The sequence below is a fragment of the Gobio gobio genome (assembly GCF_949357685.1).
Source record: "Gobio gobio genome assembly, chromosome: 13".
In the NCBI taxonomy this organism is placed as follows: Eukaryota; Metazoa; Chordata; class Actinopteri; order Cypriniformes; family Gobionidae; genus Gobio; species Gobio gobio.
This window is the reverse complement of record NC_137106.1, coordinates 35,583,055-35,871,412: the sequence shown is the minus strand read 5'-3', so window position 1 is coordinate 35,871,412 and position 288,358 is coordinate 35,583,055. Positions and strand designations below refer to the sequence as shown.

Below are 288,358 nucleotides of genomic sequence, written 5' to 3'. Positions count from 1 at the left end.
TCGAGGTAAAAACATTAGATGCACCCCCTCTCTGACGCCCAAACACATTTTGACATGACATGTGGCAAATATTCCATCTGTATAAGTTGTATTATAATCATATTCTCTAATAAAACTGTCACTCTTGCGCGTGAAATATTGTGTTCTTACCTCTTGAGACAACTTTGGCAGGTAGTTGTCAAGACATTCTTGGCTATGCAGGATGCAAACGGCTCGCATGAGTGGATCGCTTCACCGGGTTTGATTTCACGCAGAGCACGCAAACCATTTCCTTTACCCTCACTGACAAACCGCTCAATATTCACAGCCATCATATCCTCATAACTGAGCGTCCATGTGTCTGCACACAGTACATACACATTATATGGATGCCCTGTTTGTATTCAAGACAGTCAACTTGACACGGCACTGCGCAGGTTGTTAAAAAAAATTAAACTCACAAAAAAATAATTTCACTACAAAACATTTTCCCTATAATTTCTATATGTGAATAAACAGTTTATATTCAGACGAATGCTTACTGCGCATACAAAAAAATAAATAATAATAACACATTCAGAATGCGTAAATCTGACACAGTCCTGATCACAAAACAAGTTGAGACGTCGCGACGACATGACGTACATAGTGCGCCTCGCCAATAGGATTGCGAAACCATCGGGTCAACAGCACGCGAGGCTCAATGTCACGGATGCGCGTGTTGCGCAGCTTGAATACGCTTCATTAATGTAGATCCTGAGGACAACAACCGCATCAGTTGAGGTTAGTTTTGGGTTAGAATTGTATATAAATGTATAACTAACAATCTGCATGTGCATGAGAACATACTAGTTAATAGCTAATTGAGGACGTTTGCTGGAAAAACATATTGTAATGGTGTTCCAGCTCATTATAGGTTAAAATATTTTAAGATACGGAGCAAATGTGTGTTTAGACTGGGTTTTATTTGCTGTAAATTGTATAGGGACAGAGTAAAGAAATTGTTGTTGAATGATAAATGGCTATATTAATGATTCATATCAAGATTCCCTCCCACAGTCATTTGAACACTTTTTAAATATAACATTCAGCTCTAGTTAAGTTCAGCTATAAAATATTTTATGACGAGTTTACAGTTACAGTTAAAAACACTGTTTTCTCCCATTAGAGTAAAATGAACGCAATAAGTACAGAGAATGTGTTTTTACATAACGTCAACTCTTCAGGTTTGGACTTGCGATTTTATTGTATATTTTATGATTACAGGCTTCAAGCTTGTTGGTCATCATGGCAGCGTGTGGAGGATGCAGGTTCTTTGTCCTGACTTTAAGAACTCGATGTGGAACATCAAGATCTGCATCATCCAGCACTTTGCCTTTGACTAAACTCAGGACTTTTTCCACATCTGCAAGAACTTACTCTCCAGACTCATTCTCCTCCGGTTCAAGGAAGACCCCGGCTCAGGTGGGCAAACCAGAGCGAATTTCTCCATCCTCAGGAGCCGTTCAGAGGAACCTCTCCGCTGTCGCCGTGCCTCTGCAGGGTCAGTTTCGCCCCCTCTGCCGGTACGACCCTTTAGATTTGGGCGATGTGGATGAGAACACGCAGAAAGCCCTAGCCTGTAAACACCTGAGTCGGTTCATTGTAGACCCTTCCCTCGCAAGAATCGTGACCAACCACCTCGCCGGAGACATTGATGAGGGGAAAGCTGTTATATTTGAGTGTAACCCAGGTGTGTGTGTGTGTGCCTCTCAACTGCTAATTGAATGGCATCAGTATTTGTATTTGTAGGCATATTCATGTGGGGTTTTTCTTTGTCCACAGGTCCTGGGGTATTGACTCGTGCTTTGCTGAACCGTGGGGCTCAGAGAGTAGTTGCGTTGGAAAGTGACCCAAACTTCCTTCCTGAGTTGCAGGTAGACATCTGAAATGATCTCATCTCATTCTGCTCACTGTCAGCTGGACCCATTCTTAATAAATGTCATAGAGAGATATACAGCAGAAATATCATATCATGATTTTACTAATTTCCGTATTTAAAAAAAATATAGCCTTACAAGGTAACAAAACATAAAAGAAAAGAGAATTACAGATAATTTAGGCCAAAGTAGTGGGGCGTGTGATAAAAAAAACAACTTAATTTTATTTCAATATTTTCTTTATCACTCACTTACAGAATCACAGTCTGTTGTGTACTTTTTAAAAGAATAGTTAAACATGCTTATTTTCCAAGTTAGGGGGTAATACATGTTTGTTGTGATAAATGTACATGTATTATATATAAATGTTTCACATTGTGAAATATTATTCACATTTAAAAGGAAAATTATTCCTGTGATGGTAAAGCTGAATTTTTAGCGTCATTACTCCAGTCTTCAGTGTCACATGATCCTTTAGAAATCATTCTAATATGCTGATTTAGTGTTTAAGAATATATCCAAAGTCTTATTTCCCTTTATATTATCATTATTTTATCTTAGTTATTAAAATATACAAAACAAAGGGCAAATATTATATAAGAAAGATACAAATGGTTTACATTTTTCAGGCACATTAGGTCTGTTTAACAGCAGCATTCATGTAAGAAATTGAATAATCAAATGTAAAAATAAAACACTGCACATTTTTCACTGAAGTAATTAAATATGCATCAATTCTTATTAAAGCTACAGAAATTATTCTTTCAAGAGTGATGAGAGATTTTTTTTTCTAATTTTGTTGTTTGATTCATATTAACAACATGGACAATAGCTGGTCATGGTATATTAAGCTGTTGTCACTTTAAGGGTACGTTTACACTAGAACAATGTACTAAAAACTGAAGTTTTTCCGTTGCATTTTTCGTGTACAGACGACACTATTGTCAAAACGATCCCCATTCATATTATAGATCCATGAAAACGATTTAAAACGCTGTATTGCTGCCGGGCCAGTTGTTTATGTCTCTTTGTAAAGAAACACTATGCGCCTATAGACTGAACACATAATACATATACGTCTGATGCCACTGTTTTTACATATTCTCACCGTTTTCAAACCATTTTATTGTAGTTTACACAGAGACAATGATAGTATAATTTTTTTTTAAACGTGCACATTGAAACCTGTTTGTATTTTCAGGCCCCCAAAACACCATTGTTATGTAAATGATAGGGCTGCACGATATGAGGAAAAGCTGCGATGTGCGATAACATTGTTTAATATTGCGATGACGATATGACTTGCGATAAATATTCAAATGTGAATGTTAGCTATACTGTTCCCATGTCTCAGTGCTTTAATAGGTCGTGTTCAGTGTTGGGCAGTAAAGGAATACATGTACCGGCATTACGTATTCAGAATACATATTATGAGTAACTGTATTCCGTTACAGTTACAATTTAAATAGTTGATATTTAGAATACAGTTACATTGTGGAAATCAATGCATTTCTCAGAACGCCCCAATATGAAAACGAAAAAATGCACAGTTTGCGTGATCAGTCACAATGGAGTCGGAGAGGAGCAGCGGGAGCTAGAGGTAGAGATGGAGCCAGGGCAACAGAGCCAGGGCAAGAAATCGTTTCTATCTTGGAAATTCAAACAGCATTTCATATTAAAGAAAGAGAAGGGAGAACGAAATATAACACTGCAGTGCAACTGTGCAGTGGCGCGGTGGTTGGGGGTGGCGGCTACACACGCACGCACGCCTATATTTTTTTTAATATAGCCTATATTATATATATAAATTCGTTATATATTCGTTAAATATATTATTCGTTTATATTTTTTTATTTTCAAAATGTAGGCTATTTAATTGAGATTGACGTGTACGTATGTATAGTCTACCTCAACTAAATAGCCTACATTTTGAAAAAAATAATTTTATATATATATATATATATATATATATATATATATATATATATATATATATATATATATATATATATATATATATATATATATATATATATATATATATATATATATATATATATATATATATATATATATATAAAGGCTCAAATATGCGTGTTTATTTTAGTAGGCCTACTTCCGTCAGTGAAACAACAAACTACAGTCTGTAAAACATTTAAATAAATATCTGTAAATAATCGAAATATAAATAGTATAAGTTAAATATTAGTTAAAGAAAAAAATCGTTTATATTTCCTCACAGACGTGCGTCATGCCTCTTTGCGCTGAAAGGGAAGACACGAGCAGGAAAGAAGCATCGTTTTCTAATATCTTAATGTTTTCTCCTGATGTTCCAAAACTGATAGGCTACTTGTAGTAAAATGTGAAGAACGAAATTATCTTCCGCAGGGTCAAGAACTGAGGCTTTGTTTGATTATGCGCTGTGAGAGAAAGCGAAACTAAAAATCTCCGGCGTGTATGAAATACGCTACAAAATCTTGACCAAGTCTAATAGCAAGCACAAACTGTGTTAAATAAAGTAAAGTTTGAAGTAAATGTATCTGTCCTACTCCGTTTTCTACTTTACCACAGTAAATGATGCGAATATAGCCTATAGGCTACTCCTAAATTAATCAAACAAGGAAGACACGTTTAATCCCCTGTGAGAGACATAAATGAGCATGTGGGGAAACAAATAAGAGATTCCATGTCCAGTAGAATAAAATGGAGTAAACCTAAGCCTATTGTTAAATTCGAGGAAAATCGTGTGACCAAGCAATCTTAATTTTGTCTCCCCACACAAAGCTTCCTCTCTCGTTCGGCATGAATCCTTATGTTTCCATGGCTGCGATGTAACATTTAATTGCAAACCTATTATTTATTTTGTAAATTAAGCTTTGTGCTTCACTCGTGTCATTAATATTCACGTAAAACAGCATTCACAAACAAAAAAAGGTGTTTTGGCCGCCCACCGCCGGTGCTCCAGCTTAGTTGACGTGCAACTTTACATTCTCCTATGCGCTGATTTACTAGCCCAAGCGCCGTTGGCCCCGTTGACGGCAGCTAAATATTTTATAATATATGTTTAGTAAGCAGGATTTGATGGCCGCATTCCTAGACTTATAAAATGCAATTCAATGTGGAAGTAATCCAAGTGTTCAGAATACGTTACTCAGATTGGCGCATGTAAACTGTTTTCCCTTATTCGTCGTGTCAGGCTGTCGGTTGCGATGTGTTCATATAGCGATGACGATGAAAATTCGATGTATCGTTCAGCCCTTGTAAATGAACAGCCATACTGCATAAAACGTTTTACTTTTTTAGTTGAAAGCGGTGTCCTGTAAATTGCCCTTTAGATCTATTACACAGATCCAGTATACTGACACACATTCTCCCAACTGTTTACCTTCACTTGATGACATTAATGCCACACAAGTGTAACCACGATAGAGATAATAATCAAAGAACAGCCTAACAACTGATAGAATGTGTGCCATAGCAAGATGCCATAAAGGCAGATGATGGAGACATTTTAATCGTTCACAATGTAATCTCTTCATATCACACCCCTCAAATAACCTTTGATCTTAAAGGACCTGGAGAGCAAACTGGACGGGCAGCTGGATGTGGTTCATTGTGACTTCTTCAAACTGGATCCCATCGGCCACGGCAGCATGAAACCACCTGCCATGTACTCTGAGAAGCTCTTCTCTGACCTTGCCATCTCTGAGGTTCCTTGGTCAGCAGGTTAGTGTCCCAAACACCCAGATTAATGTGGCTAAAAGGGAAGAAAGACTGACAAGTAAACAATCCCTTTAAGCCAGGGGTGTCCAAACTCGGTCCTGGAGGGCCACTGTCCTGCAGAGTTTAGCTCCAACTTGCCTCAACATCTGTCTGGAAGTTTCTAGTATGCCTAATAAGACCTTGATTAGCTTGTACAGGTGAGTTTAATTGGGGTTGGAGCTAAACTCTGGAGTTGGACAGGATTGGACACTTCTGCTTTAAGCAATGCATAAAAATGTGATTTGGATAAGAAAACCTCTAAATGTTTTTTCTGTCTTTCCATTTCTGAAACAGATGTCCCGGTGAAGATTGTGGGGATCTTCTCACACAGGAATGAGAAGAGCATACTGTGGAAGCTGCTTTACAACCTGTTTGAGCGCCGTTCCATTTTCCGCTACGGACGTGTGGAGTTGCTCATGTTCATCAGCCAGAATGAATACAAGGTGAGTTCACATGTACAAGAAAGTTTGTTCAACCGAAAAAGAAAACTGTCATCATTTACTCACCCGTGGGTCGCTCCAAACCTAATTGATTCTCGCAGAAGCTCAATCACACTCAGGGTTCCTGCGGAGCATTAAAACATCTGAAATTACATTCTCCTGATTTTAAGGCCATTAAAAAGTCTTAAATATTTGTATTTTTTCTGCTAGGCATTACGTTTTAACATGGGGTCTTAAATATGATTAAAAAATATATGCTTTTAGGCTGTGAAGCGCCAAGTCTTTAGTAATACTCAGAGCCGGCCCAAGGCATAAGCGAACTAAGCGGCTGCTTAGGGCCCCCTTGGCCACCAGGGGGCCTCCGAGAACACATGAAATTACTTGTTGTTGCATGTTACTTCATGATGATTGAAATTGCCTTAAACAATTAGGCTACTAAATAAACTGCAAAATGTTTTCTAATATTTGCACTAGGGGTATAACGGTACACAAAACTGACAGTTAGGTACGTACCTCGGTTTTGAAGTCACGGTTCGTTACGGGTTCGGTACAGCAGTTTTACACAATTGCTTTTTATTTATTTTTATTCAACAGTGGTTTACTGAAAAAATAGTGTCTGCCCTTAAATTAATTCAATTATAACTAAAAGTTTCTTAAAGATAATGCTGTAAACTATATACGGAGCCATTACTTGCACATTACTATAATATTAAAGGTAAACAACAGAGCCCAAACTATTAGCCTAAATTCAGTTGCTATTTATTTTTACTTCTAAATCTAATTATAATTTTTTTTCCTAATATAGTGCATATATTTAGCGAAAGAGTTCGTTTCTCTAGTGCAGTGGTTCTCAAAGTGTGGTCCTCAGGCTGCCTCTAGTGGTATGCAGAGGAATCACTAAATAAATTAATGTTGTAACACATACATTTTAATTTAATCCTTATTTGAGTAAAGCTTTTGTTTTACATTTAAGTACAGTGCCGTTTTAATTTAACTTTACAACACATTTTAATTTAATTATTATTTTATTTACCTGTATGTAAGCACAGTGCAGTGTTAATGCAAAAACAGTGTATTTACAATGTTAAAGTGTCTGACAACAATAAATATTCCTATTAGGAATAAACTGCCTCGTTTTTGAACAGTGCAGAGCTGTAGCTGAATAGTTAGGCCTACTACGCTACTGTATTTGGTGGTACTAGGAGAGCCAAATATTTTCTGAGGTGGTACTTGATATAAAAAGTTTGAGAACCACTGCTCTAGTGAACTAACAGGTGTGGACACTGAATGAATGACTTCTGAGGTAAATGTAATGTTACGTGACATTATTTCCAAACTGTTTTATTGCCTTTCCGTGGTTGAAACACCAATTGAGCGATTACATGACATGATACAAGTTGTAATGTATCCTCAACATACCTTCAGAGGTTAGTTCAGGTTTATTCTTTAGGAAGAGTGTTCACTTGCATGCAGCCGCTTAAACTGACGCGCCTATACAGTGATAAGTTACGTCACATTAAAAAGCACATCAGAACGGCATTTATCATTTGAATTTCATGATAAAATGGACTGAATGCTTAATATGTTCATGTGGGAACTCGGAATGAAGTGTGTTCTCCGCTTAACACAAGCCGACTGTTAACTGTTAAAGATTGCATTCGGAACTGTCCGGTTCACACGTGGACCGGACCGAAAGCCCTGTCCGAAACGGTTCAGTACAAATACATGTACCGTTACACCCCTAATATGCACGGATTGATTATGACTGAGCTGCACAAGCTCGCGGCGACCATCTACTGGACACTATTAGCTTGTTAGCCAGGGTTCAAAGTGCTACTTGTCAATTGCCAGGTAACCTTTTTATGAATGGATGGATTTGAGAATGTGATATGGTTTTGTGCGAATATCTTATCTGACTGGCTGCATGTTTTGGACAGAGTACAGCATAGCTTCCAGTTTCTCAGTAAATGCTTCTCTGCAAGTGCTAACGTTATATGTTTGAGACGCTCAAAATTCTCATTTGGGAGCACAACATGCAGCAAACTTCCCAAATTCGTAATGAGAATCATTTATAAATCTGTTGTTGACAACAAAAAGAAGCACTAAGGTCTTTCTGTGTGTTTCCACCAAAATAAGTCTCTTCTGCTCACCTAGGCTGCATTTATTTGGTAAAAAAAATACAGTAAAAAGTTATATTGTGAAATATCATTGCAATTTAACAGTTGTGTAATTTTGAAAAGCAGAGTTGGAGCTTTCCAGCTGGATCCAAGTATGAATTATAATTGTTTTCTCTGACAGAAACTGGTGACCCGTCCAAGAGATTATAGGAACTACCTAGCTTTCAGTGTCCTCTGGCAGATGGCATGTGATATTGAGTTACTACATGAGGTGAGACCTTTTATTATTATTCATTTTGTTACCTTTTTCTGAAAATAATTGATCAATTAATGATGAATTTGTTTGTACTGTATTTCTGCTTTGTCCTCATTACCAGGAGCCATTGTCATCCTTTCTGACTATAACCAAGAGGAATAAAAATTCCACCTCAAAGAGCACTGTAAGTATTTTCACACAAGTACTATCACTCTAGGACTCTTCATCTGTTTATATTGTATTAGTGATTCAGGAGAGGCACAGTGTCGTCATCACATCCCTCTGTCCAGTTTGTTTAGGAATTGATTTGTGGTTCTAAATGAATCATTAGAAATAATTAGTGAATCAGTCTGAATCGATCATACAGTATGAGTCATTGGTCTGCTAAATCATATGCTGACTGAGCCAGACAACTCATTTTTTCACTGAATAAGCTCAATTTTATCACTCACTTACTAAATTGCAGGTAATGTCTGCCATCTCCAAAATGAGCTGAGAAACAGTCTGTGTACTTTTAGTCTGTAATGTTAGTACTGTGTGTTAGAGCTGCATGATTCTGGATAAATTGAAAATCACAATTTTTTGTTTAAAATAGAGATCACAATTCTCCCACTATTTTGAATGGACGACGACAACAACAACAACAAAAATTATCTGATTTACAATTGCCATGAGATTACCTGCACGAAGCAATAAAGACACTTGGACATGTGGCATTTGAGATCGGGTTAGAAAAAGTATTTGAAAAACAGAAAGAAAAAGTGCAGTCTATATTATTTCTCAGTATGAAGCATATTTATTCAAGCCACAAAAAACAAACTTATAAATACACAATCTTCTAGGGTGAAGTGTGTGTGCGTGTGCGTGTTTTTCTAGCCTGGTGGGGACTTCAACCTGACTGTAGACAGACTCATGGGGACTCGTGTCACCGTGGGGACCTAAATTGAGGTCCCCATGGGCACAAAAGCTTATAAATCATTCAGAATTAGTTTTTATGAAAATGTAAAAATGCAGAATGCCACCTGTGATGGGTAGGTTTAGGGGCAGTGTAGGGGGATAGAATATACGGTTTGTACAGTATAAAAACCATTACGCCTATGGCGAGTCCCCAGAAGGATAGCGCACCAGACGTGTGTGTGTGTGTGTTGCGGCATGATTTAGACCAGCTCGAGTCGTAGTTGGGCGCTGTAGTTTTTGGTCAGTTAAAAACTCAGCAAACTCCTCAAAACATTAGATTCATCCGCGCTGAAGAGCCGTGCCTATGCACAATTTGAGTACAGATAATAAATCCGCAAATAACTGAGGACGTCCTTGAATGAGGACGTTGATGTCCTCTACAAAAACGTTTAGCCAGTATTCCATGGTTTTTTTTTTTAATTATTGTTATTTTCCCTCATTTTCCCCCCACAGACTTCCCAGAGTGATAACCTGTGCTTGGTGCGGATAACCCCACGAGAGGACTTGTTTAACTCTCACCTAACTCCCTTGAATGGCAGCACTCTGGTTTTGATGGTGAAACAATGCCTTGCTAAAAGGAAACGCAGATTGATTGAACAAATTAAGTACGTTTATTACCTGTATTTGTATACAAACTATAATTTCTGAGTGAACAAACATTTTTAAACTTCTATATGATTGGTTGTATGTATTCACACCTACGTCTGCTGTCTTCCAAAGCTCATGGGGTCCTGGCAGTGGATCAGAGCTCATTTCAAAGCTCTGCTTCCTTGAAGACACAATGACAGGCGACGTCTACCCTGATGAGTACAAGCGTCTGTTTGAGCTAATGGAGCAGTCAGGAAACTTCACTGAGAGCTGGCTTTATGAGGAGATGCTGGAAACCACGCACACTGGTCACGCCTAACACCGCCTGGGATGCATTACCTACAGAGCTAATCGTGGATGAAAAACAAGAGACAGTGTTTTATATGGAAGAGACAGTTAAAAGAGAGAACATTGTATTGCTTCTTAGAGACACCCAAAACCTTAATGATGGTTAATATTTAGACAGACTTGTCTATGAAAGACTTTACATTTTGATAAAGTTGTATTTAGTAATAAACTGTGGACTGGAGAAACCAAATGTTTTGGTTGTCAATGACTGCTGGTTTGGAGACTTACAAGAGTCACATTTTCAGAGGTGTACTGTTGCCATGCTGGACCCATCAAGCCAATGACATTATGCATGTACTATAAGAACACCAAATGCCTGCTTGATATCTGATAAGAAGTAGGAAATGTTAAACTTCCAACATAACAGGAATAAAAATCCATTTGAAATCCTAATGATTACATTACAAACCCATTCATGATGTAAATTTTCAAAAGTACTAATTTTTTTTCATGTTTCAATGTTTGCTGTATTTAAATATGAATTTTTAATAAATGACAAACAAATGTGAGAATTGCTTGATTTTGAAAATCTGAAACGTCAGTGAAGTGACTCCTATAATTAAACTTTTAAATAATTTTATCTGGGACAATAACCATATCCTTTTTTTTTTTTTTTTAAAGATTCCTCATATTGAAATGGTAGAAGCAATTTTTCTTTCGATTTTCTTTAAGAATCAATCATTAAATCTGGTCAGCGTTACATGATTATGTATGTTCCTTCAACAGGACAATGCAGGTGTGGACCAGTCGCCCCCACAAAAAAAGCAGCGTATGGCAATCAAAGTCAAGGACCATCAGTCGGATCTAGGCAGCATAGAGCAAATTGATTATTTATGTAGCATATTCACCAAATGTCAAGTCTTTATAATGTATATTGTGTTCGTACATGCCTTGTATAAGTACATGTTTAACATGTTTAAAATATATATATATATATACACACACACAAAGTCATCAATCTAAACAAATTGTGTTCCAAATTTGAGGTTGATATACAGTACAGTGGGGAGAACAAGTATTTGATACACTGCCGATTTTGCAGGTTTGCCCATTTACAAAGCATGTAGAAGTCTAATTTGTAGCATCTTCAACTGTGAGTGCATGACGGAATCTAAAATAAAAAAAAAGAAAATCAAATTGTATGATTTTTAAGTAATTAATTTGCATTTTATTGCATGACATAAGTATTTGATACATCAGAAAAGCAGAACTTAATATTTGGTACAGAAACCTTTGTTTGCAATTACAGAGATCATCCGTTTCCTGTAGTTCTTGACCAGGTTTGCCCACACAACAGCAGGGATTTTGGCCCACTCCTCCATACTGACCTTCTCCAGATCCTTCAGGTTTCGGGGCTGTCGCTGGGCAATACGGACTTTTAGCTCCCTCCAAAGATTTTCTATTGGGTTCAGGTCTGGATATTGGCTAGGCCACTCCAGCACCTTGAGATGCTTCTTACGGAGCCACTCCTTAGTTGCCCTGGCTGTGTGTTTCGGGTCGTTGTCATGTTGTAAGACCCAGCCACGACCCATCTTCAATGCTCTTACTGAGGGAAGGAGGTTGTTGGCCAAGATCTCGCGATACATGGCCCCATCCATCCTCCATTCAATACGGTGCAGTCGTCCTGTCTCCTTTGCAGAAAAGCATCCTCAAAGAATGATGTTTCCACCTCCATGCTTGAACTTGAACGGTTGGGATGTGTTCTTGGGGTTGTACTCATCCTTCTTCTTCCTCCAAACACGGCGAGTGGAGTTTAGACCAAAAAGCTCTATTTTTGTCTCATCAGACCACATGACCTTCTCCCATTCCTCCTCTGGATCATCCAGATGGTCATTGGCAAACTTCAGACGGGCCTGGACATGCGCTGGCTTGAGCAGGGGGACCTTGCGTGCGCTGCAGGATTTTAATCCATGACGGCGTAGTGTGTTACTAATGGTTTTCTATGAGACTGTGGTCCCAGCTCTCTCCAGGTCATTGACCAGTGTAGTTCTGGGCTGATCCCTCACCTTCCTCATGATCATTGATGCCCCACGAGGTGAGATCTTGGATGGTGCCCCAGACCGAGGGAGATTGACAGTCATCTTGAACTTCTTCCATTTTCTAATAGTTGCGCCAACAGTTGTTGCCTTCTCACCAAGCTGCTTGCCTATTGTCCTGTAGCCCATCCCAGTCTTGTGCAGGTCTACAATTTTATCCCTGATGTCTTTACACAGCTCTCTGGTCTTGGCCATTGTGGAGAGGTTGGAGTCTGTTTGACTGAGTGTGTTCAGGTGTCTTTTATACAGGTAACGAGTTCAAACAGGTGCAGTTAATACAGGTAATGAGTGGAGAACAGGAGGGCTTCTTAAAGAAAAACTAACAGGTCTGTGAGAGACGGAATTCTTACTGGTTGGTAGGTGATCAAATACTGTATGTCATGCAGTAAAATGTAAATTAATTATTTAAAAGTCAATGTGATTTTCTGGATTTTTGTTTTAGATTCCGTCTCTCACAGTTGAAGTGTACCTATGTTAAAATGCTTTGTAAGTAGGAAAACCTGCAAAATCGGCAGTGTATCAAATACTTGTTCTCCCCACTGTATCTCAAAAAATGGGCTTTCAGTAAGATTTTGTTTGGACGCAGTACCAAATTTCCCCATTAGATGCCAGCAAAGCTCCACTGATACACACAGTGCTTGGCGTTGTGAGTTGCATTCGAGTTTTTTTATTCAAATATTACAAGCACTGCACACACACATTTTTTTTATTACACACACCACACTCTTAACATCCATACCAACACACCCACACAATTATAGCTGCATAATTTATCCAATTGGCATAATATGTAGAAGCAGAAAACTGGAATAAAGCGATATTTGCTTTATAGGCCAAACCTGGGAAATAGGCACCATCTGGTAAAAACATAGTTAAATGGCCCTGAGATTGAAAATTTCAATTTTAATGGGTTTCAATGGTGACTTAAGGTCTTGAGTAGAACTATGTTGTATACCTACACTCTAAAAAAAAAGTCTCGTAATCATAAGGGAACCTTTTTTAGTGCTATATAGCACCAATTTTGGTGTTTCAGTGGTTCTTCAGAGGTGCTATATAGCACCTTAGTCAAAGAACCGGTGAAGAACTTCTGAAGAACCGGTGAAGAACCACTGAAGCACCAAAAATGGTGCTATATAGCACTAAAAAAGGTTCCCCTATGATTACGAGCCAAGAACTATTTTTGGTGCTATATAGAACCTTTTTTTTTTTAGAGTGTAGTGCAAAATATATTTATTAAAGGAAATGGGAATTAAATAATAAAATTCCATTAGAAATACACACCTGTGCCAAATTGTATGCAGCTGACATTAACACAGGCAAAATGATCAAAAAACAAATTTGAAAAGATAAAAATGTACATAAGGTCACGCAAGGGTTAAGCAAATTATCCTCAAAATTCTGATCAATATCATACTACATCTTCTGGCCATTTTAGTGTTGCTGTTTTTGTCAATTCCATTATTAGGTGATTTGTCATTATTGTAATACAGTACTATTGCAAATGTGCTTGAGTCTGAAGACTTTTTCTATACTTTACTTTTATCAGTACACCTTTTGTATATATATAAAACATCTACTTTTAGGCAGCTTCTGTGTTGCTTTTATTTGGTGCATGTTTCACTGGACATGCTTTTGTTATGTATACTTATAGGGAGACTGGGGCAATTGTAAAATCTTCCTTCATAACTCACAGACTACTTGAACTACAGTCGTCATCTTTTGATACAATAAACAAATAGGTGCACTAATTAATAATACAATAGATATATTTTAACTAATAAGGACAAAAATATAATATTAAATTAAATGCAAGAAGTCAGAGTGTTACAATTGCCCTTTTGGTGGGTTTTGGGTGGCAATTACTGAAAAATAAGTCGTATTAACCCACTGTATCTCAAATAAAATCCTACTCCAAAGTAATCACTTTACAGCTGTAGATTTTGTTGGTATGTGGTTGAAATTCTTTTAAATGTTAGGCATCACATACGTCCAAAAAGTCTATTTCTATTTTTGCAGAAGACTAGGCAACTATTCTAGTGGTAACTAGATTTTAATTATTTAAATATACATTATTGCCAAAAGTATTGGGACACCCCTCTAAATCATTGGATTCCGGTGTTCCAATCACTTCCATAGCCACAGGTGTATAAAATCAAGCACTAGGCATAAAGATGCTTCTACAAACATTTGAGAAACATTGCACTCAAGGGCTCAGTGATTTTATGTGTGGTGCTGTGATATGTTGACTTGACACTACTAAATACTCCATGGTCAACTGTTGACAATTGGGAACAACAGCAACTCAGCCAAGAAGTGGTAGGCCATGTAAAATCACAGAGCTGGGTCAGCACATGCTGAGGCGCACAGTGTGCAGAAGTCGCCGACTTTCTGCAGAGTCAATAGCTACAGACCTCCAAACTTCGTGTGGCCTTCAGATTAGCTCAAGAACAGTGCGTAGAGAGCTTCATGGAATGGGTTTCCATGGCCGAGCAGCTGCATCCAAGCCTTACATCACCAAGTGCAATGCAAAGCGTCGGATGCAGTGGTGTAAAGCACACCGCCACTGGACTCTACAGTGGTGGAGACATGTTCTCTGGAGTGACCTTGCTGTCCCTGGCTCGAGACTTGAGCCGAAGCCTGAAGTCCAACCCCGACCTGACAGAGATCTCAGAGCCTGTCCACGCCTGAGCAAGAACATGAGAGACTACAAGTCATCAAGCCATTACAGCCACATTTGCTTTGTTTTAAAAGTCAAGACAAGTCATCTTCACTTATAGCACCTTATATTTCTATATGACCCCTTTGAATAAATGCTATTTTATTTGAATAAACCTATTTTTATGCTCCCCGAAATAAAACTGTAAATAAAAATCTATGGTGTTGATATTCAGTGCATTGTAGAGTCTGTCTAAAACATAACCCTACAATAAATGAGACTAGAGACTGTGGACAATAATGATAATAATTTGGTGCATGGCACCCCCATTGGTTATTTAGGTTAAATTCTTGAAAGATTTAGGTCAATCTTGAAGATTATAGAAATAGTTACCCAAAAACAAATAAAAAGTTCCATCATGAAACTTTAGATGGTGCAGGCTGATAGGTCCTTAACTCAATCTGTCTGTAATCACATCATTCTCTTTAGGGCAGGGGTTTTCAAACGGTCCGGGGACCCCGAGTGGTCCTCCAGAAGGATCTAAGGGGTTCCCAGATAATTTCAGAGAATAAAAAGACAAAGCAAAAATGGATAAAGTCTACCGAATATTCTAACTCTTTCATTTCTAAATCTTTCTCTCCTTTCTTGCCGTATACATTCCAGAATTGTATATGTTTGCTTTGTATCTTTAGTGAGTTTTTCTCACTATAGTCCCCTTTATCTTGCTCACTTTTGCTCACAGAATGTACGCTGCTTGCATACATTTATTATGAAAGTTGCTTATACAAATCATTTTTAATTAGGGCCCAAGCCCTGAAAGGGCGCAGAGCCCTATTGTTCTTCCTCAGATTATTCTTTGTTTTTTTTTTTTGTTTTTTTTTTTTTTTTTTTTTCGACTTCTCGGGTACTTTTGGGGCACTTAACATGCTCGAAAACTCTTGAAACTTCGCACAGGCATCGGAATGCGCGGCCATCAGAGCCGGGCTGAAGCTGGTACCCGGGCGTGGCAGGGGGGCTCGACAGCGCCCCCTTAAGTGGGGTCTGAAAACTTGGTCCATATATCAAACACACTTGCACGTACATGTATGAAACTCGGTACACATATAGACCTCATCGGGCCAAACAACTTTCGTGCTCATAGTTATGCGTCAGCCCAACAGGAAGTGAGCTATAATCGGTTGTTCGGAAAACCCATGCTCTGGAATTTAATATACTCCTCCGAGGCCATTGTTTCGATCATCGCCAAACTCGGTCAGCATGAGGAGAACATATCCAGGATGCTAAATTGCGAGCGGATTTTTGATATCTCAAACGGTTTGGCCGTGGCGAAGCAACGAATTTATGGCGAGAAAAGGGAAACAGGAAGTGTGTTATAACTTGTGCAAACATTGACTGGTTTGGATGAAACTTCAGCTGTGTGTTTGTTATAAGAAGCCGATCACATGGATATGACTTTTGTGAGTCAAAGTTATAGCGCCACCAACTGGCAGCAGGAAGTGTGTCACTTTCAAAAATGCTTTGAATCACCATCTTATTTTCACCAGATTTATTTCAAACTTCATCAGTATAATGTGAAAACATGACAGATAGAGACGTATGAAATGGATTCCTGAAATTTCAAATACTGTTGCCATGGCAACGTGTCAAAGTTTAATAATCTTTTGGCTGTTCTGAGGCTCTTAGCATGCTTGAAATTGCTTGAAACTGCTTGAAACTCAACACACACATCAGAGATGTCAGTCAGTACACATGGGCAAAGCCTCAGAAACGGGCGGGGATGAGGGGCTCTCTAGCGCCACCTTTTGACAAAAGTGAAGGGCTTCGTTTCATCTACAATCACCAAACTCAGTATATATATTGACCTCATCGAGCCGGACAACTTTCTAATTTACAGTCATTAGCTCCGACCAACAGGAAGTCAGATATTTTGGTTTGAAGGTAAATTTTTGGTTAAATCGGGGTCTGAGTTTTTACGTTCTCCTCGTAGGCGTTTTATTCAATCTCCACCAAACTCGGTCAACATGAAACAAAGATACTGAAGATGCTAAAATGTGAACGGATATTGGATATCTCAAACGGTGTTTCCATGGCAAGGGATTAAATAAGGACAAAAAAGGGGAACAGAAATTCTCTGTGTCTGCTGCTCTCCCCTCAATGAACACAAGATGGCAGCATTGTATTAGTTTTGAAGCAGGATAAAAAAAAAAACTTGTTTCTCTCTCTCTCTCTCTCTCTCTCTCTCTCTTGTTTGTGATTTATGAGGACACAAATTTGTATAATGACATGGGTATTACACTGGTATTACAACGTGTATGTGTGTGTGTTTAAAAACATACTAAAACAATGTTTTATTAAAATGTAACCAAATAGCTTTAAAATAATCATACTATTTTTCAGATCAATATATTTATTTTATTTTATGCGTCTCATGTCAGCTAATCAAGGGACACTGACACACACACACACACACACACACACACACACACCAGGCCCGTCGCGACAAGGCAGGCAAACCAAGCAATTGCTTGGGGCCCCGAGCTGGCCTGGGGCCCCAAGACAGCGACAGGTTAAGAATAAAATGAAACGACAAACTGTGTGAGCGCCCCATTGATAGTCAATGCAGTAAAGTGCAATGACACTGTTATCGGGATCCCCCTTAAAAGGCCCCTCTCAGAAGTCGCTGACAGCAGCCAGCCAACCACGCGATCTCTGCTGCGGCAAAATACAAAACATCCTCGGATTTGAAGCGGAATTTTATGCTTCAGGAAGCCAGAAAAGAAAATAGAGAAAGGAAGAGGAGGATAAGAAAAAAAATAAGATAGTGGTATGTGATAAATTACACTGGATAAAATAGCTCTACTTGTCTTGTACAAAAATGGTGTAAGTTTGCAGCAGGTAGGCTAGCAAAAATATGTTTATGTTAGCTATCGCTACCTGCCTGACGGCAAATGCTGCTTGTAACGAACAGTTAGAGCAACTTTTTTTTTCGAACAGACGAAATTACATGAGATTGCTATAGCTTTGTAATATGTTTTGATGAAAGTGGCATAGCATGCTATACTAACTATTATTTATGCTATGCATAAATAACCTGGAATAGTTAATATAGCATGCTATATTAACAATTATTATAAACATTATTTAACCAGAAAGAGGCAGAGGAACATTATTTTTTTTTGTCGGGATATATACGGTAGTGACAGTTTGCAAATATGACATTATTTTTATAAGTTACCAATGGATCTTGAACAATTACTTTATTCTGTGGCAATTTTTACACTGTTACATTTTGAAGTACAGTATCAGGACAACCCACATGTTTTACTGGTACTGTTTATTAACTATTTATCAAGGTATTATAGTCATCTGTTGCAACTTTATAATAACCATCTAGATAATGTTTATAGACAGTTTACAAACCAACTAGTAACCCTTAAGGATTCCCAAAGTGTTAGGAATATCTGGTCCGTCTATCTATGTAATGTTTATAGATGTTTTAAAAAAGGTTAAAGGTTTACAAATTTTTTTTTAATGATACAGTGGTGTTTTTTGCAAATGTTTTCAAATTTTATGGACAGTATATGCAACAACAGTATTTGCACTGTCTCTATGTCCATTTTGCTTGGGGCCCCCAAATTTCTTCAAACGGCCCTGTGTGTGTGTGTGTGTGTGTGTGTGTGTGTGTGTGTGTGTGTGTGTGTGTGTGTGTGATATGTAGGTTTAGGGGTAGTGTAGGGGGATAGAATGTACAGTTTGTACAGTATAAAAACGGGGTGTAACGATTCATCTACTACATCGATGTATCGATTTATTTTCCTATGATCTAACTACATCGATCTGTGCTCGGCAAGTTGGCCTTCCGGACGACATATATCGATCTAACATCGTTTTAAAAGGTAATCAATCGATTGTATCGATCATAAGAAATAACGCATTGGATTTAAGCACGTCAGACTTTATATGGATGTTTTTTCTTAGCACTTTTAATGATAAAGGCGTTAAACGTTACTCGATTCAGTCTGCCTATCTGTGACATCATCGCAACGCACCAGCAGCAGCGCTCATTGAAATGAATGGGATCGTGTCGCTTTGTCGCTGCGTGTTGCTGGCGGTGTGAACGGGGCTTGAGAAAACAAAACATAGCATGGCGGATGGCAGAGGAGAAGCCAACGAGCGAGAAATTATCAAGCCACCAGGAGAAAGCGCTACCTGTACTTTCAACCCTTGCTTGTTACCTGTGCATTCCTGACACCAGTGTGCCAGCAGAGCGAGTTTTTAGTACAGCTGGCGACATAGTGAACGCACAGAGAAGTGTTCTGAGGTCAGATCATGGTGATATTTTTGAAAAAGAAATCTGTAGAGTCATTGAAGAGTAGTTGGTTACATTTTATCTTTTGTTAAATATTGTTTGTTTATTAAACTGAGAGTAGTAGCAGGTTCAGCCAGTTTATTCAATCTGAAGAAATGTTGGTTGCACTTTATTTTTGATATTAATATTGTATTTGTATTATTTTAATGTTGAAAAACAACAGCAAAAGTAGCAGGTTAACCTACTGTTGAAATGTTGGTTGCACTTACTGTGCTTTTATTGAATATGTATTGAATATTGAAAATGAGAGCAGAAAAGGTTAACTTCCTGTTAATTCATCCTAAACTGTTGGTTGCACTTTATTCAAATAAAATTTGAATGCATTTGCCATTAATTGTTGTTTACTTGTTTGTTTATATCCATAATTAATTGATATACCGGATTCCCTTACAAGAAACAACAGGAATCTTGGAAATTTCACCTGCACTGACCAGTATCCAGATATTTATTTCAGTCACACAATTTTTGGCTAAAAAGTTACTGAATCGATTTCAAGTCACTGAATCGTTTCGGATCGTATCGTTCTAAATTAACCAATATCGTTCTTGAATCGTATCGACAACCTCAAATCGTGATACGAATCGTATCGTTGTTAAAACGAATCGTTACCCCCCTAATAAAAACCATTAAGTCTATGGAATGCCCTCTGCCTGTCTTTCCCCTTCCCCCTCACTCTCACCCTGTGAGTTTGTGTGTGTGCCTTTCTCTCAGTCCTTCCCCTCCCCCTCTCCCTCACTCTCACTCTATCACTGTGTGTGTGTGTGTGTGTGTGTGTGTGTGTGTGACTTTCTCTCTTGATGATGATAATTTAACCCTTTTTATATAGGCTATCACAAATAACTTTCACTTGAAATAAAAACGTCATGTGATGTGTTTGCCAAGATCACGGATGATGCATATGTCTTTAAATTAATTATTTACTGATATAATATAAATGTATTAAAACATAAATTTCACATGATTTTATAAAAGTGGCTATTTATAATAAACTTCCATAAAATGTAGACACGCATCTTACTCTTACCTAACACTGATATTAAAATCATCTTTGCTGTTTCTGTGATTTGGTTCCATTTATTAATTTTGTCATTTATTTTTTATATTGGACCACACATATTGATTTCAAATATATTCAAAATAATTTTTTCAGAGAGTGAAATAAAAAAAACTTTCTCCCACCATTTAGATTTTATTTCTTTTTGTTGTTAAAATCTTGTGAATCTTGTTCAATGTGCAGATTGCCTCTCTCTCAGTCCTTCCCCTCCCCCCTCACTCTCAGGCTCACCCTGGGTGTGTGTGTGTGTGGGGTCTCTCTCTCACCCTGTGAGTTTGTGTGTGTGCCTTTCTCTCTTGATGATGATAATTTACCCCTTTCATATCATAGACTATCACAAATAACTATCACTTGTGAATAAGTAAAAAAAGAACTATACAAATACCTTGAATTAAATACTGGCCTTCTGGACTTATAACATTTTGAGCAGGAAAAGATAACTTTTCACATATTTGAAAGAGATCTATTTCATCCCATGACATTAAAAATCATCTACATTTAAATGACATCATGGGTGTGGCTTGTGGTGATAGTGGCACCAGCTGCTGCGGGAAATGTGACATATTCGAGCGATTTAAAAAAATTATCCTGTTTAAATGCATATTGCCTGCCGTGCACAGTTATGCTGATGCCACCGGCGTGGCGGTGCCACCGGCTTGGGCCCGTCATCGCTGCTCGCAGCTTTAATTGAAAGTGTTCTTCTTCAGGTTTATACATCCAACATTAACAGTCAATTTAAGTTGGGAAACAATATGTTGTAGGCTATTTATAATGTCACTTTTACTATTTATCGAACAGTTTAAATGTTTTTTTTTGTTTTTGTTTTGTTTTTTCCCATACATAAAAACAGATGGATTTTAGGAAGGGAGTCCCTCATTAAGGTTCTTCATATTTGGGGGTCCTTGGCATCATAAAGTTTAAAAACCCCTGCTTTAGGGCACAGCTGATTCAACCTCTAAATACTTAAATACTGTAGTTGCAGGGTGCTTTCAGAAAGCCTTCCGCAGCTCCACCTGTATTAACTGAAATTAATTCAGTAATGTATATATGAAATCCTACATTGAATATAACTACAGTAGACCATATCCTCCTGGGACCCAGGAATAGAGTTTTGTCCACTGTAGTGGACATTCTATTTTAGTGTTTTTCTCTGACACCATACATGTCACAGTTTTAAGTCTGGATGTCCTGTAAAGAGCACATTCAGAGATTTGTTTGGAGGTTTCATGACAATGACTTTAAATTTTACTTTTAGAGATCAAATTTAGCACTCTTATGGAAATATGATCAGATTTTGTAATCATCATTTAAATCTGACTAAACTTCAAATTGTCATAAAGCATCTCAGGAAAATGTTATGGGGTTTTTAATCGAAATATGACTTTCTGTTACAAAACAGGGCATTGATTTCATACCATTGTATTTCATGTCCACTGTATGAAAGCATGTTTATCCAACATCAGGCATTTTGGGAAACACACGTGAAAAGGGAAAGAAATGATATATCAATATTCCTTTGAAAGATTTCATTATGAAAATGTTGCCAATTAGTACTTTCATTATTACCCTTATTTTTCATGACATGTTGCCCCAAGAACACATTCAAACATTTATGGTAATTTTACCCACATATTGCAAAAGGTACAATGGTATATCAATTCATTCCATTATATATTTGATAACATAGTTGAGAATCATCTTTATACAATATTTTTTGGTTAAAAAAATCCTGAAACTGAAATTGATTGGTAAATGAAAAAAAAAAAAATATATATATATAATTTTGTGTCTTTTTATTTTTTAACAACAGACTCCTGGTGTCCACTACAGAGGACATAGCATAAGGTGTGAATAAAATAGTTTTTTAACACATTTATTTTCCCCCCAGTTGTTTATTATGCTCTAAACAATAATGACATGAAAAATACTACATTCAAAAAACGTTTTTTTTTTTTTCTGGGTCTCAGGAGGAAATCCTAACAGGTGAAGTGAATAACACATTCTCTCTTAAAATTACTGGACCTGTTAGTGGGTGGGATATGTTTGGCAGCAAGTGAACATGTCAGGGTGGTAAAAGAGGAACCAGTTGCGGGAATAACTGTTTATTAAATGACAAAAGCAGACAAAATCAGGAACACAGAGAAAAGAGAGTCCACGGTCAGAAGAGCAAACAGGGATGATGCCAGCCAGGTACAAGGGAGTACTATGTCGACCCAACAGGGGGCGTTGGAGAAAGGATTCTCAGAGGGAATGGCAGAGCAGGCCCAAGCTGCAACACTGGAGAGTGGAGGTAGAATGAGTGCAATCCAAAGACAATGAAGTAGGCGAGTTCACAGATGATCAGCAGGTGACGTAACGTCACAATGGCAGGGGGAAGAGAGAGAGATGAGAAAACCTGAAGGGTGGAGGTTGGGTCCTGGCTGTGGATGCTGAAATCCTTAGTGGTAGGCAGGCAGGGAAGATCCAAAAAGGAGGGAGGCCTGGATCTGGCAGCCAAAGCAGACAGGGGAGCTGGGAGCAAAAGAAAAGGAGAGGGGAAAAACAAAAACAAAAACTAGCCAGACGGGAGCTCAAAAACTAGTTTAGGAAAACAGGGAAAAAGAAAATAAAGAAATAACCAACACTGAATAAAGTAGACAGGAACTCAAGACTAGACTAAGACTCAAGACAAAAACTATTGCAGAAGTGCTAAGTCTCAGAGACCATAGACAAGAGCCAGTTAACTCAGCAGAGCAGAGATTCGATCTGGCAGAGGACAGAAAACAAGAGGGGAATATAAAGGGTGGCAAACGAACAAAAACAGGTGTGAGCTATAATGAGATAACAAGGTAACAAGAGGGGCGGAGTAACAATAGACAGAGCACATGGCATGGCAACACAAATAACCAAGTGGACCAGACAAACACAAACAAGCCTAAAGCAGATCAGACCGGCACCCTGACAGAACATTTTGTCCTCAAAGTTGATGTGTTAGAAGCAGGAAAAATGGGCAAGCGTAAGCAATTTGCAATTTGAATAAGTTTGACAAGGGCCAAATTGTGATGGCTAGATGACTGGGTCAGAGCATCTCCAAAACTGCAGCTCTTGTGGGGTGTTCCCGGTCTGCAGTGGTCAGTATCAAAAGTGCTCCAAAGAAAGGACAGTGGTGAACTGACGACAGGGTCATGGGCGGCCAAGGCTCATTGATGCATGTGGAGAGCTAAGGCTGGCCCGTGTGGTCCGATCAAACAGACGAGCTACTTTATAGCTCAAATTGTTCAAGAAGTTAATGCTGGTTTTGATAGAAAGGTGTCAGAATAATAATAATAATTATTATAATAATACATTTTATTTATAAAGCATTTTACAGAGGATCAAATCAAACAGAGGATTTATAGCTCAAATTGTTCAAGAAGTTAATGCTGGTTTTGATAGAAAGGTGTCATAATAATAATAATAATAATAATAATACATTTTATTTATAAAGCATTTTACATTTGAAAGAAAATCTCAAAGTGCTACTAAAGGGAGGAACAAATAAAATACAGCAGTTAGAGCAATTAAGAATTAAGTTAAAATCCAACTAAAATCCAGCTTCCAACTAAAATTAACACAAAAATGTAAACACTAAAAAACTATTTAAACATTGAAAGACTTTCTAAACAGGTACGTTTTTAGTCCCTTGACTAAAATACACAGTCTAAGGATAAGTTTAGTCTCTTATCCTTTTAGAATACACAGTGAATCGCAGTTTGTTGTGTATGGGGCTGCATAGATGTCAGGGTGCCAGTGTGATGCTTTGGGCAATGTTCTGCTGGGAAACCTTGGGTCCTGCCATCCATGTGGATGTTACTTTAACACGTACCACCTACCTAAGCATTGTTGCAGACCATGTACACACTTTCATGGAAACGGTATTCCCCGGTGGCTGTGGCCTCTTTCAGCAGGATAAAGCAAAAATGGTTCAGGAATGGTTTTAGGAGCACAACAATGAGTTTGAGGTGTTGACTTGGCCTCCAAATTCCCCAGATCTCAATCCAATCGAGCATCTGTGGGATGTGCTGAACAAACAAGTCAGATCCATGGAGGACCCACCTCGCAACTTACAGAACTTAAAGGATCTACTGCTAACATCTTGGTGCCAGATACCACAGCACACCTTCAGGGGTCTAGTCCATGCCTTGACGGGTCAGGGCTGTTTTGGCAGCATAAGGGGGACCAACATAATATTAGGTCATAATGCATATTAGTATTAACTTTCTCAGCTTGTGAAAAAGCGCTTTGATTCATCATGTGACTCTTATCACCACTGTGTTTGTATTACAAAGGTAGGCCTACAAAACAGAAATGTGTACTACTTCTATAGTTTGCTAAACTAACATTATTTCAGTTAATGAAATACGGTTTCTTACTGTAAATGTAGGTTAAATCTGTAAAACTATTTTTAAGGTAAATTTCTGGCAACCACAGCTGCCGGTTTTGTTTTGTTAGGTTTTTGTTTTGTTTTGTTTTGCGCAAATTCTGATGGAATTTTTTTTTTTTTTGATACTTCACCTTTAAATTCAGAGATAAAGGCCTTCAGCTGCAGTACCCGGATAGCAGGAGGAGGAGCTGAGCAGACAGTGGAAGTACCCGGATGATTGACAGGAAGAGCTGCGCAGACGTGCAGCAGAAACACAAACACACATCAGCCGACAGCCAGGAGCGCGGTTGCCTGTTCACCAGAATTCAAACCACCTTCCCCATCGATCTGTAAGTACTGTCTCTTATGTTTAATGCTATATTCATGAAAGAGAATATCCGCTTTTGAAAAGCAGAATGAAACGTGCAGCTTGTTGACATAAAGGCTTGATGCACTTAATGCTATGCATGTTAGCGCTTAAATTAATGACAGCTTCATGATCTGCTCTATCCGTACCACCGGCACCTTATGTGATAAATAACACTTCTGTTACAAGTTAGACAAACGCGATATGTGCAGTGATGAAAACGGCTTCTATGGAGCTTTCCCTCCATCTTTAAATGAATATGACAGATGTTTTGATGTGAGGATCATGTGTCTAACGTTATATATCTATATACCGTGATGGACACTGCATTATATAATATCAACATCTGTTTTCATCCAGCTGCGACATCTGTGTTGATCTCTCTTAGTTTATAGGCATAAATATTATTACAGGAAAAGTGAATGGGGATGAAAGCTTAAGCATTATTTGAAGTGTCATGTGTCAAAACATGTGTCAGAACGATGAGTTATGTCTGCTTTATTTTGCGTCACTGAGCGCGAGATATGCATGTTATGCCGAAAATGTTTTGTTTTTAAGTTTTAAGTAACTTTCTTTGTTCTCTTAATACAGTGAAATAGATCACTGTTATGCTAGGAAAGCTCAATCCAGTTGACAGTGTCATTTCAATGTATTGACTCAACAAAGGTCACAACCCTTCCTAAAGGTCAAATTTTGACAGTTTAGTTTCGCTAGTTAGTTTAGTACACTTTTCTTGTGTTATCATTAAATATTATTACATAATAAGGGATAATATAGAGTAATTTGGTCATTATCATAAAATAAACCACTTCAGGGTGATGCAACATGATCTTGAACACCATGTCATAATCTTGTACTTGTAATGTATTTTTTACAACACCTCAGCTTGTGATTCTTATTAAGTGGAGGTCATTTTTTTTAGGATTCTTTACCTAACTTAATTCTCTGAGATCCTGACACCTTGCACTTCTGGAGACTCCAGGTACAGTAGGTTGCAGTTCTGGAAAATAGTGCCACTGGAGACTAAAGGGTTCCTGATGGTTTCACACTTAATTCTTCACCGTAATTCTTAATTCTTTTGCAGTTAACAGGTGTATTTTCTTCGCCACCTGTTTTTGTCTGACCCAATGAGCATTTCACTGTCCAATGGTCATGCCTTAACTGCAATTTCTAGTATTGCATTAGAATTGTATCCTTCTCATGGGCATTTAATAATTTTTGACTTTTCAGTCAGAGTTAAATCTCTTTTTTAGCTCATTTTAACTGTGCCTAATAATTATGCACACCTGAATATAAGGCATTTTTCATTTCCAGCCTTCATGAACAATTATATATCACTTATAAATGATTAAATACAAATTGTAGTTATTAGGATTAATGTGATTTGGAATTGGTAAAATGTGCCAAAAAAAAATATGATCATAAAATCAACATTCCTTATAATTCTGCACGCGGTGTAAGTAGTGGCTAATGCACAATACATAGTACAACATAACATCACACCAAATGTCACAACCTATTAAAACATTTCTTTCGTATTATTATTTTCATATAGTTTTATATTCATATAGCTTAGTCAATGTTAATATTTTTTTTAATATGCCAATAAAAATACTGCAGGCTTTCTTCAGGTTATCACTTTATTAAAATTAAGCAAAACAAACAGACAAATGTTTATTTTCACAAGCCGTCACATATTTGCGAGCTTGCAACTTAAAGGGATAGTTCACCCAAAAATGAAAATTCATACAGGTTTGAAACAACTTGAGGGTGAGTAAATGATGAGAGAATTTTCATTTTTGGGTGAACTATCCCTTTAAGGAATCTCTTAACTGAGAAGGAGAAGTTTAAAGCTTACCGGCTTCCGTACGTCGACGGCCCGTAGCGTCTTCTAGTATTTCTAAAGGTTTGATTCTCTCAAGGCCCTGTCCCAAATGGCACACTCGTATGTACTTTCGGACTTATGGACTTACAATGGCTGCCGTGTCCCATTTGTCATTTTAGGCTTCAGAAGGGTGCTTGCGAACGCCCCCTTTTGGGGTCGATATGCACCTTCGATGTGCACTTTTCCCGAGCCCGCACTGATGTGAGCTCCGCAGCAGACTTCTTGCCTTCAGTCAGTCAAAGCAGCGCAGTACGAGAACACAAGGACGCAAGATCGCTTAAAGGGTTAGTTCACCCAAAAATGAAAATTCTGTCATTAATTACTCACCCTCATTTCGTTCGACACCCGTCAGACCTCCGTTCATATTCGGAACACAAATGACGATATTTTTGTTGAAAGCTGATAGCTGAGAAAGGCTTCAGATAGGCCTCCATTGGCATTCAGTACATTTACACTCCCAAGACCCATAAAAGGCACTTAAAACGTCGTTACAAAGTCCATCTCACCACAGTGGCTCTACAATAATTTTACGATGTGACGACAAGAGTTTTTGTGCGCAAAAAAAAATCAAAATAATACCTTTATCCAACTTATTGTCTTCCGTGTGTGCCTCCACGACGCATGCTCGAGAATATGACATTGCGCCAGCGTTCGGGAATCCATGAAATGCACACTTAAGCCCCATTTTGAGAACTACGCCGAGACCTAAAGCACGATCAATGTAGAATCCAACAGCTTAGACACGCGCGTCTTCCTCTGCTTGTAAACAAATCGCTTCTGGGTCATGTGTCCGAACGCCGGATCTGCGTCATATTCTCGCGCATGCGTCGTGGAGGCACACACGGAAGACAATAACAAGTTGGATAAAGGTGTTACAAAAACTATTGTCGTCGCATCGTAAAATTATTGTAGATTCACTGGGGTGAGATGGACTTTGTAACGACGTTTTAAGTGCCTTTTATGCGTCTTGGGAGTGTAAATGTACTGAATGCCAATGGAGGCCTATCTGAAGCCTTTCTCAGCCATCAGCTTTAAACAAAAATATCTTCATTTGTGTTCCGAATATGAACGGAGGTCTTACGGGTGTCGAACGACATGAGGGTGAGTAATTAATGACAGAATTTTCATTTTTGGGTGAACTAACCCTTTAAGAACGAATATTGTGAAACAGCTGAAGAGTGAAGACTACAACTCCCATGATTCCACGCTCATTCACGGCATCATCAAATGCAAAACGTAAATTACATATTGTACCTTTTAGAGTAAAGGCCCATTTATACTTCTGCGTCGAGTGTACGCCGTAGGCTACGCGCGTAGCCGACGCCGTCGTGAGCATTTATACTTCTGCGCTTTTGTCTGCGTCAATGTGCAATTCCACATGCAGACACTAGAAGGCAGTGTCCTCGGGCATGTTGGTGTAATCAAGACAACAGCCGAAGAAGAAGCAGCTTGATGTGTAAAATCTGTACATTCATGTCGGAATATCAGCAGCAGTGAGAGAGCGGCTTTTCTTGCAGCTTGAGTTGTTGTATCTAATACAAATTAAGCATCTCTAGTTGATTAGTAAAGTTAAATAAGGCGATCTGGCGCTGGAATGCATTTGTGAAACTATGCGGAGCTCGTGGCCGCTGTTTTCAGCAGCGGTGGCTCAGCAAGCGATTGTTGTTGCGGAGACTTCATTCACGAAATATACCCTAATGTGTCCCTGTTCTTGATATACAATTACTGATTAACATCTTTGGTTTTAATGAGAAAATAAATAAACTATATTCAGCGGATCTATGTATTTATTTACTACCATAAAGAATCGCTGGACTGCAAAATAGTGTGTTATAGCAGACGTAAGGAACTATCATCCAATTTCTGGACACACACACACACACACACACTCCTATCGCAGATTTTTTATTTATTTATTGACCTGAGGGAAGGGTTCTGGCAGACCAATCACAGCGCTTGCGGTCCGCGTAGAATTGACACGTTGTTACATTTTTGGAGAGGTGCGCGTCAGGCTACGGCGTAGGGTACGGCGTATCCAACGCGTCTATGCGTAGGGTACGCCGTACCCTCTGCGTGCACTCGACGCAGAAGTATAAATTGGCCTTTAGGAGCCATGAATAAAGCTACGAGGAGCATCACAACATTTGAAACTAATTTGAAACAATAAAGTGCAAAATTGACAAAAAAACAAATCTACAAGACTGTGTCCTTGATAGCTTTAATGAGGGAAATAACTACAATCATGTGAAGCATTGTGAAGGACATTATCGAAATAAAAACAATGGAGAAATATAAAACTTGTTATTTACAGATGTTGATTTAGGCCTAGATAGATAGATGTGAACCGCACAAGCAATCGCACCAGAGTTTGTTTTAATCGAACTAAACTTGCTAAGTGTGAACACCCCCTACATCATTCACAGAGCATAATGGATGTGGGCTGGTGCTAAAGTGTTGCACAGTTTACTTGTTGTGATCCTCTGATTTCGCTGCAGAATCATGGGTAATGTAGTTTTTCACTGTTGAACTTGTTTAAAAAAATAAGTTATAAATAATGCATCTAATGGCTTCAAAAAAAGCATTTACCATCGAATAATATCCTCATAGCTCAAAGTAGGTCTGTTTTAAAGGTTTATTAAGTTATCGTTACAATCAATTTCCTGATGGAGAAAATGAATGGGTTTTTAACTTTTGGGTCCCCGATTGTTGCGCTCTATTGCTATTAGTATTCCATAAGTACCATAGTATTCCACTAAGTATTCCATAGAACTGAAGTATAGTTCATTGTTCATTGGTATGTTAATTAAGTATGTCAGAAATGTATTCTAAAACATTTTAGGATGGAGTTTGAGTATTACTTCCCGTTTAAACTTTCAGTTTCAAATCAAAATAGAGGATTGAGGTGGATTTCACAAGTGGTTTTGAAGAACACTCTGTGCGTCACACCTTTGTGTCTAGCTACTCCAGTCATGCTTGTTATTCAGGCTGAATAAACCTATTTCTCTCTCTCTCTCTCTCTCTCTCTCTCTCTCTCTCTCTCTCTCTCTCTCTCTCTCTCTCTCTCTCTCTCTCTCTCTCTCTCTCTCTCTCTCTCTCTCTCTCTCATATTCACCCTACAGGCTTTAATGTTTTTAAAAGAGCTAATGAGCGAGTGCTGCTGTCTTTGATGATTAATGAATTCTCTCTTAAAAGAAAGCGGATGAATGAACATAGCAGCTCACATACCCACATATCTGATTGCCATTACATGACCGATCTCATGTACTCTGACTGTGCCCTTTAAAGTGTAAACTATTAACATAAAAACTCCTCCTGATGACATCTTAAAGCGGTCACAGGCCTGAGACGAAAGCTATTTATAAGCTGCAACTTGTCACTAAGATAGCAAACCAACATGTGTCAAGCAGGTTTACCTGGCCCTCCTCGAGGAAGTGGTTTGGATGTGTGTAGGTGGTATCACACCGCAGGCACAGATCTGATGGTCCCCAGCTCACTGAGTCACTATATGTTCTCAGAAAAGTGAATAAGCGCCTTGGGTCTGCTGTGAGTGTCTGCTCCTCTACAGGGCCAAATAACGTCAGGTCCTCTAAGCAAACAACCAGGTTCCTTATGGCTACAGTTCCCGGCTTTATAATGATTCATAACATAATAAATTGTAACATAATAATATTGTATGAGTTAAATTATATAGCACATTTCATACACAATGGTAATTAAAAGCACTTTACATAAAAAGGATTTAAAATGATCATAAAATGTGAAAAAATAAAAAAAATAAAAATTTGTAAAAATAAAGAAAGATGCAAATACAATTAAATCTACTGTGTTTGTGGCTAGTGTCTATTAGCTTTGGGATTCTTGTGTCCATTAGTGATTAGTGTTCACCTAAAAAGAGACTAAAATTAGGGATGACTCATGCTGAACTATACATAGATGTTTTTTTTAATGCGTTGCACTTCCTGATTCAAGGCTGACACAAGATTGTGAGTTCAGAATTGAAATGTACTCAAATTTAATTATCAGCCAATTTCATATCTCATAACTCAAAACAGTGAATTTCACTAATTTACAGTGCGTCCAATATTTGATGGAGTGATTTATGTTGGTATTTTAATTGGAAATGAGCTTTTATTTTTACATTTTCAGTTTTTATTATAATTTTAAATTAAGTTGTAGTATGTTCTTTTGAAATCTTTATTAGGTTTTGTAGATTTTTATATTTAATACAGTATTTAATAATTAATTTATTTCAGCTTTAGTTTCTGTAATGTTAGTACATCAACTTAATGTTAACCTACTGTAACTTATGTTGTTTCAGTTGTTTACCAAGGCAACATTTAGTTCTTTTTACATCTAGTATTTTTTTTAATAATTATATTTATTTTAATAGTTTTAGTGAACAATTCAACACTGGATTTAGCTCAGTTTGTTCACTTAATGCACATTTTTGTGCCCTAAGCATTATCATTGCATGCAGTGACCTATAAGCATTCATTCATTCATTCATTCATTTGTGTCTGCTGCTCCAGAATCCCCTGGAGCAGATGAAAAAACAAAACAGGCAATCTGCTTTAAGATCTGTAAGATGCTGTATGATATTGCATAAGCTCTGTCATGAGACGGTATAGCAATAAGCATGATGCTTTTTCTTCTATAACAACCCAATGGGGACCATCATGGAAAATCTCCATGGTGTATGAATTCACTATTCAGGGGAAGCAAACAATCATAGAGAGAGAGAGAGAGAGAGAGAGAGTATATTGACTATAAAGAGCATTTTCTACATCACTTTATTACAGCAGAGATCATTACTAAAGGGACGGGACAGCAGGTTGGTGCGGATATCTATGTTTATGAATGGTGTGGTATTCATCATGGTGTGTTGTTTATGTTTGTCATGACCCACATTTTTTCTTTTTGCAAAGCCTAAATAATTTGTTAAGCATGTTTGTATAAAAAGGGTCGAATCCATTCAAACTATCTTAAAAGAATGAAGAAAAACTTGATTTGGTGATTCATTTGTATCACCACTAAGAAATGTTTACAGAAGTCTCTGAACCTGAAGTCTGTTTTCCATTTACTAAAATATTTTGGTTTAAGATACTATTGCTGAATATTATATTGATTGTTATATGAATTAAATGAATGTATTGTAATCTTTTAACTATTAATTTAATCATATAATAGCAGAGAAAATGGAGAAATCTCAAGTGTTTTGATTCATGCACTGCACTCAGCTTGAAATGGAATTATGAGTAAACTATGAGTCTCTTAAAGGCCAGCGAGCTCTTTACCTTTGATGATGGCTCAGGGCTATAAAAGTGTCCCTCTGATTTGTTCTCCAGCAGCTGAGCAGGAGCTCCATTGAGTGGCTGAGAGACCTGCAGGGGTTCGAGTGGATCTTCATGCTCTCGGTCAGCTGGACCTTATGGACGAAGGACAGTGGCAGAGCGATGGCCCAGTGAGGCGGGGAGAACTAACCGACCCCGACCTCCTAAATGACTCGGAGTCCAGCCGCAGCCCAGACGAGAACCAGAACCGACTGGTGGAGGAAGCAGAGGAGGTCGAACAGGGGCCCTGTGGTGGACAGAAGCCCCTCCGACAGGATCATACTAATAACAATGGTGATGATGAAGATTATGACAGCTCCAAGGTGGAGGATGAGGAAGAGGAAGAAGAAGAGGAGGAGGAAGAGGTGGATAGCAACAGTGGCGCATACTCTCCAGAGCTGGATGGACATATCCGAGACTCACCGACACCCAGTCCCAGTCCCACAGGTAACAGACACTGTCAGACAACCCACAGACCACAGTTTGAAAAACAACCTGGTGTGCGTTTTCCATACAACGACTACCATAGTACGAATCCATCATAATATGTACTAGTCAAGACTATTTCCAGAAACCGAATTGTCGCAAAAAATAAATAAAAATACATCTGTTTACTGTTAGTTCATGTTAGCTCAGGGCGTTTTTTTTTTCAATGGTTTTATAAATTAATCAAAAATAAGTAATTTAAATTAAATTCAGTATATTAGGTGCTTAAAAAAACTTAAAAAAAGACTATTAGAAGTGCTGCCTTGGTGTTGACAATAAGTTAAAGTACTAGAATGAAGCTAAACAGAAAAATACTATTAAAAATGCATAACAAAATTACTAACTCTTAAAGCTACACTGTGTGATATTTTCCCCCATCTAGTGGTGAAAAGGTATATGACCATCCAGTGAATTTTAGTTTCTGTTCCTCTCAATTCCGATTTCGTTTTAACTCCTACAGTGGCCGATTTAGTTCAAGATTAACATGGTCAGTTCGACCTCGTCCACATTCGACACGGTGCCGTCGAGTGTTAAAACGCGAAAGGCGAAGCTTGAATTTACGGATATGTCTTTGGCTAATGTGCTTTCAAGATGGAGGGGCAACATGGCGACCCGCATTCGAACCCATTACCCGTATGTATTTTCAATGGCATATTATAAACTTACGAGAATACTTTATTACTTGAAAGAAGGAAATATACATTAATGAGCACATATATTTTTGAAAGAACTAAGTGTTTTTAGCTAAGAATAAACTAAAAAAGTTACACAGTGTAGCTTTAAAGTTAAATGAAAGCTGGAAATATAAAAAAGCTAAATTCAAAATATTAATAAATATTACAGTAGTAAATCAATAATACAAAAAAAAAAACACTGAATCAGAAATCTGTAATCAACCCAAAGTGTGAATCCATTCATTTCCGGTTTATGGCATATGCAGATGTGCTATCATATTACAGTATTTATTTAGCTTTCCATAAACTACAGTAAAATACTGTTTGTTCTGAAGTGTCATGGCTAAACAAATGAATAAGCTTTGCATGCAAAAAAACTTTTTTCATTTGCACGTCATTCCTTTTTAAAATAGATTCTACAGGCTCATAGCAGAATCAGTTCATTAGTCCCAAAGCTCCAAGGAATGAGAGCACAATGTGAAATTCTTCTTGTGTTGACCTGGAAGCAGTCGTCCCAAGTTAAATGGTTGTGTTGTTGAGCCATATATCAGTGCATGTGCGTGAATGTACACAGTTCTAACACAAATCGCTAGCTCGCCTAGGAGTTAGTCTACACAGGGTTTTTTCAGTCAAGTCCTCGTCTGCTACAGTGAGAAGACTTTGTCCTTTGCCAAAGATTGTCAAGTTCGTGTCATTGAATGAGTACAACATATTCAAGAGTTCTGAGAATCAGTAGCCAGTCAATGAGAGATCCTTGATCACACCGGTATTTTCCTTCCCCAAAAGTCACATAAAGAAATGATGCTTGGTTACTTTATATGCCTGTCAGGATAAATTAGATTATATTCTACAAATCAAAAACTTAAAATTTGTAATTATAAACACTCAGGAACCAGGTCATCTTTATATACAAATTACTGATAGTAAATGGCCCTTGGGACAACCCAGTCCAAACGGTCTCATCCTGAATGATCAGACTCTGGGTGGAGAAGCGTTTCTATTGTCTCAGTGGTGTCAGGAGTAATAGTGCTAGACTTTTGTTTCTATTTTTTAGCTGCAAAGCGAGTGACTATCCCATTGTTGTCGTGCAACTTTCAGACAGGTTTGAATGGCATGAATGATACAGGCCAACGTCTAGTGAGATATATCTGTGTTAAACACTGGGTGCAGCCGCTCCATACAATTTAAAGGGACATTTTAGATGCCTGTGTGTTAGATGTACTGTAATGAAAATGCACTTTAGGTCTAAGGGGCCGTTTCTTTACACGACACCATTTTAAACTAAAAAACATAAAACTTTTGATGCATTTTAGGTTGTTTAACAACAGCTTTTTGGAGCCTGAAATGGGTTTCAAAGTGCACGTTTTTGAAAACAATACCGTAGTAGTCTCTGTGTAAAATACAAAAATGTGAATTTATGAATACGGTGACGTCATATGTATGTTCAGTCTGTATGTATACGTAGTGTTTCTTTACAAAGTGACATTGCCAACTACTGGCCTGGCATGAATACAGCGTTTTTAGTCGTTTTTGCATATCTGTGTGAAGGGGGATTGTTTTGACAATGGTCGCCTGTACACGAAAAATGCAAAGAAAAAACGTTTTTGGTTTAAATTTTTCTGTTTTTACATCTCTGTCGTGTAGACATACCCTTGGATAACCATATCACGATTATTAACGTTAGCTAAAATCAAAACTATTTTAAAAAAAAAGAGTTAATTGAAAAAAAACTGAAATAAAATAAAACAAAGCTGAAATAATATAAAATAAATGATAAAAGCATTAGATGAAAACTTTGCCTTGACAACTAATTGAAACAAGTTATATTTAAAGCAGTCAAATTAAAAATTTAATAAAAACAATAAAAAGGATATAAATAAAACTGAAATAAAAACAGATTAAACATAAATTGTAATATGTGAATAATAATAATAATAATATTTGCTAATAAAATATATATATTATAATTGTGCATTTCCTGAAGAAAATGTTAGTGGTGCTTGCAGTGGCAATATATATATATATATATATATATATATATATATATATATATATATATATATATATATATATATATTAGGGGTGTAACGATTCATCTACTACATCGATGTATCGATTTATTTTCCTATGATCGAACTACATCGATCTGTGCTCGGCAAGTTGGCCTTCCGGACGACATATATCGATCTAACATCGTTTTAAAAGGTAATCAATCGATTGTATCGATCATAGGAAATAACGCATTGGATTTAAGCACGTCAGACTTTATATGGATGTTTTTTCTTAGCACTTTTAATGATAAAGGCGTTAAACGTTACTCGATTCAGTCTGCCTATCTGTGACATCATCGCAACGCACCAGCAGCAGCGCTCATTGAAATGAATGGGATCGTGTCGCTTTGTCGCTGCGTGTCGCTGGCGGTGTGAACGGGGCTTGAGAAAACAAAACATAGCATGGCGGATGGCAGAGGAGAAGCCAACGAGCGAGAAATTATCAAGCCACCAGGAGAAAGCGCTACCTGTACTTTCAACCCTTGCTTGTTACCTGTGCATTCCTGGCACCAGTGTGCCAGCAGAGCGAGTTTTTAGTACTGCTGGCGACATAGTGAACGCACAGTGAAGTGTTCTGCGGTCAGATCATGTTGATATTTTTGAAAAAGAAATCTGTAGAGTCATTGAAGAGTAGTTGGTTACATTTTATCTTTTGTTAAATATTGTTTGTTTATTAAACTGAGAGTAGTAGCAGGCCAGTTTATTCAATCTGAAGAAATGTTGGTTGCACTTTATTTTTGATATTAATATTGTATTTGTATTATTTTAATGTTGAAAAACAACAGCCAAAGTAGCAGGTAAACTTACTATTAATTAAACCTGAAGAGAAGTTAGTTGCACTTTATTTTTTATATTAATATTGTAATATTTTTATGTTGGAAAACAAAAGCAGAAGTAGCAGGTTAACCTACTGTTGAAATGTTGGTTGCACTTACTGTGCTTTTATTGAATATGTATTGAATATTGAAAATGAGAGCAGAAAAGGTTATCTTCCTGTTAATTCAACCTAAACTGTTGGTTGCACTTTATTCAAATAAAATTTTAATGCATTTGCCATTAATTGTTGTTTACTTGTTTGTTTATATCCATAATTAATTGATATACCGGATTCCCTTACAAGAAACAACAGGAATCTTGGAAACTTCACCTGCACTGACCAGTATCCAGATATTTATTTCAGTCACACAATTTTTGGCTAAAAAGTTACTGAATCGATTTCAAGTCACTGAATCGTTTCGGATCGTATCGTTCTAAATTAACCAATATCTTCCTTGAATCGTATCGACAACCTCAAATCGTGATACGAATCGTATCGTTGTTAAAACGAATCGTTACCCCCCTAATATATATATATATATACACACTGCAGGAGGGATTTTGGGCCACTCCTCCACACAGATCTTCTCTAGATCAGTCAGGTTTCTGGCCTGTCGCTGAGAAACACGGAGTTTGAGCTCCCTCCAAAGATTCTCTATTGGGTTTAAGTCTGGAGACGGCTAGGCCACGCCAGAACCTTGATATGCCTCTTACAGAGCCACTTCTTGGTTATCCTGGCTGTGTGCTTCAGGTCATTGTCATGTTGGAAGACCCAGCCTCGACCCATCTTCAATGCTCTAACTGAGGGAAGGAGGTTGTTCCCCAAAATCTCGCAATACATGGCCCCGGTCATCCTCTCCTTAATACAGTGCAGTCGCCCTGTCCCATGTGCAGAAAAACACCCCCAAAGCAAGATGCTACCACCCCCATGCTTCACAGTAGTGATGGTGTTCTTGGCATGGTACTCATCATTCTTCTTCCTCCAAACACGTTTAGTGGAATTATGACCAAAAAGTTCTAGTTTGGTCTCATCTGACCACATGACTTTCTCCCATGACTCCTCTGGATCATCCAAATGGTCATTGGCAAACTTAAGACGGGCCTGGACATGTGCTGGTTTAAGCAGGGGAACCTTCCGTGCCATGCATGATTTCAAACCATGACGTCTTAGTGTATTACCAACAGTAACCTTGGAAACGGTGGTCCCAGCTCTTTTCAGGTCATTGACCAGCTCCTCCCGTGTAGTTCTGGGCTGATTTCTCACCTGTCTTAGGATCATTGAGACCCCACGAGGTGAGATCTTGCATGGACCCCCAGTCCGAGGGAGATTGACAGTCATGTTTAGCTTCTTCCATTTTCTAATGATTGCTCCAACAGTGGACCTTTTTTCACCAAGCTGCTTGGCAATTTCCCCGTAGCCCTTTCCAGCCTTGTGGAGGTGTACAATTTTGTCTCTATTGTCTTTGGACAGCTCTTTGGTCTTGGCCATGTTAGTAGTTGGATTCTTACTGATTGTATGGGGTGGACAGGTGTCTTTATGCAGCTAACAACCTCAAACAGGTGCATCTAATTTAGGATAATAAATGGAGTGGAGGTGGACATTTTAAAGGCAGACTAACAGGTCTTTGAGGGTCAGAATTCTGGCTGATAGACAGGTGTTCAAATACTTATTTGCAGCTGTATCATACAAATAAATAGTTAAAAAATCATACAGTGTGATTTCTGGAATTTTTTTTTTAGATAATGTCTCTCACAGTTGACATGCACCAACGATGACAATTTCAGACCCCTCCATGATTTCTAAGTGGGAGAACTTGCAAAATAGCAGGGTGTTCAAATACTTATTTTCCTCACTATATATATATATATATATATATATATATATATATATATATATATATATATATATATATATATATATATATATATATATATATATATATATATATATATATATATATATATATATATATATATATATATATATATATATATATATATAAAAATTAGAATTATTGTTCTAATGGACAAAACTTCAGTGTGTTCGTCCTGCACCATTTGTCATATATATATATATATATTATATGTATATAAATGACAAATGGTGCAGGACGAACACGCTGAAGTTTTGTCCATTAGAACAATAATAAGAATCCAAGAGAACAATAATGAGCAAGCACCACTAATATGACAAAAGTGCATAATAAAATGACTAAAATGAAACTATGAAAATATTAAAATAAAATGAAATGCACAATATTAATTAACTATAAATAATACTAGTGTATAAATTAGGGATACCACAATTCTCAATATAATATTGAACCGTTCGGTACGGCATTCACGGTTCAATACGCGCTTGTGAATTGAGCTTTTTTTCAGTTTTGCATTTAATTAATAATTTTTCTACAAATTCTATCATTTCCCTCAATCCCAATATACTAAACAACGTGACATACATTCACATCACACGTTAGTGGTAGAGTTATACTCACGGAACACTATAGTTATTCGCAATCACCAAAGTTCATTATTTGCATGCGTTTTAAAGCCTTGCCGGTTTCATTCGCATGCACGGTTTTAACATGCACTTTTCCGAGCGCCTGTCAAACACGTGATTACTGGACTAAGTAGTCTTACTGCACTAATACTGTCAAATACACACATGGTTTACATAAACACAGTCGGTTATGTCTAAAGAGAAAGTAAAATCGGCGTGTGTCTGTATATTAGATGCACGCACATTGACAGCAGGCAGCCTAGTGAACACGTTGTCCTTAAAGGGACAGTTCACCTCTAAAATGATATCATTATTTACTCACTCTAATGTTGTTCCAAACCTGTATTCATTTCTTGATGACAGAATTTTCATTTTTGAGTGAACTATCCCTTTAATGTTAATACAACAGAGAAAATTACTCACTGCTCTTGACTGAAAAACTAATACAGTAGCTTTAATAAGAATCAATGTATATTTTATAGTGAAGTCTATGTAGTGTTTTATTTTTACATTTATTCATTCAATTTCATACTTAAATGCTGCTGTACTGCTCTGAGATGCCAGTGTAAATCTTTATATATATATATTTTATATTATACAATACACTAGGAATGTGTACAAGGTTTTTTTTTTAAAGTAAAGTTTTAAGTTAAGGTAAGTAAAGTTTTAAGTTAAGGTAAGATTTTTCAATTCTTTTAAGTAAAATAAAGAAAGAGTATTGCAATAAAAATTTTTATTTTTTCTCCATAACCTCTTGCTGTTCTTGTTGGCTAAGAATAGAATAGCAAAAAACTAATGTGACAAGCCATTAGAACCGAACCGAACCGAAAACCGTGGTTAAAAACCGAGGTATGTATTGAACCGTGGACTAACTGTATTGTTGCATGCCTAGTATAAATAATACTAAAATTATACTGAACCACCTACTTTAAAGTCCATTGGTAAAAAGTATGCTAAAATGCCATACAGTTAGTGTTACTTGAGTAAAACCATAGTACATTTTCAGTGTCAACAGTTTTTAAAGAGGATGTCATGTTTGTCTTTTCAGTATCAGAGGGGCTTGTCAGCCCTGAAGGGACCCCTCATGGCGATGCTGGTTCACCCCAGGGCTTCGGCCGCCCCCTGTCAGCATCTCTCCAGGAGCTGGGGGAGCAGGGAGACCACCCTCTTCTGCCACACTGCATCCATCAGGTCTCATACTAATGTTGTACATGTCTTCTCTGAGGGTTTTCACACGACACTTAACCTGGGTTATTGTCATTCTAAACCTTGGTTAAAGGAAAATTTCGCACATGGTAAAAGCAGGGGAAGAACCGTGTTTTACCTGGTGTTATGAAACCCTGCCCGGGACAGGGTTAGCACTGCTTTTGTGCTGTTAAACCTACATTGCGGTGTAGTCCGCAATATATGATATGGGACAGGTGAATTCTAGAGCCTTTATTTAAACAGGTTGCATGCTGCGTTCGTCTGATCAATGACACTGACACCACATATATGCAAATAAGGACTTTAACCCAGGGTTTAGGTATGTACAATGTGAAAGGGCATTTTATGAATACCCAAGATTAATTGTTAACCCCGGGTAAGTATAAGCAGTGTGAAACGTGAAGCAAGATAACCCAGGACTCTGTTTACACAGGGTTTGGAATGACACAGGGTTAACTATTTCAAGAGTGAAAAGCCCTTGTGTGTGTCTCTCTGTTCGAAATTAGTAATGAGGCGTTAAATTAAATGTTGTATAATTTTAAATATATATATAAAAAAAAAAAATAGAAGTTTGATGCACTGCCTTTGGTTCCAATACCAAAAGATGGAAAGCCTCATTGGCTAGGCTTGGATTAGGCTATTGATTTTGCTATTGATTTGCTAGTATCATTTCATTAAAAAAATAGTAAAAACAGCAATATTGTGAAAATAATATTACAATTTTTAAATTACTTTTTTCTATTTTTAATACATTTTAAAATAAAATGTATTCCTTTGATGTAAAACTATATTTTTAGAATCACTACTTCAGTCTCCAGTGTCACATGATCCTTCAGAAATCATTTTAATATGCAGATTTGCTGCTCAAGAAACATTTCTTATCATCAATAAATGTTGAAAACATTGCTGCTTAATATTTTGGTGGAAACCGTGATACATTTTTTCTTTGATGAATAGAAAGTTTAAAACGACAGCATTTATTTGAAATATGTCACTTTTTAAAAATGTAATGTGCTGAATAAAGTATTACTCCAAAAGAAAAAATATTACTGTCACTGAACTTTTGAACGGTAATGTACTTTGATTATTCAGCTGACAAAAGACTAGGAATGTCTTTCTGCAAATTTCCAGTCGACAGTAAATCTTGAAAACCTGGAAAATTATACATAACCTAGCAACTTAAAACATTTAACAGACTAAATTTCTGTCCTTTAAACCTCGTTTTCATTTGTTTGTTTTGTTTGTTTTGTTCTGTGAGTATTATTGTAGTTAGTGTGTAACGGTGGGCATCTGTTCACCGCCAGTAGATGGTGCAAACTTCTTATTACTTCCGTTTAAACTGCCTCACTAATGTGCATGAGCCAGATCATGAGATGCATCTGCCTGGACTGTTCCACATTGTTCATTAATAAGCTCATGTTAGTCTTGTTGCTGTTGGCCAGTGCTGATAACATTGACTGATAGCAGAACATGAAGTATCTGATAGGGAGCAGAATAACCAGCACCTTAAATGGTCAAGCTCTATTACATGTTTATTTGAGCTTGACCTTTTTCAACATGTTTTACAAGAACTAGCTCAGATGTTCAGTTGTATCATCCTGAGGAGAGGTTTATATGAAGCTACAAGAGGGCTCAAGAGGTCGAAACTGCTCACATTTATTCCTCTGTGGATTTGTTCTTATAAGAGATTTTGGGCTAGATTTACTAAACAGGGCAAATTAGCTTGAGAGCGCAATTCCAAAGAAGCGCAGATAGGAGGGGAAGGTTCTGTGCGTGATCTACTGTGACGCACAAATTAATGAACACAGACACAGCCGGATCATTTCCATAATGACCAACGCAATCTACCAGTTAGCGTCTGGTATAAGACATGCTTTTTTGGGGTGGTAAATAATGGCACAAACACCAGTAAATTGACTATCGCAAACCTTAGTAAATCACCTTCATTTAAACTTAAAATTTGGCCGAACCCGAAACCGAATACCGAATCCTACTCCCATCCTCAGTCCATTATCACAGTAAACACATTAATGAAGTAAACAACGTCCACAGCAGTGTAGGGATGCTATTGACTGTTTAACCGTTAACTGAAAGTAAGAACGTGACCGATTAATATCAGTTAAACGGTTTAAATGTTTTTAACGCTTTTTTGTTTGTTTGTTTTTTGATGCATGGTTGAGAAAAATATGCTGTAGCGTTATTTGTTCACTCACGGAGCGCGTCGACATGTGCAACCACAAACCAGATATATCTCACAAAATGAAGCAATGGAAAAGCTTACTGTGTGGGACATTTCGACAGAAAAATACAGCAGCAGTACAAGCTCCTGACCGGTGGAAAGCAAATGAACGGCGCGCCGCTCTAGCGAGGTGTTATCTCTGTATTCCCGGGACATCAGTGCCATCTGAACCCTTTCGTAGTGTGGTTTTTTGTAAGTTCACTAAAGTAAACATTTGTCGTGTATGTTCTTCTCGTCGCTGTTTCCTGATGGTTTATAGAAAAATGACCCCGAGTCGTCCTCTGTCGTTTCAAAGAACAGCACAACGGAGAGCGCAGGGGGCGCGCGCGCTGTCATTGGAGGCTCGCGCGCTGCGGAGACAGAAGAATTGAGAGGGTGTTTTCTGCCGCGGGTTTTACTGTCAACAGGCTGCGCTCCAGACTAACCCACATCACTTAGACATGTTACTTAAAAAACAAACAAACAAAAAAAAAACATACAAGGTGTGGATTGAGGAGGTAGCCTAGGCCTTCTATTTTTATTTGACAAAAAAAAACATTCCGGTTCTTCAAAGCTTAAAACGGATTCAGTGTATTTTCGTTTTGTCATCTTAATTTGGTAATTATTTAAGTGAAAAATATTTAGTGTAGGCCTATTTATTTTATTATTTTTATTTATATTTTATCTGATCTATATGTGGCTGTTTGCACGGTAAAATAAAATACATTTTGGCTGCTGTCTGTAGATTCCTTCATGCACAACTCGTATTCTCTCGGATGTTTCATACGCAAATGTTTTAACAGCGGCTGTTGTTTAGGGTCCTTGCCACCACGAGACAAATTGGCATTGCAAATTGAACATGTAGCTCGACTTGAATCGCCTTCTTTTGACTTAAAGTAGCCTATTGCCACGTTTTCTGTTCATGAGTTCCATTTTCACTTTCAACGGCGGCGTCATTACGTTCGACCAGCGGGGCGCGCATAGTGCAAACCTAGGGTTCGGTTCGGTGGAATAAAATTCTGAGGTTCGGCAGAAACCGAACCCCGTCAAAAAGCCCAATATTCGGCCGAATCCGAACCGGAATCATGGATTCGGTGCATCCCTAGTAGACATACTCTTATATTAAACGGTACATACCACACACAGTTTCTGCCAGTCTCATGCTAATCTTGAGTACCTATACAGCCTAACTTTTTTTATTTGGGTGCACCAGCACAAAATTTAGGTGCACCCAAAAATTTCCCCCGATTTCACGGTCACCTTTTTATCATGCTCCATATACATTCATATATATTATTTAATGATAACATAATATATGCAGTTACACAGGAATTAAAATCTAAAAAAGGAAAACAATGCTTTCAACATTACCATTTTAAAACTACAGTTTTAACAAAGTGTTATAAATTAACTTAAAAGATAATGAAATGATAAACAATGAAATACAACTCATAATAAATAAAAATACGGAATTTTTAATTTCCTCTGCCTGCTATATATATATATATATATATATATATATATATATATATATATAATATAATATAATATAATATAATATAATATAATATAATATAATATAATATAATATAATTTATATTATATTATATTATATTATATTATATTATATTATATTATATTATATTATATTATATTATATTATATTATATTATATTATATTATATTATATTATATTATATTATATTATATTATATTATATTATATTAATTATATTATATTATATTATAATATAATAAATATATACAGTATATCACGCTTTGATGATTGTTATAATTATGTGGTAACGTTACTAATGGCTACGGTAGCCTATAGTTTTTTATATTTCTTAATAAAATTGTGCCAGCTGGAACAAACGCTATAATGAAATTATGAATTATTATGGATTAAAAGTGGTCGAAAGTTTTTTCAAAGAGCCAGAAAGTAACGTTAGCGTTTCAGGTAGGACAGTGGATATATCAGCAAATATTGAAATTATTTTTGGAATATAATATAACAATGCACAATCACAGTAGTGACGCCGACTGGGTTAAGCATTTACTGTATCTTGAGGGAAATGTTACAGCGCGTTCTGCCAGTCTCTTCAAAGGAAGATTAACGTTACAAACGGCGAACGCCAAATGATTACACATGAAGATTTTGTTTTGGTGGTTTGCTTGACGATGTGAGTACAGGACTCTTTCACTTTAATGTTATCATTAGATATTTTTTTTATTTGCCTAAAACATATGGAGCTATTCCTAGATGTTTTGATTCTCGCGCCGCCTGAGCTGACACTGACAGGCGGTTGTCATGACAATGACGTAGTTTAGGGCGGCACAAAATCACGTTCATTCTCTCTCTCTCTCACACACACACACACACACACACACACACACACACACACCTTCAGTGAAATGGACTCACAAACCAAGAACGAAGCTTGTTGATGGATGTGCTCTTGCTCTTGCTCTGGTCGATGTGTGCATGCGCTCATCCAGGAGAAGTGCCCACACAAGGAATTCCGACCAAATTGGTCGCACTCTAGAGCCCTGCTATAGAGTAGTATTGCATCCTTCATATCTCCGAAGAGTCTTTAGTTTTATCATATTTATAAAAGACAGACACACTATGCCGATTCTTTCCGAAAACTGCTGAACTTGTGAAGGCGTGCAGTGGGTGGAGCTAAAGAGTCACGAGCACACACACACACACACACACACACACACACACACACACACACACACACACACACACACACACACACACACACACACACACACACACACACACACAATACATCATGGCATTATCCCTGGATAACTTTCGATTCACTATACGTTTGTGTTGTTTACATTATATGCACTTATACGCCGATTGCCAACAAAACACAGACATTTGATGCAGTTTCGACTCATGACCAGGAACAAACAAACACACTTGCAGAACTCCGTTGCTGCTCCAGAAAAACAAACTGCATCCACTGTTTCCTTAACGCTGGGTTATTTGGGAAGCTGAACTGAACAAGGTTATCTTTCCCTCACAACCAAAAACACACTTCTTTAGTGACATTGTTGATTTTGTGGTCTAAAAACAAAAGGACAGCACTGCCACCGGCTTCCGTACCCCGAACGAAGCTCGTTGATGGATGTGCTCTGGCTCTTGCTCTGGTTGATGTGTGCACACGCTCATCCCGGAGAAGTGCCACACAAGGAATTCCGCCCTTTAACACGTCATACAGGGCCATACTCTAAAAAACTTTCTGAAACTTGTTCGAATCCTGAAGGAGTGAATTTGGCATAGAAATAGTCCGTCATACACCTACCGCCCCCAACCAAGCAATTTAAACTGTCGATAGAAGAGATTTTGAATAATTTCTGAGGCCGTCTTCACTCACAACTGCCTGTTGCTGACTTTACTTTGCAAGAGAGCTGATGTTTACTCAATGTGAACAAGTCTTTGCACCTCAGATAGCAATAAGGTACATGCAGGTGTAGTAGAATAAATGCTGTCTGAGGTGAAATGACTTGTTATCAGGTATAAAACCTCTGTAAAATTACATTTAGTGCTAATGCAGCATCTGTATAATTAATGGTAACACTTTACCAACTGCCATTAACAATCCTCATGTAATGCTAAACAGATCCGTTCATATAGATTCATATATGATACGTGATTCTACATTTCATCACCATTTGAATGTACTTTAATTACCTGCATTATATAATATAATACCATGTATTATTGTTGTGGTTTAGAGTTATGGTAGGGTGTTGCCTAATGATGTGTAATTTAATGCAAAATAACTCAAGGCTAAATTCCTTTCTTTACAGATTGCAGAGTCATTTATGCACGAGGAGGACTGTATCCTTAATGTTATTGTTTGTTCACATATCTAATAATACAAAGCACTGTGTAATGGTGTGTTTGAATAGCCTTTGGGCTTTTATTGATGCTTTTTCCTTTATAGCTCCTATTTTACACCACATTGCCTTTGTTATTGTAACAGAATCAGGCATGTTTGCAATGTTTATGGGATATAGAGCTGTTTATTGTATTACTTTTAGTGCATTACTGCAGCCAGTCATCGTCTTATATGATAGTATTTCACTGCATTCTTTAGGTTCAGCTTTGGGTGTTGTAAAGTGCTTTGGGGTTTCCCACTTCCTGTAGATTTTCCTGAACCAGATTATTTTCCAGATGAGAGAGCAGTCAGGTTCATTCAGTTAGAGAGACTCTATCATGAACGTCTACTGTCCAACCTCGCCGCTCTACAGCAACAGTGGGGTAAGTGGCTTTTGGTTAGGTGTTACTCATAGGTTCTTCTCCATTGAACACCTTTTAACCTACTCTTTCTTTCTGTGATCAGAGAGGAGATGGAGTTCGGTTGACCGGTGTCAGGACAGTCGAGGAGACAGCGATGGTGACCTGGATGCTGAACACCTGGAGAAACTGAGACACATCTGCAGAACGCACAGGCAGTGAGTGCATGCTACATTAATTCAGTCACACAGATCAGGTCAACTCTATTTGTTTGTTTATTCATTTTTTTTAATTGCACACTTCGTTAGTTCAGTCACAAAGATCAGGTCAACACTTTAATTTAATTGTATGTATTTTTATTTATTATTTTATTGCATTTTACATTAGTTCAGTCACACAGATCAGGTCAACACTTATTTTATTTGTTATTTTTTAAATTTTTTTAAATTTTTTTGCATGCTACATTAGTCCATGCACACAATTCAGGTCAACGCTATTTTATTTTATTTATTTATTTATTTACGTACGTATGTATGTATGTATGTATGTATGTATGTATGTATGTATGCATGCATGCTAGATTAGTTATTTTATTTTAATATTTATTTTTATTCATTTATTTTTATTTTATTGCACACTGGATTAGTTCAGTCACACAGATCAGGTCAACATTATTTTATAGGATTTTTGTTTTATTTTGTTTATTTTTTTGCACACTACATTACTTAAGTCTCACCGATCGTCTACAACATTTGTATTTTATTTCTATTTGTTTATTGAATGCACATTCCATTAGTTTAACCACACAGATCAGGTAAACGCCATTTTTATTGTATTCTTTTATTTTATTAATTTGAGCTCTAAATTACTTTGTTAAAAATGATTTTAATCCCCAACGTTTTTCTCTTTATATTCTATACTCTCTTGGATCTTCGATAAAAATATGTTAGCAGTGCTGTAAATGGAGTACAAGTAAATGTTTAACCTTTCGAGCCACTACACAATTTATATACGGGGTTAAAGCTGTGTCTTTCTGTCCTGTTCATTTGGGCCAGCCACTTTCACCGGCAGCCGCACCTGAGCTTCTCTCTTTCCCCTCCTAAATTTAACCAGTCTGTTTCTCATTTCTGCGCTCTAGCTGCAGTTTAGAGTCCTGTAATGGTTTAAGCATATGGCCCGTTGCTGTGCTTTCAGCAATTTGAGACAAGTGCTAGAGTTTCAGTATGGGAAATGTGCCGTGCTAATATTAGATTCCCGCTGAGCGGACCGACCTTAGATTTGCGTCCCCTTTTATGCACGTTGTCCCACTACGAGAGAGATGGAGCGGAGAAAGAAAAATAAGGATACTACAGGTCTTTAAGGTGACTTTGACTGACACTTCACTGTTTCTCGTCTTTTTTCAGACCTGCACGGAGCATTGAGAAGGTAAGACGGCCTGTTTGATACTCATGTTTGGGACTCCATGTGGATATGTATGTAACCATAATCGAGGGGAATCCATGTTTAAAGAACAGTGGGTAAAAGTCAGTGTTGTCTGTGTGTGTTCATAGTGTGAGGTGTCCAAAGTGCAAAAGAACAGTGTGATCAGAGAAACACTGGGAGGAGAGCAAAACCTGAACACGCAAGTGCTTTCATGCAGCTCAGGTGAGTTTATTTCGCCAATGACAGACCAGATCACATAAAATAGACCATGAACTAGGGGGGGAAACAAACACATCGTCTTGGACTTTATCAATTGCTTTATCAAATTAACATGTTAATTGTTTTAAAAAAATAATAAGGGATTTTCCTACCATCTGAGCAATTACCATAATTTGATGTTTTTATTTGAAAACCGAATAGTCAGCGTGAAATAAAGTAGGGCAAGGCTTTTACATATCAGGATTTGATTGGATGAAAACATGTTAAACTGGGATATTACTGATAAAAAAAATAATAATAATTTCACCCAGAGGTGGAGAAAGTTATTGTATTTTAATAAATGTTTATGAAAATGAATTTGTGGAAAATAGAAAGTATAAGAAAGTAAATAGGGTAAAGGGGTAAATAAAATGTATTTATTAATTTAATTCATTTCATATTTTAATATTATTGGTTAACACATAGTCATATGTTTAGTAAATTAGGCTTTACAGATTCCTCTCAAGAAACAAATACATTTTAATTTAAATTGAAAAAATAGTTTTAAATAAAACAAATAATTTGTTTCAGAGAGTTTTAATATTTTTAATAAATGTTTGTGAAAATTTCACTGAATTGTGGCAAATAAAATAACTTAATATTTATTAAGAGAATAAGTTAATTAAAGAAGGAATTATGTTATTTACCCTATTTTAATTAATTTCATATATTAATATAAGTAGTTAAACCCAGTATATGTACATTTACTAGATTAGACTTTACAGATTCCTTTTGGAGAAACAAATTAATTAAAATTAAAGAACCTTATTTTACACCTAGTTAACACCTAGTCTACCGTACATTTAGATCTTACCAATTCCTTTCAAGAAACATTCTTTCATCATCTATGGACAGGACAAACCCCATGTCCCCTTCTTCAAGTACACACACACACACACACACACACACACGAGTTAAAGTTCCCTCCAGATCATGCCTTATTGATGAGACCTCTCTTTCTCACTAGCTCTCGCAGCTGATGTGGTGCTGGGCTATGTTACCTGAACACTGTGTTACTCGCATTGAGTTCCATGACCCGGTTTCACTTTTACACGCCAGGCATGGCAGCACCACACATACATTTTCTCACTCTTGCAGCACCCTCTGCCCGGCCACCTGTTCTGGGGTCTGTTGAGCACTCTTTCTGCTTGGCCGGGACTCCGGCAGCAGGTGCATCTCTTCCTGCGTCTTTACCCCCGAGACGCATGAGTTAGAGATTGATTGCATTCCCTTGGCCGGCTCATTCATGCAGAATTCTAGTCCAAAAGTTCATCCTAATATCATGCCCCCTGTTGTTAGACGTCACTGTGCATTTAAGATTGGCGTGCCGTGAACTGTGGTTTATGAGAATAATTTTTTTTGGCCAATTCAGATTATGTTATAGCCAGTAATTGATACAATAGCCAATACTATAAATCTGTGCTATTTTGTCTTTTAAAAATGTATAAAATGCAAAACAAACAAATCTAGAGTATAAAATATCAATTTTAAAGAGGTGAATTTCCAGGCTGGAAAAGCCAGAAAGAATAAGATTTGTTATTTAAATGCAAATTTAAATAATATAGATATTTATTAATTAATTTAATATTTTGTTATTTTATCTATTTAATTAAATATACATTTATTTAAATACAATACATTTATTAAAATTGATTAGAAAACTATAAAATATATATATAAAAAGAAAATTGCTTGAAAATTATAGTTTTTATTTTATTTATTCAGTCCTTACAGAAAAATTTAGATTTGTTTTGTGATTGTTGTGGGCAGAAATTCTTGATTTTGTGGCACGTTTTCTTAAAAAATGCGATGGAATATGCGGTATATTTATGCAATTTTATGCAATTAAATTGCGAGAACTAAGAGAAATAAAGTGATTCCCCAAACACCCTGTTCTCACTAGGCTACTACCTTAATGTAAAGAGTTGTTTCTTATTACTTCCTATGATAAGCAAGCATACTACATCACAGAAAGTGCTGGGAATATTTAAGTTCTCATCTTGTTTTATTTCAGACCTTAATAAACACATGGCTAAAACTTACAAAACATTGATGAGTCAAGCAAGTTCTGTAGCTTTACAAAAGGAATATGCTACAACTTCTGTAAAAATGTAAAAATGTGTGCTTCCTGTTTTACAGAGGTAGTACATGTTCTGTTACACTGTAAAGCTGCTTTGAAACAATCTACATTGTTAAAAGCGCTATATAAATAAAGTTGACTTGACTTGTTAAAAATAAGTGCTTCCAATGCACAAGTGCAATCTCTTACTCTGACGTAAATGTACATACTACTAATATACTTACATCTGTAAGGTTTTTGAAACTAGTATGATTTAACCCTCTGGTAACAAAAAAGTGCAATCTTACAACTGTAAAGTTGCTTTTCGATGATGTTCACGTCGCGTAATTACATAACGTTCCCATGACAATAAGGGGGAAATGGCTGCTCTTGTGTGAAGTAAACGCAAAATTTTTCAACTTTCTGCTAAGAGTAATGTGACTTTTTTGCAACAAATTATGAAATCATGCAAGCCCTGCATATTTTGCGCACGGAAATCTGCAATTTATGTGGTGAAAGTGCAGTGTACTTGAAAAAAATGCACCCCCCCCCCCCCGCATAAATATGCGGACTTTGGCTGATTATGCATTGAATTATGCGATCGCTTGATCGTGTTTTTCTGGAGGGACTGAATTCATTTTTATCAGGTATAGTAAAGTCAATATTGTCACCAACTTCAAACTACTTCAGGGGTTCCCAATAGAGGGTATGCAATGACATCACTTTCCCGCCGGAACACGCCCCCTCAGCCGGACTGAGTGGCAAAAGAGCTGCTGCATGACTGGATTTAATAGGCGAAAACACGAGTGAAACAAATGATTATCAGTTTAAACTAAAGTTTGGACTTCATATAGTGTTCCTTACCAAAGATCCAGTGATCCATGGATATTGATGTGCAGCCCGGAATGTTTCCTGACATTTATATGTGCCTGATTTCAAATTTGCCTGTGAACGCGTTACATTAAATACAAAATAGGTAGGTCCAGGTGATCACTTATGTCAATGTATATCGTCATTTCGTCCAGCCCTACAACTTGCATAATTTTTGTCAGTGTTTGTTTAAAAACACCCAATCATGCAGATGGTAATACAATATATAACACTACTAGGGGTGCTCCGATTGATCGGCAACCGATCTCGATCGGTCGATAATCGCTTTGGGATGATTGATCGGCGGTCTCCAAAAAGGCCGATCTCATGAACCGATCTCATGCTGACGACACATAACCCCGCACCTGCCGTGAGAGCTAGGGCATGATATGCAGCAACACCGTCTCATTCTCTTTCCAGCGCGGGTAAAATAATTATAATGCTGAAGGTGAGGTACAATTCATATTTCTATATTAAATAACTTACGCAGTCATTTGAAAACTTTCTGTGGGATGTAAGTTCACAAACAGTGAACTCTCTCTCTCTCCCTTTTGAAAATGCTCAAATGGCTTCACATCAGCGCATCGCATCTGCACTAAAATCGAGCTGCACAGTTGACGCAGGATTTGCCACTTTGCACAATCGAGGCAGTGTCGCATCGTCACTAAAGTTTATCATTTGCATTTATTTTTGAGTCTTGCCAGTGTTCAAACCGCTCAGCACTCGCGCGCACGGTCTGGAGAGACGAGTGAACGTTTGTGCAACTGCATGTATCCGTGTTCGCTCTTAAAGTGACAGCTGTCGAATAAACTGCTGCTTGATGAACCTTTATGACACTGGCTGCTCTTGAATGACTAACTTTTGCAACCTTAAATGTAAGGATTAATCTAATTTAATTTATTCAGGGAAGACCAATATTAATTTAGATTTGATTTCTTATTAAATGTCTTTAGTATTTCTTACCTCAATACTGTTAGACCTACCTGAAAAATTGTTTTTAAAAACAAAAATGCACTGCATGATCAAATATTTAGGTGAGATAATTATATACATTTATTATATACATGTATTTGGGTAAGATGGCCTACAGTAGCCTTAAGTTATCTCATTTTCTAAAATAAACACTTTGTGGTTCTTCAAGATCTTGACTCAGTTAATTTAGAGTTAGTTTCATTTCTACAAATGGTGCAAACTCTACAAGATTATAGATAAAAGATTGCCATTCCCCTGCCATTCTGTGATCGGCAGTGATCGGCAATCGGCAGATCATGATCTTGGTGATCGGTAATCGGTGATCGGCCCCAAAAATGCTGATCGGAGCATCTCTAAACACTACAATATATAGGGTATGATTCTACCCTAGAATTCAACATATTGACACAAAATGATAACTGCAAATCCATGTTTCGCTGACTTCACTGGAGTCCAGTTGTTTCTGTGATTTGCAGCGATCCATTTGCTTCTCTTTTCTAGCTTTCGGCAGTCTGTAAAAATATACCTCAGATTTCTTGTCAAATCTATTTGCACAGTCAATCTCAAAGCTCTTTCCCGTTTGAGATGTTTTGTGTGTTTTCCACGTGCATACCCTCTATTCTAGTCCTCGTGCCTCGCCGCACTGCACAGTTTGTACGTCTCTCTTATCTAACACACCTGATTCAGATCATCAGCTTGTTAGACGAGAGCTTCGTCAACTCTGGTGCATCCCGATTGACTGGGACAGGATTGACTTTAATATAAACCTCAAGCATAGCATATGAAGGGGAAAGGAAATATATCTCTAGAGTGACACTTGAGTGCATCTATTTTGTGTAAAAATTTGTCCTAAAATGTAGCTAGACTGCAGGGAAAGTGTAGTTTTGTAGAAAATGAGCAGTTGACTGTATCAGGCCCGGCGCTGGTCGTCATGTGTCTTTCTCTGAGCTCTGACTGCAGCGAGCTGTCATCACTTAGATACTGTCTCTGAGCAGCACAGCGTCTGGCATGTGTTTATGACCACGGAGGGAGCGGAGAACAGGCAACAGTGGAGTCCTGCATTATTGATCGGCAGGGCTTCAGGCTATAGGGCCTTGATGCATCGATAGTGATTGATCGTCTGCCGTTGATCTATTCTGTTGTTCACAAGGGCCTGATGGTCAAATGACCACGTGACCATTCAACTTGAGGAAATTAGACATAGTGCAGGCAGGTGGGGGTGAGGGATATAAAATAAATGTATGAGTGAACTGTTCCTTTTGGACATTTATATTTATACAGACTGGTAATTTTATTTAAATATTTATTTAAATTATTACACAGACAGACAGATAGATAGACATAGACAGATAGATAGACATAGACAGACAGATAGACAGACAGACAGACACAGACAGACAGACAGACAGACAGATAGATAGATAGATAGATAGATAGATAGACAGACAGACAGACAGACAGACAGACAGACAGACAGACAGACAGACAGACAGACATATATACAGACAGACATATATACAGACAGACAGATATATATACAGATAGATAAATAATTATACAGATAGATATACAGACAGATATATAGATAGATAGACAGACAGATAGATAGATATATATACAGATAGATAGATATTTATACAGACAGACAGACAGACAGACAGACAGACAGACAGACAGACAGACAGACAGACAGACAGACAGACATAGATATACAGACATACAGATAGATAGATATACAGATAGACAGACAGACAGACAGACAGAGTAAATTATTACATAAAATATACAAACATTACATTAAAGGTCCCATGGCATGAAATTTTCATTTTATGAGGTATTTCAACATTAATATGAGTTCCCCTAGCCTGAATATTGTCCCCAAGTGGATAGAAATGTTGATCGGTGTAAACCCGAGTTCTGGCTGTCTTTCTCTGCCTTTGAGAAAATGACAGGCCAGACTAGCCAATCCTGAAGTCTCCTGGTTTGACGTCCAAGCAGGAACGGTTACCTCCCTTTCCTCCGCCCAGAGAATCTGGCACGCCCATGCAAACGCTCGAGAGATCATGGGTTGTGAACGAGTGAATGCTGGCAGTTTCTCAGTGTTTGGATGTACAAATGAAAACAGAAGTCTTTTTTCAGTTCCTTCTGATCTGTGATCAGTGATTTCTTATGTGTAGCTAATTATTTATTATTCGTGCACACACTGCGGCTTCTCTCTCTCCCGACAGAACGGTGTTTTCGTGTTTTCTATCTTGTGAGTCAGTGTTTTTGTACGTCCTCGTCGCGTCTATCTGTTCTTAAATGTGCATACAGTCGGGAGTTTCTGCTTAACATCGGCAGAGACACATCTTTAGAGATAAACCTCACGCACGCCGAAGCTCGGCCTTCAACATCCCCGACCCCCAGTACTGCATCTGGCCCACAGCGGAGGCACCAAACGCGGCGTGAGATTAAGCAGAAGGGGATAAACCACAATAAACTGGATTACATTCGATTACTGCTGTTGTGTCTTTGTCCGGCTGTGTAAGTTACTCAATGCGCGTCACTGACGCTTTTCATATGATTGGAACATATCTAGAAATAATGCTTTAATCAAACTTACTAACTCGTTCATCTCGCTGTAATGGTACATTGCATGTGTTACAAAGTTGGTAGAATAATGATGAAGACGGACTCGGCGTGACTGGGACTCGTGTTTATTCAGAACTCTCAGATACAAACACAATAAACTCGCGCTGACTGACAGCGCTCTCACAACTCAGTAGTTACTATAAATAACTTTGTTAACAATCGCTCCGTCTCCGTGATGTCCGGTTCGCGAACGAATCATTCTTTTGAATCGGTTCTTTTTAGTGAACCGAACCAGTTCACCAAATCGGACTGAATCGTTCTAAACGGTTCGCGTCTCGAGTCAGCGCTGATCCATAATTTACTAAAGTTACTAACTTTCTGACATGAGTGACAGCCCCTCCGACTAGAAATAAACTAATAACCTGAAGTATATTCTAGTAACTACAACAGTTCACTGAACTGAGACATGCTGAGAGAACTGATGAGAAGTGAACTCAGGTCCATCTGTCTCTCTGGCAGCAGCTCGTGCGTCGTAGACCTCGTTAAACCACGCCCCCTCCGCTCATTTCAAATGCAAAGATGTCAGCCAATCACAACAGTGGGCGTTTTTACTGAAGTCTCACAGCAGACACGCCTCTTGAAACAGGGCATTTAGCCAAAGGGCAAACAGCAGTATAGAAAAAATGCCTTTTATTTCTAAATTATGACATTTTATGATGTAAAAATCATACTAACAATATAAGTACACCTCAGGAAACACTATAAAATAATAGAAAAATGCCATGCCATGGGACCTTTAAAAACAATACATAAAGTAGTATTAACAATACATTAAAAATGCTAAATAATGATATTTATTTAAGCGATTATTACTGGAATCCACTTGTATAATTAAACAGTGACGTAATATTGATTAAATGTTTAGTTTTAAATATTTAACGTGTTACTTTAACAAAAAGCAGGCAATATTCATTACATACTGTGCCGTATGCAGTGTGATTGTATTCCATTATGAACCTTTTAGTCCCAAGAAAGTTTCATTGGTGTTACATGAACCATAATCTCTCTCTCCATCTTCAACAGGGAAGGTTATGGAGGATCAGAGTACATATGAGGTACAGGAAGTCATCCATCCTGAAGATTGTAGCAGCACTGCCCCACAATCCCACCAGAGCGAACAGCAGCATGACCCCTCCCCCTCTTCGGACACACCCTCTTCCTTCTCCTCAGCAGTGACGGACGGCTCCTCCTCTCCAGCCTGTGAGGATGCAGGAGCAGAAGAGGAGATCATAAGTGTGGCAGCTTCCCACGGGGATGCCGCACCAGAGCCTGAAGCTCCAATGGACGCTGCTCAACCAGGCAACATGGAGCCCCAGCAGCCTCAGGTGGACACTCTCGGCCCCGGAGTGGTGATGGAGGGAACGGGGGACACTGTGGATACGGGGCAGGATGGGGTGGAGACCGTGCCACATGCTAAACAGGAAGATGGAGGGGAGATAGAAGAGGCTCTAAAGCTAGAGGAAGGAGGAGAAGATCACAAACCTCAGGGGCAGGAAATTCCTGAAAATACACCAGAGTTGGAGCTAGAGGAGAATGCGAATGGGGTGGAGTTGCTGGATATTATGAATGTGTCCATGCTGGATGACATGGCCAAGCGCATACAGGTGGAAGAGGTGAGTAACAGAGATTTTTCAGTCAGTTTTAGTTTTTTGTCAACTTTAGTTTTGTGCTTGGCATGGCTTTGTTTTGAGAATTAGGATGATTTTTAATCAGATTAATTTTAAATCCTTCTAATTAGGCACTTTGCTAAGATTTTACTGACTCTTCGATTGGAAAAGTTTAATATTCTGCATATATTATGAATGGTATGCACATTTGGCAGAGATTTAAAGATTAAGCATGACCATCACCAAATGCAAAAATCAACCTACAAATGGCTTTGCTTACCTACAATTGTCAGCATAGTAAGTTGGGAGAAGAGAAAGTATATTACATTTGGAAAACATCCACAAATCACCTTTTAAAGTGTTTTTTTGAAACCAGTTTCTTTAAGATTTAGAAGCTGCTAGCGTCACTATGATGTCTATAGCATCCAGTGATGTCAGAGTGATGTCAGAGTGATGTCATCATCTTACATAGGACACCGTCATCACCCCTTAGAACTGCATTGTAGTCATAAACTCAAAGGAATATTCCAGATTTAGTAAACAATACAATCATTTTGTTTTCTGAGACCGAACTATGTAATAATAATATATTACTTATTTCAACCCCAGTAAATTGTGCATGATAAGAATAGAGAGGGAACCCTGTTCATAATCGATTTCCAACTACAACAGTAGTCCCAATGCTAAAAGGACGATTCTGCAGGCAATAATGTATCAAAATAACTTCTTTGTGCACTAAATAATTAAAATAAGTCTCTCTCTTTTAAACCCTAAAACGGAATCAAGATTATTATTATATAATAAAATATAAGTAATAAAATTTAGTTTTTTAAAATTAAACAAAGTAATCATATTCGAAAATTAGTGCTGTCAAATCGATTAATCGGGATTCATCACATCCCCAAAAAAAGTTTATATATATATATATATGCATGTAGATATTCAAGAATTTATTTGTATTTTTATACAATATAAATTATAAATACAATAAATATATATATATACAGTAGATACAAGCGTGCGTGTGTGTGTGTGTGTGTGTGTGTGTGTGTGTGTGTGTGTGTGTGTGTGTGTGTGTGTGTGTATGTATGTATTCAAATATATATAATAGTTTATACACAGTACACAAACATATATTATGACACAAAGGTTTTTGTTAACATAATATATATATGGTGTGTATTTATATATATTTATAAATATATTAGTGGTCAAATTGAAAATAGGTTTATGTTAGATGCGATTAATCGCTATTAATCAAATTGACAGCACTGTTAATAATAGAGAAATATAAATGTAAAAAAACATTTATGTCCAATATTATTTTTTATTTTTATTTTTTTAACGAACTGATGGAGCCAAAATTATTGACTCTGATAATCGACAGCATGTCAAAATTGAGCTTAAAGGGATAGTTCCCTCAAAAATGAAAGTTCTTTCTTCATTTGCTCACCACCATGTTGTTCACAAATCATGTATTCATTTTCTTTACCAAACAGTTTTGGGAACCATTGACTTCTATTTCATCAGAAATAATGACAGAATTGAAATTTTTGGTTGAACTAACCCAGAGCTCAACTCATCTGTGGTATAGAAGCATGATGTGTTGGTGATTATATGTCACATGTTTTATTTTCTTGGTGTACTTTGTTTTTTTTAAGCTCGGCGTGTTGTGTATGATCTCCGCTCCCTGGCTTAGTAATTACCTCTTTCTTGTAAGTTAACTTGCTGTGGTGAGAAGGCGTCTGATAAGAACATGCATAATAGATATCGGAATCTTAGCAGTGATTTAGAGAGCTGGATGACCTGAAGGGTGACCTTTCCCCTGAATGCCAGAGCTGAATGATTGTAACAGGCTGCCGGGTGTGATGTCATAATGACACTTCCACCCGCAATGAGACAATCAACAATGGAATCTGGACCACTGATCTCTGTCAGCACAATACAGGCTTTCATGATCTTGTGTCTTAAACGCCTTTGTGCTGTGCGTTTTTGCACAGCACAAATCACTACATCAGGATGGGATTCAGAACGATGATCAAAACACAGATGGAGTAGATCAAGTTCTTCAACACCCCCAAAGCTTATTTACAGTCCTATAGCTTGCCCTGGGTCAACATTTCATTCAGTAATATTAGGCAGATTTTGATTGTTTAATGTTGGTGAATGCTTATGATATTGCTTGTTTCTGCTTCTTCTTCACCTGTGTTTTTATCAGGATATTCAGTACTCTTTCAAAAGATGTATCATTGCACCCCCCTAGCGTATAACAGTGAAAATCCAGAAATTCCCATCAATGGCAGGGAAAGGGTTAAAGGGCCAAAAATATTCTGTAAAATGAAAAGTTCACCCAAAAAAATGTACTCTCCCTCATGTCATTCGAAACCTCTATGACTTTCTTCTGCGAGACACAAAAGAAGATATTTTGAAGAATGTTAGGATCCCATTGACACTTTTCATAATATCTTCTTCTGTGTGCCAGAAATGGATGTTGCATAAAAGTTGTGACTCAACAATGGCCGTGTTTATCAGGTGGATTTTGACCTTCAGCCTCCACGGTCAATTGTCAAGTTTTTCGGGCTAGTTAAAATGGTTTGACTTTTGAACATGTATATGTCCCTTTTCTTGGAAAGGTTGAAAACATGGTGTGAGTGCAAACCCAATGGTGCTCAGTAGGACCTAATCTTGATGCTTTTTAACCAGACAGAACTTACTGACCTGGAAAACGAAATCAAAGCGTGTTTGGATTATAACATGCAGTATTTAAATAAAACATTATTTATTGGTTTATTTGTAGACTCCATGCCCAGGATACACACAGCACTGCCAGAATGGGAAAAGCCGTCTTCTCCCTAGCACAGTTGGGATCTGTTAAGAAATTCATGCATATTTAACTGCAGAATCACATTCATTAGGGAGCACCATGCAAAACAATAAACAGACACACATACACTATCATTCAAAAGTTTGGGGTCTGTTCAAAAAAAAAAAAAAAAATGATTTAAATACAATAAAAACAGTAATATTGTGAAATATTAACATTACAATTTTAAATATTTTTTGTAATATATTATAAAAGTTAATTTATGTGATCAAAGCAGCATTTTCAGCATCATTACTCTAGTCTTCAGTGTCACATGATCTTTCAAAAATCATTATAATATGCTGATTTGCTGCTCAAGCAATGTTGAAAACAGTTGTGCTTCTTAATATTTTTATGGAATACATTATGCACTTTTTCAGGATTCCTTGATGGATAGAAAGTGAAAATAACACTTACTTGAAATTACACTTACACTGATTACTGTCACTTTTGATCAATTTAATGCATCCTTGCCGAATTAAAGAATTAATAAAAATAAAAAAAACATACTGACCCCACTATCAGTGTCAGTATCTACAGAGCCGGGTGACTTATGAATGCTCATATACATTATAAAAAAAGTTTATTTATGTTATGATGTAAACAAAATTGAGCAAACTCTTTGGGCCTCATTCATGAAACGTTCGTAAATATATGAGCAAATTCTGAGTAATTTGCGCGTAAAATGTACCTTTACAAAAACTCTCCTCCAGATTCACAAACGCTTCGTTTACCACGGATTCGGTAGTTAAACGTGTGTATAGTAATGAATTCCAAACATTCGTAAATAGGACGCGCATGCACGCTCATTCATAATTAGCATAATTCCCGCCCATGAGTTACAACTGCAAATGACGTGTGCAGGAACGCTGTGGAATCTTCTGGAATTCTTTCTCAGGTTTGGCTCCAGTATTTTGCATAAACGCTAAAGAGACTAATTGGCCATATGCCTGGCAATAAATATTAAATTATCATGTGTCCATCAAAGCATTTTTAGCCAGCTAAAAAACGGCTGGTGCTCTTCTGAAAACAGCCAGCTGGTGGCACTTGAAAACGCTTTGCAAGGGCAGCGTTTTTCCATCTGAGATACTTTGATTGCTATGAATATAATACAGAATATCCATGGCAGTAATGTGTTACTAGGATCTCATTTTGAAGAATATTACTGAATATGAAAAATACAGTAAAAAGCAGTATTAAAGGTCCCGTTTTTCCTGTGTTTTTGAAGCTTTGATTGTGTTTACAGTGTGCAATATAACGTGTTCATGTTTCGCGTGTAAAAAAACAGTATTTTTCACACAATTTACTTATCTGTATACCGCTGTTTTCACTGTCCTAAAAACGGCTTGAGGATTTCCCTGTTCTATGAAGTCCCTCCTTCAGAAATACGTAACGAGTTCTGATTGTGCCAGCAGTTCCCGTGTTGTGATTCGACAGCAGCTTAGCGCACGTTGCCCGGAAAGGTCACGTCTCTCACCATAACGGGGAGATGCATGTGCTCAAAGTACAGCGTCCCTGAAGGCCAAACAAAGGTGATTTGACTCCGGGATGAAAATAACAGCGTCTCGACGACATGGCGACAAACACACTCAAACGCAACACTTCCTCTTCTCCACGTGGGAGAGCAACGAGACCACGCCCCCTTTTTCGTGTATTCTTGTGGGCGGAGGTTAGTCAACAAACTGTTCTACTGACGTAATTAAAGCAGGATGTACAGGGATGTAGTCCAAACCGGCCGTTCGCTGTAGGCTTTGAAAGGGATCTTCTGTTAAATAAAATATCTCGTTTGGCATTGAACTTTGAGCTCTATAATTTTATAGGTATTATTTATGCTCTAACAGCAATATTACACTCTAACTAAAGTTTGAAAAATGGTATCATGAAGAACAGGACCTTTATCTTCTCCATTATTGTTGTTCAGTCGGTGTACAAGTGGGATGATTGGTCGGTGTAGTTTTTGTCCCGCCCCTCCTCCACTGTGATTGGACGGCCGGGTAAAAAGTGACAGTGACGAGCGATGCCTACCCAACGTACCAAAAAATAACAAAGACGGGGCAAATCAACTCTTGAAATATTATTATGGTACGTAGTGCATCAAAATGCAATGTCGTCAGTTTGCCTAAATTAGAACACAGAACGTTCAAATGTTTTACACACCATTTACACGTGGTAGGGAGTGGTTGTAAATTTCTTTCATACCAACTAACATTTTGAAAATACAAACATTTTCGTGAATCCGAGAATTTACGTCAGAACGGCTTTACGAACGATTTAAACACCAATTCGTTCTGCTCGTGTTTCATGAATGAGTCCCATTGTTTGTACACAATATTTAAAGGCACAATATGTAAGAGTTTTGCATTAAAATATCCAAAAACCACTAGAACAATGTAATATATTTTGTTGACTTGCGTACTTACTTTATCCCAAATGTTTCCAAGAATGTTTAAATCCAGAGAAAAAAGCAAGACATGGACCGTGTCCGTGTGTCGCCCATCAATGACTTCATACATGTTACCCTTGATTTTCCCATTTTATTTTGTAGAAACAATGGAAACCCCAAAGAAGCTTTAATATATTATGTGTTTTATTAGACAGGTGAGTTTGGATAAACATATCATTGTTGTATAGCTCAACACAGTCTTATTGTTTAAATCTACTTGTTTATTAAATTTACAGCGAGTACCATGTTTTACCAGGCACGTGCCTCATAGTAGCCGCCAAGTGAACGCACAGGGTAACATTATAACATAACTTTCAACACACTCAAATGTATCTAATATGATAAAACAGCGCTGCGTTACCCCACATAAGCATGAACGGGAAAAGCAGAAGCGGTCGTCTGCATAATAAAATAATAAAAGCTCAGCGAAATCAAGGCGTCATCAAGCTACGCCTTTGTTTTGAATAATCAACCTGAAAATGCCAAATATTAGCAGATTAGCACCGATTTCACTCTACCACTAGTTAAACAAATGGTTTAGGGGACCAGTCGGTCAATGGAGTGAATCAGATAGTTGTTTGTTCCATCCTTCGCTTCAAGCATATCTGTTCAATCACTAATTAATGACACCGCATCCTGGAAGTGGATTTATTCTGAAGGTCTACTGCTGAGTTGATGTTATTTCGATGTGTACAGAATGTCTTCCAGGTCTAATCAGTGATGGAGTTATTATGGCCTTCTGTGGCTATAATGCTGAATGACCTTGGAGAGAGAGAGAGCAAACATTACCTGACTGATTTATGTCCACACTCATCAAGCGTGATGATGTTCAGTATAAGAGGGCCATCAGAGTACATTTGAGGAATTGAAAGTGATTTTTAATTTGCGATGATAAACGTGTTATTTTTGGCCTGTTATGTTGATCGCTCCCTGTTAATGGCCCACTTTATTGGCTCACCACAATGTGAAGTGTTCATTTACTCAAGTGATTAATTCATCTGTTTGCTTGTTTGTCCTATTAATTTGTCACGCTGCTTATGTGCTTTTTTACCTTATAAAAAGAAGTCGTTTTATGAAAGCTTAAAAACAAAACCGAGTTTAATGCAGTAGTAAAGTGGACTGTTTGGCTGTTGTTGGCTTTTAGGAACACATGTAATTCTGTCCCTAAAATATTGTACATGGGTGATTTGACACACACACTCTGCTTCATGTACCTAACAACACCCTTAACCAAGGGAAAAAAACATCTACTCATTTTGGACATTTTTATACAGTGTTTAGTGGGCAGTTACAGTGAGCGAGGTCTGTTTTTAAAATGCTTTTAAACTCTTTGTGGAATTGAGTCATTTAATGGGCGCCTCATTAAATCGTTGGCTTTAGTCTCAATTGACAAATGAAATGGCTGTTGTGGAGCAAAAATAGAGAACTATAATTGCAGTGCTTGAAACATTTGTTTTCATTGAGACAGATCTTGCCAAATATGGAAGCTGTCGACAATGAATGAGTTGAAACCAAGGTTGTTTTTGTGAAAAACAATCCTGAGATACACTTTTAAATTATTTCTCTTTCAATTAAATTACCTTTTTTTCTCTCCTTTATCATCTCTAGCTTTTATTTTTGTATTTTCAGCTTTCATTAAGTTTTTGCCATTTTGTTATATGGTTTTGTCAGTTTGATAAGGTTTTAGATATTTTATGTAGCTTTCATTTATTTTTATTTCACTTGTAATCATTTTAGTACTTCAACTTGCACTTTTCTTTCAGTTACATGCCAAGACATTATTTCTAATTCTAATGAACAAAATCATTTTTTAATTTTGGTTTAAGTTAATAACAACACTGCCATGCATCCACACTAATGCCATTTAATATTCTGATTTATTCATGGTATTATTCAGCATTGATGAATTCAGTTGTAGTTATTTTAGTACTTCAGCTTAGACTTATTTTTATTTATTTTGTGTTTTAATGTGGTTTTAATTTTGTTTTTGTAACTTTGTTATATGTTTTTGACAGTTTTATAAGTTTTTCGATATTTCTATTTAGCTTCAATTTATTTTTATTTCAGTTTTAGTCAACTTGCACTTATTTTGTTTCAGTTACTTGCCAATGCGACATTTCTAATACTTTATTTGAATTATAATTTTTAAGTTTTAGTTTAATTCAATAACACAGCTATGCAGCACCCACACATTCATATCATTAATATTTAAATGTATTCATGGTATTCAGTATTGATTGGCCAGAGGGCAGCACTTCAGAATGTCCACTCATTCTCAGTGCTCATTGGTCTTTAGTAGTTTGACCTCTCAATGACCTTTTCCATTCCTCAATGGCTGGTGATGTAACATAAGTGACTCCTCTTTCCTGACCATCTCCAATACTTTCATTCGTCCATGTACATAATTTAAGTGGTGGGGTAAACTCAATTTAGATGAAGTGCTGGGCAAATAGATTTCAGCTCTTTGTTGAATATTAAAGGACATGTATTATTTAACATAATTGCTTGAGATAATAAAGCTTTATTATGAGCTATTTTGTGTATATAAACTTGTATAGACTTGTTAAAGGGATAGTTCACCCAAAAATGAAAGTTGTGTCATCATTTACTCACCCTCAAGTTGTTCCAAACATGAGTTTCTTTGTTCTGCTGAACACAAAAGAAGATATTCTGAAGAATGTTTGTAACCAAGCAGATAGAGCAACCATTGACTACCATAGTAGCGAAAAAAAAATACTATGGTAGTCAATGGTTGCTCTATCTGCTTGGTTACAAACATTCTTCAAAACATCTTCTTTTGTGTTCAGCAGAACAAAGAAACTCATACAGGTTTGGAACAACTTGAGGGTGAGTAAATGATGACACAATTTTCATTTTTGAGTGAACTATCCCTTTAAGTTATTCTTGTATGCAAAGATGGAACATGCTTGAAAACAAATGTTTCTACCATGTTTCTAAAGGCTGCCTGGATAAGGGGTGAGGAATGTTAAATTAAAAAGAAAATCCCAATTATGCCAAATTTACCTAGCCTGGCTCCGCCCTCCTACGTACTTCCGCTCAATTTTCATTTTCCTCTTCAGTACTCCGTCTGGGATTGCGGTATATTCTCTGGTTTTCTCCGGTCAAGTTTTAACCGGTCCAGTCAGCGAACAGAGGGAGTGGCTGAGAACGATGAAGTTGATGTCGTGCGCTAGTTTGAGATGACGTGTCACGACCAAACGTTAGCGATTGGTTATGGCAGATCCAGAGTGGCTCTGGGCAGATCCAATAGTTTTAAACTTCAACAGAGTACCCGCCTTCAAGGAAGTTAACGCTTGTCAATGGAGAGTGGCCAGACTCTCTGTACAAATTAAATGTACGAGAGTCTGGTAGGACCAGGCTAAGATTTACCTAAAAAAAAACTAAAAATACTCTCTTTTATATACATTTTTATTAACATAAAAATAAAATATTATTATATTATACTATAATTATAAATGTTCTAAATTTGCATGCAGGTTTAGTATTTATATAGAATTTAGGGAACAAAAAATAAGCACTCTACAAAATGTTTTTGAATTTTTATACATTTAATGTAAATCCCAATAAATATTTTTCTTGTTAAATCTGACACAATTAGATTACATATTTTACATACTACACCATCCAGGCAGTCAAAGACCAGAAACCAGCTTATTGTTTACATACAAAAGCAATACGTTTATGTATCTAAATCTTACATCTTGTAACACTTTATTTTATATTTTAAGCTGATGTATCACCCACTCAGCCCATAGTGACATCTAGTGGTTAAAGTATGTTTTGTATGTCCTCATTTTTGTGGGAAATTAAATGAGATCTTCGTTCCAAGCCTTTGAGCACAGTAATCTTTCTCAATAACCTGTCTTCTGTGCTTCAGATCACTCCAGCTGCTGGTCTTGTGTCTATCTTAAAGAGAAGAGTCTCTCTGGAAGGAGCCAACACTTCTACCCCTGCTGCCTCTAAACCCGTCTCTAAAAGGAAGGTCCGTTTCCGAGAACCTGACGAAGGCCTGGACAACGGTAAGAACCGGTATTGTTTTCTAAAAACTCGACTCGTTTTTGCAGCGTTCACATTGATCATGTTCTGATTCTATCTGATTTGCTTATGCAGACGAGGTGGGCGGAGACTCCTGGCTGCTCCTCCTCTTGTTGTGCTTGGCTACAGTGGTGATCAGTGTGGGCGGGACTGCGCTCTACTGCACCTTCGGTGACGCCCAATCCAGTGTGTGCACAGACTTTTCCCATAACATGGACTTCTACATCGGACGGGTGCAGAGGGGAATGGACGAGCTCAAACACTGGCTGTCCCCGAGCTCATAGCAGGACGATGAAGGGCAGTAGTTTCTTCTTCTCGGTAGCCTCCATGATCTTTGATGCTGAGAAATCCTCATAAAAAGGCCTTTGCTGAGTCACGCTGACGTGGAAGAAGCCCAGAGCCGTCTGTCAGGTCCTAAAGGGGACGCCCGGCCCCTGGAAGTCACAGGAAACCACACTTTGGCCAGTTTTTGACTCAAGTAGCCCACTGTTTACTGCCATCAACTGAACCTCATAAGAAGAGACTTCTTTTTTAAAGTCTTAAATCTCAGATCTTAATATTTAGTTGTCTTTTATTCATTCAAAAATGACCATCGTGGTACTGAAGATATAATAATGGACATATCCATCTGTAGCCTGGACGTAGCATTCTCCTGTGGTGGGCTTGGATGGTCTTGTGGAAAAATGTTTATAGGGACATGAAAGCAATACATGTATATTGAGGAATTATAGATATAGATACTGTACATAGATCATAGTCAGCAAGGAGGCATATCCCAGTTACTATAGTTGCCCATTAATTAGTATAGAAAAATAGAGAATTTCCTGATAGATTTGATCATTAACACAGCATTGATATATTCATTAATATTGATTATTAATAATCAATAGATTTTCTTAACTTCAGTCTGATACTTGAAACTAGCAGCATCAACCACAAACCCTCAGACTGAATTTACTTTGCATAAATATTTTTTTTATATTATCACTAATTTGCTTGAATTCAAAGTTCTTTTTAGTTAGATGGTGGAGGGAAAAAAATCTTCTTTATTTGAAATCCACACACAAACTTTCAGAATTCTTTTTCTTTTTAAAGTCAACATGAAATGAAAGTTGTGACGTAAATCAAGGTTATCAAAACTAGCCCTATCGCGTTCAGCGGGGATCATTGTGGTTTTCTATTGGTCGATCCCATATGAGTGACAGGTTGCCCCGCCCTCTCGCCAGTAAACGCATCATCAGAGACAAGAAGAGATGTCACTGAAAGAGGGAGGGAAAGTTATTTTGATTAAAGATTATGAGGGCACGTGACTTTAAAAAATTGTGATGTGCACTGATAAATCATTTATAATAAATACTGCAAAATTCCATTTAACAAACAAACAAGAATTGTCGTTTTGATTTCATGGTGACTTTAAAAATAGCCAAATCTATTAAATATTTCATTTTCCCCATTGAAATGAATTGCTAACTATGGTAACTAGGATTTGTCTTGCCTCCAGTATATGACTATTATTTACCTATGGAAAGTTTTTATGATGAAATTGGTACTAGAACGAGAATGTCTTATGGTTTTAATATCATTTGCTCAGGCATGTCTATTGTTAATAATCTTATTGTAATCATGGTGTTCAAATACTAGTTTTTTTTGTTTTGTTGTTATTATAACATGACCTCCTGTGTTAAATAAGTCACTTTTATTCGTATTTGGTTATTGTCATAAGTGCATCCTGTGTTTATTCTACCGAATCTGTGTCTTGAACTTTTTTTATGTTTCCTTTTGAGGCATAGTCTTACTATGGTAAAGTCTGCAGTAATTGAAGTTAAATTAATGTGTAGATTCAACACATAGTTGTCAGTTTGCTGTGCTCTGCTCAAGTGCATGAAAGTACTTGGCGGGAACTGTAAAACTTTGTTTTGTGTTCTCTGTTTTTCTTTTTTTATTTGTGTGTTGTCTGGCTGGTTCAGATGACCATTGAATGTCTTTTACTGTGTGAGTTTTCAGTATTTATTTAATGCAAAACAAAGTCTTTTAGAATCACACGTTCTGGTGCATGCACTCTTTTACTGTCTGTACAGAGACCATTTGAAACCTATATTTGTTTTTCCTAATTTTGATTTTGTGTATATGTGACGATTGCTGTATTTCCTAATTGTATGGTTCAAATCTGTTTGGTTATTGTCTCGAGAGAAAATTTTAAAGGAAAATGCAATGAGATGTCTTCGACCAAAAATACCCGTTGAATAAATCTTATTGTTGGGACTGAATGTGTTTTTGCATTATTTGAATGAAGTTATGCATTATAAATTAATCATTAACATCAAGGTCAAATTAAAAGGAACATTTCTTAATACACATTCCTGGTATTTACTGTGCACTATTCATGAGTGCACATTATACCAAAATAAATACATTTTTAGAATATTTTGTTGAAATGTAATAACTTGCTCCAAGTTCCAATTCCTGATCAATAAAATCAGGAAATTAAATTTTTTTGTTAAATATCCTAGGAAAATTAGTCACACTGCAGAAGAAAATGACTTTGTTAGTAGTATTTTATGCTGACTGACTAAAAACAATACAAAAATAGTAGATAGGCTAAATTTATGTAGATATATTGCTTGTGTATTAATTCTTGTAATTTCACATTCCATTCATATAACTATGTAAGCAACATAAACTATTAATAAATGGTTGTGAACAATATTTAACAAAAAATATACAGTAATCTAATAATCTTCTTATCCAAAACCCCGCCCACAAACCAAGTAGACCAATCAGAAACGAGGAGATGCGACGTATTGCACGGTTGTGAAGTTCGCATGCGTATCATCGACGCAATTCATATTTGGTAAATACAAAATATCTTTGCTTGATTACGCGTGCTTTTTTGTGGTCACAATACCTTATGCATAATTATTAAATTCAATCTCGCCTGGGTATCCATTTTCCTCCCTCATTTTATCGATTATTTCAGAAGGTGCGCATAAACAGCTGCGCATTGATGATCCTCTTCAATGAAATTCGTGTCGAAGGCGTCAGCTACGGAAGTAGCTCCAGTCAGTTGCCCAACTGTCAACTGTCAGGTGTTCCTCGCGCTCATCCCACTCTGTCTCTCTCTTCCAGTATCAGTCCGGACCATCATCTCGACCGCGCCATGGCAGCGTTCAGCACCTCATCCGCCAGACCCTACCACATCATCATCTTCGGCGCTTCGGGTTTCACGGGACAGTTTGTGGTGGAGGAGGTGGCCCGCAACGCATCCGAGGGTCCCAAGGGGAGTTTGAAATGGGCCGTGGCTGGCAGGAACAGAACCAAGCTGGAGAAAGTTGTTGAGCAGGCCGCCGGAGTTCTCGGTGCGTGAAGCCACCTCTGTTTTTTGAGTTAATTTAGTGAACTGATAAAACTGTTCTAAACGCTTGAAACCTAGAAATCTTCCTGTTAACCATAGTCTGCAAAAAAATAAAAAATACCATAGTGCTTAACGTTACAGTTATTGAAGTAAGTTAGGTTTCTTTCAAACTGTCTTTCAAACTGTCAACGTTCTTGTCTGGTTTCTGGTTCTGTCTGGTTTAATGTTGGATGACTACTATAGGGAGGGACTATGGTATTTTAGCCAAAACTTTGGTTATCATGGAATTTGAGCTGTGCATGCATTGATTTTGTATTAATTTTACATTTACCCAAAAACTAGTACTACTAATAATAGTAGGCCTACTAAAACTAAATAAATAAATGGTAATATTACACATAAAACACATTACAATGACATAAGCACTTTAAAATTACAACAACAAAAGCTAAAATTAAAATAACTAAAATTAACTAATATAATCAGTGTTGGGTGTAACTAGTAACGTTACTGTAAATTAATTTTCCCTTGAAAAAAGTAAAGTTAGGGATTACTCATATTTTTTTCTGTAATTTAATTACAAGGTATTTCTGATGTAATTGAACTAAATACTGTGTACTGACTGTAGAACAGCAACTTTAAAATGCATGTTTTTATGTATCCTTCTTACATTTGTAATACAGTTAATAAGAATAATTTATGTAGTTTTATATTATTTATTTGAATGAATTAAAAGAGCCGGTTCATGTCTATCCCTGAATCACTTAACTAGTCGAATAAATAAATACCATAATAGCATAAATAATACTAAAATAACACTTATGATACTGGTTCTTAACTGAGGGGCTGTAAAAAAATTTTTTTTTTACTCCAGAGATATTTACTCATGTTTTGCATCTTTTAAATGTGTACAGGATTGTTGAACAGATTGAGTTAGTGAGAATATCTGCGATAACAAATTCTGTTATCCATTTAGCAGAAGTACTAGATGAAATATTCTAAACTTGGCAAAGCTGTGAAAGTGTTAGAAGGGTTGCGGTGACCCAACTATATTGGATTGGACTTGCCTTTGACCCACAACGTGGCATTCGCCAGTGAACTGATTTTCTGTAATGGTTGATACTGTTCTGCTTCGGCAAATAGATTCCTCTTTGTTTAGTTTGGATAATGTACATGCATTTTGTTAGACAATAGACTCTTTGGTCACGGTGGTCTTTTGGGATGGTTTAATTAATCCTGAACAGCTGATGGAAAATTATATTCCAGTGACATATTCCATGCCTTTAATCATGTAGCTTTGAATGGATTGGCTCTAACAGAACATTTGCTCACAGTTATATTTAGATTTCACCAAGAATTAATCTAGGCAATGAATAACGACACAACTATTTAGGATTCTTATGGTCGAAGTTACTTGATCTTAGTGGACAAACTGCATGTCATATTACTGAATTTGCATCTATGCAGTTCATTATAATTATAAAGATTTGCATTAAATGTGACATAATTCAGCACTCTTTGCATTATTACAGTGTATGTGCGATATCATGTCATGTTTATAATGTTTGTCCTCAGGTAAACCAGAGTTGAAGTCTGAGGTAGATATCCTCATCGCGGATGTCAGCGATCAGGACTCATTGGCTGCCATGTGCAAACAGGCGGTCATTGTGCTCAGCTGTGTGGGACCAGTAAGTACGCAGACTGTATTGGCAGCATTATATATGATTGGTCATCACACATCAAGCTATTGATAAATTACTTATTGAAATTTTAAGGGCCTCATGTTTACCCAGCTTGCTACATCAGACTGATAACGTTGTGACTATATGTGGTTTTGCAATTCTGCCCTTTAAAAAAAAGAAGAAGATAATTACGTTTGTACATTGAACCTCAGATGATCTCCCTCAGTTTGTCTAAATAGTAAGAACTGTTTTGTTTAAGTTTTTTCAGATATTTTTATACAATTGTATAAAATAATTGTTCATTTACACTACCATTCAAAAGTCTTTATGCTTGTCAATGCTGCATATTTTTGATTAAAAAATACAGTAAAAAAAGTAATATTGTAAAATATTAGTATTCTAAATAACTGTTTTCTTTGTTTCAGCCACAGAATATAACAATTTAAAAGATAATGGTGACTTTTTATATCCTGCAATTTTGACATTATATCTAATTGTGACTTTGTCATGCAATTGCGAGAGAGAAAAAGCCAGAATTGTGAGAGAAAATGACATTTGTTTTAGTCAGTGACGTAAACAAGCTTCCATGGTTTTCTATTTCAGTATATTTTCAGATGTAATATTTCTCTGTGTTGGCAAAGCTGAATTTTCAGCATCTTTACTCCAGTCTTCAGTGTCACATGATCCTTCAGAAATCATTCTAATATGATTATTTGATGCTCAACAAACATTAACTATCAATGTTGGAAAGTTTTAGCTGCTTAATATTTATGTGGATAAGATTGAAAAGTATAAAAAAAATTCTGTCTCTATCTCTCTCTATATATATTCTATATATCTGATTTATAAATATATATTTTTTTTCTCTTTCTCTCTCTCTCTACAGTATAGATTTTTTGGTGAACCTGTTGTCCGAACTTGTGTGGAGAACGGAGCACACTGCATTGATATCTCTGGAGAACCACAGGTGATTTCCCCTGACACTTTGTTCCCATTTCATTATCACATTTACAACATTTACAATAAATCTATAAACAGGCATTGATCAGAACAATATTAAAGTCAACATGAAGCATTCACAATCTGTTTTACTTCCATGATGTGACATATTCCTGATTGAAACACGATATCAGGGCTTACATTTTTCCGGCACTGTGCCGGATCTCCAGCGTGCGTTGTTTAAAAAAAAATACATTAAAAAAAGTTCATAAGTTCGCCTACCAATGGTTTGAGAGGAACACGCAGAGTCAGCTGGCATTGGTGTTGTTGACGTGTGCAGGTTATGTTCAGAGAGTGAGTTGCTATGGCTACTTGCATACCCTGAACAGTGTTTCCCACAGATTAGAAACCAATTTGTGGTGGCGGGGGTTGAGGGGGAGGGGGGTATTTGGCGTTGGTGATTGGCACAAATATCGATTTCGATCTTGATTCAGTATCACTTGATTCACTTAATTCATATGTATATAGCCTACTGTACATATAAGGAAAAATAAGTTTGCCTTTTTAGCACTATTTGAAACTTTTCTTGGGTTAAATTATATTTGCTTGCATTCATTAATATTCACTTGTGTGTGCTTGTATAAGTATAATTAAAAATATTAGGATGTAAGTTATTAACGTTATAAAATTTCACATCTAGTGAAATCTAAGAAATCTAGTGTTTGATCATGTCTAAATATGTATTCAAATGCAAAACCTAAAAATAAGTAAGGAGTTATGATCTGCAATACTTTTTTGAGCAACTAGATATATGTATATTTATTAAAGAGCCATACAGGTATAGTGGGTAAACCATGGCATAACAAATTAAATGTATTATTTTTCCAGCCACAACATGACTCTAATTTGCCTCTTTGCATTGGAATTCTCTATTTTAACCTTAATTACTACACTAATTGAAATATAAATAATTTAAAATATAAAATTTAAATCATTAAATGGTCATTAATGGACCATAATTATTGCACAAATAGTAGGCCTATTTAGTACCAAAAGATCTCCTCAAAATATTCAATAAATATTATTAAACTAAAATATTTATTTATTTGAAAAATACTTTAGGTGTATGGTCACATTTGACCACCAATGAGTATGAGTGTAAGGAGGGCTACATACAAGAAAAACATTAATGTTAACAATGTTGCATCTCCATCACTCTCCATAATAAATGGTACTGTAAATATGGTTGAAGTAATAATCAATGCACACTATGCAGTACTGTTTACCAAAAATTGCTGCAAACACCTGTATAGTGAAGCTGTCGTCTATCCATTCAAATGTATTGACACAGCGCTGGTTTGTTTGGCACTATTGAGAGTTCCGTGAACCACGTGACCGCACGCGCCGCCAGGAGATCAGAGCATGTCTCTGTTTTTCAACGCTTCTGGCTTTAATTGCCACATTAGCGCCAAACGCTATTTATTGTTTGAATTTCGTATTAAAACTTAAAAAAGCTTAGACTTTGTTTCATATCAAAAGCAGGTTTGGTCATTTGAAAGCGAGACGCGCGTGAGTGACAGAGAGATGGAGGGAGAGCAGGGAAAGGAAATGCAGCTGAACGAATACGCTGCGTGTTTTAAATAGCGTAAAAAAAAGAAGAACGACACGCAATATGTGGCAGCCGGTGTTGATTCTGTGGCGCAACGCCACAAATTAGTCTATGTGTGGGAAACACTGCTGAAAGTTACCTCTGTTTTTGAGACCGAAAGTTGAGGTTATCTGCTTACTTACTCTTAAACATACCCAGGTATGTCGCATAACCTGCTTTCGGGAATACACCCCAGGAAACAAGGTTAACTTACCGTCACATATACCCTCAATTCCCGGTTGATTAACCCAAACCTTGCTTACGGTTGCTTGCAAATCAGCCCTGACATTTTGGCCCAGACCGGCCCACCACCACATAATACCACAAATACCACCCGTCCTGCTCCCCTGAATATGTATACCAACTCCTACTCTTTAAAACTACTAACACCAAGTAATGTGTAAGCAAGAATCAGTGAGAGTTGACACATTAAATACTGTACTTCAAAAAAGTACTCATCTTGCCCGCCTCTCTCACGCTGACTCTGTCCTCTTCTGGGCATGCTATCTCAACCTGGCTCAACAAGAAATGAGGAGAAACTAGGGGGAGTTTTTTTTTATTTTTTTTTAACATAACGATGCAATCAGAAAATCAAAAGCACGTCGGCCCACCGGGAAAGTGCCCGGTATGCCAGATGGCCAGTCCACCCGTGCTTGAGTTATGCTGGTTCCAAAAACACGTCCGAGAGTAAGTTCAGCCAACCCAGAGTATGTTAAGCGTGAACCAGTGTTACCAACTCTCGCGAGACAAATAAGCAACCGCAGCTTCAAAAACAAGCCCAATATTATTATATGATTTATTATTATCAATATTATTTATGATCAATAATTTTGTATCAATAAATAAGCCTGCAACATATTAAACTTAAACTTTGAAAAGCAAAAACGTGAATTTACAAAAATCATCAAATTGTAATAAAGGGCACGCAATATCCTCTAATCAGCTGTGAACAGAATAGGTTTGGAGATGGAAAAAGAGAAAAAGTGACATGAAGGCCAATTATAGTAACCCAAAGTCAGAGTTAGTGCACACATATTAGGAGCAGTGAGTAGTGAACACACACACACACTGCAAACCGTGAAAAAGACTGCAACTATCTGCCCTAAATAGTATTGAAAATGACTAATGTCACATACTATTTAGGATGGATAGTATGCACATTGGGACACAGGCGAGCATTAAGGGAGCGCTGCAATATAGCCACATATTTATAATAAAGTAAATACAAACCATACATGCTGTTATTATTAGTAGACATTATAGAAATATTTTTCAAATTAAATTAGGTGCCTCTCCTCCCTGTTCCCTCTCCATCTCTGTACATCCCTGTTGGTGAAAATGTATACATCTATTTACGTCTACTGACTATCATTACGTGCATTTTAAACGTCACATGCCTGCACGTTGAATGCGATTTTTCTTCAAGGAGGGGGAGAAGGAGGCGGGATGTATGAGGACGAATTACTACAGCACTTGTATCATTGCACTGATTGGCTGTTAGCTGTGAGAAGACAGTGTCAGTCAATGTATTGGACAAAACGGCGACCATAAATGTAAAGAAACAAAGTTGCTTGTCATATTTTCTTAACAAGCAACCACGTTTTTTAAAAAAAGCCCAAAAAAACGCATCCCGATTTTTTTTTTCAATCTTTTCGTTTAATAAGTAATCTTTATTCCCTGAGGGTAAGGATTATGTTGTTTTTTTATGCTAATTAATTGAATGCAGATCCATGTGTGAGATGACAATAAAATAAATAATAAATATATTTGAATTGAATTAACATTTAAACATTACCTTGTTATAATAGTGATTTAGAAATAATATATAATATTATAACTTAACTATATAACAAATTATTTATATGAATTTATATAACATGCATCTGAATACCTCTTAAGCACACTAACCCTGGAACATAACCTGCCCCGAAAAAAAATGTCACCCCTGTGATATGCAATGAGAATAAAATGATTTGGTGACTTCAGCCGAAAAAGTTATTTTGATGAAAGATTATAAAGACATATTCTGGGTAATAACATGATGAATTGTAAGACCCTGGATGGGTATCAAGCAAATTGGCTCTTATTTTAATTGTACAATTTCAAAATACAGAAATATATATGTGTGTGTTCTGTTTTCTGTAGTTCCTAGAGAGTATGCAGCTAAACTTCCACGATCAGGCTGCTAACAAGGGCGTCTACATAGTGGGAAGCTGTGGTTTTGACTCCATTCCTGCAGACATGGGCGTCATTTACACCAGGGACCAGTTTAAAGGTATGTTTGTCATGTAAATATTGCATTATATTATGTTAAATTATATTATTTTAATCCACAACAGATGATATAATATATATTTTTAAATTTCCATTACCAGGGACACTAACATCTATTGAGAGCTTTTTGACTGCAAGTGCTGGGCCAGAGGTTGGTGCTCTGACGTTTTAACCTTAATAGCCTGTTCTAAATAGTAAAAGGCCTTTGTGTTTCAGTCTCAGCTGAGTATGACCCACATTCTTGTGTGTGTCCGCAGGGAGGCAGCATCCATGATGGCACCTGGCAGTCGGCCATCTATGGCTTTGCCGACGGCCCCAAGTTGCAGAGCCTCAGGAAGAAGTTCGGTCACAAGCCACTTCCAGTGGTGGGGGCCAAAATTAAAAGGAGGTGTGTAAACATGCAGTATTTCGAAAAGTCCATTTATAATGTCATTTTTTTTTTGCACCAAAAATGGTCGAAATTTTGATTTTATGAATATTTTCTACCTGCCCTTTGTGATGAAACGCTGAAGATCATGCTCTCTCATCACAGGAATAAATTACATTTCAAACAAATGCAGTCTTGGTGAGCAATGAATAAAAGAGACTTCGTACCAATCCCAAACTTTTGAACTGTAGTGCACAAAGGTACAGTGGTATAAACAGGCCGTTACGTCAGGCGTAACATTGTGACCACTGACAGGTGAAGTGAATAACACTGATTATCTCTTCATCACAGCACCTGTTAGTGGGTGGGATATATTAGGCAGCAAGTGAACATTTTGTCCTCAAAGTTGATGTGTTAGAAGCAGGAAAAATGGGCGAGCGTAAGGATTTGAGCGAGTTTGACAAGGGCCAAATTGTGATGGCTAGACGACTGGGTCAGAGCATCTCCAAAACTGCAGCTTTGTGGGGTGTTCCCGGTCTGCAGTGGTCAGTATTTGTCAAAAGTGGTCCGAGGAAGGAACTGTGGTGAACCGGTCGTCAGGGTCATCGACGGTCAAGGTTCATTGATGCATGTGAGGAGTGAAGGCTGGCCCGTGTGGTCCGATCAAACAGACGAGCTACTGTAGCTCAAATTGCTCAAGAAGTTTATGCTGGTTCTGATTGAAAGGTGTCAGAATACACAGTGCATCACAGTTTGTTGTGTATGGGGCTGTATAGCCACAGACCAGTCAGGGTGCCCATGCTGACCCCTGTCCACTGCCGAAAGCACCAACAGTGGACACGTGAGCATCAGAACTGGACCATGGAGCAATGGAAGAATGTGGCCTGGTCTGATGGTCAGGTGCACGTGGTTTGCGCGTGGTACACATGGCACCAGGATGCACTATGGGAAGAAGGCAAGCTGGCAAATACAGTGAGATGCTTTGATGCCTGCTGGGAAACCCTGGGTCCTGCCATCCATGTGGATGTTACTTTGACACGTACCACCTACATAAGCATTGTTGTATACCATGTCTAACCTTTCATGGAAACTGTATTCCCTGGTGGCTGTAAAAAAGGCGCCTGTGGAGGCTCCACCTCCCAACTTAAAGGATCTGTTGGTAACATCTTGGTGCCAGATACCACAGCACACCTTCAGGGGTCTAGTGGAGTCCATGCATCGACGGGTTAGGGCTGTTTTGTCAGCAAAAGGGGGACCAACACAATATTAGTTCATAATGTTTTGCCTGATCGGTGTATATACACCTGTGTGTGTTTCAGGCTTCTTTGATGAATAAAAAGTTCAAAAGAACAGCATTTAGTTGAAATAGAAATCTTTTGTTACTTACCTATAACTTATACATTTCTTTACTGTCACTTTTGATTGCTTTTACATTTACATTTATGCATTTAGCAGACGCTTCTATCCAAAGCTACTTACAACTTGGGGGTACAATAAGTGATTGGTCGTGAAGAGTCGAGTGAGCGCAACAAGTGCCTGAAATACTGAGTCCGTGTACATTGGAAAGTTTTTTTTTTTTTTTTTTTTTAAGAGGTTAAGTGCTCATGGAAGAGATGAGTTTTTAGTTGACTTTTGAATGTTGTCAACGAATCAGTGTTTCGGATGGCGGTGGGACGATCGTTCCACCAGCTGGGAACGTTGAATGCAAATGTTCTGGAAAGGGATTTTTTGCCTCTCTGTGATGGTACTACAAGCCTTCGCTCCTTGGCTGAACAAAGGCTTCTGGTGGGGGTGTGGAGTCGTAGAATTGAGTCAAATACAAATACTTTTACTACATCGTTTCTGAATAAAACATACTGATTAAAAAACAATCTTACTGACAACAAATTTTTAAATCGCAGTGTAAATTACACATTTATGATTGGCCTGTTATGATTATCAGCACAATGTCGCTATCAAATGGTTTAAGTTATTTAATAGGTGATGTTATGGTAAGATGTTGATGTGCTCATGGAAATGTCTGTTATCAACACAAACTGAGTTTCTGTCCCTACAGGGGTTCGCTGTTTTATAGTAAAGAGGTGCAGCAATATGCCATTCCCTTCATGGGTTCTGACCCATCAGTGGTGAAAAGGACCCAGCGTTACTTGCATGAAGAACTCAATGAGTCACCAGTAAGTTATAAAACTATTAAATATCGGTTTCATTAATTGAAATAAAGCTGAAATAAATAAATATTAGATGTACTAAAATGACTGCGACAAGATTAAAGCAGTAATTCATAGATTCCTTTTTCAATAGTGTTTTTGACATGTGCTGACATGTTTCTTACAGGTTCAGTATGGGGCGTATGTTGGTGTTGGCGGTGTTTCCAACATTTTTAAACTGGTCTTCGCTGGACTGATGTTCTGGTTCCTTGTAAAGTTCAGCTTTGGCAGAAATCTCCTTGTTAAGGTAAAACATAATTTGGTGAGAGCCATATATTGGCCATTTTAATTTGCATTTAATAACTTTTTCTAATTGTCTGCAGTTTCCAGAGTTTTTCTCATTTGGCTTCTTCTCCAAAGATGGTCCAACTAGAAAACAGGTTTTATACCCACGTCATCATCTAGTCTGTCAGCTATAATCTTTATGATCACATGTACAGCTTCATTTAAATATGATGTCTGCAGTTGGAGGGCTCCTCTTTCCGTTTCGTCTTTTATGGGGAGGGTTACACCGAAGATCAGGACCCCACCGAGGGCAAGCCCAACGCCAAGATCTGCACTGTGGTCAAAGGACCAGGTACCCATATTAACGTCTGCCTCATATCAGTGTAGATAAAAAGCTGCATCTGCATATTTCTCACATCCCTTTGTTTTCCAGAGGCTGGATATGTCGCCACACCGATCGCTATGGTTCAAGCGGCCATTACCATGTTGAATGAATCCGATTCTCTTCCAAAAACGTGAGTTCTGACAACTTATCCGGTCACCGTCATACATGTTTAAAACTAATCCTAAATAAGCAGTTTGTATTATCAAGTGTCCTGAATGTATGTTATTGTGTGACTCTCCACAGTGGCGGCGTGTACACTCCAGGAGCGACGTTCGCCAAGACCACCCTCGTCGACCGCCTCAACAAACACGGCGTTCAGTTCACCGTTCTTTAAGTCCCTTCTTCTGAAGCACCTATTCATTCGCTTGCTTGAGTGTGGAGAAATCTTGTTGCTATTTGAAGCTTTCTCTGCCATCTCGCAGTGTTGCTGTTTTCCGGTTTGGTGTCCTGGCTTACGCACAATTGACTGGGATGAGTTTATTAGCATGCGCTCTGCTCAAATGGCTGAGAAATTTGCACAAGTGTGGCACAAACTCTTGAAATCCCTCCATTTTATCACACGTGTTTCAGTTTGGAATTTGACAGTTGTTGGAGTGTTTTTATCACTAACAGAAATGCTCATCCTCACAGATGGCAGACATCTCTAAATACATATTTAAAGCACACCTAGAGTTGAAAGAAAATATAGTTTTGTTATATTGTCATGAGTTGTTATATTTGTGAATTGTGGGTGAAAAAATGTTTTAGGGACCAATGAATCTGTGAGGTGTCTGAAAGATTGCAGAATGCCGTTCTGGCTTGTTTCTAACTAAATAAAGAATATATCAAATCATATCCTGGGGTGAAAGTATTTAAGAGCTGGGAAAAGTACAAGCATATACAGCCTAATTGTTTGTCTGTGAAACTGTATGGAGCATGTCATGACTTTAATTCATGCATCGAATTATAAGAGCTGGGTTGACGATATTGATTTAAAATTAGCGATTTCTCAATCTGATGAACCAATATTGATTATTAAATCCTAATTATCAATATTTTAGTCTATGCTGTTATCAGTGTTTTGTAGTGTGTATAAATTGCAATAATTTTATTACGAAATTCAAACAATACATACTGTCACAATACATGACATCACACGCAAAGCGCACATGATAATAAAAGGCTGTAATACACGTCACCAACTCTTTTGTCTGCAGACAATACCCACTACATCATGCTGAGGGAATGGCTTCCTCTCTAAGCTGTACATATGCACAAACATAATGGGCATAGCATAAACTGACTTTATGGATTACTTAGAGTCCGAGCATGAATCCCAAAGGCGCATCCAAAATGACTCAAAAGGCTGCATTAACACTGCAGGTCTTGATGCCCAATTCTGATTTGTTAACTCGTTTTTTTTTATTTAAAGGTGACCCGTATCCGATATCTGCATTCACACTTTACACCTGGCGAAACAACCCAAGCTAGAGGTACTGACCTGGAGAAGCTTAGGCCGAAAAGGAATTAAAAACGGCACGATTTGCAATGGACACAGATTAAATAATACAAGCTTTTGCCTTCCGCACCATTTTTTAAAGTTCAGCAAAACACTGGTCTCAAGGTGGAGAAAAAAAGGAGAGCCGTTGTTGCAGCCTGGGCATTGAAAAGGCCACAACTGCCCTAATAACTGATCTGGCTCAGTAATGTTAGCACCTTGACAAAGTCCTTAGAGAGTATCCTACTAAAGTGAATACATCAACAATGACCTCTGTTATTACCTCTAGAGGCGTCCACTCTCACCTAAGAGTTCACTTTTCTGCGAACTAAACTTGTGTCCAGCCATTACCAGAAGTCATTGATTATAGTTTCTAGAGTTTAAAAAATATATATATATGGATGTGCTTTTTGGGCGTCAAAATCTATGGTACCGTTATGAATCAGTGAGTCGATGATTCATTTGGATCGCCAAAGTCACATGATTTCAGCAGTTTGGCGGTTTAACACGTGATCCGAATCATGATTCGACTCACTGGTTCATAACGCTTCAAAGCTTCATGATTCCGTGTTTTGAAATCGGTCATCAATATATAAGTCGTTATTTAGTTTTTTTTTGCGCACAAAAACTATTCTCGCCGCTTCATAAAGTTATTGTAGGTACCACTGTAGTGAGATGGACTTTGTAACGACGTCTTTAGTACCTTTTATGGTTCTTGAGAGTCTAAAGTGCATTGTGCCAATTGAGGCCTTTCTGAGCCATCGGATTTCAACTAAAATATCTTCATTTGTGTTCCGAAGATGAACGGAGGTCTGACGGGTGTCGAACGACATGAGGGGGAAGTCATTAATGACAGAATTTTCATTTTTGGGTGAACTAACCCTTTAAACCACTAGGTGTGGACGCTCAATTCTCATTCTTTAAGAGAGAGTCAAGCATGGGTGGAGCTTACCACAGTGAACTCTTCACAAAGAATGCATTTGAACACACTCCAACAGAACGTTATCTTACACACGCCTACAAACAAGCAGCCTCCTCTTTTATCTTCACGGGCACTCTGCATGTGATGTCTACCAATGATTTATCATGTGTGTTTACACGTGCTTCAGACACGGGTCATGATGATGGCGTCCCCATAACGTCAACTCCATAATGCCCTTTCCAATTCGAAAGGGAACAGCTAGTAAACAGTATGTCCCGTAATGCTGCCACTGGACTCTAGAGCAGTGGAGACATGTTCTCACTTCTCTGTCTGGCAATCCGATGGACGAGTCTGAGTTTGGCGGTTGCCAGGAGAACAGTACTTGCCTGACTGGAGTGTAAAGTTTGGTGGAGGGGGGATTATGGTGTGGGGTTGTTTTTCAAGGATTGGCCCCTTAGTTCCAGTGAAAGGAACACAATGCTTCAGCATACCAAGACATTTTGGACAATTTCGTGCTCCCAAATTTGTGGGAATAGTTTGGGGATGGCCCCTTCCTGTTCCAACATGACTGCGCAGCAGTGCACAAAGCACGGTCCATAAAGACATGGATGAGCGAGTTCGGTGTGGAGGAACTTGACTCTTCTGCACAGAGTCCTGACCTCAACCCGATAGAACACCTTTGGGATGAATTCGAGCGGAGACTGTGAGCCAGGACTTCTCGTCCAACATGAGTACCTGACCTCACAAATGCGCTTCTAGAAGAATGGTCAAAAATTCCCATAAACACACTCCTAAACCCTAAATATCTGCAAAGGATGGGCCAACTCCATATTAAACCCTACGGATTAAGAATGGGATGTCATTAAGGTTCATGCGCAGTTAAGACAGGCATCCCAAAACCTTTGGCAATATAGTGTATATCCAAATGAATCGAGATCAGAATCAAACTTGTGAATTCGAATTGTGAAATTTGTCAATACCCAGCCCTACAAATTAGTCATAACTTTAAAAAAATGTCATGGTTAATATTGCTTTCATTGCAGTTTACTTGTCACAGTAAAAATGATTGGTCGAGGGCATTGCAGTGTGGGAAATAATATTCAATGTAGTACGCTCTTGAATACATTTTGACAAATGCAGTGAGTTATCAGAGTAATACATTAACAATATGTGCATACAGTACAGTGTATACTGCATTTAGCTGTTTAAAAATAGTAGGTACTGTCCCATTCCAAATGCACTCTTAAGACAAAATGAGAGCTTGAATCATTAAAAATGCAAGCAAATACATCCGTAGCACTTTGTCAGCCCTTTAATCAATAAGAATCAGTCTTGTAAATGTACAATTTAATGCAGGATGATTGATTTAATAGGTGTATCAGGACCAAATCCCAGACCTTTCTCTCTTTCGACGTACAATGGCAGCCACATCTTGTTTCAGAGTGGTTACGCACTGTTCCAACTGTTCTGAAAAGTCCTTCAGGAGATAGGTATGCTCATCCACAAACAATCTAAAACCCAACAGGTCTGCTTCCTCCTATGGAGACACAAACGCACAATGTATTGATGCTCTCAATATTAGTCAAAGCTTGTACACCCCAAAAGACTTTGCTGGTAAATTCTTTCACATGAATGATTATGTTCAAAATCTGTACAACAGAGGCTGATTGGCATGACTGATAGAATGAGACTTGCATAATTACACTGGGTTTGTGTCTGCGCAGCCGCTGAAGTTGACCCCTAACAGAGGTCATGCTGTGGTAGAACACTTTTAAGGCTTTGGCAAATTCAGCATCACAGCTGGGCCTCAGACTGCCTCTTCGTTCCTGCCGACCGCGGTTATTCTCCACACCTGTTATAAATTGAGCAGGAGGCAATATGGTGGCCTGCTAGTAGAAATGCTAAGCTGTTGAGTTTTTGCATGTTTTTAATGCTTGTTATTGTAGGGTTAATTGCAAGGGTTCAGATCCCGGACGAGCCCCCGATTTGTGTTATACCCTGACCAAAGATTCTACAATAGCTTGACAGCAAAATTGTACTGCATGACTTCTCAAAAGTACTCACCATTTCTGGCTGAGTTGAGTTGCTCTCTCAGTGTGCTGTTTTCTTTCCTCAGTGCTGCGTTAACATTTCTCAGCTGTTCCATATCTTGATGAAGGGCTCGGAGAGATGAGCTGAGGTCAGTGCCTCCGGTTTCTGCAGTCTAAGCAAACATAAATACACATCCATAAAATAATTCAGTTTCAGAGAATCCCAGCATAACCCTGGCCTGGCTCATGCAAAGCATTTTGAAACATACACATGGTCTGTTTATTTAAGGAATATACCGAGTGTTCTGATGCACTGATCTTGTCAATAATAATGCTGTCCTCTTGAGTCATCTTCACCCCATCCATACAGGAGAATAATTCAGAACATCCTTCTACAAACACAGACATGTTTATTGGAGAAGTTCAAGAATGCCTCAAAGGCAAATGGTTCGGTTTCATTCTTGTTCCAGTCTCTACAGCTTCTTTGTATTTTCTGTCATCAAATCACTTTGTGGTTAATCTTAAACAACAAATTGGCAGTGCCGTTCCAAAGTTTGGGGCGGGTACGTTTTTGCTTTAAAAGAAATGAATACTCTTATTAAGCAATGACACATTAAATTAAAATGTTAAATTAATTTCTATTTCAAATAAATGCTGTTCTTTTGAACTCCCTATTCATCAAAGAATCCGGAAAAAAAAAATATTAAGCAGCACAAATAAATGTTTTTAGCACCAAATCAGCATATTAGAAGGATTTCTGAAGGATCATGTGAGACTGAAGTAATGGAATAATGATGCTGCTGAAAATTCAGCTTTGCCATCACAGGAATAAATTATATTTAAAAATTGTAATAATATTTCACAAAATTACTGTTTTATTGTATTTTTGATCAAATAAATGCAGCCTTGGTGAAAATAAGAGACTTCTTTCAAAAACATTAAATAAATCTTACCAACCCAAAACTCTTGAATGGTCAGGTGTAATATTCCTTTCATAATATCAGAGACTTTTACCCTGCAGACCCCACAGCTCCAGCACCAGGGCACTGCTCTGCAGGTAGTTGAGCAGTTCCTGAGAGATTCTCAAAGCAGTGAACTGGACTCTGTGGTCCATCAGCGGGTTCATGTTGTGCCACATCGCTGGAGTGTAGAGGGGCTGCGGGCAGTCAAACACCCGAAACCTGTCAATCAGAGATTAAATTGATTTGTTTTTTTATTATTTCCAAATTTATTTTCAAATCTCAACAGGAATGCAAATATTCAGACATGGCATTATTGTTAACTAAAAATAAAATGTAAATAATAATTTGTTAAATGAAATAAAGCTGAAATAAAATCAAATATAAATTTTAGATGGAAAAACAAATACATTTTTTTTTTTAATGAGCTTATATTACTAACTAAAATATTACTAAAAGATATTTAGAAAAAAAAAAAAAAAAAACTAATAAAAATCTGATAACAAAATTACTAAAATTAAACTAAAATCTAAAAATAAAAGCAACATATTAATAAAAACTAAGAGTATATAAATAATACTATGCTCTGCAGTGCTCATTATTGGGATTAGTGTCAGTGTTGTAGTCGAGACCAGCTCATTCGAGTCGAGACAGAGTTCAAAGAGGGTTAAGACCGAGTCAAGACCAAGTTCAGAGAGGGTTGAGTCCGAGTCGAGACCAAGTTCAGAGAGGGTTGAGTCCGAGTCGAGACCAAGTTCAGAGAGGGTTGAGTTCGAGTCGAAACCGAGTTCAGAGAGGGTTGAGTCCGAGTCGAGACCAAGTTCAGAGAGGGTTGAGTCCGAGTCGAGACCAAGTTCAGAGGGGGTTGAGTCCGAGTCGAAACCGAGTTCAGAGAGGGTTGAGTCCGAGTCGAGACCAAGTTCAGAGGGGGTTGAGTCCGAGTCGAAACCGAGTTCAGAGAGAGTTGAGTCAGAGTCAAGACCGAGTTCAGAGATGGTTGAGTCCGAGTTCAGAGAGGGTTGAGTCTGAGTTCAGAGAGGGTTGAGTCCGAGCCGAAACCGAGTTCAGAGAGAGTTGAGTCAGAGTCGAGACCAAGTTCAGAGAGGGTTGAGTCCGAGCCGAAACCAAGTTCAGAGAGGGTTGAGTCCAAGCCGAAACCGAGTTCAGAGAGGGTTGAGTCCGAGTCGAGACCAAGTTCAGAGAGGGTTGAGTCCGAGCCAAAACCGAGTTCAGAGGGGGTTGAGTCCGAGCCGAAACCAAGTTCAGAGGGGGTTGAGTCCCAGTTTAGAGAGGGTTGAGTCCGAGTCGAGACAGAGTTCAGAGAGGCTTGAGTCCCAGTTTAGAGAGGGTTGAGTCCGAGTCGAGACAGAGTTCAGAGATGGTTGAGTCCGAGTTCAGAGAGGGTTGAGTCTGAGCCGAAACTGAGTTCAGAGAGGGTTCAGTCCGAGTCGAGACCAAGTTCAGAGAGGGTTGAGGCTGAGCCGAAACCGAGTTCAGAGAGGGTTGAGTCCGAGTCGGGACCAAGTTCAGAGGGGGTTGAGTCCGAGTTCAGACCGAGTTCAGAAAGGGTTGAGTCCCAGTTTAGAGAGGGTTGAGTCCGAGTCGAGACCGAGTTCAGAGAGGCTTGAGTCTGAGTCGAGACTGAGTTCAGAGAGGGTTGAGTCCGAGTCGAGACCAAGTTCAGAGAGGGTTGAGTCCGAGCCAAAACCGAGTTCAGAGAGGGTTGAGTCCGAGTCGAGACCAAGTTCAGAGAGGGTTGAGTCCGAGCCAAAACCGAGTTCAGAGGGGGTTGAGTCCGAGCCGAAACCAAGTTCAGAGGGGGTTGAGTCAGAGTCGAAGCCGAGTTCAGAGAGGCTTGAGTCCGAGTCGAGACCAAGTTCAGAGGGGGTTGAGTCCGAGTCGAAACTGAGTTCAGAGAGGCTTGAGTCCAAGTCGAAACCGAGTTCAGAGAGGGTTGAGTCCGAGTCGAGACCAAGTTCAGAGATGGTTGAGTCCGAGTTCAGAGAGGGTTGAGTCTGAGTTCAGAGAGGGTTGAGTCCGAGCCGAAACCGAGTTCAGAGAGAGTTGAGTCCGAGTCGAGACCAAGTTCAGAGAGGGTTGAGTCCGAGCCGAAACCAAGTTCAGAGAGGGTTGAGTCCGAGCCGAAACCGAGTTCAGAGAGGGTTGAGTCCGAGTCGAGACCAAGTTCAGAGAGGGTTGAGTCCGAGCTGAAACCGAGTTCAGAGGGGGTTGAGTCCGAGCCGAAACCAAGTTCAGAGGGGTTTGAGTCCCAGTTTAGAGAGGGTTGAGTCCGAGTCGAGACAGAGTTCAGAGAGGCTTGAGTCCGAGTCGAGACCGAGTTAAGAGAGGGTTGAGTCCGAGTCGAAACTGAGTTCAGAGGGGGTTGAGTCCGAGTTCAGACCGAGTTCAGAGAGGGTTGAGTCTGAGTTCAGAGAGGGTTGAGTCCGAGTCGAGACCGAGTTCAGAGAGGCTTGAGTCCGAGTCGAGACCGAGTTCAGAGAGGGTTGAGTCCGAGTCGAGACCAAGTTCAGAGATGGTTGAGTCCGAGTTTAGAGAGGGTTGAGTCTGAGTTCAGAGAGGGTTGAGTCTGAGCCGAAACTGAGTTCAGAGAGGGTTCAGTCCGAGTCGAGACCAAGTTCAGAGAGGGTTGAGTCTGAGCCGAAACCGAGTTCAGAGAGGGTTGAGTCCGAGTCGGGACCAAGTTCAGAGGGGGTTGAGTCCGAGTTCAGACCGAGTTCAGAAAGGGTTGAGTCCCAGTTTAGAGAGGGTTGAGTCCGAGTCGAGACCGAGTTCAGAGAGGCTTGAGTCCGAGTCGAGACCGAGTTCAGAGAGGGTTGAGTCCGAGTCGAGACCAAGTTCAGAGATGGTTGAGTCCGAGTTCAGAGAGGGTTGAGTCTGAGTTCAGAGGATTGAGTCCGAGCCAAAACCGAGTTCAGAGAGGGTTGAGTCCGAGTCGAGACCAAGTTCAGAGAGGGTTGAGTCTGAGTTCAGAGGATTGAGTCCGAGCCGAAACCGAGTTCAGAGAGGGTTGAGTCCGAGTCGAGACCAAGTTCAGAGAAGGTTGAGTCTGAGTTCAGAGAGGGTTGAGTCTGAGTCGAGACCAAGTTAAGAGGGTGTTGAGTCCGAGTCGAAACCGAGTTCAGAGAGGCTTGAGTCCGAGGCCGAAACCGAGTTCAGAGAGGGTTGAGTCTGAGTCGAGACCAAGTTCAGAGAGGGTTGAGTCCGAGTTCAGAGAGGGTTGAGTCCGAGTTCAGAGAGGGTTGAGTCCCAGTTTAGAGAGGGTTGAGTCCGAGTCGAGACCGAGTTCAGAGAGGGTTGCGTCCGAGTCGAAACCGAGTTCAGAGGGGGTTAAGTCCGAGTCGAGACCGAGTTCAGAGAGGGGTGAGTCCGAGTTCAGAGAGGGTTGAGCCCGAGCCGAAACCGAGTTCAGAGAGGCTTGAGTCCGAGTCGAGACCAAGTTCAGAGATGGTTGAGTCCGAGTTCAGAGAGGGTTGAGTCTGAGTTCAGAGAGGGTTGAGTCCGAGGCCGAAACCGAGTTCAGAGAGGGTTGAGTCTGAGTCGAGACCAAGTTCAGAGAGGGTTGAGTCCGAGTTCAGAGAGGGTTGAGTCCGAGTTCAGAGAGGGTTAAGTCCCAGTTTAGAGAGGGTTGAGTCCGAGTCGAGACCGAGTTCAGAGAGGGTTGCGTCCGAGTCGAAACCGAGTTCAGAGAGGGTTAAGTCCGAGTCGAGACCGAGTTCAGAGAGGGGTGAGTCCGAGTTCAGAGAGGGTTGAGCCCGAGCCGAAACCGAGTTCAGAGGGGGTTGAGTCCGAGTTCAGAGAGGGTTGAGTCCCAGTTTAGAGAGGGTTGAGTCCGAGTCGAGACCGAGTTCAGAGAGGGTTGAGTCCGAGTCGAGACCAAGTTCAGAGATGGTTGAGTCTGAGCCGAAACCGAGTTCAGAGAGGGTTGAGTCCGAGTTGAAACCGAGTTCAGAGGGGGTTAAGTCTGAGTCGAGACCGAGTTCAGAGAGGGTTGAGTCCGTGTTCAGAGAGGGTTGAGTCCCAGTTTAGAGAAGGTTGAGTCCCAGTTTAGAGAGGGTTGAGTCCGAGTCGAACCGAGTTCAGAGGGGGTTGAGTCCGAGTCAAGACCGAGTTCAGAGAGGGTTGAGTCCGAGTTCAGAGAGGGTTGAGTCCGAGTTCAGAGAGGGTTGAGTGCCAGTTTAGAGAGGGTTGAGTCCGAGTCGAGACCGAGTTCAGAGAGGGTTGAGTCCGAGTCGAAACCGTGTTCAGAGGGGGTTGAGTCCGAGTCGAGACCGAGTTCAGAGAGGGTTGAGTCCCAGTTTAAAGAGGGTTGAGTCCGAGTCGAAACCAAGTTCAGAGAGGGTTGAGTCCAAGTTCAGAGAGGGTTGAGTCCGAGTCGAGACCGAGTTCAGAGGGGGTTGAGTCCGAGTTCAGACCGAGTTCAGAGAGGGTCGAGTCCCAGTTCAGACCGAGTTCAGAGAGGGTTGAGTCCGAGTTCAGACCGAGTTCAGAGAGGGTTGAGTCCGAGTTCAGAGAGGGTTGAGTCTGAGTTCAGAGAGGGTTGAGTCCCAGTTTAGTGAGGGTTGAGTCCGAGTCGAGACCGAGTTCAGAGAGGGTTGAGTCCGAGTTCAGAGAGGGTTGAGCCCGAGCCGAAACCGAGTTCAGAGGGGGTTGAGTCGGAGTTCAGAGAGGGTTGAGTCAAAGTCGAAACCGAGTTCAGAGAGGGTTGAGTCCGAGTCGAAACCGAGTTCAGAGGGGGTTGAGTCCGAGTTCAGAGAGGGTTGAGTCCCAGTTTAGAGAGGGTTGAGTCCGAGTCGAGACCGAGTTCAGAGAGGCTTGAGTCCGAGTCGAGACCGAGTTCAGAGAGGGTTGAGTCCGAGTCGAGACCAAGTTCAGAGATGGTTGAGTCTGAGCCGAAACCGAGTTCAGAGAGGGTTGAGTCCGAGTTGAAACCGAGTTCAGAGGGGGTTAAGTCTGAGTCGAGACCGAGTTCAGAGAGGGTTGAGTCCATGTTCAGAGAGGGTTGAGTCCCAGTTTAGAGAAGGTTGAGTCCCAGTTTAGAGAGGGTTGAGTCCGAGTCGAACCGAGTTCAGAGGGGGTTGAGTCAGAGTCAAGACCGAGTTCAGAGAGGGTTGAGTCCGAGTTCAGAGAGGGTTGAGTCCGAGTTCAGAGAGGGTTGAGTGCCAGTTTAGAGAGGGTTGAGTCCGAGTCGAGACCGAGTTCAGAGAGGGTTGAGTCCGAGTCGAAACCGTGTTCAGAGGGGGTTGAGTCCGAGTCGAGACCGAGTTCAGAGAGGGTTGAGTCCCAGTTTAAAGAGGGTTGAGTCCGAGTTCAGAGGGGGTTGAGTCCGAGTTTAAAGAGGGTTGAGTCCGAGTTCAGAGGGGGTTGAGTCCGAGTTCAGACCGAGTTCAGAGAGGGTCGAGTCCCAGTTCAGACCGAGTTCAGAGAGGGTTGAGTCCGAGTTCAGACCGAGTTCAGAGAGGGTTGAGTCCGAGTTCAGAGAGGGTCTAGTCTGAGTTCAGAGAGGGTTGAGTCCCAGTTTAGTGAGGGTTGAGTCCGAGTCGAGACCGAGTTCAGAGAGGGTTGAGTCCGAGTTCAGAGAGGGTTGAGCCCGAGCCGAAACCGAGTTCAGAGGGGGTTGAGTCCGAGTTCAGAGAGGATTGAGTCAAAGTCGAAACCGAGTTCAGAGAGGGTTGAGTCCGAGTCGAAACCGAGTTCAGAGGGGGTTGAGTCCGAGTTCAGAGAGGGTTGAGTCCGTGTTCAGAGAGGGTTGAGTCCCAGTTTAGAGAAGGTTGAGTCCCAGTTTAGAGAGGGTTGAGTCCGAGTCGAACCGAGTTCAGAGGGGGTTGAGTCCGAGTCAAGACCGAGTTCAGAGAGGGTTGAGTCCGAGTTCAGAGAGGGTTGAGTCCCAGTTTAGTGAGGGTTGAGTCCGAGTCGAGACCGAGTTCAGAGAGGGTTGAGTCCGAGTTCAGAGAGGGTTGAGCCCGAGCCGAAACCGAGTTCAGAGGGGGTTGAGTCCGAGTTCAGAGAGGGTTGAGTCAAAGTCGAAACCGAGTTCAGAGAGGGTTGAGTCCGAGTCGAAACCGAGTTCAGAGGGGGTTGAGTCCGAGTTCAGAGAGGGTTGAGTCCCAGTTTAGAGAGGGTTGAGTCCGAGTCGAGACCGAGTTCAGAGAGGCTTGAGTCCGAGTCGAGACCGAGTTCAGAGAGGGTTGAGTCCGAGTCGAGACCAAGTTCAGAGATGGTTGAGTCTGAGCCGAAACCGAGTTCAGAGAGGGTTGAGTCCGAGTTGAAACCGAGTTCAGAGGGGGTTAAGTCTGAGTCGAGACCGAGTTCAGAGAGGGTTGAGTCCATGTTCAGAGAGGGTTGAGTCCCAGTTTAGAGAAGGTTGAGTCCCAGTTTAGAGAGGGTTGAGTCCGAGTCGAACCGAGTTCAGAGGGGGTTGAGTCAGAGTCAAGACCGAGTTCAGAGAGGGTTGAGTCCGAGTTCAGAGAGGGTTGAGTCCGAGTTCAGAGAGGGTTGAGTGCCAGTTTAGAGAGGGTTGAGTCCGAGTCGAGACCGAGTTCAGAGAGGGTTGAGTCAGAGTCGAAACCGTGTTCAGAGGGGGTTGAGTCCGAGTCGAGACCGAGTTCAGAGAGGGTTGAGTCCCAGTTTAAAGAGGGTTGAGTCCGAGTTCAGAGGGGGTTGAGTCCGAGTTCAGACCGAGTTCAGAGAGGGTCGAGTCCCAGTTCAGACCGAGTTCAGAGAGGGTTGAGTCCGAGTTCAGACCGAGTTCAGAGAGGGTTGAGTCCGAGTTCAGAGAGGGTTGAGTCTGAGTTCAGAGAGGGTTGAGTCCCAGTTTAGTGAGGGTTGAGTCCGAGTCGAGACCGAGTTCAGAGAGGGTTGAGTCCGAGTTCAGAGAGGGTTGAGCCCGAGCCGAAACCGAGTTCAGAGGGGGTTGAGTCCGAGTTCAGAGAGGATTGAGTCAAAGTCGAAACCGAGTTCAGAGAGGGTTGAGTCCGAGTCGAAACCGAGTTCAGAGGGGGTTGAGTCCAAGTTCAGAGAGGGTTGAGTCCCAGTTTAGAGAGGGTTGAGTCCGAGTCGAGACCGAGTTCAGAGAGGCTTAAGTCCGAGTCGAGACCGAGTTCAGAGAGGGTTGAGTCCGAGTCGAGACCAAGTTCAGAGATGGTTGAGTCCGAGCCGAAACCGAGTTCAGAGAGGGTTGAGTCCGAGTTGAAACCGAGTTCAGAGGGGGTTAAGTCTGAGTCGAGACAGAGTTCAGAGAGGGTTGAGTCCGTGTTCAGAGAGGGTTGAGTCCCAGTTTAGAGAAGGTTGAGTCCCAGTTTAGAGAGGGTTGAGTCCGAGTCGAACCGAGTTCAGAGGGGGTTGAGTCCGAGTCAAGACCGAGTTCAGAGAGGGTTGAGTCCGAGTCGAAACCGAGTTCAGAGGGGGTTGAGTCCGAGTTCAGAGAGGGTTGAGTCCCAGTTTAGAGAGGGTTGAGTCCGAGTCGAGACCGAGTTCAAAGAGGCTTAAGTCCGAGTCGAGACCGAGTTCAGAGAGGGTTGAGTCCGAGTCGAGACCAAGTTCAGAGATGGTTGAGTCCGAGCCGAAACCGAGTTCAGAGAGGGTTGAGTCCGAGTTGAAACCGAGTTCAGAGGGGGTTAAGTCTGAGTCGAGACAGAGTTCAGAGAGGGTTGAGTCCGTGTTCAGAGAGGGTTGAGTCCCAGTTTAGAGAAGGTTGAGTCCCAGTTTAGAGAGGGTTGAGTCCGAGTCGAACCGAGTTCAGAGGGGGTTGAGTCCGAGTCAAGACCGAGTTCAGAGAGGGTTGAGTCCGAATTCAGAGAGGGTTGAGTCCGAGTTCAGAGAGGGTTGAGTGCCAGTTTAGAGAGGGTTGAGTCCGAGTCGAGACCGAGTTCAGAGAGGGTTGAGTCCGAGTCGAAACCGTGTTCAGAGGGGGTTGAGTCCGAGTCGAGACCGAGTTCAGAGAGGGTTGAGTCCCAGTTTAAAGAGGGTTGAGTCCGAGTCGAGACAGAGTTCAGAGGGGGTTGAGTCCGAGTTCAGAGGGGGTTGAGTCCGAGTTCAGACCGAGTTCAGAGAGGGTCGAGTCCCAGTTCAGACCGAGTTCAGAGAGGGTTGAGTCCGAGTTCAGACCGAGTTCAGAGAGGGTTGAGTCCAAGTTCAGAGAGGGTTGAGTCTGAGTTCAGAGAGGGTTGAGTCCCAGTTTAGTGAGGGTTGAGTCCGAGTCGAGACCGAGTTCAGAGAGGGTTGAGTCCGAGTTCAGAGAGGGTTGAGCCCGAGCCGAAACCGAGTTCAGAGGGGGTTGAGTCCGAGTTCAGAGAGGGTTGAGTCCGAGCCGAAACCGAGTTCAGAGAGGGTTGAGTCCGAGTTGAAACCGAGTTCAGAGGGGGTTAAGTCTGAGTCGAGACCGAGTTCAGAGAGGGTTGAGTCCGTGTTCAGAGAGGGTTGAGTCCCAGTTTAGAGAAGGTTGAGTCCCAGTTTAGAGAGGGTTGAGTCCGAGTCGAACCGAGTTCAGAGGGGGTTGAGTCCGAGTCAAGACCGAGTTCAGAGAGGGTTGAGTCCGAGTTCAGAGAGGGTTGAGTCCGAGTTCAGAGAGGGTTGAGTGCCAGTTTAGAGAGGGTTGAGTCCGAGTCGAGACCGAGTTCAGAGAGGGTTGAGTCCGAGTCGAAACCGTGTTCAGAGGGGGTTGAGTCCGAGTCGAGACCGAGTTCAGAGAGGGTTGAGTCCAAGTTCAGAGAGGGTTGAGTCCGAGTCGAGACCGAGTTCAGAGGGGGTTGAGTCCGAGTTCAGAGGGGGTTGAGTCCGAGTTCAGACCGAGTTCAGAGAGGGTTGAGTCCCAGTTCAGACCGAGTTCAGAGAGGGTTGAGTCCAAGTTCAGACCGAGTTCAGAGAGGGTTGAGTCCGAGTTCAGAGAGGGTTGAGTCTGAGTTCAGAGAGGGTTGAGTCCCAGTTTAGTGAGGGTTGAGTCCGAGTCGAGACCGAGTTCAGAGAGGCTTGAGTCCGAGTCGAGACCGAGTTCAGAGAGGGTTGAGTCCGAGTTCAGAGAGGGTTGAGTCCGAGTCTAGACCAAGTTCAGAGATGGTTGAGTCAGAGTTCAGAGAGGGTTGAGTCTGAGTTCAGAGAGGGTTGAGTCCGAATCAAAACTGAGTTCAGAGGGGGTTGAGTCCGAGTCGAAACTGAGTTCAGAGGGGGTTGAGTCCGAGTCGAGAGCAAGTTCAGAGAGGGTTGAGTCCAAGTTCAGAGAGGGTTGAGTCCAAGTTCAGAGAGGGTTGAGTCCCAGTTTAGAGAGGGTTGAGTCCGAGTCGAGACCGAGTTCAGAGAGGGTTGAGTCCGAGTCGAAACCGAGTTCAGAGGGGGTTAAGTCCGAGTCGAGACCGAGTTCAGAGAGGGTTGAGTCCGAGTTCAGAGAGGGTTGAGTCCCAGTTTAGAAAGGGTTGAGTCCGAGTCGAGACCGAGTTCAGAGAGGGTTGAGTCCGAGTTCAGACCGAGTTCAGAGAGGGTTGAGTCCGAGTTCAGAGAGGGTTGAGTCCGAGTTCAGAGAGGGTTGAGTCCGAGTTCAGAGAGGGTTGAGTTCGAGTTCAGAGAGGGTTGAGTCCGAGTTCAGAGAAGGTTGAGTCTGAGTTCAGAGAGGGTTGAGTCTGAGTTCAGAGAGGGTTGAGTTCGAGTTCAGAGAGGGTTGAGTCAGAGTTCAGAGAGGGTTGAGTCTGAGTTCAGAGGGGGTTGAGTCAGAGTTCAGAGAGGGTTGAGTCAGAGTTCAGAGAGGGTTGAGTCCCAGTTTAGAGAGTGTTGAGTCCAAGTTCAGAGAGAGTTGAGTCCAAGTCGAGACCGAGTTCAGAGAGGGTTGAGTCAGAGATCAGAGAGGGTTGAGTCCGAGTTCAGAGAGGGTTGAGTCCCAGTTAAGAGAGGGTTGAGTCCCAGTTTAGAGAGGATTGAGTCCGAGTTAAGACCGAGTTCAGAGAGGGTTGAGTCTGAGTTCAGAGAGGGTTTTGTCCGAGTTCAGAGAGGGTTGAGTCCCAGTTTAGAGAGTGTTGAGTCAGTGTCGAGACCGAGTTCAGAGAGGGTTGAGTCCGAGCCGAGACCGAGACAAGAGAAAATCCACAAACAACATTAGAACTCCATTTAATTAATGTTTTAGTTACGGAGGGTGTGCACAAGAGTGACTGCAGAAAAATTGCTGTCTTTTTAATGCAAAAGTGTGAATGTGCTGGAGGGAGAGAGGGCGTGCGCCTTCTGTTAGACATTTTTGGGGGAAGATGTTCAGTGTTGAGACTGCCAGCAGTCATCGTATCTGTATTCATTTTATTATTTAATTAAAAGAGATTTGGTTTTCTCTGTGACACTTTTGTCCTACTTTGTAAATAGAAAATATATTAAAATAACACAGTTGAGAAATAATGTAGCGTACAACCATGCTTTTGACCATAGCGTACGACCATGCTTTTAACCATAGTGTACGACCATGCTTTTAACCATAGTGTACGACCATGCTTTTGACCATAGTATACGACCATGCTTTTGACCATAGTGTACGACCATGCTTTTAACCAAAGTGTACGACCATGCTTTTAACCATAGTGTACGACCATGCTTTTGACCATAGTGTACACAGGTGTACACAGTTTAAAATAGAATTGAGAGCGGGTGGGTCACGGGTGTGGGAGAAAACCTGCGGGAGTCTTTGCACAGTTGCGCATAAGAAAATCACCAATCATTGGACGGGTCAATCAAGTCAAGTCAAGTCAAGTCAACCTTATTTATATAGCGCTTTTAACAATGCAATCAAACATCAATTTAAAGAAATATTAACGTACAGTAATAATCATGAAATATTTTGAATGGGACTCGAGTGGACTCGGGAATAAGTACAATTCCTAATATGTTCGAGTACAAGTCAATATCGAGTCCATGACAAGACCAAGACCATTAAAATGTGGTCTCGAGACCGAGTTTGAGTACTACAACACTGATTAGTGTACTAAGGTCAAAATGTATCTGGTTAAAAAATCTTATGATATGATATGGATATGTATTATTACTAATATAAAACAAAAATAAGCGTTCATAAAATCCATACTAAGCAGTCTACAGTCTAGTTCCAGCACTTAATTTTCAGCAACATTACTGATTTGACTGCACTGACACTATTGAATGAGAACTCAGCTTAGCTGAATGATGACATCACTGTTTTCTGCAGAGCTGCTTTATAGCTGAATTGAACTCATTTCATTAATTAATGTACTTTACAGTTATTGAACCGAAATTAATCAACACTGAACTGATTTTGACTGAATAATGACTGTTTACTAGTCTTTTTAAAGCTGCTTTACAGCAGAATTCTGTTTGCATCATTGAATAGTTATTTTCCTGTTTATCACTGTAAACAATCTGTATTTTATAAAGCGCTATATAAATAAAGGTGACTTGACTGTCCAAACTAACCCTATTTGCACGCCTCTGTTACGAGCCTCTTTAACCCAGCGTAAGCCACAGCACTGATCCAAAACCAGCTGAAAGTCCAGCCGCTTCCCAAGCAGCTCTGATGGGTCAATAAGGATGTCATCTTCACCCAGGGGCCTACAAATGATAAATATAGCACTACAAATATTTCATTTATTTCATTTAACATTTTCGTTTACATGTACAAATGTTACCCACAATCCCATGGGGCTGCAAGGCACAAGCTGTGTCTGCAGTATGGCCTCCTCTGTTCCTTCAGGACCCACCACTTCCACCTGCTCCTCCAGAGGGATGCGGAATGCCAAGGACTGCAGCCACAGGTGAGCACTGCCCAGGTGCAGGGGCTCCAGAGGATCCCAGAACGGATCTCTGTCCCTGGGAAGAGGAGCTCGATCTGCCCCCTCTCCTCCTACCACCTGCTGCTGGTACACCTCTTCCATCAGAAACTTACGGTTGACAAATTTGGCTTTGGACCACATCCAGACCTGAGAAGACATTGATTTCTAGGGGGATTTTTTTATATATATACCTTTATCCACCTTATTCCTAACAAGCCTACTGACTCGTTTGTCTTTTTAAATGGACAAACATCTCCACTTTGGTCTCGTCTGTGCAAAGGACATTGTTGTAGAAGTCTTATGGTTTGTTTTCTAATGGTACTGTCATGAACTTTAACATTTAACATGTTAACTGAGGCCTGAGTCTGAGGTGTAGTTCTTGGGTTGTCTGCAATTTTTCTGAGCATTACACAGTCTGATTTTGGGGTGAATTTGATGGGACGTCCACTCATGGGAAGACTGGTGTCTGTTTTGAATGTCTTCCACTTGTGAATAATCTTCCTCACTGTAGAATTATGGATTTCAAATTGTTTGGAAATAGCCTTCAAACCTTTATTATTATGCCCCAATACAGAAAACCATGGAATTCAATAGGGCGTCCTAACTTTTTCACGTGACTGTAGAAACATTGAATAGTCTAAAAAAATTAAATTATACTTTATGAAAATAAAACCGCTCATAGGTGGCGGAAAGAAGGGAGTGACTGTCTTTATAAAAGGGCCATTGAATCGATTTGTTCGAAAATGCTTAATCATTCAGGAACTAAATATCATGGGGAATGGTTCTGCTGTCGATACTTACAATATTGTGTCTAAAATGTATGTCAGATAATATTAACTTAAACAAAGCCTATTTTGAATTAATTTATTAATTATATACCACTAGGTATAGTATAGATAAAGTATAAAATAGTGATGATCTAAAAAAAGAGGACAAATGAGCATCTGGCTCAAGGCTGCACCAGCAGGCAGACATGGTATTTCAAAACCGGACTGTGTTTTTTTTTTATATAAAAGTCTTAAAGGCACAGTAGCAAAAATTAAAAAAAACTGTTTAAATAAATGGGTCAGAGAGAGGGCGGAAAATATAACCATTTTTGTTGGAAGACATTGACTAGTAATATAAGTGATATTAAGGGCAATAAATAAAAGTTCAATAAACAAAAAGTATGGTTCAAGCGCTAAATTGATATCGGGTGAGACATGGAAAGTTTTTGTGCATGCTGTGAGATAATATAACATCAATGTCCTTGTGATTCTGCTCTACATCTGATTCTGTAATTGCATTAGTCTCTTATTCAATTACACCAGTCCATGTTTTCAAAAACATCTAATTCCATCTGGGAAAACCACATCACCTGACATCTTTGTCAAACACTGGTTGGTAATAAGATAGCTGTACATTCCTTTTTGACTAGTTTGTTGTAATCTGAGAAAGACACTATTTCCAGTGTCAGAACACATACTCTTATGTGTTGTGCATATCCAAAAATGAAAAAAGCTTTATCCGTAATTTATTCAAATTCCCACAGAATCATATTTCTTACCTGTTTGCTCTCTACAGATGTCACTCTCACCACAATGTCCTTCTCCAGGTCATGACCCTTAGAGTCTGACATTGCCAGATTCTTGATTTCCAATTTGAATTCAACTCCCTGAAAAGATAAAAGTCAAGATTTAATGGTGCACTGCATTATTTTTTACCTTTTGCTACAATTTGACAGCATTATACAGGCTTGTGTATACTGTGGATGCAACATCACACAAATGTTTTCAGCCATTGTAGCATGAATGATTACTTTATCCCACAACCAAATACATCAGGTATCAGGAACCAGAGTGATAAATTAAGTAGTATTTGACTGGCCCAGATCGATTTTTCAAAAGTACTATTGTTTTTTCTATTTCATAATAAGAGGCCTTTTCCAGCTAGTGTTTGCCAAAAATTAATGAGTATACTTTACATGACTGCAAGTTTAATAACTGTACTTACCTTCTTCAACTCTTTGCTCATTTGATTAGCTTCTGTGACCATGGGCATCAGCTTTATATAGTCATAGAACACAGCCAGTAGACTGGGCTCAGGGTGGTGTGGCCCTGCAGATGATGTTTTTGTTAATGAAAACTAAAACTATTTAAATCATTTTCCTTCATGGAAATAAAGCTGAAAAATATAATTAGATTAAAAACTTTAAAAACATTTAAAAGAAAATGTAAATGTTGACTTGGTATTTGAAGTTGTTAGTTCACCCAAAAATGAAAATTATGTCATTAATAACTCACCCTCATGTCGTTCCAAACCCGTAAGACTTTTGTTGGAACACAAATGAAGATATTTTTGATGAAACCTGAGTGATTTCTGTCCCTTCATTGACAACTACGCAACTACCACTTTTTACAATCATAAAGAGATTGTAAAACGAATCCATATGAATTCACTTTATATGATGAACAGATTGAATTTAGGCTGAATTTTAACACGTCAACCAATCTGAAACCTCCTTGGTTCTTGCGGAAGCTTAAACATGCTGTATAACACGAGAATGAACCTCATTGGTTCTCAAGGAAACTCAAACGTACTGCGTGACACGAGAATTAACCTCATTGGTTCTTGGGGAAGCTCAAACATGCTGCATAATACGAGAATTAACCTCATTGGTTCTCGAGGAAACTCAAACGTTCTGTGTAACACGAGAATGATCCTCATTGGTTCTTGAGGAAATTCAAACATGCTGCATAAAACGAGAATGAACCTCATTGGTTCTTGGGGAAGCTCAAACATGCTGCATAACACGAGAATGAACCTCATTGGTTCTTGAGGAAACTCAAACATGCTGCATAACACGAGAATGAACCTCATTGGTTCTTGGGGAAACTCAAACATGCTGCATAACACAAGAGAATGAACCTCATTGGTTCTTGGGGAAGCTCAAACATGCTGCATAACACAAGAGAATGAACCTCATTGGTTCTTGGGGAAGCTCAAACATGCTGCATAACACGAGAATGAACCTCATTGGTTCTTGAGGAAACTCAAACATGCTGCATAACACGAGAATGAACCTCATTGGTTCTTGGGGAAGCTCAAACATGCTGCATAACACAAGAGAATGAACCTCATTGGTTCTTGGGGAAGCTCAAACATGCTGCATAACACAAGAGAATGAACTTCATTGGTTCTTGGGGAAGCTCAAACATGATGCGTAACACGAGAATGAACCTCATTGGTTCTTGGGGAAGCTCAAACATGCTGGATAACACGAGAATTAACCTCATTGGTTCTTGGGGAAGCTCAAACATGCTGCATAACACAAGAGAATGAACTTCATTGGTTCTTGGGGAAGCTCAAACATGATGCGTAACACGAGAATGAACCTCATTGGTTCTTGAGGAAATTCAAACATGCTTCATAACACAAGAATGAACCTCATTGGTTCTTGAGGAAACTCAAACATGCTGCATAACACAAGAGAATGAACCTCATTGGTTCTTGGGGAAGCTCAAACATGCTGCATAACACGAGAATTAACCTCATTGGTTCTTGGGGAAGCTCAAACATGCTGCATAACACAAGAATTAACCTCATTGGTTCTTGGGGAAGCTCAAACATGCTGCATAACACAAGAGAATGAACTTCATTGGTTCTTGGGGAAGCTCAAACATGCTGCGTAACACGAGAATGAACCTCATTGGTTCTTGAAGAAACTCAAACATGCTGCATAACACGAGAATGAACCTCATTGGTTCTTGAAGAAACTCAAACATGCTGCATAACACGAGAATTAACCTCATTGGTTCTTGGGGAAGCTCAAACATGCTGCATAACACGAGAATTAACCTCATTGGTTCTTGGGGAAGCTCAAACATGCTGCATAACACGAGAATTAACCTCATTGGTTCTTGGGGAAGCTCAAACATGCTGCATAACACAAGAATTAACCTCATTGGTTCTTGGGGAAGCTCAAACATGCTGCATAACACAAGAGAATGAACTTCATTGGTTCTTGGGGAAGCTCAAACATGCTGCGTAACACACGAGAATGAACCTCATTGGTTCTTGCGGAAGCTCAAACATGCTGCATAACACGAGAATTAACCTCATTGGTTCTTGGGGAAGCTCAAACATGCTGCATAACACGAGAATGATCCTCATTGGTTCTTGGGGAAGCTCAAACATGCTGCATAACACGAGAATTAACCTCATTGGTTCTTGGGGAAGCTCAAACATGCTGCGTAACACGAGAATGATCCTCATTGGTTCTTGGGAAAGCTCAAACATGCTGCATTACACGAGAATGAACTTCATTGGTTCTTGGGGAAGCTCAAACATGCTGCATAACACAAGAATGATCCTCATTGGTTCTTGGGAAAGCTCAAACATGCTGCATAACACGAGAATGAACCTCATTGGTTCTTGGGGAAGCTCAAACATGCTGCATAACACGAGAATGAACCTCATTGGTTCTTGGGGAAGCTAAAACGTGCTGCATAGAGACAGAGCGACACGCGTCATAATCTGAAGACCACGCCCACCGGGGGGGAAAACAATCAAACCGTCTCCATTGACTTTGCATTGCGGGAGGCTGCCTCTTTGTCATTTCGGACTTATAACAAAAAACTGAACGTATAATGTATAAAAGCTGATATGTGACAAAGTGTACTGCAAACAAGCTAAACAAAACCCAGAAGCAAAAACCCAGACGTTTTTATAAGCTGTTGACCCAAAAAACGAGCGTTTAAGGACAAAAAAGTGGATTCAGGGCATTGAGACAGCGCGCCACGGGTCATATTACACTGAGAACTACGGCGACTAGAGAGGAACGTAATCAGCGACAGTAAATATAATATATAAAACGGAAATTTGGATATTTGACTTAACAGTGACAACATATTTACTGCACACATAGACATATTGAGGCATACTTAGTGTCAGGATCCCAAAATGTACCCATTCTTCCTGCTGAAGCTTCACTTCGTATTGCCTGTATCCACTTTTATCTTCTTAAACGCTCGTTTTTTTGGGTCGACAGCTTATAAAAACTTATTTCTGTGTTTTTTTAGCTTGTTTGCTGTACACCTTGTCACATATCAGCTTTTAGACATTGTTCTGTTTTTTGTTAAAAGTCCGAAATGACAATGAGGCAGCCTCACGCAATGCAAAGTCAATGGAGAGTGTTGGATTGTTTTCCCCCCCGGTGTGGGCGTGGCCTAAATACGCTCTGTCTCTATAACACAAGAGAATGAACCTCATTGGTTCTTGGGGAAACTCAAACATGCTGCATAACACGAGAATGATCCTCATTGGTTCTTGCACGTCAAGCTAACATGCTTGATCTTCCATTTACCACAACTAATGTGTGAGTTGATTAATGTCCATGTCAATAAAAGCCTAAATTCAATCGGTTCATCTTATAAAGTGATCGTGTCTCGTCAGAAAATTTGGACTAAACCTCTCAATTCATATGGATAAGTTTTGCGATCTCTTTATTAACTTTTTAAAGTGTCAAAGTTTCAGTTGCTTAGCTGTCAATGGAATGACAGAAATCTCTCAGATTTCATCAAAAATATCTTAATTTCGGTTCTGAAGATGAACGAAAGTCTTACGGGTTTGGAATGACATGAGGGTGAGCAATTAGTGACAAAACTAACCCTTTAACTGAAATTAATTTTAAGTACTAAAATTACTAAACCAAAACCGAAATAAAAGTTAAATAGAGCTAAACCAAAAAATTACAAAAGCAAGCAAAATTACTAAAACAAATAAAAACTAAAAATATAAAAACAAAAGCAAATTCAAAATATTAATAAATAATACTATAATTGTATATAAATAACACAATAATACTGGATGCATCTAAATTAGAACAAACAAACAAAAATTCCAAACCCCACACATACGATGGCCCTGATCGTCACACAGAGACTGAATGTGGAAGCCCTCGGCCTCAGCCAGCTCAGACTGGAAGTAATCATAGTCATAGCGACTCCAGTCCTCTCCTGAACGATCCGAAGGGAAGCCAATGAACAGGTAAGTGCTGTTCGAACCCAGGACGAGTCGATCCTTCATCAGCGCGAAACAAAGGCAGGTTAACACTAAGCCAAAACTCAACTTGTTAATTCACACAGATCACCTTCCTGATGAATATTTCAGTTCATATAGCTGATAATAAAGATGTAGATAACAAAACACACCAAATGCTGCAGCTCTGTCCTTTTAGATACCGGCACTCCATTCACAATGACCTTGGAACCGGACACAGGAGTAATCGATACTCTCCTTTGCTGGTTTGAGAACACAGCATGTTTCTCCTGAATGCTGAAAACAGGAAAAGAAAATTGCACATTTTCGATGAAATCTATAATATACATAATTAATGTTCATTATGGGGTGCATATCATATAGGGACTTGCTTGACTTACCCTAGACCCCTAATAGAGAGCGTTCTGGGCGAGTTGTCTGCCAGACCAATATCCCATTCACCTTCTCATAGAAAGATATCAATTATGTTGCATTTAGTTAATATATAGATATGATATAACTGGTCTGATGTCATTATTGTAAGCATGGGCGTCGGAAGCATAAAAAAATGTGGGTGGGTCCTCTCTCAGAATTGTTTTTACTGGAGTAGATGGCATTTACATTAAGTACAAATATACTGCCCCGTTTGCTAAATGTCTGGTTGAGCAAGACAAATTTACGAAAATCACCATATCATTGAGTGTGGCAATAGAGTAGGGGTGAGATGCATGGCATCAAATTTTGATGCAAATCGACCCGAGGTTCGAATCTGCCTTTTGCCGAACTCACTCTACTCCCTTTTCCCATCACATATCAGATCAGAAAGGAATTTATTTTCAATAAAAATGAAGAAAATATTAGAAAAGTGGAAATAAAGCATCTAACATGTGTTTAATAATAAGTGTTTATCGGTTAGGGGTAGGTAAACAGACGTGCTGAATTAGAATCGATAAAATTGAGGGTGTTTCCAATATCATTGATCGTAAAAAGTGGGTGGGTCTTGTCCCACCCACATACAATGGTTCCGACGGCCATGATTGTAAGACAAACTCACCATCCTGAATGAATAGCTTCACCACGCCAGACAGCTGAGCATCCTCATTGATATTCATTATGTACGGATACATCTGCATCATCCTTCGTTCCTAAAGTGGGAGGAGATTTTTGAGAGATTGGTGGTTAAATGAAGGAAAGGATTTGTGATTGCTGGAGGAGAATTGTCCATAATGGTGTTGTTATTTTTAGCTAAATCTATTTAGCTAAAGCTCAAATAAAATATAAATATTAGTATATTAGTTCCTGAATGATTAAGCATTTTCGAATGAATGAGGTGAGTCAATGATTCAATGACCCATTCATAAAACAGTCAGTTGCTTCGTTCCTGAATAAGTTTTGAAAGTTAATGAAAAATTAGTTCAATGAATTAATGTACATGCACCCTCATAATACGATTATAATGGGATTTTGGCAATATTGCGATTAAACTTCACCTCTTGTAAACGCAATACTTCGATCAAACTAATGTGACTAAGCGCATAATCGTAGTAACCATAATCTCATTAAACTACGCCACGTACACCGATTTTAATCGCATTATTACTGCTCTGACCAAAGTGAATGAACTCTGCGACATTATTCTGAAGTTTTCTCTTCTCCAAATCGCTAAACTCTGTCAACACAACTCGCTGCGCAGTCTCTGCTCCATATTTTCATCCAGACGGCGCAAACGTGACGACAGTGTAGACAAACCCGGCATTGGCATGTTCATCACGGCACCGAATAATATCCAGTACATCCATAACAATGTATTTTGAATTTGGTGTGAGTAGATTAAAACAATGGCCGGTAACATGCATTCTCTATGCCTATCTGAGTGTGGTACAACCATACTTATTAGCAAATAATCAGAATAATGAAAATTGCATGTAAACTGGAGTGAAGAGTTTTGCACATGTCAATATTTGAAACATTAATCTTATCATTTTACTTAAACAATTGCAGTGTAAATGCATCCATGGTATCTCTGAGCTGCATTTGACAGTCTAAGTAAATACATCTAAATGCCGCTTCAGAATATAAAACGCAAAACACTTTAAAACACGAAAATTTGAAATGATGCCTTGGCAACTAACTGAAATAAAATAAGTGCAACTAAAACTGAAATAAATGTAAATTAAAGCTAAATAGAAATATTTAAAAAATGCATAAGTGACAAAAGCACATAACAAAATTACTAAAACTTAAACTAAAATTGAAAATATAAAAATAAAAGCCATTTCAAATTCAAACTAGTAATAAATTGTAAAATATAAATACTACAAATAAGTCACTTTAGAAAAAAGATTCTAATGGCTCATTATTTACTCTCACTACTGTATATACACTGATGTACAACACTTAAGTGATGCTTATATTGTGCCTAAAACATTCTGGAGTATCAGAATGAAATGCAGATCTATAGGTTGTACAAACATGTCAACATTTCAGTGTTATTTCAATTAATGTAATATTGTCAGCTTTTGCAGCCCCTGACAAGAATAAAAATGTGTAAATATTTTTTTTAAACTGTGAATTCTCTGAAATAATGTTCAATTACTGGTTTTAGAGGCCAACTTTAGACATAAAAAAACATTTTGTGTGTATATTTTCTATGGAGGAAGTCTAAGAAGATGATTTTGGAGAACATTTACATTTATATTACATTTAAAATTTTGCATATGCATTCAACTCAATAGTGAATTCAGTATATATGTTCTCAGGCATTTCTATGAGAAACCTGTGTTTTAAATCCCAAGTCACACCATGTAAAAGAGCATCTTTGTGTACCTGTGTTATAGTTGCATACTGAGTCTCCCAGTCTTTTAGGGCCTCTTGGAGATGCTGTTCCCACAATGTCTGAATGGCTCGAATCTGCAGCTCATTATGAGTCAACAATCGCCGCAGCTCCTCTAACAACAGACAATGCTTTTGATTAGATGTAATGTACTTGCATTTACTTCTTCCTTGTATTTCTATCACCTTACATACTCGTCTCATCATCAGCTTTACGGCCCTCTTGGCCCAGTCGGCTTAGTCTCATAAGCAATTTTGCATTTTCTGCCTTGAGTTCCTTCACTAGACGTTCTGTGGGACTCTCATTCACCACGGCTTTATTCTGGATCCGCTTGGCCCTGAAAAGAGGGCCAGGAAAAAGAACTAAGAAAATAACTAACATGAAATACAGTGGTAATTCTGACTGTCCATACTTCAGCAGGATATTTAAGTAAACCAGTACAGCAATGACTAAATGTATGTAATGACTAACTGTTTATATACGAACACACCTCTCTGCATATCGAAGTGTAGAAAGAGACTCTTCATAGCATATATCTGCAGGACTTAAGGTTGCAATCTGTGCATGAGGACAAAAAAACACTTCAATGCAAATTCTAAAACATCAAAACAATATTGTTCTAGTTTAGTTTGCCTTAACCGTTAAATTCAGAAAACTATGGGCAAAGGTACTCACCATGACAGTGCGACTGTTACCACCAAGAGCCGACTGCAGTAATTTGGTGAGGACAGAGTCTCTATAAGGGATGTGAACTACTTTCTTCCCAAGAGCCATGTCTGCTAGAGCACTTTATACGGATAAATGCAAAGCAATTTACGACAGCACATTTAACACAAATCAGTGTATTTGGACACCAACTTAAAAATTATAAGCAAAATTAACTCACCCCAACTTGTTATAGAGATAATCACTACACTATATAAATAAATATATGGGCAGGACATATTGACTTAAATTTTAATCATTTTATAATCTTAAAGTTTAAAAAATAGTCTTATTATAATCGACAAAACAATCGACCTAGCAACAAGACGAACACTGCAACATTACAGTAATATTAGTAATAAAGTCCTTAAGGTCATTTTCACCAAAATCAATGTAATAACATCAAAGATATAAGAATGCACCATCTGCGTTTGTGCGAAACACAAGCGAGATGTATATATACACTCACCGGACACTTTTTTTTAGGTACACCTTGTTAGTACTGGGTTGGATCCTCTTTTGCCTTCAAAACTGCCTTAATCCTTCATGCCATAGGTTAAACTATATCCTGGAAACATTCCTCAGAGATTTTGGTCCATATTGACATGATAGCATTTACAAGGTTGTTGCACATCCACGATACGAATCTCCAGTTCCACCACATCCCAAAAGTGCTCTATTGGAGTGCGATTAATATTTGACTGTGGAGAGTTTAGTGAGCTCATTGTCATATTTAAAGGTCCCATGATGTGATTTTTTTAAAATTATTTTATAATGTTTCCTGAATTGTATTTATATTGTTAGTATGATTGTTACATCATAAATTGTTATCATTTAGAAATAAAAGGCATTTTTCTATCCTGATTTTAGCCCTCTGGCTTGAATGCTGTTTGAAGGGGTGTGTCTGCTGTGAGACTTCAGTGAAAACGCCCACTGTTGACATCTTTGCATTTGAAATGTGTATTACATGTGGAACCCCTCTCGAATGCTTTAACAACGTTTTTTTACTATTACAGCTGTCGAGATGAACGAATCGTGAAAGTGTTGATTATAGCATTATTTTTAGATCTTTTTCCATCACATGAACGGCTGAAGTGATGAGCAGTCTTGTTGATCGTGTGAATGCAGTGATCTCGTCATTGCAACACTATTTCTCTCACAAAATGATTTCACCACAACTAACAGCAAACACAATATCTATATGAATACAGTAAGAGCTTTGTGCAGCATAACAGCTGGCTCTGGCTTGATTCACTGATGCATGAAGAGTATTAAATGGTTTAGGAAGAAAGTCTGTGTGAACTTGAATAATTAGCTACACATCAGAAATCACTGATCACAGATCAGGCATTAATGAACACTGTTACTCACTGTTTGTGGCGGTGCTGTCAAATCCATATGGTAAAAGTCTGTTAGTAAAGCCTGTGCTGACCATGCAACTAAAATAAACTGAATCCATTTTCTCCAAATTCTCTGGGCGAAGCAGAGAAAGGGGAGGTAACCTTTCCCCGTATGACGACATATAGGGAAGATTCCAGATTGGCCCATCTGAGCTTTCATTTTCTCAAAGGCAGAGCAGGACACCCAGGGCTTGGTTTACACCTACAGTATCTCCATTTCTAGCCACTGGGAGACCATAGACAGGCTAGTGGAACTCATATTAATGTTAAAAATTGGGACCTTTAAGAAACCATTTTTGAGATGATCTGAACTTTGTGACATGGCGCGTTATCCTGCTGGAAGAAGCCATCATAAGATTGGTACCCTCTGGTCATCAAGGGATGGACTTGGTCAGCAACAATACTCAGGTAGGCTGTGGCATTGAAATGTTGCTCAACTGGTACAATGAGGCCCAAAGTGTGCCAGGAAAATATCCCAGACACCATTACAGCACCACCACCAGCCTGAACCATTGATACAAGGCAAGATGATCCATGCTTTCATGTTGTTCACACAAAATTCTGACTTGCCATCTAAATGTAGCAGTAGAAATCAATACTCATGTGACAAGGAAACGTTTTTCCAATTTACTACTGTCCAATTTTGGTAAGCCTGTGCAATTGTAGGCATTTTCGCCCACAGAACTGCCACTCACTGGATATTTTCTCTTTTTCAGACCATTCTCTGTAAACCCTAGAGATGGTTGTGTGTGAAAATCGCAATAGATCAGCAGTTTCTGAAATACTCAGACCAGCACGACTGGCACAAACAACCATGCCACATTCAAAGTCATTTAAATCACCTTTCTTCCCCATTCTGATACTCAGTTTCATCTTAAGCAGATTGCCTTGACGGTGGGTGCTTCCCAATACTCAAATACTCAAGGGTGCTCACCCTGGGGTCTGTGTGGGTCCTAATGCTCAGTATAGTGATGGGGACACTATACTGTAACAAGCACCATCCATTGAACCAAGGTCTTGACTCTCTGTGGTCATTAAAAATCCCAGGATGGCCTTCGGAAAAAGAGCATCCTGGCCAAATTTGCCCATTGGCCTCTGTTCATCATGGCCTCCTAATCATCCCCATACCCCATACTGGCTACATCACTCTGTCTCCTCTAACCAATAAACTGGTGTGGGGTGGGCGTTCTAGCACAATATGGCTGCCGTCGCATCATCCAGGTGGATGCTGCAAATTGGTGGTGGTTGAGGAGATTCCCCCTTCTATATGTAAAGCGCTTTGAGAACCCAGAAAAGCGCTATATAAATGTAACTAATTATTATTATAAATACTCAGGGAAAGAAGCTTCTTGAGGAGTCATAAGTGAGAATACACAGGTGTATTCTTCCTTCGCATCCTAAGGGGGTGGAGCCAAGACACGAGGAAAGGAAGCGAGGATCCACAAATAAGTAATGAGAAGCACTCCATGTCTACATGCCTAATTGCATTGAGTTGCTGTCATGTGATTGGCTGATTAGATATTTGTGCTGACAAGCAGTTCAACAGGTGTACCTAATAATGTGGCCGATGAGGGTATAGGTTCTATCCAGTCCTGGAGGGCCACTGTCCTGCAGAGTTTAGCTCCAACTAAACTCTGCAGGACAGTGGCCCTCAAGGACTGGAATTGCCCACCCCTGTTCTATAGTATGTATTTACTGACCTGATGACATTTCCAAGTGTAGTTAAACTGAGATTGATGGCTGTGCCCTCTTTAAGCCTGTCGGCCTCTGACCCTGATGACCTTTGTCTCTCACTACCAGCCAAGTCCACTAGGTAAATGTTGGACTGTTTGGTGATGCACTCCTTTGAGAAGATCTACAAGCACAGTGAACATACAAGTAAAGAATCTGTGAGAAAAAAACCCCACTGCAGATCGTTTAGAATATGAGGCTCTGTTTACACGTCATTAAAATGCAGACATTTACGTTCAGATTGGGTGAACGCATGTTAATGGAAAGTGTAAACAATGCTTCAGTAGTGCGTTCTGCTTGGCAGAATGGACACCTGTTTGAGCTGGACGATGATGAGCATGTGCGAGCGACTGCTGTTGGCGTTCATGTGTGTGGCTGCAGTGGTGCGCGTGCGTGTTCCCTGCTCCATCAGCTGCTCCACCTGTACTGCACTGTCGCAGGGCACCCGTCTCAGCCCCTCCACGTAGAAACCCCTCTGCTGGTCCTCTCGCACCCGCAGACCACCCGCAGATCGGCTGATCTTCGATAGCAGATCTACAACCTGAGCAGTTTGAAGTGCCACTCAAGTCATGTAAAACATTTCATCAGGACATACTATAAACCACTATAAACATTAGCATGTCATCATTTAGCAGACGGTTTAATCCAAAATACACTTAATACTACAAATAAATGGGGGATTGGACCCTTAGAGTTAGGGTGAATTCTTACCTGTTCATTGTAGATTTCCAACATGCTGAAAAATACCTGTAGTTGGTAAAAAAAGAAGAAGTATTTTTAGGGTAAAAAGTAATGGGATTTTGAGTGTATTCATTTATTTTAGGGGACAAGCACCAAAGGCACCTATTGTAATCAATAGTGTCTATGCCAGCCCGTAGAACTGTATGGTAAGTTTGGCACACAGATAGAGGACAGTCTGAACATCAACCACAGCAATTTTGGAGTCTCTAACTCAATCTCTCAAACGCCACCAACCGTCCAAAGTCGCATTCACATTTATGCCCTATGATGTAATATTCCGTCACAGAAAACGTTCCACCATTTTTCAATTTTCCGCTATTTTGAACGAAAACCCAACTTTTTTGAACTCGTCCTAGGCGGTTTGTCCGACTCCATGAAAATCAAAGCAGACCATCTTCAAACCACGGCGACAAAAAAACATGGAATTCAAGATGATTAGTCAAACTGTTCTCAAATAACTTGCGAACAAATTCTTCAAAGAGCATGCCAAAGTGAACGTGAAGCTATAGCTGCGTCCGAAATTGAATACTTCTCTACTATATAGTATGCGAAAAACAGTATACCAACAGAGTAGTATGTCCGAATTCATAGTATTCGAAAAACAGTAGGCGAAAAGCCAGCGAGATTCTGAAGTGTGCGTACAACTGACCCTGGTAGGTCACATGATCATGACAACATGGCGGTTGTAGTACGTCCGGATTACATTCATACTACATTCATTCATACTATATAGAACATACTTGTTTAACGGTCACGAAGTTCGTTCAAATTCAAATGTAGTACGTGATTTCGGACGCAGCCTATATCTTATAGTACGCTTTAACCGTATTCAGACGAAACTTGGTTTGTTATCCACACAGTTTAGGTACAGTGCCACCTAGTGGTCAGAAGATATGAAAAAATTGCTTATTTTTACTTATAACTTCTGAACAGTTTGGCCAAGATTCGAAGCGGCATAACGAGTCGAACAATAGCCAGTTTTCCCATGACAGCCATTTTAGACATCAGCCATTTATAATTTTGTCATATGAAGCTATATTTTTTACATACACATTGGCGTATCATTACGAAACATGGTATGTGTCTTTGAAACAAAGCCCTTAAGGTACTCAAAAAGTTGCTGGGCACAATCATGTTGTCCAAAATGCCATATGCCATATTTGGCTGATCGTCCTGTCTGTTTTTTGGAAAACCTACTTATTCAAACTACTCCTAGACTCCTCGTTTGTCCAATTTTCACCCAATTTTGCTTGGATCATCTCCAGACTATGCTGGCAAAAGTTTATGTCTATAGACTTTTTTCATTTCCCTCATCACCAAATTCGATGGCATGATGCCAAACTGCATCTGAGGCTGTATCTCTGCAAGGCTTTGGCGTATTGACACCAAACTTGGTGTGTCATTGCACCCAACACTGAATTTGGTGTCAGTGCCACTGACCGGTCAAAAGTAATAAGCAATTATGCCATATTGAAAGTGATTGAATTTATGGATTTTCAACCATTTTGCTTAAAATCATCTCCAAATGCCTTTTACTCATTTTTGCAGTTGGGAAATTAAAAATTATCTCTTCTTTATGTATGACTGACAAAATTATGCATCTCATTATGTTTATTAGTTTTTCATGCTAAAACGGTGTAACCCAAATATATGGCAATTGTATATGCAATTTGAATATCTTAAATGTAGGCCTAAATATTTTTTAGTGTAAAGAAAAATAATAATACAAATATATGCAAGGAACAATTAAGGGGCCAAGCATAATGGTGGCAAAATGATGAGCTCTGTTAATTGTGATAAATACATGTATTCAGTGAAAATGTATGAACATGGCTAATATGGCTAGCTGTGGAACAAGCTAATTAAAATCTATGAGAAACTAATTGTTTTCATAGATTATAAATATAGTATATAAGCCTGGTTATTTAAAAGTTTACAACTATTACAAATATCTTACGTTTCTTACCTATTTAATTTATGACTGACAAATATGAATCACATTAAGTTTGTTTGTTTATGTTAAAACTCTGTAATCCTAATGGATGGAAATCTTAAATTTAGGCCTAAATATATTTTCTAGAGTGTAGGTGAACAGTTTTGTATTGGAGCTGTAACAATGCACAACATTTATCTATTTGACACTGAAAATTCAATGCATAGATCATAAATTGAAATCGATTATAATTGTTTTTTGACAAAATTATGTCCAATGTGGTCTGTATTATTGACTGTATTTGTCAATATTCCATTAAGGTGTAATTTAACCTTCTAATTACATTTGGCTTGAGCATGTTTTTGCCAAACTTTTACAATGCATTGCATTATTTAGCATGAATCCAAACCTTGAATATGATTGACAAACCTGACACTGTCTGCTGTCTTGCATGCTCCTGATAGACTGAAATAGTCTTTCGCAGAGGGTGGGTATGAGGCCTTTGTTAGGACCATAACCGACCATGGAGTAACTCTTCCCAGAGCCAGTCTGCCCATAAGCCAGTAATGTGGCATTGTAGCCCTGCAGTGCGTTATCCAGAATGCCTTGCCCCAAATCCAGAAACACACTTGTCTGTAAATGACCATAGGAGACAGAGGGATTGAATTAAATAGAAACTTACTTAGTTCAGCTGTTACAATCATCTTTGTAAACATCCACAAAGATGCATCCTCTCTTAGCAGGTGAGATAACATCTAAATAATCTGATATGTTACCTGGTCTGCATAGCGCCCACCTGCCTCCTCGGGTACAAACAGACCATCTTTGTTTCTACTGAAGCCATTATGGGACCAGTAAGTGTAGTCGAAAGTGAAGGTGCGGCTGTTCTGCGGGTTACGAGGGTCCTGAATACTGATGTTGTTCGAGGCCATTGAGATCACACAGCGACTGACTGCATCCCGCTCCCTCTGTATATAACCAAGGAAAAGCTTCAATTTTAAAAGGCTTCAAAGCCTCAAAGATGTTCTTCCAGCTCAAATAGTCAATTTGCTAAAGAGACAACCGAATAAAATCCTACCAAATTAACCTTAAAATGCATTCAAGCACATCTCACTACAGAGAAAACCTTAGCAGTAAATGAGACGAACTGGCCGTACTCACCTTATTGAAAGGCCTGACTCTAACTGCCACTTTCACACAGTCCTTGCTGGCCATTTCGATTCCCCTTACCCTCATGCTCACGTGGATACTTCGGACACAGAATGAGTGTCAGAGCAACAGGATGAAACCTGAGCATGTTACGCTCACTTTCTACCAGGGACCAGCAAGATGAATAATACAGTACCCATAGTTTCTGTAAAGATCACTCCCACACAGTGTCCATGCTTTTAAAATAGAAGCAAACCTTAGGATGAAGAGCTCTTTAACCTTTTTCTCATGTAGGGCACTGTAGATGAAGTAGTATTCGACAGCTGTTTGTATAATTGCTAGCTATTTCTTGTATTGCTTATACTTAGGGTTGATTTTGGCCAGGAAAGAACAACCCAAAACACAGAGCCGGCCCTGACCAATTCGCTTCCCTAGGCAAGATTTTACTTGGTGCCCCTTGCATCAATGTTTAGCACTACATGTTATCAGTCTAACTTGTGGAAACACTGGTACTGATTTATTTTTGTAATGCATTGATGTTGGTTGTGCTTTAAAAATTGTACCCTTAGCCTAGTCAATTCTACCCAATCATTGTGTTCATGGATATATATTTAAAAGGCTGATGATAGATAGTTAAACTATACAAAAATAGCACAGACGCCACATTACAACACAAATAGCAAGAGTAATTGCATCTAACGTTCATGCACAAACTATTCATTGAGCACTAGCAAGTGTTTGTTTTCCAGTAGATGGCAGCAAACTTCCACTAAACACGTTTTCACCATGAATTAAACTGAGAAATTTAGATATTTAATGTGAATTTTACATACAATATGGCTATTTTAAACCTGTATATAAATATCATTACTAATCTCTGCAAATACATTTTTAAAAGCCCATATATCCCGATAAAGCCCCTTAAAACTGCACAAATGTAGAGTAAAAACATTAGGCTATTACAAAGTAATATGACGTGTTTATAAAAAACGGACATGATTTTTTTTTATATTACAAAATCACACTGTCTGTAGCCTCTGGAGAAGCTGCTAGCATAAAGTTAAAGGTAAAAATAACTGCAATTAATTAGCGAACATTCCGTTAACTTTACCTGTCTTTATCCCTTATCCCTAGCTTCCTTGCATCAGAGAGCGTCGGTCTTTTTGACAATGTGTCAAGTGAATTCGGCCATCCGTCATAAATAATAAGGCAACTTTCACTGTGTCCATACCTATTTTAATTTTTTTAGTCTACTCTATGGTCCACAACTGCCGCGAGCAGCCAAGCACCCTAAAAAACGAAAGCAATCCTGTCTACATTGGATGAGGCGAGAGGCGACGCGACACAACACAACAAAATCCCAACACGCGCGTTCTGACACACTTCAAGCACTAGCTGGGCGGGGGAGTTTTTGTTGTAGCAGCTTTATTCAGTAATATTTCGAATTTATATTAATAAAATCGTATCAGTAATAAAACGGGGGTAAAAAAAAAAAAAAAAAAACTCATTTTGGCGCCCCTAGCATTTGCATATTCCGCGGGCCGGCCCTGAACACAATAAAATGACTTTGGCAACCTCAAACCTCATTGCAACACCGTCAACTACCCTCAACATCCTAGCAGCAGTTACAGAACCATTATACATACAGTTTATTGCATCTAGGTTACAACAGTAATTCTAATATTTTACTTTTTGCAGTTGTGGTAAAATGGTTGACTCAGTACCTCTGAAGAACTACAACACATCAAAATGTTAAATTCTTGTTCTGTATTTGAAAGCAAACAGGCATTACAAATAAGTTCACAATGCTGTTCAAAATAAAATGCATGTATTTGAAGGAAAATAAATGTACATTATTGTCTGCAATGAACAAATAACTGTGTTCACCAGCTTAAGACCTCAAGATAGAGGAGACCATGTGCCAAGCATCAAAGCAAGAAGTCCACCCATGTAACATGGATGATTTTAATGACACTTTCAACCAATGTAAAGTATTCATCTTTATGAATCATCACCCAAGTGATACAACCATAAATCTTATAATTGTTTGCTATGACTTTACATGTTGCACAATCTTTCCTGTAAACAAAACAAGCAACAAAATCCACAAGTATCAAATTTTATTTATAACATACCTAAAAGGCTATTTACATTTGCATCAATTAGTAGAAACATTTAAAAACTAAACCATCTCTTTTATTGGTGCTCAAGTCCCCTCAGTGCTCCTGACTGTAAACAGCATAATTTATAATACAAAATTATTTATACCAAATTAGATTATTTATTCCAAACATTATCCATTGATTATCTTATTTAGAAAACAGCAGGTTGCAGAGCTCTTAGGAAACAAGGAGAGCAGAAAACAAATGCACATGAAGTGCATTGGGAAATGAGTCCAGTCAAAGAGTCCACAATCAAAGCTTCTTCCTCCTTGTTACAGGTTTAGGAAAAATGGCATCCATCATGCGTTTGCGGCGTAGGTTCATCCTCAGTGAAGGGGTTTCCTGTTCTTCAGTTCTCTTTTCGGCTCTAGCTATCGGTTCGGCTGGACTAGCGAGGGGAGAAAGAAAACTGATCTCAACAGGGGGTGGAGGTTCTGGGGCAGCTTTTGTTCTGTTAAAAGAAAACAGAAATTAATTAGGGTTTGATAATCAAACTAAGGCAGGCAAGAACATTTCACACACACTTTAAAAGTTGGACTAACAGACCTGGGCTGCGCTTCCCAAAAGCATCACAAGTTGATGGTAGAACAATTGCCACCACTGGTCTCTATGATCAACTTAGGCTTTAGGATGCTTTTAGAAACGCTGCCCTGGATAATACGATTGTAAATCAGACAACAATTGTGCAACTAGGGGTGTGCGATATTGACACAAAAAAAAAAACAATCTTGTTTTTTTCAGGGATTTTATCGATGATAATTGGATGGTATAGCCATTATGGGGACCTTTATAAAACGTTTTTTTTCCCCTAACCTAAATGTATGCATCATCTTTTGTGTCAAATTCTTACATTTAATCAATAATTTAAATTCGAATAAAAAGACACAATAGGGCTGTTACCAATCTGTTGGAACCACACAAATAATCGCACACCCCTACAAACAACAAGCAAGGTAGTCTGTATCAATTATTTTACTGCGCAGCAGTTGTACTCGTTTATACTTGGACAGGCAGATTAAGATTGTAACTTGACTATGCAAAAAATATCTTGATTATAACTGCATGTAAACCTCCTTATATTACAACATCAATATCTACATGCAACATGGAAAATTCACCTTGTTGTCCTCTTCTTTCTGGGCTTGACAACCTCAGTTTCAACTGCAACGTAATCTACAGGGCCATTGTCCTAAACAAAACACATTATGAAGTTTAAAGTGTGTTCCAGCACAAATTAAACAATTGCTTTGGTACTCAAACTTTAACAGGATGCTTCTTACCTCTTTGTATTGAGAATCAGTTTCATCTCCTGAGGCTTTTGTTTGAGGTACAGGAGACAACATTTCTGGAATTTCAACTTCATTTCGTACTGAAGTTTCTTTTCTACTTCCTATCAAGAAAGGATTGCAGATTAATTGAATTGAAGGCACATTAAAGTGTTGTAAACTACTGAAAAAAAGAGGCATTACAATATTGACTACCTCTTGTTCTTTTCAGGTCAGCTGAATCCTCAACCGCCATAGAGTTTTGTTCAGACACTTTTCTCGCTCGTGTACGTCTAGCACTTGCAAGTGACTTGCTTGCATGTTCCTGCATTTCATCGGACACCACCAATATCGATTCTTCAATGTCAGCATTTTGAGTTTCATTCAGTGACCGAGGTGCTGCAGATCTAGTGGTTCTTCTCTTGGCACGTATAATTTCAGTTACAACAGGAACACTCTCTTCGCTGGCTTTCTCATTTTTGAGTCGCTCTACAAGGGCATCCGCCTGAAGAGTTTCGGTCACCACTTCCAGGGGAATCAAATCTGGCCTTTCTTCGCCAAGATCCTCACCTTGATTCCAGTGCCGGCTTCTCGTAAGGCGTCTTGAAACACTCTGAAGTTGTGCATCATCAATAACAAAGGTTGCATTCTTTGCTTTTTCTGCAGTGCTGGCCACGGTCTTCCTCCTGCTTCTTGGAGGAGTTCTAAGAGGTTGATTTATAGTTGTGGCATCTTCTGCAGGATCCTGTTGCAAACGTTCTATCGCTAGACCTCGGGTAGACTTGCGAGTAACCCTACTAGGACTACTTTGTGCTTGGGCAGGCTCTACCTTCTCCTCTGGGACTACTTGATGAGTTTCTGGAACTTCAACAATTGGTGCTTGGACTTTTCTTGTACTCCGTCTGGGCTGTGTTTCTGAATCATCGCTGGGAACAGGGTCAGTGGACAGGGCCTCATCATCATCAACCACTGTGCTCCTGGTTCTTCGAGATCCTTTCCTAGGTGTAGCTTTCTGTGGGGTCTTTCGTGCCGGACTTGCAGGCCTTGATACTTTCTCAGAAGGCATGTCTTGGTCATTCTCATTAGCCTGCTGTTCCGCATCTGCTTTTCTTGTGCTTCTTCTGGGTGTAACAGGAACTTGACAGTCTTGCAGCTGCTTGACACTCCTCGTAACACGTCTTGGTGTAGAAGGTACTTGAGAATCCATTTGTTCCTCTTCAGTAAGATCTTTCTCCACATCAAGATTGGGTACAGGGAATGTTACGGTTTTCCTTGTCCTCCTTGACGGGCTGCGCTCCACCTCCTTAACGTTCTCCAAAATCTCCTCTGTATCTTTTCCAGATCTGTTGACTTTTGTTCTTGCAGGTGACCTGGTCCTTCCTGGTGACTTTGACCTTCCTGGTGACTTTGGCCTTGCCAATTGTTTCGCCATGGAAAGTTCCTCAACTTCTCCAGCCAATAAGGGTGTAGTGTCTATTTGGATGGATTCAGTTATATTGTCTTTTGCAAGGGTTGACACCTCTGTGTCCAATGCAGAAACTTCATTGACCTTACCTAAAAGCTCTTCTGAAGGCAAAATATTCTCTGGCGCAGAAGACCCCAATACTTCCCCATGAAGAGGGGTATGTGATTCTTCCTGCACCTCAGGAGGACCAAATTCTGGCCTTTCACCATTGGAAAGACCTTTTGTTTCTTGAGAAGATTCTGCTTGTGGTGCAATTATTTGTTCTACTGCCTGGAGGATCTCACCTGGTTGTTCACCAATGACAACAGGTTCAATGTCTGATACCAAGTCTTTTACTTCTTCCAATTTGTTGTCTGGAATTTGAACAGTATGATCCAAGATGACAACCTCAGAGTTAGCTGTAAGCTGATTATCCACATCCTGGGGCTCTTCTGGCTCATGTAGAGGTAGCAATACTGCATTGTGGTCCAACTCTGAAGCATCAGGCAGTTCCTCCACATCTGGATCAAGCATTAACGTGAAGCCCTCTGAGTCTTCTGGCTGTGTACCATCTGGTGCACTGCTGAGGGTCTCTAAAGTGCCTTCATCTAGAAGATGCGTTTGCTGCTCCTCAGCCAGCTCTACAGGCACCAGGAGAGTGGTGGATGGCTTAAGCTCAGTATAACACATAGCATCTTCCTCATCTAGATCTGCAGTGCCAAGGCCAACCATTACCACTTCACCTTCATCCTCTGGTATGTCAGTGTCTAGAACCTGCAGAACAAAAAGGCCAGGATCGGAGAATGAATCAATGTTTTAACAACACACTGCAACACATTACTAGTACAAACACCATCACATATGTCCTAACCAGGTCAAGTTGCACAACAAAGATGACAAGATATTATGTATTAATCTGAAATTATGCTTACAAGTTATATTGCTGCTCAACCTTCTAGTTGTGCCTGCTTAACTGAATACATGTTAACTAACCACAACATGTATTATATCATACTTGTATATTAATATAAAAATGGACTTGAATCGAACTGAAGACATTCTGTCAGTCATTTAGTTTCCATTTGCCAGGTCCTTCTGGTCTTATTTGACATTTAATATACAGCTGTGCTTTTGGAAATTTGCAGCAGTATTCTGGCCATATTGTTGGAAACTTATCACATTTCACCTGGTTAGGACAGTGCATGAGATTTGTTTTAACACAAAAATAAGGCTTCAGTGGTACACTTACTTTCAGCTGTGCCTCAGGTGTGACCAGTGACAGTACTGCATTGGCTTGATCCTGGAGGTACTGCTCATTTGGTGGAAGTTCCTCCATGTAAAGGGCAGGAGAAGGCTGGTGGTTACTCCTGCCATTACCCTTTACTTCTTCTATAATCTCAACCTCACTTCCTGAGTCCTCCACCTTCTCATCTGCAGAGTCCTCTTCATCCTCTGAAGATTCGCCACTACTAAGCTCATCTGTGTCATTTAAGCTTACTACAGCTATAGAAAGAATTTTGAGATTAGATTTGGATTATTACCCTGTTGTTTAAAAGACATTAGCTGACTAAAATGCTGAACTTAACATGTACTTACACGTACTGGACTCTGAGGTAGCAGATTCTGATGTCTGCGTTTTCAAATCTGCTGCACTCTCTTCAGTGGGCTGAACTTCCTTAATGTCACAAACTGGTTCACTTCAGGGTGTACACAGCACAAACAAAAGTCATAAAAAAGGCTAAATGACAAGACATGTGAAACATATGCAAAAGCAGCACACCAGAAACATGGTAAGTCATTAACAAGTACCTTTTGAGAGATGCCTCTGAATCTTCTTCCCTAATACTGGAGCGGGTCAAAGGTGGAGATCGATCTGGGCCAAATAAATGCTGTTCCACAAAGGCATCCAAATCTACAATATAAATCATTAGACATTTATTTCCTAGCAGTTATGTTAAAATAACAAAAAACAGGAAAGTTCCATTCAAAAGTTTGGGGTTGGTTCGAAAAAAGTATCCTATGCTCAACCAAGGCTGCATTGTTTAAAAATACAGTAAAAGGATTAACATTGGGAACAATTTAAAATAATAACTTTTTTAAATAAAGTTTGAGTAAACTTTTTTTTAGGATTCATTGATAAATAGAAAGTTCAAAAGAACATCATTTAATAGAAATCTCCAACCTTATAAATGTCTGTCACTTTTGATACATTTTATAAAATAAAAAGTAATAAAAACTTACTGACCCCAAGCTTTTGAATAGTATTGTATGGTAAGGAATATATAAAAACAAATTTAAATACCTGAGGTTTCCATAGATTCAGCTTCACATTCATCATTGATCTCAGGTTCACTAGTCATTTGTTCATGGTTCACCAACTCAACCACTGGAATCTCAGACACAGAGGTCTCACAGATCAGTTCTTCTGGTACTGTCTCTGATATCTTGGTGAGAACTGGTTCACCTACAGTGTCATAAGCAGCATTTTCTTCCATTGACTGGTTTACAGGCTCTAAAGTAGGAGGAACACTAAGAGCTTCAACAAAAATTGAGGATGTGTTCATTGATTCTTCAGCTTCTGTTGGTTCCTGGATCTCTGGATACTGTAAAATCTCAGTCAAAGATTCTAAGCTTGGGTCCTGAACTGGAAGAACAAGCTCTGGTTCCATAACCACATCCGGCTTAAGAACCTGAGCCTCTGAAGTTTCCTTTAACTGCTCCTCAGTTACTTCCCTCACAAGATCATTCTCAATATTAACATGCACCTCAAGCTCCTCACTCCCATTAAGGGCTTCCTGTGTGTCAGAAGGTCTTTCTCCATTGGACAAGTCTTCATCTGTATCATTTTCATGAGCTATGTTTAGCTCATTCTCAGGCAGCGGAAGAGAGGGTAATTCTGAAGTTGTTTTATGTTCTACAGGGGGCACATGTTGCTCTGAAGTGTTTGGAAGTCTTAAGGTCACCTCCTGATCCATGCTGTTGTTTGTTTGATGTTCTTTCAGTGTTGCCATAAGATCCTCAGGAGCAGGAGCATCATGGAACTCGAGAGTGGTATCGGACTGATTAGATATGAGACTTGCTTCTTGCCCCAGACTAGGCCGTCGCATAAGAGTGGGAAGAACTTGCGTGGACTCTGCTGCAGGGATCTCTTTGATAGAGCAGCCACTCTCAGATTCTACATCAGGATTCTCTTTCTCTTCAGGCAATGGCTTGTACGTCCTCTTTAGATCTGCTTCTTCCTCTTCAGCTTCTGAATGTTCACTCCAGGAATCAATGATTGCTTTAGGAGGTGGGGAAGATCTCTTAGGTGTATTGAGCACTCTGTTAATCGCAATCTGTAAAAAAAAATAAAAAAAATAAAAAAAAAAGATTTACTATATTACTACTGCAAAAAAAAAATCTGTACGATATTTTTTCTTAACCTTTGATTTTAGATGTTGAAAAGGCGTTACCCCATTATTCCAGTGGACAGAGGCTTTGGGAACTTCTGGAGAATCCGCCTCCTCTATGAAGGTAATACGGCTTTCTTTGGGGCGGAGAGGAGGAGTGATTGATCTGCCCGGGGAGGCAGAAGGGGTGGCCACAGGAGTGGGACGCAAGCTGCTCCTCAAAATAGACTGTGGAGTGAAGGATGAGAAAACCGGGCCTGACGCCAAGGCTCGAGCTCTCTAAAATCAAAGAGTTTATAATGAGGAGGGAAGTTTCTTAAAACACTAGAGGAAGTACATACAGAAAGTTTAATCTGAAGTCTCTAATGTTTCAGTCTCACCTTTACCACTTGAGGAGTTTGCAGCAAACTGAGCTCAGGACCCTTAGTGGCGCTCTTTGGGCCAGCCCATGAGGTAATGGACCTTGTAGGAGTGCCAGGCAAATTTGAGCTCTCTGGAGAATTTAGGGAAGATGGCTGCACAGCCAAATCCAGAAGCCTGGTGACAAAGCAAGGGAAATGTTACCATCCACCTTATTTTGCAATTTGGAATCAAGTTTATATGTGGAAGACTTCCAATTAATTAGCCGCTATAGGTAAATAACTAGAAGAATAAAGTACAGTAAACAGTAAAACTATATGACTGTTTTACCTAGACATTCTCTTGGTTAGCATGTTGATTGGAGTTCCTACAAAAGGCTCGGGCAGATTTGGAGAGGAAGGGTGCAGGCTAGACACTTGCTTCTCTGACTCTCTGGGGCTGAACAGGAAATTCAACAAAATATTCAGTGCAGAATAAGGTTTAAATGAAAACATACTTACAAACAGAAAATGAAAGCTGGGAAAAACTATTTAGTATAATACCTTTTGAAAGGAGACGACTCGGGAGTGGAGTTCTTGCCAACCCACACTTCCTCAATCTTTGAGAGGACATTACTGATAAAGGCTGCTCTGGTCATCACATTTTCAGAGGCTGAACGTTTAGCAACAGTTGACAGAGGCTGAGGTCTTTTTACTAGGGATAAGAGAAGAGCAGATTCAAAGTCAATTGCTAACAACTTCTGTCAAGTTCTAACACTTGTGTCCCAGTGAGTATGGCTATCATCAATACCTTCTCTGTGAATCGTAGCAGGGTGTTGGTAGGGTTTTGCTCGTTCAATGGCTAATTTCCGTTGAACCCGAGGAAGAACCTTCCCATACTGATTGAGAATGGAGTTCCTTGTGTTTGACCTTTCCTTCATTTTAGGATCCCGATCAGCCTGAATTAAAAAAATAATAATCATTTTATAATAAATTATTTTTAAATGAAATAACTAATGAAAATAAAAACAGATGTAGACTATAATATGAAATCGAACATACTCCTAGGTTCAATTTGAGGGTCTGGTTGAGTTGAAGCGCAGGCACATAATTTGCCTGCTGGAGGTAGTGGACCATGAGCAGCTCCTGATTCTGGAAACCTCCGGTGCTTTGAAGGAACCGCTCCAAACACTCCTGCACAATTGAATTAAAGTTTCAAAACAAGACAGTGCTAATATGCACTAGTGCTCAAAAGTTTGGGGCAGTCAATGTTGAAAACGTTTTCTTCAAGAATCTCATGGTAGAAAGTTTCAGCATTGATATAAAATAGACTTTTTTGTAACAATGTAATTCTTTACCGTCAGATTTAATAGAGTTTGTGTGCTTGCTGAATAAAAGTATTTGCTTTGCATTCTAACAGTCAATAAATATGTGTAGAGATTTACACACCTGTTCTGCAAGTCCAAGGGGCAGCTTAAGCAGCTCTTTCATCAGTCCCAGATCCTGACAGGTCTCAAAGAGAAACTTCATCATCTCTTCCATGTTCAGTTTGTTACAGTGCTGCCTTAGCAAAGCCCAGGCCTCCACAATACACCTGGCCAGCCCAAAACAAACCAAAAGTAAGAGTCTAGCAACTACAAATAAACTCACCCTAAGCAGACATATTAATTACATGGTACACTACACTCATACCTGTTATGAAGCAGGACAGAGAGGCAAAGCTTGGCTTGGTTGGTAGTGCACATGGGAGGCTTCATCACATGCAGGTAGCGCAAGGCGATGCTGTGCTTCTGCTGGCACATCAAAGCCTGCAGGACACGCTCATGCTGCCAGCTCCACAGAGAGTGACTGGTGGCTGGGTGCAACAGCAGCTCAAGAGAGCTCTGGGGGAGATTAAAACCAGTCAATATAAATTATTCATGAAGTATCATGTTGTACCTCTGACATTAACACAAAATACACTAACGCCCGGTTTCACAGACAGGGCTTAGCTTAAACCAGGGGCCAGTTGCATAAACTAAGCCATTATGTTAAGACGGTGTCTTAAGATCTAGTATGAGCCACTAGCAGTTAGGCAAGTGGCATTCAGTCTTACTTTTCGTATCAAATTAGGCCAGTCTATGTTTTTATGTAACTGATTAAAAAAAATTATGAACAGTCTTAAAGAAAAAAAAAATGTATGTCTAACTTGTAAGACTAGTCTTAACGGTTTATGCAACCGGCCCCAGGATTAGGCCATTTAAGTAACATTCATAAACCTTGAGACAAAACAATGGCACGGACTTAATTTAAGATATGTCAGTGCAAGTTGCTTTCAGTTCAAACATGCATTTTAGTCTGGGACTAGGCTTAAGCCTTAAGACTAAGTGTAGTGTTTAAACTGATATAGTTCCCATATCAGGGTGAAAATCATTTTAAACACCTTTACCATTCACAAAGTTCACACCAAGTATAAATCAAGCCAAAAATCAAAGTTTATTTCAAAAATACTAGTAAGAGAACACAAATGAGAAAGAAACGTATTAATTTGTATACCTCGTGATCATGATGATCTAGCAACCACAGGCCTTGTACCAGTTTCACTAACCCAATGGGAATGGCAAACGCAGTGGGAAAAGACTCCACTGATGCCCCACTTTTATTGGGAAATGAGTACATCACATCCAGCAGCAAGTAAATAACCTAAGAGCCTGAGTCAAGGAAAAATCTTTACTAACCAGCAGCAAAAAGCATACTATTTATGACAAGCTTAGATGTACTGAAGAACCCCCAAAAGGATACAATAGCATGTTTGGCAGATTCTTCAATGTTTTCCAGGAGGTAAATATCCAGCAATGCCTATACCAGGGACAGACCAACAAAAAAAAGAAAAGAAAATTAAGCACAGCTGAGCACAATGTTGTTTAAACACATTTTTGTTCAAGTCTTAACTTACATGAAGTGATGGGGGAGGATAATGTCCTGTTCCACCCTGATCCCTTTTCCAAAGCTCAGTAAGGCGTTCCCCACACTGACTCACCAGCCCATCAATCAGGAGGCAGTCTGCACACCATTTGTCCCTATTGGCAGAAAATGATTTTTTTAATGCCTTACTACACCAATACAATTTGACTTTTAAGGAGAAAGGATGTTTACATAACATTATATGATTATTATTATTATTATTATTATAATAAATAAACAAAAGCCCAAAGGTGCTTCAGAAATTCAGCAACTTACTTGGCCTGTCTCCGCAGCTCCTCCCTCTGGCCAGTGTAGTAATTCTTTATAATAGAATGACTGTAAAAGGGCCTTGATATCTGCAGAACATCATCATCATCTGGTGACAGAAGAACACTGAGTTCATCATATGCAATGCATAGATTTGTTTAAAATCACAGAGTATCTGTCAAATCAAAATCAAAGTAAAGCTGTGGAGACGGTCATACCAGAGCCCTCTGGAAGAAGACCAGTCCGGCAGAACCACAAAACCACTTGAGCATACTGGGAGATCAAGCTAGACACCATGCATTTGTTCATGAGTCCAAATAACCCTGCAGGTAGCCAAAAATTAGTCAGTCATTCTAGTGATTTTCAACTTTATATATACCAGTGTGATCTCCATGTATACTCAAGACACCTTTCTGTGTGAGCTCCTGAGCCTCATTCAGCAAACAGTGGAAAATGGTGCTGAGGTTTGCCAGCAAGCGCTGACTGTGCTGTAGCAACTGCAGTGTCTGGGGATCTGTGAAGTTTGCAGAGCTGTCAAAGAGCGGAGCACCTGGATGCATAGAAAGCACATGATCAGAATGCTGTTAAATTTGCAAAACAACCATATTGAGAGAAATGCATGTAGGAAACTCACATATTTCATCCAGTTCTTCTTTGGTGTGCACAACCTTATTCCAGGCCCACTCCAGTATATAGCGCAGATTGACAGCTGACCCTGGTTGCTCTGCGTGCAGAAATGTTAAGGAAGTTAAGCCCTGTTTCCACCTAAATTGCCTGGAACAATTTGTTACAGGATATTTTTTTCCCCCAGACCTGTTGCTGCCTGCGTTTTCATCGCAGTCTAAAGTACAGTGAAGATTAGTCTGGTGACGTAGGGCTTCACGTGACTTTCCAGAGCCCACTGTATTTCGTCTTCCGCAAATACACTTAATAAAGCCTGAACCTCGTCGCCAGTCCATCGATCATATTTTTTAAACTTCATTGTTGATTTGAATAGCAAACAACTCTTACTGCACGAATCGCAACAGACTTTAAGGTTGAAATAAAACGCTGGGTGAGCTCAACCATTCAGCAGGTTCAGCTCCAAAGTCCCACACCCGAAAGTTCCTGAACTTAATTTAGACCCCGGTTCCTGCAGTCGAAACACACCGAATAACACCCCAAAGTCCCTAATTCTTGCGGTCGAAACACAGCTTTACATGAAGTACAATTAGGGTTGGGTACCATTCACATTTTAAAAAGGTACCGGTACTGGTTTCGGTACTTTAGGGATGTTTACATCAATAACCGTAAAGAAACTGCAAGTCATTTATAGATGTGTTATTGACATTATGCCAGAGCTGCCCTGGTCTCTGTCTGCCATTGTCTGTGATGTTTGTATACTGTAATAATTACTAGTAAATTAACTACTAGGTACTTAATTTAATTCATAAAAACAACCATATATTTTTTTATTTTTTATTTAATTTCTATGAAAAGATTTCCCACAAATTATGTGTTGTGTATTTTCTGGTAATCAAATGAAGACATAAGACATTAATTTAATTAATCTATCAAACAAAGTGCTGCACAACTGAGCTTTATACAAGTTAAAATTAAAAATGTTAATTTATTACTTAAAAGATAAAGTTTTGATAATTTATTATTATTACATTAGTGTTAGTATTATTACATTGAGAGATTTGTCAAGTTAAACCAAATTTTTATTTTGACAGGTTGCCGTGAAGACCTTTTGAGTTTCTGTGTGTTTATGACATGACGGTAGTTTTTCTCAAATGAAACATTAAAATGCTCATGAAGTGACTCCTGTGGCTCTGGAGATGACGTTCGTGTGTTCATGTCTTCATATGCGACAGCAGAGTGTGCGTGTGAGGTAAATTAAACCGCACCTCTACTCCATTAATTCGCACAGATATACGCAGGACACGGAGGATTTGTATTTAAATTTTCTTTTTGCGGTTTCAATATTCACAATCACTAGTTTATATCACCAGATGCGTTCTCAGGTACGATTGATTTAATGTGAATCGGTACTCGGTATGTTGCAGATTTTGATAGCATATCGTCGCTGCCCGATAGAACTCACGTATGTCCAAAACCCTTACTTTTCAGGAAGTGAAGAAAAAACACCGTATTTCAAAAGCAGTTGAATGTAGTGTTGTAATACTTGGTACGGCATCTTTACATGTAACCATATTCTTGCCAGTGTAACGATATAATCCACATTTGACCAAAATTGAGTTTAAATGGACATACGTGCATATTTTACAGTAACGGTGGTCGATACGCGTTCTTCCTTTCATTAATTAGAATGGCCAAGTCGCGTTTCATATTGACAGAGGAATACGTGCTGGACATTCTCAGCCTCTGGCAAGCGGTGATAGCAGTATGAGTGAGGCATGTTCTAGTGACAATCATGACAGTAGCATTACAGGCTATAATTTGATCAGTTTGACTAAGAAAAAAAAGGCTGAATCTTATCAATGAGACCGAGTTTATTTACATACTAGCCAGCAAACTAATCTGTGAAGAACTAGATTAGAACTAAACTGTGGAGAGCTTCAATGTCGTACTTTCGGCTATCCAGTGCTGAGCTTCGATGAAACAACTTCCTGAGACCGGCGAGATGCTTCCACAGGGCGGGAGATACGCGGCGTGATTGACAGTTTTGACACCAAATGGATATACGTGAAAATCAGATGACATGATTTCACAACTTTTCATTGGCCATTTAGATATGTGACGCATACTGTATACGGAAATGAACCTGGACATTCAATCCGTCGAAAAATCTCAAAATCGGCAAAATGGACATACGTGGTTTTCATCGGACAGCGACGATATGGAACTTGTCGACCTCAAACTCTCTAACGGCAGTCTACCTTTATTGATGAAACAAGTCTTTATAGATTATGAAAGGCTTACTTCTCCCATCCTCACCTTCAGTGGTCCACTGTTTAATACAGCCAGTGATGAGTCCCAATGAGCTTGTCTCCACAGCAGTGCACAAAATGGCATCAAGCTGCTCTTCCTGAATTCAAATCACAAGGCATTCAAAGAAAAACATGCATCACAGCTATAATTAAACACTCTCATAAAAGCAGTTCTACATGTGGGTGACATCTATTTAGCTAAGAAGCAAACTAATTAGACTAGTGTGTAGTTATTCCTAAAAAAGGTTAAATAAAGGGTGCATTACCTGTGAGAGGCTGGAGGGCTGGACATCAGCCAGACGAGAGGACAGGAGGCCAGACATGAGACAGCGCGAGTATCCATTAGAAATGCTGTCACCCAAACTTGGTGCCACCTTCTTTAGATAGCTCAGGGTCTAAGAGTAAACAGTAAGAGTTTAATGTACCAGATCAATAAAGACTCAGCATATTATAGTTCTAAAACTAACCTCTTTCTGATAGCCAGAGCAAGTAAAGTGCACAATTCCAGCATTAAGCAAACAACTTCCATCTAGATAGAATAGGGGAAACAAAGATAAAAGGTTATTAAATATTTAAGGGAGTTACACAACACAGCCATTATACATGCAATAAATGTATATTAAATGAGCATGTCTTGCCAAAGTTGTAGGTGGTGGGATTAAAGAACTGTTCTGGTGGAGGGCAGGTGTAGGGCAGACCCCTGCTTAGACTGCGCTCATGAATCAGGACGTCCAACAGAGAACAGGGAGCGGTCACCTCGATCACAGAGTCAAGTGACCACACTGCCAGATATGGACAGTTACGTAAAGATTCTCCCGCTCTGGACAGGTAAAGAAAAAAAGGACTTCAAAACAAGCTGCATTTATTAATCTGCGCAAATATGGAGGGACTTGAGTTGCATGTCTCCTGCAACATATCTGACTGCATTTGAACTTTACTTAACTTTTACTCCAAACATACTCACCTCAATGAATCTGGCATCTGAGCATGATACCATCTGTTAATGTCAAAAACACCTATGAAGGTCGATGGCTGGCCTTGTCCATACGATTTAACTTGCCAGCTGAAAACCGACACACTTGTATCTGGAGAAGCCACTAAAGAAAGAGAAAAACAAATATTATTATAGAAAATGTGTGATGTCATTCAATCACTCTGGAAAGTATATGGCTTTGGACATGCAAAAACACCTTCATTCATGCTGTCGTCCCGATCAGGGTGGTGGCGAAACTTTTCTATGGTCTGACAGCTGATCAGACGGGTATTGGTGGCCTGAGCTCTCAGAGGAAACGCTGTACCGTTCAAGTCCTGACTGTAACGCTCCTCACAATACTCCAGACCCTGAGAGCCAAACATCATATTTCATTTGTCATGTGCAACATTCAAATAAATCTACGAGAATGTAGAATGCTGCACAACTCTGCACCTCATAAATAATTTTCCCTGAAGCCAAGCACTTTCTCTCCCCAAAGGCCAGTTGTAATAAATGGAGGCTGACCACATCCCCCTCCCTGCAAAGACAAAATATGCCAAAATAAAATCAGAACAAAAGTCAAAACAATCAGATGATTATGTCGATAGGAGCACATGAAATGGTAAACTTACTGATCCTGTGCAGACTGCACTGCCCACAAATAGCAGCAGTTCCGTGGGTCATTTTCTGGCTCTTGGAAGGTAAATGCATAGACAGGCACTCTGCCACCCTCAAGCTGGGAATGATATCTGGAGAGCAAGAGGACATATTCAGAAACAAATTCACCGGTGCAGCAATACATTAAAGATGGGATAAGAAGGGAGGTAGTGACCGAACTTTTCTGTCCTATCACCATGTACACTATATTGCCAAAAGTTTTGGGACGCCTGCCTTTACATGCACATGAACTTTAATGACATCCCATTCTTAATCCGTAGGGTTTAATATGTAGTTGGCCCACCCTTTGCAGAAATAACAGCTTCAACTCTTTTGGGAAGGCTTTCCACAAGGTTCAGAGTGTGTTTATGGGAATTTTTGACCATTCTTCTATAAGCGCATGTGAGCTCAGGCACTGATGTTGGACGAGAAGGCCTGGCTCGCAGTCTCAGCTCTAATTAATCCCAAATGTCCCATCCGGTGTTCTATCAGGTTGGGGTCAGGACTCTGTGCAGGCCAGTCAAGTTCCTCCACACTAAACTCGCTCATCCATGTCTTTATGGACCTTGCTTTGTGCACTGGTGCGCAGTCATGTTGGAACAGGAAGGGGCCATCCCCAAACTGTTCCCTCAAAGTTGGGAGCATGAAGTGCATGAAGTTTGAAGGTCTGTAGTTATTGACTCAGCAGAGAGTCTGCTCTTTCTGCTCAATGTGTGCCCCATCCTGTGATTTTACGTGGCCTATCACTTCATGGCAGAGTTGCTGTTGTTCCCAATTGCTTCCATTTTGTTATAATACCACAAAGTTGACAGTGGGATATTTAGTAGTGAGGAAATTTCATGAACGGACCCATCATGGTACCACGCTTGAATTTACTGAGCTACCCATTCCTTCTCAAATGTTTGTAGAAGCGTCTGCATGCTTGATTTTATACACCTGTGGCCATGGAAGTGGAACATCTGAATTCAATGATTTGGAGGGGGGTCTCAATACTTTTGGCAATATAGTGTCATGTCAAAAATAGATTTCATGTAGTGGTCAACCAAAATAAATTTTTTTTTTATGGCCAATGCCGATATCTTTACACACAGCACACAATGAAAATTACATAAATTTGACACGGGGCAACTCAATATAGCGCAGCATAGTTTGAAATCAAGGATTTGAAGTTTGTCAATTGTGCGTCTCCAGTGAAGCTGAACTCTTCTGTACGCACAGAGCACACCTGTTTTATGCAGTCTACAAATGCACACTTCAGAAGATTCGACTAAGTCTGCAAGGTTTGGGAAATTAAATGTTTATTTGATATTCAAAACATTTGCCTTAATTATACAAATACGTATTTACTGAATGCTGACGGTAAATGAGAAAGTATCATAGTGTAAGCCTTTTTATTACTTATAAAAGCAAATGCAATAATGTTTTTTTATATAACTTCGTTTTAATAGTTCTATCTAATAACATTAGAACTGTTAAACAGAGACCATAAATGAATGAAGTAGGAGAACGTTGTGTGCTCAAGAGCTGACGTTCTCTGTGCCATCAAAAACTAAAAGACAAGCGCACCATCAAAATAAAAGTCCCGCTTCAGACACATCGGCCAAAAAGAAAACCTTACCAGGCGATGCAGACATTTCGGCCTTGACAATATAATTGGTTGATCAGTAATTTCATGTCTACTTTACACAACAAAATGGGCAAAACAAGTAAAGTCAAGCTTGTTTCTCACTCTTTTTTGAGGGTCTTCAGGTTCCAGAGCTGCAGGCTGCCATCTGAGAATCCGACAGCGAGCTGGTTGGTGCGTTGGATGTACTGCAGGGCTGTCGCTCCAATACCTGTGGGGCTGCTGAGCTGCAGACACAGGTGTCTACCCTGCTGCGTCACACCCTCCCGTAACCGAGGGATCTCAGACGGAGACTTATTGACCACCTCTAGATCTGTAGCCAAAACAAATGAAAATGGTTTGAGAAGATTATGGAAGGGTTAGTATCTTTTTAAATCCATCCTCGTAAATTTTTACTGTAGTAGTAGTAGTAAGAATAAGCTGAACCAAGTTTAGCTCCAACAATCCAACTAGAGCTGGACGATTAATCAAAAAGCAAGCAAAACCGAAATTAAGAACCAGCCAGGTGACTCCGCCCCGAACTCAAACACAATCACCACACACACAAGTGAGATCGTTTTTGAACATGAAATCAATTTTACATTCAACAACAATATGGAAAACATCGCATTTCAGTGCTCGTGAGCTGTTTTCTGTGAGACAGAGAGCCGAGCCGCTTCGTGTCTCTGACAACAACGCGCTGAAGCCAGATCACTTTCACTTGCGTCCTCACAAAAGTTAGTCAATTGTCTGCGTTTTAAGGTTTGCCAGTTGGAACATTAAAGCGAGTTTACACCATCAGATGTGTATCATTATATTGAGGCACACAAACACACATACAGACAGTAGCTTGCACATCACGTGAAGATCGCACGCAGAGAGAGGACTCAGTCAATGCGGTCCTGTGATTTATCACTAAAATAGCCTAGAAACTCAACAATTTTTGAAGTAACTACATACAACCCACACCTTCACAATTAATGGCGCACTTAATAGGTGATCTATTCATAGCAATTGCTCTCATTAATGAATTCAAATAAATGTACTTTGCTCATTTATCTGTATCTGATTTAGAACAAGTATTAATCGGTAAGAAATGTTGCATATTATTGATTAAATAATCGTTCATTAATTGTAATCGAGGTAAAATGCTAAATGAATCAAGATTTTAGTTTTAGATCATATCCATCCAGCCCTAGCTCCTAACCCCAATTAAACACACATGAACCAGTTAATCAACGTCTTACTAGGCCCTCTAGAACCTTCCAGGCAGGTGTGTTGAGGCAAGTTGGAGCAAACAATAGCCATTCAGGACAGAGTTTGGACACGCCTGATCTAAACTGATACACCAATCACAAAAGAAAGAAGAAGAAAATTGTCCCACCTGAAGCCTCCAATTCACTCTGACTACAGGACAGGTCATCCAGACAGAGATCAACCAACAGAACGTGACCGATGTCTGTTACCACTGCAGCCACACCGAAGAACCAGCGCAGACTCTGATGTAGATGCTGAGTGTTAGCACTGGCTCCTCCGTAGCTAACCAGGGGCTCAATGGCTGTGATCTGTGGAAGCAGCAGATGTTCTTCTCAAAAACATGATCCTTCACAGTAGGGTCTTTTTTTATTTTTTTATTTTATATGATATAAAATAAGAAATATTTTGAAAAATCTTTTATTATCAAAGGATTCAACAACACATAAACCTGTTTACACTCACTCAGGGTTATTAGTTAACTAATAAAACCATTAAAAAAAACATTTGCTACTTGAAATGGAAAAGAAAAAGAAAAAAAACGTATTTTATTTCAATGTTTCTGCCACTGTCGCTAAGTAGTGTTAATTTCATTAATGAAAATTACAAAAAATATTTGTTGGCGACATTTTTTTCCATGACTAAGATGAGATGACACAAACATCCTTAAACGATAACTGACTATATCATTATTACTAAAATGTGGTTAAATATAAAATAAAAACTTGACCAAAAATCACACTTTGGTTTTGTTGGGGGAAAAAAGAGGAGTGTTGTAGCGTTCATGCTTGCAGTTGCCAGATTTCAATAATTTAAATCCCCAATCAAAGCTTTTCTGTTAAAAGAACACATATCCAGTGTTTTACTTAAACTTTGCAATCGGTCTCTCTAACCCACGGATGATCTGGAAACACCATAAATAAGTAAGTTCTGTCTCGTGTGTGCAACTAAATCTGACATCAAACCTTCTCACTGATGAACTGTAATAAATCCAAGCATGGATCTCTCAACAATTTGCGATTGTGTTTGCTGAATAACTGCACTTACTCTGTGTTACACTACAAAGTCTTTTTTTTGCTGTTGTTTTAATAGGAAACATTACAGTAATGTGGAATTTCCCCGTTTAATTTTTTTTTTAGAGAAGTTTCTTATTTTTCCATTAGGCCTATATGATAAATAACCTATAATACATCATTACACTAGATGAGGTCAAATAAACCAAACTAGACTAAAATGCTCAGACATTTAGTCGACTAAAACTTGACTAAACAAAAAAGGACAAGGTTGACTAAATATGATAAAAACTAAAAAGCACATTTGACACAGGACTAAGACTGAGACTAAATAATAAGGAGTGAACACTATAGCCACAAGGCAACATTTTCATTTAGTTTAACTTAAAAATAACTAAAACTGAAGTCAAAAACTATTTAGAAATATATTAATACAAATAATAAAGATAACACAACTAAATTACCAAAACCAACTAAAATTAAAAAGAAAATGGAAAACATACAAATAAAACCTTTCAAAATATTAAAAATATAATATCTCAATGTTACTACTAACATAACACTGCACTCACTCTGCCTGGGATGACCACAGCCTTGACAACACGTGAGATACCAAGATCATACAGACACAACATGCTGCCCTCTGCTTCCTCCAAACCAATGAGCAGCCCAGTTCGCTTCAGCCAACAGAAGTCCCGCACAGCCAAAACTGTAGGTTGCTGCTCAGACACCCCGCTGAAGCGGTAGGCAGAGAAACGTTCTCCAGAAATGGCATGGACGACCTCCAACTGAGGCCCACAGGCAAGCCAGGACAGTCCACTCTTCCCTGTACACAAGAAATAAGAGCTGTCAGTAAAAGGTAAGCGGAAAATTTAAGACATCTAATATTAAATTAATACTACTTAATTATAATGCAATTAATAATTAGGGCTGCATTATATATAAATCGCAAAATTACATATCGCAATATGCATATTAGAGCCCGACCGAATTATCAGTCTGCCGATTTTAATCGGCTGATATGAGTCTGTCGCAGGTATATCAGCATCTGCGTACATGTCGCAGATACGCCACCGATACAAACTTTAGCTCCGCCCGCTACACATCTCCACAAGTTCAGCTGTTTTGGGGGGGGGGGGGGTGGGGGGGGGGGGTGAATCGGTACGGCGTATCTGTCTTTTATAAATATGATAAAATAGACTCTTCGGACTATAGACTCTTCGGAGATATGAAGGATGCAATACTACTCTAAAGGTACTCAAGATTAACATGAGATTGGCTGAACCTGTGTGTGTTTCTTTAAAGTGACAGCCTGCTAATACAGAAAACCTTCTGCTGTCTGTCAAACAACAAAAGAAAAAGAGAAATGCTTTGACATGAATAACTTGTGTAGCTTTATTATGAATCAGTGTATATTCATGTAAAGACTACGCAGTGTTATAGTTTTACATTTGATTATTCAGTTTCGGAATGGTTTCTTACTTGAATGCTACTGTTAAATAGGGATGGGCATTTTTGTCAATTTCTCATTTCGATCATCGATAGGTCTCAAAAACGAGTACTCGAGTACTCGGGGGCGGGGCATGTGCAGGGGCGGGGCAAGTCCATCATTGAGATAATGAAAATACTGTTATGAAAATGGTTGTTGACAAATACAAACGTGCCATGAAAACAGGTATATGAAAACATGAACATATAAAACTAAAAATAACTGCTAGATTATGATGCATAAATGTCTTTGAAAAAGAAACATCTTTATAAAATGACTGTGTCAAATAACCAAGTCAGTAATATCGAGCATTGCCTTTGAGCTGAAACTGTGGAATAACACCACCCTGCAGAGCTTGCTAGCTGGTTAATAAACTCAACCAAACGCACCCTATATCAATATTAATATGAAGATTAATATGAACCTATTACAACTTAAATCAACACAAAAGGACATGAATGCGCACATGAACTTCAGCGTGCTAGATTTTACAGGCTATGGTTTGAAACGGAACATTTTGAATGCGCTCTTCCCTTAACAACGCTGATACACGGACAACGAAAGCACACAGAAACAGCATTTTATTAAAATCGTGTTCTCATTATAATGCTTTGACAGATTGACTCTGCACTTAATTGTATTATTCATGATCGAAGTGTTTACAGACATCACTGCGCGTTTTCGAACTCATAACGAAAAACAACTTTAAATAAACTAGGTCTACTGTTAAAAAATACGAGAACAGTATAGCACTACTGCATTACTAATATCAATGATTCTGAGAAAGAAATAGACTATCTTAAAAGAATATGACCGTCTCTAAACCATATGTCGAGCATGAAATATGCGTTTGAGCTGAAACTGAAGAGAATGAACAGCCGGTATAACGGCAACGCTTTGCTAGCTTATTAAGCTCAACCAAACGCTTCTTATATTAGATTAATCAGATATAGACAACATAAAAGTAATCTTACAACGTGCATCTGCAGAAAAGGACGCGAATGCCCACATGAACTTCACGCGCTAGTCTGAGTGTTCTCGCTAGTTTCTCTGTGGATTTCCTTTAACAGCTGATACATGGGGAACTAGGCACAGAGAATTTACAGCATTCTATTTCCATCGTGTTCTCATTATAACGCTATGTAGGCTATGACAGATTGGCGCTGCACATCTTGCACTAGACATTTAATGATCACAGTGATTCCAGAATCCAGACATCACTGCAGTGCACGCCTCAGTTTCACTTTATTTCGCCGCGGTCTGGAGGCGTGCTGTATAACGCTAACCACTCAGACCTCAGGTACCGTGCAAAATGACGCAATAACTAATAAAAAAGAGAAACATTTTTTTTTTAAAGTCAGGGCGATCATCATTCTCATGATCGATGATCGCTGTCACGTTCGAGTACTTGATTACTCAACCACTGTTGCCCATCCCTACTGTTAAATAGATCTAATTTAGGCCTACCTGAAAAACTTTAAAGCATTGTTTATTTAATTTGTATCTTTGTTTTATTGTATTTGTCCTATTGTTAGTAGTTCTTATTTTTAATAACAAAGATAAATTAAAACAACACAAATAATTGTCCACCCCTAGTTCAGGTGTATTTGTTTAACTGGATGTTCTTGATGTTAAGTTTTAGTTTGATATAACTATATATTACCAAGTTGAGCAAAGAGTTTTTGGTATTTAAATATTGGCATTAAATCTTTTTGTTTGTTTACATTGATGTTAAAATTATATTGTCAGATTTGTGACATTACTTTTTGGTAAAACACTGCTGGTCACTTTCAGAAGTTGTAGCGATGCTTGCTTTTCCCAGAAAGAATGTGAAACATGAAATGTTATTCTCAGTTGTTAAATATTTTTTAAATATAATTTAAATAGATTTTACACACAAAGCAATATTGTACCGCATATTGAATATTGCATTATTTAACGAGAATTTCTTCAATATCGCACAGCCCTATAATAATCCCATTATTAGTTGAATCATCCCCAACATGAAAGGGGTTCATACTTGTGATCATCAAGACATATCCGTGCAAAACAATACTTACCAACAGTAAATCTCCCATGCAGCACAGAGTCGAGCGTAACTTCATCCTCCCCCAGAGCATCTATCGTTACCTCTGGGAAGCGCAGCAAGCTGCTGGTGACTTGGGCTGCCAGGTCACGCATGCTTACTGAAGAGAGAAAACGGGGTAAAAGTCAATCTGTCTGCCCTGAAACATCAGGCACACAATAGAATTCATTAAACTGAAGAAAAACAGAATGCGTTTTAACCTAGTAGAAAAAATCATGATCAAATATCACTCAAAACATTATGGACAAAGAACCCCCTACACAACAGCAGCTGTTAGGTCTTTTAAGGCTCCACTGGAGCAGTTGCCACATGTGTCCAGCACACTTGTGTTTCCTCCAAACACACAATAAAACACTGATCATCAACTGGTGGGTCTGTACTCTGTACAGACGAGCTCATAGTCAGAGAGCCAGGAGAAAAACAAAACCCTGCTAAAATGTTAAAATAAAATAACTAACCATGCATTTGTGCATCCTTAGGATAAACTAAATGCCTGTACACATTCAAACTCTACAGTATTAGTTTGATCTATATCCATGGCAGTAGTGTTATTATTGTTAACTAAAGCCCTTTTCAAACGGGACTAGTTTTCCAGGGGAACGTTAGAGAAAATCGTTACAAAGACGTACTTTGTGATTTTAATCCCGTCCGAATCTGCCAGGTCACACAAACTCCAGAGCAAATTACCTACTGTTTTTCAGCAAACTCAACGGTCTTCTGAGAAATCTAATCCCATCCAAAAGCAAATGTCTGTGATTGCTGATATAGTATTAATGATATTGTATTAATCTTCCTAACGCTTCTCTTCATGTCTAGGCCTGTCACGATAACTACTTTTTGTTTTGCGATATATCGTCCCAGAAATAATTGTGATAAACGATATTATTGTCATTTTTAAGACTATTTTATGCCAATGAATATATAATCCTAGTATAACAGCATAATGCAAGTACACACGTTCAAATGACAACCTTTTAATTCTTTACATCATGGACATTAAGGGTAAAAAATATATTATCCTATATAAAAATAAAAAAAATTAATAAATAGTAAATAAACATTTTCCCTTGTAAAAGGCTTTAACACTCGTCATTCTGCGTTGACCTTTATATGTGCACCGGAAGAGGGGATTGCGGCTTTGAAATAAGTCCTTTATTTCACCAGTCAATAACCGCTCTGAGTATGAAGGAACTGGCCGAAAACCACTTTCGCCTCCGTAATGGAAAACACAAGATGACAGCACAATCGAGTAAAATGTTGGTGACATTCATTATCATGTAAACATAATGGGCGATATATTGCATCACAAAATTATTGAGGTCATGTACATATATTGTGAATAAATATTGAAAAAATAAATTTTCCCACCGGTTAATTGATGTGTGACAACACCGGTAATACCTTTTAAATCACTAATTCTATCTAACCGAAGGTAACATGCACACGACCGCTCTGAACTGAAAACGGACGAGGCGTTTATAGTCGACGCGCGCGCCGTTGTAGTATTCTGTGACAGGGGGCGACTTGGAGTAATTGTTCTTAAATTAGTCGAAAGCAGGAGCGAAGAAGTAGTTTACCGGAACAGGTGAACAGGGCGTCCCGCAAGCCGTTCGTGGAACATAAACGAACCCACATGAGCCCCGTAACTTTACAAGAGAGACTGGCCGTCACACTACGTGTTCTTGCGTCTGGCAGTAACAAAATGTGTTGCCTCTAGTTACAAGTTGGGCTCGACCACAGTTTCGTTGATCGTAGTACAAATACAGGACTGTCATCAGAAGGGGATGTATACAGTAATGTTGCCAATCAAAGTAAAAAAAAAAAAGTGTGTTATCTTGTGTGTTTGCTTTGTGCTTTAAAATATATTTTTCACTTTCATGTATATCTGAACTCATAGTTATCACAGTGTTTGTAATAAAACCATAAAACTGAAAGCGTGGCATTGGTCAACATTAGAACAAAATAGATGGATGTGAAAACATGCATACACTATATTGATATTCTATATATATATATATATATATATATATATTAGTTCACAATGCATTAACTGAAGATGACAACTAATTGCTGATTTTGTTTGTACATTCTGAAATTAACACTAAACAAGCACAATAAATGCTGTTAGTTTTTATAAAACATGCCTTATTTTATCAAAGGTTCTATTTCAGTTAGTGTAGGCTCATTTTGAAAATGTAAGCAGTTACTTAAGACAAGTGCAAACTGAGTGCTTAATGCAAATGTATTCTTAAGTCCTATTCACAAAAGGAATGGATGGTTGGACGGATTGATGCCCATTAGGGATGTGACGGTGAGGAAATTTCCCCACCGGTTAATTGATGTGTGACATCACCGGTAATACCGGTATCACCGGCGGAGGCTTTTAAATCACTAATTCTATCTAACCGAAAGTAACATGCACACGACCGCTCTGAACTGAAAACGTGCCAGTGCGCGCACACCGTGAATGACAGCTCGTCTGTAGATGCGCGCTCTGTGTGGCCATGGGTGCGTCTCAATCAGTTCCCTAGTTCAGTAGTCAGGGCACTGATCAAGCATTGATCAGTCTATGATTGAGATGCACGCCATGAATGAATAACAGTTCGTCCGTAAAGCTTTGTTTATACTCGACGCGCCCGCACGAGCGCGAGGGTGCGCGCGGCAAAAATAAATGCGCGCAGTCAGCGTAGCGCGGAGGCTCGCACTGCGGAGCCAGGCGAAAGTAAACAACGCGCGCTCTGTGCGGCCGTGCACATTTTACTTTCGGTTTTACATTAGCGCCAATTCGGCTGCGGGTTGCTTGAATTGTGGGTTCATTAGCCTATTATTTTTAATGAAAAACACAACAACAAAACAAATGACAAACTCCCTTAAGTAGGCGCTTTTACGTTTCGCTTTGAAACCAAATCTTCCGCGATGATCTCAGTCAGCTCCTCACTCTTAAATCTGATGAATGACTCCTGCCGCTGCCGAGACTCACGGTCGGATCCTGCTTTATTAAGCAGATACGTTCAGTTTTTATTTGTATTGTCTGTTCTCTAACTGAACTAAATTATTTTATTACTATAAAAAAAATCAAAAAGACGGTGGGCGGTGCCACGGTGGGCAAGTGATGTAACCGGTGTTGAGTCTGAACACCGGTAACACCGGCAACACCGACTATCGTAGCAAGCCTAATGCCCATCAATGCAAACTTTCCATGAATTCTGTGTCATCTGGCTGTCGCGATGATCCCTCATGGAAGGGTCATAAATGTGCCGGTACTGACGCACCAGCTCGGACAAAGTCGCCTCAAAATCGTACACCTTCGGATGCGGAGGTGCGCGCGGAGTTACAAAAAATGCGCTGCGCACCGCCAGGCGAAATGGCGTCTTGCGGAGCCAACGCGCGAGACCGCCCCCTCCGCGTTGACGTCATTTTTGCCGCGCGCACCCTCGCGCTCTTGCGGCCGCGGCGAGTATAAACAAGTCTTGAGGCCATGGGTGCGTCTCAATCAGTTCCCTAGTTCAGTAGTCACTCAGGGCACTGATCAAGCATTGATCAGTCTATGATTGAGATGCACGCCATGAATGAATAACAGTTCCTCCGTAAAGCCTTGTTCATACTCGCCGCACCCGCATGAGCGCGAGGGTGCGCGCGGCAAAAATAAATGAGACACCGGTAACACCGACTATCGTAGCAAGCCTAATAAACAGCCACTTCTATAAACTCAAAGTTTACTTAAATAGGGCTTTTATAATAAATTAACATTATATCAATAAATAATAACAATTAAAGACATGCAAGTGTGATGCAAGCAAGCACAGCACATGCCCTTCTATAACGGTCTAGAAAGCACACCCTCTGTACCTCTGTAAAAAACACAGATGTTAGTTCTGTCTGAATCGGTAAATGAAAATCGCAGACATTGAGTGATAAAAAGTTTAAATCAAACGAAAAGAAAACGAGTCCCATCCTAATAGGGCTTAAAATTAAAACTATTCTTTTTTTTAGGGGTGCTCCGATCGATCGGCAACCGATCTCGATCGTTCGATAATCGCTTTGGGATGATTGATTGGCGGTCTCCAAAAAGGCCGATCTCATGAACCGATCGCATGCTGACGTCACATAAAACTCGCACCTGCCGTGAGAGCTAGGGCATGATATGCAGCGACACCGTCTCATTCTCTTTCCAGCGCGGGTAAAATAATTATAATGCTGAAGGTGAGGTACAAGTCATATTTCTATGTAAAATAACTTACGCAGTCATTTGAAAATGTTCTGTGGGATGTAAGTTCACAAACAGCGCGTGTGAATCACCGCATGCGCGCTCTCTCTCTCTCCCTTTCAAAATGCTCAACTGCATTAAAATCGAGCCTGTCAGTTGACACAGGATTTGCCACTTGACACTGCCACTTTGGCAGTGTCGCATCGTCACTAAAGTTTATCATTTGCATTTATTTTTAAGTCTTGCCAGTGTTGAAAACGCTCAGCACTCGCGCGCACGGTCTGGAGACACACACACACACACACACACACACAGGCCATCTCACAAAAAGCTTGCGAGTACAAATTCCGCTGAAATGGTCAGATACACACAAATGTATGTACTAAATGACCGTCTTGACGAGTATGCACGTAAACCCCGTCGTGACTCGCGAGTGAACGTTTGTGCAACTGCATGAATCCGTGTTCGCTCTTAAAGTGACAGCTGTCGAATAAACTGCTGCTGTCTCTGAGTTTCTCTTTGTCTTGTGTTGTTTGATGAACCTTTATGACACTCACTGCTCTTGAATTACTAACTTTTGCAACCTTAAGTTTAAGGATTAATCTAATTTAATTTATTCAGGGAAGACCAATATTAATTTACATTTGATTTCTTATTAAATGTCTTTAGTATTTCTTACCTCAATACTAATGTTAGATCTACCTGAAAATTTGTTTTTAAAAACAAAAATGCACTGCATGATCAAATATTTAGGTGAGATAATTATATACATTTATTATATACATTTATTTGGGAAAGATGGCCTACAGTAGCCTTAAGTTATCTCATTTTCTAAAATAAACACTACTTGGTGGTTCTTCAAGATCTTGACTCAGTTAATTTAGAGTTAGTTTCATTTCTACAAATGGTGCAAACTCTGCAAGATTATAGATAAAAGATTGCCATTCCCCTGCCATTCTGTGATCGGCAATCGGCAGATCATGATCTTGGTGATCGGTAATCGGTGATCGGCCCCAAAAATGCTGATCGGAGCATCTCTACTTTTTTTGTAATTGAAATAACTGAAATGGGAAAAAATATATATTTATTAGTTGAAAGACCTTAACCGAAATTAGAAATGTTGCCTTGGCAACTAACTGAAAAAAAAGATGAAGTACTAATTAAAACATTAAGATACATAGAATACAAATAAAACACTGAAACAGCAAGACTTTACAATAAGAGTCCATTTTTAACATTAAGGTTAATAAATGCTGTAGTCATTGTTAGTTTCATCTCAACATTTACTAATATATTTTTAAATTGAGTTTTAATTTTTGTCTTAACCTTAGTTAATGCACTATGAACTAACATGAATGATCAATGTACAATTGTATTGTTCAAAAACATGTTAATACATGCTGTAGAAATGTAAATAGCATAATGCATATAGTTCATGTAAGCTAACTAACCCATCCTTAAATGGGACTTGCAAAGTGCTACCTATGAAATTTACATATATGTTTTCAGGTTATAGTTAAAGAAACATAATAGTTTAAATTATTTTCTATGGAATTTGATTTTGTAGAACTTCACATTTGAATATATTCATATGTATATATACATTCTGAAAACTTTTGGTTGATTAATCTGTTATCAGCAAGTACAACAACCTAGTAGGGCTGCAACGACGCCGTCGATGACGTCGACTACGAAAATTAGGGATGCACCGAATATTCGGCCACCGAAAATTTTCGGCCGAAAATGGCCCAAAAGTGCATTTTCGGTTTTCGGCCGAAAGACTTTTATCACCGAAACAACACGGCCGAAATGTTGTGATGACGCAAACAGAAACCGCGACCTGCACGTGCTTGTCTGAAGCAACATGTCTGCGGTGAGGACGTGTTTCAGTATATTGGAGAAACACCAACGTCTGCTCCATGCACAAGTACTGACAGCGAGAGCTCATGTTCTCGATGAGAAGAGGACCAGACTTCACTGTGAAACCGAACGCAATCTTTAACAGTGGGCATGTTTTAAGCGCGGAACACACTTCAATCTGGCGGCAGCGCGCGCGTGAACGCGATCATCTGTGAGCGCGACCGATCATCTCTTCCTTAAGAATAAACATGAATGAACATCTAAGGTGTGTTGAGGATACATTACAACTTACTGTCACGTATCATATGTGGTGTAATCGCTCAATCAGTGTTTCAACGGCAGAAAGACCTCAATATAACTGCTGTAAACTAAACAGTCATGTAGCATCATTTACCTCAGGCACCTCAGTGTCCATAGCTGTTAGTTCACTAGAAAAATCAACTCTTTCACTAAATATATGACCTATATTAGCCGTTATATTCTACTTAACCTGTTAATGCAATCTTGATTATTTCATGTATGTTTAAATAAAATGACAGACACTGAGTATAAATGATTATATTTCAACAACGAATTGGATAAAAAACTATTTAATAATTAGATCTAGAAGTTATTGCAAAAACTGCCTTATGTGAAGTGTACTATGTTATTTGAGTGTTGATTATTAGACCTAAAAATACATAGCAACTGAATTTAGGCTAATAGTTTGGGCTCTGTTTTTAACCTTTAATATTAATGTGCAAATAAGGGCTCCCTATATAGTTTAGAGCAATATATTCAATAAACTTTTAGTTATAATTTAATTCATTTAAGGACAGAGACTTTTTTTTCAGTAAACCAATAAAAATAAATAAAAAGCCATTTTGTAAAACTGCTGTACCGAACCGTCAGTTTTGTGCACCGCTATCCCTATTCTACAGTTAACATATGGGCTATGGCAGTCTTTGTTTTGATACACTATTATGTTGAAGGCCTACAGAGAAAATATTTGTATCTTTAAGCAGTTGCATTTGTTCTGAATGCACTTTCTTGCAGTAGTCCTACAGAGAATTTTTTTTAATGCACTAGACCTAAATGCACATTGTTTTTAAGAGAGAACATTTAATTTTATAACCTTTCTGTAGGCCTGTACATTATTATTTAATGTACAAATGAGTGGGGTCAAGTTAAACATTTTAGTTTGAATTTTATTTTATACTGTGCATTGTTGCAATGTGCTAAATAAATATTGGCATAACTTGTAATTGATTTATTCTTTGAAACTTTAATATTAATTTATGCAATTGCAATGCCTTGATTTTAGTAAAGTTAGTACACAGTCATAGCCATAAATGCAATGGTACTAATAATTGGCATAATTTCTTTCGGTGTTTCGGTTTTCGGCCTTGGTTTCCTCTTTTTCGGTTTTCGGTTTCGGCCAAGAATTTTCATTTCGGTGCATCCCTAACGAAAATACGTCGACGTGCGTGAAATGCGTCGACGGCACATTATTTACGTTCTAGAATGGAACAGAAGATCTAGAATAATGACAGCTTCTGCTCCCGGGCATAGTGAAAATGATCATTTATCATATAAAGCCAGACCGCGACATTCAAAAGTGTGGGAGTACTTTAAACAGAAGCCGAATAAAACTGTGCTTTGTTCGCTCTGTAACGCCGGTTTCACACTGCGCGCGGTGGCAGAGCAGAAGCTGTGCGCGTGGAGAGCGGGAGCTTTCACACTGCCAGTCAGTGTTGCCAAGTCCGCTTTTTTTCCGCGGAATTGGGCTACTTCTACACTGTTGCCGCGGGCTGTGTCTCATTTCCGCGGGTTGAAGCGATCCCAACTATGTGATATTTAGCCCCGGGAATTAGAATTTTAGCAGGCAGCCCTGCAATAAAAACACACATATTTAACCCCCCGAACGCGATGTTTATCAGAGAACCTCCCCGAAACGCGATTGGGCTTGTTTTGGGCTAGTTTTGAGTAACGAATGGGTGGGTTTTGTTGTGTAAACCTGGCAACCCTGCTGCCAGTGTTCTCTCGCGCAGCTGAACCGTGGCGCGTGTATTGCAACAGACTGTCACATTTTCCGGGGAAATAAAGAATAACAAGATTAGTCTGAAAAAAGAATTGTTAGATTAGTCGACTAATCGGAAAAATAATCGTTAGATTAGTCGACAGAAAAAATAATCGTTAGTTGCAGCCCTACAACCTAGTTATTGGTAAAATAGACTATCGGTCAACCTCTATTACTAATAACATTTATATGTTTGGTTTTAAATAATTATTTTGAATAAACAATGTGTTTGTTGTCATTTAGCTCATCTTTTACAAGTAAAAAGTAAAATCGCTAGATATTCTAATTAAACTGGTATTATGAATAACTATGAAATGTCTATTAAATTTCTAAAGGATTTTTTTAAATACAAAACCACAATATTAAAATGATAATTTTAAAAAACGTAATTATTAGAACAGATCATTCTAGTTTAGATGACCAGGATGTTTACAACATAGTTTTTATGTTTACCCAGCTTTAAGATGTGTGGCATAGCCATGATAACACTATCTTGAAATAAAAAAAACACATAATGTGACCCAATAAGATTAGCTGAAAATCTGTATGTGTACTAGACTAGGAAAAGTTCCCACAAGGGCAGATATTTTACTAGTGAAATAGTTTAGGGATCTGTAGATGAAAAATTTAATGTTTCAAACTATTTAAAAGAACATTTGAAGACATTATAAAATGAAATAACGTTTGTAATGAGAGTAATTACAAGTCCATGGGTTGGCAAACAGTCTGGGTCTGTAAAAGTTAAAAAAACCACTGGCTCATGCAACAGTGCCCCCTGGAAAAGGATGGTCATCTAATGAAAACAGATGCAGCCTATAGGACTCATCCATGTGCCCGCGCAGAATACATGTCCCACCCATGCGTGAAACACACATGGCGAAAACGCGACCTAAAATCCAGCTTTATTCCTAATATGTCAATACTAGACCAAGTACAATAAAACGGGTATCTGCGGACATTTCTGTTTCTTTATAATACGATAAACTTGGCGTTATGCTTTGTCATAACGTGCACTGTCACTTAGCAGAACTCAACAAAGTGCATTCAAATACATTCAAATTATAGCTGACAAACACTGCTGTCGTCTCCAGGCAAAATAAAAGCGTCCTTTCACTACCGTCCCTTGCATAATTTATATGAAAATCATTTTGCATGGGCTGTAATATAGCCTTTGCCGGAAAGTTTCTGTTCTGTCACCAACAGCGCGTCAGTAGCACCGCTAGCAACGAAATTGTACTGTTAACAGCAACACAACACAATTAAAAACAAACAACGGACTCAAATTGCAACGGAAACTAGACATTAATTAGTTCAAAAACCTTACTGCGATGTATAATAAAACATACGTCTCGTACAAAGCCGTGTTGTTGCGTGAGTTGAGCCCACGCAGGCTGTTACCATGAGCCCTTCAGATTAGCCGCACAGGCTAAAGGTAGCTAACGGTCACAACACGAGACTAACGCAAACCCGCTTTTAACACCAAAGAAGCCACTTAAATGAGTGTTAATTCGCCTTGATCATCAGGAACACGCACAATGCTACATAATATCATAATATGACACAGACAGCTGAAAATGATCGCATACAACAGCGTTGTACCTGCGCGCTGATGACGGCCCTCAAGAAAACTGGATATACTGCAAACACGACTTTCGTGGCAACTCTTTTCCGGTCATAATCCGGACTCAGGTCGTACGGATAAACTCTCGTAGTCTAGTTGTTTTAAACTTTAAAGCAGTAGCAAAGAGAAAACTTAAATTCCAGCGACTTCAGTGCAAAACGTAATAACTGCCGACTACTGCTGCTTGAACGCAGGCGCCATTTCCACAGCGCTGCAGAACGACTACTGCGCATTCATCGGCTTCAGCCAAATCCCGCGCCACAAATACTATCGCGAGATTTAAAGCGGCTGTCCTTGACCAGGGAAACTACAGGGGTTTTCATATCCTTCCTGCCCTTGACTGCACATTTGTTATTGAAGTCGCTTATTAAAAGATGAGAGTGCATCTCTCACAATCATCAAACCATAGCTGTGCAAATAATACACATTTTTACGTGCTTTTGTATCGTTTGTTTCCTAATATTAAATCCCACCGTGTCCGTGGTATTGCTTCCACTAAATTTAATAATTAGCTGAGTAAATATCTTTATACAAATGCATATCTACTAACACTTCTAATATTAATAATAATAAAACCACAGTAACTACATCACATTACAGTTGTTCTTATTCACGTTGGTAGGCTACTTCTTGAATCATCCTTAAGATTTGCAAACCAGTAAGTGCATTTCTCAAAACAATTCGTACAAACAGTCCCACACAATGTATTATCTACAAAAGCATGTTACTAAATTCATCTCTCAAACAAGTATTTATGTCACTGCACATATCTGTGCCATCAGAATGTCCTTGTGTCATTGGTCACAAACAAGATAGTCAAAATGCAGTCATGTTGTCAATATAACAGTGTAGGCTACTCTGTCAGTATATTTTCAGATGTAAACTATACCTACAATTATGAGGATTGACAATTCACAGGCCTGCACTTTATCTGTATGGCATACATTATGCATTTTACACATTAGGCTTACTCTATGGGATATTGATTGCGAGACAGGATATCAAAAAATTACAGTATTGCGATATAAAGAAAAACACAAGACTATACTCAGTGGCACACAAACACACACACATAGCCTAATATAGCATTACAGTGTCCAGTTTTACAGTATAGTGAAGTCTGATTACATATCTGTTGTGTCAACAAACGTTTGAATGATTGAGGACATGGTTGTTCTCCAAACATTCGGCTGCACCTTTCAACCCACCTCGGCCATAAAGTCATGATTGAGAACATGGTCCACAATAGTCAAAGTGGCAAATCTCTGCCTCTTTTACCACTTCCACTGTTTTGCCTCTGTACCCTTCCACCACGCATCCTTATCCCTACACTGTAAAAAATAAAAACGGAAAATGTACTGGTAATTTTCTCCCAGTATTTTTCCAGTAATTTTACGTACATTTCCGTTAACCCTTAAAACACAAACTAATGCAATGCGTAATTCAAAATACAGGTAAAACACCTGTAAAAAAAAAAAAAAAAAAAAAAACTTTCATATTTATACAGCACATTGTGCCCTATTTTTACGGATTTTTTTTTTTTTTTTTGACAGTGTACGCAAGATCTTCTTGGCTTTTGACCCTGTTTGTTTCCTTGTTCTTCCATTGTCAGAATTTGTAAAACTGTGTTGTGTTCTGTCTATATATGCTTGTTACAGTAAGCCAGGGAGTTGCCTGGATAACTACTACTTCCCTTTGAACACTAGATGTCAGTCACTAACATGTCTCTGGCATGCAAACATCCTTTGATAAGGTTGGTACTTGTGTTTGTTTATATTGAAATAGCATTAACCATTAAGAAAAAAATGCTTAAAACATGGTAATGCCGAATCTTTATTTATTAAAAGCTTTATTAAATGATTTTAATTTCTATTGGTTAATCCTAAAACTTTCTGTTTATTCCCAGAGTAAATTAGATTTTAAAACCCAAATTTTGTCCCCACTGTATACCATTAATGGTATTCTTAAAATTATTTTGGGGTACCATGTTATAGCCTATATGGCGTAATATGGTAAGCATTCAGTACCATAGGCTATAATTTAAAGTACGCACACACACACACACACACACACACACACACACACACACACACACACACACACACACACACACACACACACACACACACACACACACACACACACACACACACACACACACACACACACACACACACACACACACACACACACACACACACACACACACAGACACACACACACACACACACACACACACACACACACACACAAACACACACACACACACACACACACACACACACGCATGCACGCACGCACACACAAGTATGTATGGGAGTAAAAAAGCTATAAAAAGTTTTTATATTTTAAATAATTGCATTGGCGAATTTCTTATGGAAATATATATTTTCATTCTCTTTAATGTATGTTTTCTGTTCTGTATTTATTTACCTTTCTAATGGTCCTTGGTGGGAGGAGCTAAGCTGTATAAGACTGAATATATTTTTTTGTGTGAATATATTTAATAGATAGATAGATTTCACCTTTTTGCTCTTTGGGAATAAACACTCTGGAACTGTACATTATTGTCCCTGTCATCCCTTTTTTCACACCTCTTATTGTAGCCTAATTTTAATCTTGCACCTTTCACTATAAGGGTAAAGAGCAAATGGAGACTTTCTCTACTCTCTCCTGCTTTTCTTTATTTATTTTCTTCTCTGTGTTATCTCCTTTTCCTTTTCTTATGGCCACTTCATGCAAAGATGGAGCTCTAATATTATGCAATCCCTGTTTCCCTTCCCCCACACTTGCTCATCTTCCCCATCACTGGTTTGTCAGAGTGAATAAATATGAATCTCTGGAAGGATGCATTAATATTTCTATAACCACAGTGTTAATGGTAAGCCTTACAATGAGGGATATGTGCAAGTGTTTGTGTATTTATATCATTATTCAAATGATATATGATATACAAATGCATTCAGACTATTACAAAAACCCAGTGAGTCAGAGTTGGAGAGCCTTTGGAGTAGCTGTCAGCATTTGTTTATGAGTTGGCAGAACGACGCTGGAGATGGTATGTGTATAGAAGCGTGAACAGGGGATGCGAGATGTAAAGGGGGCGATGAGGAGGTGGGCTGGGAGAGACATGCACTTTGAGATGAGGAACAGGACAGCGGAGGGCTGTGACTCAGAAGAGAGGGTGGTGAGAGTGGGTGTCAATCGCTGAATAATGATCCTGTTCAATCAGCACCTGCACGCTGTAGAGCAAATTATGTACAGTAGCCTAAAGAATTGTCACATCCCATCTGCCTCACACGCTAAATAAGGTTACCGATCACAGGTGACATTTCAGCCTTAGAGAGCAGGTGCATTAAAATAGAAATCTCTGACAGAAATTAATTTAAGAATATAAGCAAAAAAATAATTTGCTATTGCATTTGAAGAACCTGTCAAATATTTTCTGGCTTTTAGTCCTTTTGTGTGTAATCTTTGAGGTCGCCTATTTGCATTCTTACTTCTAAAAGACAATAATTCATTTTTAGCAGATATACACATTTAAAATGACAGAAAAAATATTGATTCATTTTGCACTCGTACCAACACATTGCTCACATTAATGAGAAATGTCCTTACTCCAAACACTGCCTATTTATTATTTATGTATGTATTGGTATGGTAAGTAAATAAAAATAAGCATTTAAACTTGTTTTTTAGAAAAAAAACAGCAAAATAAATGAACTACATTATATAATAAATTACATTATATATTAAAATAAGTTAATATAATTAATTTTCATTCATCAATTATATTGAATATTTTATTGATTCTCAAAACAAGTGAAAACAATCTCTAACACACTAAAGTTTTCATTTTGCATTACTGCATCTCAAGTAAATCTTGTTTTTAAATATCATAACATTTCCATAATGACATAAGTGATTGATTTATTCCTGGAAAATTGAACAGAACCAGCTTGAAAATATTTTTCTCACAAAAACACATTTCCTGCAAAGGGTGAGAGAAAATACTATATTTTAAAAGGAAAATGGAAGACAAAATTTATTAAGAATAAGATGTTTTTGCAGAGTGACTGTGACATGTCCATTTAAATAAAATAATTATTTTCAATATAGGAAATGTCAACACATGCAGGAACGCAAGCTGTGCTTGTCTAGGGATTTCACAGGCTCTTTTTATTATGTCCAATCAGTCTCCAGAAATGAAAACTGAACCACTTGATTATTGTACTTGCATGAATCCGTTTGCGGTCTGATGTCAGCGTCCACTAGAGACCATTTTTTTACTTAACAGTGTAAAATACTGTATAGCACATCTAGAAGTCATTGATGCATAATGCTTTTCCACAAATGTGGTTTGGCAGAAGAAAATCATCAAGAGAATGTAGAGCAGTAGAGAAGCACGGCTCTGATAATAGCAGAGAGATATTGCAGTCTTGGCTGACAATGCTTTTAGTGTTTTGCTCTTCAGGTTGTGCAATAAGTGTGCCATAAAGTCAGGCTATACGGTTGAGAACATCCCTTTCAGCTTGGAGAGCAGAGGACATTATCTTCTCCATCTGATGATAACAGCATTGTGTTTCCTTCAGAAAAACAACAAACTGCATTTATGTTGCTGCATAACTGGTCACCAGCAAAAATTGTGTTCTGGGTGATGTTGTGCTGCTAGCATCACAAGAAAGACATGTTTGTTGATCAGCATCACTGCAGTTCAGTATCTTAAAAGAGGATTTTGTTATATTAGATTTTATCTATAAAAAGTGTTGCAGACTTAAAATAGATACTTTTTTACACAATGGCAAGAAAATTAACAAAATGCTTGAACAGAAATAAAATACCAAGCTGAAATTAGACATTGAGAACTTGCATAAGGGTAATGTCAAGCTATTTAAATTTTTTATTTTAAGGCATGTTTTGAAATTGTAAGTAATGGAAATCTCATAACAGATTATGGTAATTTGATCAAACACAATAGAATAATGTTTTAGAGTGAGACAAACCAACTCATTGTCACACTTTGGTTCCAACAAAGGAAAAATTGGGATATTTTTTCAGCAGTATAGTATTTATTCAACAGCACCGAAAACACAAGGAGCAAAAAAAAAAAACGGTATACACTATGTAGAACGGACAAATAAACAAGGGAACTCAGGATTTAAATACAGAGAGGTAAACCAGGAAACTCAATGATCAACAGGTGAGCTTATTTAGACTAATAGGCAAACACAGGGAAACGAGGGCTAAATCCGAAATCACCCCCTAAACCCTCAATCACTATTCCCTATAGTCCACTAATACAGTTCACTTGAAGGGGTAAATGAAAACGAGTGAGTGAATTTGTTTTTACGGTGCAATGTGGGATAGAATGAGTGCATTCGATAACGTCCACTATGGTTTCGGACACCACTACAAATGGCTGTCCCCTCAAATAATGCCTTATTTGAAGTTATAGAGGGCGATTTCAGATTCAGCCTACACAGGGCAGGGGAACAGGGGAACCAAACCAAAATACAATGAATGACACATAATCCTGACAGTACTCTCCCCTCCGGAAAGGCATAACAAGAAGTTCAACTGAGGAGGGAGGGTGGGGGCACTGGAAGAGGACAAGGGGCTGGCAAAGGGCAGGACATCGAAGGAGATGACTGAAGGAGAGACCAGGGCTGTGATGATGGTGGGAGAAGCCAGGGGCCGAGGTGGAACTGGAGGGTAGGCGAGCCAGAAGGAGCCGAAGGGGTGGAGAGACGGAGCGCAGCGGACGGCTCAAAAGTCCATGCTGCAGGCAAATTGACGTCTGACCAAGGTTGAGCCGATAGGTCGACAGCTGCTGGAGGTAGAGCCTGTATCCACTTTCCTGGGCGAAGCTGGAGACCAGAAGACCTGAGGTAAATCCACATCTTGGACATAGGAGACTTCGATCTGGGTGGGACCAGAGGGGGCATAGGAAACTTTGAGTTTGGCAGAACCATTGAGAACCAATCCTCTTCCAATTCATCATAAAAAACAATTGGCAGAGACCAGCTTTACCACATTGATGGGATTGTGGGCGGGGTCTTCTTCCATTCCCTCAAACTCCACTAGCAGTCCCACGACAACGGATGATGTCGCCGGCTCACACACTTGGGCAGACTCACAGTGGGACTCGGGCTCTGGGGCTCGGGCTGGCTCAGTCCATTTCTCCACTGGCGATAGTTTGTGCGTCATGGCACGCTGAAGCTTTCAATATGTGGTTGGCTCTGGCGTCGTATCCGTGCAGCATGGTGATGGCTGGCTTGGCTCTGGGCTCAGAGTGGTGACGGGTGATGTGGGGCTGGGCGATGGGGATGGCATCCTCTTCTGCTTCCCCCACTGTAAAAGAGGACCCATTCAACCACAGAGCAAAGTTAACATACTGTGCCAAGGTCCAGTAGGGATCCCCTCTTGACATCAGTAGTCAGATCTCATTGTCCAGCCTGCACCTGAAACCTTCATAAGGTCATCACATTTGGCAAGGTGGCTGATGTTAATAAACTCCTCCACATAGTCCCCGAGATCTTTGCCATTTCGAAAAAATAGAAATAACAGCCCCATTTGGCCTCCGAAAACCTCCCACTGGGGCTATATTAACAGCTGCTGTATCCATTTTTAAAGGTCCATTCTTCTGTCACACTTTGGTTGCAACAAAGGAAAAATAACTCAATGATCAACAGGTGAACTTAATTAGGCAAACACAGGGAAACAAGGTTAGGATACACATGACAGGGAAGCAGAGACAGAAAAGAACCAAACCAAAATACTACGAACAACACGTAATCTTGAAACTAATATGTTGTTGATATCAGAATACATCAGACTGAATGCTGCCTTCATGTGCTATCAGAATTATCGTAAATACCAGTTTCCTAGTTAAAAATCAAGTCGTATTTACCACTGGGAAGCTTGGGATTGGATGTGCCATAAACTTAAAACGCTTCTTGCTGTGATTGGTATACTTTATTAGTTTTTTCCACAACAGCAAACCTTGTCTTGTTGTTAAAGTAGCACAAGCATATTGTATGTTTTATATACACCTCCTTTATTTGCAAGCTGACTATCTAGGCTTTATATGATTGTCAATGAATGGGAAACTAAATATAATTTTGGCTTTAATACGATTTATTTTATTTGTTATAAAATATGACTAAAAACATGTTAAAAAACATGAATAATGTTGCTGTACATTACTGTCAGCTGACTTCAATAATCACGATTGGACAGCAGTCCCTTAACACCTAGTTTACACATGCTTGTGTTTATCCATGTCGTGTGTGTCGAACCAGTGTGTGTGTGTGTACTTGTGTATTTCAGCATTTGGATGTACTTAGTGACGTTGCCAGGCATAATCCATGTAAAGCCTCTGGTTCAAAGAGGATCTTGGTTAGTGCAGCGTACAGACACTCTAACACTCTTGTGTCAAAACGCTTGCTATTGTCTCTGCTCGTGTTGGGAAGATATTAAATCAGATCAAGCAAACAATAGATTCAGGTTTGTTAAGTTTTTATTGGCATTTCTTATACTTATTTTACAACAACTGACACATTTATGCAGATGTACAGAAATAAAAAGTGTGGCACTATTGTGATGTTGCAGAACTGTGGTACTTCAAACCAAATGCATGGATTGACCATGCCCATGCTGTACAGTAATGTCTACACATCGGGAATGACTTGGGTAATAATAAGTGAAAGTGACACGCTGAATACATATATGACCACTTCGGGTGGAATAATCGTTACTCGACACTGTCTAAAGGCGATTACAAAATAGCAGGCTAAGATAAGAAATCAGTCACGTGATCTCCTGCACCTCACAGTCTAATTCGTCTCCTCTCTCGCTACATCTGAATGTGAAGCATGGCTTATATAGAGTAAAACACAGAGCAAGGACACACAGATGACTGAAAACTTTTAAGAAATTGAATCCAAAACTTGTGTATATTTAATAAATAAACACTTTAAAAAAAAACAAAGAAACCAACAAAAAAAAAAAGAAGAAGAAGAAACTTCACATGTGAGCTCTAGCCATCAAATATGCACTATGTACATTTAACCTTTGGAGAGAAAGATACAGAGTAAATGTGATCATTTACTAGACTATCAGTTAAGACAGACACACAACGACACTTTCTAGATAGAGCGTTAAGGGGGTGATAAGTGCATGTGTGCAAACCGGTCAGGTGAGTACCATGGTAAAAGCACATGTGCACTGTTGCAGGTACAGCGGGGAGGGGAAAATGAGACAAAACACTTCTTGTATGGATTTAGCCACTTCCCAACATCTTTGTGGCACGCTGGTTGGCTTCGTCAATCCTGGTTTTGTTGGAATCAGCCTGGAAGACAGAGATAACAGATACAGTAGGTATTTCATCCAGTATTATGACAAAGCTGCTTGTTTTCAAACACAAACTGGGAGAGTTGATATATTCAATTAATTAACCGTGATTCATTTTGTGATTCCAGAGGGTTTCAAGAACTGTTTCGGATGTAATTATTCAAGAACTATTTCTGATGTAATTATGACAACGCTGCTTGTTTTCAAACAGAAACTAGGAGAATTGACATATTAAACGAATTAACCACGATTCACTTTGTGTTTCTAGAACTGTTCGTTAATAAAATAGAGGGGGAAAAATGCAATAATCTTAATTAAATTCGATTTTTTGAATATATTAACAATAATTATTACTTGTGTTAATTAAATATGAATCATCATGATATTCATAAAAATATATTAATTACAATTATGTTTTAAGTTATCCTGAAGCCCCCTTGCAGTTTGTTGAGGCCTCCTGATTGAGAACCACCATTCATTTTTTGATTCCAGAAGTTTCAAGAGCTGTTCATAAATGATAGTTATTTAAGTTAAGGTAGAGTACTTGAATATAATAATAATAGTATGAATAATAATGACAAAATAAGAGAATCCCAACAAAATCCAAACGCAAGTGGTCACAGAATAATGCCAGGTGTAAACGATAATATGTCTTGGCTGACCACTTGTGATCAGATGACTGAAAACACATCTTGTGGAAACAGGGCTTCTCTCGCTTGCTCGTTTTCCAGGATATTGTACAAAATTTGTGAGCGTCAGGGCACTATCTGCATGTAGTGCAGGAGTATATGCAGTATATGTAGCCTGGCTCCTCCCGCCTACGTACTTCCGCTCAATTTTCATTTTTCTTCAGTACGCCGTCTGGGATTGCGGTAAATTCTCTGGTTTTCTCCAGTCAAAATTGAACCGGTCCAATTAGCGAACAGAGGGAGGGGCTGACAACGATGACGTTGATGTCGTGCGCTAGTTTGAGATGACATGCGTCACGACCATTAGACGTTAGCGATTGGTTATGGCAGATCCAGAATGGCTCTGGGCAGATCCAATAGTTTTAAACTTCAACAGAGTACCCGCCTTCAAGGAAGTTAATGCTTGTCAATGGAACAAATTTGTACAAATGAAATGTACGAGAGTCTGGTAGGACCAGGCTACAGTATATGCAGGAGACTCACTGAACTTCTGGGAGAGGTGGAATGTCTGATAATAATAATAATTATGTTTAAAATAATATATAAAATAATTTTAAGTCATCCTGCAGCCCCCCTGGAAGATAGTTTGAGGCCTCCTGATTGAGAAACGCTGTTCTGGGTGGTTCAAATGAAGAGCAATGGTAAAAATGATCCAGACTTCATTAAATGGGTCATGAATTGAGAAATAAAATGTTCCTTTTGACATGTAAGAAGTCTATAAAAAAATCCTGTAAGTTTCGGAACTCAAAATGCCCACGTTAGTCCAAAAGCATCTTTTATTGAATCCAAACTCGGAAAACGACTCACATTATGACGTCATAGCGCGATGAAAGACCGCCTCTGCAGAATCTAATCAACGTCTACTTCAACATCATCACATCTTTGGCCCCGCCCACCTTTCACTGTGGGTTCTACGGTAAATCTGACGCAAATTTGGCGCAGGCTTTGAAAACAGACTTTTAATGTAACATATGGACCCGACAGCTATGCCACAACATTTAGGGCCCTAACATACACCCGGCGCAATGCGACGCCAGGAGCGACGCAAGTGTTTTTTGCTATTTTCAGCCCGACGCCGTTATCATTTTCACGTCCAGCGCCACGTTTGTATGTACAGAGGTGTGTTCAGGCGCATTGTTGGCGCGTTGCTATTTTGAGGCAATTGAAAACGACTGCGCCATTGACAAACTGGTCTAAAGTCAATAGCGCACTATTTTGTTTAGTGTTATTTTAAGGGCTGAGGGACCATGAGAGCGGGACTCGTGTCTCACGGAGGAGTGACGGGAGTTTAAAGGAGGAGCGACGACAGTGAAGGACGAGAGAGGACCAGGCCTGGAATTTAAGTTGTGTTTTATTCATGTTTTGTTTATGTATGTGCACGGCAGTCGTCCGTGAGGGGCTGCCACTTTTACTTTCACTTTATTTATTTATTTTATTAAAGTCTGTTGAATGTTCGCCGGTTCCCGCCTCCTTCTTCCCTGAACCTACATACCCCGTTACAGCGTGTTAGTAATATGCGCCTATAGGCGGGTGCACAACACGCATACACTCTGATTGTTACACATATAGGGACGCTCAGCAGCCAATACACTTTTTTAAATATTAAAAATAAAAGGATTCCTCTCTGGAGAAGCGTTCAGTCTTTCCGCAAGCAAATTTCACCACGTAAATAGCGAATCTGCCATAGTGCAAGTCCAACTGGCTTTTAAACGGAATGGGAGATGAGTCTCTTTATTGTTTTTTGCATGTTATGCCCAAAACACACCCATGACTCATTAACAGGTACAACCCTTTTGTCATTAAACTAACAAAAGTGGATTCGGACACGCCCTAAGTCCTCCTGCGCCATGCACTTCAGACCATGCGCTCAGATCGTTAAAATAGGGCCCTTAGGCTAAGTAACCGTGTTAATTGTAATACCCAATCTGTGACCAATGATTTCTGATGTGTTGATTTCTGTTTGGTTCATGTACAGTCAGACGTCGGGCTTTGTCTCAAAATCGTTTATTGCTTCAGTAAATCAAGCCAGTGACTAAACGATCAACTTCAAATTGTTTCTCTTAGTAGCATGAAAAAAACCTGTTGTTTAAATTGTGATTAAATTATATACAGAAAGTGATTAGAGAACGCTACCTTTATAATCGCTGGAGCTGAGCTGAAGACACAGCGTGAGTTTATCAGTGACTGAGTTCTGGCAAAAGCTCCTGTTATAATCAATGATGCTGTCTACACTGCACAATGCATCTCTTATTTACATTGTGTTTGAGATGTTAGTTATGATGAAAGCATTCATGAGAGGGCAGAATTCGAGTTGCATTGACGAAATCATTGCATTTATGCGTTCAACAGGCATGTTTGTCATCGGCTACAATGCTCATCGCTGCAACCTTTCATACCAAACGGGCAGATCTAAATATAATGCTATAATCGACACTTTTCACGATTAGTTTATCTCGACAGCTGTAATAGTAAAAGATTTCGAGATAGTTCCACGTTATACTTATTTCATATGCAAAGATGTCAGCCAATCACAGCAGTGGCCATTTACACTGAAGTCTCACGGCAGACATGACCCTTCAAACAGAGCGTTCAAATCAGAGGGCTAAACTGAGAGTAGAAATGGCCTTTTATTTCTAAATTAGGACCATTTTTGATTTAAAAATCATACTTACATTATAAGTGTACCATAGGAAACATTGCAGTTCAGTTCATGACCCCTTTAATGCACGCCTCTGAGCAAACATTCATCTCAAAAGATATTTTTACAGTGTGATGTGACAAGCACCAACAAGCATCTTTTGGTATTATTAGACGGTCTTATCTCATGAGGGAGTTTACAGTCAGAATTGAGGCTCTTGTGTTAAGTAATTTCTCCAACATTGCAATGTCATGATCTTACCTGGTCCATGATCCTGTCGATTTGACGGTTCTGGGTGTCGATCTCGTTGCCCATGTCGAGAGCCATGTGGCGTAGGTTACCGATGATACCTCCCACCTGTTCCAAATTCTCATCCATTTCGTTCTCTCGTGCATCATTTGTTACCCTTAAGACACAAAAAACAGCCTGGGTTTATTGAGAACGCTGATTGAGATGGGCACCATATCCTCAGGATGATTTCCACATTAAAGTCAACATGGAAAGCCAATTTTACGTACAACATTATGGAAAACATTTAGTTATTATATTCTGATGAAAGATTTCAAAGAAATGTTTTTTTTCCTGTGATGCACTAATGGCATTATATAAGTAAATACTGTCAATTTGATCTTATTCTGTCTGATGGGTTGTACGGGACAGAAAAAGGACGTAACGACACAGTGCGAGATTCTGTTTACTCACATTATGGATTCTGTCTACACTAGCACGACTAGAACAACTGTCTAAAACCATTAAGGTGTATATGGATTCTAGCTGAGCATCTCATTTTGTTTGCGGACTGACACGGGATATTTTGAGACAGCGGACCAACAACAGCTCAGTGGTTTCATGTCCATCCCTGATGTGCCTGAAGCTACAGTCTGGCACAAAGCGGACATCCGTCTTCAACAGACAATTATAGAGATCCTTGTGACTCACTGACAACTGTGCTGCACTCACTGCTGATACACTAGATAGAGGAAAACAACAACAGTACAATTAGGCTATGCTCACACAGTCAGCTTTTGGGACTGACAGCCATATTTACTTACATGTCTCTCAAATGGTTCAGTCTACACAACAGCAGACAAGAGCTAATGATCAAATAATGTCTGAAAGAACAGGTAACTCTAAGTCATTGCCTTTCTCGAATTGGCGAGTCAATAAAAACGTTGTGTCCCAATCTGTCCTGAACAGTACATGAAATTTTAATTAATGTCCCAAATTGTAGTATGATAAAATGTGTATTCCAAAGATACCCAGCTAACATTACCCACAACCCATTGCACGTTGGACAAAGATTCAATTAGAACTACAAACACAAATAAAAAGCGTTGAAATACCACAAATATGGCGGATGTGCGAGTCCGGCGGTTAAGTAGAGAGATTTAGAAAAAAAAGGGTTTTGAGTGATTAATAATCAGTATCTAACCGGGGGAAAACTATGTATCTGTTGTTATCCGCATTATATTTAATCTGCAAAAGCATTGTGAACTTTTATAAAGATACGTTTGGTCTTTTAACTTTTAAATGCATCATGCGAACACGTGAGGAGAGTCTCCACATGAAAACCACACGACTGGCAGAACAATGTGCTGCATTTCTCTGAAATGGTAGGATATTAAATTGAATGTGGAGGATTTTAACTGTGACAAGGTGATTGACAGGGCAGTTTAAACGCTGACAGGATGCAGCCCTTAAAGATGCAGTTATGACGAAGTAATATGTCCCATATTCTGCTACACTGCTAAATCCTACATCCTTTTAGGGCATAGTATAAGGAGGCGATTTGGGACGCAGCACTTTATATTACAGTTTTATTTTTTATTTTATACATTTTAGTTCACTCATGCTGTTTTCATCCTCAAAAACTATCCAGTTGATTTTTTTCCTTGTATTCTTGTATTGCACCTATACTACACTACACTTTACATACTACACGTTATATTATTATAATACATTTATTTTTAAATAAGCACACATTTAGGATAGTAAAACAAATATTACCTCGTTTTTTTTCCACTTTACAATTAAATAATAAATCATTATCAACGTCAGATCAACGTCATCAATATCAACATCATCATCAATAAATTATTATTATTATTGGAATTGCGCTTAATTATCATTAAAATAAGGTCACAATGCAAAAAGTCTTAATGGTCATAATGGCCATAAAAAGGCCATAATGTGCTTCTAAATCAACTGATTTATTACCGATATAATTTAAATAATATCTGAGTATCTTGCCACATTAAATTATATATACAGTATATATATTAAATCAAAATTGACAGTATTTACTTATACTATTAGTTCATCACAGGAAAAAACATTTCTTTGAAATCTTTCATCAGAATAGAATAACTAAATGTTTTCCATGATGTTGCACGTAAAATGTATATATTTTAATGATGGAAATATACAGTATATAGAATAAAAATGTAAAATATTTTTTTAAAAATTACATTTTAATTGTCATATATACATTTTCATTATATTATACAAAATATAAAGTTCATTACATAGGCCATATATGCTTAATTATCTTAATGGTTTTAATATATGTGCTTTATATATATATAGAATGAATATCATTGAATCATAATTTGAATCACATTTATGTGTTGACTTTATATACCACTGAATCAAATCATATAAAAAAAAAATCATATTTTTATATAATAAAAATATACAGAGGAAAATATATATTTAAAAAAATTAACTACAACATTTAAATGTTCATTGTATTAGGCTACATTTACGCAGCCAAAGCGTATTACATTGCATTCAAGGTACACGGTTCATCACGCTTTCCCTGGGAATCGAACTGCTTGAGATATAAATGTCTAATGACAAATTATATAAGGTGTTAAAATAAAAGTCTACTCATAATCAAGGTCCATTGAATTATACTGTATATTTGCAGTCATTTTCTAATATAGGTAACTGACCTGCGGATGAATCCTCCGCTGATGGCCATCTGCTCACGTTCATCAACCACACGGGCTGGCTGACTGGACACCACACCATCCTGGTTATTACCCCAGGACTGTCCACCGCCTTTCAGCCTGAACAACCACAGGAAGTGAGAGAGAGGATGAGAATCCGAATGGTGTTAAGAACTAGACATGCACTCAGAGGATCTACATGCAGATATATAACACTTAAAACAGGAAATGGTGCTCATGATTATCTGCATGTTATGGAATTACATGCACTAAAGGTGTTCATGAATAAATGAACGACACATACTAGCATATCGTTTTCCTGGAACTAATGTACACAAGTCACGTACAGTGGGGCATGACAGACAATTACTCAAACACTGATGGAGATGTGACAAGTTAATTGGAGGAGGTTCACAACAGTTATCAAGGTGAAGAGACAAAGAGAAGCATTCAGAAGTAACATGTTCTCAGTGAGGGTACAGAATAGACCTATTTCAAACGTATAATGTGCATTCATTAAACACTTTGATACAGTTTGTTAGATTTGAAATGAAATCAATAGACAAATAGAAAAGCTTTGATAATAGCAAGTAACATGCATTGCATTGAGGCAGGGAAGAGGAATTAGGCTGCGCTTAGTAACAGTATGCATACAGTAAAGGTCTAAGGCTTTGTTCACACTTGCACTCCATTTTCAAATACGATCTTTAGCAAGTGATTCTGCAAGATCTGTTTGTTCAGACAATATCCAGTAAATCACTTAAAGGGACAGTTCAACCAAATATGAAAATGTCTGTTTTCCAACAGTGTAAGTATATTTTTTTCTGCACAACAATAATTGAATCTTTGATGAATGAATAAGTGCAATTCATCTTTATTTCACTAGGTGGCAATGTCTGATACACAATGATGAAGTGACGTTTCACTCAAAGTTACCGCAGGCAGAAAACAAAAGAATAGGATGTATCATCCGCAAAACTTGAAATAGCTCAGCGATTTACTGCACAGCAAGTACTGAACGCAATCAAATATTAGTGTCACTGTCACTTGATCTGGTGAAGAAGCTGTAAGTGATCAAAATATAGCTTTTTGATAGTTTTCAGAATATGTTTGAGATCGCGAATATGATCCAGATGCTGAATGTACTGGAAAATGAGCTCTGACTAAGGCAGTGATGATGGTATAAAACATCTGCTCAAACTGAACCCTTCCAAGCTCTAAAAGGTAACAAAATATGCTTTATTTATTTTATTTATGCTTTTATTTATTTTCTTCTGTAATTGTTACTCTAATATCAGGAGAGTTTTATATTATCGCGACAGGAAGAGATCTACCCATGTTAGATATAGATCCGGGTCGCTAAAGACCCAAATATGTAATGTGTGGCGAAACAATCAGGCATTTAAGGGTTACATGACTAAAACTAGAATTGAAATTAAAAAGATTAGGCTACATAGAAATACTGAAAAAAATGTAATAAAAAAAAAAAAAACAAAACCTACATCAATATATTAATAAATACTATAATAGTAGGCTATATAAATAATACTAAAATAACACTGCCACTGATTTATTAACATGGATAAAAACAATTTAAACATGCTTCAAAATATCTTCTTTTGTGTTCCAAGTTTAGAAACAACATGAGGGTAAGTAAATGATATATTCATGTTCATTTTACCCCTAAGCTGTGGTAGTCAATGGCTGATCTGCTTGGTTACAAACATTCTTCCAAATATCTTCTGTGTACAGCAAAACAAAGACATTTATAAAGGTTTGGAACAAATTGAGCGTAACTAAATGATGACAGAATTTTCATTTTTGGGTGAACTATCCCCTTTTAAGTGTCACATGATCCCATAAGAATTTCTTCCACAACTACTAAGAGATGTTGCTAAAATTCACGAGGCCAAGAATATATCCCTCTGGCCCTTTAAATAGATTTAACTTTTTTCAAAAATATGAATGAAATTGAATTTCATGCAATATATGAGTGTAATTTGAATCAAGTTTAAAGAAACTGGATTTCACCTGCTATACAGGTTTAAACAAAATATATAAAATAAAATAAAATCAGTCTGTCTGAACAAAGCTTAAGTTCAAAGCAACTCTCCAAGCAATGCAGGTGATTTTCTATAAGCTATTACCTTTTATTTCAACCTTTTATGTAAGATAGGGCTGTTTATGGAGATTTTATGGTATGCATTGCCTTATGCCACTGCCATTGTGATTACAGGAGCTGACATGAAATGCTCTGACCAGAAGCAGTGAGACTCAACCATGACCTTAATCCTTACTGACACAGACACAGGTGCATGTCTTTAAAAAGAAACATGAATAAAAGTTCTGAGGTAAGCCAAAATCTTCTTTACATTCATCTGCCCATACTTTAAAGTCAACATGAAATCCAAATGGCCCTTGATTACTTTCTTAATACATTTTCTGGTCTTACGGTGCATGATGTATTATTCCAATTTTTTATTTTTTTTCACTTTCATCAAAATGTAATAACTCGTATAACCCTTGAAATGACTTTTCTTTTCAGGGGACAAGCCTTCCCATCAAACGACCTGTCATATAGAGACCACTTTTCCCAATGCAATCAATTCCTGATGCATAAAAATCAATGCAGAAAAAGCACCAGCCTAACCTTTTTCCAATCGAATATTCTATATAAAAACGTTGAATTCGCTTTCATGTTGACTTTAAAATTAAAAAATAAAATACATTTAATGTTCCGTTCTGTTACACTTTGATTACTTCAACCCCAAGTACATAAAAGGAATAACAAACTACCCAACAGTTAACATTCATAAATACTTCATCGAACAACTGGCGTTTGGCGATGGCCTGCACCACTGATGACCGTTCAACACTTTTCAGCCAGTGACAGTTGCTCACATGAGTATTTATGCAGTGCCTGCACCATTATGCAAGAGTTGGTCACACAGAATATCATTAACATAATATTTGCAACTCATGAAACAGAATAATGAGAACAAATGTCTGTGCCCACTTGGATATTACTGAAAACATGACTGAATGTGCTGTGTTTAAAGGTGCACCAAGTCATTTTGTTCCACCCAGCTTTAATTCAAATTCTCAGTAAAGAATTAAACAATCCAAAACCCTCAAGAAAAATCCATCAATCAGAATATCTGTAGTAAGCAAAAGAAAATCTGTTAAACAGTGACTGCCCATTCCCTCAAACGAGAAAGTTCACCCAATCTCCCTCATGTTGTTCCAAACCTGTATGAGTTTCTTTTTTTTCTGTTGAACACAATTGAAGAATGTTGGTCACCAGACAGTTGACGGCACTCATTGACAAAATGCTATGGATTGTCTGGTTACCAACATCCTTCAAAATACCTTCTTTTGTGTTCAGCAGAAGAAAGAAACTCATACAGGTTTGGAACAACTTGAGGGTGAATGAATTATGACAGAATTTTCATTTTTAGGTGAACTATCCCTTTAAAACATTGTGAATAACTGATTCATCTTCCTATACTTTGTATATAACAGTGTAAATATTTAATAATTTGTTTAACCTCTTAAACTCTGCGGACCCTGTACAGGGAATGACATCATCAAGTATATACTTTCAATTTTAAATGTCTGTGGAGGAGCTCTGACCTCATATGTGGTACCATTTCGAGTCTCTACATTCTGGAGACATGCATCACTTTGGCATTTGTTTTACATAAAGTAACTTATTTACATTAAATTACTCTGGGACCATTTCCACCTGGATTTGGCCTACCCAAATTGAAAAGCTTCCCATACCCACACTGTAAAAAAGAATAAGGTCTCCAATTGAAAATTTTCTAGTGACTGATCACATCTAAATTTTTTAGTTGGCCAAATTGAATTTCTGTGAATTAAATTGCATCAATTCACAGAAATTCAATTTGGCCAACTGAAAAAATTAGATGTGATCGGTCACTAGAAAATTTTCATTTGGAGACCTGCATTTTTTTTATAGTGCACATACAGTGGTCTAAAATACAAAATTGTGTCATTTTGTCACAAAGGGTTTCACAATTGTGTCACATTTTGTCACAATGGTGTCATTTTAAAGGAAACCCTTTGAAGTTACATAAAACACTGCTAAAATTGATAAACATTTAAGTATATGTTGTCTGAGCTGTAATAACCGCCCCAAAAAACTTGTAGGGGGTAAGGGGTCCTCCCTTCAGATTCATTTGAATAAATGCTGCATACAACATGATACAGACAAAATTCATTTTTCCAGTATTTTCTGGAATCTACTGGAAACAGCCAAAACTGTCTGCAGGGTGCTAGAGCACACAGCACTGTAAAAAAAAAAATTGGAAAAATTGTGACAATTGATCATTACATATTGGCCCAATAAATGACTTCCAAATAATTTACCCCATGCAAAAAGATGCATTGTACTAATCATAGCTTAAGGTCTTAACTCAAAATTAAAATTGTATATCCACCGAACATATTTAATTGTGCTCAGTCAATCTATGAAGTCGAAGTGAAAAATCCATGTTGGCTGAACTAGTCCTACGTCCGAAAAACGGTATACGCATGCGCAAAATGCGCTTGAAAAAAAACGTTCGTGTGCAGATTTCAAATGCGGAGCCGCGGGAGTGGGGAGCCGAACCAGCAGGTGCTGAAGACCGAAACAGACATTCCCAAGAGAATAGAGATATTCATCTCACAAAGACGTTGGTGAGTATTTAGCACTGAAATTATTCTCCAGAGTTTTGCTTTATGACCCGGTATGAAGTTTAAAAGACATTTTGTAGAATCACGAGTTAATGCATTCATTGGTTTCATGCGTGTGTTCTTGTTTACTCTAAGGGTAGCCAATAGTTTTATTTTCCAAATGTCTTATATGTCTAAAATGATAGGTAATAAGTAAATTAAGTCATTTGTGTGATATATGCGGCATGCGACCGTTGAACACGGTGCCGGAGATTGCATTTGGCGTCGGCCTCTTTCAGGGCTTGAGTTATTGCCTTTTAATATCAAACACGTCAAGCTCGATTTTCTTATTCATCCATTCATTCGTCTCATCCTCATTATATAATGAAGAACTTCTGTTCTGTCATTTGCCAGATGTGACGCAGGGAAACTTTGCCATTAATGTTAGTTTTTATTTTTATTTGCAGGTTTTTAGCTTGCAGTGCCGTGTTTTCTTCACCACTTTAAGACATCCATGCAGAAGATTTCTTGAATATTCAGAGTTTTCCTTATTGAAAATAAGGTATTTTCACCAAATATCCTGTGTTGGAATTTACTTGTTAATAAAGTAATGTGATAAAATGTCAACCCTGTTGTCTGTTTCTGTATTTTGCTTAATATATTTATGTTTTTAGTCATTTTTGTCTTTTGGGACAGTGAGAAATAAACAATTGTTACTACAATTTAAAATATTTAATTGGACCAACCTCACAGTTTCACTGTAAAACATTTCTCCAATTCAAAATTTTCTAGTGAGCGATTGAAAAATTGGCCAAATTGAAAAATGTAGATGTGATCGGTCACTAGAAAATTTTAAATTGGTGAGGCCTGACATTTTTTACAGTGTTGGTAAATTAAATTTTTCCATTGGCTCAACATATTATTTCTAATTGAGCCCATGTTAACAGGCTGTTGCCACAATTGATAAAATTCAATTCACAGAAATTCAATTTGGCCAATTGAAAAATTTTGATGTGACCAGTCACTAGAAATTTTTGAGTTGGGAAGATTATAATTTTTTTACAGTGAGGGCATGAATTACACACTTTCAAAACCGAATTTATAACCAAAAAAACAAAAAGCGCCTCTTTTTTTGGGAAGGGGGAAGGGGGGTTGGGGTTATTACAGCTCAGACAACATATACTCACATGTATACTTTTAGCAGTGGTTTATATAACTTCAAAGGGCTTCCTTTAAAATGACAAAAATCACACTGCTGTTTCAAATCTCAGCAATGACTCTTTGATAATGACAGTGACATGTTTCTTTTTGAATGGATCGGTTTAATAAATTCTTCAATGGCGTTCTCATAAAGACAGTCACTTGTTTATTTCCTCGATGAATCACCGTTTTTATACAAATCAGTTGCAAAAATGATTCAATGACTCACTCAAGGAAAGTGTGTTTGAACGAATCGGTTGAGGAAACGATTCAAAGACTCACTCGTAAATAGTCACTTGATATGTTTTTGAATCAATCAGTGAATAATTGAAGACAGTCACTTGCATTCAGAGGGAGTCTCTGAAAAATCCGGACTGACACACAAACATTAGTGATAAAAGCAAAGAAAAGTCCCAGAGAACCTTTGGGATGCTGCTCAACCAAACAAATTTGAGGACCGACATTTTTCAACGAAAGAAAAAATGACTTAAAGTGCACCTTTAATAAGGTACAAAATGCACATATTTGGAAATCTGCTGTACTATAATCAATATCAGTGTGCATTTATATTGCCAAGATAACGTTTAACACCATTTTACCCACATGCAGTGGGTATTCTTTGCAGGTGACATGCTTAGCCTTTTAGGCAACCCCTATAAAAAGCCAGCTCTGCCAGCCTTGAGTAAATAAAGCGTGAATTTCTAATCTGCCTTCCACAAAGTTCATTCAAGGAGTGTGTAATGCTTGCATTTCAGAGAGTAGCACATGCATATTAAGCAGGCACTTAACATTTAAGTACAACAGTCCTTGACCAAAGGATCAGTGAAGCATAGAGCCCAGCATATTTGCGCATTCAGCCGGCAGAGAGCAGGGCCTACAGCTACAACTATGGCTTAACCAGTGGCATCGCAGACGGACTTAACTCTACCATCATCCCCGTGCACAGAGAAGTAGTCCAGGCAGAGCGTAGTGGGGGAAAGTCGCAGCTACGGAGAGAGCAAGAGCGAGCGTGCAAAACTGGCCACGTGCTTTTATTTCCTAATTGTCGGGTTCAGGCAGGCAAGCAGGCAGGCAGGCAGGCAGGCGACAGGCATCACCTACTTGTTACATGGACACGGACATAGACCACAGAGATTTCCTAGATCCGTCAAATTCTTTTCTGCTTCTTTCATGTCCTTATTGATCTGATCCATTCCCTCTTCGATGCGCTCCAGTTGTTCTGATTTACACATTAGTCAATTATGCCCCCAAAAGAGTTAAAGAGTGTGGAAAAGGAACAAGGAGAGAAAGAGAAAGGAAAGGCAAGGAGGAAAAGAGGGACAAAAAGAAAGAGAGAGGCTTAAACATTCACAGTGACAAGAGACAGTCAGACAACAGCACACAGGTGAAAGCTTTGGACGCTTCACCAGTACCTACTTGTCGCAGGGACAAACAAGTCCACAGCATTTGCCTACATCTTTTAAACTTTTCTCAGCTTCCACCATGTCTTTGTTGATATGGTTCATGCCATCTTCAACACGCTCGAGTTGTTCTGGTCAGGACAAAGGGGTGACAGCAATGAAATGAGACTTTGCATCCTGGCAGACAAACGATGATGACAAATGACATCTAAGTTGTCCAGAAACACATCTACTCAAAACGTGAGACATTTGAATGATGCGGTGGGTGGTTAGGTTGGAAGGTCGCGAAGATGGTCTTTGAGGCGTAGAGAACAGACGCAAAGTGTCTTTTCAACCCGAATGCACCTGTTTAATTCATGCTCAATTACAGCAATAATTATAGAAATGGTTCACCCCAAAATCATCATTTTCTCACCCTCGTGTTGTTCCAAACCCATATGACATTTTCCTCCATAGAACACAAAAATAAGCTTTTTTTCATATAATGAAAGCAAAAGGAAAATGACTGTGGCTGTCAAGCTCCAAAATCATCAAAAAGCAACTTACAAGAATCATTACTTTCAACGGAAGAAAAAATGTCATACAGGTTCAGAACAAAACTTTTGGGTGAACTATCCCTTTAAAAAGTGTATTCTAATATTTTGTAATAGGGATGGCTTTAGGGAATCCCATAGTTCTGTTGGCATAAAAGATTGGGATGTAATGAATGTGATGAATTACAAATACTCATGTTACTAGGCTAATTAAGTAGTTTTTAATCAGAAATTGTATTTTTTTAATGTAAAATTTGTGTACTTTTACTTTTGCTTAATTACAGTGATGTATCTGTACTTTTACTCTGCTATTTTCCCTCCATTTGTGGTCGTTACATGCTTGTTTTAATTTAATTTTTATCCATTTACATTTGTTCCGACATTGTACAATCTCGCAAAATCTCTTTAAGTCGAACGTGACTTAAGAGTTAACAAACATGGTGGACGGATGGATGTTCCCTTTAACACATTCAGTTGACTATAAGTAACATTGCACCTACATGTCTACTAACTCTCATTAGAGTGTTAGTAGAGTATTAGTAGACTGGTAGGGTTAGAATAAGATGAGATGTAGTTAAAAAGTAACTTCTAGTCAGCAGAATGTCTGTTGAGGGAACATCACAATAAAGAGTTAGCAGATATTAAGCAGACGGTCTACTAATACTCTAATGAGAGTTAGTTGACACATATGTGCAATGTTATTATAGTCAACAGGTGATATAATGGTGTTGCTGCTGCGAGGTTGCGGGTATTGCATACAATGTTAATAACTCCCGCAAGTGCCACGTTCATTATGCGGGGAATTCCCACTCCCATTTCTTTACTTCAGCATAAAGAGAGGGGCGTGATCTGCACTGCCACGTCTCTCCCTCGCGTGCGTCCTGCAGCAGCTGGCAGCTCATTGACTCTTGATGAGTTTAGTATGAGCGTGCAATGCATGCTGAGAAAAAGTGTGCTAGGGAAATAATACAACGCTTAATGTGGAAAAACAGCTTAGCGTGGCTTAATGTACTGTAATTTGAGAACCAAATTCAGTATGCACCTTATTGAAGACCCATGGCATTAACTTATACTGCATCTCTGTCAGCGTATGATGTGATAAAAAGTTTTCGTAACATATTCAAAGGAATGGAATTACGGTAGCACTTTATTTTACATTCCTGTTCCCCATACTATGTACTTATAGTAAATGTAATATCTGGGTAATAACTAACCCTGAACCTACCCATAAACCTAACCTTAACCCATGTACGCTTATATTACCCAGTACTTTCTTAGGTAAGTACACTTTAAGTGCACATAATTGCACTTACTGTAAAATAAAGTGGAATAAAATTACAATGTAGTTTGTGTCATCTTAGATAATTTCAGTGCATTAGGTGAAGTAAACTGTTTGATAATATTAGTGATTCTCATTTCTTTATCACAAAATGCTAAAACTCCAGAGAAATTGGCTCTTTTTAATCGCTCTCTCTCTTTTTAACCCATCTCTGGTGTGTGATGCTGAACTCTCATGAGTTTCTAAAGGTTTTTGTTTTCTCTGTACTGTTCTGAACATTGATACTGCACTGTTTGTGCAACAATAGCTCACACAGTGTTTACTAAGGCCTTACAACTGATTTTAAATCTAATTAAATGGTGATGAGTGTACTGAAAATAGCTTTTTCATCTTTTCATCTCAGTAATAGTCTTTCTGTGTTGGTTTGAAGTATTTTAAAATGTTGGCAGCCAAAATTAAAACTGTTGGAGGATAGATATTCTTCATTCTTACATTGCAGTTTAGCGTTTATTATAAGGGGGAAGAATCCACAGCTCAGTACTCACTAATCATGAGTACTTTTAAACAAGCTGCTCTTTTATTCTTTCTCAAGTAGTTCTTACTCTACTCACACTGTACATTTTTTGGAAAGTACTTGAGTATATTACTATTTCCACCCCTGAGTAATTGAGCCACCCCTGTCTGAGCTAAACTGAAAAAAAAAAAAAAACAGTTATCATCATGAGGCATCATGAGCAAATGCTGAGAAAGAGAGAAGATGATCAGAAACAGAACCAAAGAGATAAAGAGAATGAATTATGGATCATACGTATTAGTTATGGGGAAGTTATCTGAAGAATGTAATGGTTGATCATTCATGAACTGAAATGAACAATTGACTGAAGGGATACACATTCCTTTAGGGCTTTAGAAAACTGTAAAATCCCTGGGGGAGCAAAACAGGTGTTGCTATTTTATAAAAAATGAATAATAATACTAATAAGATTCACTTTTAAGTGTCTGTTCATCTGCCCTTAATTGAGCTTGTAATTGTATTCTTCTTAGCTAGTTTGCAACTGACATGGTCTACTGTGAGGTTACTACCTTATACCGACAAAAAGAAAAACAGCTAATTGGGCTTTGCTGCTAATCCCATGAGCAAGAGCAGCGTGACTAAAGAAAGAGGGGGAAGGGGGCGAGAAAGCGACAGGGACTCGTCTCTTCATTGGCTGACAGTGATATAGAGCATATATTCACTTTTTGGCATGTAAGTGGAAGAACACCAGGACTGGGTCAATAGTGTGACAGCACACAGATTGTGGCGCATCCAACTAGCTGCTTTAGTACCTTTATAAACAGCTGAAGTTAACCAGGATCAGTGGTTAATGTGTTGGAATTAAGATCCAATGGATGGATGTCCTTGTGGGTTCAAACCCCACTCCTGGTAGCAGAATTATGATTTTTGTTCAATAATGTCTGAAAATGGTATTGGTTGAAATAAGCAGGCAAATTGGCCTACAGAGTTAATTGAAACATATTAGCTTGTAATACAACATGGGAATAATAAGCCCTTCATGATGACCAGGATGGCCGAGTGGTTAAGGACATAAGATCCAACAGACACATGTCCTTGTGAGTTTAAACACCACTCCTGGTAACAAAACATCTATTGTAGCATGAGGTAGTTTTAGAGTTCTGCTTTACGTTATAAAGAAGAGAGAAAATAATTTTGAATGCATATCAAAGGAGCAATTTTGACATCTACAACCTGTTCATGGTGTTCAGGATGGCCGAGTGGTTGAGGCGTTGGACTTAAGATCCAATGGACAAATGTCCTTTTGGACTCAAACCCCACTCCAGGTAATAAACATCTATTCTAGCATGAATTAGTTCTGGAATTCTGCTTTACGTTACAAAGTCGAGAGAAACCTGAATTTTGAATGCATATCAAAGGAGCAATTTCAACATCTACAACTTAATCAAAGCAACCAGGATGGCCGAGTGGTTGAGGCGTTGGACTTAAGATCCAATGGACAAATGTCCTTTTGGACTCAAACCCCACTCCTGCTAATAAACATCTATTCTACTATGAAATAGTTCTGGATTTCTTCTTTACGTTACAAAGTTGAGAGAAAACAAAAATTTTAATGCATATCAAAGCAGCAATTTCAACATCTACAACTTAATCGAACCAACCAGGATGGCCGAGTGGTTAAGGTGTTGGGCTTAAGATCAAATGGACAAATGTCCTCGTGGGTTCAAACCCCACTCCTGGTAACAAACATTGATTTTAGCATGAATTTAAGGTGAGAGAATGTTTATCAACATATAAGAGCAATTTCAACATCTGTGACCAGGATGGCTGAGTGGTTAAGGCGTTGGACTTAAAGGGATAGTTCACCCAAAAATGAAAATTCTGTCATGATTTACTCACCCTCAAGTTGTTCCAAACCTGTATGAGTTTCTTTGTTCTGCTGAACACAAAAGAAGATATTCTGAAGAATGTTTGTAACCAAGCAGAGAGAGCAACCATTAACTACCATAGTAAGGAAAAAAATACTATGGTAGTCAATAGTTGCTCTCTCTGCTTGGTTACAACATTCTTTTAAATATCTTCTTTTGTGTTCAGCAGAACAAAGAAACTCATACAGGTTTGGAACAAACCGAGGGTGAGTAAATGATGACACAATTTTCATTTTTGGGTGAACTATCCCTTTAAGAGCCAACGGACAAATGTCCATGTGGGTTCAAACCCCACCCCAGGTAACAAACATATATTCTAGCATGAGTTAGTTCTGGAATTCTGCTTTACGTTATAAAGCAGAGAGAAAACTGAATTTTGAATGCTTATCAAAGGAGCAATTTCGACATCTCCAACCTGTTCCAAGCAACCCGGATGGCCGAGTGGTTAAGACGTTGGACATAAGATCCAATGTACAAATGTCCTCGTGGGTTCAAACCCCATTCCTGGTAACAAGTGTCAACTCTCCATTGAATGAATGCAGTAAAGCTGCTTTATCTTATAGAGATGAGAGGAAACGTATCAGAGGAGCAATTTCTATGACTACAACCCTGATAAAATAACCAGTAGGGTTAGATTCATCGGACAAATGTCCATGTGGTTTTAAGCCTCACTCTTGGTAACAAACATCTATTCTAGCATGAATTAAAGACGAGAGTAAACTGAATTTTGAATGTATATCAAACATCTACAACCAGTTCAAAGCAATCAGGATGGCTGAGTGGTTAAGGCGTTGGCCTTAAGAGCCAATGGACAACTCTCCATTGAATTAATGAAGTAAAGCAGCTTTATCTAATAGAGCTGAGAGAAAACAGACACTAGAAAACATATTAGAGGAGCAATTTCTCCTGGTAGCAAAGCTGAATTCAATATGATAAGAAATTTAAACTGTGCTTAGTTATACAAGTCTTGCTTGTTAACTGGAAGGATTCTTCAAAGAATAGTGAAAATCTCAACATGTTCTATCTGTAAATAAAACAGATGGAGTTGCGTACCTTTGGGATTTAACACTGTGTGCTGGTACCCAGAGGTTGTAGGCTGAATATGTGATTAATGAACTACTTCCACTATGCCCTTGAGTTAGACAACCGACTTCCGATTGTAACAGCAGGAATGTGCATTTAGTTAAAAAAAAAGAAAAAAAAAGACAATTTTGATTGCTCCCTTTATATGACTAGTGAACTGCTAACTGGAAGCCTCCTGAGCTCTAGGAGACTATTGCATGCAGCAATCAGAGCACAGCTTTATTATGGGACGTGCTGTTGTTCTGCTCTAAAACTGGTGGCGAGAAAGGTGGCGGGATCATTTAAGGTAGGAAATGGATTGTCCTGAGGCGGTCTGAGGAACACAACATCTATAATTTAACACAATGAGAGAAAGGGCTGTGTTGTTTTGACAGGCAAATTAAAAATTCTCTTCCATGTGGAAAGGAACTCTGCACTTCTTATTATCCACATAAAACCGAATAAAGCCTCAGGCATTTTAAGGATTAATTTATCAATAGAAACGTGACTGATTCTATTAAAGTCACATCATTGATAAATCAGTTATTGCTTTATTTTGCTGTTTGTGGAATTGAGTGTGTTTGCCTAATTATCCTAAAATAGCAATGAGTGTTAACTGGAAAGTCCTTCACCCCAGGGATTGTACACAGATATATTTCATCTGGTGAAGAGGAGAGCGGTTTGTCATTACCAGCAACATCGATCGTTCAATTTACCTCTTACATGACTCTCAAAGCTTCACTTTTGACAAGGCGGCCTGATGTTTATGATCATAAATTATGTTTCATTATGCATCATTTCTGGAAAAAAACATTATGCGTAACCTCTAAACAGTTAAGTTAAAATAAGCAAATAAAAATGACTTACTGCACAACCTTATTAAATGATTCCACAATGTGTTTTTCGCCGTAACTTACCTCCCTGTTCATCCAGCATAACCAAAGTTCTGATACCAGCATCTTTACTCTAATCCATCAAGAAAGGCAAAGCAAGAAAAAAAGAGGAAATAACAAACAAATGAGAGAAGCCTACACGACATTCACACTTATTCAGGTTAGATATAAAATGAGAAAAGAACAGCAGGGAATAAAAGAGTCCCGGCAGAGGACAGAATGTAGCAGAATGTTCACAACTATTGAAATTCTTCATAAGCGCTCTTTTTTTTTTTTTTTTTTCATCTGGCAGGTAATTAAAAGAAGGCAACGAGGTGGCAGACAGTATGGAGCTAAAATTAGTTCAGAATTGTAAACAGAGCACTGGATTCAACTCTAAAGGTACGAGAGGATGTGTGTGCAATATGTCGAGCTGTTCTCCGAGGCACATGCTGGTTCTATTGACCTAAATTAAACAGCTGATTATCTTATTCCGAATCCCACAACACGTCATTATTTCAACTCGATGATCAAGCAGTGCAGCGGTATGTTATCATAGCACCAAGTATACCTAAAGGAATCTCTTAATAAGCAATTAAACAAAAAATGACTTGTCAAATATCCCTACTTATCAGGTCTGCCAAGTCATTTTATACTAATAATAACAACAGGTATGTTGTGCATTTAATCAAAGTGACATGTGGCATAAGGGAAACTGGAAGTGCTTATATGAAATCAGATGCAAGTATACCAGGTGGGAACATTATATTTGTTCAGCACTGCTGAACTTTGAAATTCATTAGCAACCCAAGAATGCAATTTTCTTCCAACAATGGCTAAAATGGAGCGGGGGAATGATTTGTTCGCAACTCTGGATAACCAATTTCAAGATGTAATTTACTACATCTGGTACTGTTTTCAATAACCATCAATACAGACCAAATGTATTACACATAGCATTCAAACGCTGGGTCAGTATTGTTTTGTTTTGTTTAAAAGAAATAAATACTTTTATTCAGCAAGGATGCATTAAATTGATCGAAAAATACAGTCTTTGTTAACACATTGTTGCAAAAAACATTTTCAACTAATAATTATTTCTATTTAACAAAAATTCACTGTTTCTTCAGAAATATTAAGCCCAACTATTTTCAACATTGATAATACTATTTCTTGAGCAGCATATTAAAATGATTTCTGAAGGATCATGTGACACTGAAGACTAAGAAAGTAATGATGATGAAAATTCATCATAAGAATATTTTTGTTTTACAAAAAATATTAAAATACAAAACCGGTATTTTTTATTTACTTTAACGTTTAAAGTATTTTTAAAGTTATTATAATAGCATTTCACAATATAACTGTTTTTACTGTATTTCTGAACAAATAAATGCAGCATCGGTGAAAATATATTTGACATAATCATAATCATAAAATACTGATGTAATTTGAACATTATACCCAGAAAACTGCAAAAACAGCAGAAAAGCCATAGAATGTCCATACCAAATACGGGAAAGGTTGGTAGATAAAAATGACTTTGGAGAATAAGCTAAAAAAAAAAAAACAATATGAAAAAAGTATCAAAGTTCAAAAAGGAGAGAAGCTTGCACACATAGTAGAATATTTCTTACAAAAATACTTTATTTAGAAGCCAAATGCAACTTGTTTAATTGCGAAATAATGCAATTTGTATAATCTCTGCATTATTTTGGTACATTGTTTTGTAATATTTTGCATTTTTTGTGCAATCTGGTATACTCATGCATATTAGTATATACATAGTTTTTATGCTTTTGAGCTGTATTTTTTAAACTTTTTGAGATTACTTTATTGGATGTCATTCAGAAAAACATTTTATATAAATAAAATCATGTGTGCTGTTGTCTTTTACAACACTGATGGTGATGTGAATCGAAAACATTTTGTCTTTGCATTTGGTTTCTAAATAAAGTATCTTCTACTATTATGTGTGCGAGATACTCTCCTTGTTGAACTTTAAAATAAAAAAAATTATAAACCATTTGATTTATATACAGTATTTTCTATCACACTGAATCTAAGTTTCTGGTCTTTATAATGCCAAACCAACCACAATCTTTTCTGAACATGTGGAGTCAGGAGTGTTTGATCCCTATTAGACCCGTTTTCTCTCCTGTGTCTCGCCCCTGCCCTATCAGTAACACATAGATGGAGTTTCTCTGAAATCCTTATTGATTTTTATCACAGACCGGAAATTTGGTGCTATTTCGCTGTCTTGATTTCTGACCTTCAGAGGCCTTGAAAACAAGCAGCGAAACAACCTCTTTGTAAAAATGCCTTTTCATATACATCCAGACTGAGTTCGAGTATGTCATCACTGTGTATACTTTCCAGTTTATCTTTATTACACAGTTAAGTCAATAGCTTACCTCTTCGACCAGCTGCAGCATTCGGCGAGTACTCTCCAAAGACTGTAGAAAGAAAAATATAATTATTTTTACTCACAATAACACAACAGCTAATATGACCCTGCTTGTTGTTTGGTTTTTCACATTGTTACTTGAATGCGATGTGTTGAGCGCCACAGTTGGTACAAGGCCATAATGTTCATTATGTCAGTTCCGACAGCATGTTACTAATGGCTGCCAAGTTGAGACTAGGCTGAATGTACAGCCATTTCTGTACCCCCTCCCTTCCTTCCTGTTCCTTCAAAGAAAGCTCAAGATAGTATTATCCACTCATGAATATTTAAAGCTCTCCAATTCCAGTCCAGTCTATATATCTAAGCTGAAGAAATATGACTGCGCAGCACCACAGGACGCTCAATAGCAGGCTGGGATTAAAGATCATTACTCTGATCTTGATTTTCTTTTTTGAGAGCCATCATCAAGCGTCATTCCATATATCATATGGAACAATACACCATCCAGTCATTGTGAGGCCTTGAAGGTGAAGTGTGTATTTTTTTTCAATGTTAAAACGGTTTCCTATGCTATTTTAATCTGCAGAAACAACTAAGCCATTCAAACTCATCGTCAAGTCGTCCAGAAAAATAGTCGACTAGTTGGCAAATCTATGTTTGTCTCATGTAATGACTTGTCACATCCATTGATGCTTTAACTGTGGAAACACACATAAGCCTAAAATTAGGCTTATGCGTGATTGCTTCAAATGAACCCAGTCCCAGACCATTCTAGTATTATGCTATCTGATATTTATATTTTATTTTATTTCAAAACGCTGACAAACACAGTTGATGTCAAGTAATCCACAACTAATTCACACCGAATCACAGATGCATTCACTGGTCGTAGAATTATCCGACTAATCGGGATTTGCATGTATTTCACAAGGTGGCTAATTCGTAAAAATTTGTACGACCTCACTCGTACAAATTTGTACGATTTGTCTAAAACCCAGTGACGGGTATGTTAAGGGGTGGGGTTAAGGGTAGGTAATTTGTAGGAATTCATATGAATTGGCCAACTCGTAAATACATACGATTTAGCAAAAAAAATGTATGTGTGAGGTTGTACGAATTTGTACGAATTAGCCATCTCGTAAAATCAACACGATCTCATGACAATGCGTAACGAGTGTGCAATCTCGTGGAATGTAAACGCCAAAATGAGTTTTGGCGTGCATATGCTATGCAGTTTTTCGCGTGCATATGATACGCACTTTATGGCGTATATATGACACGCTTTTGGGTAGGGTGAGGGTAGGGGGTGGGGGGATCGTACGTATAATACGCCATAAAGTGCGTATCATATGCACACGAAAAACAAAACTTTTTTTTTGCACACTCGTATTATTTATACGCATTTTCGTGAGATCGGGCTCAACGTATGAATTGCCGTGTGATCGGGTTGATACTTCACCTTCAAGGCAAGCAGCAGTTTTGGGGAAGCTACTCTGAAACTGTAGTTTGGCAAGCTACAAGCTACTCATAAGTTAAAGCTGTCAGGATACAGTTGAGCGACCCTTCTGAAAAATAAGTTATATATCTACTGTATACATATATATATATGACATTGCATATTACAAATAACTGAATTATTGATAATGAAGAATGTTTTAAGTAAAATATTTGGCATTTAAGACAATGTAATATAATACAATTGTGATTTCAAAGAGTAGCCTATTTTTTATTTTGTAACCTATCCAAAGACACATACAATACTCAAACATATATTTCAAACGGACTGTTTGTCAAGGTCAAAGTGCAAAATTGCAAACCTAATATCATTGCAAAAACAATATATGTAATGGAGTAGTCAAAAATGTACGTTAAACTCACAGCACATGCAGTGATGGAGCTCATAGTATTTACTGTGAACGGAGCAGCTCTGAGACACGAATCATGAGAGGCTTTAGCCTTTTGCTGTGTGATAGGCGCACTAAGCTATAACGCAAATTCGTTTTCCTGTTTGATTGACAGATGCTTTGGCAAAGCAATGGAGCAAAACGCAACCTTAGTGATCTTTTAGGTTCTTTACGAAATTGTGGCGGGACAGATTAGCCTATTTAATCAAAGGGAAACACTGATTCATCATTGTAATTTTAAACAAATAGACATTTGTTATAGAGTGCAATAAAGCAGAATCATTTTTCTATTACTCACCTGTATGGGTGTCCTTAAATTGGTTGAAGTCTTCGATGCAGACAGGGTTTTATCTTTGGTTTGCATAGATTACATATAAAAAGTGTAACCTTTACTAGTCGATTCATGTGAAATATCAACCCTTTGCGTAATTAGGTGATTTATATTCAGTAAACAGTTAAGAGGCGGGATATAGCATTAGATGGCGGTAATGCACATTTTAGTTTGTGATCTAGTTTCTTCAATACATTGCAGGTTTGTCGAAACACAAAACGAAATGTAGCTTTTGGTCACGCAACTGAGATACTGTCAAGCTACTGAAAAATGTAGTTAGCTACTCCCCAACACTGTCAAGCAGCGTTAAAACTAAAATTATACTATTTTTCGATTGATTCGAGATAAAAAAAGGGCTTTTCTTAAAGGGATATTTCACCAAAAAATGAATATTCTATCATCACTTAACAGAGGCGGACAGTAGTGAAGTATTTTTACTTTCCAAGTAATTAAATTTTTCAAGTATATGTACTTTATCAGTGTTCTTCTTTGGGAAACTTTTACTTCACAACATTCCAAAACATAATATTGTATTTTTTACTGCACTATGTTTAATATTGAATATCATTTAATACTTATTTACATTAAAAATGTAGTACCGTATACTTTTACTCAAGTAAAAGTAATTCAAAGTTTTACTTGAGGACAAGTAAGAAAGTACTACATTTTAATGTAATGAATTATTAAAGGTAAAAAAAACTCTTTAATTTATGAAATGTAGTTCAGTAAAAAGTACAACATTATGCTTTGGAATGTAGTGTAGTAAAAGTTTCCCAAAAGAAAACAGTGATAAAATACATACACTTGAAATATGTACTTGAGTAGAATGTAAAAATACTTCACTACTGTCCGCCTCTGTCACTTACTCACCCTCATGTTATTCCAAACATGTACGAGTTTCTTCTGTTGAACACAAAAGACGATATTTTAAGGAATAAAAAGTCAATGGCTACAGTCAACTGTCTGGTTACCAGATCTATCTGGAAAACAGAAAAGAAAACTAGAAAAGAAACTCATACAGGTTTGGAACAACATGAGTGTGAGTAAATGATGACAGAATTTTCATTTCAATTTGAATTTCTAAGTGATTTTACTCACTCTCAGGTTTGTTTAAAAAATATATGACTTCTTCTGTGGAACACACAAAAAGAAAGTTTGAAGAAAAGAGTGCTTCATTTACTTTCATTTTATGCACAGTATATTCTTGAAAATATCAGTTGCAAACAGGTTTGGAATGACATGAGGGTGTGAGTAAATGATTACAGCATTTTTATTTATTTTTGTGTCAATATAACCTAGTAAAATCTAGTAAAATAATCAAGGATCTGTGTGCAGTGGCCATGCTAATAATGATCCCATGTGCACTAACATTTTGATGACATGGTCAATCACCTGTATTAACCCTCCCACATTGAGCTGTGTGTCAAAGTTCTGATTGTTCAGCAGGAGACCAGTGTGATTAAAGGTCTATCAAAGCCAGTGCAGAACCCCCACTGGGAAGTTGCTGTGAGGGAGGCCGTTTCTGTCTGAAATGAGTGCGGTGTGGAGAACCTCTCACTGATCACCACTGCTTCTGCCTGGTAACCAAGCAGCCTCCCCTGCTCCATGACAAATGGATGGGCAGTCTTAATATAGCCGCTTCTTTTTGCACAAAACGGATTTATTAATTCATAGATGCTCTTTAGAGTGGTTCGGTCTTCAACTGCACGTCTGGAAGTCACGGTGTGTTCATTCTCCTTCACGCTGGGACAGTCTATTTATATACAGATGCTGTCGTATTTAGGGTTTATTTTTAGACCTGCTTCGCCCATGGAGGTTGAAGGTGTACTTACCTCATCGCCCAGCTGATCAGCTCTGGCCTGCATGTCCGTCAGCTCATTGCGCATGTCGGAATCGTCTGCCATGGCTGTGGAGGGATGAGGTACTCGCCTCTAATCGGGAAGTGTAGCTCTTACTTGAAGGCTGGAAAAGAGATGAGAAATGCTTTGTGTTAGGCTATGTTGACATAGACACACCGAAACGAGTACTCCAGATAGATCTGGTACAGCAGAACGCAAAAAAAAGTTCAATAACATATCACAATCAGAGCTGTACATCACATCTGCATTTGATTCCATTTCTCTTTGAAGACAATGATTGGGCAAGTATTGTGTGGCAGTCAATATATTCAGACTCATTCTCAGAAATTGACTCATCAAGTACTCAGGTTTCTCAAAGCTAACAAAAGAAAGAGAGAATAAAGAGATATCCCGGAAAATGTGTACTGAGAACTACATTATTGCTACTACCGAAAATACTGCAGTCCACAGTAGGGATGCACGATATTTCGGCCACCATATCGGTATCGGCTGATATATGTTCATTAATGTTATCGTTATCGGCCTGATAAGAAAATTTGGCCGATATATTCGAGCCGATAAATTGTGTATTTTTCCTTCAGCTGAGACACTTCACACTGTTCACCATGATGGTTTTGAATTGCTTGAAATATGATTGAAAATGCCACATAGGCTACATAAAATTATAATAACATTATAATTGTGTGCCTTTTAATGATGAGACTTAAGTTTTTTTAATCAGGCTCTCAAAAATTATATCAAATTAGATTTATTTGCCAATATATCGGTTATCGGCTTTCAAATATAAAGAATTAACGTTATCGGACAAAATAGTCATATCGGTGCATCCCTAGTCAACACAAAACTGATCATATTCATTTTCTAAATGCACATTCCTGACCTTATTGTGCACAATTCATTGGTGAACGTAATTTTAAAGAAAAAAAGATGTCTTTGTTATATTTAATCCAACTGTAACAACTTGCTCCCCATACAAATTTCCTCTTGGCTCCTTATTCCATCTAATCAATTTATGATGGATAAAATTAAGCACCATCCTACGTAGTCTAAAAATACATCTGATATAAAATGGGTCATGAGTGCCTTTTAATGTTGACTTGAAAGACAAATGCTCTTTCTAGACTGACCACAGGGTCATTTTAAAGAGTGTTCGCAGAAATTATTATATATGTCACGACCATCTGTGTTGAAGGTCTTGAATGCTTTCATAAAGGCCACAGTGTGTCTAATGTACCATGAGATAATTTATTTGTTCCACTGAAACTCAAGCACAAAACATATAAAGATGCTTATATAATCTAGTTTATAAATGTAGAATTTGATACAAGTGTGTAATGTTGGCTACAGCATCATCTTGGCATCCTGGCATTGGCATGTTTCCCTTGTATTCCTCATTTCCTGGCATGGAAGATGCTTGATCTGCCGACTGTTGATCATCATAGGGACCAATGAGAGATTTTGTCAAGATCTACCACTTAAGTAATATAGAATGTGTCTCTTTAAAGTCACCAAAAAATGTTTTTATGGAATATTGCGGTATCTATGAATGATTTATTAGTGCACATAAAAATAACTTCCCCTACGTCTTGCGGCAACATCTCTTCTCTGATGATGCGTTTACTGATGTGAGGGCGGGGCAACCTGTCACTCACATGAGACCGACCAATCGCAACGACCCAATCAATTCACAATGGACAAAATCAAGTACCACTCTACATTTTTTCTTGTTCGAGAAGCTGTTTGACAGTACGAAAGAAAGGACTATTGCAATTTCGGTAACATACCTAATTTAAACAGGCAATAGACTACATTTCATTTATGCATTCAACATAAATATGTGAAACCACAACCACTTACAATGCTTTAAAATTAGTAATTTCATGACCGTGGCACTGCTAGTATTATGCCAGTTGAGCTACTGTAACAACCGTCATCACTATTTTTGTCCACTTGGATGGTGCCAAGAATTCATGACCACCAGTCCATGCAATGTTACTTTAATCAAGTGCAAGTTGGCATCAAGTCATGTAAATATATTGCCAGAAATCAGCTGGAACTGCTCCCAGTGCTCTCTGTCATTAGGCATTCGTCCTGTGCCAACTGGAAAAGGCAGCAGACCTCAGATGCTCCATCTTCTCTCTGGCTGCTCTATATATCTCTCTCCTCGCTCCAGTTGTGAGAGGTCCAGAGAAATCATGAGTAATTAACTTACTCTCTTCTTTATTATAGGACAATTAGATTAACAAAAGAATCGCATTTATACAGAGCGTCAAGTCGAAAGCCTGCTGATCTGTAGCATGAGGCTGGCGCTTGTGGCTTCTTGCTTTTTTTTCTGTTCTAATGTCTCTCATTTGTTTTACAAATTAACTAGCTGAACTATCAACAGCCTTGTAATCAGGGGCGTTTCCTGAGGCAGTGCCTCCTCAATAAATTGGATGAGAAATAATAACGCAATTTTACAAAAAGTGTATAAATCAGTTGTTTTTGTAAAGTAACCCTGTCCCTGAAGCCTGTCCAACAGCGACACATGCAAGTTACAGCGGGAGTTTGCATCTTTCTTGCCTCCCCTGAGCCCATTGACTTTTTACAGACCCCCTAAAGCGTGCGGTGGTAATTGAGAATGAATGGGGGAAAGTCACATCGCACTACATTTCGCACTTTGATTGGATATGATTGGTTTGTGCATTAAATCCCGCCTCTTGTTTTCGAGGGTGTTTGTGAATCGATCTGAATGAACAAAATGATGCCATTAATGGGAAGAGTAATCAAAAAGTAAGTAAACAACTCAGCCACTTAGATATCACTGCTTTATGTCACGTCAAAATCAAACTTGAAAGTGCCTGAAAACATGATGACTATGTTTTTTTTTTGTGAGCAATTCTCTTGGTGAAATTAGAGCTATATATTTGTGTCTGTGATCAGTGTTTGCTGAGCTTGATGACTGATGATCCAAAAAAACCAAAAAAAACCCCATCAATTTACACATTTAAAAAAAAAAAATTGTTACTAGAATTGATTTCAATTCTGATTCTGAGAGTCGATTCCAGGTTAATTTTCTTAACCCTTAAAACAATAATGGCTTATAGCGACCAGTGCACTATTTTTTTACCATTATGATTGTTAGTATTAAGATATATAAGATATTAAAAATAAATACAAAATAATATATAAACAAAGGCTGGACAAGCAAAGGCAGGTTGAAATGATTGCAGAAGGTTTTATATTAATATATGTTATGATAATCATCCTCCTGTAAATAGGTTATATCCCCATGATATTTTAGAAATAGTCTTGATAATAAATAACACATTATAATCTCTCCAAAAAAATATTGCAGTGTATACAGTCTATGACCTGACGTTTGTATATAAATGAATGGAGAGCTCAATTCCATCAAACATTTACTCATATAATATTCATAGTAGAGGAACTTCATCTTACATTCGGGCAGATTTATATTTATTAATTTGCATTTCATTAATATCTTGAATACATTTTAAAGTTTCTCTTCACCTGCTGTCTAAACTGAACATACAGGAGTTTGATGACGCACTAATGTGATACTGAAAGTTGATTAGCTTGAATGGTTACCTCTGACAATGACTGGTTATGTAAATTTAGTTTGCATCATTTGAATATCCACTCTGATTGGTCAGTTAGGTCATAAGTGCAGTTTTTAAGCTGTCTGCCTCCTCTAACATTTGTGTTATTAAACCAATTAAAACCAAAGTCCAGCAAGTGACATGATGAGTTTACCTATTGGCGCTTGACTCTTTTCTTTAAAACTTTATCAGCTTTGTTTATGAGTGCTCTTTTGACAAAGCACTAGTGAAAATGAATAAAGCTCTTTGTTATGCTACTCTATGTTTTATGTAGCTGCTGTCCTTTTAAGATCTGTATTTTATATTAGTGCTGCTATGCTATCGTGAACAACTCAATGTTGTAATGATCACAGAATTAATCATCAAACAAATCTGAACTAATATTTTTGGTGAACAGAATCAAACTGTTCTAAGTCGCTGGATGCATCAAAAAGGCTTTTCTGGGATGTGCAGTAGTTTGGTAGTCGAGGATGCGCCAGTCCTTCGTGGAGTCAACTCTTGATTCTCAGAACCTATTCTTTTTGGGATCGACTCCCAGATTTACTAAAATGTAAATATTTTTAAAGCATTATTTAAGCTTCAAGTACAAGATAACATATTTCGGGAATAGATCAGAATTTATATAAATCTGGATGAGCATGTTAATATTTGCATATATGCTGCATGGCAAGAAAACAGACAAATCTATTAAAGCGGAAATAGGTCATTCTATATGGAGCACATATGGTATTAAGATTCCCACTCCCCTCCTCTTTTTCGTTCCGGTTCTTTCTATAGAAGCTGTTATAAAAGAATCATTTTTGAGGAACCCTCAAACTGCCATGTCTCGCACTTTCACTATCACACTGGAAATGTAGCACCTCAAAAGTAATCACCAAGGCTCCTCAAGTGCCAATTACGTTCAGAAAGAGCCACATCTTAAAGGGGGAAAATAAGAGAAATGTCTAAGCAAATCTTTACTTAATACGAGCTTACAACAGTGCATGAAAATTTACTGACAGACATTCATGATCTACAGTACATGAAAGTGATTTGCCATGCAGACTGATTTCTATGTGGCAGAGGCTGAAATCTACAGTCGGTAAGAGAAGTGGGTTCAGAATTATTTTTGCTTTGTGACTCGTCAGACGTTTAATGTTTCATGGCCATAAAACAGCATGGAGTGCAGCGCATGAAAATGAATGATGCTTTTATTTTATTCTTTTGTGAGTCTAGCGTACGGCATCTGAAAATAATGGTTGGGATGTAGTTTGTGGATGCGTCACCATCTAACACAAAATAATTAAATATTTTTCAGATGTCGGAGCAAAAATGATCACACACTCCCTTGAGAGAGTGCCATGGTGTGTGCTGTTCTTTCTGTCAAGCACCTCACCATTTTTATGATGATGAACTAATGAGATTTTAGATTCATATGTGACCTATATCAGAAGATTTGTTGTCCATCCCCATCCATTTGTTGTACTCCCTGGAGAGAACAAGAGTACTTATTTTGTTGAACTTGACATTTACAACTAACAGTCAAATTTGAAGGTCACAGGTGACCTTGTCTAAACGCATCATTGACATTGGCGGAGTTCAGAATCTCTTACTGTTTCCAGATTATATAGTGTACTGCGCACAATATGCACATTTTCTGTATGCACAGAATACCTGGATCACATACTACATCTCTTTCTTGACTTATTATGCACTTTATATACAATTATGGGTAATTTCTCATTAAACTGAAAACAATCTGTTTGAGCCTTTGCAATCTTTGCAGTCTTTCAATTTTGATCCTTCTAGATCCCAGTGCTGCTTTTCACACTGTCGATCATTCGGTTTTAATTACTCGTCTAGAAACTGTCTTTGGGGTTTCTGATATTGCACTTAATTGGTTTAAGTCCTACCTTGTTGATCTAGGCAGTTTGTTGCCATGGGTGGATTTAGGTCTGAGGTCGGCGTTGGAGCAATCTGGAGTTCCTCAGGGATCAATTTTGGGCCCTTTGCTTTTCAACATTTATATTTTTTCACTTGGTCAGCTTTTGAGATCTCTTGGTCTAAAATTAAATTTTTATGCAGACGATACTCAGATCTATACGTACACTTAAAACCTGATGAAATTGTGCCTGTTGATTTTCTTTCTAAATGTATCTCTAAGATAAACGAATGTATGTCTCAAAATGTCTTAGCAGTGAGAAGACTGAGACTATGCTCATTGGTTCACCCCACCAACTACGAATCTGGGTCGGTTACCCTAACTGTTGATGGTTCAATTCTGGAGTATCAAACAAAGAATTTGGGAGTGATCTTTGATGCAAATCTAACATTTGAGCCACATGTTAAAAATACAGTATCTCGTACAGTACAGTATTTCGCATTTACCCGTATTGATTATTGCAATGCCTTGCTACCTTAAACAAATTGCAGGTAGTTCAAAATTTGGCTGCTAGAATCCTTACAAGAACTAGAATGAGAGATCATATCACTCCTATTTTGGAGTCTTTGCATTGGCTCCCGGTTAAGTTTGGGGTTGATTTTAAAATTGTGATGCTTACTTACAAGGCTTTACATGGGTTGACACCTCAAATATTTGTCTGAGCTTTTAATTCCCTATACTCTGACGCGTGACCTTTGTTCATCTGAAACTGGTCTTTTAGTTGTTCCGAAAATTCATCTAAAACAGATGGGTGATAGGGCTTTTTCCTCATTAGCTCCAAAATTATGGAATTCCTTACCGATTGAGATAAGGCAAGCTCAATCTCTCTGCATGTTTAAATCTCGGATTAAAACAAATTTTCTTAGGGTAGCTTTTAATTGAACATTTGTATCAATTTTATATCGTTTTTGAACTGTTTTGATAGCACATTCTTTTTCTCTTTTATTAATTTTTTTCTTATGCTTATTGTTTATTTTTCTATTTTGTGTACTTTGTTTTATCTGTAACAACCTCCCCCCAAGAAAACACCATTGGAAGATCTCATTGAAGGGACTTTTTGAGGATTTGTTTTAAAATTTCAATTGAGTTATTATTTGACATTAAATATACATTTCAATTTTACAAAGAAATATGCAGAATTTTGTCTGAGAAATAAAAGGACACTTATTTTATATTAAGCTTTTGTAAAAAAAAAAAATGTGAGAAGATCGTATCGTGAAATTAGTATCGTGAATCGCATCGCATCGTGAGTTGAGTGAATCGTTACATCCCTAGTAATATATGCCTAGGCGGTTGCACAATGCATTTACACATTGCTTATTACACACAGGGACACGCAACAGCACACAAACATTTTTAAATATTAAATATAGAAGCGTCTTTCCACCATGTACAGTAAAAAGTGAATCCGCCACGGTGCAAGCCCAACTGGCTTTTAAAGAGAATGGGAGATGAGACTCTGATTGGTTTATTGCAAGTTACACCCAACACACACCCATGACTCATTAAGAGACTAGGTACAACCCTTTTGGACCACGCGCCAGGCGCGCCAACCTTTTTTTCCGTCGTTAAACTAGCAAAAGTGGATTCGGACATGCCCTAAGTGCACTTGCGCCATGCGCTTCAGACCATGCACTCAGATTGTTAAAGTATTTGAAGGTTGAACAGTGAGCTCATTGGCTGCTTATACAGCAGGAACCAATAAGCTGTGCCCTAGAGAATGATGTGGTTGCAAGCAGGTTAAACTTTGTATTTATTTTTGAACGTTCTCTTCATTGAAGAATCCTGAAAAATATTACGCAGCTGTTTTCAACATTGATAATAAGAAATGTTTCTAAAGCACCATAATCAGCAAATTAAAGGAAGGATTTCTGAAGGAAGCTTTGCCATCTCAGGAAATAATTACCTTTTAAATAGAAATAGAAAACAATTTATTTATGTTTTCATTTATTTTTGAATAAATAAATACAGCCTTGGTGACTTCTATTAAAAACATTACGAAAACCTTACCAACCCCAAACTTTTGTGTATCTATTGTAATTATGTTTACAAGGATTACAAAAGACATATTCCTTTAAATACGCAACAGACAGTTGCAAAAACAAGGATGGAAGCCATGTTACAAATGCAAATAAGCACACAGTCACCTAAAATATTCATTCTTAAAGCAACATCCAACAGAAGTGAGCTTGTATCGTCTTTGAGCTGGACACTGGTGTAAATTGTTTTTCAAAGGGTGCAATGGAAACTGCATCTTCTCCAGGTGATAAACAAAAAATTAGAGGTCCAGTTACACTGTATACGATGTCAGTCTCATCGATGTGCTTTCTCTCCACCTCTCACTCCATTAGCTACTATCTCTCCTGAGCCATTCTAATGCAGTATTCCATTAATAATGGATGATGTGTCTGATAGGGAACAAGAGCAATGGCTTTCTCATTGGCGAGCATTTTCTTCCAGCCTTGTCTCTACAATGCCATGGATGCACAGGCCATCTTGTAAATCATTGTTCTTCAAGGACGTGGCTTATCCGCCAAACCAGCTTAGTTAATCCACACCCCGAGAGAAAAACTACACCGCCACCCAAACATGGCAGCCGTGGGTATACTTTGCTTTTCCGGTAATCAGCCGTGACTGATGTATCAGAACCAATTTGGGCCAATTTTGACTCATCTACAATGCATTTTTAAATGTTTAAATGTCAATCATAGAGATACTTTCCCATTAAAGACTTTTACTCTCATAAATCTGAATCATTTTCAGTTTCTGGGGGAAAATTATGCAACCTATAAAGACTTGAAAACACATTTGTATTAACCAAACCACACCAATATATACTAATATAAGGGCCTGCGCATTGCATTTCTCTCTTCAGAATGCAACAGCTCATTTCATTTGGCCCTTTGGCAAGTGTTGTGTTGTGCAAACCACCCCTGACATGAAGGGCAAGTACAAGGTTGATATATACTGCAACCTTGACATTGAGAAACAGGTTTGTTGAACTCTGGCCACATAGAAAACAGCAACACCGCTCTATTATATACCATGTGTCTTGTGATTATCATTTTGGAGGAAATTGCCTTTTTATATTCATGAGTGAAACTGAAAGCATAACATTATGTTGCACATATGACTAAAACTATATATCCATTTTTACGTCCATATAATAGAGATGAATGTGGCTCTGAATATGGCTATTATTATTACTTTTGTGCTGTTGTCTCTAAACAACATTTACCATTTGTATTCAATGTGATGGTGATCAATCTTGATGATTATTATAAATAAAGACCTGCACCAGCACTGAACAAACACATGGTTTTGAAATATTTTGATGCAGGCATCAAATCCATCTCGATTAAAAAAGAACACATAATTTAATTTCTGCATCAAATAACCCTCAGTTCAACGTTTTAGCAGATTTTGCACAGACACCTTTGATAAGAGGCGATGCAAAAACGACCCTGGAAATGTGATGCTTAATGTTAACGGCAGACCAAAACTACATTAATGACTCAGCTGCTATTGTGAATATAAAATAAGCAGAGTAATTAACACTGAGTACTCAGAGTGATCTGACATTTTCACAGAACATTTACAATATGTGATAAACAGCATCCAACTGAGTCTTACTTAGAGATATTAATGCAACTATACAATAAAATAAAGCAAGAGAATATATATACAATATCAGGTAAGTGCTGACAAAGAAAAGGCCAGGTGCTTCTTTTTAACACATCCCAGTACAAATCCCAAAAGCACATTGCTCGGCAGGATGTGTCACCCAGCACAGTTAAGAATAGCTTGCAATGATGAAACATACAATAAAAAAGACCGCCCCGATGAAGGACAAATTGTTCATTGAGCATTCAACATAATGCAAGGCGTTTGAAGAAGATGAATGTGACCCCAGATGTACCACATGTGCCTCCACATCTCATGAAGAGCGCAATGAATGAGTCTCTTCTATATGAAAACAGAGTCCACAAGAAGAAATGGATGTTAGAGATCAGTGAGATAAACACAGCCTGTCACTCAACATTTCAGTGTATCCTCCAAAGAAGATCGAACTGCCGCCCCCTCCAGAGACCTGGTGTCAGGCTGCGTCACATCAGCCATGCCAGATGACACAGGGCCACAGATTAAGCCCACCACTCAAAGAGGATTTATGCTTACTGTGTTGTCCCGCCCCTTCTGTTCAATTCACTTAGAACAACTTATGAGATTCATTGAAAGAAATCTCTCATATACACGTACCTGAACTGTCAATTAAAAACATTGGGGCCCTATCATACGCCTGGCGCAATACGAAGCGAGTGTTTTTTGCTAGTTTCATTTGATAATTTTCACGGCCAGTTGTTTCAATAGCAAATGCACTCGCGCCCATCTGTTTACCCATGGGCGTGCTGGTCTGAAAACGAGGTGTGCTCAGGTGCATTGTTTGCGCGTTGCTATTTTGAGGCAACTGAAAACGACCGCGCCATTGACCAACAAAAACCTGATCTAAAGTCAGTAGCACAGTATTTGTTGTGTTATTTAAAGGGCGCGTTAGTAAAATGCGCCTAAAGGCGGGTGCACAACGCACATACACTCTGCTTATTACACACATGGGGACGCACAGCAGCACACAAAACATGCCAAATATAAAAAACATAAAAAAAAGGATTCCTCCATGGAGAAGCGTTCAGTCTTTCCGCTTGCAAATTCCGCCATGGTGCAAGCCCAACTGGCTTTTAAAGGGAATGCGAGATGAGACTCTGATTGGTTTATTGCACGTTACACCCAAAACTTACCCATTACTCATTGAGAGACTAGGTACAACCCTTTTGGACAATGCGCATGGTGTGCAGGCTGTTTTGTCCATCGTTAAATAGCAAAAGCGAATCCGGACACGCCCTAAGTGCACCTGTGCCATGCGCTTCAGACCATGCGCTCAGATCTCATTTATGAGACAACGCTTCCCGGACATTAACAGAATTGTACGGCTTTCTGTGTTTTCACTATTATTGGGTATACTGAAAGAGAACAGAATCTCTGGATCAAAACACAGGAAAAAAGAAGCAGAAACAAGTGATTTTCTCATCGTTTTGTTCAAAATGTTGCTTTTTTTTTTAAACTGACCCACATTCAAGTGTTGATTAATAACACTTAATAAAATAAAATAAAGCTAAAAAAAAAGCTAAGCTAAAATAAAAGGTTTAGTTTTTTTTTTTTTGCAGAGGCTCTGTTCTTTAGTTTGATATATTGCATGTTCAGATATTCATACAAAAAATATTTTGGGGGCCAGGAAAGTTTTATGAAAATTTTAAAATAAAATAAAAACGCTGGCAGTGGTTGCAAAAGACAGTTAAAGGCACAATGTGTAAGATTTTTGCATTAAAATATCCAAAAACCAGCAACACAGTTTTATATATTATATTCAATTGTGCGCTTACATTATCCCACGTTTCCAACAATGTTTAAATCCAGGGAAATTTGCAATATAAGAATTTAAGAAACGGAGTAACGTTTTAACTTAACTTTGAACATACTCAAATGTATTTTAGTATGATTGTTTCGATCAACTAAAACAGCGCTGCGTTACCCCACAATTTTAATTTGTTAGTTTAAACGTCTTTTATTTCAGATTTCCGAAAAGCTTGCACAAACACAAACCCTCTTTTGGTGTTAAAAAATACTGTCAGGATTTACTGAAGACACACAGTGAAAAAAATAGGGCTGAAAAGGCGTGGACAGTTATTTTTGCGACTGACCTTATTGCATATTCATGTGTAGTTAGTTTCCCTTTTAGACGCAAAAAGTATGGGAGGAGAGTATTTAAACTAATCACACAAAGTGATTTACTAAGATTTGCGCTCGTCAATTTACTGGTATTTGCTCCATTATTTAATGCCCAAAAAAGCATGTTTTAAACCAGACACTAATTTGCGCTGCTCTTATAAAATGATCTGGATGTGTCTAGATAGATATGTGTGATATGTTCTTTAATGCGCTCTGGGCCCTAAGAATAAAGATCCATACGAGAGTGTATAATACATAATAATTTAGTGTATAAATATTTTGTATAATACAGCAGCTAATGTATAAATGCTCTGTAAAAACGATCATCTCGCTTGGCACGACAGGAACTGGCTGTGACCCAAGGGGCCAAACTTTTAAAGATTTTGCTCCCCAGAAAACACTTCCAGCACAGTGTTATCTGGCACAGACACGAGCCTAATTATAGTCGTATGTGATGTTTACTCTTGCAGAATTGCCTTTATGCATGATTTAGTCTCATGCCACACCAAATGTTCCCTCAATATGCAGCATAATCAGATCTCATTCCGAGCAAAACCGCACCACGGGATATTCCAGCTGTGACCTCCCATCCTGAAGCAGATACTTCCCTGTACGCTCACTCTTCTGCCATTACCTGATCGCACATTCCCTAGACAGCCATTAGACTGCAAATCCCATTCAGTTTAAAGCTTGAAAACCATGACAACTAGAAAAGAGGGGGAGAATGAGGAGAAACAAAGGAAACCAAAACTTTTACAAACAAAGTTTTAAAAAATAGGACGTATCTACATGTTGAATATGCAAGCCAACTCGAAATAACAATAAGGCACAGTAAAGGACACAAAATAGAGAGGGAGAGAGAGAGAGAATGAGAAAATGGCGGGACATCCAAACAGCACAGACAAGTGTTTGGTAATTTGCAAGTTACCAAGCAACCTGAAGAACCATCCAACCCTAGAAAACAGATTTCTCTCCATTCTATCCACATCGAAAAATAGATACTGAAAAAACGGGGTTTCCACAGAGATTCCATTGAATCTTCTCAAAGAACCTTTCAGTGAAGAGTTCTTAAAATAACCGTTTTTTTGTTAGTGTGAAGAACATTAATAAAAACATTTTCTGCTATAAAATTGCTATAGAAAACGTTTCCATGGATGTTAAAGGTTCTTCATGGAACCACAAATGCCAAATCAATAACCTTTATTTGATACAGTATGGAAACTAACAGTGTGAATGTTCTTTAAAACATTTGCTTTTATGTTCCACGGAGAAAAGAAAGTCATTCTGATCTGGAATGATGCAAGAATTTTCATCAATTGGGTGAACTATATCTATAAAAATAGATTGCATCAATTGCACCATGGAAGATGGTCAGAAGAAGCAAAAACTCAACTCCATCTAACCCCCCTGAGAGCTCTGTTACCTCTAATAGTCGGCTATTAAATCCTGCTCATTACAAAAACACAGCTCATCAAACCTAATCAGCCGTTCCGACACCTTCCAGAAGACAACAGTTCTCCAAGGTGAGATAAAAAACGGAGAAAGCAGGGTAGTTAGCATGAGTCGGCCGTCTGCGAAGTGTGTGATTAAAGATTTGAATGTAGCTGTCACGAAATCTCCAGGTCCCATTCCTCAGGCCGCTGTTTTGACGCTTACACTGCTCGACAAGGTCGAACACGCAGGTCGGCTATAACCGATTCCCAAAAGTACACGTCTATAGAATTACGAAAATGTCAGGAGAATTGAATCCTGTACCTCCAGAGGAGGCATGTTAGCAGGAAGTGAATTGGCAGTGTTCATTTCCAAATGTCAACAGAATTTCAGTTAAGGCTTGTATAATACTGTACCTCCGTTTGGAAAGCACACTGAAACACATTAATCATGCTCGGCGTGGCACTTGAGAGGCATAGTCGACTCTGAAAGTAGGACACGATCATGATCTCAGCCCTGTGATGGAGAGGATGTCACGTTTAGCTCGTCTTTATTTCAGTAAAACGCATTCAAAACGTTATTCCAACAATATTTTATCCCATATGATATTCCCCACGCTCTTCTAAAACACATTTGACATAAAAGAAAGCTTAAATATTATAATACTTCCCATTATTTTGATGCTTTTCCATCATTAACATCACAATGGCCTCCAGTGTCTCATTTCGCTGCATTTCAAATGAGACTTTAATTCAGAATCCTTTAAAGGCACACAGCTTGCAGCATGAATAGGATGGCGAAACCTTCGAAAGTGCATTGTGGGTCTTCAGATGCAGCTGTTTCTATGTCAAGGGCAGTGGAAATGTCAGCGCCACACACGGACACATCTGTCTTTGCCTTCACAGTGCACTGCAGACATACATTATTCAATGAGAAATATGAGGTCAAGATTATTAATGTAACAATGTTTTTGTGTGGAGACACTGGGCTAAACACAGACATGACTGGCTTTTATAAAACCCACAATGCACCAGGAATAAACAGGACCAGATTATGTAGTGTTATTTAATATTATGCATAATGTCATATCTAAATATTAATCATACAATGGATAGTTAAGACTCTAAATTCTGTTTATACATTCAAAGCTATTTAATATGACTTTCTCTCTTCTGTGAAACACACATATTTTGTTCATGCAATTAAAATGAATGACAGCTGGGGTTTTCAAGCTTGAATAATAAGAATAATGGCTTAATTTCCAGTCTGTTTCTCAAACAAAAGCTATCACATGGCTTCAATGGTCTTTGAATATTTTTGGCATTCTAATCTATTTTAACAGCAAGACTAAAGAACTATACAAGGAATAACTATTTCTTACATATTTTTTAATCATAAACTTCTTACTGAACATTGGTCTTTTATAATATTGATGTTGCTGCTTTATATATACACCGATCAGGCATACAATTATGACTAATACATTATCCTAATATTATGTTGGTCCCACTTTTGCAGCCAAAACAGCCCTGACCTGTCGAGGCATGGACTCCACTAGACCCCTGAAGGTGTGCTGTGGTATCTGGCACCAAGATGTTAGTAGCAGATGTTAGTAGTCCTGTAAGTTGTGAGGTGGAGCCTCCATGGATCGGACTTGTTTGTTCAGCACATCCCACAGATGCTCGATTGGATTGAGATCTGGGGAATTTGGAGGCCAAGTCAACACCTCAAACTCGTTGTTGTGCTCTTCAAACCATTCCTGAACCATTTTTGCTTTGTGCCGCAGCATTATCCTGCTAAAAGATGCCACAGCCACCAGGGAATACCGTTTCCATGAAAGGGAGTACATGGTCTGCAACAATGCTTCGGTAGGTGGTACGTGTCAAAGTAACATCCCCAGCAGAACATTGCCCAAAGCATCACACTGCCTCCACCGGCTTGTCTTCTTCCCATAGTGCATCCTGGTGCCATGTGTTCCTCAGGTAAGCAACGTACACGCACCCAGCCATCCATGTGATGTAAAAGAAATTGTGATTCATCAGACCAGGCCACCTTCTTCCATTGCTCCGTGGTCCAGTTCTGATGCTCACGTGCCCACTGTTGGTGCTTTCGGCGGTGGTCAGGGGTCGTAGCTCTTCTGTTTGATCGGACAACACGGGCCAGCCTTCGCTCCCCTTGTGCATCAATGAGCCTTGGATACCCATGATCTTGTTGCCGGTTCACCACTGTTCCTTTCTTGGACCACTTTTGATAGATACTGACCACTGCAGACAGGAAAACACCCCTCAAGAGCTGCAGTTTTGGAGATGCTCTGACAAATCACAATTTGGCCCTTGTCAAACTCACTCAAATCCTTCCGCTTGCCAATTTTTCCTGCTTCTAGCACATCAACTTTGAGGACAAAATGTTCACTTGCTGCCTAATATATCCCACCCAACAGGTGCCGTGATGAAGAGATAATCAGTTATTCACTTCGTCATAATGTTATGCCTCATCTGTGTATATTGTATATATAGCTATCCGTTAGTCATATCAAAAACACAGTCTCAAACCCTTCACAAGTGACTATCCTGAGCTGTGAAGTCAAAGGCAGGCCCAACTCATGCTTTAAGAGCCCTTCAAGAAGCTCTTATCAGCACTGAAAAAACACCTCCTATAGTAAAAGTAACTATTTGCAATGTATATGTTACTTGCTTAGTCTTAAATAGGCACATGCTTAAGAGACTATGACTGGATCATTATTGCAGTGATTATGTTTCTAGCATGTCATATGTTTGGCAACAGTTCTTCTACCCCTCATTGATGGAGGGTGTAGCTTTTCATTTCTTAAACAGCCCAGACACATCATCCCAGGATGACAATGTCAAGATTCATCCGTTTTTGGCACCTCTGAGTCCAGACCTTGAATTCATTGAAAGTCTTTGGGATGTACTGGTGGAGACTTTACAGAGTGTTGGACTCTTGCATTGCCAATACAAGATCTTGACCAAACATTGATGCACCTCTTCGAAATAACACAATTTTCACAATTTGAGCCTGATGAATCGTGACATTGTCATCCTGGAATATGGCCATGATGTATCTTCCTACACGGTAGTTTCCAAAAGGACACCTAATAACCAAATAATATAATTCATAAATTAATGCACACCAAAACACACATGAAAAACAAAACATTAGAGAACAAAACTTTTGAGAATTCATTGTACAGTATGTGTACAGTGCAACAACAAAGAACTTGCTTAGAGCTTTTAAGAGCTTGTTTAGACCTGTCAAGTTGCGATACTGAACATGACCGCATGAAGACGCCAACTTAAAAACAGCCGCCTATACCTGACTGCATATGCCTACTACAGTAGGCCTAGATGGATCCATTCAGAATGACTAAACACAGCAACATACACAACAGATAAAAACATTATCCTAAATGTGTGTGGAAACAACGTGAATGTACTGAAACGTGTCTGTGAATAAACACAATGTGTGATCAGTGTGTAGTTTTCACATCAATATAACAGACTCACAGGCTTACTGTACGTCACCGCAATCATCTTTACAATACGCATCTATCAAAACTTTACTAGCGAGAAGTTGGTTTGCTTTATCTAGACAATAAACATTGTTAGCGTATCATCTGGCCATACAGCGGTGGGCTGTTTTCTTTCTATTAGCGCGGTTTTTGGACTGATTGTTTGAATGCTTTTCTTGCTGGATAATTGGACTGAAAACTTTCCCGGAGTTTAGCGGCTTAAAATGATCTGATAGGTTAAGGGGTTTAGAATATAAATGTCCATTTCCATTGTAGATGTCGACTCACAAGGTCATCTAACTGTGTTGGTTGAATTACGTTAATGCCGTAATTTCTTTATTTGCATTATTTGCTTTAAATTATTTTAACGTGTTAAGGATTTTGAAAGAATTAACGTTAACATATATATAACATATATATAATGTCTAACTTTGAAAAATGAATGAGGAAGAGGGTAGTGAATGACGTCCTGGGTTATGTTTTAGTAATTTTTGTGCCATTGTCAAATATACTGTATAATGACAATAGCACATAATTACTAAAAAATAACTAAGAGTACTAAAACGCAACCCTTAAACGCAAACCTATGGTTTCTAGTGACCCGGGACGTCATTCACAACCGTCCTCGTCATTCATTTTTTAAAGTTCACAACCTTCTTAGTTTTCTTCAATCAATTCATCATAAATGTGATATTTTATGAATGTTTTTGCTACGGCTGCATGTCAAGTGTTATCATTGCAGTCTTACGATTGTTTTTGGTTGGCCAAAGACACATTTTCTCAATCTCTTTTAGTGCCTTTCACAATTGCATTGCACATTTTTATGCTTTGAATGTCATTTGCAACCCTTTTTATTGTTTTTATTTATGTGTATAAACAAATGATAAAAGAATGCATGTTTTCCCATTCATTTTTTGCAAAACAATAATTGAATCTTTGATGACTGAATAAGACAAGGACATAGATGATGGTATAAAACATCTGCTCAAACTGAACCCTTCCAAGTTCCAAAAGGTAACAAAATATGCTTTATTTGATTCTTCTGTAATTGTTGCTCTAATATCAGGAGAGTTTTATATTACCGCGATAGGTGTTAGATATAGATCCGGGTTGCTAAAGACCCAAATATGTAAGAAAATTCATGCATTCAAGGGGTAAACTAAAATTAAAATGATTAAAATGATAACTGAAAATATGAAAATAAAAACTAATTAAAAATATTAATAAAATACTATATAAAAGTATATAAATAATACTGAAATAACAGTTGTTGTATATGATGTATGGGTTTTATTGTCATTGATAATTTAAACTCATTATATAATATTTTATAGTTATTCAAGTTATTAAAAACATGAGGGAAAACAGACGGAATGTAATTCTAAAGCTATGTGGTGACCCCTGTGTGACCCAAATGTGTTTGTCAACATATCTAACCTGACCCTGTGCTTCCAAAGGTCCCTCCCTCCAATACCATGCCACCATGCTCCGATGTATAGCTTCATTCTGCTCAGTTCGCAAGGGACCATCTGGTCACATATGACCCTTAAACCCCCGGGCAATGCCTCCAACACACCAGAGGCTTATCTCCATTAAAACCCTGATCCCAGGATCAAGGAGAGTCCCTGGAGCAGTGGCCGGCCCTCCACTGAGAAACTTTCTTCATCACAGAGCGCCAAAACCAGCACGCTCCCATGTGTTGCTTTGGAGATATTGTGTCTGTAAACAAAATCGGACATCGGTTTTGCATTTTTCTCGTTATGTTTGCAGACAGACTCCATGGGAGGGGAATTGGTCCTAAATCAGTGGGAAAATGGAGAGACTAACCTAGGGCCATATTTGTGCTATGAGTCTATTTTCTCTCTCCTTGCCAAAGGCAAATATGGGGACGGCAACCAAAGGTGATGCAGAAAGGTGGAATTCATTTCTGACACAGGCAGAGTTATTTGTGCTCGGTAATCCTGTGTTTTATTATTCATTACGTTATCTGCTTTTTTTGACTACGTATCAAATAGCTTTAATAAAAGGAGGGAACACTTTTAGTGTGCCAGAGGAGGTATTCTCAGGAGAAGAACAATTCTTTTTTTCCTACAGGCATGAATAAAACTCAAAATGCAACAACAGATCTGTATAACAATGCAAATGCACACCGTTTTTATAAACTGCATATATTAGGGATGCAACAATACAGTTAGTCCACGGTTCAATACATACCTTGGTTTTTTTACCACGGTTTTCAGTTTTTTGCTATTCTATTCTTAGGTGACAGGAACAGCAGGAGGTTAAGGATAATTTAAAAAAAAAAAATTTATTGCAATACTTTTTCTTTATTTTACTTAAAACACTTGAAAACCCTTACTTAAACTTAAAACTTTACTTAAAAAACCCTTGTACACATTCCTAGTATAATATACAATAAATGTATATAAAGATTTACACTGGTAGCTCAGAGCAGTACAGCAGCATTTAAGTATGAAATTGAATGAATAAATGTAAAAATAAAACACTACATAGACTTCACTATAAAATATACATTGATTCTTATGAAAGTTTCTGTATTAAAGTTTTTCAGTCAAGAGCAGCGAGTAATTTTCTCTTTGTCTTTTGTTGTTTTATTAACAACTAAAGGGATAGTTCACTCAAAAATTAAAATTCTGTCATCGATTACTCACGCTCAAGTTGTTTTAAACCTGAATAAAGTTATTTCTTCTGTTGGACATAAAATATATTTTGAAGAATGTTGTTCTTCAACCAAACAGTTGCTGGTCCCCAATGTAGGAAATAATAATATGGATGTCAATGGCTACCATCAACTGTCTGGTGTTCAATTGTCTGTGTTCAACAGAAGAAATTAATACAGGTGTGGAACAACATTAGAGTGAGTAAATAATGACATCATTTTAGAGGTGAACTGTCCCTTTAAGGACAAGCGGCAACATGTTCTAGGCTAGGCTGCGCTGCTGTCAATTTAAGACCTGCACGCATCTAATATACAGACACACGCCGATTTTACTTTCACTTTAGACATAACCGACTGTGTTTATGTAAACCTTGTGTGTATTTAACAGTATTAGCGCAGTAAGACTACTTTGTCCAGTAATCGCGTGTTTGACGGAAAATCGCATGGTGCCCTATGCGTGATGCACGTGGTGGGAGCGGCGGCACTGATGAAATGTTTAACCGGCAAGGCTTTGAAACGCATGCAAATAATGAACTTTCGTGATTGTGAATATCTATAGAGTTTCGTGAGTATAACTCTATCACTAACGTGTGATGTGAATGTATGTTCGCGTTGTTCAGTATATTGGGATGGAGGCAATTGATAGAATGTGTAGAAAAATAATTAATTAAATGCAAAACCGAACAGAAAAAAAATGCAATTCACAAGCGCGTATTAAACCGTGAATGCCGTACCGAACGGTTCAATATTATATTGAGTATTGTAGAATCCCTAGTATATATCATTGCATCCCTTTTTTTAAGCTTTTAAGAGGAAAAACAACACAAACTTGGGGCATGTCCGAATACACTTTTGCTAGTTTAACGACGGGAAAAGCGGTCGGCGCACAAGGCGCATGGTCCAAAAGGGTCGTCCCTATAGTCTCCCTAGTGTTTTGGGTGTGACATGCAATAAACCAATCAGAGTCTCATCTCCCATTCCCTTTAAAAGCCAGTTGCGCTTGCACCATGGTGGATTCGCTATTTACATGGCGGATCTTGCGAGCGGAAAGACTGACCGCTTCTCCAGAGAGGAATCCTTTTATGTTTAATATTTAAAAATGTTTTTGTGCTGCTGTGCATCCCTGTGTGTGTAATAAGCAGAGTGTATGCGTGTCGTGCACCCCCCTATAGGCGCATATTACTAACGCGCCCTTTAAATAACACAAAATATACTGCGCTATTGACTTTAAACCAGGCTTGTGTTGGTCAATGGCGCAGTCGTTTTCAGTTGCCTCAAAATAGCAAAGCGCCAACAATGCGCCTGAACACACCTCATTTTCAGACCAGCACGCCCATGGACGAACAGATGGGCGCGAGTGTATGGACGTGAAAATGATAACTGCGTCAGGCTGAAACTAGCAAAAAACACTTTTGTCACGCCTGGCGTCGCATTGCGCAAGGTGTATGATAGGGCCCTTAATACCCAGAGTGTGACTGGGACTCAATATATAAAAGTCCACAGCAATACAAATGCCAAAACTGCTACAGACCACGAAACCATGTATATAAAATCCATGGCAGGAATTTTAAAGCTGAAGAAAGGGTGAATAAAACATGAAGCCAAAAGTACAGCAGCAAAAAAACTAGGCCAAAAAACACTGTACCATAAGAAGCCACAGGCCATATGGCATTATAAACAACATATGTAGATCCCTTTTAAAACGTACACTCTGTGAAATAGTCAACTTCTAGCTCGGTTTCCTTTCTCAGTGCACATTCCTAGTCTTGTTATGCACAAAGCATCAGTGCATTGTCTTTGTAATCTTTAATCAAAAAGTAATATCCTTCTCCGCCTCTGCAACTACATTCCTTTTCGCCTGTTATCACAAATCTTTATGTTTGAAGCCTGCTTGGTTCCAAATGGTATATTTTTCACAAGCCAAGGGATGAAATCAAGTCTCGATCCACGTCCACGAAATCATAGAAATATTTGCTGAAATAAAAGGGTTGCAAATGAGATTCAAAGCATAAAAATGTGCAAAAAGAGATTGAGAAAAAAAAAAACGATTTGCCCAATAACATGTAGCCGTAGAAAAAACATTCATAAAAGCAAGTTGCACATACTTTTGAAGGACGCAACCCTTGTTTTGTCCCGTGACGAGCCGAAGAGCCACAGCAGGTTTATGTACGGTTACGAAGAACAAGCCGTGAAATGTGCTTTGTTATCAAAGACCACATGTCCTTTTTAGAAAAGGAGAAAAAAAGATGAAAGTCTGCCTTTAGAAAATGTTGCTATTCTGGTTAAATGCCATAGATTGCGCACAGACAAGAGACGCAAACCAAAAGGACGCCACAAAACCTGCAGAACATTGCTACCATAAAAAAACTAAAACATTTTAAGCATGGAATGATTATTCGAAAACTTCACGATTATATAATTGTCATATTTGTGTCAGAGCGTTGGCTGTGTAGTGCAGCAGCGTTCGGGAGGTTCAAAGCAATCATCTTTACCAGAGGGGATTACAGCTTTAAAACCAAAGTGAGTGTCCCATTCAGGAAGGGATAAAGCCCAGTGTACTAATCTGATGGAGCGGAGGTAGCTTGTACGAAGCCATCCGTTAAAGCCACCAGCCACAGTCTTTTATGTGGACTGCTAACTATCTCTCTGACCCTACAGAGGGGCCCGAACATGTTAGCATTGCACGCCTAGAGCAGAACATGAGCCTGTCATGTGCACAGCCCGTATGCACAGCATGGATGGCATTAGTCATCAAGGGAAGAGAACATTACAGCGAACAGACTATTTGTACGCTGACTGTTTGACATACGGCGCCGTCCACGCGGCCAATAAAGTCATATGCAGCCCAAGGAGCGTGTTACATCACATGTTTCTGTAAAATCAGTGCTGAACCACACGATAAGTCTTTTTAAAAAGGAAAATATCTTGAAACATTTTCGTGACGCACCAAATCATTTCTAGGCAAATACATCCCATCTTTTTAAACACCATGTGTTAGGAAAAGCAGCGCTAGACTTCACGCTGTGTTGTCCCTTGGAACAGAACGCATGCAGGTAGAGTGTGCGATCAAAATTTTCACTTCCACCTGCTTCGAGCACCTCTAAAACTGGATCATATTGACACTAATCTAAAAATATAGCAACAATCCGACTCATTTCCTCAAACATCCACACATGAACCCTAAAACAAAACGTCTTTTTGTTGTCACCAGCATCTCCGAGGGAACAATTCGGTGCCAAAACCCTGTTGGAAGATATAAAAGCTGTAAACAGACCTGATGACGAAGAAAACCCACCCTGGCCTAGAAAAACAGTTATGCAATCCGTACTGGCCATACTTCCCCCCCAAAAACAGAAGAGCAGTGCCAACATTACAAAGTCCCAAGGCTCTGCTTAAACAATTGATGTCTGTTGGCTCACTGCACATGGAGAGGTGTGACAAACTTTTGGGAGCCTTGATTGATATAGAGAACAGCTGTATCAGCTTTTATCACACTTATCATCTATCAACAAACGTATAAAATCGTATATTATACCAATATTTCTTTATGAGGTTACAGCCTGAAAAACATAACAGCATGGAGGGTAAGCTTATACTGTATATAAATGTATGGTTTTATATATATATATATATATATATATATATATATATATATATATATATATATATATATATATATATATATATATATATAGGCTATATATATATAAAATAAACGTTTTTTTATATATATAGCCTATAAATATGTGAAGTTACATACTGGTATGGAATTTTGCTAAATGTCATTAAATCGTGTAATGCTAATATATCAACATATAAGAGTCATTAAAATCAGTTTTTACTGTAAAATGCAACACAATGAATTAAAGTTTATCAAAACTGGCTTCTTCATCAAATGTGTTCAATGATCACAACAGAGCACAATGTTAATAAACACCATTAAAAATCACAAAATATTGCTATGAATAATAATTACATAACATAAATGCAATACAAAACATTCCAACGCACATATCTGATAAACAAATAAAGCATAAAAATGTACATTTTAAATCAAATCCATCAAAAATGTGATACTTCACACAGGAACTCCCATTCTCCATAAATTAAAAGGTGACGTGTACGTTATTCTTATAATTGAAACTATGTTTTACCTTAGCGGTAGCTACTCATATTGCTTAGTTATATATTAGGCTACGTGAACTTACAGTTAACCAATTAAGAGGTTTTTACAATCGCATGGCTTCAATTCAAATTACTAACATTTTCAGAGTACATTCTACCATTATTTGAAGGAAGAAGAAAAAAATCTGAGTACATAATTGCAAATACAGTCCAGAATAACCCTACTTGTTTTGAGTAAACATTCATTTCATACGAGTCTAAAAAAATGCTCATTATCTCAATCTCCTCAAAAACTAGGACACATTATGATTAATTCGAAGGAAGACAGTTTATTTATACTATGGACACAAAAGAATGAATTCGGTGTTAAAATAACTAGTTTCGCGCTTGTTTTGCCTGTTTTTTTACTGTTTTGGCGCGCGCCTCTTAGCGTGCGCTGTCCGTGGTGCTGTAATTCACACAACAGGCACGGGCACGAGCCGAAACTTCGTCGACCATAAAAACGCAAATTACACCATAACAAAAAAACTAACAAAGTAAACCTGTGGGAGTTAAGCGTCTACAGCAAAAGCTCGTGCAGAAAAACAAAGGAAAACACCTACCTCGCACTCGATGAACCACGTTGGGGATGTTACTATCGCCTTGCCTCCTTCAGCACTGATTTAGGTCACCTAATGCGTGTGCACACAGCTCCAGAGTGAGTGAGTGAGTGAGTGAGTGAAAAAAACCTCATCCCTCATCAAAGATGGCGTGCCCCCCCTGACGTCATAATGACCCTCACACTAGGGCGTGCACATACAGCCCCGGAGTGAGTGTAAATAACCCCGCCCTCATCCAGGATGACGTCATTATGACCCTGAGCACCAGGGCGAGGCTGCTAGGGAATTTGCACTCATTGATCCCGGCTATATGTTCAATTGGAGTGCATGGGTTCCTTGGTTCTTGGCTCCATATGATTTATTGTGCTTGTGAAATTAAGCGTTTTCCTTCTCAATTAACATTCTAGTAAATGACCTTGGATATCACCTAATAGATTGTGACCTCAGATCAGTGGTTATCAACTGTTTTGACCCCAAAGTTGCCCTCAAGACAATAATCAAAGGAAACCTTCTGAGCATCAGTAGATTCAAATAAACAAATGTCAGCATTTCAGGAAGCATTTATTCTTCAATAAAAATGAGTTGTTGAGAAGCCGAATTACAAATTTGGCCATTTTGTTTGAATCTGACCAGCTCATTAAATACTGTGTTTTGCATATACACTTCTTTACATTTAGAGCTGTATCGTCCTGAAAAACCCTTTATATGCTGAAATGGTTCTTTGTGTTAGGGTTCTTTATTCCCGCCTTTTTGTTTTTCAAATCTGTAACTGTCAAAGCCACCTCATTACTGGAGCTCAGCTATACAACTACACAGACTGTCAACACACTCTCCACAGGTAAAGGATTTCTTTCTTAAATGGTCTATAAATATTAACTTTAAAAGTTGGTTTCCTACCAATCATGTCGTTTTCTCTTTTATTTTAGCAGAACATGTAAGTGTGAGCAGATCTGTTCTGTTGAGGATACTCATTTTCTCTTCTCCACAAAGTAACAGATATTGAATTTATGATCCATATTGTTGGATTTTTAACGAACTCTAAACTCAATATATTTCATATGCTGTCACTTACCATAACATCATCATCTGCAATGAGAAAATGCCACTCAGAATACACACATAATGAAGGACAAAGACATCATAGAGGATTGTAAAGATATTTCACTGGAACTTGGTCTTCATTACATCTATGTCACGTTCACAGGCAATTGTTATTTATTAATGTATTCAGCAAACAACTTTTGTTAGAGCACTGTCATTTTTGCTACAATTTGCCATGTCAATAAAAAATAAAAGTAGGCCTACCTAACTGACACAACATTCTGTTTTTTATGTAAAACCCAGAAAGAGGAAACAAGTTAAAGACCAGGCAGATAGAGGACTAAAATAACGATATATAAAAATAATATTAATAATACTAACATTAATAATATACTAATATTAATGAAAATAAACTACTATTAAAAAAGGTTATTTATAACACCATTACGGTCCTATGTGTGACCCTGGACCACAAAACCAGTCATAAGGGTCAATTTTTTTAAATTGAGATGTATACATCATCTGAAAGCTGAATAAATATGCTTTCCATTGATTTATGTTTTTTTCTTAGGATAGGATTTTTTAAAAATATTTGGCTGAGATACAAGATACAAACACACTATTAGAAAATGTGGAATCTGAGGGTGCAAAAAAATCTAAATATTGAATAGAATCGTTTTTAAAGTTGTCCAAATGAAGTCCTTAGCAATGCATATTACTACTAATAATACATTTTTTATATATTTATGGTAGGACATTTACCAAATATCTTCATGGAACTTGATCTTCTAATGATATCCTGATGATTTTTGGCATAAAAGAAAAATCAAAAATTTTGACCCATTGTTGACCCATAATTTTGTGTATTGTTGGCTATTGCCATAAATATACCTGTGCGAATTATGACTGGTTTTGTGGTCCAGGGTCACACTTTCAAAGCATGGTTCCTTATGGAACCTTACGAGTTCTATTTAGCCCCAAAAGGGTTCTGCTGTTGTTATAAGCCAAAGAACCCTAATTTTGTGCAGTTTAGAACAATTTTTCTTAAGAGTGATAAGTATGCAAATACTCTTAAAAATAAAGGGGGGTTCCAAAAGGGGGTTTTCATAGCGATCCAACAGAAGAACCATTTTGGGTTCCATATAAAGAACTTTTCTGTGAATAGTTCTTAAAGGTCCCATGGCATGAACATTTCATTTTATGAGGTTTTTCAACATTAATATGAGTTCCCCTAGCCTTTATATGGTCCCCAAGTGGCTAAAAATTTTGATGGGTGTAAACCGAGTTCTGGCTGTCTTTCTCTGCCTTTGAGAAAATGACAGCTCAGACGAGCTGATCTGGAATTTTCCTGTTATGACATCATACCAGGAAAGGTTACCTCCCCCTTCCTCTGCTTTGCCCGCCCAGAGCACTCGGAGAAAATGGATTCAGTTTATGTCAGCACAGGCTTTACAAACAGACTTTGCGATATGGATTCGACAGCACCGCAACAAACAGTGAGTAACAGTGTTCATTAATGCCTGATCTGTGATCAGTGATTTCTGATGTGTAGCTAATCATTCAAGTTCACTCAGACTTTCTTTCTAGATTGTTTAATGATCGCTGTCTTGATGCCCTAAGCGTAATGCATCACACGTCGCGAGTGTATCTGCACACTTGCCCAAACTGCCATTATAATGAACGTTATGCTGCACAACGAAGCTCTTACTGTATTCCTATCGATATTGTGTTTGCTGTTAGTTGTGGTGAAAGCATTTTGTGAGAGAAAACACGTTGCAATGACGAGATCACTGCATTCACGCGATCAACAGACCGTCTGTGTCCTCAATGCTCATCACTGCAGCTTTTCATGTGATAGGAATAGATCATAAAATAATGCTATAATCCACACTTTGACGATTCGTTCATCTCGACGGCTGTAATGGTACATTACATGTGTTATAAAGGTGGAAGACACAGAGTCGACGTGACTAGGACTGTTTATTCAGAACTCTCACATACAAATAAGCTTGCGCTAACAGCACAGCGCTCTCAACAACTCAGTACAATAAATGTAGCGGACCCCGTCCGAATGATGGCTAGACTTTACTGATGTTTCAGGAGTTTATTGAAACCATTTATCTCCAAAAATCATCGTAAGAGCTGAACAAAAAACAAAGAAGTGCACATAAACACCTCGTACACAAACACTCTCTCCATAGCATTAACAAACAATACAGCGAAATACACAAACATACTCATTACAAATGGCAGTAAACAAGCGCATACACACCTATAGTCTATTCGTGGGGTGCTAAACAAACTGTAAACTTTAAATCTGCTTAAACCCACTGAATGATGAACCGCGAGCTCTCAGGAGTGCTCCCTCTTTTTTCATATCGCTCTGTAGACTGCAACACCCGTCCCGTCAAAATAAAAGTCCCTACTTATTTAAACAGATATTACAGACCTAAAACCTATTTAAACGCACAGAAATGTCAAAAATGTACACAAAAACAAATTATATGATATATTACAATAAAGTCTGGAGCTTCCTCCAGCTCTCCGTGGTTCACTAGAGCCCTGTCAGTCTCTCTCTCTCTCATGCATGCAGTGCCTGCAGTGCCTCGCTAAACCACGCCCCCTCCGCAACATAATCTAACACTCATTTCAAATGCAAAGATGTCAGCCAATCACAACAGTGGGCGTTTTCACTGAAGTCTCACAGCAGACATGCCCCTTGAAACAGGGCATTCAGCCACAGGGCAAACATCAGTATAGAAAAAATGCCTTTTTTTCCCCTAAATTATGACATTTTTTGATGTAAAAATCATGCTAACAATATAAGTACACCTCAGGAAACATTATAAAATAATAGAAAAATGCCATGCCATGGGACCTTTAAAAGAACCATTTTTTTTCTTAGTGTGAAGAACATTTTAATAGTCTAAAGAACCTTTTACACTATAAAGAGCCTGATGGAAAGGTTCCATTGATGTTAAAGGATCTTCATGAAACCTCTGATGCCAGTGAAGAACCTTTTTCTTTTCTTTTTTTTTGTCCTGATTTTTAATTTTCAAATATTACAAACAAGGAAGACAGGGACAATCAAACAAACAAACAAACAAACCCCAAGCGCTGCAAGTTAAATAGAATGTACAAATGCACCTGTATTACAAAAAACATGTCACGACAAGAGAAGCCACTCTTAAAATAAAAATTCAAAATTTTTGTAGGAAGGATTGGAGAGGTTCCCAAATGCTCCTGAATTTGTCCTGTTTATGATTGAGGTCATAAGTCAATTTCTCCAAAGGCAGAAATGCTGACAGCTGAGAAATCCACATGGAGATAGTTGGGACCTGAGATGAAGACCATTTTATTAGTATACATTTCTTAGCCAGGAATGTAAGGGTTGTAAACAGAGGTCTGGAGTCTGAGTCAAAAATGTCTTTAGGAAAGTCGTTCAACAAAAATAGTGAGGGGGAAAAAAGAAAACTTTTTCCTATTATCTCCTGAATTGCAGAGTGAACCCCTCTCCAAAATGGTTGGATGAGTGAAGAACCTTTATTTATTAGCTGGTTCTGAAATAGATGTATTGGTGGTATTTCCAATATCTTTAAAAGAGAGAGACAGACAAAACACTTTTTTGTTTCTTGCCCCAAGCATCAAGCCTCCCTGATCTCCTATTAGGAGCAAGATCAGATAAAAAGCGCTTTAGCCATAGAGACATGGAGATTCAGATAAGGAGCGTGAATCAATAGCACTTATTTGATTATTTAAAGGCTCCTAAAGGTTTGTTTCATACTGTTCTTTCTGGCATTTGTATCTGGAGTGTGTTTGCGTAGAGGAGAATGTGTTTGACAAGGTTACTGTGTTTGACTTTGGTGAAGGAGGACCTGAAAGAGAGAGAGAAACAACGCGCTAGTAGTAGAAAACAATCTGGCAAAGTGCTTCACTACATCGAGACAAATCAAGACATAAAATCTGGATACTTAATTCAACAGGACAGATGAAGGTCAGGATTCTTCTGTGATAAAATACTGTCCAAAGAGCAGTTCGGCTAGAATGAGCAACTTGCTTAAACATTCGCTGTACAACAAATCACACACACAGAGGAGAAAAGAACTGGGGTGCCGATATTGACCAGACACATACAAATGAGACAGTAATGCTTGTTAGTGCAACAACCAACAAACAGGAAACCCTGCTAAATATATTGATTTACACTTACAAGACTATTACTCTCACGTCTTTAGCACCCATGTCACGTTTATACTGTCTGAAGACGCCGCTGTTATCCAGAATGAAGTTCGGCATATTGATATCTTGATGACATTTAAATTCAGACTGGGTTGTGAATTTTGTTTTTATTATGAGATGTGATTTACATAGCATTGCAGCTCTTTCAGTTCGCACCAGCAGTGCAAGTGCTGATTAATCCTGAATTCTTTGACACAAGCGCACATTTACAGGACCCACACTGTTACCAATTAAAGCTCATTTATTTGAGCCAGATTCCCTTCAGTCTTTCTTGTAAATGAGGACTGCCAGAACTCACCCCCACAATACGTCAAAAGGAGCCCTTATCCTATGTGGCTCATGGTAAAAAAAAAAGGTGGGAAATCTGTCATTAACCTCATCATTTGCCTACCATTGATGATTGCATGCTGAACTGTGAATAAGCACTGGAAACAATATCCCGATTTGTGTGTAGGCTTAATCACACTGCTGCAAATTATATAGGAGAAAATCCATTTGAAGTAGGGGAGACCGGGGATGGTTGTAACATTTTTTACCTTTCTGTCTATATCTTAGAGTACTTTCAAGCTAGTGTGTTCAAAATGTGATTTAAACTAGTTACAAGTGTCTGCTATTAAATTACATAGCTATTATTTTCTCAACACAAACAGAAAATGCATGGTTTAGTTTTAAACACGAGGAGTGAAATGTTACAATTCACCCCATAGCCTGGGTTAGTTGTAACATACCCTGGGGTGAGATGTAACATTATGATATCCACCGGGGTGATATGTAACACAATGAAATAAGGATTATGACAAAAAAAAATATTTTGAAAGCTTTTTATTCAACACTGACTGACAATATAACTGTCAGTCATAGTAATTGACCATAATAAATTGAACTTGAACACAAACATTGTGTGTAAGCACGTTTGTTACTGTAAGTCATAGTATTGGCCATAGTAAAATATTGAAATTGACCACTTGAACGTGTGTGTGTGTGTGTGTGTGTGTGTGTGTGTGTGTGTGTGTGTGTGTGTGTGTGTGTGTGTGTGTGTGTAAGGTGTTAGTCCCCATCTATGTGTTAGACCCTCTTTCCACTGTGGTAGCCTACTCTTGGAAGTTCAGCTGAACCCTTCTCTTCTGACATCCTCCTCTTTCTACAGAATCTGTACAAGGTTACATGGCAAATGCCATACAACTTTGCCACAGATCTTATAGACTTTAGGCATACTGAAATTCGAATAAAAAATAAATAGATTCAACAAAATTTTCTTGGGGTAGGTTGTAACATTTCATTATTGTTACAACTAACCCCGAGTCTTGTTGTTACAACTAACCCAGAGTCATGTAGCCATGAACTAGCTCACCTTACAGCTAACAGCTAAAACATTAGCACTAACAAATTTGCATGAAAAATATCTACACAGACACACAATAAACATAATTTACATTTGATGAGTTTAACTACAAAGCAGAAATTCCCATAACAAAAATAAAAAAAGTAAAAAAAGTAACTTTCTTAGCTCAAATTTTTTTTTTCTCACTAGCATCTGCTATGTCTGCCACAGAGCACTACTTTTTCACATGTGGAATAAGGACTAAACTGAGCATGTGCGAAGTGAATCAGGTGATTTGTAACTAGTTCCTGATTGGACAGATTGGAGTTGTTACAACTGACCCGTGTTACAACCATCCCCGGTCTCCCCTAATAAACAGAGGCACATTTACAGAGAGCTATCTCCATAAATATCATGTGTGCGTCTTAATAATTCGCATAGATATGACATCCAGCATTACTGCAGCATGGAATATCACAGATTTTAAAGGACTTAATTGCTCACTATAATGTACCTGAAGATGTCAAATAGGATCAAATAACTTTAATATGGGAAATAAGGTAACAATAGTAAACGATTGGTGGTCTCTCACAATTTTGTATTTTAGACCATAATATGACTGACCAAGAAGGTACAAGAGGCTCTGCTATATTACTGACACATAAACGCATTCTGTAGATAGATTGGTTTATTAGTAGACTGTCTGCTTAATATCTGCTAACACATTATTTCAATGTTCTCCAATAGACATTCTACTGACTCTAAGTAACTTTGCTAGTAAATGTCAACTGATTCTACTAACCCTAACCCTTCTATGGAAGCTTTTTTCTGCCACAGAATTAAACAAACATTGCAGTAATTGTGACTATTTTTCTTGTTTCTCGAGTTATAAAGTCAGAATTGCATGATATAAAGTCAGAATTGTGAGATGTAAAGTCAGAATTGTGAGATATAAAGTCAGAATTGTGAGATATAAAGTCAGAATTGTGAGATATAAAGGTGAGATATAAAGTCAGAATTGTGAGATATAAAGTCAAAGTCAGAATTGTGAGATATAATGTAAGAATTGTGAGATATAAAGTCAGAATTGTGAGATATAAAGTCAGAATTGTGAGATATATGAGATATAAAGTCAGAATTGTGAGATATAAAGTCAGAATTGTGAGATATAAAGTCAAAGTCAGAATTGTGAGATATAAAGTCAGAATTGTGAGATATAAAGTCAGAATTGTGAGATAAAAAGTCGCAATTATCTTTTAAATTCTTTCATATCTTTCATATTTGCAAATGAATTAGAATTAGTTGACATGTAGTCATAGACAGTAAAATAAATGGACACAGCGACCCCATAGATTTCAATGGAGAAAAGTGAAGTCAAAGTGAAGCCGCAGACTGAGCTTGACGACGATGTGATGTGAGCAACCTGTCTGACAGTTGTAAGTCTTCTAGTAGTTGTGCAAAGTGAAATCTGAAATCACAGAATCTTGCAGAGACGGAGAGCGTGAGCAGGAGCAACTTTTGGTAAGTATTCTGATGAATTATTTTGTCATTTTGCATAGTATTTATTTATTTTAATAAATTGCCTCATAGACAGTAAAAGATTGCCTGCAAGCTTCTCCTCCTGTCTATACGGGTCTATACGGTAATTTCTCTACTGTGCGACAGAGAGTCGCGTGGTTATGACGCAATTCTCACTATTTTTACAAAAACGGCTTCTACGGGGCGATAGTGTAAGATACAAGGTAATGGAACCTTTTATACATTGTCGTGCTTCTTTAGAAATAAACAATGGACAAATGGAGTCTTTAAACGCCTCAGATGTAAAGTTATTCACTGTCAAAGTGACGCCAAAATGAATGGGAGTCAATGGAGTGCTAAGAGCATTCCCCTATGGAAGGTACGCTTTCTGGGTGCTGGATTACCCCCTTGCATGTAGTTGCAAAGTTACTTATAGTTAGTAGAATGTCTAAAGTGGACTATCGAAATAAAGTGTAACCGATAAATGCACTGTTGTTACATGACCTCATCAAGCTGCATATTTAATTTATTGTACAGTTATGGTATTGGAAACAAAAAATTTTTTTTTGGGTAAAATGCTTTAACATTTGGTTGTCCATTTAAATAATGAGTCGGCATTAAGACCTGTTCACACAAGAACGATAACTATAAAGATAACTATAGAGTCCACACCAGCGGACGGTAGGCCTATCGTTCTGTTTAATCTAAGCGTATGCTTTTCTGTCACTTTAAATGCTCAAGCTCGTTACAGCAAGATGGATTCTGATTGGCTGTCAATGTTGTTATCATTCATCAGCTGGATAAATCATTCTGAAAGTGATTCCAACTTTTCTCTGTGCCGTTATTGTTATTTGTAATGTGAACTCTGCTATTCTTTAAAGGAACATGCGAGCAAATCACTCCGCACTTCTCAGAAGTAGAGCAGTGCTGCGCCTTCTGAGAATATAGTCCCCAGTATGTATACGTTTATAAGATGGCTGTGTCTCATGTAGCCTTGTTATTTGTATGCGCTGTGACTATACACATCACAACATGTAAATAGGAAAATGTTGGTGTTCTTATGTCACTTATTGAGCAGTAGGCTAGCTGGAGCTGTTTACTTCCAGTCTTTGTGCTAAGCTAGGCTAGCGGTGGGTGCGTCAGACAGACAGAGTTATGGCACGCACGGAGATGAAAATTGTATGTATGGACTTATCTAACTCTGGGGGATACGGTGAATAAGCTAAAGTCCCAAAAAGTCAGCGTGTTCCTTTAATACAGAACAATTTTATATCTTTATTTTATGGCATTTATTGCATTGTGGGATACAAGCTCAATACTCTGTTGAATGCTGTCCGTTTTTGTATAATTTGTGTTTCTTTTATATGCACTTTAGAGTGACTAATGTTGTTTTGACCAATCAGCCTCCAGGACCTGAATTATAAAACTAATGAAAAAAAACCCTCCTTGAATAACATTTGGACTTAATGATACTTCTTTTCTTGATTAACCTTCATCTGCTTCTCTACATATTCATCCCTCCTCATTTGCCTTTCTCCAATCCCCCTCCTCTTTTTTTTCCCTTTGGAGCTAAAGATTAGGAGCTGAGGTCAGTGTGTCTGTGAGTGCCACAACATCAAGGCAATTACTGGAGCCGATTATCATTTTCTCGTCCCGTTTAAGAAGTTGCTTTTATGGCAGTCCCGGTGTATGATTGAGTCTGTTATTTCATATGGAAATCAACCTGTTCATTGATTGTCCTGCTTCTGTCTGTAGCTCAGAAGAATTGGCATTCTCAATGTCTTGTCCTTTCTGCGACAGCCACTTGAATTATCATCACATCCGGTTGCACAGTGTAGAATGACAGATAGAGTTCCAGCTGACTCCGCAGCGTCTCCTTCACATGAATGTGCCGAGTCAGAGCCTGAGAATAACAATGTGCAGGTGTTCTGAGTTTCTATCGAGGTTTGCAGAACTTACAATTGAGATGACCAACATTTAAAACATCTTCCATGGTAAGTGTATGGCCAACTTGCTATGCAGTTGCTGGTGTCTTTTAAAGGGATCAAAATTGCTGTGATCTTTTGACATATAAGAGGTCTTTGTACCATTACAGTTTTTTGACAATTTCTTGACAGACCATGTCATTGCGATACAGAAAGGAAAAGACAGCACTGCATAGCACAAAGAAATATGAACATAGGACAATCTCCTTGGGAAAACTGTACATGCAGTGCTGTAGTGCAGTCTTCCTACACCTCTTGACGTTCCTGTCTGTTGGGCCACAAATTCTCATCCACATCCCAACGAATATCTTTAGAAAAAAAATAGAATGGAAATGTATAGAAATATGCTTGACATATTATGACAACTTGTTCATCCATTTTGAATGTAAAAGCATTTGTTCAATACTGAAACCAAATTTTCAAAACTCAAAACATTCAGTGTATACGGACCAAACTGTGAATAATTTTTCATTGCTTTCAGACAAAATGCATTCAATCACCACATTTTTCAAAATCCACAAACACTTTTGTCATTCATACTCCACAAACTGCAAAAAACGCAGGCATATTTGCAGGATATTTTTCATATGCTAACACACTGCTTTCAAAACTGATAAAGCGACATTCAAATTAGAATGATGGCAAATTTCAAGCATTTCTGCAGTAATTATTTTGAAATATGGAAAATCTTAGCAGAGAATGAAATAATAATCATTCCATGCTAATTGCAATTTCAGCTCAAATCCAACCCAGGTGTCCTGCTTTAGTCTCATTACCATGTTTTAGTAAAAGGGAGCTTGGAACTAATATTGTTTGTAAGTATGGATCATAGAAGACAGGTTGGTGGGGAAAGAGGAGTGGTATGAGGGAGATTGGGTGGATTTGCGACGTCACACGGGCCAATACATTTGCATATGACAGCCTCCAGAGCAAGATATCGCCGAAAATGTATACATTGTTGCACCATTGGCCCCGCCCACTGACATTCAGTAACTTAAAAGATTAGTTCACTTCAAAATGAACATTTCCTGAAAATTTACTCACCCCCATCTCATCCAAGATGTTCATGTCTTTCTTGTTCAAGTTTTTTGAGGAAAATATTCCAGGATTTTTCTCCACATAATGGATTTCAATGGCAACCTACAGGTTGAAGGTCCAAATCAATGCAGTTTCAAAGGGCTTCGAAGGGCTTCAGAGGCTCTGCATGATTCCAGCCGAGGAATAGGGTCTTATCTTGTGAAACCATCGGCCATTTTCTAAAAAAACAACAAGTGGTTTTATATACTTTTTAACCTCAAATGCGAGACTTCTGTGTTGTTCTTCTTTATGGCTTATGATGTCATCACGTCGGAAAGGATCCCAATCCTGGAATGTTTTCCTCAAAACATTTATTTTCGACTGAAAGAAATATATGAACATCTTAGATGAGATGGGGATAAGAAAATTTTCATTTTCAAAGTGAACTAATCCTTTAACGGCTGACATTAGCTTACACTGGATTTAATCGCAATGAGTGAATGTTTAGAAAGGATACCAAAACACATCGAACCGAGCAACCAATATAATCTAGATGAGAACGGAGAATGACCTGAACAAACTCAGGCCACATCCACATCCGAAGCCAGAGCATTCCCTATCCGATATTTGTTTTCCCTCGTCTGATGAAATATCTGCGTACACACGAAACCACGGAAACCGACTCAAAGCGATGTTTAGATGCCAGACCAGTATGTGGTGCTGTAACTCTGCCCCAGAAATACACTAAAAACGGAGAAGAAGAGTTGTGGCTAGAAGGAGTACAGCAACGGTCGGAAGTGAGGCAAAATCTCACAATAAAATAATAAATTGATTTGCTACTTACCAGATTGTGTTTTATTAATGCCTACACCTTCCCCAACCCTAAACCTACCCTTACAATAATGCAAACACTGTAATTAAATGGCGCAATATTGATGTGCGCATGCCCAGTGCCCGTAGTTGTATCCCTTCTAGTGTTTACTGTGCGGGACGTGGTGTGATGACATCAACGTTTCACAAAATATACGGATTGGCTGTACACACGAAAACGCAAGGGTGACGGTTTCAAATGTATCCACTCTGGAACCCGGTTTCAAAAAATATCGGTCCATCCATCATCTTCCGCTTATCTGGGTCCGGGTCGCGGGCCAACAGTCTAAGCAAAGACGCCCAGACTTCCCTCTCCCTAGCCACTTCCTCCAGCTCTTCCGGGGGAACCCCAGCGTGTCCTAGGTCTTCCCCGGGGCCTCCTCCCGGTGGGACGTGCCCGGAACACCTCCCTCGGAAGGCATCCAGGTGGCATCCGAAATAGATGCCCGAGCCACCTCAACTGGCTCCTGTCGATGACATTTTTGACGGTTTTTGACATTTAACAGTTTTTCTCAGTCATATTTTTTTTTCAAAACTTTTTTCAAAAAATATGCTCCCAAAACGCTGGATCCATGTGGACGCATTTTTTTTTTTTACATATACAGCTAAACGCGTCTCCGTGTGGACGGGGCCTCAGTGTTTAAACAAGTCAAACTTATCAATGAAATAGAGAACAGGTGCAGATCATAATCAATCAATGAAAAACCAAGGAAACCTAACTTAAACACAGGAAACTGAACTAAAACAAGTGCAAAATCAACCCAAAACAGACAGTGAACCCAGAATACCTGTAACAATAAACACTGATGCTGTCTACACTGGATATAGTATACAGATGCGTGTTTAGCTTCTGACATACTCCATGCGCTTGAGTCTGCTGACAACAGGACAAATGGGAGAGTGAAAGAACATTCGCTTTGACGTAAAAAGTATAGTAATCGCAAAGTGAATATATTGTATACTGTGTACAGCTACTATCGTATTGCTTGGATATTGTATAGTAATGAATGTCTGTATATTCAGCACTTGCATACTGTAAAAATACAGTAGCCCAAATGCAAAAACCCAAAAGGTCAAAGAAACTCTAAATGAAAAGCATGTCGTTGAGAGATTCATTCATGCCTCAGCATCACATCTACGGGTTGGGTCCAGCCTGAGGACACAACACATTCACAGGCAATGTTCTCGAGAACCCCCTTCTCGCCAGGCAAGGGGAAAAACCCTCGGGTGTGCCAGATCCTGCTTTGACAACACTCCACACCTTGCTCTTCCTCATCCTCCTCATCCACCACCTCTTCCACATAGGCTACTCTTCCTCCTCTACCTATCGGATTGTTTCCATCCAATCTTGGTATCAACATTCAGTGCATATGTGCCACCTGTGCTCTCTGAGCTGGCTTTTGGTTTGATCCACAAATGTACCAAAGCGACTGAACCACAATTGGTTTGATCACATCACGTGTGAACAATTTTGAGCCGTTTTGTGTAAGCAAACGATGACAACTGTGTTGTAGTTGTGTTTACCTTTTGCAACTTGTGTTTACCGTTTTGCAGCACAAGTGAAGCACAGAGCAAAATGTGTTTTAGTGAGTGATTTGGGTTGTTTTAGTGAGTGACAAATGGGGTTAGGCCTTTGGTTCAGCGAATGGGGTTTAGTATCTTAGCAATTGTGAGAAACTGTAAATGATGTTATTGTGTCTGACCGCCCCCTACTGGCCAATCTGATGGTTTAAAACAGGCATGTGTAAATGCGTGTGTCAATTAAAATTACACAATCACCTACACTGATTAATGCGTTGCCTTGAAATATATCTGTCATCTCCTTTCCTGTGTTCAGTGGGGGTTGGTGATTAAAAGCCAAAGTCACAGGAGAAGTGTAAAGGAAAATGGCTTATAGAGCAGGTGGTGCTCTCGGTCAGGGGTTTGTATAGCAGTATTCCAAATGGCAGCACACTAAGGTGACCACTGTGCATCTCAATGACTGACTATGAAAGGTTATTTTTTATCCCATGTAAAAAAGGGGGATTTATAGGGTTTTTCTGTGGTCTTTCTTTACATATCTTTAATTTTTTTCTCAGATGAGAAAAGTCAAACAATTCTGTGAAAGACTAATTTGTCAAAAATGAAAGACAGACAGTAGCTCTGAATGGAAATCAGCACTGAGACATTTAATTTATTCCCTTCCTAGCTGCCCCATCCCATCAGGTCTAGGATGCTCTTGTTGAAGTCCTTGAGAGTCATTTTTCATCAAAGCGTTCCCTCCTCCTTCTCAGTGTGCTGTGGACTGGTGGTGAGCTGTTTCCCCCAAAGCTATAATGCAGAAAACATCAGAAATTAAAAACCCACATACAAAATTTAAGCAACTAAGACACACTTAAATATGTATGAATGTCACTGCATTACATTTTACATTGATATATTTGGCAGATTTTTTCTATCTATCTATCTATCTATCTATCTATCTATCTATCTATCTATCTATCTATCTATCTATCTATCTATCTATCTATCTATCTATCTATCTATCTATCTATCTATCTATCTATCTATCTATCTATCTATCTATCTATCTATCTATCTATCTATCTATCTATCTATCTATCTATCTATCTATCTATCTATCTATCTTTTTCTTTCTTTCACCTTTTCTTGTACTGAAGAAGCTGGTTTTGAAGCTGGCTTCACAGTTGGTTCTGGTTTCCTTTCATTTTCTTTTCCACTATCTTTACTATTTGTAAGAATGTTGGATTTGGCCATGACCAACGCAATGATTCTAGCATCACCGTAATTTATAGCAATGTCCAAGCAATTTTGTCCTGTGAGCACAAAATCAATGCATTGTTGTTCAAATAAATGGAAAAATTATACAAAAGGTAAATGTACATATAAAGTACTGTTGAAAAGTTTGGGGGAAAGTAGGCCTAAGATAAAAATAAAAATAAAAAAAAAAGATTTCTATTTTAAATAAATGAAACAAATTAATTTATTTTTTTTTACTCACAAAATCGCACAGATCACAGAATCCGGAAAAAAAAGAAAATAAATTATAATGCTTTCTACAGAAATATTAAGCAGTTTTCAAATAACACTGAAAACTGAAGTAATGATATTGAAAATTCAGCTTTGCCGTCACATTTGAAAATATATTAAAATAGAAAACAGTTTTTTAAAATTGTAATATAATTTCTCAATACTTATATCACCTTTTTCAAAACTCTTCACACTGCTTTCAGCTTGGAACAGCAGTTCAATTTCACATTCAAAATACACAAAAACTACCGAAACATTTCAAACATGTCTCAAATCAATTCTTCCATAACACTATAGGTTGTCATCTAACAAACACACTTTGTCACTCATAAAGCAATGACCTAAAACACTAACAACAGGTAGTATTACACAATGATTTCTTTTGTTTCTTTACCCCTTTTGTCTTCCCCCTTCAAGCTTTAAGCTGAATAGAGGATTCGATTTTGAAGCCCAAAAAAGTGCATCCATCCAGCATAAAAGATATCCAGATATCTTGGGGGGTTAATAAAGGCCTTTTGAAGTGAAGCTATGCGTTTGTGTAAGAAAAATATCCATATTTAAAACATTACAAACTAAAATATCTAGCAGACGGCCTACGCAAGTCAACTTATGCCAAAAGAGTAACCTGTAGAAGATGTAGGAGTAGCGCAAGCTTTGACGCCTCTCGCGGTTCAGACAAATAGGGCTGGGCAACAAACTCAAGCCCCTCTTCTCTTATATCAAAATCCCCTGTCATTTCTCTTTAAAAATTCTTTCTTTAGACTTCCACTTCCATCGCGCTTCCACGTTCGTGAATACGTCATGGGTTACTCTTTCGCCGCAAATCGATGCTATCAAAGCTAGTTACTTTAGTTTACAAAGTTTTAAATATGGATATTTTTCTCACACAAATGCGTCACTTTACTTCAAAAGGCCTTTATTAACCCCCCCCCCCCACCCCCGCCGCGTGGATATCTTTTATGATGGATGTATGCACTTTTTCGGGCTTTAAAATCTAATCCTCTATTCACTGCCATTATAAAGCGTGGAAGAGCCAGTACATTATTTAATATAACTCTGATTGTATTCATCTGAAAGAAGAAAGTCATATACACCTAGGATGGCCTGAGGGTGAGTAAATTGTGGGGTAATTTTCGTTCTTGGGTGAACTAACCCTTTAAATGCACTTTGTACCAAAGCAATAATAAATGATCCACAGTTTTGGCACACTGTTGTGCACACTGTGTGAAGAGTTTTGAAAAATTGGTTCACAATGGTAAAAAAAAAACCTATAATATTTCACAATTTTTAATGCATTTATGAGCAAATAAACATTATTAGTCTTAAGAGACTTCTTCAAAAACATTTAAAAAAAATATATTATGACCCTAAACTTTTTAATAAACTGTAGAGTAGAGACAAACATATTTCAAATACAGTACCTCTCTTGTTTTCTGCATTGACTTTGGCTCCAGTTTTGAGGAGATACTCTACACAGCTGAACCAACAGCTTTCAATAGCTCTCATGAGTGGAGTTTCTCCGTTCATTGCCACTGCATCCACCACGGCTCGCGATTGCACCAGCATCTCAATAATGTCTACATGACCTGCATGGCAAGCATGGTGGAGGGGTGTCCAGTTAAACTGGTCAACTGCATTGACATCAGCCCTTTAGAGTCACAGAAAGAAAATCTTGTTAAAACGACGGTCTATCATCTAGTTACATTAAATGTGTAAACAAAAGAAGATATTTCTTTATTTTTATCAGTAGCATTACCTTAGTGAAATGAGGAATTTAGCTACTTGGTATTTGCCACAGCTGCATGCTGTCATGAGTGGCGTCTTAAAGAACTGATCTTTGATATCAACAGGCACTTGTTGGGTAAATGCCAGGCGAAGAGAATCTAGATCTCCAGTCTTCACACAGTAATTGATGTTGGTATAGATCTTTTCAGGATCATCAATATACCAAGCAGAGTCAGTGTCTTCTCTTCTACAAATCAGCTCAGGTGGCATTGTGCACATGGGCAATGGCGTGGCAGTTTTGGCACTCTTCTTTTCCTTGCCACCCTTTTTCTTCTTAGCTGGTTTAGGAGCATAGGATGATATGACAAAGGCCTTCTGGAGGTACTTGAGACCTTTGAAAAACTCATTTACATTGATGACACTTTCAAGTTTTTTGTCATGTTCCTTGACGATCCTTTGCAGGTTCTCATTACTTACAGGAGCTCGATGCACATTCAGTACAGACACAAACGTCTCCAGAGAAACTTTTTCAACAGGTTTATCCAGTCCCAGAGTTTCAAAGGCTCTGCGCAAGGTTCCCTCATGTTCACAGGACCAATCGTGAAGGGTGACGGCCCAGAGTTCATTGGGGTTTACAGCATCAGGCGCAGAAAGCTTCACATGCATTTTCTCTGCTTTCTTAAGCGCCTTCAATGCAGCTTTCTGGCCATTATTTTTGGCAACCTGGCTTGGAAGAAGCCCTTCCAGATTCTTCAGTTTGGGATTGCATCCTGTTGCAGATTAAAAAAAAAAGAGTACTGCATGAATAATAATAATACAAGTATTTTTAGTATTTTGAATAAATAAGCAGTTTCTTGGTGTTTAATTTAAGCAAACTTCCTAATATAAAACAGTAGGATTATTAAAGAGGTCATGGAATGTATTTTCAGATCTTTATATTATGAATCTGGAAGTTAGCTTATGAAGATAGCTAAATTTTCTTTCACCAAAAATCCCCACACTCCATTTGAAGGGATGTTACTGCTTTCAGAAACACAAGTAAACACCCATTGTACTGTGTCCACTCCCTCCCCCACGAAGATCATAAATAAATGTATTCACTGGTGTTTCCTCTGAGGTCAAAATATTTGCCACTGCTGTAGATTTCAACAACAGATATTTAGCAAAACCGACAGTATGTTGAGAATAATTAAGAAAACTGTCCAGTGTGAAATGACACAAACAAACATTGTTTAATATTTCATTTCGAATAGTTTTTCTTTTGAAGGGTGTGTTGACATGCAAATACAAATCGTGGCGTTTCAGAAGTTGTAACAAATACAGTGCCCTCCACTAATATTAGCACCCTTGGTAAATATGAGCAAAGGCAGCTGTAAAAAATAAATCTATGCTGCATCCCAATTTGCATACTATCCGTACTAAATAGTATTCGAAAAAAGAATTAGTATGTCCCAAATCGTAGTATGTTGAAAAGAGTATTCCAAGATACCCGGATGGTCCACTATTTCTGGTCATAATTCGAAGTGCAGATCGACGCACACTCTAACGGCTGATATTGCCCACAACCCATTGCGAGTTGGACGAGGATTCAATTAGAATTACAAACGCGGATAAAAAGTGTTAAAGGTCCCATGGCATGAAATTTTCATTTTATGAGGTTTTTCAACATTAATATGAGTTCCCCTAGCCTGAATATTGTCACTGCCTGTGAGAAAATGACAGCTCAGACGAGCTGATCTTGAATTTTCCTGTTATGACGTCATAACAGGAACGGTCATAGATATCCATAATAAAGGCTAGATGTCTTACGGCGAGCATCTAATGTCATCACCGGCGGCCATCTTGTCACAGGCAGTGCTCTGTGGTACCTGATGTAAGGCGAGTGATTTGCATGAACAAAAATACTCTTATCTCACTGAAATCTTGACGGATTTACAAATGGTTTGGTTTCTTACAAACGTTATTAATGTGGCTATAATTATGGATGCTTGAACAAATTATGAATAATTTTTCATGTAAGTATGCAGTGTCATAACTACATCTCTGACGTTTATAACAAACCAAACAGTTTGAAAATTGAGCAAGTTATGGTTATTTAATGCAAGCACCCATGAAAACAATGTTACGAGTGAGCGAGCTGCCAAGATGGCCGCCAGGTGCGCACGAGACATCTAGCCTTTATTATGGATATCTATGGGAACGATTACCTCCCTTTCCTCCGCCCAGAGAATTTGGCACGCCCATGCGAGCGCTATATTTGTCCTCGAGAGATCATGGCTTGTGAATGAGTGAATGCTGGCAGTTTCTCAGTGTTTGGATGTACAAATGAAAACAGAAGTCTTTTTTCAGTTCCTTCTGATCTGTGATCAGTGATTTCTGATGTGTAGCTAATTATTCAAGTTCACACAGAACTGTATTATTCGTGCACGCGCAGCGGCTTCTCTCTCTCCCAACACAGAACAGTGTTTTCGTGTTTTCTATCTTGTGAGTCAGTGTTTTTGTATGTCCTCGTCGCGTCTATCTGTTCTAAAATGTGCATACAGTCGTGCGTTTTTGCTTCTTTCATCGGCAGAGCCACATCTTTAGAGATAAACCTCATGCACGCCGAAGCTCGGGCTGCACTGACCGGTCGGCCTTCAACATTATCAATCCCCAGTACTGCATCTCGTCCACAGCGGAGGCACACGCGAGCTTAAGCAGAAGGGGGATAAGCGTGAGTGTATCCGGTCTAGGCTAGCCAGCTATCCCCACAATAAACTGGATTACATTCGATTACTGCGCTGTTGTGTCTTTGTTTGCGCTATGTACTCAATGTGCATCACTGACGCTTTTCATATGATAGGAAAATATCTAAAAATAATGCTATAATCAACACTTAATCGTAACTCGTTCATCTCGGCTGCTGTAATGGTACATTAAATGTGTTACAAAGTTGGTAGAATAAGGAGGAAGACAGGCTCGGTGTGACTGGGACTCGTGTTTATTCAGAACTCTCAGATACAAACACAATAAACTCGCGCTGACAGCGCTCTACCAACTCAGTAGTTACTATAAATAACTTTGTTAGCAATTGCTCCGTCTCTGGTCCGTGATGTCCGGTTTGCGAACAAATCTTTCTTTTGAACCGGTTCTTTTTAGTGAACCGGTTGAACCAGTTCACCAAATCGGACTGAATCGTTCTAAACGATTCGCGTCTTGAGTCAGTCTCTGGTATCTCACAACAGTGGTTCTACAATAATTTTATGAAGCGACGAGAATAGTTTTTGTGCGCAAAAAAACCTAAATAACGACTTATATAGTGATGACCGATTTCAAAACACTGCATCATGAAGCTTTATGAATCAGTGAGTCGAATCATGATTCGACTGATTTATAACGCTTGATAGTTTCCCATTAACTCCACTTTAAAGTGCACAGCGGTCCACTTTAAAACTCATATGAAAAAAAACTATTTCTCCGTATTTTAGTCTGCGTTATACAGCGCGTTCTCCAATCCGTAGCAGAGCCAGCCCAGCGTCAAAAGCTGGGGACAATGTACGTGCATTTATTGATAAATTATGATATCTGCATCTGTGTAGTTCTTTGTCATAAATGTAATTTACTAATATGATACAGGAGCAATTTAAGATGGTGGCTTCCCATCCACTGTAAAAATCTGGGTTTATGAAATTCCTTTCATCTAAATGGCATGAGGTTCTCTGATGCCATCTACTGGTTATAGTGGTAATTTCACGTAATTTTCATGTTAAAAGTGTGTTTGTTCCCTTTCGAAAGGGAACTCTCGCTGCGTCTAGTTGACGCTATGGGGAACGCCCTCGGCGTGACTGGTGTCTGAAGCTACTATCGAATCACGGCAAAGTCTTTGACCGACGTCAGCCCATGACGTCATCATCGTGCGACCCGGAAGTATAAAAGGGCGCCGTGCCAACACATACACATCTTTCTCGTCTTCAGGGACTGTCTGTTTGAACTGCTATGCGAGTTAAGGTAAAACAAATTCAATTATTAATACACACGAGTGTGTATTTACTGCCTGGGATCAAGAGCATGCACAGTCAAGTTCATTTGAAGTTGTTTGTGTGTGAGTGTGAGCGGTTTTCAATCTGAGATCGCTCCACTCTAGTCTGGCTTTTTTCCTGAGGGAAGAGAGTTTGGCATCTGGGACTGCATGATGCTGTCCCGCTCACGCTGAGGCTGAGCGTTGGCATACATCATGGGTTCTCAGATGCAGCTCGCCGATCGTCGCGACGATCTGGCGGCTAACGAGACTAAACAGCAAGTGCTCTTAGGGATGGCTGGTGAGAGTGGTATGAATCCTCTCAGCCACCTTGACCGTGTATGCTGAGCTGATGAATGTTATGGAACGTCCTGCAGGCAGGCTGCGGCTGCCATGTTGGCGCGTTAGAGGAGAGATCGCTCGTGGTAGATTGCACGATCGATTTCTCCTTGGCCATAAACCATCAGCTCAGATGAGCCTTCCATTCCTTCTTGATCTTCTTACAGAGATCGAGAGGGCATGGAAGAATCCATATTCGACCCAATATTCATCAACATCAGCGTTTTAACTTCGCTGATGTCGAGGGGATAGGGGAATATGGATATGTGTTGAGGCGACCGACTGGCGGGCCCATGATAGTAGAACTATGTTCTGATGGCCCGCCCGGACTTACTCAGTGAGAACGCCCCTTTCAGGCATTCAAAGGCGGTAGAACATGGTGGTGAGAACTGCACAATGAGTCTTCGCTCAACATGCCGCAGGTGAGAGTGGTCATTTTTTGTGTATTACACTAAAAATATGTATTTCTTACAGACCCCAGATTCCTGTATAGAGTTTGGTATTCATCAGAGAGAACTGTCTTTCCCCTGTTTAGTTGGCATAGCACAGCGCCAGACTCTGGGCTGTGCAGGTGAGCGTGTGTTGGCTTTCCCTGGTTGGTCAAGATGGCGCCAGGTAGGCCACCGCGCATGGTTATCAGAAGATGGGCCTCCTCTCATATTGAGAGTAGTGTTTAGGCCGCCGCTCTTTTCTTTGAAATGTTTGCGGATTACTAGGCGGTAGCACACTTTTCTGATAGAATGGAGTGTTTGTCTACCGCTTAGGGTTACTTTGTGTCTTTGGTTCCCTAAGCCACTGCAGGTTGGATTAGTTTGTCTCTGTTACGACTGAGAGCTGCGGCGTCAGTTGGGATGTGGATGAAGGAGGCGCGTTGCTGAGGCACTGTCACCTTTGGTTGTGCACCACTTAGATCGGAGGCCTCCTCTCATTGAGAGTCGTTGGTTTAAGTAGCAGTCAGTTTGTTTGTCTGGCAGTTATTTCTCGTTTTTGCGAAATTCGTACAGCTTGTAGGCTTTTACAAGCCTCCCTGGAACGGGTCCCCATAGTAATGGGTAGCTATCATGTGTTAGGCCTCAGCAGGCCTCCATGAAGACGAGCCGTAGGGTCTAATATTACTACAACCCACATTTTGCAAAAAATATGTCTGTCCCAGTTAGCAGGAAGGATTGCACCGTTTTCAAGAGTACGGTGACAGTGGTAGGCCTTATCAGGCCTCTAGTAAGGCAGGTGCCAATGCTGAGGCATCAAGGTACTACTAGCCTAGCTGGCTATCAGGTTAAAAAGGGGCAAATACGCTCTCCTGAAGGTCGGCTGTCAATTGTAGGCCTCAGTAGGCCTCTTGAACAAAGCGCATTTTCAGTTGGAAGGCCTCAACCAGGCCTCACTGGAGGTATGTACCGATGTGCGCATCGGGACAGCTAGCCTGGCGGCTATCAGGTTGTAGGCCTCATCAGGCCTCCCTGAAGGCCCGCTGTTAGTGGTAAGGCCTTACTAGGCCTCCCTGAGGGTGAGCTCTCAGGTTGTGATCACTACCAGAGGCAGGTTGTAGGCCTCATCAGGCCTCCCTGAAGGCCTGCTGTTAACTCTAAGACCTTACTAGGCCTTCCTGAGGGTGAGCTCCCAGATTGTGGTCACTCCCAGAGGCAGGTTGTAGGCCTCATCAGGCCTCCCTGAAGGCCTGCTGTTAATTCTAGGCCTTACTAGGCCTCCCTGACTCGAACAAGGTAGTAGGCCCCATCAGGCCTCCCTAAGGTGTTCCTGGGATCCAGTCATCTAAAACAGTTAAGCACGAATTGCAAACAGGTAGCAGGCCTCTCCAGGCCTCCCTAAAGGCTGATTATCAGGTAGTAGGCCTCAATAGGCCTCCCTTGAGAGCGAGTTCCTTAATCAGGATGCTCGGATAGCCTGCGTAGCTTGACTGTCGACTAGTAGGCCTCAATAGGCCTCCCTGAGGGTGAGCTCCCAGGTTGTGGTCACTCGAACGAGGTAGTAGGCCCCATCAGGTCTCCCTAAGGCGTTCCTGGGATCCAGTCATTTGATACAGTTAGCACGAATTGCAAACAGGTAGCAGGCCTCTCCAGGCCTCCCTAAAGGCTGGTTATCAGGTAGTAGGCCTCAATAGGCCTCCCTTGAGGGCGAGTTCCTTAATCAGGATGCTCGACTAGCCTGCGTAGCTTGACTGTCAAGTAGTAGGCCTCCATTAGGCCTCCTTGAGAAAATAAGAGTAACCTCAGCAAGGGACTATGCTTTGCTAAAGGCAGGTAGTAGGCCTCACTAGGCCTCCCTGGAAGTGAGCTTAAACGCTCTGAAAATTGGCGGTATTGCTGTCAGGTAGTAGGCCTCACTAGGCCTCCCTGAGGAGATGCTCGGGTTGCCAGCATGGCTTGCTGTTAGGTAGTAGGCCAATATAGGCCTCCCTGGAAAACCCGCTATCAAGTAGTGGGCCCACAGGGCCTCCTTGAAGGTGAAGTTCCTGAGCTAGGCACTTCTTTATTACCAGTTCTCTGTGGAGAACTTGTGGTAGTTGGGCCTACAGCTGGAGGTTACCCGCCAGGCAGGTTCAGCTGCTCCCCTCAATGAGGGTCGTCTATGAGCACTCAGCCGGCTGAGCCTGGTCAGACGGTCGTAGGCCTCTCATGAGGCCTCCCTGTTAGATCAGTCCTTAGGCCCTTTCGGCCTCCCTACTGCTTTGAAACACAAGCACCTGGTAGATCCTTGATTTGAGCAGGCAGACTCCCCTCGCTAGCAAGGGTTCTAAAGCGCTACGCTGAGTATTGCTCTCTTGGATAACCCGTCTCTGAGTTCCGGGCTAAGTAGGACTGCCAGTTTTTTCAGTCCCTTAGTTTGGATGCCCCCTGGGCACCATCCAGAGGCTCTGTTTTTGAACAGACAGGGTTGGCCAAACCGAAGTGTCCATAACACTTAGGGCACCAGGTCAGGCCTCCCTGGTGGCACTCGGGAGAACTGGTTTCCCGAGTAGTGACTGGCTGGGGGTTCCTTCGGGTCCCCTAGCCACATTCCCTTAAAGGGACCCCTTCTTTGGAAGTAGTGGTCCCGGGCCTTCGAGCTGTCTAGATGGAACCCCGCGCAGTGCGCTAGGGTTCCGTTTAGTTGCATAGCTTGGGCTATGACCGTAGGGAGTGCTGTCACTGTCAGCCCAGTGTGACCTGAGGGGGAGTCGCTCAGGTTTTTCAGTGGAATTACTTGTGTTGACAGTTGTCACTGCCAAGAGGCAGATACTCCCCTCAGCATGGTGGCGTTGGTATATCGTTCCCCATAGCGTCAGCTAGACGCAGCGAGAGTTCCCTTTCGAAAGGGAACGTCTAAGGTTACGTATGTAACCTCTGTTCCCTGAGAACAGGGAACGAGCGCTGCGTCGCGTTGCCATGCTTCAGGGCCTATCTGCCATACAGTCCCTTCAGACGAGAAGATGTGTATGTGTTGGCACGGCGCCCTTTTATACTTCCGGGTCGCACGATGATGACGTCATGGGCTGACGTTGGTCAAAGACTTTGCCGTGATTCGATAGTAGCTTCAGACACCAGTCACGCCGAGGGCGTTCCCCATAGCGTCAGCTAGACGCAGCGCTCGTTCCCTGTTCTCAGGGAACAGAGGTTACATACGTAACCTTAGACGTTTTCCACCAAGTGACAGAAAGCCTTGACTGAAGCATGGCACATTTTCCATGCTATCTCCATGAATGATAATGATAAATGTGGATCTTCTTTAAAGTTAGTTTTCTGCACAAATGTAGAGTAAAAAAAAAAATTGTGTTTAAAATTACAGTAATATACAGTTTGTCTATATTCTTAATAAATATAAATGAATATTAGCTGGTTATTTAAAATAATTAGAAATTAATTAAATATTCAGGGATTGACTTGATAGTGTAGAACCTACTGTATTGTTCATGCATACCCTAAACAATATATAATTATTATTTTTTTAAATCATACCCTCATTGAAATCCTAGAATCACCCCAGGTTTAATTCAGCAACTTGCGAGTGCTGTGATTGGAAGCCTCTGTGTCAATGTAACAAAAGCATCACTGTCACCTTATTATTCTATATCTTATTATTGCTCTAAGTTATCTTAATTAATAGTAGTTGATAATTAGTTTGTCTAAATACATATTACTAAAATATGTATTCCAGCACTACATTTTATTGTTAATTTGACATTGTCCCTATCTCAGCAGTCTAATGTAATCTGTGTAAAATAAGCATGTTGTGTAAGTTGGGGGGGACCCCATTTTGAAATCTGCTTAGGGCCCTCAAAATGCCAGGGCCGGCCCTGGACACGACTGGAGCTTCAAGAGGGACCGGATTCTATGGTCAGATTAAACTAAAAGAAGAGCTTTTTGGCAGCAAACCCACCAGATAGTGGGTTATTTCATAATGAGATTTCCCCCTCCCTCAAACACACACTTTCCATTGTTTTACTTCAATGGAAGGTTAGAATTTTGTGAAATTGTTGAATGAAAGACCAAAAGGATAAACAATGCAGATTATTTTCACAGCCGCCTTTGCTCATATTTACCAAGGGTGCCAATATTATTGGAGGGCACTGTATTCATATTTTAAACTGGGGAGTTCCATTTCATGACCCCTTTAATGTAGGCAGCACTTGTTCTTGTGAATAATGAAAAGATATTAGACCCAGCCTACCTCTTTGGGCCAGGAATCGACAGCACTCAGTGAAGCCGCCAGCAGCAGCAAAGTGCAATGGTGTTTTACCCTTTGACGTGCTGAAACCCAGGTCAGCAGAGTATGCAGACAGCACCTGTAAAACCTGTATGAAGCAGAGCCAGAGATAGTAATGCTCTCCAAAGTTAAACAACAAATGTTGTGCTATTCAGAATGCCATGGCATCACCTCAAGGAAACCTCCTTCTGCAGCAAAGTGGGCAGCACACCGTCCTTCTTGATCAAGTAAGTTAGGATTCCCTCCTTTCTGTAAAATGACTCTGATGAGCTTCACAATACCAGCCTTAGCTGCCTCCATGAGCGCAGAGCATCGTGTTAACTTTGGGGAGCCAAAACATGACAAATTACACTCATTCAACTCCATCAAAATCCACATTTTCTTGCTGACCTATAAAGCCTGTATCATGTTTGATACACACATTTTGAAGGCCTCTAAATAGCCAACATGATCAAAACTCGTTGAAAAACATTGTACACAATTTAAGGCTGTTTGATTGTTTATGCTTTTTTAGCAAGCAAAATGCTTTTTAGTATAATTCTAAAACTATCCCTCTTCAGGTTGTGGTACACATGCCTTCTTGCTGTGAAATACTTACTGATTTTATAAAGTAAAGATAAGAATAACTTTTATATTGTTAGAAATAATTCAAAATCATGTTAAAATGTGAGCATCAAATCAGACAATATCAATCGCTCAATCACCTTATAATAATGCATGATGCATTGCATTGCGTTATATATGTTTTAACCCCCACAATAAAAAAAATACAGAGCTTTGATCATAGGCATTTAAATATAATCTTACTAAGACATATTATTGAGAGAAATTAAGTGACCCATATGCATTTCATGTAAGTATAGTCTGATATACTGTTTTAAAGATCTCGTTGATTTACATTACAAGCTTCAGAATGTCATTTTAATTTTTGGCCATATTAATCAGCAACTGCTCCAAATTGCATAGTTTTGCTCAGTTTGGGCCTCTGAATAAAATACAGGTGTTTTTCATATCCTATATGAGCCATAAATGCCTGATGTATCAATTATTTAAGTTTCAATAAACTGTTCCATTTCAAAAAGTTTTCACTGAACTATTACTTCATATGTTGTAACATTATAAAAGAGATATTTGAATCATCTATGCATATATTTATTCATATTGTAATACTTTATACACTATATTGCCAAAAGTATTGGGACGTGTACAAAATCAAGCACCTATGCATGCAGACGCTTCTATAAAAATCAGCACAGCAACGACAGCAACTCAGCCATGAAGTGGTAGGCCACGTAAAATCACAGAGTGGGGTCAGCGCATGCTGAGGCACACAGTGCGCTGAAGTCGTTAACTTTCTGCAGAGTCAATAGCTACAGATCTCCAAACTTCGTGTTTTGCCATTAGCTCAAGAACAGTGCATAGAGAGCTTCATGGAATGGGTTTCCATAGCCGAGCAGCTGCATCCAAGCCTTACATCACCAAGTGCAATGCAAAGCGTCTGATGCAATGGTGTAATGCACACCGCCACTGGACTCTAGAGCAGTGGAGACGTGTTCTCTGAAGTGACCAATCACACTTCTCTGTCTGGCAATCCGATGGACGAGTCTGGGTTTGGCAGTTGCCAGGTGAACTGTACTTACCTGGCTGCATTTTGCCACATGTAAAGTTTGGTGGAGGGGGGATTATGGTGTGGGGTTGGTTTTTAGGGGTTTGGGTTGGCCTCTTAGTTCCAGTGAATGGAACTCTTAATGCTTCAGCATACCAAGACATTTTGGACAATTTCATGCTCCCAACTTTGTGGGAACAGTTTGGGGATGGCCCCTTCCTTTTCCAACATGACTATGGACCTTGCATTGTGCACTGGTGCGCAAAGACATGGATGAGTGAGTTTGGTGTGGAGGAACTTGACTGGCCTGACCAGAGTCCTGACCTCACCTCGATAGAACACCTTTGGGATGAATTAGAGCTGAGACTGCGAGCCAGGCCTTCTTGTCCAACATCAGTGCATGACCTCACAAATGTGCTTCTAGAAGAATGGTCAAAAATTCCCATAAACACACTCCTAAACCTTGTGGAAAGCCTTCCCAAAAGATTTGAAGCTGTTATAGCTGCAGAGGGTGGGCCAACTCTGTATTAAACCCTACGGATTAAGAATGGGATGTCATTAAAGTTCATGTGCATGTAAAGGTAGGCGTCCCAAAACTTTTGGCAATATAGTGTATATATAAATATATTTCTTTAATTTGAACTATGATCTGAGGACAGATCTGAGACCTGATCTACTGCATTTGGATCAGCTCCTTTCTCCAAAATTCTTATGCATAAGTCTTCACAATCCTTTGCATTCTCACAAGCGAACACAAGCAGTGGCTTCCCTGAGTTAGAAACATTGTTGACATTTGCATTGCTGCTGAGCGCCATCTGCAGGCAGAGAGCATGCTCTTTAGATGGAGAGATGCAGTAGAACAGCAACCCTACGAATAAAACAACAGAAGTCACTCGAGTTTCTATTTTTGCATATTCTAAACACATTTTCTCGCTCAATGAACAGATATAAAACCAAGTAAATGAAGAGAAATATTATATAAAAGAATAATAAAAAAAAAAACATTTTGCCTCTATATACAATCATTTTAATGGCTGGGTTATATCCCTTGAGGAAAAAGTACACTTTAAAACGTTTGAAAATAGTATACTTTAAAAGAATATTGTAACATTGTATTCAAACAATGTCATGTTTTCTGCCATTTAATTAGACCTATATGTTTTTTTTATTATTATTATATGTAGGTTATTATAATTTACATGATTTGAAAATTAGATGAAATGCACATCTTTTTATGTAATTTCATAATTATACTTCTATTGTTAAAAATATACTTAAATGCCATTTATATTGTGGCATAGCTTGTGGTATGTATATTTGCAATTATACTTTTGTAATTTTGAATTAGTTTAGTTAATTTAACATATTTTACCTTTAATTGTATCAAAAAACACTACAGTTGAAATTATAATCAAATACTTTACAAATATTTTTCTTAGTCAACACATACTTTAAAGCATGACAAAAACTATTTATTAAAACATAATGATTTAAAATGTACTTTAAGGTAAAATGTTTAATTTGACATTATTAAAAAGTGCACTTTTTACATAAAGTCATAAAGTGGATACTCTCTAAGTAGACTTATGGCAATATATCATTAAAATTATAGCATAAAAGACAAACAAAGACAAACTCACAGGCCTATTAAGTATAAGAGCTATTAAAAGTATAGTAGGCTATGCATTTCCAAAAAGATGTTCTCACCTTTACCCTCTTCATCTGTGAGTGTCACATTTGCTCTGTGTTTGATCAAAAGATACACAATCTTGTAGTAGCCCAACTGTGCAGCCAGCATCACTGGTGTGCAGCCCTTCTTGTCCTGTATGTCAGGATGGGCTTTCAGGGACAGAAGGAATTGTACGAGGTCTTCATCATGGTCCACAGATGCTTGATACAAGGCACCGAGTCCCTGTTTGGGTTCAGTCATATTTATCAGGTTGGACCAACCCATTTGGACCATCTTTTCTATCAATGGTTTGTTCTTCTCTCGTACATATTGCAGAAGTTTATAGATCTGGAGGATCTCTACGCTGCCTTTCGCCACCACACTTTTTGAAGTCATCTCCATTTTCTCATCTCTGCTTTCCTGGTCTTAAGAACGAATAAATAACATTAAAAGCACTCAATAAGCCAACTGAAAGATCATGTGTACATTCAAATATTAAGAAATGCCATGAAACTTTCATTCATATATTAATGTTTCTGAATATAGCCATATATGTGTTCATTAATAGCCTTTATAATTGTATGGCTATTAGTAAAATAGAAAAGAGAGCGTAAAAAATAGAGGTATTCTCGAGTAACGTTACAATATTGCGCATATTTAGGCTATAAAGACAAACACACGTGTAGCCTATATGGTTAATAGGCCAACTCATTTTCAAAAAGTCTCTTATCAAATATCCGTTTCATGATACATGTATGAAAATAAATATTCATACATTAAATAAATAGCCTAGCTGCATTGAAATATAACTGGAAGAAAGTCAACAGGTAAGTTAGTATTGTGATAACCGAATCCCTCTTGTCCCCTAGCAACCGCTCTGAGGTATCCTAACGTACTTAGATTATTATAGGCGGTTTTATTTTACTTAACGAATAGTAGGCTACTTACTAAAATGCAGATATGTTTGAATATTTATAAAGATGAAAATTATGACTAACCAAATAATACGTAATTTTTGTAAAATGCAGTTTAGAACTTACATCAAAAACATAACGGAAAGCGCTCGCGCAAGTTTCGGCTGCACTCGATAAAAGTCGGGAATCGTCGTGTCCCTGAGCTCCGCTCGCGCTGTCGCTCTCGGCCACACTCGGCAAAACCCGTTAGACTTCGTATCCATGTTTACGCTTGTCTCATTCACCGTGAAAGAGAAACGCTCTCCCGCTCCTGTTCGGGATAATGTGACGTTATGACCTTTCCTCCGAAGTCCATAGTTCAGGATTTCGTTCTGCAGGGAGAATATGGGAGACAAAAACATTCTCAGCATTGGTTTGGTGTGTCTGGATATCATAAATGTTGTGGATAAATACCCGGAAGAAGACACTGATACCAGGTGGGAAATTCTGATAACATTCTACAATTACTATTGATGCACTTGATCACTTTTGCGTTAGCATTTCAAAAGCATAACCAGTCTGAACATAGGCTATCCTGCTATTCCCTGCAGTTAATGTTGCACCACACGTGTCATAAAATAACGCAACTGTTTGTAGGTGTTTGTCTCAGAGATGGCAGAGGGGAGGAAACGCATCAAACACGTGCACTGTTTTGTCTCTACTTGGGGCCCCGTGTGCATTTATGGGGTCTTTGGCTCCTGGACCAGTAGCTGAGTAAGTGTTTTCTACCTACTATTACGTTATATGATACAAATTACAATATATAATGATGCCAGTAGTAACGCGTTACTTTAAAGAGTAATCTAACAGCGTTACTATTTCCAAACCAGTAATCAGATTAAAGTAATTTATCCAAGCTGCCACTGTGCGTTACTATTATATATATTTTCCTTAGTAAAAAAATATATATTTTTGCTTTCTTCTTGCATCTCGGGGAGAGTATTTATGTTAAGTGAATTCTTTATTACATTTTTTATTAAAACATGTTTTTTTTTTTTTCAGGAAATATTTTTTTAATTTCAATTTAAAATGTCAGGAGATACATTGTTGACGTTACTGTTAAAATTGCACTTCCAATAAAGTGAGTGTTGGCAAAAACAGTTGTCATTTTTATGTTGAGGCGGCTGCTGAATGTAACTAATAAAGTAACTTGTAATCTAACTTAGTTACTTTTAAAACCAAGCAATCAGTAATCCGGTTATTTTTTAAAGTAACTGTGGCAACACTAATAATGTGTGTGTGTGTGTGTGTGTGTGTGTGTGTGTGTGTGTGTGTGTGTGTGTAATACATTTATAAAGTATAGGCTGTAACATTCCAGGGTGAATTCAGGTTGATTGGGACACTTTTCCCCAGTCATCTCAATGGCAAAAAGTGACTCAATTAACCTGAATTCAGCCCCCTATACTGGTATTTAAATGCAGGATGTATTTTAATTTTTTCTTACCCCTTTTTTTATAGTATTTATAGTTTTTTTTTTAATATATCAGCAGAAATATACCCTATCCCCTACTCATCATCCCAAAAGTCAGTTATTTTCTTCGTTTGCATTAGTTGCACATTTAAAGGGATAGTTCACCCAAAAATAAAAATTACCCAATGATTTACTCACCCTCAAGCCATCCTAGATGTATATGACATTCTTCTTTCAGACGAATGCTATCGTAGTTATATTAAAAATGTCCTGGCTAATCCAAGCATTATAATGGCAGCCCAAAATTTGAAGCCCCAAAAAGTGCATCCATCCAGTATAAAAGTAAACCATACTGCTCCAGGAGATTAATAAAGGCCTTCTGAAGTGATGTGTTTGTGTAAGAAAAATATCCATATTTAATATGTTATAAAGTAAAATGGTAACACTTTATTTTGATTGTCCCTTTTGAACATTCTGTTGACTACAAGTAACTTTGCAACTACATGTCAACTAGCTCTCATTAGAGTATTAGTAGACTGTCTACTTAATATCTGCCAACTCTTTATTGTGATGGTCCTCCAACAGACATTCTACTGACTATAAGTAACTTTGCAACTACATGTCAACTTATTTTAACCCTAACCCTACCAGTCTACTAATACTCTACTAAACCGCTAATGAGAGTTAGTGGACATGTTGATGCAACATTACTTATAGTCAACAGAATATGTTAAAGGGACCATCAAAATAAAGTGAAACTAGTAAAATATCTAGCTTCCGCCAGACCGGCTTCCATATTCAACTTACGAAAAAGGCGTAGCTTATAGGCGTATGACGTCGGATGTAGTGTAAGCATTTTGAACTGTGAGAGGCGTTACACTTTCTTCGGAAGTTGAATACGGAAGGTGGTCTGGCGGAAGCTAGATATTTTACATCTTAAAGTTTTAAATATGGATATTTTTCTTACACAAACCCATCGATTCGCTTCAAAAGGCCTTTATTAACCCCCCGGAGCCGTGTGAATTACTATAACTGCCATTATAATGCTTGGATTAGCCAGGACATTTTTTTTATACAAGTCTGATTGTATTCGTCTGAAAGAAAAATGTCATATACACCTGGGATGGCTTCAGGTTGAGTAAATCATGGTGTAATTTTCATTTTTGAATGAACTATCAACTATCCCTTTAAGTTCCGTATGAATACATTTCCTTGCTAATTTGTTCTTCTAGCTTCATCTTGAATGATTTTCAAATGTACAAGATTGACATCTCTCTTCTTCTGGAGCATGCCGAATGCTCCTTTCCTGCCTCTGTAGTAATCAGCAGCGAGACGACAGGAAGCCGTACAATTCTGCACATGAACAGGTTTGTGTGTGAGAGTATGCGTAAGTATTACGAAGCTCTTTCCTCACAGGACAGCTGACATATTCCTGACGCATCAAAACAACAAGTGAAAATACTCTTGCTTTTTCCCTATCAAAGGGTGCACTGAAGGTGCATGGTTTGAGGTTCCGTTTGGCAAGCACTGTCAGTCTACTAAATGTTTCTTTCCTGCTCAATTCTGCACATGGGTCACTGCGATACCTCTCTGTTTGCTGTACTAGTTTCATCGTGGGGGATTTTGCACGGCGTGGGGTGGACATATCTGGTGTGGCTTGGCAGCAGTGGGGTGAGACCCCGTGTGCCTGTTGTGTGGTGTGTCCCACCAATGGCTCTCGCACTGTTGTGCTCTCGGACACGTAAGGGTAGCATCCAAAGTCACAATAATCATAACATAGTCAAAGTTAGATGGGTACCTGGTAAATTACCATTTCCCATTCTCAAACATAATCTGAGAGTTTTTCTGAAGTGGCACTGCCGTAATTGACATTAATTTAGGGGCCGACATCATTTTCAACTAAAAACGGAAAACTTTATGCATTTGCCGTTCATTTACATGACAACACTGTTTTGGGGGTCAGAAAACGCAAACTTTTGAGAACTGGTTTTGAAAAAAGTGCAAGTTTTTGAAAATTATACCATTATTGTATTATGTTGTAAAAATGCGTAATGTTCAGTCTATAGGCACGTAGTGTTTCTTTAAAGTTACATCAAAGTTACCAACTACTGGCCTGGCATGCATAATACAGTGTTTTTTTGTGATGTGTGAATGATGTGATGTGAACGGGGGCCGTTTTGACAATGTTGTCGTCTGTACGAGAAAAAAACGCAAAGAAGAAACGTTTCCGTTTTTAGTACATGATTGTCGTGTAAACACCTTTTAGTCTTAAAGTAGATGTAAAGTATTAACAAATCATGACAATTCGACATTGCATGCATTTATTTGAGTGATTTTTTTCCCTCTGCGATTTAGTTTTTTTCCTATTTGATTATTTTAATCAATTGTTTAAAACAACACACAACAGCACACAATGTCAAAGCTTACTGGGTAACTAGCTAACTTATTCCACGGCTCTCTGAAATACTTGATTCTGATTCAAATGTTTGTGTATAATGACTCCTAAACTATATATCTGGCCAATGTTCCTGGCAACAGATTTAATGTTTTTATTTGACAAGCAGCCGTGTAATAAGTGAGATAATGTTCAATCATCCTATCATTATCACAAAATAAACCCCCTGCAGAATGATACAAAACCTTTTCACGTCAAGGTCCCGATCGGTCTGCTGAGGGTTATATTTGCGGGTAAGACTGGATGACTGTACATTATCATTTACTTTGATTTGCTTTGTTTGTAGCAAACTAATATATAAAACAACATTCATTCTCATTCTTGTCTCTAAAACCTGTTTTGAGAACTTTCCAAACCTTTTCTTTCTATGCTGAGAAACAGACTTTGGTTTATAATTATAGTTATCTTATAATAACAGCCCAAAGCTGACTATTTGTCTGTGCTGATGACTGTTGTCCAATGTTTTTTCTGTATACAAACTGACAGGCTTCTAACCTTAGAGATCATCTAAGGTTTTTCCATTATACAGACCTTCACTGATTCAGTTTGTGACTGTAAACAGTTTTGTATTATATGATTACAGCAGATCATGTCACAATAATTAATAGCAATAGTGACCTATCATGTACACAAAGTGCAGTCATTACTTATTATTTACTGATCGTTCTTTGAACACTGATTGCTGTAGTCTTAACATACAAGAGAACTTTCATCAGCTATTCTCTCTGTTTAATCAGAAACTTGCCAGATGTTTCTGTAGAAGACTTTTCAAAGGTGGACCTGAGCCAGTACAAGTGGGTCCACTGGGAGGTGAGAGCGTCTGCCAAATACCTTTGACTTGCTTCATAGTAACAAGCTATTTAGTTCCTTCTGATCTGTGTTTAAGAGAGACATTATTCCACAAATAGAGAGCTGATTGTTTTATGAATTGCATTGTCAGGGCCGTAATGCTGAGGAACAAGTGAAGATGATCGAGAGGGTGAGAGAGTATAACAGCAAACAGGAAGAGAAGAACAGAATAACCATCTCTGTGGAAATCGAGAAGACCAGGGAACCTCTCTACCAGCTTTTCCCTCTTGGTGATTTGGTATGATTTCACTACGCTTTAGACTTCAAACTTGACTGAATAAAACACATTATTTTAACTTGGATAAACTACATAGTCAAGTGCTCATTGTACAATTGCTTTCGGACTAGTAGATCACATACAATATTTTTTGTATAATTTATTTCAAAGGTGCAGTGTGTAAATTTTAGCAGCATCTAGTGGTGAGGTTGTGAATTGCAATCGCCCACCGCTCACCCCTCCCTTTCGAAGCACATAGAGAAGATACGGTGTCCGACACAGGACAAAAACGTCGTCGTCGGAGAGAGCGGGGAGTGACTAGCGCTCTGTAGAGAAGTTTGTCCCTTTAGGGCTACTGTAGAAACATGATGGCGCAAAATGGCGATTTCACTGTAAGGGAACCCGCGGTGTATGAAGATAGAAATGGCTCATTCTAGGGTAATAAAAACATAACGGTTCATTATGAAAGGTCTTTATACACCACTGAAAACATAGTTATGTGTATTATGTTGCATTTTTGTCAATAGATCCTCATAAATACTACACACTGCACCTTTAATTGTTTTATTTAAATGTTATTTTATTTTTCAGCAAGGATGCATTAAATTGATCAAAAATGATAATAAAGACAATTTTTTTTACAAAAGATTTCTATTTTAAATCATCAAAGTATACGTAAAATAATGTATCACAGTCTCCACAAAAATATTAAGTAGCACAACTGTTCACAATATTGATAATAATAAGAAACGTTTCTTGAGCATCAAATCATCATATTAGAATGATTTCTGAAGGATCATGTGACACTGAAGACTGGAGTAATGATGCTGAAAATTCAGCTCTACCGTCACAGTAATATATTACATTTGAAAATATATTCAAATAGAAAACAGTTATTTTACATTTTAATGATATTTCACAATATTACAGTTTTTTGTTGTTGTTGTATTTTTAATAAAATAAATGCAGCCTTGGTGAGCATAAGAGAGTCTGAGTGTAATAATAAAATCTGAGTGTGCCAGTTATTTGCAGGCCAGCTGATAAGCTTTGAGACATGCTTGAACACTGCACAACCTGTTTATTTGTGACCGCTTTCACTCAGGTCTTTGTAAGTAAGGATGTGGCCCAGCACTTTGGGTTTGACTCAGCCTCTGCTGCATTGAAGGGTTTCAGCAGTCGTCTGAGGAAGGGGTGAGTAAAACAACCACTAGATGTCACTAGAGTCCCAAAAACGGCTGACTGACAATGTATATTCATAACAACTGATTAAGGGGATGTTGTTTTCAAATATTAGCCATTTCATGTGCTAAGGTGAGTTTGGTTGTGTTTCTAGAGCTACCCTCATTTGTGCCTGGGCAGAAAAGGGAGCTGATGCCTTAGGTCCCGACGGCGTAGTCCTCCATTCAGATGCATTCCCACCTGAGAAGCTTGTGGACACACTTGGAGCAGGGGATACGTTCAATGCTTCTGTAATCTATTCCCTTTCAAACGGTAACTGCGCAGGTCTGATTCTGAAACACAAAGACTTAATGGGTTATTGCAAGTTGTGGAAATCAGTTCAAGCCGGTTTGGTTCTCTTTTCTGCAGGGGGCAGCCTACAGGATGCTCTCACATTTGGCTGCCAGATTGCAGGCAAAAAATGCGGTGTCCATGGATATGATGGAATTTTACACTGAACATGGCGGAGAGGTGCACAGCTGGAATGTAGTACAGACACGAAGCTCTGCTGAAACTTTACCAGTGTTGTAAGCCACTAGTCATTGTCAAGGCATGATGATACTACTGAATAGTGTTGCTTCACATAGAAAAGACTAATGTAAATGCAAGGATAAGACTAAATAATGATGGTATATTCTACTGATTTCTCTGTATTAGCATGATTAAATTAATGAAGGAGTTTTAAACCTGTTTTAACTCTTTACTGATGCTTTCAAACAAACAAAAATGCAATATTAGAAAAAGAAAAAAAAAAACCCGTCAGGATCACTGAAGCTTTCTGTGTACATTACCAGTTAAAAGTTTGAAATATTATGATTTTATATATATATATATATATATATATATATATATATATATATATATATATATATATATATATATATATATATATATATATATATATATATATATAATATAATTTTTTAAAGGAGGCTTTATTAAAATAACATTAAAATAACAATTTTATATTTTAATATATTTTAAATAGAAATGTATTTCTGTGATGCAAAGCTGAATTTTCAGCATCATTACTCCAGTCTTCAGTGTCACATGATCCTTCAAAAATCATTCTAATAATGCTCATTTGCTGCTCAAGAAACATTTCTTATTATTATCAATGTTGCAATTTTTTTGCTGCTTTTATGGAAACTGAGATAAAATTTTGTTTTGATTAATACTTTATTTATTCAGAAAGGATGCGTAAAAAATGTATCAAAAGTAACTGCAAAGATTTATAACATAGCAAGTTTTCTATTTCAAATAAAGGCTGTTATTTTGAACTTTCTATTAATCAAAGAATCCTGAAATGATAATTACGTAAGGTTTAAATAAGTAACTTTGATATTAAGAACCATTATTAATAATTGAGCGTAAATAATAATTGACAATAACTGTGTACCAAATTAGTGTCAAAGTCAATAATATTTCACAATACTTATTTTCACAATTACTGTTTTTCTTTATTTTTGAATAAATAAATGCAGCCTTGTTAGCATTTATTTAAAGATGCACATTTAAAGATGATTTTAGGCAAAAAGGCTGAAAAATGCATTGTAGTCTATGGGAGTTTTATGTTTTGTTCTAATATAGCGCCACCAAGAGGCACAATCCTACTATTTTTTTATGTGTCTCCAGAGTGAGCCCATACATGTGTGTGTCAATTTTGGTGAAAATATCTTTCGTTTTGGAGTTATAGACATTTATATGAAAAAAAAAAACATGTAAAAAATTACTGACACCCAACTTTGATTGGATTTTACTACCCCTTACTATCAATATTTTGACATTTGGGTATTAGTGTTTAGCTATCGACCTATGTTTCCGAACTTCTGATGCTGGTTTCATCTCGATCGGACTAGCGGTTTCAAAGATATCAGCTAAGGTTTTATAAGCACAAAATTACCACGCGTGCAGCCATACGCCGAAATCTGGCAAGTCTGGTATCGTTGGACTCGGCAAGGATTCAGGAGACAAAAAAAAGTTACTCCCATGAAAATAAGTCAAAGTTATAAGCGTTTGGGGAAAAAATCTCCACTAGGTGGTGCTGTTTCTAAACTTCTCAGGCTCCTTCAGGGCATCGTGCTGATGACCCATACCGAGATTCGTAACAATCCGTTCATTTGTTAATAAAATATCGCAGTTTAGCACATAATTTAAAATGGCCGATATGGTACATTTGGATATCAGACGACTCGGCATGCCGTCCTGAATCTAACAAAATCACTTTTATGATTTTTGGACAAATGGTTCAGAAGTTATAAGCAAAAATAGCTATTTTTTTTGGATCTCCGGACCAGTAGGTGGTGCTACGCCGAAACGCTGCATGTTACCTCAGGTCATGTTTGTGATGACGTGTACCAAGTTTGGTTTGAATACAATAAAGTGTTGCAGAGATATAGCCCTATAGGTGTATTTTCGCAACCGCTACGTAAAATTTGTTTGCGGGTTTATCAAAAACTATTTGAGAAATCAACTTGAATTCCATAAATTTTTGTCAGCATGGTCTGAAGATGATCTGGTTAAATTTTTGTGAAAATTGGAGCAACGGCCTAGGAGGAGTTTACAAAAGTAGGTTTTTCAGTGGAAAAAAGAATTTTGTTTCTAGCCCTTATGGTTCAAAACTTATTAGCAGGTAGAGTTAGAGACTCCAGATTTGCTATAGTGACAGTCGGGACTATCCTCTATCTGTGTGCCAAATTTCATAACTTTCCCGCAAGCGGTTCTATGGGCTGCCATAGACTCCCATGGCGGAAGAAGAAGAAGCAGAATAATAAGAATGCTAACGATTTCAATAGGTGCCTTCGCACCTTAGTCGCTTGGCCCTTAAAAAAATATTATTCTAAACTTTTGACTGGGATATATATATATATGTGTGTGTGTGTGTGTGTGTGTTAATAGTTTTATTCATTTAAATAGTTTGAGCCAAATAAGCAATTTGTGCAGGCAATTTAGAATGATCAAATTGCAAAATGTTCTGTATTGAAGAGTAAATTAGTGAGTATACAATTCAGCAGTGCTTTAATAAATCTTATGAGTTATGAGGAGTTCAGGGATATTGTTCCCTGATTGATACTGAAGAGTTGGCAAGCATCTCTGCAGCAGTAGGGAGCACAGGCCTGTGTGTTTGCACTGTATGCAGAGAACAAGAGGAGGAGGAAGACAGCTGAATATAAGTGCACAAAGATGAAAGACAAACAGGATACGTGACATTTTCCCACCCAATCCCATTTAGACACAGCTGGCCAGCACTACACGGATTCTTTTACCACACCCAATGTGCAATAATGACACCCTGTCTCTCTGACAATATCTGTCTGAAAGTTGCTTAGAAAATAATTACACAAACACAACTTCTTTGCATATAAAATGCACCCTTTTCTCAAAGTTGTGGAAATATTTACTGTATCGTATGCCTAGAAATCTGTAGTAATCACTGACATAGTCGTGTATGTATAAATAATGTGTTGATTGTTGTTATAGTAGTTCTTACTTTTCCAGCCTCAAACACGGCCCCATTAGCAAAGATTCATCAGTGCACATTGTTCCAAAGAAAAACAATTCTAAATATTTAATCAGAATGTAATAACTTGCTCTGCCTCTGAAGCAACTTTCCTTTTTGACTTGGCCGCAAACATGAATATGAGCTGAGTAGACAAAATAACCAATAGCCAAATAACAATAGGCTAAATAGTTGTTGAAAGTTATGCATCTTTTCCGAAAATGTTGACAATAGTTAGTGCAGTAAAATACTATAGCTCTTAAAAAAGCATTACTATTTGGCTATGTCGAGATGCTGTCGAGGGTGAAGTTAAGCTTTAGTCTCCACATTCTGGTCAAAAAGCCTCTATTAATGTGCATGCCAATTTGTTTCATCCACGCTCCATTGAAAATTCACATAGTCTCCGTACTGTACTTTGGACGATACAATTCCTGATGGATAAAATCAAGTTTCATCCTACATTTACTTGTTGAACATTCCGTTTAATTCGTAAATATGTTACGTTACAGAAGTAAAATTGGGTTGTGAATGCAGTTTCATGTTGACTTTAACAGAGAAAAGAAAAAAACCCCATATGTTTGGCCTTCGGTACAGCCTAGATTTAGAGTTGTTAAAGTATTAAAAGCAATACAGAAATACAATATAATAAAGAAATGGAAAAACATGGAAACTCCCCATGGTGGCACATTTCAGAGCGAGGGCATGAGGTTCACTTACCAGCATTTTGTCTAGACACTAGTGACTTGACAACACACAAGGCGTTATTCATTGTAAACTACATCCCAGTATGACTATGGATGAACACCTAGAAATGTTTTTCTTTCCATTAAATTACAAGCCAATCTCCAAATGACTTCTCTGGCGTGCGACATGGAAAATTAAATGCTTTGTGCACTCCTCTCCTTAATCACACCGTTTCTCTGCACATGCCTCTAAAAATACTTTTTAGAAACAGAAACAGGGGGTGTTTTCTATTTGAGGACATTTTTTCAATCAAATTTTGCTTTGACAAATGATCCAGCAACTCCAGTATTGGTATTTTCCATGTTGAAGAGAAAAAAAAAAAAAAGTCACGGACAGTGACAAAACTTGCACCATCAATCACTGTCTGGAATTCTATTCAACAGAATTACAGTTCTTGAGTATCTGAACGCTCTCCATTGTGTTTGAGACAATGAAAAGTAGTTTGCTTAGTCTTAGTGTTTGGTATGTCTTCCAGTAATCCAATATACCTGACAAAACCCTGTAAATACTAAGCTCAGCAGAGATTAAAATGTGTAAAATTAAATATCTTTATTTGAAACACACGTGTTGCCAATGTACACATTCAAGGTAACAGGTTAAACCATGAGAGGGAACTATAAAATCTTAGATCTGGTCTCTTTTACATGTAAATGGATGTTTTTATGCTTACATTGCTGCCGTAATGTCCATTTTATGAGCTGGGGAACTTTTTTATAACTAAAAAATAATGAAGGAAACATAGACATAAAAGATAGCAGCCTTCATTTTTAACATTCTTGACCACATGAAAATCCGTAGCGTAACACAGAGATCTTTCCTCCCAATGATCTGTAAAATTGCACAAGCATGTTTCAAACAAGAAAAAGCAAAAGTCGCGTAGTTCAAAATTCTTTGGGCTGTCGTACAGTAAACATTCAAGCGAGACCACACAGACAGAATCGGTTGATGAAGGACACCCTCTGAATCCTCAGCGTTGTTATTCTTCAAAGGCACTTTGTTGAACCACATTAAGGACAGACTCTGTTTGATAATAATCTCCATTGAAAGCTCAGGCTGTGAGATGGGAATATGAATATGGAGCAAAATGCAACGGTCCACCACTCCAGTAGAATGTTTTTGTAAATGCTTCAACGGGATCAAAAAATGCGGAACGATGCATGTACAAAAAAAAAAAAACCCATTTCTTGTTGATTAGAAGCCATTGAAGAAACCGTCTGCCGGAGGTATGACGATTTCAATGCATCCATCTCTTTTGCAACTTTCCAGAGGCACTTGGAGAATTTGCATGGAAAGCAATGATATACATCATGGATTGTCAGGTTGGATAACATTGAATGTGTCCTGAAATCATTAACTACCAACCACATATTGAATTAAGTACAAGCATCTTTGGTAAGAGCAGGATGTTATTCCTGGAAAACTTGGCACTTGCAATATAGCAACAAAACTGTAGATTTAAAAATCATTCCTTGACTCTAAGCAGAAAATAAAGGAGCACAGGATTTAAACATTCACAGCAAAAATATGAATTCCTTTAATCAAAACTCCCAAATTCCGCACCCATCAGCCTAACCTTTAACCCTGACTGTGAGTCAAGCTCTTTGGCAGAAGAGTATTTACTGTGCAGTTGCATACATGGGAAGTCGAACAGACCTCACGGTCATCTTTGGTGCATGAGAAATTATTCATAACTCATGTCTGTGATTCATATAACATGGAAATATCTCAATAAGAACATTGTCAACATCGGTCGCACAAACCTGCAGTAGTATTTGATACAACACTTCTCCGAAAATGCGGGTTAGGATTACATATCAAGGGCAGCAGTTCCTCCATTTAAAACTATATTCTCTGTTCAAGGAGTTCATAGGAGGTCTAGCAATATTGGAAACAATACCGAAGGAAAATCAATGCACGCCGCGTGCATCGCCATCCCAGGCGGATAAACGTCATTTAGAGTGTCTCTTTCTAGCCCCGTCGTTTTGCTGGTTCTTTGAGTCTGATTAGTCTCAGTGCTAATCAGTTAAAAGTCCCCTACACATTTCCATATAGAAGCATACCACTGAAGATAGTTAGAGGCTCCACTGAATGGGCTAGTTTGCCCATGACCAGGTCTATGCAGACTGTGTCGCCCATCTGAAGGGGTAGGATGATGTTAAAGACAGCCAGAGAACCTGGTGTTGGTTTGGCTTCGGCCATTGGTTTGTTTTCCAACCCTTCCGGTTGGTAACCCGCCGAGTCTACCCGAGCCATGCCATAGTTGGACTTGGAAAGTACAGCTTCGATCTTCTCATTTTTGTGGCCCGTCAGGATAGCGCTAAAGAAGTAGCGTCCATCCAGTGGTGCAGTAAAGATACCTGTATTTAAGAGAAAGATTAAAAACATTATTTTTGATGCATGCAAAAGTGTACATGCAAATAGACTGTTTATAGGCAGTGCCAAGATTACCTGTCCGTGGATTATAAAAGTCTCCTTCATTTACAAAGATCTTATCAAAAATGATCGTTCCAGATGTAACCATGGGATTTGTGAGAGCTGCTGAGAAGGAAAGATGTGGTATCGTGGCATCTGCACCGGCCATACCTGATAGAAGTTAACAACAGTATATTTTTAAAAGGAAGCCCTCAAATGTATTTTCAAATTGCTGACATCAACGATTCCTAGCCCTAAATGTATCCCTATATTCTCAGTCTAATATAGACTTGCTTTACACAACCAGTTTTAGTGATCAGCTGCTGACCTTTGGCTCAACTACTGACCCAGTACTGACAATAACAACAGACCACATGCTGCAACACTCAAGACTGAAAAGCAAATCGCTGACTCTCATACAAACAGACACTTTACACATATCTCAGTGAATTCTTGCCTTCATTCCAGACATTGATTGGCACACATCAAAATAACCTCAGTGTTTGACTAAGATATGGCTGCTACAAAAATTAAAAGCAAATTGAATACATACCTCGCTCTCCCCTGAGACCTAAAATAGGACAAAAAAGCTAAATGTGAGTCACATGCAAGTGTCATATAATATGAAACGTGTGTAGCTCACCCAAAGTTTTCAATTGTAATTTTGAAATGGACTCATCCTCATGTCATTCTTATCTTATAAACAAAGATCATACATAAAAATCTGTGGTTCTGCTTTCCGTATAAGAAAAATACAGTATTCAGCGGACCTCCAAATAAGTAAATAAAGTATGATGACAACATTTTTGCATTATTATCCCCATGACACAAATGAATGGACAAAAAAAGAAAACATTTCTCACCAGGAGGTCCTTTTGGCCCTGGTAATCCCTGAATACCTGGTGGTCCATCATTACCTGGAGGCCCCTGTGGACCAAGGAGCCCTCTTTCTCCCTGGGGACCTGGTGGTCCCGGTAAACCTATAATCAGAAGTAATTTAGAAGAGTTTTTCCTCTTCCCATATCAATCAGGGTTGTGCAGAATTCAAGAATTGTCCCACTTTCAATTCATGAGTTTGAATTTAATTGGCCACACCCCGCAGGACATTGAATTGGGATTTAAATTGGAATGCCATGAGGATACATTTACTGAAATGCAATTCAAAGACTTTCAACACAAAGTAATGCATTCTGAAACCATTCTCAGTTAAATTCTGAATAATGCACAACCCTAATATTATCCATTAAAAAGCTGGAGCTATGTCCGTTGATGCTGGAAATATTTTCCAGATGCTGTCAAATTGTAATTAATCTTAACATGACTTTTAAGATGTTAGCAAATACAAATAGACTTTCTAAGTCAGACCTGTTAAGTCATCCTCAGTAAAGCTCTGGAACTCCTTGAGGACATGGACCATTGAGGAGTTGAGTCTCTTGATCTTGCCGTGGATATCGTCCAGATGCGTGTTCTGGAGGATCTCAATAAACCCGCTGTGTGAAATCACTGTGTTGTTTAGCCCACTGACACAGTTCCACAGGCTAGACACGTGTTTGTTCAGGCCTTCTTTGATCTTCTGGATATTATCTGTGACAGAGTCAAACCGGCCACAAACCACTTCGAGTTTAGAGAGCCTCTTATCCAGACCATCACCAGTCCTCTTGCAGTCACCCATCTCAACCACAAAGTTGTTCCCAAAGCGGCGTATGTCCTGATCAACATTATCAAAGCGTACCCTACTATCTTCTATATGCTCTGTCATTTCCTGCTGGATCTTGTCGATTTCAGAAATGATTTTGTCTTTGGTGTTTCCAAGGTCGGTGATAACGCTGTCATGTTTCTGGACCACATGCTCCAGACCTTTTAGTGTGTCATTGATGGAGCTGAAGGTTAAGATGACCTCAGACAGTTCTCCCTGGATTGACCTGAGGTCACCGGTATTACTGCTGATGACACTATGTCCATCCAGTGGTTTTTGTGGGTCATCCAGGTGACCTGTTCCTGATTCCGTTCCTGTAGGAGTATTCAGGGTGATCTTGCATTGGCCACTGCATTTCTGTACCTCCTTTCTCAACTGATCCATCTCGTCCTGTAAACCAGAACACACATCCACACAACCCGTCTGACCAGAGTCAAATTTCCCTTTAATGTAGTTAGTTTCCTTCTGCCATCTGTCCATGGCATGGCTTGTGATGTTCTTGAGTTTCTTCAGATCATCTTCCACTGTGCTGCACACTTCACAGTTCTCAATCTCCATTACAATCCTGTTGAAGTGCTCCCCATTGTCTCCAGTTATAGATTTGATCTTGTGAACGTCATAGCTGAGGTTGATAACCTTATCCTCAAGAGAGTCACCGGACACAGAGAGATCCTTGAGTCGTGTGTCAAACTTCTTGATCTTGTCTTCATTTGCAACGACTCTCCACTCCAGAGACTTCTCTGTGTCGCCAGACCTTGAATCATTACTACTGCCCGGTCTTGGAACAGAACTTGGGCCTGAGCACCCAGAGCATTCGCTTAACCTCCTGTCTATAAACGATGTTGTATTCTCAAGGCGAGACAGACGCTTATCAAGATCAAATACAGTTTCTTTAACCCTTCCTATATCACGGTCCATGGCAGTAATTCTGTAGTCCTGGTCAAGAATACGGTTATTGAGTTCATTGCGAAGATTTCGGAGTTCCTGCTGTAACGAATCCTGTATGTTAGTCTCCATATAAGCACAGTTTTCCTCTGCCCTCTGGACAGTGTTGTTGAGCCGTCTTTCCAGGTCTTTTAGATTATCATTGAAAAGATCTTCTGGAATTATTATAGGAACTTGTCCTTGGCCGCCTGTTCCTCCTCCAAAACTTCCACCACCTCCATTTCCTCCTAGTTCCCTGTTCAGACGATCCTGAAGCTTGTCATAGGCTTCCGATGTGGATTTTATCTTCCTGTCCATGTCATTAAGACGTCCTCTGAGGTCCACCACAGTGTCACAGCAGCCTTGAGACCGGCTGAGGTCTCGACGCAAACCATCAAGAGTCTGGCGGTGACGCTGGTCCATGGCATTAATCTGCTTTTCCAGAGCCAAGATCCTCTCTCGATCTTGTTGCTGTTGCCGTCTTAGGTCTTCTACTCCAGACTGACAGGCAGAACAAGAAAGCGACACTCGACGTTCAAGCTCTCGGAGGATTTCCTCCTTCAAGGTGTTGAACTTGTTTCCTCCTACTCCCCCAGTGTCTAGATCATTGCTTCCACCCTGTCCATTCACAAGGTGGTTATTGATGCTGACTAGAGTCTTGTCATGAGCTTGAGTACGGTTGTCCAACTGATCAAGCTTGGTCTGAATGTTATGGATAGTCTCTTTCATTTCAGGCTGGGCTGCGTCAGCTGGTGTTTTGCCGCCATTAAAGCCGGGTTTGCGCATTTCTTCTTGGAATTTCTCGTTCATTCCACGCAGCGTTGTCTGCAGGTCATTTAGGTCTTTGGTCAACCTCTGGATTTTGTCCTCCAGTTGTTTCATCTTGTCATTGTCACCTCGCCCTAGGCAAAGATCAAACACAATGCTTATATTTAGACATTATGTAGTTTTAACGTTTCAGAGGATTTTCATTAAGCCTCAGTTATATATATTTGGATGTTATCAAGTGTTTGAAAGATGCAGATACAGAAGTAACAAGGGCTGATGTGCTTCAAAATCTTTTGACATGCACACACTGCATGAATCCCACTGAGTTCCCCACTGTTAGCGCATATTAACCATCCTCTTTTTCTTTGTTTTAAAAAGCGGACTTAATATTTATCTATTTCGAGTCCTAATTAGGAGATGACGAGCACATGAAGCTTTGTGCCATGATACATATATTAATCAAGCGGTAAAAACGCCCCTTCCCGCACTTAAAATGCCTTGTCTGTAGATTTGAGTCCAAAGAAAGCAACAACGTTGTTTGACGAAATTCCGTGAGTCATACGTCATTATGCCATTTCTACGTCATTGCACATACACAAAACTTTCATGTTTCGGTTTCCAATTCGTTCAATCCTATCGAATGGATTAGAAAAGGTTTATACCAAACCAATGGAAATTTCAGTTTCATTTTATTTTGATGGTCCCTTTAAAGCATTCTGTTGACTATACAGTAAGTAACATTGCACCTACATGTTAACTAACTCTCATTAGAGTATTAGTAGATTATTAGTAGACTTGTAGGGTTAGGGTTAGTAAAATAAGTTGACATGTAGTTGCAAAGTTACTTATAGTCAACAGAATGTTCAAAAGGGACCATCAAAATAAAGTGTTACCGAAATTTCAATCGGTATCTGCATTTTTATTCCGATTGAGGTGTTTACATGGAGCATTTTCATTCAGATTTGACTTTTAAACCGATTGTAATCAGAATACAATGCTCCATGGAAAAGCACCAGTTGTTAGAGAAAACATTGATTTACCATTCCCTCCACTTTGTCCATGGCCAGTACCAGTTCCAGTTTGTCCTGGTTGTGAAGGTCTAGGCCAAGGTCTGCTTGTTGAGATCTGAGTATCAGATCCCCCGTTTGGTCCATCATTACAGTCTTCTCCACTGAATCCATGGCAGCATTTCCACTCCATTTCTGTTACCATTTTGTAAGCCACCTTGTATCTGGGCCTCATGTATGTTCTGTACCTGTAAGACACATAAAAAACATATAAATAAGCCTGACATTTTCTAGCTTGTAGCCATGTCTCAGTATTTCCTGACTTGCATTGTTTAAATTGAATTGTGAAATACATGGGACTGAGAAAGAAACAAACAAGACAAATGATATGCTAATACAAACTACAAAGAAAGAATACAATCAATACCATCTAAAACAACAAAAACTATGCAGGCTTAGTAGCCTACATGTAGTACCTTACAAGTTACCATTCTGTATATTTATATTCCACATTAAACAGACCTCTCACTTTAAACAAACTGATCCCTTCTGGGATGTTGTGTTGCAAGACTCTTCTCAAAAAAATAGATTCTGCCCATCGCTGTTAGAGCGAGACCCACACATACAGACATTCACATGAAAAATTCAGCCTGGAGTGCATACAATTTTTGGCCTAAGAATGGAGGAAGACATACCATATATGTTTCAAAATTATGTCTCCGCACATTCATATGACTTCAGCTAGTTGCTGCACAGACATATGCTGGCCAGCTGTATAAACGTCTTGTTCAATGAAGGGCTGGGTGAGCAACAATGGTAGAAACAGTGCACATCCTTAGATATGACATGGACCACTCCTTAATTCTATGGGATCTTTTTGTATGTTTTATTATCCACAACAAAAAAAAAAAAACATTTACTTGTGGAAATGTAATACTTATGGTTAAGGGTTTTGAAATTTTTTTTTTTATAGAGGATTGTGGTATAAGTCCATCTCATCAGAGCCATTTTATTTACATCATAATTCTGACCAGTTGTCTAGGTCTGAAGTTCTCTGTCATTCAAATAAACTAAAATATAATTACAGTAAGCCTTGAACCCATGTAATAGCACAATAAAAAGGTGGAATAAGAAACCATTTCAGCATTTCTTTTTTTCCCATGACTTTTGGTTATAATTCTTAAGCCACTGAATTATTGTCTCCATGCTCTGTTTGTTCCCTGACCCCTGTGAGAAGAAAAAGAGAAAAAGGGGTCACCCTACTCTACAGAGTGAGTGCAAAAATAAGTGGTGGTATTTTAGTAGGTTTTAAGCCTAATTCCTGTGGTGCACTGGTTGTAGAGTTTGGAATGACATGCCACCTCATTCCATACATATTAGTGTGTGTGTGTGTGTGTGTGTGTGTGTGTGTGTGTGTGTGTGTGTGTGTGTGTGTGTGTGTGTGTGTGTGTGTGTGTGTGTGTGTGTGTGTGTGTACTGAATCTAAAGGAGTTGGATTAAGCTTTTCCAGCTGGAGTTGAGTATGTTGCCAACAACTGGAAACCACCTCGCAACTGCACAAACTTTCTAATCCTGGTGTCCTCAAACCACATTCTGTTTATCTCTCCATTTGTTGACATTAGGTTTACTATGTAAACACAATGTTTTTAGTATTTCTTATGTTTTAATGACTCAGATTTCCAGTAAAATGTATTGTGGTATATATGCTGGTGTCTATGAATGTTATGATGATGTGATCGCTTTCAACATCTGTTTCCTGTCTAAAGTTAGCTGATGTAGTTCATAATGGTTCCACTTATTTAAAGTGCACTAAATAAAGGCCAGAAAAACAGACTTGCTTTCACTTTAAATTCTCTGACTGATTTGAAGTCCGATAGGTGCACGTTTATATCAACAAATAGATACATAACACGAATGTACTATGGCGACATAATAAAGTAATATACAACTAGCATTAAGCTAAATAATATACAAAAAATGGTACACAACTTTTGGGTCCGTTTCATGGCACATGCAAAAGCAGACTATTTATTTTTCCACCTACATTAGCAAGTTACATCATTCATACTGTAAAACTTAGGGTAGGGTTGCAACTGCTGTACGTAGGTTCTTACACTTACTTAAAAGGCCACACAATAGAGGCTTAGTAACTACTAGATAGTTTGTAACTAACACTGTACTGAATTTGATTGCACCATTTGTTCTTAAGGCAGAACAAAGCTAGTAGGTCATAAGCTCTCCATAAATTAATGCATAGTTGTAGTGTTGTTGTACTCGAGACCGGTCTTGGTCTCAAGACCACATTTTTACTCTGTCTTGTCTTGGTCTCAGACTAAGAGGACCCAGGATTTTGTTTCAAGACCACAACTGCTGGGATATTTCTAAATTGCCATTGCACTGCCTGGTATTTGTTAACATCATTAATGCGATTGGATGTAAAACTCACTTCAGATGCAATCAATAACTTATTTCTAATTTGATTTATTTATTGTGCCGATTCAGAAATTAATTAGGGATTGTGACAAAATGTCACCAACAATTAACACAAATGCTCACAAAAATCAAGATATTGTTGCAAAAAGTTATTGTACGAGATCTGGATTCATAACGTGATAATTAACCAATATCACAAGAGCAAGAGAGCTGTCTTCACAAATTTGAGCATGACTGCAAACATGATATTGCTTTAACAAGCATTCACATTTTTTTAAACATTATCCTCAACATTATTTATGCATTTGTAATTTACCAATTCAGATGCATCTTCTGTAGTGAAGATTCATTTTGTTGTTAATGATTTCGTTTGATTGGTAACAGCTCTATAGTGTCTTATTCTTATTATATTTATTATAAGTCATTTATTGTAAGTTATAAGTCATTTCTCAGGTGGTAATGTGGATCTCTGAATTTAAGGAGTGGTCTTGACTCGGTCTCGTCCTGTCTTGGTCTCAACCCCTCAAAGTCTTGGTCTTGTCTTGGTCTCAAGAAACATTGGTCTTGATCTCGACTTGGTCTCGGATTTGGGGGTCTTGACTACAACACTACATAGTTGTTTAAAATGACCTTAACGTTCAATGATCAATAAGCAGCCTTCAAATTTGTGATCAAAAGTTGTGTTGAAATTTATCATTTATCATTTTGGACCAGCTAGAAAACTTCTGCCATGTCCCAAACCATATCTAACGTGGTTTTGCAGCTATAAGCCCTGTATGAAGCAACATAAAATTACTTGTTTGAAAAAATACATGGGCTGCATTTTGTTTGAAAAAATACATTTTAGGCTTAAAGCTCTGACAGGAACACAAACAACTCTCTATATTCAGAAATATATACTGAATATACTGACATAATAATTTTATAATTTAGGGAAGTTATTAAACATTAAGAATTTTGGATATACGAAAAAAGTCCAATATGGATAAAAGGTGTCAGGCGTGGTAGTTGTATACAAAGGACATGACGAAGAAGTAGAATCAAAACAGTCTTTATTAATCCACCAACAGAAAACACAGGAGTTCGCAGGAGAAACAACTTAAAACAACTACTTTACCTCAATGAGACCGGACAATGGAACACAAGAAATACACCGGGGAGGATGTGGAACAGGAGAAGGACAGGAAACCATTGAGGGCGACGGTGGGAGAAACCAAGGTGGGAGGAGCCAGGGAGGATCCAGGACTAGAAGAAGCAAGGCGGTAACCCAGAGGGAGCCATGGTAGAGACTTGGCTGATGACACCAGGTGGACGACTGATGGAGATGAGGCTGATGGAAGTGGAACCCTGGGTGCAGACGGAGAGCAGATGGGACCGGGAGACACAGATGGTCCTGAGGCCAAGGCGAAGCTGCATCGACGTGTGGCCAAGGTTGAGCCAGGGTGCCTGACAACTGAGGCGGATTATAAGGATGCGGTTGGGCGGAGCCAAAGAGGTGGAGAAACGGAGTGCCGCAGACTGCTCGTAAGTCTGTGGCACAGGCAGAATGACGTCTCACCAAGGCGAAGCCAGACGGACAAAGGAGCCCTGTAGAGTCGCAGGGACGATGGTCTCTGGTGGAACTGAGGGAGGAAAGAGCCAAGGTGTAGTGGATAGGTCGAAAGGCCAAGGTGGAGTGATGGGATCAGCAGACCCGGGGGCTCCACTTGTCTAGGCGATGCTGGAGATCTCCAGACTCAAGGCAAATCGACACCGTGTGATGTTATAGGAGAAGCCAAGGGGCTGAAGGGAACCAGCGGAGGCGGGGCTAATGGACTGGCTGACTTCTTCTGAAGAGGAGGCAGGAGAGAGAGGATGGGCGGGAACTCTGGAGACACAAGAGACATTGGGCTGGGTGGAACCAGCAGGGGCACAGGAGACTCTGAACTGGACAGAACCAGTGAAAAGACAAGAGACTTCATGCTGGATGGGACCAGCAGGCACGGGAGATTAACCCTTAAACGAACACCTCGGGTCATTAGTGATATACATTTTTCTACAAAAAAATGAATGGGAAAACTAGCATTCTTTTATCATTTTCTTTTAAGCATCCTCTTTTAAGTCATGAAATATTGCAGATGTCAGCTTCAGCTCACCCTCAGTGGTGGGAGTATGGGTGGGGTATTCCTCCATTCCCTCATACTCAACTAGCTGTCACACGATTACAGACAATGTGATCGGCTTACACACATGGTCAGCCTCACAGTGGGGCTTGTGCATTGCGGGTGATGGCTGGCTGGGCTCTTGGTCCGGAATGGGGCTGAAAATATCCTCCGCTGGGCAGATGGTGTTAGCCACTCTATTGTTTTCCAGAACCAACTCCACATACTCTGCGATTTTCCCCCGAGGACCCACACTGGGCAGGCGTGCTTTCGTATCCGCTTTCAAACGTACAAAATAGAAATGCACAGGGAATGGGAAGGTGGTGTAGCACGCCAGCTTTAAAAATCTCTGGGTGTGGACCTTGAGGAACTGATGCTTGTGGTCCAAATAAAGCAGGTTTACTGTCGGTAAAATCCATATTTCGGTCCGGTCTCCTTTCAGGCATGGTAGTTGTATACAAAGCTCATGGCGAACGAGTAGAATCAAAATAGTCTTTATTAATCCACCAATATAAAACACAGGAGTTTGCAGGAGAAACAAATTAAAATAACTACTTAACATCGACAAGACCGGACAATGGAACACAAGGAATTGAGAGCTTGAATACACTGGGGATGATTAACTGAAAAAGAACAGGTGTTAAATAATTAAGAACCATGGAAACTAATGCTGCGTTCCAAGCAACCCATGACCCGTGTTTTTCCAACCTTCTACCCGTGAAAGGGCACTGGAACGGCAGTCAAACCCGTGACTTCCCAGCTGTGAACTCGTAATAGATCGATGTACTCCCAGTTATGCGTTCTGACATCACATAGCCCGCGAAACAACAATGGCAGCCCCTATGGATGCGGTGGGAATATGCAAATAACGTAAAATAAAAGGTATAACAGCTTCTCTTGCCTTATGTTTTTTCTCCACCGTTTCTCTCAAAAAAGCAAGGAGTAAGCACCTTTGGCGATAGAAATGATTGTAAAGGAGTAAATGAGCGTACGGTCCGCCATGCTTTGTTTACATCTAGCTACCACAATTCCTTGCGCTCAGGCAATTTGGCGTGACATTGCCTGGAATGCTACAAAGTCACGAGTAGTGGTTTCAAGTCGTAACTTTCAGGCTCAAAAACCTGCCTGGAACGGAGCATAACTTGCAAATCAGCCAAGCAAAACGGGAACAGAACACAGAGAAAACAAAACCAAAACAAGCTATTCGTGACAAAAGGACATACTTACGCTACAACACGGGTGCACTGAATGCCCCATGAACATGGCTGATAGTCAGGCTTCACGTAAGTTTCCACTCCATCTTCCACCACACAGCTCACTGTCTTGGTCACCACATATGCACACCAGTTTCTGTAAGAAAAATACACATGTAGTTAGCATTCTTGTAGGAATGGAACTCACAGATGTACACCATTTAAAACATGAACTAGAAAAGGTCTCCAAAGATAGTGGCAAATTTAAAGCACATCTCCCCTTGTGTGAGCTCAAACTAGCGCCTGTGTTAGATTTACAGTCCTTGTGTCCTCTGGCCTCATAAATTAGTAGAAATCTGCAAATAAATAGTCTCTCGCTTCCCTTAGTGGACAATGTCCCTCACACCAATGTCAACAAGCTCAGGAATCAAGCAGTTCCAATCTCTGCTGCATGCAATGGGAATACAAACATCTGTTGGGCTTCACGCTGACTACAGTAAAACCGGGTTGCATCACTTATCTCATCTTTGGTTTCATCCCTGTTTTGTTTTAGTCTACTAGTAAGGACAACAAACTATGTGCTTGTCTGCTGTGTGTAACGCAGGAGCAGTTTTTCTTCTGTGGTTATTCGCTAAGCCCTCATGAATTAAGCTTAAGTTACACCCTCAGACAGTTGCAATAAAGATTGGACTCATGCTGTGTGTCTCTTAAGAAAGAAAAAAACTGTTTCTTCTCAGAGGCCACGTAAACATGTGATTTCCAATGCATCTGAATCATATAAAAAACATTAATTGCAGCTGCAATGAATATAATTTCTTCTCATTCGTTTTAAACTCAGTATGGGTTCCACCAAATGTGGCCCCATTCAAAAGTTTTGGTGTCTCACTCTACAAGAAGTCACATTAATAAAAAATAAAATTACTCTTAAATGACTATATTAATACTATATATATATATATATATATATATATATATATTTTTTTTTTTTTTTTAGCAGTTTGACAGTTGATCCTAATAGGTCATTGCATAGCAGTATTTAACAGATGACCCATCCCATTTGCAAATGCATTATGTAATAAAAGGAGGTTACCCAATAAGTGGCTTGTCATGGAAAAAACACTTCATTTTCCCAAGACATATTGACGCATTTGACCATTACCACCTGACTCCTGCTTTGATTGCGCATGGTTCATCAGTGACCTATGGTGGATTTCCTGCCTCCACAGCTGCTCGGGACACTTTGACATATTGCCAGCACAATTTCATGTTTTGGCCTTCGATATTAAACACAGATGGTGCTAGATCAGAGTAATGACATCACGATATAATCTGTGCTAGCTAAATGAAAGGATGTTTAGAATGAATTACAAGAGAAAATGCAGTGTTTTGACCAACAAGTACAAATCAGAATCACGTTTCAAAGAACAAAATGAGAGTTTTGTGGCTTTTAGTCCATATCTGTTTGCTTTGAGGTCATCTATATATGCTAGTGTGCTCCTAAACATTGACAAAATTAACTTTTGAATAGACATACACAAGGAAAACAGATCATAAATATTCATGACTCGTGTTTAACGACATATTTTTGTCCAATCAAATGCTCTCTAGATTAAGAAAGCTCCTCTCCTAATAGCATCTGTAAATAACTAGGGATGCGTCTCAATCAGCTCCCTAGTTCGGTAGTCAGGGCACTGATCAGGGAGTCGCCATTTTAAGGGCTGTCTCAATCGCAGAATCCTTCCAGTGCACTGAAACGTTTGGTCCCTAAAAAGTCCCACAATGCATCACAAAACCAGGGGGCATCGATGCTCACTATGTTCCCTTAATGGAAGTTCTGAAGCGTGAAACTTAAATCAGGTGAGCCAACACACTACACATAACGACCAATAACGACAAAAAACAGAAAGCGTTATTTTATTATATTTCAGGAAAACATACATTTTTAATGAACACAATCTAGCTAACATTTATAATTTATTTACGGCTGAAATGTTGCATGTGTAGTAGGGCACACTCTAAAAAAAAAAAGGTTCTATATTGCACCAAAAATGGTTCTTGGCTCGTAATCATAGGGGAACCTTTTTTAGTGCTATATAGCACCAATTTTGGTGCTTCAGTGGTTCTTCAGCGGTTCTTCAGAGGTTCTTCAGCGGTTCTTCAGAGGTTCTTCACCGGTTCTTTGACTAAGGTGCTATATAGCACCTCTGAAGAACCGCTGAAGAACCACTGAAGCACCAAAATTGGTGCTATATAGCACTAAAAAAGGTTCCCCTATGATTACGAGCCTTTTTTTTTAGAGTGCAGTCTAGGTCCCGCCCTATTAAACGTGGTTGTTACATGAATGACAGGTGCGACAGCCTATTGGCTTCTGTTTCTGGCCTATTTAATGCGGAGTTTATGCCACCTGGGTGCGCATCATACAATCGGTGTTGTCTGTGGGTGTGTGCATGTTAGCGTGGCCATACATCCGGATTTTGGCCGGACAGTCCAGATTTTAAGCCCCCTGTCCGGCGTCTGGCGCAGCCTCAAGCCAGACACTCATTTGTCCTCCTTTTTAGAGTTGCGCTGAATCGGCCTTAAAAAATCCCGCTCTAGAATCTTTATAGGGACGCAGCAGCATAGCGTCTAATGCTGTAAGATCTCTGGTCAAACATATGATTGGCTGAAAGAGATGTCAAATAAATATCTGATATATCATTGGTTAAAAATGTAAACAAGCCTCCACGACGTGCAGTCTACGTCATAACATAACGGTAACATGCCGAAGCGTCAGACCTCATTAATCCGGAATGGACAAAAGAGCACGAATTTATATCAAAAAGCAGTAGAGACGCTTTTCATGGCGCTTTCATGTCACTGTGAAGTGGACGTTAGAAGTCAAGGGAAAGGCGCCATTGACAGACATGCCAGCACAGAAAAACATAAAAGTAACCGACGAGCCGCAGGTAGCCTACGTCTTCCTTTAGGTCATTTTTTTCGAGAAGCAACATCACCTCAGGATGACAAAATCTCCGCTGCAGAGCTTTGTAAAGTCTATCATGCAGTCAAGCATCACCAGTCATACTGTATAAAAGAAATACATAAATAAACAAATAATGAATGCGGAGAAAAAAGAAATATATATATATATTTCAGTTCTTAACAAAGAGCTGCCTGAGCTGCTGCAGAGGGTGAACTTATTCGTAAAGAACTGAAATGTGTATTTATTTATTTATTTTTCGCATTCATTATTTGTTTATTTATGTATTTCCAGAAGTCCAGACATTTTATGTTTTCAGGCACTGCGCACTTTGCAAAACAGGTTCATCTCAGTGGTCAGTTTTTGAAACCGACATCACAATGTCTTGAATAAATGCAAAAAAAAGTTGCCTCTTCTGTTACCCATAGGTCTACATCAGATATATCGTAGATCAAATTGTCTGGCAATGAATGGAGTAGGCTATTTCAGAATCACTGTATCATGATACCATCAATATAATGGACAAAATTGCATTGTAGTTGCGGGTACACCCTATGTCCTAAATTGAGTCCTATGCAATTATTCTTGCCTCACTAAATGCCGAAAAGTGTCCTCCATTTTGGTGTTATGGAAATGGCCACCCTAGTGCGTGTGCGCGCAGCTCTGCTGTGCTGCGTTCCAGTTAATTTTTATTATGCCCTTCACTCGTTAACTTCCCTCCGTCTCGTTCACTCGGATGTGCGTCATTGCTTACGTTGCATGAGTGCCCACTACTGGAGGAACATTTGCAATGGACTGAACTGGAACGTCCTAAACCCTATCACTTCGAATCCACTATAGAGTTGATTTATTATTTATTTTTTTCCTTTACGAAATTCTTTAATGCAACATTCTATATGTATATAGGTGTATTTGGGTTGTTTTAAATGTTTTTAAAAATAATAAAAATATCATAGAGTTGTTTGTGGTGGGGTAAATTAAACGCGATATGCGGTGACATCACAAACATGTTGCATTGTGGTATATGAAGCTGCCTGAAGTGTACATATGAAGTAGACTCGCTCCCTCGGTCAAAATCGAGGGAGCAAGGGTCTGTCCATATAAACTTCCCTTGTCCACTTCACGAAGTGGAACGCACTTCAAAATGGCGGCAGGGATTCCCTGAGGGGAAGTGCTTAGGGAAGTTTGCAAGTGCGTGTCTAAAACTGTAGTGGAACGCAGCACGGGAGGTATGTACCTAGCTGTTTGGCTAACGTTGCTGCTAGTGCCTATGCACTATTTAAGTGTGTATATTTGTTATAGACAGGTTATGGTCAGGATTTGTGCGACTTTGCTGTTGGGTACAGGCTGTCTTTCACCCCAGGTATGTTAATTCCAACGCATTAATGTTTGTTGTGGTGTGACTCGTGGTAATTTATGCTTCAATCTTATTGCAGTTTATGAGTGTGCTCTGATGGAACGCCTGAATATTTGCAGTTCGTCGACTACAGATACAGCTGTGAGTAACTGAACCCGTGTGTTTAGCGATCTACATCTGGGTATGTATGTCTAGTCTCTTGAGCATTATGAGGTTGGGTGTTTTTAACAAATTTTTTAACTTTTGTCTATTTTAGTGGGGCAACTGCTCGTGAGCACTACATCTCTTGTGTTCAGTGGTAACGAACCTGTGCCCTATTTTGGGTATAAATGAGTATTTTGTACATTAGTGTCAATTTTTGCCCTTCACTGCCCAGCCACAGATGTAAATGTAACAAGCTAATTATTTATCATAATGTACTCTAAATAACCTTACAAGTTATTTCAGAAAGATATCAGCTCTGATGTTGTTCATAAATACCAGTAATGATGTTGTACAATGATGTTATCATGTCATCAGTCTCCCAATGTGGAGTGAGTCAGCATCCTTTACTGTCCTTCCCAGTGCCCGAACTCTTGTACACAATATACTGATACACAAGCTCGGGAGGTAGGGGACTGATTGAAATAATGCACCCTAGCTAATCCTAAAAGCCTATTGACTTTGTTTTAAATGGGAGGGTGAAACACTCAGTTTCTGTCAATCTCATGTCAATCTTGAGTACCTATAGAGTAGTTTTGCATCCTTCATATCACCGAAAAGTCTTTAGTTTTATCATATTTATAAAAGAAAGATACGCTGTACCGAGTGGTGTCATGTATTAATGGGCATCCATTTGCTCTCTCGTTCTGGTCGCACGCGCGCCCTTCTGGGAGAAGAGCCCGTATACGGCCAGTACAAGGACATTCTGCCCTTGTTGACGTCACGCAGACCCATACTCGAAAAGGTTTTTTTTAAAAACTTTGTCCATGTTTGGCATGGGAATCCAAGTCTTTAACAGTGTAAAAAAACTCAGTATGCATGAAACGGCATTTCACCCCCCCTTTAAAGGGAAAGGTCGATTTAATATGTCCCAGCCAAACTTAACGTTTCAACAGGGAGTTTCAGTGCCTGCCAAATGATTTCTCATTGTCCTTCACTACTAAGTTTCTTTTCCAAAAAAATCTTCTTGCATCCTTAATCGTAACACGACAAGGTTTTGATTTCAGTGACCTGTATCTCATTTATAGTGCTAAGCGGTGGGCAATCCATTACTCAATACCCTCATAATAATATCACATGTAATGCTAGCTGTTTATGCGAGGAGCTTTCTAGGTTTAAAGATTTTGCAAAGTTGTCAGGCTGCTTCAGCCCACCAGTATTTGTTTTTCAACTGTTGATTGGAGTGAACCAGACCACAGTATTTCCAGGCCGCTACGGCCAGCCGTGAATGATCCACATTCTTAGCAGATTTGTCATGCAGAATTTTCATTTCAGGCTCGCTTTCATCGAACACTCATGCAGCTCATGACTTTACAGAGACTCTCAACATGTTTCAGCTCCAAAAAGAATGGAAAATATGAGAGAAGACAGGAAAAGCGGACAAAATAAAGTGCGTTTGGCAGCTTTGCTTGTATACTGGTGTGTGTAGCCTCCCTTTGAACCAATGAGAGCTTATTCCAATATACAAAATTGATATTAATCGACATCATGAGGATGGTTTCATATTTTTCCATTACATCATTTCTGTTTTACAAAAATAAATGACTGACGACTGAGATGAATGGGTTTAATAATAGTAAAATAAAAAATGTAGTCATGTAGAAACGTCATGGCTTAAAAACTGACAAAATAAATGAAATATGCTAAAACAGAAGCACATTTCAGAGTAAGAAAGTAATGTGATCCTGATGTTATGATTATGTCACCTACTTGGATCTAAAAACTCATTGCAGCACAGTGAAAGACTCAAAAGTGAAATATAAATCTGAAGAATCTTGAAGACGATAAAGCTAAATAATGGACCCACACTGCAGCGCATTGTTGCACACGATGGAAAACAAAGTTAGCATTGATTGTGTTGTTTAATTCAAATTGGTCTCTCTGTGTGATGTTTGCTTAAAAAAGTTTTTACATAAACTCCCATCACATGATAGCAAATGGCAAAATGATTCCTTTACAGTGACCATATAATCTGTAATCTAACACTTTTCTTTAACGCTGTGTGGGCGTTGCAGAAATGTCGTTTGAGCGTTCCTGTTACTCAAACAGCAGAGCATAGTGCTAACAATGCCAAGGTCATGAGTTCGATTCCCAGGGTATACAGTCAGGAACAGATGAAACCTGAAGTCACTCTGTGTCTGCCAAATGCGTAAAACTAAACGTAAAAACGTATGAATATCATTCTTTTCATGGAGCCCTTCAACAGTGTATAAATTACATCTCTATGTTTCCGTCCTTGCCTCTCAGACACACGCTCACTATTCTCTAATTATCTGTCATAAAAGTGACACAATCCATGTAGGGTATCTGGCAGAAAGATACAGTCATCTATTTGTTCCTCAACACTGCTGAAAAAAAGTCCTCTCGGATCATTCCCTCAATAAAGGCCGTAATTGCTTCTCCCAGGACAGAAATTACATCAGATGAATGTAGCGATTTGGAGGAACATTCATTCGAAGAATATCCGCCTTCTTACTCTTTCAATCGATGAACCTCCCAAGGGATTAATAATACGGACATAAAAATTTGTCCAACTGCACATTTGGCACGTTTAACTATGGCCTACGGGATCTGTGTGTTGATAAATGTGTACATGAATATACATGTGTGCAACAGGCTCCAGAATCCTATGATATCACATCCTGGACCTTGTCCAGTAAGCCTAAAACAATGGAGCAGAATGGACTGCAGAAATGGTCTATTACCTAGGGAGCAATTTAACTAGGAAGAAACTCATTTAAGTCATTTAAAAAGTATTTATCCATACCAAAACCAATCTACAGTACACTCATACATGTATGATCATATGGATCTTGCATTATGTACACTGATGGATATCTTGTTCATGTCTTTGTTACTAAAGTTTCCTCATAAATCATAGTATGCAATCTGTTAAATTTTTTGTAACATTACCTTTACCATCTTTACTGTCACCTTTTATCCATTCAACCCATCCTTATGGAATAAAAGTATTAATTTCTTTCAATTATATACATCTTACTGACCCCAAACATTTGTGTATACAAGTATGCAATAACTTTCCAAACTCTCTTGTGTGCTGCCCTATATGATCACCTTCAGTTTTGGCCTGTTTCACGGAAAGTCTCATATACTCGTGTCACCTCAGATATTCCTCAATTTATTCCTTAACGGTTCTTATATGAACTGTAATCCTGGATCTAGTGCCAAGACAATGTCCCCCACCCATTTAGAAACCATGAGGCCTCCTCTCCCGCCCGGTCTACTGATTGATACTGATATGTTTACACAGAGTCATAGAGCAAAACGACAATGATTAACACATGTAGAGGCTAGTGGCTACTAACAAAGGCTGGACGGTTCTTATTCCCGTGGTGTGTGCGATGCAGTAGGTGACATCATGCAAAATTAGGAATCATGCTTTTAGGAATGACTCCGCTTCTGATTGTCCTCACATGCTTGGAATCTGTCCACCAAACCACCTTTTGGCTTCATGGAAAAGTACAACACCAACAATGGCCTCTACTAACAGTCTTTACATGAGACATAGTTTACCCAATCATTTACTCACTCTCATGTTGTTCCAAACCTGCATGCTTTCTCTTCTGAGGAAAACACAAGGAGGAAAAGCCTGAAGAATATTTACATAGCTCTTTTTAATACAAGAACAGTTTAGTGGCCATTTATGTTAAGCTCCAAAAAGGACCTTAAGTAGTCCTTACAGCTTATGTGCAATATTTCATGTCTTTTTATGTTGCATGCTAGCTTTGTGTGAGGATCAGACCTCACAGAAGCAGTTTTTCCAACATAGGCTCTTCGGAAAAGCGTGTCTCTACCTACATTTTTTTTTTTTTTTTTTTTTTACAAAACTCCAAAAACCTTTTCATCTATTTCACTGCAGTTTATATCTGAAATTAATACTAGTGGCAGTAAAATACCTACAACTTTTAATCCTTTCACACAAATTATGATTATGGGGACAGATTATTGATTAATAAAGACTTATTGTCGTGAGATTCCTTGCACAATACTATGTTATGACACTTTTACCATAGTGCACGGTTTGTAAACTAACGCATTTTGATGTTTGCATCACATATGTGTGGCTTTTCTGATGCAGTAAACTTGCTCTGTAACTCACTTAGTACAGCATTACATTTGCGACGTGTCCTGTGAAATATGAGTCACAATAAAAGAGCTCAAACTTAGCTAAAATGGCATATTTGTTGTTATCACTATTGGTTAGATTTAGGGTTGGGTTTAGTGTAGTCTCAGCTTCAGACGTCACGCCCACGGACCATCGGCTGAACGTCTGATGCATATGGGACACTTTTCTGGAAACACTTCATGAGTTTCGAAGTCGTCATCTGATTGGTTGAATTTTGCTGGATGTCCGTGAGACGAGTGTGTGTTGCGTTCTTTATCGGTCCCGCTTGAAACAAATGCCGTGACGCCAAACTCCCTCGTGGAAGAAGAACGCCGTCATGTTTACAACTGTGACAATGAGCGCTTACCAGGATCAACTAAACGCTGGATTTTCAAAAGTATGTGAAGTTTGCGGCTCTATTGTTGCAGTAAACGTTCTTGAATGAATAATTTATAGATGAAAGCCGGTCTGTTATTGCAGGGACATCGACTTTACATTTTCACTCCCCTAAACATGACGCGGAACAAAACAAACTGTGATTGATTGCGTTACATGTCCGTCAAACGTCCTCTTGAACGGTCCTCGACCACTGAAAGCTGCGAAAGAGTCCAAGCCTTCTCCCGTCAGTCTGAAGGTCTGGCTATGCATGACTAGGTTTAGTGTAGGTGGCACGCTATTTTCATACGCGATAGAGCATTAACCTTTCAGCACCACAGAACAGACATTTAATTTCTGAGCTACAGCGGTACATACAACAACAACCATCATAATAAAACCTTACCAGTTTTTGAAGTCCATAAAAAATGCATCTGTCCATCAAATAACGTGCTCCACACAGCTCTGGGGGTTAATAAAGGCCTTCTGAAGTGAATCGATGCGTTTGTGTAAGAAAAATAACCATATTTAAAACTTTATAAAGTAAAGCTCCAGCCGATCGCCTTCCGTGGAAAAGTGTTGAAAGTGCCTTCTCGTAATTCAAGATGCGTACGCGATGTCTGACAAGCGTACCTGGTAATGTAATTTGATCGGCAGAGGCACTTTCAACACTTTTTCCATAAATTGAATACGGAAGCCGATCGGCCGACACTTAACTTTTTAAATATGGATATTTCTCTTACACAAACGCATTGATTCGCTTCAGAAGGCCTTTATTAACCTCCCGGAGCCACGTGGAGCATGTTATTTGACAGACAGATGCATTTTTTATGGACTTCAAAAACGTTAGGTTACTTACGTAACCCCGGTTCTCTGAGAACAAAGCGAGGTATCTCACATATGGGAACGCCCCCAGGCGTGATAGACTATGGAAGCACCAATTACACCACGTCTGTCCGAAGGATGGACCAATCACAGCTCATACAAGGAGCCCACCCTCTCCCTATATATATTGCTGTGATCCCCGAAAACGGCATTCTAAACATGCTCTTCCCCCGTGTAATGCGAGTAGGGAAGCTTGGTGAGATACCTCGCTCTGTTCTCAGAGAACCGGGGTTACGTAAGTAACCTAACGTTCTCTTTCAAACATAGCTCGTTATCTCACATATGGGAATGATATAGCCAACTCCCGAAACGCATGCTTTCCGAAGCCGCCAAACAGACCCGGCAAGAACGAAAGATAACCTTTCAATTCTTCAATGAGCCACATTAAGAACTGCATGAGGCATTGAAGGCGCAGTGACATCCAGACGGTAAAATCTGATAAATGTATGAGGGGAAGCCCAGCTTGCCGCTGCACAAATATCTCCTACCGAAATCCCCTTGAACAAAGCCCAAGAAGTAGCCATACCTCTTGTAGAATGAGCCTTTAAGCCTGCTGGGGAATTATAGCCCATAGACGTATAGGCCAATTCAATCGCCTCCACCATCCAGTGGGAAAGGTGCTGTGAGGAGATCGGTTTACCCTTACATTGAGTGGCCCATGAAACGAATAACTGATCATTCTTCCTGAACGATCGTGTCCTGTCAACATAATAGCGTAATGCTCGTACAGGACACAAGGTGTGCAATTTCCGCCCGTTCTCCAAAGAAAAAGGAGGGGGGTAAAAGGCACGTAACTCCAAAGCAGAGCAGTTATAAGCTGAATCGCTGACTTTGGGAACGAAGGCCGGGTTAGGCAGCAGCGTAACCTTGCTGTCATCCGGACTAAAATTCAAACATGTTCGATGAACTGACAAGGCATGCAATTCACCCACTCGTTTAGCTGAGACTAAAGCAAGTAGTAAAATTGTTTTTAGAGATGGGAGCTTAATATCCACACTCTCCAGAGGTTCAAATGGAGCCAGAGTTAAAGCATTCAGAACCATGGACAAATCCCATGACGGGACCAGGCGTTTAGATACTGGTCTCAGACGCTTCACTCCCTTCATAAAACGGCATATTAGAGGGTGCCGTCCCACTGAAGCTCCATCGAAGCCTACATGACAAGCTGGTAAACTTTAATTGTAGAAAACGCTCTCCCATTGTTCATTAAATTTTGTAAAAAGCAAAGCACATCACTCACCGCGCACTGAAAAGGAATAGCTCCTTTGCGCGTACACCATTCCACGAACACACGCCATTTAAGGTCGTACAGTGAGCGCGTTGATGGAGCTCTCGCGCTCTGGATAGTGTTTATAACCTCCTGCGGAAGCCCGAGTGCGTTTAAATTTAACCCTTCACGGGCCAGACCCAAAGATTGACTCGTTCTGAGTAAGGGTGAAATATCTGCCCCCCCGCCTGTGACAGCAGGTCCCGGCGCAGCGGGAGCGGCCAGGGCTCGCCCTGGAGGAGCTGGACAATCTCTGCCAGCCACAGCCTCCCCGACCAACGGGGCGCTATCAAAAGGAGAGATAATCCGTTTTCACTTACTCTTTCTAGGGTGGGAGAAATCAGACTCAGCGGTGGGAAGAAGTATAGCAACACGTTCGGCCATGGGTGTGCCAGCGCATCCACACCCAAAGGCGCATTTTCGTCCCTGAGAGAGAAATACAGCGGACACTTTGTGTTTGCCTGCGAGGCGAAGAGATCTACGGCGGCCTTGCCGTACATCTCCCAGATCTGATCCATCACCTGCGGGTGAAGCACCCATTCTCCGTACAACGGGTTTCCCCTTGAAAGCAGATCCGCCCCCACATTCAGGACTCCTGGTACGTGCGTGGCGTGCAGCGAGCTTAAGTGCGCCGCGCCCCAGACAATCAATTTGCGCGCTAGATTGTGCAATTGCAACGAACGCGTTCCCCCTTGGCGATTGATATAAGCCACCACCGTCGTGTTGTCTGTCCTGACCAGAACATGAAACCCTTCCAAGAATGGGAGAAAATGTTTCAGGGCCAGAAAGACTGCCATCAACTCCAACATATTTATGTGAAGCTTGCGAAGCTGGGGCGTCCAGCGGCCGTTTACCGACCTGCCCTGGAAAACAGCTCCCCAGCCCAACAGGGATGCATCCGTTGTCACTACTTTTCTCAGCAACACGCTCCCCAAGGAAACCCCTGTCTGGAATAAACAGGGATCTCTCCACTGATGAAGAGCCATCACGCAATCCAAGTGTATTCCCACTCGGCGCGCAAGGTGCCGATGAGGACACAAACGCTTCGCTGCCACCCATCGCTGGAAGTCTCTCATTTTTAACAAGCCTAGCGGGACCACGGATAGCGACGAAGCCATCATGCCCAAAAGGCGGAGACAGGTCCTGAATGATACCAGGTTTCCCTTGCGAAACTGGGCAAGGCACTGATAAAACGTCATGATCCTCCTTTCCGAGAGCATGGCGCGGTAAGCCACAGAGTCTATTCGTAAGCCCAAGTATTCTATCTCCTGGGATGGAATCAGCTGGCTTTTGGCCTCGTTGATTCTGAATCCCAGATTCGATAGATGAGATGTGAGCATCTCTGTGTCCCGCTCCGCGCGCTCCCGCGAGTGAGCGCATATCAGATAATCGTCCAGATAAGCCAATATTCTGAGCCCCTTGTGTCTCAACGGTGATAACGCTGTCTCTATGCACCTGCTGAACACTCGGGGGGCAAGACTTAACCCAAATGGAAGGGTAACAAATTTGTACGCTTCGCTCCGAAAAGAAAACCTGAGATATTTCCTGTGCGCAGGATAGATGCTTATATGAAAGTAAGCATCCTTGAGATCTACCGCGGTGAACCAATCGTCCCTGTGACAGTGAGCATCCTGAATTTGTTCTTCCTCAAGTGTTTGTTTAGAACACGTAGGTCCATTATCGGGCGCAAACCCCCGTCTTTCTTTGGAATTAGAAAATAACGGGAGTAAAAGCCTTTTTGAGTTTCCCCCTCTGGAACCCTTCTTATAGCTCTTTTCTCTAAGAGGGAGGATATTTCCTCTTCCAACACACGCGCTGAATCCCCATTTGCTACAGATGCTATGACCCCGTTGAACGGGGGTGGTTTTACAGCAAACTGAAGCCTGTAACCTTTGGTTACTGTCGTGAGGACCCACGGGTGCGCAGAACACTGTCTCCAAGCCTCTTGGCAAAGAGCCAACGGGTTCAGCTGAACCGAATCCATAGATGGGGTTAAGGCGCCATTTAGTGGACCGAGAGAAAAACGGCCAGGCTCTGTGAAGCTCAGAGACCGCTTTATTTCTGGGTTCATTGCTGTTATTTTGTTTTTGTTTTTCTGCGCCCTCGGCAGTGAGCCTGGATGCGACAGAGAATTTTTTATTATTTTTAAACCCAGGGGCTGAAGTGCTTTGTAACAATGCACTTGAGAACTTGTGCTTGTACCCAACAGACCACCTACTGGTGGTTGAGTGTTTTGCACTCGACGGAACCTTGTGCGGAACCTCGTCCAAACTCCACATCCTCCGCTTCTTCGCGGGTGGGGGAACAGATATGGCGGACTCGGGAGGGGACATCACAGAGAACCCTAGGTGCTGTCCGTCCCTCCCATGCAGAAATTGCGTCCTAGGTATCCCTCCTCTTTTTGTAGGACGGGATAGCAGACTTTGACTTTGCGGCTGTCGCCGCGAATGACTGCTTTGCCCACGGTTTAGCGTTTGAAGCAGCGGGGGGACGAGAAGTGGTGAAGCGTTCCATTTTTCCCGGGAGGGAGGGACTGGCAGATGAGAGAGTGGTCCGCCTGTTTGGATGCAGGTGGTGGGCCACTGACTGCTCGACCGTGGGGGGGTTAGAAAGCCCTAGCCCTTCCATTTCACTCACATCGAGTGACGAGTAACCCTTGACAGGCACCCGGTGAGAAAAGGGCTTGTCCCACGATCGCTTCATCTCCGCTACACACGCTGGCAACGCGGGAAGAAGTTGTTTCGCCGGTGGAAGGCGAGCAGGGAGCCTTTTCCCGTCATAGATATCCCGTTTAACTCCTGGATCCCCAGGAGTTACGGGCCAGTCGATGCCAAGCTTGGTTGCTGCACATTTGCAAACTTCCACTAGGTCGCAGTCTACGACCATTCATGCCATGTCGCCGTTTAGCGCGCTCACTGGCCTGGACGCTTGCGCCGCAGACAGGATTGCATCATCTTCCTCATCATCCGGCTCATCACGGAGGAGGCGAGCTAACATCTCCTCATCCTCCTCCTCGTCTCCCTCCCCCTCATCGCCTTCCGCGAGTAGCTGATCGAAAAGCGGCATAGGTGAATCTACGTCCATAATCTCCCCCCAAGAGGAAGGATTCTGCGTGGAAGAGGACGGGATCACCTTTGTAGAAGGAGGGACGGAAGAGAGAACCGGATCCTCTTTAGAAGAAGCGGCCACACGAAGCCTTCTCTCTAAGACCCTGGCCGGCATTACATGACAGTGCGCGCAACTCTCCGCATCCGCCATTGCAGCCTGAGCGTGCTTGACAACCATGCATGCGATGCACACAGATGCGAATCCCTGCCTGAGATCATGAAACCGCATGCTGCCGGACACGAGCGCGAAGAGGCCTCTTTCTCCGCTGCGGTCTTGGACACCTTCGACATGGTGAGTAAATGAAGTTTAGCTCGCCTTAACGCGTTAGCTACAATAAGAAAATGACTCAGTAACGAGTAGAAATCCACAACAGATTTAGTCTGCACTGCGTTCGGCAACGTCTACCTTGACGGTACGTTTGTGAACTGAAGCAGGACAGGTGCTAAAGGAAAGTCTTCACGGGGAAGAGAACAAGAATGCCGTTTTCGGGGATCACAGCAATATATATAGGGAGAGGGTGGGCTCCTTGTATGAGCTGTGATTGGTCCATCCTTCGGACAGACGTGGTGTAATTGGTGCTTCCATAGTCTATCACGCCTGGGGGCGTTCCCATATGTGAGATACCGAGCTATGTTTGAAAGAGAACAGAGCAACAGTCACTGCCATTACTGCGGCAGTGGCTCAGTGGTTCATGTAGGTTGTCTACAAACCAGACGGTTGGTGGTTCAGTCCCCGGTTCCACCTGACCAAGTGTCGAGGTGGCCATGAGCAAGACACCTAACCCCAGCTGCTCCTGACGAGCTGGATGGCGCCTTGCATGGCTGACACCACCGTCGGTGTATGAATGAGTGAGTGAATGGATGTCTGTGAGGCAATATGTAAAAGCGCTTTGGATGGCCATGGGTCTGTTGAAAGCGCTATATAAATGCAGTCCATTTCCCATTTTACCATTATAAAGCTTGGAAGATTTTATTTGTCTGAAAGAAGAATGTCAAATACACCTATGATGACTTGAGTGTGAGTAAATAATGGGCTAATATTTATTTTTGGGTGAACTAACCCTTTAACATGCTTTAAACACCACTCACTGCACATTTCACTTTGAAACTGTGATGAAATGTGCAAGAAGCTACGTAATTTTGCAAAAATATTGCTATTGTCACGTTTTGCAATGAGCTTTTCCAATGGGTTTTTCTGATAATCTTCCCTTCTGTTGTAGCTCTGAAATCATGTTTGTGTGTATTACGAACAAAAAGGAGATGGGAAAATTTTCAGTAAAAAAACAATTTATATTTCCATCTGTTTTTCACATAAAGCTATGATATGACATAAGTCATATAAACCACTTTATTTCAGGGTCCAATTCTCACTATTAACTAGTTGCTTATTGGCATACATATTGGCTGTTTATTATTACTTATAAAGCACATATGAATGCCTTATTCTACATTACCAAACTTAACAACTACCTTACTAACTATTAACCCTCTGGTGTTCTTCGGTCATTTCTGAAATTTTAAAAATAACTGCTTCATCGGAATGATATGAAACTTAGTGACTTTTCTAGCATTAGGTATGTAAACACACAAAAAAATTGGGGTCATGATTCGAGCATGCTAATTGGTCGTAAAAAAAAAAAGTAGCGTTCATTGTCTTCGGTTCTCTGAATATTTGTGTGTACAATCTACAAATCGGCCACAATGCTGAAAAAAGTACACAGCAGTAAAGGGGTGACACTCTAAATCATCAAGAGTGTGATATTGACACATCCACACACACACACCTAAGAAAAACTGAACCTATGAACCACATTTAGAATTTTTAAAAATCACAGCTTCATCAGAATGATATGAAACTTGGTGACTTTTCTAGCATTAGGTATGTAAACACACAAAACAAATTTAGGGCATGATTCGAGCATGCTAAGTGGTTGTAAAAAAAGTGCTCCCACTTGTGCTCTTCGGTCAAAAATGACACCATGGGAAATGAATGGGAAATCTGCAAAAACACAAATTCACAGAAAAAAAATCTATATTTCTCACAACAAAAAAAATCTAAAACTTTATAATAAATAGTCTTTGAGATTTGTTAAATATATATTCAAATCCATCAACAACAACAAAAAATCATTAAATGTGTTCAAAAGAGAACCAGGGAATTCTCAAGCCTCTCCATAGAGACCTCTAGTTATTACACCCATGGTTCCATGATTTTTTTAAATAATTCCAAAAGAGGGCGCTAATCTGCCATCAAAAAAAATTATTTTGAAGGCCTAGTCTCTATTTTAACCTGAAATACTGCAATAATTAAAAAAATACTATATATATATATTTTTTTTTTGTTGTTGTAATTTTCAATTGGCAAAAATAGACCATATTTATTGCATAAATATTAAAAAATACCAACAAATCATCTCAAAATACAAAATTAAAAAGAGAAAATATTATTGAAGAAAAATAAATTGCATTGGTGTTACTGGGGTGGAGGAAGTTTAATTTTTAGGTGTCCGGTCACTTATGACCGGGAAGACAACCAATGCAACACCTAAATTAAGGGCGTGGCCACTTCGAGTGACAGGTGGATAGCCATTTATCTGCTGTCTGTTAGTCATTGCGTCACTTAAGCTCCGCCCACGTCCCACCTTTTTGCCCATTTTCTGTTATCCGGGAGTCACGCGCGATGAATCGCTGCCAAGATGGCAACGGCCAGCTCGTCCATACTTTGCACTTCAGAACGGCTCATCAGAATCCTCTGGGTGACGTCACGGACACTACGTCCATATTTTTTTACAGTCTATGAGCTCAACCCACACTATGAATTGTCATATGAGTTAGTGACATGAGGGTGAGTAGATGATTACAGAAATTTCATCTGTGGGTGAACTACTCCTTTAAAAATGATAATTGCGGTTTTGGAGATTATACAATGCAATTAAACATCCATCAGTATTGTGCTTCTGCATACTTGAGATTGAATGCATAATGAAACACACTATCCAGTTGCACAAATAAAGAAAGAGACAGTGTATGTGCGACAGAGTGAACACAGACGAACAAGAAAATGCGATTCTCAGCGAAGGAATTCTTTTGATATTGAACTCCATAAAAACACACAATGACATAAAACTCCCTCTTGTTTTACTTAATAGCCTGGCCATTTTCACTTCCTGTGCTCCAGCGCTTCACACAAAGGCTCAATCATAATGCGCTTTGCTTTTCTTCAGTTCTTCCTTCTTTTCTGTCTCTACCCACACATCTTCCCCTCGGAGCGACCCTGCATGCTGCACCGCACACCGTGACCTTTGACCTATGCAACAGGAAGTGGTCAGAGCAGCTGTAGCTGCACGGGCAGCCTGTTTTTACAGCCTTGCTTATTTGTCTCTCCATAGGAGGGGACACATTCTCGTCTGACTGTCCAAGAGGGCACCGGGCTGAAACGCGTGTCCACTCCCTGTCCCACCCCAACTGTGTCTACACTAAAGCACTGATACAGAGATACAATATCAAAACTGACCTGCAGGCACAATACTGATATTGTTAGGCATAGCATGAATTTGCACCATGTAGTGTTGCCAATGGTTTCCACCTCCATTTACAACAACATTACCAAAATGCAATCATGCCGTATCATGTGAAAACAGCCCTGGCTGTTTTTGCAAACGGTGAGGCAGTTCTTTCCAACACAGCAATTTAAGATTAGACTGCTGCCTGTATACACAAACAGACTCATCTGTTAGCAAACACTATGCTTATGCAACATTAAAAACTAAACATTATTTTATATTTTGATAACACTTTATTTTACATTGTCCTTGTTACATATGTTACATGCACTTACCATAGTAATAACAGTAAATTATGCATAATTACATGCAACTAACCCTCAACCAAACCCTAATCCTACCCTAACTATATAGTAAGTACATGTTACTCAATACTTAAATATATAATTAGACTGTAACAATAACCCTTTATTTTAAGGTGAAGTAGTTTCGTTGTACTTACTCAAATAAGTACTGAGTAATATTATGTAACTACATGTACTTAGTGTAGAGTTACGGTTTCGGTTATGGTTTGGTTTAGGGTTAATCATCCTTCCCTCGGGTCATTTTGACCCGAAACTTTTTTTTTTTTTTTTTAAGTGTTAATCGGAGTGATCCAAGTCCCTAGGACTTTTGTCACACTTGAACCATGAATACACAAAAAATGGACTGAATTCAAGGAGTTTGAAATCTAAATTGAATTTTAAAAAGTAACAAGTCCTTCTCTCGCGGGTCAATTTGGAATGCTTCATACACATAGAAAATCCTAAAACTGCTCAAAATTCAAACTAAAAATGCTAAAACTTTACCAATAAATTATTTTATAATATCTACATGTGTATCTGAATGCATACTGAAGACTAATGACTTTAAGACCCAGCGGAACAGCCCATTTGCTGTGTATAAGGACATCTAGAGGCAAGAATTCATGAAATATTGTTATATTATTATAAATAATGACACCCAATGTAAGAAATTTTGAGCTGAATTAAAAGGGTTGCATGAAATTGAGTTATTTTGAATTTATATATATATATATATATATATATATATATATATATATATATATATATATATATATATATATATATATATATATATATATATATATATATATATATATATATATATATATATATATATATATATATAGAATTTTAGGGCTTCGGGTCATTTTGACCCGTGAGGGAAGGATTTGTTACAAAGTGCGAGGGAAGGATAAAGGTAAGAAAACCTTACTGACCTTACTGGTCTTACTGACCCCAAACTTATGAATGATAGTGTACACATCGAAATAATAAAGTAAAATCCAATAAAAGATGTCTTAATATAAGATATATACTGTCCTGTAAAGACACAAGGAGTTTTTAATAGCCCATAAGTCTGATGAGGCTTGTACAGCAGGTCACATGGCAATGCCACTTTTCAGGGAAATCAACCTTGAAAGAGCTTAATTGTCTCTGCATATTAGGCTGGGATAAAAGAAAGCATGAGAAGTTATAAAAATATCACTTTATCTTTATGAAACAGCTAGAATAGCCATAATCGTGTGCTACAGGAAGGAAAGAAAAAGTCATGCTTTATTTGATCCGGAGTACACAAAGAAGAGCGATGTCTTCAACATCCATTTGCGACTCAAATCTTCCAGAATGTATTAAATATCTGGAGCTAAATGCTTTTTTCATGACCTCCTTAAATAAAGCAGAGGTAGGAAAAAAATCCCGCGCTGTGCCAGAATAAGCAACGAGATTTCAGCCTCCACAACATTCAACACCAGCACTAACAGATGTCCTATTAACCCCACTCTTATCTGCTCAGGACAATATTTAGATATGCTTGGTGTTCACATCCAATTGTATTTCTCATTCGGATATCCAGATAAGCTGCACTGTTGTGATTACCCGTATAAGTAATGCACTAGGTATAAGTAATGCACTAGTACTGTAAATGTCAGGGCACTCTTTTACAGAACGAGCCACATATTTGATGCTGGAAGGGCAAGCTCGTGGGAAAAATGTTTCCTTGTGGTTATACTGTAACTTGCTCCCGTTACAGGAAAGCGGTTTCTGCAGGGGTTTGACCGCAGCGGCACATCTGTGGCGTCTCAGCTTGGAACTCCACTAAAGCAAAAGGAGAAGGAACATGCCGTATGAGCAGACGTACCACAGATGTGGCTTACACAAGCCAGCAGAGATGCCTTGACATTTAGACATTCATGCCATTCTTGGATTGAAACTATCCTCTGGGCACTCAAGCCTATGAGATACATTCACATTTCAGGGCTAGCTAAACTAACTTAATTATTGACACACTTCTCATTTAAGATCTTATTGTACTCAATGTTTTCAAGCAGCAAGTTTGACCTTTCATGTCATAATTGACTCTCCAGTCAGATGCTCACTTCTGAATGAATTCCACGGAGGATATGAATGGATTTAACATCCATCTTCACATCATCACCATAAAAACTCTTATCTGTGTGGTTTCTCAGGAATTGCATGATATCAGATGAATCAAATCTGCTAATGGAATTTACTCCAAAAGGCCTGTTTTAGTTATTTGACAAACCCTTGAGACTTGTTTTGAGAGTTTAGATTTTTCGACTTGTTTTTGACTAGTCCTTTAAACAAAATTTACATTTACCCGAGACTGCAAAAAATATTAAGACTTTTAGAAAACATTATCATTCAAAAGTTTGGGATCGAATAAGATTTTAAAAAATGTTTTTGATTGAAGTATCCTCTGCTCACCAAGCTGCATTTATTTGATCAAAAATACATCAAAAACAGTGCTGTTTTTAAGTACTCCAATTATAATATTTACCTACACCTGAAATATTATAATTTAAAATAATAGTGTTTAATATTTTATAATATTTTAAAATGTAATTTATTCTTGTGATGGCAAAGCTGAAGTTTCAGCAGTCATTACTCCAGTCTTCTATGGAGGCCCTAAAGGGACATGGTGTTGGAAAAAATATGAGATGGGACGGAAAAATATATTTCAATGTGTGGGATGCGTATAACACAGTTTGTGCAATGGACATGTACAATACCTCAATTTGTGCAGCTTGTTGAGTAGTGGTTCTTTATCGTCTTAGCGGTTTTACTATTTTCACCTGGCAGACTATTAAACACACACCAAAAGTCTGAAGTTGACAAAAGTTATATCTAGGGCCCAGAATATCATATATTCCCGGTTTCACAGACAAGGCTTAAACCTAGTCCCAGACTAAAAAGCACATTTGATCTTTTTTAACGGAAAGCAACTTACACGGACATATCTAAGCCCTATCTGTGAAACCAGGCTATAGACTTATAGGCAGGCTCTTTTGACTTGGGCAAGAAAGCAACAACCAAACAACCATCTAGAAACACTCTAGCAACCATCAAGTAGCACAGTTTAAGGTATCATTTATGTCCATGGCACAAAAGTGCACAGTGCTCAGCCTACCCAAAATATTGAGGTGACAATGGGAGAAGGACGATTTAATGTTAATGAAATTCCCAGTTATTTATTTCATGTCTCAGAATGTGTATTTATTGTTTGTAATTTCACTGCGCTCTTCCCCGGATGTGCCGAACTTGCGAAACGCGAGTATGAGGAGATAGAGAAGGGGACGGGGAGGCAAATACATAGCCGGAGATTTGTGCCTCCATTGGTAATTTTTTTTTGCCAATCTCTGTTAAGTGTTTCACTTTCAGCGAATAGGAGTGTTGAGAAAAGTATCATGGTAGAGGAGGCTATAGCTGTATAGGTTTGCTGTATATGTGTCATTTTCTGTAAAAATAAAATTATTTGTCTAACATGGCAAAAAAAAAGCCATTTTAAAAAGTCTTGACAGGGGATCCGACTGCTAAAATGTTGTGTGCCTCTTCTATTTTAAAACCCACCAGCCGCTACTGATGCCAAGAACCAATCAAAACACCTTAGCAACTGCATAGCAACAATAAACTTCACTAAACAGCTGAACGTGCTCTTTTAACACTGGCATTTAGGGTGGATTTTCGCTTCAAGTGATAGGCTAGGTGAGTGAAATTATACTTATATTGGTTTGTTGTATATGTGTCATTTTCTGTATTAAATTTTTTTTTTTTTTGTCTAAAAGTGACCAAAAGGCCATTTTAAAGCAGTTTTAAAAAGTCTTGGGAAGGGATCCGACCGCTAAAATGTGCCTCCTCTATTTTAAAACCCACCAGCCGCCACTGATGCTAGAACCAATCAAAACACCTTAGCAACTGCATAGCAACAATCAACTTCACTAAACAGCTGAACGTGCTCTTTTAACACTGGCATTTATGGTGGATTTTTGCTTCAAGTAATAGGCTAGGTGAGTGAAATTATACTTGTATTGGTTTGTTGTATATGTGTCATTTTCTGTATTTAATTATTTTTTTTTTTGTCTAAAAGTGACCAAAAAGCCATTCTAAAGTAGTTTTAAAAAGTCTTGGGAGGGGATCCGACCGCTGAAATGTGCCTCCTCTATTTTAAAACCCACCAGCCGCCACTGATGCTAGAACCAATCAAAACACCTTAGCAACTGCATAGCAAATACCCTGGTAACTACCATAACACCCTGGCATCATGATAAATATTGCTATCCTATCTTGATTACAAAAGACTGTCTGTCTGATATTGCTCGTTAAGCTGATGTAATCACAATTCCAGCTATAATAAGCCATTACATAATGTTTATCTATACATTTGTAGCCTATCAGTACTGCTCCATTATCCCAGCTAACATGGGAACTTTCTTAGAACATTCTGATAAGGTCCTCTCATAGTAATGATTAAATGTTCCTCCAGTAACATTAATATTTGTTCAAAGATGTCTGGTCTTTAATAATGTTTGCAATATGTTAGCACAAAAACATTATTTATACATCGTTCATGGAAATTTTCTTCTGAAATATTTTAGTCAGACATTTGTTATCCCATAATGTTTCTCTGCAAATGATAAAACGGAATGTTCCCTTAATGTTTTCCGTTACATTTGCACAACCAAGAAATATGTTTTTAAAACATTCAAAATACTGGACGAAACATTTGTTCAAAACTAATGTGTTCATAACTTAACGGGAACATTAGCAAAACATTCTTAGAACATGTTTTTTGTTGGATGGGATGATTTAATAGTTAGAAACAAGACGTTAATAAAGATAACTGAATTGGAATCGTTGCTTTAAACCTAACCAATCACAGAAAGCAAAGCTAATGATTGAATCCCATTCAAGCTTGTCTTCCAGAAGCAATCATTCACGACAGACATTTTGGCATGTCTGAGCATCCATTAATATTCACTAACTGCTTCCCCTGTCAAACACAAACTTGTTCACAGGAAGCACTTTGCATATCAGAGGTGTTTTTTCAGAACGAGCCCAGAGTCCTGATCATCCACTACAGGAAGTTCCTCTTGGTGTGAAGGGGCCGCTATGTGACCGAGGGCTTCCTGTCAGTGTGTGACGGCGTAGGGTGGTCTGGATGAGGCCCGAGACTGACAGGCACCGTCACAAGCAGCTCTTGGCTTCGCAACCACTGCCACATCTTCAAAAAGCCCAGGTCAAGGGCCAAGAACTTTCCTTTCACAGAGGGCTTTGCTTAAAGCCTCTTGACATACCAGGACAAAAGGCAAAAAAGAAACAGCTACAAATTGGACAAAGGATGGAACAGCATCAAATACGGCCAAATGATGGCCACTTCAGAACGCATTCAAAGGCAATTGGGTTGCAAGGGAAATGCTTCTAGATGGGTGGCAAAGTTCAATTAGGCTAGATCTTACAAAATAAGCCAAAATGTTGAAACTCATAAAATGGCTAATGAGCACTCTTTCATTTAAAGCCGCCATTAGTCTGCTATATTGCAAAAATAGATCAAACGAAAACCACTTTTCCATTATCCTGCTCTTTACTTCTGTCTGTATCTAATCAGCCTCTTGGGCATAGTGATACCCACAGAGCTTTGAACACTGTCCCTTTACAGAGGGCAAACTGATAACTGCAAACCTGGACCTGCCTGACCACAACACAATCTTTAGACGGGACGCCCACAGACTGCATGGTAATATATCAGCAGTGCTAATCTGTATCTAACTGGCTGGATTCTTGCAACTTCTATTAGGTAGTGCGCACAGGGTTTTAGATGAGAAATGTCCAGGTTAAGAAATTACATTTTGTTTAAAGCTATACACTGTGTGATATTTTCCCCCATCTAGTGGTGAACTTGTATATGACCATCCAGTGAATTTTAGTTTCTGTTCTGTTCAATTCCGATTTCGTTTTAACTCCTACGGTGGCCGATTTAGTCCAAGATTAATATGGCTTCCAGTTCGACCTCGTCCACATTCGACACGGTGCCTGTGGGATATTCTGTGCGCAGTGGGATGGTTGGAACTCAACTGGCCTAATTATTCGGCTAGAAAGAACTGCAGCTAATCCAGAGTGAACTTTGATGATAGTAATGTTTATTCAATCATCCAATTGCAAGGCATAAACAGGTTTGCATGGATATGTACATAAATGTGGTTTCTGTGAGAGAACAAATTAGGATGGTAAATATACATGATAATGACATGACAGAATATACACAATTAAGAACTGTATAACTATACTTATAAGTTACATTTGTATAATGTAACCGTAAACCAGAGCTTATTGTACCACATATAGGCGCTAAATGCAGCTGCATTAAAAAGAGCGGAGCTGCCGCTGCTAACAAGCGGTGTCCGGTTACAAAAGTGTGTGCGCAGGTTTAGCTCTGTATAACAAGTGTTAATATGCCGATCAGACCTGATACATATTTCCATCAACATACATTACAAGCAAATATTTTCTATAAACGAATAAACATTGTTAATAACTGAATGACTATTCAAATAGGTGAGCATTACGCTATTGTATGTTGACACAAAAATACTTCTGAGGTGACATCAACTGAATTACATGATGACACACTCTGAAACACATCCACAATGACAATAACTATTATTACTTACGGAGTTATTAACGCACAGAAATACCACACAAGGAAAAACAGACTTTTGAGGAATAAACGAGCCAGGAAAACTCCGTATAACTCTGTTACTGGAGCTGCTGAGATGAAAACTCTCTGCGCATGCACCAGACAAGTCTGAACAAGTTGACGCGCACAGTGTTAAAACCGGTTAAAACGCGAAAGGCGAAGCTTGAATTTACGGGTATGTCCCTCTTTGGCTAATGTACTTTCAAGATGGAGGGGCAACATGGCGACCACCGTTAGATCCCATTACCTTATGTATTTTCAATGGCATATTATAAACTTACGAGAATACTTTATTACTTGAAAGAAGTAAATATACATTAATGAGCACATATATTTTTGAAAGAACTAAGTGTTTTTAGCTAAGAATAGACTAAAAAAGTTACACAGTGTAGCTTTAAAGAAAACAAAACCCATTTATGCAAGTCCAGAACCCACAGAGGGTGTAGAAATGTATGAATGATGGCTGGTCTGGACTTTTCTGCCAAGTTCTGTGGGCACAGACCTTGCAATTGAGGAATTACCATTCACCGGACCTTACCCTCAGTAGAGGTAAACTATCCCTAATAAGTCACATATAATGAAGCCAATCCAAGACTATGCCATTTTGTATTATTCTGACACCATAGTCACCCTCTGAAGAGCTGGATGCCAGCACTGTCTGTTTGTCTGTCAGCATAAATGTTTTAAAGAAATAAATGAAAGATGGCAAACATGAACATGGGCGTCCAGCTTTCAGGGCATTCATCAAAGCTTGTCCAGCATTATTTCCTGAATAGCAGTGGACACATCATTCAGGCTTGGACTTTTGACTTCTGGTTTGGCAGAAAAGGGCTCAATTTTATGGCTGTGTGCAAATCAGCATAGTTCATTTCTAAAACGCTGTGACACCACAGCGCAACCCAAACCATTTTATGTCTCTGTCTACAGACATTTCTTCTTACACAAGAAATATTGTATATGGTTCTCTTAAGCTTACAGGTTGGCAGAACAAGTTCACTATAGAGTACATTCAGCACTGCAAGGCAACATTAATACACTTGAAATGTACATTGAAGGTAAAATGTAAGATTTGATGAAATAATTTATTTAAAGTATATGCTAAATGTTAGTATGCAGTTAAAAATGAGATTACGTTCAAAGCTGATTAGCTTCTGCCATTCCCTTTTAGATGCAGTGCAAAGTTCAAGTCTGATTTCACAAAGCTGGATTTTGTGAGGGAATTCAATTTCAAAATATGTGATGTTCTGTAAAACTACAACTTCAGAAATAAGCAGTACTGTTAACATAACAAATTATAAAACAATCCTAAGTATCCAGCAGCCGTGTTAGCTAAGCTAGCAGGCTAAACAGCTAACCGCATGCCCGAACAATGATGAATCAGGGATGATAAAATCCACAATGGATAAAAATAACTATTCAAGATCACCGAAAGACCTTAGTTTGAGTCAAGACTACACCCTCCAAGATCCAAACAAAGACTAGATCGCTCAAGGCGCAGAAAAAGGTGAAGCTTATCCATAGTTTCAATAAGATTTGACACACTAACTTATACTGGAGCATATTTCTGAATATAAACCAGCATTTCCTTTTCATATAACAATACGCCACATATTTTGCTAGATTTTCAAAGACGCATAAAGTGCTGGATTTTGTAGATAAACACACCACAAAAAAAAAATCCTATTAAGACATGTATTCCAACACGCAAAAACCTGGCAGCGTTCCCTCCCAAATGCCTACAATTTAGAGGAAAGAGGTGATTTAGGTGCTCGCATATTTGGCTGCAGCTGCAGATCCAGTTCTTGCAAAGTTCATCTTTCAGAATCTTTTAGCATAAAATTGCTGCTAAATTTGAGGCACACATTCCTTGATAAATTTGATTAGGGGTTGCGGTTTTTCCTGGAAATGCACATTTGATGCAAGCAACACGAGTCAAAATCTATCAATCTGTTCGTTTAGAAGACTAAAGGAGAAAAAGCCACAAGAGAGAAGACGAGTTCTCCACGTTAAGCGTAAATTTTAGTTTCAGTAAACTTCCCCTTGATTTCAGTCTCACTCAACCCCCCCCACCTACTTTTTCACTTTCCATAAAATAAATACACAAAACAGAGAATACTTTTTACATCTGTTGTAACTAAAAGTTCAAACAGGCTGCTAATCCCCAGTAACTCGACTCAGATTTCTCAAGAAGGCAGTGAATACTTCACTACATACTTCATACCGCTGGCACCAAGGGTTCTCACATCATAGACATCACCCTTCACTACCTCACTAATCTGACAGACAGTGAAGGAGAATGCATTACATTTGAGTGATATTCGTAAGTCCAAACTTGGACTAAAATAGCTGTATACTTATAATTGATCTGACTGATCTTTATTTACTGCTTCATTAGACGGCCATAATTCATGCCTCCGAGCTCTGACCATCAGCATCTGGCCTGCGTGTCTGTCCACCCTTGAGAAAGCATTGCGTCAGATGAAGGGGGAAGCCCCGGTCTGCACGTCAGAGCTGGGACAACCTCTCCCGTTCACACCCCAACAATCACAGACAAAACAACAATGTCAGAGTGGGTGTGTGTGGCTGAGAGTGAACATTGCTTTGTAGAAACACCTGATTGACAGATAAAGGAAGGTGCTTTTAGTGTAATTGTTACCAGGGTGGTGACAAGTATAACCATATTCTGAAAAGCTTTGGAAATCACAGGGGTCCCACAAAACTTCTCTTTAAGCTGAACCTTGCATTCAGTAAGTGACAATTAGCTGTTCGGATGGACAGCAATGCACCTCCTGTTGTTTCACTGTAGGATAAAGGGAGGCTTTTCCTTTCATGTAGTCATCTGTGCCACACATTTAAAAGCACATTTGCTTTTTAAAAGCCCCTCAGGTTATGTTTCCCCTCAATAAATGAATTACAGAAAAATGCATAACATCTGTAACTGTCCTGACGGGACTTATAAAACATTTTGTCTGTCCTTTAGTCTGTTTGTCTAACTGTCATTCCCTCTGTGTGACGTAAAGTTTGATTTGTCTGAAAATGTCAGATTTGACATTTTTCTATCTGCATAAAAGATGATCATCTTGATGGTATCATCATAAAGTAATAGCATGGCAATATACAGCATATTTATAAACCTATAACCTATACAGCATATACACATCTATCTATCTATCTATCTATCTATCTATCTATCTATCTATCTATCTATCTATCTATCTATCTATCTATCTATCTATCTATCTATCTATCTATCTATCTATCTATCTATCTATCTATCTATCTATCTATCTATCTATCTATCTATCTATCTATCTATCTATCTATCTATCTAGTGTATTTCACAATACAGACCTTTTCACTATTTTTCACTAATATTAGTGGATGAAATGAAAGTGTCGTTACCTGTGTCTGCTCGCTGCCCTGGCCCCGTTTAAAGGCTGAGTCTGAGTCTGGGTTCCTGCGTACAGGTTATACCGCTGAGGATACGACGCGCTCCAAACATCTCCAGAGAAAACCAACACCAGCATCGATATCAAAAGAACTGCTCCATCCATCACAGCGCACGTGTCTAACACTATATAACTAATGAATTCTCTCTAACGAGCTTTTATTCCACCAAAAATAGCGCTTTCGCGGTGTCTAGAGGAGCTTCTTTGCACTCCCAGAAGTTCGTACTATCGATCCATTACGCGCGTCCTGAGCGCCGCTTCCAGAAGAGTCGGATAAATCTCTCAAATCGACGCGTAACGGCGCGTTCCCTCCTTTTACGCTGACAAAGCAACCTAAACTCCCTCTATCCTTCTTTTGAATGGTTTGTAATATTTGTCGGTACATCCAAACAAAGCAATCCGGAGGCTTCCTGAAATCTGGAGGAGTTTTCTTGGAAAGGAGATGCAGTGAGTTTGGATTGAGGGGAGCCAGTGCGCTCTGACGCACTCCAACGTCCCCAACACACACACTCTGTCTCTCTCTCTTTCTCTCTCTCTCTTCATCTCCCTCCCCTCCAGAAACCCTCCCTCCAGTGCACTGATGACAGAATCACAGCCATCTACGCTTTAAAAAAAAAACCAACAGGACCACGTGTGTGAATACTAGAGGTGATTATGAAATCTCAGTGACATACATTGGTGAACAGCAGTGATTGAAACCACATGGCCTCTTGATAGTATAGCTGATGTCCCACATCTGATCTTTATTGTGGTTACCTTAGGTGAAGAGAGCAGCTTTTGTGCTTTTGAGAGCCTACAGAAAGCTTAACTTCTTTGTGCAGTTGTTCTAGTAATAATTCTTCGTTATTTTATGTTCAGTTTACACGAGTGAATCTCAGAAAATCTGTCAAGAACCTTCCCACACTGTAAAAAAATATTTTCATGATTTATCACAACTTTTTTTTTTCTTTTGTCAAATCAAATTAGATAATTGTGGTTCAAATAATATAATGTTTCGAGTTTCTGTTGACTAAACCAGTCAACTTTATTGTATCAACTCAAATTTCTAATTTAAACGAATTCAATTTTAATTTTAAGGAAGTTTCAAAATGTTTACAGTACAGGTTTTCACCCAAAAGTTAGAAGTAAGAAAAATAAGAAATTATATTTTCATTCAGTTACTGAGTGTATTTTATTTATGTTTTTAATATAATTTAATTATATTACCATTTCACGAGTTCACACTTAAATCAAATAAAATAGAGTAAAGATTATGCATATTTGGCATGCTGTCCGGGGGAGGGCCCCGGGCTCAGAATTTTGGCCCGAACCCAGAATATCCCCCCCCTGGATAGAGATAGTCTAGAACTAGACTGCATTGGATTATGGATTGAGTTGACATCTAATAAGAGTTTTTTTAAAGGTGCACTATGTCACTTTTCCGTCCACTAGAGGTCGCCTATTCAAAACAAAGGCGTAGTTTGAGGACGCCACATTTGAGTGCAGAATCTTGGGACATGTGGTCTTCACCTCACAGCCGGTGGAAAAGAATCGGGATAGGACTCGGGCAGAAATCATGTTCATGGATGGGATTATTAACGTTACTGTAGTCTGAAGCAGAGCAGGACCGAGTGTTGTGGGAGCTGAGCAAGGCCGCTGGAGCGATTGTTAATGTGATGAACGCAACACATGCCTCGCGAGCAGCAGGACTTTTATTATGACACAGTCGCCGGCGCCACTTTTTTTCCCCGTCATGAGTATGAGGTAACGCAGCTCTGTTTATCACATCAGATACATCTGAGTGTGTTGAAAATGACGTTACTCTGTGCGTTCGATCTGCGGCTGCTATGACATTTGTTCACACTACAGTGAGAGTAAAGCGTTTCTGCAGAATAAAACCGGAAACCGAGGGTAATGCAGATATGACACAATCGACAGGCGACTCCCTCACACGTCCCGGTTCCTTGGTTAAAATAGCAATTTTCTCATGATTTACAAATAGTTGGAAATATTTGGGGTATTGTAAGTACTCAACTGAACAAAATATATAACACTAGCCTAGTGGGTTTTGGATATTTAACTGCAAAAATGTTACATAGTGCACCTTTAATTAAACATGAGGAGATGGGGTGGTGGAGGGATGCTAAAAAACTGTCAACGAAAGGAGGTAAATTCAGTATATATACACCTCTTATTATTGATTAAATTGATTAACTTAATGTGCTCCACTCGTGTTTAAAGGTGAACTATGTAGGATTTTTGCAGTAAAATATCCAGAAACCACTAGGCCAGTGTTATATATTTTGTTAGAATATCCCAAATGTTTCCAACTATTTGTAAATCGTGAGAAATTGCTATTTTAACCAAGGAACCGGGACGTGTGAGCTATGCGTTTGAGGGAGTCGCCTGTCGATTGCGTCATATCTGCGTCACCCTCGGTTTCCGGTTTTATTCAGTGAAACACTTTACTCTCACTGCAGTGTGAACAAGTGTCATAGCAGCCGCCGAGCGAACGTCATAACTTCCTTTTCAACACACTCAGATATATCTAATACGATAAACAGAGTTGCGTTACATCATACTCATGACTGGAAAAGAGGAAGTGGCGCCGGTAACCGTGTCATAATAAAAGTCCCGCCGGCGACTATGCCATAATAACAGTCCCGCTCTTCAATCGCTCCTGGGGC

General features: G+C 38.9%; 10 protein-coding genes across 17 annotated transcripts in view; 4 read left to right on the top strand and 6 right to left on the bottom strand.

The window, feature by feature from the left end:
* smyd3 (SET and MYND domain containing 3) overlaps positions 1-626 on the bottom strand; it is a 292,840-nt gene extending 292,214 nt beyond the window's left edge. Inside the window, exon 1 of the mRNA XM_079832285.1 lies at positions 151-626. Coding sequence (XP_079688411.1) covers positions 151-314 — 164 coding nt within the window. The 5' untranslated portion in view covers positions 315-626. The remainder of the gene's footprint in view (positions 1-150) is intronic.
* tfb2m (transcription factor B2, mitochondrial) lies at positions 616-11,479 on the top strand. Its single transcript, XM_079832284.1, has 9 exons — positions 616-762; positions 1,246-1,711; positions 1,804-1,895; positions 5,471-5,624; positions 5,955-6,103; positions 8,399-8,488; positions 8,595-8,657; positions 9,884-10,035; positions 10,151-11,479. Exons 2-9 carry the CDS (start codon positions 1,267-1,269, stop codon positions 10,335-10,337), a joined length of 1,332 nt encoding a protein of 443 aa, XP_079688410.1. The 5' UTR covers positions 616-762; positions 1,246-1,266; the 3' UTR covers positions 10,338-11,479.
* A 13,611-nt stretch (positions 11,480-25,090) lies between these two features.
* Positions 25,091-68,101, top strand: cnsta (consortin, connexin sorting protein a). The gene is made up of 11 exons (XM_079832551.1): positions 25,091-25,212; positions 32,460-32,891; positions 40,020-40,162; positions 46,226-46,256; positions 46,593-46,679; positions 46,762-46,873; positions 48,059-48,080; positions 48,206-48,299; positions 55,891-56,480; positions 65,679-65,820; positions 65,912-68,101. The coding sequence occupies exons 2-11, from the start codon at positions 32,543-32,545 to the stop codon at positions 66,118-66,120; spliced, it is 1,779 nt and encodes a 592-aa protein (XP_079688677.1). The 5' UTR covers positions 25,091-25,212; positions 32,460-32,542; the 3' UTR covers positions 66,121-68,101.
* A 520-nt stretch (positions 68,102-68,621) lies between these two features.
* LOC307135853 (saccharopine dehydrogenase-like oxidoreductase) lies at positions 68,622-79,747 on the top strand. The gene is made up of 13 exons (XM_079832550.1): positions 68,622-68,687; positions 68,963-69,192; positions 70,764-70,876; positions 71,757-71,837; positions 75,603-75,732; positions 75,833-75,882; positions 75,989-76,119; positions 78,155-78,272; positions 78,433-78,552; positions 78,629-78,685; positions 78,771-78,882; positions 78,964-79,045; positions 79,159-79,747. The coding sequence occupies exons 1-13, from the start codon at positions 68,659-68,661 to the stop codon at positions 79,247-79,249; spliced, it is 1,344 nt and encodes a 447-aa protein (XP_079688676.1). The 5' UTR covers positions 68,622-68,658; the 3' UTR covers positions 79,250-79,747.
* A 2,945-nt stretch (positions 79,748-82,692) lies between these two features.
* Positions 82,693-112,665, bottom strand: kif28 (kinesin family member 28; the record flags this gene model as incomplete). The annotated part of the gene is made up of 23 exons (XM_079832764.1): positions 82,693-82,851; positions 83,018-83,166; positions 83,379-83,517; positions 83,642-83,736; positions 84,359-84,525; positions 95,734-95,868; positions 95,950-96,236; positions 97,636-97,743; positions 98,082-98,185; positions 101,987-102,149; positions 102,281-102,404; positions 102,509-102,569; positions 103,162-103,252; positions 104,934-105,055; positions 105,135-105,277; positions 105,431-105,498; positions 105,616-105,727; positions 108,746-108,900; positions 109,090-109,317; positions 109,488-109,523; positions 111,880-112,083; positions 112,227-112,418; positions 112,612-112,665. 23 exons carry the CDS (start codon positions 112,663-112,665, stop codon positions 82,693-82,695), a joined length of 3,096 nt encoding a protein of 1,031 aa, XP_079688890.1.
* Positions 112,666-114,702: 2,037 nt separating this feature from the next.
* ahctf1 (AT hook containing transcription factor 1) lies at positions 114,703-146,391 on the bottom strand. Of its 2 annotated transcripts, none has more exons than XM_079832265.1 (36): positions 146,141-146,391; positions 136,390-136,515; positions 133,413-133,666; positions 131,958-132,138; positions 130,700-130,907; positions 128,946-129,062; positions 128,767-128,851; positions 128,531-128,681; positions 128,305-128,437; positions 127,979-128,160; positions 127,808-127,869; positions 127,607-127,735; positions 127,348-127,438; positions 125,042-125,131; positions 124,817-124,957; positions 124,626-124,730; positions 124,417-124,516; positions 124,133-124,256; positions 123,979-124,035; positions 123,733-123,879; positions 122,890-123,080; positions 122,647-122,791; positions 122,260-122,391; positions 122,009-122,156; positions 121,762-121,912; positions 121,550-121,657; positions 121,240-121,396; positions 120,893-121,138; positions 119,773-120,805; positions 119,280-119,382; positions 119,067-119,167; positions 118,720-118,973; positions 116,243-118,244; positions 116,042-116,151; positions 115,880-115,950; positions 114,703-115,212 (listed from the first exon to the last, which is right to left on the bottom strand). In XM_079832265.1, exons 2-36 carry the CDS (start codon positions 136,508-136,510, stop codon positions 115,014-115,016), a joined length of 7,629 nt encoding a protein of 2,542 aa, XP_079688391.1. In that variant the 5' UTR covers positions 136,511-136,515; positions 146,141-146,391; the 3' UTR covers positions 114,703-115,013. The 2 variants fall into 2 exon arrangements, with proteins under 2 accessions (XP_079688391.1, XP_079688392.1); XM_079832266.1 differs by having other exon boundaries at positions 120,923-121,138.
* Positions 146,392-151,217: 4,826 nt separating this feature from the next.
* On the bottom strand, positions 151,218-204,567 carry snap25b (synaptosome associated protein 25b). 3 transcript variants are annotated; one of them, XM_079832571.1, is made up of 8 exons: positions 204,430-204,567; positions 180,732-180,861; positions 176,672-176,713; positions 174,303-174,351; positions 167,771-167,888; positions 160,796-160,912; positions 158,103-158,247; positions 151,218-154,512 (listed from the first exon to the last, which is right to left on the bottom strand). In XM_079832571.1, the coding sequence occupies exons 2-8, from the start codon at positions 180,801-180,803 to the stop codon at positions 154,444-154,446; spliced, it is 612 nt and encodes a 203-aa protein (XP_079688697.1). In that variant the 5' UTR covers positions 180,804-180,861; positions 204,430-204,567; the 3' UTR covers positions 151,218-154,443. The 3 variants fall into 3 exon arrangements, with proteins under 3 accessions (XP_079688697.1, XP_079688699.1, XP_079688698.1); XM_079832573.1 differs by lacking the exon at positions 204,430-204,567 and adding an exon at positions 202,977-203,138 and having other exon boundaries at positions 153,665-154,512; XM_079832572.1 differs by lacking the exon at positions 204,430-204,567 and adding an exon at positions 201,808-202,182 and having other exon boundaries at positions 153,665-154,512.
* Positions 204,568-218,559: 13,992 nt separating this feature from the next.
* On the bottom strand, positions 218,560-235,048 carry ankef1b (ankyrin repeat and EF-hand domain containing 1b). Of its 2 annotated transcripts, XM_079832279.1 has the most exons (9): positions 234,855-235,015; positions 234,528-234,772; positions 233,526-233,912; positions 232,487-232,686; positions 230,384-230,533; positions 230,177-230,300; positions 221,204-221,942; positions 220,869-221,095; positions 218,560-218,727 (listed from the first exon to the last, which is right to left on the bottom strand). In XM_079832279.1, exons 3-9 carry the CDS (start codon positions 233,887-233,889, stop codon positions 218,687-218,689), a joined length of 1,845 nt encoding a protein of 614 aa, XP_079688405.1. In that variant the 5' UTR covers positions 233,890-233,912; positions 234,528-234,772; positions 234,855-235,015; the 3' UTR covers positions 218,560-218,686. The 2 variants fall into 2 exon arrangements, with proteins under 2 accessions (XP_079688405.1, XP_079688404.1); XM_079832278.1 differs by having other exon boundaries at positions 218,562-218,727; positions 234,528-235,048.
* Positions 234,708-241,328, top strand: khk (ketohexokinase). Of its 3 annotated transcripts, XM_079832292.1 has the most exons (9): positions 234,746-234,877; positions 235,038-235,154; positions 237,084-237,218; positions 237,458-237,592; positions 239,044-239,116; positions 239,247-239,393; positions 240,475-240,563; positions 240,706-240,863; positions 240,960-241,304. In XM_079832292.1, the coding sequence occupies exons 1-9, from the start codon at positions 234,786-234,788 to the stop codon at positions 241,046-241,048; spliced, it is 1,035 nt and encodes a 344-aa protein (XP_079688418.1). In that variant the 5' UTR covers positions 234,746-234,785; the 3' UTR covers positions 241,049-241,304. The 3 variants fall into 3 exon arrangements, with proteins under 3 accessions (XP_079688417.1, XP_079688418.1, XP_079688416.1); XM_079832291.1 differs by lacking the exon at positions 237,084-237,218 and having other exon boundaries at positions 234,708-234,877; positions 240,960-241,328; XM_079832290.1 differs by lacking the exon at positions 237,458-237,592 and having other exon boundaries at positions 240,960-241,328.
* Positions 241,329-244,552: 3,224 nt separating this feature from the next.
* emilin1b (elastin microfibril interfacer 1b) lies at positions 244,553-286,212 on the bottom strand. 2 transcript variants are annotated; one of them, XM_079832272.1, is made up of 8 exons: positions 285,646-286,212; positions 257,442-257,564; positions 251,674-251,888; positions 248,611-250,767; positions 248,109-248,225; positions 247,799-247,816; positions 247,282-247,416; positions 244,560-247,190 (listed from the first exon to the last, which is right to left on the bottom strand). In XM_079832272.1, exons 1-8 carry the CDS (start codon positions 285,795-285,797, stop codon positions 246,868-246,870), a joined length of 3,240 nt encoding a protein of 1,079 aa, XP_079688398.1. In that variant the 5' UTR covers positions 285,798-286,212; the 3' UTR covers positions 244,560-246,867. The 2 variants fall into 2 exon arrangements, with proteins under 2 accessions (XP_079688399.1, XP_079688398.1); XM_079832273.1 differs by lacking the exon at positions 247,799-247,816 and having other exon boundaries at positions 244,553-247,190; positions 248,100-248,225.
* Positions 286,213-288,358: the final 2,146 nt, after the last annotated feature.

Coding starts and splice junctions, on each gene's coding strand:
- snap25b (XM_079832571.1), bottom strand. CDS start 180,803: ATGGCAGACGATTCCGACATGCGCAATGAGCTGACGGACATGCAGGCC. Junction 174,352..176,671: donor TGCTGCAGCTGGTCGAAGAG/GTAAGCTATTGA, acceptor TTGATGGATTAG/AGTAAAGATGCTGGTATCAG. Junction 154,513..158,102: donor TCGACAGGATCATGGACCAG/GTAAGATCATGA, acceptor TCTGTCTTCCAG/GCTGATTCCAACAAAACCAG.
- tfb2m (XM_079832284.1), top strand. CDS start 1,267: ATGGCAGCGTGTGGAGGATGCAGGTTCTTTGTCCTGACTTTAAGAACT. Junction 5,625..5,954: donor TGAGGTTCCTTGGTCAGCAG/GTTAGTGTCCCA, acceptor TTTCTGAAACAG/ATGTCCCGGTGAAGATTGTG. Junction 10,036..10,150: donor AGATTGATTGAACAAATTAA/GTACGTTTATTA, acceptor TGTCTTCCAAAG/CTCATGGGGTCCTGGCAGTG.
- khk (XM_079832292.1), top strand. CDS start 234,786: ATGGGAGACAAAAACATTCTCAGCATTGGTTTGGTGTGTCTGGATATC. Junction 237,219..237,457: donor ACAATTCTGCACATGAACAG/GTTTGTGTGTGA, acceptor TTGCTGTACTAG/TTTCATCGTGGGGGATTTTG. Junction 240,864..240,959: donor AATCTATTCCCTTTCAAACG/GTAACTGCGCAG, acceptor TCTTTTCTGCAG/GGGGCAGCCTACAGGATGCT.
- ahctf1 (XM_079832265.1), bottom strand. CDS start 136,510: ATGCGTGACCTGGCAGCCCAAGTCACCAGCAGCTTGCTGCGCTTCCCA. Junction 128,682..128,766: donor CAGGGAAAATTATTTATGAG/GTGCAGAGTTGT, acceptor TTTGGCTCTCAG/GGTCTGGAGTATTGTGAGGA. Junction 128,438..128,530: donor GGACGACAGCATGAATGAAG/GTGTTTTTGCAT, acceptor CTCTTTCTTTAG/TGGCTTCTCCAGATACAAGT.
- LOC307135853 (XM_079832550.1), top strand. CDS start 68,659: ATGCGTATCATCGACGCAATTCATATTTG. Junction 78,553..78,628: donor GCAGAAATCTCCTTGTTAAG/GTAAAACATAAT, acceptor AATTGTCTGCAG/TTTCCAGAGTTTTTCTCATT. Junction 78,883..78,963: donor CACTGTGGTCAAAGGACCAG/GTACCCATATTA, acceptor TTTGTTTTCCAG/AGGCTGGATATGTCGCCACA.
- ankef1b (XM_079832278.1), bottom strand. CDS start 233,889: ATGGAGATGACTTCAAAAAGTGTGGTGGCGAAAGGCAGCGTAGAGATC. Junction 230,534..232,486: donor ATCCAAATGCAGTAGATCAG/GTCTCAGATCTG, acceptor GGCTCCCCAAAG/TTAACACGATGCTCTGCGCT. Junction 221,943..230,176: donor TCGATTCCTGGCCCAAAGAG/GTAGGCTGGGTC, acceptor AATCTGCAACAG/GATGCAATCCCAAACTGAAG.
- emilin1b (XM_079832272.1), bottom strand. CDS start 285,797: ATGGATGGAGCAGTTCTTTTGATATCGATGCTGGTGTTGGTTTTCTCT. Junction 248,226..248,610: donor TACTGAGGATGACTTAACAG/GTCTGACTTAGA, acceptor TTCTGATTATAG/GTTTACCGGGACCACCAGGT. Junction 247,191..247,281: donor CTTTTATAATCCACGGACAG/GTAATCTTGGCA, acceptor TCTTAAATACAG/GTATCTTTACTGCACCACTG.
- cnsta (XM_079832551.1), top strand. CDS start 32,543: ATGGACGAAGGACAGTGGCAGAGCGATGGCCCAGTGAGGCGGGGAGAA. Junction 46,257..46,592: donor ATTTATGCACGAGGAGGACT/GTATCCTTAATG, acceptor ATTATTTTCCAG/ATGAGAGAGCAGTCAGGTTC. Junction 48,300..55,890: donor AGTGCTTTCATGCAGCTCAG/GTGAGTTTATTT, acceptor CATCTTCAACAG/GGAAGGTTATGGAGGATCAG.